General features: G+C 35.2%; 1 protein-coding gene across 1 annotated transcript; it reads left to right on the top strand.

Annotated features, from left to right (window-relative positions):
* Nucleotides 1–51432: 51432 nt before the first annotated feature.
* On the top strand, nucleotides 51433–180958 carry LOC149772546 (uncharacterized). Its single transcript, XM_089947659.1, has 21 exons — nucleotides 51433–51502; nucleotides 59194–59881; nucleotides 62225–62339; nucleotides 71670–71757; nucleotides 77613–77879; nucleotides 86900–87646; nucleotides 88202–88308; nucleotides 91394–91615; nucleotides 94890–95102; nucleotides 106406–106657; nucleotides 109939–110057; nucleotides 114234–114397; nucleotides 130200–130327; nucleotides 144640–145209; nucleotides 147327–147345; nucleotides 151520–151555; nucleotides 157814–157905; nucleotides 163444–163933; nucleotides 165687–165733; nucleotides 170134–170726; nucleotides 177735–180958. The coding sequence occupies exons 1-20, from the start codon at nucleotides 51433–51435 to the stop codon at nucleotides 170470–170472; spliced, it is 4773 nt and encodes a 1590-aa protein (XP_089803785.1). The 3' UTR covers nucleotides 170473–170726; nucleotides 177735–180958.
* Nucleotides 180959–288358: the final 107400 nt, after the last annotated feature.

Genomic DNA, 288358 nt, shown 5'->3' with positions numbered 1-288358 from the left:
ATATCAACACTCATGTCTAGATTTCAAACAAATTGATGTATTGACATCAGTACTCATGTCTAGATTTCAAACAAATTTGTGTATTAACATCAACACTCATGTCTAGATTTCAAACAAATTGATGTATTGACATCAGTACTCATGTCTAGATTTCAAACAAATTTGTGTATTAACATCAGTACTCATGTCTAGATTTCAAACAAATTGGTGTATTAACATCAGTACGCATGTCTAGATTTCAAAAAAATTGATGTATTATCATCAGCACTCATGTCTAGATTTCAAACAAACTGGTCTATTAACATCAGTACTCATGTCTAGATTTCAAACAAATTGGTCTATTAACATCAGTACTCATGTCTAGATTTCAAACAAAATGATGTATTAATATCAGTACTCATGTCTAGATTTCAAACAAATTGATGTATTAATATAAGCACTCATGTCTAGATTTTAAACAATTTGATCTATTAATATCAGCACTCATGTCTAGATTTCAAACAAATTGATGTATTAACATCAGCGCTCATGTCTAGATTTCAACTAAATTGATGTATTGACATCAGTACTCATGTCTAGATTTCAAACAAATTTGTGTATTAACATCAGTACTCATGTCTAGATTTCAAACAAATTGGTGTATTAACATCAGTACGCATGTCTAGATTTAAAAAAAATTGATGTATTAACATCAGCACTCATGTCTAGATTTCAAACAAATTGGTCTATTAACTTCAGTACTCATGTCTAGATATCAAATAAATTTGCCACAATGTTTCATCTTTGGTAAGTTCTGTACATTTTCTATCACATTATATATTTTTTCTATTGAAATCAGTATGGGGTGGTACAAATAAAACGGAAATGTATGCAATAACTAATAGACATTTACATTAGTGTGTAAACGGTAATTACATAAGTGGGAACAAGACACTCAGTGGAAAAATAAGAGTTGTATAAGTGGAAAAATTGTAGTTGTATTATTTGAAAATTTTTAGTTGGATTAGTGGAAAAAGTGTAGCTGCATTAGTGGGAAAAAAAGTAGTTGCATTAGTGGGTAAATGTCAATTATATTAGTGTGCAAAAAGGGAAATGAGAGAAATGGTTTAAATAATAGTGTGAAGAAAGGAGAGTCATGTCATTATATACTGTGAATATAATTCATCTAAGATATGATATACAAGTCTATATCTAAATGTCGTATTTAGCAAGCTGGTAGCAAATAGTTCCAATGAATTACCAAATGTTTTGGATATCGTGCAATTGGTGATAAGGACGAAGCTGCTCAGCAGGTGCACAAGCCAAAATTTCAAATTAATGGTTAATGATACAATTTAATTAATTACTTTTGATCATTTTGATCTTCACGAATGAGTATTCTGATTTGGAATGATGGCAACACTGGTATGTTCCCACCTTGTTAGCTTTAAATATTGTTTTTATAAGTTTCACATTTTGTAGGGAGTGCAATTGTATGTTCTGTGCTTAGGACTCTGGAAAGCCTTATTTCGGCATATCTACACAGTCCAATTATTCTGGATACCTATCAAAGAAATCAAAGCATATAGGATTAATGATAGAGAATTACAAATATACACCAAACAGAACGGAAAGTGCTACCCATGGATTCTACAGGAGAATGCTTGATATTAGTAGGCATAATTAATTCTTCCATAAATAACATAATCTTTTCACTAACACTGGTATAACTTACGCACACAGGAAGATGTTATGCAAAGTGAGCATTTCTCGTAAATTCAAGAGATTGTGGCAACTTGATCACATGTATGGTTTCATCATATGACTCTTCAGCGATCGGAGATCAGAAATGTGTCTTAGGGATGGAAACTGAGCTAACATCAAGGAAACCATAGTAAAAATCCTTTTAAATTTGGTAGTTGATCCAGGCTAATACGATTTGGGGAATCGAACACACTGGTCCCAGTAATTATATCATCGACTGGTCCAAGGATTGTGAGTAAAGACAGACCCGGCAACCCATGCTAATTGTATTGATTAACTCCCCTTCTCATGTCTCATTGTGTATATAATTGAAGGATATTGATACGAACTGTTTCTACGTTTCTTATCGAGTCCCAGTCTACAAAAAAACGGATGAAATCCAGGCGAAAAAGCAGGTTGTTTAAATGACTTGTGTTTGTTATGCCTATGAAAGAACATGATACCAAAATCATTGTAAAATGTAGCAATTATTTGCTTTAAGTTTTTCATTCCAGTCAATATGTTTGTGAACCGAATTCATAAACTGACATGTCAACTACTCATGTGATAAATATCAAACGCACTTTGATCTCTTGTCCGGTGAAATGGTACTAGAATTTGAATTAAAACCTACAGAAGTACTCATTTATCCAAGAAGTCTGCAAAGGCTTAACGCATGCACATTATATATATATATATATATATATATATATATATATATATATATATATATATATATATATATATATATATATATATATATATATATATATATATATAAATGCATATATATAAACATATATATACATATATATATATATATAAATATATATATAAATACATATATTTATACATATATATATATATATATATATATATATATATATATATATATATATATATATATATATATATATATATATATATATGTATGTATGTATGTATGTATGTATGTATGTATGTATAAATATATGTCTAAATATATGGTCCAAAGCGCTCTTCGTTACGGATCACTGCCATCTCACCTCTGACTGCGGCGGTTCGAGTCTAAGATTCAACCAATGTAGGCATGTGAGAAAGCTTGCCAGTAGCTTCTCGTGGGTCGGTGGTTCTTTCCGGGGTTTTCCGGGTTCTTCCTCCACCATTAATAATGGCCGCCATGTATAGCCTATCATGCTGAAAAATGGCGTTAAACCCCACAACAACAACAACATACATATATATCTATAGATAGATAGATAGATAGATAGATAGATAGATAGATAGATAGATAGATAGATAGATAGATAGATAGTTAAAAATAATATTAAGAACTACGTTACTTCTAAAACTTATATCACAGATTCGCAACTGACCACTGGCTACAAAAGAACTCCGTAAGATCAAATGTCGGTGAGCAACTGACATTGTTTACAACATTTTATACGTATAGGCTCATTTCAAGATCCGACTTTTAGTAGATGTCAGCCCAGTCAAATAAAATAGTGGGAAACAAAGTACAGGGCCATGGATTGACTATATTTGTGTGTACGATTCAATTCCAACAAAGTACATGGTCTCAGATTGATTATAGTTATGTGTGTGTGTGTTTGTGAGGTTCCTTATACATACCATTTAATTTAATTGGTCTGCCTACTCTATATATGATAATGTTTGCTGTCTCAAATTATAAACAGAAAATACAGTTTCAAGAAGTGAAATTAACGCTATAGTAGCTGTTTCAATTTGCATGTTATACATAATGATATAATGCATTATGCGTGCAAACTCTTCTAAACAACTCCCTTAGCATCGGTTCCTCTAAATCTCACTTTAGAAGATCAAATAATTGTTATGTATATGTTGTAAAATGTCATCTCTACACACAATCATGTCAAGAGATTGCAATATATAATTCATTTTGTTGATATCAAAGATGTCATTTGATCACATATGCAATAAAAAGATCCCGTCGTATAGATCTGATCTAAATGCTTCCAACTTTTGTCAACATGGAAGATTCCACTATTGTATTATATGCCAACAAAAATAAGGCTAACACTGGCTACTCTTTCTCGTTGGGAAATGCATAATGAACAAAAGATTCTGCACAGTCTCGTGTGTGTGTGCTTGTTACTGTGTGCCGTTGTGGACCTTGATCATTAAACTCGTTACCTGACAATAATTCAGATATCGTTTTCAAGTACAATTTGACATGTAGCTTATATATATAATGTTTTACATATGTTAATCTAGCTTAGTTGTCGATAAATTAAAACGAAATAATCAGAAATTGAATATTCACTTGCCATTGTGACCATCACGTATGGATATTTCTGAAACAGATCCGAACAACAAGAGAATGATAAAAGGAACTATTTTGCTTTATTACACAGAGGAAGCACAACAATGTTTAACATGAAACCACACGTTGATCACTCATCTTTACTTCACGTTTTGTAGGTGAAAGAATAATATTGCTTGAAGGAATGCAAGAGGTGAATAAGATAGCTTACTTGTGTTCGTGCGTTCTGTACTAACGTCAGGTGTGCACATGATTATGCTCTGGACGACATAGAAGTTCTCAACATCAGTGGGTCGGGGTCGGTCCGTACCCCCGGAACCTCCACTTTTCGAGTGTGCCTGCTCATGTCTCTCCGACAAGATGGCGATCTCTTCGAGAGTTTGGTGCTCTCTCTGAGCTAGGATTACTGTTAACCCGCGACGATAAGTACTTAGGACATGCTCCTTGAGTATAACCTCGCGTAGCCCGTCGTACGATCGTTCGACTTCTGCCATCTTTATCTACATCTCAAATAACATTCGAACACGGGTTTGGAATTGAGAGTGGGTTTCAGTTACCTTTTCTCTAGAGGCCCGAAACGGTTTACTGGCAAAGAAGCGCCTTCTTGGGGGCTGTGTAGTCGTCAGCTTCTGTGTTGCTACGTTATGGTAAACTTCGCGAGCTGCATCTTGCAAAAAGGCTGATACGTGAATCACCCAATGCTGCTCGGAAATTGTACAACGCACAGCAAGTTTCTCAAATAGCACGATAAAATCGTCAATATACCCTTCTTGTCACTGAACCGCGGAAATCTTATCCGTAACAATTAGTGGTCCATAATCGGTCGTACGCTCCCTCTAAAACTCGTACTGGAGTCGTCCTTATTGGTGGTCCTAGCTTCTACGCTTAATTTCTCCATTTCGAGAGCATGAGTGAGCTCTCTTTCTTTGCGGTTTCAGATATCCTGGCCAGCTCCATCTCCCTCTGTGTCTCTTTGTCTGCTGGCCAGCTCCATCTCTCTGTCCGCTGATATCGTGGCCCGCTCCAGCTCCTTCTGAGTCTCTTTGTCCGCTGATAACCTGGCCAGCTAAGTCTGTGTCTCTCTTTCGGCTGATTTTCGGTCCTCCATTCTCTGATTTTCTCCTCTATGAACGCTGCTCCCTCGTACCCTAGATCTTCTTTGCCCATGGCGTGATGCTCCTTAATCATCTGTCTTTCTGTAGCCATTTTATGATGATACTAACAGTTAGTGATACCTTGTCTCGACTTACTAAACAATTGACAGATGTTACACGTTCCTAACCAAATACTTACCTCTTGACATTAACTAACTTCGCTCAGGTAAGATATTTTCCCCTATATTTGTTTTACAATTACTGCAAGTAACTGAAATCAACTAAGCATGTAAATTTCAAAATATAACATATACAAGTTGAAAAAATCATAAAAGTGTAATATACACAGGATGGAAAATATCTCACAATTACTCACTAATACTTCGTAATAAATACAACTTTAGGTCGTAAAGGCATTATTTATGTTTAATTCAGATCCATGACGAAGCGCCCACTGTGGCGTGTCGAGGTTTGGTATTTCGACACTGTGGTAGGTGTGGGGTCGGGTGCTTCTAATATTTGTTTAAATTATTATAGAAGTTCCACACAGGCTCAATTTTGGGTGGAAGTTACATTAGTAAAAGATAGGGGTAAAGATCCGAGACCCCAGTCAGCAATACCGACGGTTAAATGATTGAATATACAAAAAGTGAAATTCAACTAATAACCATAAATGACAACTCAGTAATCAAATGATTGAAATTTTCCAGAGTACTGTCCTTCCGCTCGACCCTGTGATAATGTATTGCATCATTTGATTCGTAGTGCGATATAGCTTTCCACCTGCCATTATATTCTACTCATATATGTATTATTCTCTCCTATTCCTCGAATTCCTTCTCCTGTTTCTCCCGACTTTCTCCAACTTCCTTCTCTCCACTGACTCCTCGATATTACTCCTCCTTCTTCACGTTATCCTTCTCGACTCCTTTTCATCCTCCTCCCCCCTCTCGACTCTATACTGACTAGACTTGTCGACTCCGACTGCTCTGCTAGTCTTAATTCCGTCTCCCCTCTTAGATACTCCGTACTCATTCAACCGGAAGTTCTGTCCCCAAAAAAGCTTCCTTTACAAAGTTTGTCTTTCCTTAGAATCTCCTCTCAAGGTTTTCACGCCAAATTACGTGTGGCTTTCTCGGAGTAATCCTATTTACTGAACAATCTTCTCACGAGAACTAAATGTTCGCTAGCTAGTTAGAAACTATAATTCGAATCGAAATTGTTCTCACACCCTCCGTCTCAATTCCGATTGGATGTCTCTTTGATTCGATCCAATCAAACTAGCGGACAATGTCCTACTCACTGTCTGTCCACGTGGGACGGACTTAGAACACTCCCTGTTTCCCCCTCACGGTTCCTCTGATCTTGAAACATATAGGTGGGAAGTCGCTCGATCTCACGCTTGTGCCTATTCAAGATGCCGGGTCGTCTCGCTGGTCACGGTAACATTGCGTAAGAGATTAACTCTAGCATGCGGCCTGTTTAGACATCAAACATGACTTGCAATAAAAATACCTTAGTTTATCCAGGAATTACGAAGTGTGGTTGAGCAAACGTGACAATCGGGATATATGGAGAAAATAGACGAAATGGCTCAAATATGTCATTTGGTCTGGATAAAATAGTATTTATATATATACCGACATAAATTTTGAGTTGATACACAGTCATCAAATAAGTATAGAGATTTGAGATTATAAATACAAAATACTGTAATAATTAAACTTTCCAGGTCGTTCAACGTATGCTAGTATGTTGTCCACTATCGTAGCAAGGAATTAACCCTTTGCCCATACGGGACACATGTTATATCTGAGAAGTCTATTTTCATTAACTCGCGGTGCTTACCAATAAGACAGGTTATTTACTCAAACTCACCGGAAAGCCACAAGTTCCATATCTTATCTGCCCCCAAAACGTTTCTCTTGTTAGCAAGAAGTAAATTCAACTTTAAAAATTAACAAGAATGGCTTGTCCGTTTGATCCCTAATTATTATAGTTAATAGAGCCTTATTCACATGAGACATAAATTGTGATTAGCATGCATTGACCTTATTATTGGGGCCTGGTCTATCGGAATCCTTATTAGCAAGGCCTGTTTTACCAGAGTCCTTATTATTAGGACGTGGTCTACCTGTGTCATTATCAATAAGGCCTGGTCTACGTGAGTCATTATTAGGGCCTGGTTTACCTCACACACTTATGATGGTTAGCATGTATTGTTCTTTTACTATTATGACAGTGTCTACCTGAGATCTACATATGATGGTGTATATATATTGTCCTTATTATTAGAACCTGGTCTACATGAGTCCTTAATATCAAGAACTAGTCTACCCAAGTCTGCATTATTATGGAGTAGTCTACATGATTCATCGTTAACAAGAACTAGTCTACACGAGGTAAACATATGATGAGCATCAATTCTCCTTATTATTAGGGCATGGTCTACCTGAGTCAATGTTATTAAATCCTAGTCTACCTGAGTCGTTAGTAATAGGGCGTGGTCTAACTGAGTCCTTAATATTAGGGCCTTGTCTACCTGAATCTTTATTAGGGTCTGGTCCACTTGGATTCTTATTATTAGGGCCTTGTCTACCTGAGGCTGTGCATGCTGGCTTTGAACAAGACACTTCCTTACAATCTCACACAAACGAAGCATCTACCGTAGTCCTTATCTTTTGAGTGATCCGTACTCTAAGAAATAATCCACTAAAAGGTCACATGCAAAGGTATTTTTTTTATCGACTAATACATTTTTGCTGTCTATGAGTCGATACAGAAGTATATATGTTGGTTACATTCGTGAAAACAATCCTCTTTTTGCCTACTTTAGTCTCTTCTTTTCACACAGATTTCTAATTTTTGTAAATCGGTTTCTTCAATATAGAATTTAGAGTAGACTCTTGCTCTTAAAAACCTGAAGCTAGATCACGACGTGTGAGTTATGACGTTTTGTTTTTATTGTAACCTCTGCGTCATTACTATTGGTATTAGCAAAGCCAAATGTCACCTTGCATTGATTGAACCATTCTTGTTACGATTGCTATCATCCGACAACTTTGATTTATGTAAAGAAAGACTTTTACACCTATCTACTCATAGGAAAATGTATCAAGGTGTCATTTAAAGGTTACTTAATACATCATCAAAGATAAAGGCTTGATGGCATTGTTACAAAAGTATTCTCTGTAGGGGACTAATTAATTCGCACTTGAAACTCTTTCTTTTATGAGTTCAATCTACCAAGCGTTGAAGCAAAGATTCGCCGCTGACATTAACGCTACCAGTGTATTCCGTTTGCCAATTTGTATTTTGTTTGAATCTGCGTTAAACTATAAAGATGAGATTTTACCGCATTGAAAAGGCACGAATATGTAAGATAATAGTGTAGTGGCCTAATTAGAAAAGGAATCTTTAAATAGAGGAGGACAATCTTGTTATATAGAGTTGCTCCCCCTAGATGACATGTACTGTACCGGGTCAATGGAATACCATGGAGTATTGCTACCATTCCATTCACTTTGTTTGTACTGTATTTTCCTCTTTAGAAAGTTCATCCTTTTTCAGAACATCAGAAATCAGTTGCTTCTACAATTTGATTATTTACCTTCTTAAATCTAGTTCAAAGCCTTATGAAGTAATTACATATCCTTGTGGACGTTACTAGGATTTCAAACTTGATTTTGTGGAATTATTGTTCCTTGGTTTTCCCGCTATTTTTCATATCCTTCAATGCGCACGACCTTCATATAACATTTATCTAAGTGATATGTCCTTACTATTAAATGCCATCCTGTATATATTGACTGCAGTGGACAAAGTTACATTATAATGTATGAAGCTGCACTTTATGTGTAACCAAATGAGCCTTGATATTTTTATCTTGGAGTATGTCAGTGTTTTGATTGTCAAGTAAATTACTTCGCTCTAAAATGTTACATTTTCCCGATCGTGTGGTTTGTAAACCAAACGATACAAAATTAGTTCGTACCGGAGACCAGGTATCCTCATGTTTTCCGAGCTCTTATGCGTTTACATGTACTCTAAACTCACAAAACCTTATCAAGTTAAAATGTTGCACCACAATACGTTCTATTTTTATTTTTACTCCTGTATCGTCACAAATACCTGTAACTGACATCGTTTCTGGTGCGCATGTAATGAGTCGGTATTTCTGTTAAAGGTTTGATCGTTACAATATCAATTGTCGACACCACTGTTAAAGATAATTATTATTATTATTATTATTATTATTATTATCGTTATATTACCAATTTGTCGCTACCAGTGAAACACTCGACTTTGAGGAAGTATAAAACTATTTTTAATTTTGGACAATATGAGTATGTGTGCGTGGTCAAAATCATTTAATCTCTGTGCTTATTGTAGCTGAATTAAATACGTTTTGAGCAGCGTGCTTGTGTGTGCTTATGGTAGTTCAAATATTTTCCATGTGTATCTGCTAATGGTAGTTCAAATATAGATTTTATGCGTGTATGTATGTTTGCTTATGGTAGCTGTAATATTAGCCTTGTATATGTGCTATTGGTAGTTAGAAATAGATATTATGTGCGTGTCAGTGGGGGTGGGTTATGGTATCCAAAATATATTCTTTATGTGTGTGCTAATATATGTACATTATATGGACTTTAATAAACATTGTTTACATGACTTTCTTTACTCCAACATCGTTTTCACGTCAACATGGTCGCACCCAGAAAACATCGCGGATGAGTGAGATATATTTTAACAGAATAAATTCTTGTGTTGATTGAGAGTTTGATACATAGTTGTACAAAAATGCAGTTTTAGATTAATTTAAAGAGAAGTAGTAAACAACAGTTAGTTAACTGGATGCGGACTGACAAAAACAAAAGATTTTAAAGAACAAATATCCTATGATGACAGGAGGTTACATCCTGTCACGTGGTTCAATTGACACATGAACGTAAATAGTCAGGCTCAGTGAATAATTGACAAACTTTGTAATTAAAAGGATATGTGCGCAACATTTATACTTATCGCGTTCCTATCGTGATAAAAGGTGAAAGAAAAAACCCAAAGAAATATATATTTCCAACAGTTCATAAGAATATTGGGAATCAAGCCACATACATATGAAAGCATTAATGTATGGGCGGTTTGTATTGATGTCACAGGAAACTTTGAACAGGAAGTGAAAATATATACTAATTGTTGTAGCATCAGCCCCTCGATCACTAGTGGATTTCCTCCACTATTGCTCCCATAAATTGCATAAAGTCAACTGTTAACGAGATTGCTGAAGAAAGTAATTGTTGACTCACTCGAACAACATCAGTAGCTATTGAAGACATTGTGGCTTATATAAATTTAGTACTACATTTAGGACACTACTTGTTTATGGGAGGTCCGCATAGAGTACATTCTGGGACTTTACGAGAGCTGTGGATTAAAAAATGCATCAAGATGTGTGATGGCATGTGGATTATCCTTGAGAAAATTCATCGTAGCGTTAATTTATATAGACATCAGTGGAAATGCAAATTCAATTAATACATAGAATTGAATGATCAGATATGATTCGGACAAAACAATTTTAAATGGCTTATTATTGGTATCAGTGCTCGAGATGGTCACTGATGAATAAACGAATATTTTTAATGTTTGATACACACTGCTGCACATTTGTCGCGGTGGTGGTTCCGTTCCATAAAAACGTTGTTGTGCCAGCAAAGCAAAATAAATTACAAGTCTGTATAAACGTCGCAGTGTTGGCATAGAAAAATAAATATCATTATGTAAACGTTGTGGCGGTTCCAGTGTACCTTGAATGTTATAGTACAACGCCAATAAAAATCAGCTCTTGACGCACGAGAAAAATCTTGTAATCACCGAAATAAAACACATTACCTGCAATCGTGTGAGATGTTACATATCTTGCCTCAGTGTTGGCATCCCACTCAATCTTTCCTTGCCTGTTATATCAATAGTGTAGATACTAACTTATAAACTTCGGTGTAATTAGCAAGGTCTTTAATTTTAGCAGAATGTCCTTTACAGGGTGTCAGTTGTAATGTAAGCCGAATCATACCTTTTTAGTTCCAAGCTTTACATTTAAACTGATAATGTAATTAACATAAACATAGCAAACGCAATACTGAATATTCATTGGGCGGGGGCTGCTATTTCCATTTCAGATACTTTTTTTATATCTCAAATAATATAATATGTATAGTAAGTTGTTCTTTAAGGCAACATATTTCAGCTATCGAGAAACGGACATTTTCAAAAGAACAAAGGTTCCAAGCTTCTGCCCCAGATAGTTATTTTGTTGGCCCCTAATGTATTTGCCATATAGCGTGGTACGTGTCGCGGTATGTTGAGAAACACTCGGCTATATATATTTGGGCGTACTTATATGAATCTTCCTCCAGGTGTTTTAAAAAGAATAACTATTCAGGAGTCCATCTATATGAATTGTGGCCTAATAATATCTCAAGCAGATAAGATGCTTTTCATTTCCTATTTGTAATTTACCGTTTATATTCAATGCATATCATCCACATTCATTTGTATATGGACGAAATCGTGCGCATAGCAACAAGGATAGCTCTTTTGTGCATTACTTCGTGCAAAGGTATTAGATATCTTGAGTATACACTCTCTCTCTCTCTCTCTCTCTCTCTCTCTCGTGACTACAATGACGACCCCACATACAGGTAATTTAGATCAAACCGATAACCGTCAACGAAAGGAATAGTATATCCAGGTAAAAGCTGTCATATCAAACGTTGCGTAAACAATTCATAAGCAAATGCGAGTAAAGACAATCAAAAGCTAATATCTGGAAATTCGATTCGTCAAGGGCCTATTCAAAATTAACATTCATGAACAGTTAATGGCAACTGAATCGTCTTGACCGTTCAGGTTTGAAATTTAATTGTATTTTGTTACTAAATTTATTTCCTATACCTCGACGAAGTTTCAAATGAGGGCAAGAAGGTGACTGATTAAAAGTTGTTGTTCTTCAAACTTAAAATTGCAAATACGCAATGTTTAGTCAGATAATTGTCAACCTATTTATCTTAGAATATTTAAATTGGGTAATAATGGTCCATTTTAACTTTTAAATTCTTTATTTAAGGCCTAACACCAGAATTAATGGCCAAAGTAGAATAAATGGTTCAAATTTTGTATGTGTTCAATTAAAAATCATATTTAAATGTACTGAACTCCTTTTTCTGATAATCAGACAGTCAACAATAAAAATATAATTTTTAGATCATACATGAAACATATTGTTATAATTAAATTTCTCAGATTTTATAAATTATCGTATTTTGTTTCTCCACTTTGGTAACATCCACGGATACGGGAGGTCGTGGGTTCGAACCACGGGCGAGTCAGGCAAAAGACTTATAAAAATGGTAGAACTGCCTCGAAAGGTTCAGCATTTAGAGGTTAGTGTTCGGACTTGACGGCCTGATGTCAAGATAATGTGACTGGGCGGGACATCATGCCGCATCCTTCTGTGCTAAGCATCACTATAAACTGCCACACTGCATACATCGTAGCGATATGACTGAAACATTGTTAAAGTTGCGTTAAAACTCCAAAATCACACATACACACACATATACACGCACATTCACTCACAAACTATGGTAACGTAAGGAATTAACCAACATGGTAACGTAAGGAATCAATCAACACAGTAACATAATGAATTAACCAACACGGTAACGTAATGAATTAAAACCATCATGCTAACGTAAATAATGAAGTTGATAGGTACTAGAGGATCTCTGTTATCTCTAAGTAATCCATGTTTCCTAATTAATGCATCAAGTATGCAATTAAACGAGTGATGTATCCTGACCCACCGGAAAACCGCAAAGTCCTACATCTCGTCTCCACACACATCCCAATTATTTTGATGTTATCCATCTCTATGTTATGTGTTAATAACAATGACTTGTCAGTTTGATCCATAATTATTATCGCTTTTAAGACCAACTATTCATGATGCATACATATGATGGTGTGTATGCATTGACCTCTGTTATTATGACATGTTTACCGGAGTCTTCATTAATATGGTCTCGTGCTACTGTATCCTTATTATTATGGAATGGTCTGCACTAGTCTTTATCTTTAGGGTCAGGTCTACCTGATATGCATATTATGATAGTATTGTTCTTATTGTTAGGGAATGGTACACCTGAGTGATTATAATTAGGGCTTGGCCTACCTTAGTCATTAGTATTGAGGCCTGGTTTACCTAAATTCGTTTTTATTAAGGACTAGTCTACCGGATTCCTTATTATTAGGGTCTGTTCTATTAAAGACTTAACAAAAATGGTACTAACAGCTGCCTCGCTTGGCGCTCAGCATGAACATGTTAGTGTTAGGACTGGTCGGCCCAGTATCAGGATAATGTGACTGGGTGGGATATAATGCTACATGCCTGCGGCATGATGCCCCATTGCTAGACATCACTATATACTGCCACACTGCAGACATCGTAGCCATATGACTGAAAAATTGTTAAAGCTACGTGAAAAATCCAAATCACACACATACACACACAGACATAAGTCCTTATTATTAGGGCCTGGTCAACTTCAGTCATTATTAGTAGGGCCTTATTATTAGGGCCTGGTCTATTTTAAATCATACTTCTTAAAGCTTTAGTGCCATGTATTTCTTTAGTTCAATCTAGAAAGAATTCAAAAATATAATTGCATTATGTTTGCCCTATTGTCTGTTTACAATTGTGGTAAGTTATACGAGAGCAATGGACGGCATTGCAATGGCAACAAAATGTGAAATAAATAGTCTAGTAGCATAACTTCAAAAATAATCTCTAAATAGAGGACATTAGCGTTAAATACAAGTATTCCTTGTGCATAACCCTTGATATACCGGGTCACTGGAAAACCATGAAATTTGTTTTTAGCCTATTAACGTCATTTTGTAATGTGTGTGTGTGTGTGTGTGTGTGTGTGTGTGTGTGTGATTTGGATTTTTAACGTAGCTTTATTTTGTATTGTATTTTACGGTTTGAACAGTTCATAATATGTCAGAACAGTACAAGCCATCAAAACATTAAATTTAGTTCGCCAATTACTGACGTAATGACATCTCATTATAGACCTGAAAATTATTTCAAAAATAGTGTTGTAGAATTTAGCTTTTCGTTTGCATAGCTTTTCCACTTTGTTCGTGTCCATAAATCCACATTGCGTTCATATGTTACTTATCCAAGCTGTGTTTCTCTGCAATAAAATATCACTTTATATTGACTGCAGCTGACATAATGACATTATATATATATATATATATATATATATATATATATATATATATATATATATATATATATATATAGCTATACTGCAGAGTACAAATACAAAACGCGTCTCCAATTATGGAACCAACATTACGCCTCACTCTTCAGTGTATATGCTCCAAACCTCCAAGCAGTTCCTTCTGAAAATAATAAATTCTACGCTGACCTGCATAGAATTATCAAGAGCATCCCAGAGAGCGACAAAATAATAATTCTCGGAGTTTTCAATGCCAGAGTGGGCCGAGACTTAGAAGCCTGGAAAGCAGTCCATGGGAAACATGGCGTGGGTGGCTGCAATGACAATGGGCGCCTACTTCTTGAATGTTGCGCAGAACTACAGCTCATCATCACAAACACCGTATTTCAGCAGAAACACATGGATGTATCCTATATCAAAACACTGGCACCTAATAAATTACATCATAGTACGCCAGATGGACTTAAAAGATGTCCTTCATACCAGAGTGATGTCCAGTGCAGAGTGCCACACTGACCATCGTCTTGTCGATGCATGCTCAAATTCCACTTCAAGCCCAGGCCCAAACAACAGTGGGTACCGCAAAAAAGGAAAATTCAAATAAAAAACATGTTGTCTGAAGACGTCAAAGCAGATTTCAAGAGTGACCGCAGTCTAGGCTTGAATAACTTAATTGTCCGCCAGATTTAACTCCGGAAGAAATGTGGAACCACATCAAGGCTGCCATTCTGCAAACCGCAGGAGAAATCATTGGATTCACCACTAAGAAAAACAAAGACTGGTTTGACGAAAAGAACCAAGTAATCCAAGAACTGCTTGCCAAAAAGAGACCAAGCCGATCTCGCACAGCCATCCAGCCCAAAGAGGAAAGCAGTCCTCCGCCTTATATGCAGCTCCCTCCAGTGTAGTCTCCGAGACATACAAGATGCATGTGGACAAAGCTTGCAGAAGGAAACCAGCTGTAGGCTGACACCAGTGACTAGAAGTGGTTCTATGAAGCGCTGAAATCAGTGTATAGTTCTTCCTTCCAATATAGATCCCCCTACGGAGTGCAGATGGCCAAGAGCTACCCACCAGAGATAAGGAAGAGAGGAGGCCTAGCATTGCACACCAAACTTCACGTGTTCTTTGTTTGATGCTGGGAGCGAGGGAAACGTCCACAAGACCTCCGAGATGCAGTCATCATCACCTTGTACAAAAACAAGGGGGAACAGTCTGACTGATAACCATACCGTGTGATAACTCTGCTCTCCATTGCAGGCAACATCCTTGTTAAATGTTGCTAAATTGACCGGTGCTCACTATTGCAAAAGTACATGCTCCTGAGAGTCAATATGGCTTCATAGCCAATAAGGGTACAACTGACATGGCGTTCGTCCTTAGATCCAGTAAAAATATCGAGAACAAAACAAAAGAATGTACATTACATTTGTGGACGTGACGAAAGCATTTGATACCGTGAGCAGAAATGGACTGTGGAAAATCCTTTTAAAGCTCGACTGTCCTCCTAAATTCTTTACCATGGTTATCCAACTACATGAATACCACATTGGTCAGGTCAGAAACAATAATGACCTGTCACAGACGTTCCCCAATGCAAATGGCGTGAAACAGGGCTGAGTTTTAGTACAAACACTGTTCTCAATTTTCTTCAGCATGATGCACCAAAAAGCAACAGAAGACCTTGATGAAGAAGATGGCATCGCTATCCGAATTCGGACTGATGTCACCCTCTTCAACTTAATGCCATTTAATGACCACACCAAGACCTTGGAAATCTGTTTAGAGAACTTCTCTTCGCAGACGACGACGCCCTTGCTGCCCACACGGAAGCTGCCTTACGGTGCGTAACATCCAGAATCACAGAAGCTTGCCATCTCTTTAGTTTTGAGGTCAACCGAAAGAAAACTGAGTTACTTCCCATCCTACTCCCAAGGATGAGTATCAACCACCAAGCATCTTCATTAATCAGGCAGAGCTGAACGTAGTTCACCAGTTCACCTACCTGGGCTGTGTGATATCGTCTGATGCCAAGATTGACAAAGAAATAGGCAACAGACTGGCCAAGGCAAACAGCGCCTTCGGCAAACACTATAAACGAGTCTGGCACAACGCCAGTCTCAGGAGAGATACAACGATCAGCGTCTACAGAACTGTCGTACTGACCATCCTCCAATATGGCGCCGAATCCTGGGTCACCTACACCGCCACTTCCACTCCTTTAACGCTGCTATCGGCGCTACCTCAGCACCATCCTCAAAATCCACTGGAGTGACTTCGCCACCAACACCGAAGTCCTCAAACAACCAGGGATCAACATCCTTGAGGCCAAGCTCATGAAGAGACATCGTCGCTTGGCAGGGCACGTGTCCAGGATGGAGGATCATCGCCTGCCAAAGATCGCACTGTATGCTGAGCTGTCAACTGGCCACCGTGATAGAGGGTCACCTCGAAAGAGATATAAAACCACCTTGGAAAAGAGCCTCACCTCCTGTGGCATCTATCACCGCCAATGGGTATCACAAGCCGATGACAGTGAAAGCTGGTGACTTACAGTTCACCAGGCCGCTGACACTTTTGAACAAAACAGACGGGCTATCTTGGAGGAAAAACGATGGCGAAGAAAAATCCGGAAATCATCGGCAACACTCACCACAACCCAAAGATTCCCCTGCAGCCTCTGTGGACGGACGTGCCTGTCACGTATAGGGCTCGTCAGCCGCCAGCGCGCGTGCAATGGACAAGGACACACCCCTTCCTAATCTTCGCAAGCGAAGTTAAGCCAACTATATATAATCATATTGTTTGTGCACGCGCTAATGGTAACCAGAACATAAACCTTATTTGCGCGGGTGTGTTTATCTGTGTGTGTGTGTGTGTGTGTGTGTGTGTGTGTTTGTGTGTGTTAATGTTAGCTAATCCATATACCTTATGCGTTTGTGCAAAATTATAGTTACAGTATTTACCTTACGTGTGGTTGCCAAGTTTAGCTAAGCTATTTTCCTTATGTGTGTGAGCTAAAGGTAATCAAGGTATATACCTTATGTGAATATTGATAATGGTAGCTAAAATATAAATATTATGTGAGTGTGCCAATGGTAGCCAAGATGTATAATGTATGTGTGTGCTAATTGTAGCCAAGGTATATAAAGTATATGTGTGTTAATGCCAATTAATATATATATATATATATATATATATATATATATATATATATATATATATATATATATATATATATATATATATATATTATTTATTTATGTATATTGTGTGTGGGCTAATGGTAACTAATAGATACATCTATACCTTAATTATGTGTGTTAATGTTAGCTAATATATACTTTATGTATGTGTGATAAAGGTACCTAAAATATATGCCTAATGTGTATGTGATAAAGTTATTTAAAATGTATACATTATGTGTGACGAAGCAAGATAATCTATCACTAGTGCTTTACTAAGACAAGTGATATTGTAGGTGATATTGTAGGTGTACTTCGAATCCAAATGGGATTAATAGCTCTCCGAAACTCATCTTCGTGCGTACTTATTTCAGTTATATGATAGCGGCGCTGTGTCCACTTCCCCCACCAATACAAGAACTCAACCTCGGTGGAAAATGGCGTTGCTGCTGTAGTGATTCTTTTATTTTTATTTATAATTCTTTCAGAGGGCTACATTAACATTTTCTGCGCGCATTTCTGTTCAAAAGTAGTTCCGCGAGAGTACGATTAAATATTTCAGCGATGGGTTGATCATAATTAATACCGATACGCTCACGGCGAATTTGTACTTGATTTTGTTTTATCGACGTTGACACTCTCCATTGAACATGATGCCAGGACCTACCTGTACTCATTTTGACCAAGATGAACCAGCAAATATGTTTAAAGATGTCTCCGATACTTAAATCTTTGAAAGATAGAGTTTCGTCTCATCTACATCGGCTAACGATACAATGTCAATGTGATCTAATGTATTGACGATTGCGATATCTTTGTCAATAATCATCTGGATTATAATAAACTTCAGTTATCGCGTGTCTTTTCCAGTGACGTGTTGTACATATGGCATCCTAGTGATTTAAATAAGAAATTATGTTATAGCCTGCTAGCACGTAATACTAAAGTTTCTCTACGCTCTTTATGCACTAGCGCGTTGTGTCAGCTTGTACAAGTTTAGCTTTCTTAGTGCCGCTAATAATAAATCGAGCTACACGTTCGCCCATCGCCGTTCATGTAATTGCGCTCAAATCATGAATACGATTTACGTCTATTATGTGTGTCTTTGGATGTAATGCAGAGCCAGATCCTACTAATACTCTGTACAGTGCAAATGACCCATCGTTAGCAAATTTTGGTTCGCCACCGTGACCATTATTTCATGTATGGTTCGTGTTAGTTCACGACATTACATGCAATATGAACTCAAGCCGGTAATGTTTTATACTCCATGACATAATCTATTCGTCCAGCGAATCATGATAAACCAATTAGATAAAACAATACTCTCTCACACTTAACGATTTATCAACACAAATCACCTCATCGCCAAAACGCCGAGTTTCCAAATACCGTGCGAGCGATTAGTATTGGTCACTACAGGTCAAGTAAGACTTCGTTATTATTAAACATTATCATGGGTTGGTTCACTTGTGATACAGAATAGTTGGTCACGTAATCGGCGGACAAGCAATTGTGTTACGACGCACGTCGTAATTTTAACGCTCTGTTAGGCAAGTAACCGAAAACAATGACCCAAATCTCACCCTGAATGAGTATTCAACTAAAATAATGATATCGCCACATAGCCATCACGTCGCGTTTCCGAATACCGTGCGAGCGATTATTATGTGTCCATTCGGGGCAGAAAATGCTTCGCTGTTGAATCCTATCATGGATTTCCACACTTGGAATAAATAATATTTGGTCGCGTAATCCATGACAAGTCATTTTGTTACAAAGAAAATCATGATTTTAACGACGATGATCCCAATTTGCGAGCACAACAAGCGAATTACGAACCAGAAGATTTATCAAGGACATCAAAGATACACAGGTGTCAGCATTTTATATGCGTCGTTGAATAACCTTACACTGCGCGTCATTGAATAACCTTATACGGCGCGTCGTTAAATAGCTTTCTCGTATTCAACTATATGAAGCGTTGAGAACAAAAAGCCCATAAGGGATATTTAGAAATGTTAGAAAAATTACCATCATGTAAGAGTGTACGTGTGACACGTCAGTGAACCATTCTGAAATGTCAGGCTTATTAGTGAACCGTTAGCTAATTACCAGTTTGTTTACATGAAGGTGGCGATGATAATTATATGATATTACCATAGTCACGACAGAGTGATGATACCAGTTTGACTGATACTTCTCAGCGTGATCTATTCGAGAAAACCTGTCACTCAAGGATTAACACCAGACGATCACAGCAGTGCTGGCACAATTAACTTAGGCAAGCTATGGCGTGTGTCGTAGATGTAGGGAACTCATAGAGGCATATCACAATTACACAACCTCTACCACGCAACTAATACCATCGCTATCATTCCGACCTGACTGTTTTGCATTAGGATTTCTTAGACATCATATCCTCATACAAATTGTAACGAAATCAGCAATACCGCAACTATAATAATAACAAGGTTTAAGAAGGAAGCAAGCAAAATATTTACGTCAATTTGCAACAAGCAAACCCAGAAAGAGCCATATACTTGATTGTACAGCACAAGGACTAGAGAGAGAAAAGAGCATAAAGAAAGGAAACCAAACTGTGCTAAGCATCAATATATTAAGACCAATGAAATAATGGCCTTTGGGATCATGGATGAATGAAACCAAAGAGTACAGCGAAGACTGGAATCGGAAAATGGAAATGGAGCAACACAGTTACAGTTAATATTAGAACCTAGATAACTTATTATCTTTCCGTCGTTAAAACACACTTCTATCGAGTTCAGTAAAAATTAAAAGGAAATAAAAAAGACAACGAGTTGTGCGTTTGTGTATGAAATAAATCTCAACACATGTACATGATATGAAATAATGGGAAGAAACTTAAAACGAAATGAGAACAAGTTTCATAGTTATTTGAATTTTTGACATGCTAAGATAAACATCTGATTTCAAGAACGACATACTAGAAACTGCATTTGTTTTAATAACCGACAAACACCGGATGGAACAGAGCATTATCAGTGCCTTTTTTAATTCTTCAACGAATCGCTTATTCCACCATATTCATTGCATCCTCTTTCTCCTTCAGATTTTCTCTTTCCGTTTTCCTTTGGCTTTGATTAAACATTGGCTCTACTGTCGTCGAATGCGACACACAAAAAAACATGTACTCTTGTATTAAAGTCAGGTGTCTATACACACAGATGTATCTTTACTCTTGTATTAAGGGCTGGTGTCTTTACAGAAAGATTTATCCGTAATCTTGTCTTAAGGTCTGGTGCCTTTACAGAAAGATTCATATGTAATCTTGTCTTAAGGTCTGGTGTCTTTACAGAAAGATTTATATTTAATCTTGTCTTAAGGTCAGGTGTCTTTACAGAAAAATGTATCCTTAATCTTGCCTTAAGGTCTGGTGTCTTTACAGAAAGATTTATTTCCAATCTTGTCTTAAGGTCAAGTGTATATACAGAAAGATTTATATTTACTCTTGTCTTAAGGTCAGGTGTATTTACAGAAAGATTTATCTTCAATCTTGTCTTAAGGTCAGGAGTCTTGACAGACCGCGTTGATCTCTATAGCTGTCCCAAGACCAAGACGTCTATACACAAATCATTCATCTTTATTCGTTTCTCAAGGTCAGGTGTATAAAAGAAGAAACATTCATCTTTACATTTGTTTCAAGGAAAGGTGTGTATACAGATGTTAGATAGTTTTTAATTTGTCCCCTACAAAGATTCAAATCCAGGTAAGACAAGTACGCGTATTCACCATACATATTTTTTAAGTGTTATTCCTGAATCTCACCGGAGATTGTGTGATATAATTAAGTGAATTACATAAGGAAAAGGAATAACGAGAAGAGTTAATTACTAGATCACCATGTGAGTGATACCTGTAATTATGTAATCTGTATGACAATACTTTTCTAAATATGAATTCCCTTCATATTACCATGAATCCTTCTGAATTATCAAGGGGACTTTCCGGTCTGCCTGGTGTGTATATATATATATATATATATATATATATATATATATATATATATATATATATATATATATATATATATAAAGAGAGAGAGAGAGAGGAGATGCAAATAATAAATGCACTATATACTTGTACTTCTACCTTTCGAACTCGGGACAGACATTTGCTTGTGTTTCTTGGTTATGGTGGAACGTATACCTTAATTATTTTTAAAAACACACAAAAAAAAAAACAACGTTCCCTTCTAATCCGAAATTTGCATATTTCCCATCCACCCACTACTCCCCGTCAGTGAATGCAACATTTTATTAGTAACCATCTTGATTGCCTTTAGCTTGAAATTCTAGTGGAAGCGTTTCCTGTGGTGAACATTGTTATTAATTGAGCATATGTTATTAATTGAGCATATATTGAGAAACTCTAAAAATTAAAACCTTTCTAAATATACTGAGATAAAAAATTCAGATCATACAATTGATATTAATGGATACAATTGATATTAAATAAATCGCAAACCGCTGAAAGAACTGGTAAAAACTGAATTTGCTGTTAAAAGTCTGGTAGCACTGTACAACAATCTGCTATTGACAAATCGTGTTTCACCATGCCACACCATCTGAGGTCGCAATTAAAAAGTTATTTGTCGCTGTGCTCACTTTCCGCAATAGGTTATAGTTATATGTATTAGTTTCTTTGTACACAGTGAGACTGTACTCATTGAGACTGTACACAGTGAAACTGTACTCAGTGTGGGAGAGGAACATAAATACCTATAAGGTAAGGATATACCTCTTGGTCGCACAGTCCAAGAGGGAAATGTATGCATGTAAACTAATCTCTCACTCTTGACTAGACCGCCATGAGTCAACATAATATATGACACAGATGAAGAGAAATATGATAGCCAAGTTGAAGTTACAGTGACAAGCAAGGGGTGAAAAATAACGAACCATTTAAGGCAAGCCAATCCAATACTGTTCAGTAAGTTCATTCATTCATGTCAAGCGAATCTTTTGAAAATTACCAATCTTAAATATTTTAAGTAATTTTGATGTGTTCTCAGCTAGTTTTCGTAGCAAAAATTCACTCTTAAATGGATAACGATTGGCGTGAACAGAAATCGTTCCAAAGGGGATGGGTCCCGGGGCAAAGTCAAAATCAAAATAACAAAAGGCATGCTGGCTGTTACTAATTACCGGTATGTGTCTAAAGTGTACGTGGGTTTATTCCGGAAAGATTTGCACGCAGCAAACTTGCACATTCAAACGAGCAAATGATATGACACCCATATATCTTCCATCAGTAGCAACACTGACAGGTGGGGATTTATTTGACTAATGTAGAATGGGCCCGACACCCCATCCGGTCTCAACCATTTAAAATTACGTTCTTGAGGAACATAGATAGCTTCGATAATTTTCTAAACAAAGTTGTAGCATTCTTTTCAATGAAAATGAGATGCTTTGAATGTACAACAATGAAAAAGGAATTCCAGCTTTCTTATTGAGTGAAAGGGATATACTTAGATAATTGTATACAAGAATTTAAACTTGAATTTTAATTTTATTTATGAGTGAAATAGAGACACTTTATACATCAATTAATAACGAAATTGTAAGTATATATATATATATATATATATATATATATTCTGATCCAAAAACAATGCTTTCTCTCTCCATTGCTTACATGGACATCATGGCCGTGTAATTTAGATTAAATCAAGCATGAAGTCAAAGTGAAAAATATTATATCCAGGTTATAATCCCATTGTCAAACGTTGTGTAGAAAGTAATCAGCAGTTTGTGTACAGACAATGAAATACTAATACCTTGAAATTTGATTCCAAATTATCCTATTCAAAAGCAATTGACGTGAACATTTAATCAGTTTTTATCTTTCCGCTCATTCAGGTTTGATATTGAGTTGTTTTGTTTGTTTGGTTTTGGTTTCCTTCCTTTCATACAAACCTTGACAACGTTCTAAATGAAGGTTTAAGTCACTTTTTTTGTTGTTGTTCCATCGTTTAATAAATTTATAGAAGTAAACATTTCTAAATGTTTAAATTACAAATATGACTTGTATCAAATTCAATGAAATTTTTGTCCCATACCTAGTTAATAAGACGTGGACAGTGACGATGTACATGTTCCATGAAGACGTTGCTAGTTGTATATCTTGATCTCACGTGATAAGCATGAACCAATTATATAATATATATCGATACAAGTATGTACTAATTATGTAATATATATTGATACAAGGATGTACTAATGATGTAATATATCTCGATATCAGTATAGAATAGTTACGCTTGGGCCACGGGAGGCCGAGTTGTCTAATGCTCTTGTCTTAACAGACCAATCAGATCTCATCTCTGTCCACGTGGATTACAGTTTTAGCCTTGGCCAGCGTGGGTAGGTTGAAAAGTTTGCCATTAGCTTCAATTAGGTCGGTGGTTCTTCGCGTGATTTTTCCGGATTCTTCTTCCACCATATATATATACCACCATGTATAGCCTATCATGTGCTGAAAATGGTATTATGCCCATGACAACAACCGCAACAGCTCTTTTTCTATTTTTGTTGTCATTGTATATATGTGCATGCTTGTGTGGTACAATAAGCAGGTACTAACTTTGTTATATATATGAGTCTCGTGTGATAGAAATTTTCGAAGCATGTTTTCGATTATAATATGAACTAATCACAAGTGATGGTGTTCATAGAGTGAGGTTTTTCAATCATCGTTAAAAGAGGGTGGGTGTGATATAAAATGAGTAAATAACGAGAGATTTTGACATCGACATTTTTGTACAGAGTGAGTATATGTTCGCTTGAGATGGCACATAAATGAAATGTTCATTATACTGTGTATTGCTTTATAAATGCAGTTTGTCATAAGCATTATCACCCTGTTCCTCCAAGTATTAATATTTAACCCTGGGATAGCTTTCTTTTTTATATTGTATGAGAATACACACATAATGCTAATTCTCCGATTATGAACCCGTATTCTATTGAGTCGACGGCAGTCTTGGAAACATTCCACGGAGTGGACAAATCCTTAAGAAATATTCCACTGAGTGGACCGTACTCTAAAAAATATTTTACTGAGTTGACCGTATCCTAAGAAATATTCCACTAAGTGGACCGTACCCTAAGACATATTGCAACGAGTGGACCTTACAATACGAAATATTCCACCGAAACGTCAAAATTATTGGCCATTACTGTCGATTTAAACCTATTTGTTGTCTATTAGATGAAAGCGAAGTATCTATGTTGGTCATGTGATTGAACATCGATCAACGTTTAGTCTTTAAATATCTTGATCTTGTCACATAAACGTCCATATTTGTATGTTTAGTTCTTCAATATAATAATTAGATTAGAATTTGCTTTCAACGATCGAGGCTGGAACATGACGGATGTGTTATAATAAATTAGCATTATGCTCCATTATCATTTGTATTAGCAAAGCCGTTTGTCATCGTGCATGAATACGACTACTGATGGCTATCGGCATTGTTCCAAAATTACTCTCAGTAGGGGAGTATTTTAAATCATACTTAAAACTATGTCTTGTATGAGTTTAATCTATTAGAAAAGAAAGTCAAGGTTCACCGTGACATTATCATTGCCAAGTTTTCTTCTTTGGTTTGAAATTTTGTTAAGCTATCATTAGACTGTATTGAAAAAACAAGACAATGCAATATAATTATACTAGTGGCATTAATCAGAAAAGGAATTCCTAAATGGAATAGTCCGTTCGTGTTAAAAACAGTCACTAGCTATGTACAATCTGTAGCGTACGGAGTCACAGGAAACCCATTGTTCAATCTTTTCGCTTTGTATTGTACTAGATTAGCATACTTGAAACAATTCATACCATAGGTGAACAGCCGAGATCACCACAGCAAACTAGCGTTTTTATTTCAGGGGGTGGGGGTGGGTATAACGTGTTTCCACAATTTGATTGCTTTCCTTTTTAAATCCAGATTAACAACTCTTGATGGGATGACATCGTGTGTGGACCTGAAAAGCGTTTTAAATTAGTGCCGTGGCACTCATTCATAGATTGCTGCTTTGCTGTCCCTACTATGAAATATCGTGCTGTATTTACCGCAGCAGACGGTTATACATTATAATGTATGAATTACATCTCTATATTGACAGCAGCTGGCTGAGTTACATTATAATATACAAAGTACCACTCTATATTGACATCATCTGACTTAGGTACCTTATGTGTTTAGATTCACTGTGCCGTACGCAGGTACACAGTCATACATACACCTTGTAGTATATTAGTTTTCCGATTATCAAGTCTATTATATCGCTCTAAAAACACCAAGAAAGACTGACATAAATCCATCGAAAAATAAATCCATCCTGTCTAGAGATCAAATGTCGCGTTTTCCGATGCCTTTATTATTTACTCTGAAATCACAGAGCGCGGTCAAAGCAAACTGCTGCATGAAGAAAGAAAATCCTCCATATGATTTCAGCATTTAAACAATCGCAGTTATTTATACTTATAAAAGTGTGCTCGTCGCACTATAACCTGTTGCAACCACAGAAACGTTATAATTTAAGGATAAAGACACTAGTGTCCTTTCTCCTGACAACGATAACAGGGATCTTGACTTTTGTCTCTCTTTACTGGACGAAGCAAGGATGTTAGAGACTAACGCACATGTACCTTAGATATATAGCAACTTTCATCAGGATTTATACATTTGGTATGACCCTCATCAAATCGTAGACGAGAAGAGTAAGTTTTGTTTACACTTTCGTATGTGAATTATGCATTCCTATGTCTCGTAGCAAATTTAGACCAGCAGGTCGATCTGTGTCGACTCTTTCATCTTCTTGATGGTCTGAGAACTGAATGAATACGCTAAACACTCGAAGCCACTAAGCTTATATAGTGACCAGCTGCGTGAGAAACCTAGTAAAACGATTTTTTTAAATCAAGATGAAACGGGAAGAATGAAAGAGGCAACATCATACCGTCTCGCCTCACACACACACACTCACACACACACACGGTCACGGGAGGCCGGTGATGCAATCAGTTGTGGACATTGCACTATTTCACCTATCGTTATTATCATGTAATAAATCCAAATTAGACACTGCTTTAAAATTATGCTGGCATAATTTAGAATGAATTGGAATTGCGGTTATTAATTAGTTTTGATTAAATTTGTTATTTTTGCTTGTCTATGGGGCTCGTATTGCATTATTTATTCCCAGTATTCTTGCTCAATTCTGTGCTGAAATTATCTTGTCCACTCCAGCCAGCTATAATATCGAGGGAGATCATCCTCTAGACAACGACAGCCGAATCAAATTAATTACCCCTTTTCCTATCTAAATGTCACATCGGATTTCGGAGACTGACTTATCTAGGACACACACTCAGTGAAGATACATTAACCCAGACAGTACTAAAGTCGACCAACTTTGGAACGGCGCACGTCCATCTGCGAAGACAGACGTGCGATCTCTTTTAGGACTTGCAGGTTATTATCGTAAGTATGTCGCACACTTCAGCGCTATTGCTAGTTCGTTGACTGACTTGACAAAGAAGAAGGATCAGACGAAGATTATTTGGACAGACGCTTGTGAGAAAGCATTTTAGACGTTGAAAGATAGGTTGACGCCAGACGCCGTAGTGAGACTACCGGACGTGACAAAGGACTTCGTCTTACGTACCGACGCTTCTGACAGGGGTCTTGGTGCATCTGTACTGCAAGAACATGATGCGGTTGTTTATGGTAGAAGAAAGTTTTTGCCGGCAGAGCGTAAATTATTCTGTTACCGAAAGGAATGCCTAGTGATTATCTTTGGAATCTCTAAATTACAGCGCGATCTGTCTGGTCGAAAGTTTATTCTGGAAACTGATCACCATCCACTTGCTTATTTGTCCTAAACTAAATTCATAAATGGACGTTTACTGAGACAGTCATTATTTCTTCAGCAATTGATCGCGTTACATTAAGGGAAGCGCGAATTTTGGAGCAGATTGTCTGAGTAGACTAATTGATTCTGTTGTGAAGGGGTCACTTCAGGATACGTAAACAATAACTTGAAATGCAACTTCAAAATTTGGAGAACGAAATCCCAGATTTTATACGGGGTTCGGCGGGGTGGGCTACGTAAAGTGTCAAATTTGAATTATATTGAACATTAAAGTTAAATGCATTGAGCATTAAAATGTTTATGACATTTAAGCCAGAAAAGTCTTTGTACTATACAAAGTATTTCGACCTTTCTTCTTTTCTCCGCCTCCCACCCCGTGTCAATGTTAAAACTTGAAAAGCTAGAAAGTATGATACAGTGAGACTGATCAGGCATTGCTACGCTGTCCTGAGAATGTAAACCTTTGAGCTAGAAACCATAACCGCATGATATGAACTCATGTCAAATTATCATTTTCAAAGGGAAATTAATATGGAGTACTATGATGTAATGAACATAGAACAGGGACAATGTCACGTAAGCAATTGAAAGTGATCTGGGGTAATATAATGGAATGAACATAGAACAGCGGTAATGTCACTTAAGCAATTGAAATTGGTCTGGAATAGTATAATGGAATGAACACAGAACAGGGGCAATGTCACATAAGCAATTGAAAATGATCTGGGGTAGTATAATGGAATGAACATAGAACAGCGGTAATGTCACGTAAGCAATTGAAAATGGTCTGGGTAGTATAATGGAATGAACATAGAACAGGGGCAATGTCACTTAAGCAATTGAAAGTGGTCTGGAATAGTATAATGGAATGAACATAGGACAGGGGCAATGTCACGTAAGCAATTGATAGTGGTCTGGGGTAGTATAATGGAATGAACATAGAACAGGGGCAATGCAACGTAAGGAATTGAAAGTGGTCTGGGGTAGTATAATGGAATGAACCTCAAACAAATGTAGTGTCACAGAACCAAGTCACAGTGGTCTAAAGTAGTATAATGTAATAAACCTCACTACAAGGGTGGTGTCACAACAGGAAGTCAAAGTGATCTGGAGCAGCATAATGCATTCCGTCATATGACAAAAAATGGCCATTAATCCATAAACATGGATTCATTTGTCAATAGAGAAAATTTGTTGAAAATTCATTTGATGAAATTTAATGCAAAAAAAAAAACAAGCAGTAAAACACAACTGAAAAAAAAAACATTTATTCAAATAAAGCATCTCTGACACAATTAAAGCACGACCAAACAGTTCCACGCTCTCACTGTACCAATTTGCTCACACAAAATGGTTTAAAATGACAATACTGCATAGGGACACTTTAAACAATGAATGAGAATCTTTTTAATTGACATAGGTTTGACTAATGCAACGACAAATGTGGTGGTGACAGAGCTGACAATTTTAAAAAAAATCATATTTCTTTATTGCGAATGCATTGTTTGGATTTATTCTGCAAACTGTAATTTCTCCTAAGATATCGGCCATGCAAAAGTCAAGGCCTGGCCTTGAGCGCAGAGCAGCACAGGAGGCTAGGGTACCAGACAGATATCTGAAATTTTCTTTTAGCTAATGTGAGACAACAGAAAAATGTATCATACCAAATTTATCACAATAACCAGTCTCTGGATGGATCGCCTACAACCACACTGTCTCATATCAAACTTATCACAATAATCAGTATCTGGGTCAATCACATGCAGCCATACTTGCTCATATCAAACTTATCACGATAACCTGTCTAGGGATGGATCTCCTGCAACAATACTGTGTCATAAAAAACCTTAATATAATAGCCTATGGATGGATATCTTGCAGCCACATCGTTTCATACCATACCTATATCAATAACCAATCTCTGGATCGATCGCCTACAGCCACACTGTCTCTAATCAAACGTTTCACAATAACAAATCTCTGGATGCATCGCCTATAGACACATTGCCTCATACCAAACATATCACAATAACCATTCTATTGATGCGTCTCTTGCAGCCACATCATGCATAACTGTCAAATATATGATAAAGATTTTGGAAGACTGCAATCATATTATAATATATATATATATATATATATATATATATATATATATATATATATATATATATATATATATATATATATATATATATATATATATATAGCTAATTGGGCTTAAGTTCAAATAAACGTGTTAATTGTTATTTATCCTTTAGGATCAAAATAAAAAATGTTAACATACCTTATGTTGTATTTTCTGAACTTCCGGTCTCTCAAACTGACAAGCCACCCTCCATCTCACCACAGTAAATGGCTTCAAGGCTATGTGCTACCATTCTGAGAAAGAGTACTAGACAATATCTGACTCAAAAAAACTACTTTACCGTAGCTGACCGACAAAGACTAGTACACCATAGCTCACTGGGGGAGACTACTACACCACGTCTGTGTGGGAATGACTACTACACCATATGTGACTGGGAAAGACTACTACACCACAGCTGAATTGGAAAGACTACTACACAACAGCTGAATGGGAAAGACTACTATACTACAGCTTACTGGGAAAGGCTACTACACCATATATATGTCTGAGAAAGACTACTACACCACAGCTGATTGGGAAAGACTACTACACCATTACTGACTGGGAAAGACTAATACACCATAGCTGACTGAGAAAGACTACTGCACCATATCTGAATGGGAGAGGCAATTAGATCACAGCTGACTGACAAGCCTGAGAAAACAAAGTTTGTTTAGTGTATACAACTGAAGATCATATACCAAAAGACCCATGATACTAGGAACAGTTGATGATACTAGGTACAGTTGATGATGCTTGGTAGAATTGCTGATACTATGTACAGTTGCTGATACTAGGTAGAATTACTCAGGAAGAATTACTAGGTACAGTTGCTTAGGAAAACAAAATACAAATTGCTAGAGATTTAATTATTAATGACTGCAATTTGATGCATTAGAAGCTAGTTGGCTCAAATATATATGATTCTTCAAGAGTAGTGAACTGGCGTTTGGGACAAGCTGATTGGCTCAAATAGATCTGTGATACTTCAAGTGTAGTTAACTGGCATTTGGGACAAGCTCATTTGCTCAAATACTTCATGACACATGGCAGATTAACAGTAAGCAAGTAATGCTGACCTCAGTGATACCTGACATTTGGGACAAGCTGAATAGCCTAACAGTAACATAATAATATGACCCCAAAGTTATGACATTTCCAAATCGAGATTCCATGTCTAACAGAAACTTAGGTATTCCTGATATCGTAGTCATGACACTTCCAAACAGTGTGACTATGGCAATCGGTAAAACGGAACTAATTACCTCATAGTCACGACACTTCCAAATCGAGCATATATGGCTAACAGCAAAACAGTACTCCTAACCCTATAGCCATGACACTTCAAAATGGAGTGTCCTTGTGTTAGGGTAAAGCATTACTATAACCTTCTGGTCATGACACATCCAATGCCTGGGTTAACAGTAAAACAGTAATCCTGGAATAAGAATATCTGTACTTCTATATGAACCTTCCTTGCCAAACAGCAAGATAGTTTTCCTAACCTCCAATCGTGACACTCCCGAAATAAGTGCCTTTGCTAGCAGTACAATAAAGTTTATGACCTCCAGTCATGACACTCCCAAAATAAGTTTGCATGCCAACAGTACATTAGTATTCATGACAGGCAAACTAAGTGTCTATGACAATGGTACACTAGTATTCGCGTCACCCATGACAACAGTACAATAATATTCATGACTCCATAGTCATGATACCCAAAATGAGAATCTATATCAACAGTAAAATATTAGTCATAACGCTCCCAAAATGAGTGCCCATGCCAACAGTTTCCATGAGTTTTCAAGACACCCAAAATAAGTACAAAATAAGTATCTATGTCAAAAGTATATCCATGACACAAAAAGTACCGAGAGTACACTAGTATTCATGACACTCAAAATAAGTATCCATGTCAACAGTACAGTAGAATTCATGACACTCAAAATAAATGCCCATGCCAACAGTGCAATATTATTCATGACAGCCAAAACAAGTGTACATGCCAACATCAAAATAGTATGCATGACCCATAGTCATGATACATCCAAAATTAATTTCCATTACAAGCATTTACACAGTACTTCTGGTCGCATAATAATGACACTTTGAAAAGGAGTGTTGATGCCTAACAGTAAACCAATATTCTGCCTCCTCAGTCATGACATTTCAAATTGGAGTGTCTGTGACTAACAGCAGCACAGTATTTCTGACTCGTGACACTTATTTCATTGACAAGCATTAAAACAGTACTTAGCCCCAGTATTTGTGACACTAATGGATGTCCAAATGTATTGTGCTTACAAAACAGTAAAACCTGACTTGGACCACATAGATGTGACAATTCTAAATGGAGTATGCTTGCACAACAAGAAAGATGACTACAGAGCAAAATATCATTATGTTTATGAAGTTATGATGTCACTTGTGACGTCATGCAGTGTAGACATGTTAAATATAAACATAATTATGACACGGGTAGATTAATGCAAATGTCATGAAGTTTTATTATACATTGTCATAGAGTCATCTACTGGACCTCAGGTCACAATTAGCATTTAAAAACTAACCTAGTACCTAATGGAAATTTTCATTCTGAAAGGTTCCAAATGTTTATAAAATGAAATCTTACTTATACTTATTACTCAAATTATAATGTAAAATGTCGTAAACAACTGACAGACAGCATTTCATGGGGAATTTCCAATGTCATGGACTCAGATCGAGATAAACACACTGCTTACAATACAATGATTCAGGGCAGGTATAAAATGAACATGCTTTTGGATAAGGTCAAGTCCAAAATAGAATTATCCTTAGCATATAAGGAACCAAAAGAAGCCCAACAAATCCAATATACACAACACTATGAAAGATGTACATGTAAATGCTATGCATGTAAATGTTATACATGTAAATGGTCTGCATGTAAATGGTAAGCATGTAAATGGTATACATGTAAACACACAGACGTGGAAATCATACCATAATCACATAAAGACATTAAATCATGCAATAAGCACACACATATATTAAAATATGCCGTAAGTATTATCAGCCTTCAGCCTGGAAAATAGTTCCTATAATTAACACTGGAATAAGTCAAAATATTTTGACATATCATAACACACTGAGAAAAGACCTATGCTGACTCATTAAATCTGAATTATCCATCAATGCCGTATGAACAGTCTCCAGGTCACATTTGTCAGAGGTGATAATCAATGCTGTCCTTTCATCTTAAAATTTACTACAATTTTACTGAATACTCTCTTGCCTAAAATAAACTCCATATAAAATTATGAAATTTGATAGGAGTCTTTTCTTTGATTGCTAATTATATCATGATATTTCCATGAAAACCATAACAATTTATGCAAATACATCATCCCTGTTATTTTTTAATGAATGGGACTACATCATCAGTATTACTGGCTAATGAATGGGGACTATAGGTCATGTACCTTGTACCCAATACCTGAATAATTTATAACATCAGCCATGTAATCATGCAGTCCTATACCTAATTCTTAAAATCAGCAAAATAATCATAGTCCTTGGCCTACCTATTTTCTAATATCACCAAAATAATTATAAAGCTCTATACATAATTCCTAACATCAGCAAAATAATCATAATTCCGTATGCCTACGTAGTTTTGAACATAAGCAAAATAATTATACAGTCCTAGGCCTAACTAATTCCTAACATTAGCAAAATAATTATACAGATCTATCTAATTCTCAGCATCAGCAAAGTAATTATATGTTTACGTGTTCATGATTTTAACTGATATATTTAGATAATTATTACTTTGAGAAGAACATATTATGGGGGTTAAAGTTTATTTGCTTTAGCAATTAAGTATGTTCTTGAAGTAAGTTATTTATGAATTTGATGAAAAACTGACCATTATCCTGGTTCCGCTATTGTGTCTTAGCCCGTAACTTTGGTACAACGCAGAAAAGTCAACGATGGCTTGATGGACATAAACATATTTCAGAGTAAAACAAGCCATATAGTATGGTCGTGTGCCTCAAAACAACGGCAATAGTAGAAGGAAATCGAGGGTCATGGGTGGAATGAAGTATTTGGAAGTTCCGTACCTTCTCTCTTAATTATTATGATAGAGAGGGTCCTATGCCAGAACGAGTCATTGGGGTAATCTAAGGTATTTTGTCACTCTGTATGATTTTTTCCCTTAGATTAGTGTTGTTTTCTTGCTTCTCAACATCAAGCTCGTGTCGAGCACCTGTGATCAGGACCAAATCTCTTTGTCAATTACTGTAATCAACAACTTACAAGATCACCAGCTATCTGGAAATAGCATGACTCCATCGCCAACGGTCATCAAAAGTTGAGCCAACTGATACCGCAATCATGACTTAATTTGATTCAGAATGAATACGTTGATAATGATTATGGAATCAAATGAATCTGATTTCACTTTGGCATCATACGGGAGTGGGGATGGCTTAACTGTTGTTGCTTATTTTTAACGATATACACTTTTCTGATAGGAAAAACAACAGTTCAGATTACCCTAATAAAGGTTCCGGAAGCAAAGATCGGCTGATTATAGATGCTTATACATGTACAGGAAACCTCCTGATAATTTCGAAAGACACAAGTTTGACATCATAAGGAGACATTTTCTAAATGGAAGCCGTTTGTGGAGAAAAGTGTGATCACTAGAAATTACATTTAATATATTTCACATCTTGTTATACAACACATGTTGCTTCATCGGATCGATCACTGCATGTAACCGTCCTAATTCAGTTTCAGGACTCACGGTACTATTCAACTTCGATAGTAAACTTATGGAAACACGGTGAAATTCAAAGTTCAATAGCTTAAAATTTATGGGTGCTGATGATGAGACCAATAATTCTCTACACAACTAACCTTGGTGCAAGCTTTTGTGTGGAGAACACCACATTAGCCGCAGCATTTTGTGTATCTACATGTGCATGAAACACGTGTTATTGATTCTGTACCAAATGAATCAGGTGCTACTTTCATTACTGAGTACTACTAAGTCAAGACTGTAAAAATACATAAATTACATAAGTAGCATTGTATCTATATTTTCTTTAAATTACATACAGGATAAGTTCTCAAACGATATTTTTTATATTAACATTTTAATGTTCATATTAACCAATTATGGACCACCAAACCCGGAAATACTCTACTATTTGTTCACCCATTTCTAGACTGGTTCACAGTTCTTCCATATAATTTCTACCGTGTGTCCTTCATCGAGACTACTACGACCGTATGGAAGACGACATGATATACCAAATTCCGGTTAAGCAGCGACTTGTGGATAAATTATGAATAAAGTATTTTTCCCTGGTATCAGTTTCATATTCATTTTGGTGTAAATAATTAGCATGTTTACATACGTTTATCGTCTTATGATGATTTAGGATTTTCACATTTTTTCCAAGTTGTCCAATATTGTTCACTTATTACAAGAGACATAAAAACTCCAAAGCTCAGCTAAAGTCTGATTATAGAATACTTAATGTCTGGGAATTTTCGATTCTGAATCAAACAAGCCGATTCACAAGCGACGAGACCCCTAAATTCTCTTCTCAAGAAGATGTAATCCACCGTGCTTAACTATTCGCTAACACCCTAACTAACCTTCGATTACGAATCTGAATTAATGCTTGATATAAAGATAACCTAGCTAACCGTCGATTGCTATACCGAATGAATACTTTATATAACAATAACCCAGGTAACCTGCAATTACGAATCAGAAGGAATGCTTTATATAAAGATAACGCCATCAAATTAAGATGATATAACACTCCATCGGGATATACCATCATTTGCCCAGTAGAGGATGTCCATATACCCTTTTTATAATGATGTGAGGCTTTAGCGGTCGCCAAATAATTGGAACAATTGTTTTGTGGTAACGCTGGAACAGTAAGGCCCGAGAGAATAATAATAATAAAAGTATGTATGTATGTATGCATGTATGTATGTATGTATGTATGTATGTATGTATGTATGTATGTATGTATGTATGTATGTATGTATGTATGCATGCATGCATGCATGCATGCATGTATGTATGTATGTATGTATGTATGTATGTATGTATGTATGTATGTATGTATGTATGTATGTATGTATGTGTGTATGTATGTATGTATATATGTATGTATGTATGTGTGTGTATGTATGTATGTATGTATGTATATATGTATGTATGTATCTATTTATGTATGTATGCATGCATGTATGTATGTATGTATGTATGTATGTATGTAAGTAGAGACGTACGTACGTACGCACGCACGCACGCACCATATATGTATGTATGTACGCACGCACGCACGCACGCACGCACCATGTATGTATGTATGTATGTATGCATGCATGTATGTATGTATGTGTTGGCAATTCTATATGCAATTGTTCGTCGAGTCGTCATAATTATCCACCCTTTATCTTTTTTGGTATTAAAATAGAATAAGTATAGAACTAGTATACATGTACCAGTCAATAATTTCTATATGTAACTCGTACTGGTAACATTATGCATGTACCAGTCGGTAATTTCTATATGTAACTCTCAGTGGTAGCAGTATGTATGTACTAGTTGTTAATTTATATATGTAACTCGTAGTGGTGACAGCTGCAACAACATCTCATTATCAATAAATTAATTGTGGTAGTAGTTGTAGTAGTAATTAGAGTATATAAGTAGGAATAACACTACGGTAGTTATGGTAGTGGTGGTATTAGTAGTAGGAGTAGTAGTAGTATAGCAGTAGTAGCTGAAGTAGAAATACTAGTGGAGGTAGTACTAGTAGTAGCAGTAAAAGAATATTTGTAATAGTAGTAGTAGTGGTTGTAGTAGTAGAGAAAGTATATATGCAGGAATAGCAGTATGGTAGTATTAGCAGTAGTGGTGGTGGTGGTAGTAGTAGTAAACATAATGACTGTGAGCTAGCTAGACGGCTCCAATTGCTCGATGCCGGTGTTCGCGGGTTCGAACCTCGGCAGAATCATGCCATAGGTTTATAAAATGGTACTTAGCAGTTGCCTCTCACAAGCATTTGTTACATGTCTGCGGCATGATGCCCCCGTGCTAGACATCACTATAAAGTACCACGCTGCAGACATCCTAGCGATATGACTAAAATCGATAAAACTACATTAAAATTCCACAACCCAAAACGCACTCCCCTGAGGTACCAATCTCTTTAACTAACTTGACAGATACAATTATTGTTTTGATTTATTTATTTTTCAGAGTTATTCTTTCTACCAGCCATGTTGTTTGCTCAAGTAAACCCGAATAATGAGATACGCATGTCGTAACTAAAGCCATTTGAGTATTCATTGTAGTATTTGTCAGTACACGCCAAAAGCTTGCCAGATAAGGTAAACACTTAATAATATAGCTTGTTGTCATGCAATGATCGGTTGGTGTTTTGTATGATAACAAGAATTTGCCTCGAGACAAGTACAATCATTACAGAAAACACAGTCAGGTTAACTTGATAAAGTTACATTTTAAGGGATTTCTAGATATTCTGTAAGTATCAGTCTATTATTTACTTTATGACACATTATTTATATTCAGTCAATGCATGAAAATGGAATAATGTTGTACAAAACGTGCAGAGTCCTACATTTACTCAAATCAAGGTCACTGACTCTAGTCTTTCCAATAGTTATTCAGTTAATAATAAATCAATTGAATTCACGGAGTTTATAAGTTTTCAAACATATGTTATTGATGATAAAAAAAGTTGTACAGTCTCAGTGAGTCAGATGTTCACATGCTAAATCCAGTTAGCTCAAACCTAGGTCAAGTAATGTTCATTTTCAACGAGTGCGATTATAGGATACAAATATTACATACACGTCATTTCTTTTGACTCTTGAGATCAATAAAATTATACGAATAGTCAATAAGAGTAGATGCATATTCTTTAGCAGCAATCATGACTGGTATTTACACGGATTGCTAACCTCCACTATTATTATATTCACCACTAACACCCCATATACATAATCGACATCATTTACACACAACACTAACTCCCCCAAACTATTTGCACACTCCACTAACTCTCCATCTACATTATTTGCACACACCACTAACTCCCTATCTACACTATGTAAACACAACACTTACACCACATCTACATTATGTACACACACCAATGACACCACCTTTACACTATTTACACACACCACTAACACCATATCTACATTATTTACACACACCAATAACTCCTCATTTACTTTATTTGCACACACTACTAACATCACATCTACATTATTTGCATGCACCACTAACACCACATCTACAGTTTTTATACATACCACTAACACCACATCTACATTATTTACAAACACCACTAACTCCCCATCTAAATTATTCGCACACACCACTAACTCCCATCTACATTATTTGCACACAAAACTAACACCACATCTTCATTATTTACATACACCACTAATTCCCCATTTACACTATTTACACACAGCACTAACACCCCATCTACACTATTTACACACACCACTAACTCCCCATCTCCACTGTTTACACACACCACTAACTCCCTATCTACATTATTTACAAGCACCACTAAATCCCCATCTTCACTGTTTACACACACCATTAACTCCCCATCTACATTATTTACAAGCACCACTAACTCCCCATGAACATTATTTAAACACGCCACTAACTCCCATCTGTAGTTTTTAAATCCACCACTAACTCCCCATTTACAGTATTTACACCCACCGTTAACTCCATATGGTATAGTTTAAGGTGTATAAACATTGTATTTAGAAGTTAAAAACAACACTAGCTGCGATTTGCTACATTATAAGGGAGTAGTACTCTGTGATTGGCTTAAAATAATTTGAGCCTTATGGCAACATGTGAAATTATGTTAATTCATATCTAGATCATATTTTGTATTTTATATGATTTTTCTAAAATGTGGTACACATGGGTGAAAATGTCTGTTGTGACTAGACAACTCTTACCCCTGTCTAGTTTCAGCAGAGTTATCTATCTTAAATACAATGGAGTACCTGTTTTGTCCTTGTCAAATTGACAATCTAACTGTTTTCTACGCCAGTGTGTGATATGCATGCTGAGGTAGGATAGAACGTATATTTATTTCACAAAGTATTAGCATTGTGGTCTATGGAAAAACTGTTGGTACCGTGATACCATATTCTTTGTTTTTACACATGCCACCAACTCCTCATCTACATCATTTAAACCCACTAACTCCTAATCAATTGTATTTTTTCCACCTTTAAATCTCCATCTACACTATATATAGCCACCATTAAGTCCACACCGACGTTATTACCAATCACAAGAGCACAATACTTCGTCCAATCATTGTAACCATTGGCCACTCTAGTAACGATTAGCAAATTGAAATTGCTACGGCAATTATTATGTACACTATTACTAGTATTATTTGTTTTGCTAGATATAGGAAAATTATAAGACTTATTTGGATTTAACTCAATTGCACAGGTGGCTCACACGATATTGGTTTTGTTAGGGTCCATTAAATAACTGGACTAAAATTGGATTAAGTACGTGCTGGCGTTCAGTGACTCTCTTGCAGATAGCCTTCTTGCTGGACCTTTTTCCTCCTTTGCCATTTCCGGACATTCGTACACTCGAGCGGAGATGTGGAACGATTTGTACCCGCTAAACATTCGATGTCCCGATATGACGTCATAGTCGCCAACCAATCGCAACTGGAGTTACATACTGCATTGGTTGACACCTGGCCAGTAGCGTTTAAGTCAAGTCTTTTTTTACATGAGTGTGTGTTATTGGGTTCTATTCCCGCTCATGTCAGCCCTTCATTCAGGCCGTTAGGGACCTATATGGAAACACGGCCTGAGGCTAAATTAACAGCGCTCTAGGAGCACATAAATGCCTGGGGTATGAGGCTTTAATTCCTTCACCAAGGAACAAGTAACAGGTTGCTGTGCGATCACTAAACACACAGCGCACACCGTTATAATACAACTAATTTAATTGAATTGAGCTACTCTAATATGTAAAAGATCGTTAAGATCACACAATACCTCTAAGATCACATAAATCACTAAGATCGCACATCACCTCTAAGATCACACTGAACCACTAAGATCACACAACACCTCTAAGATGGCACAAGATCACTTAGATCACACAATACCTCTAAGATCACGCAAAATCGCTAATATCGCACAACACCATTAAGATCACACAACACCTATAGGATCACACAGAACCACTAAGATCACAAAAAACCACTAAGATAACACATCTAAGATCACACATAGCCACTAAGATCACGCAAGACCACTAAGATCACACAATATCTCTAAGATCACACAGAACCAATACGAAGCAGCAGGGATGGCAGACAGACCTAGGGGTCCCGACAAAGAATAAACCTTCCACAGAAAACTCTCTCGTAGAAGGGCTCTATTTACCGAATAAAGGCTTCTTGGGGAAGTTTACTTGTTACTGAACCCTGTTCCATCAATAAAACCTTAGTCTGAAGATTTAGCTGAAAAAAAAAGTATTCTAAGTGAATTTTAATTTTTTTTGTTTATTGCCATACGACCGACCATAGGTAGGGCCCTCCCTGCTGCTGTCATTTAATTGCACAAAGATTATATTAGAGTTTACATCAATAATGACATAATCATGGATGTTGGAGAATCATTGAGGACAAGAATATCAAGAGAGCGACAGGAAACTCTGAAGAAATATATACCAATAAAAGAAGCGGTTAAGCAGAAAATACGTGCCGTCGAAGATGCAAAACAAGAATTTACTGTGTCGACCGAATTATTATTTAAACCAATTACCGAGACCACCGAGCAGATTATTTTGGGTGATACAACAGATATTGAGGATAAGAAACAAGGTATTCTTCCTATATTGAAAAAAATTGAAGAACAAACACGACCTCGGCCTGTACCTGTCGAAGCAGGACCTAGTGGAATTAGACAAAAACCTGAACAAGAAATTCCAACCGCAGACGAAGAAGAGGATGTATATGAGGAGGATAAAACAGAACAACCTTCTGCTAGAGTTCCTTTTATTGAAAAGTTTACCGAAGAAAATATCAATAAAATAAGATCGATCAGAAATGACGATGATTTAAATCTAACAAACCATACCATAAAACAGTCCACGAGTACACGTCAAATAAATTAGATCAATCAGGTATAAATAATGGTTGATATTTTTGATAGATCTCTCTCATCGCGATCAATAAAAAAGACACCCGTCGATGTTGATTTATCTAAATATGCAACAAAAGATTACATAAATAATCTTTTGTCGATGGCAGGTGCAGATCCTGACGAGGTTGTTATTTTTCAGGATCAGCATGGAAAATTAAAAACCAGCAACGTTAAGATAGGCGATATAATCAAACGAGATGAATACAGTACTCACGTAGGTGATTTTAATACTGGTAGGGAAGATATTAAAAAAATTGATGACTCCATCAAAAAAGTTAATAAAAATGCTCGCGATATTAATGCAAAGTTCGATAATCATGTAAAAATCACAGGCGATGCAATGTTAGGAGAACTTAACATGGGCAAAAACAAATTATCTTCACTAGGAGATCCAACAGCAGGTGAGGATGATGTAACACAAAAGTACGTCGATGATGCAAATTTAAAATTAGGTATTTTACGTGAAGAGCATGATCAACATTTAAGTGCATTCGCAGCTTTCACAAGTTTTAGAAGAAATACTTTAGACCTAAACAAAATAACTCTCGAATTTTTTGGTAGATCACCTGCAATCAGTATAAAATACTCAAAAATTAAAAAATTATTCGATGAAGTGGTTCGTGTGGTATCATCATCTACATCTGTAACGTGGACAAGAACAGATAATAAAATAAAATATACTCCAGCTGTTACCGGCATATACAGATTAACAGTGATTAGTCCAATGAAATTTAGAGTAATTATAGCTGGACTATCAATTGAATTGCCTCACCCGGTAACAGTTGAATTACAAAAAGATACTGAAGCAGTATTTGAATTACAGTCAATTGATGGTGCTTTATCTAGAACAAATTATTCGTACGTGCTTGAGTTTGTATTTAAAACATCCTAATTAATATAAAATGAGTGCATCAAAATACCGATACGATCAGGCTCGTGCGTGGCAGGAGTCTCCGAAAAACATAATCGATATTTATCAAACAAAAATAAAAAAATATCAGCACAGATTAGTCGTAATCGATGTTACTGTTTATCCTCTATCTGCCGTTGTTGTTGGTACCGGAATAATATTATCCGCGTTAACAATGATAGCACTGGCAGCGATAACCATCGTTGTTTCTGTGACTACCACGCTATCCGGTGTGTTTGGTATAATAGCAAAAAAATATCTTCATGTACCAGCGCAAAATTAACCGAATACAAAGATAAATTAAACACATCGATGGCGGCGTATTCAAGATTATTCTCGATGTTATCAGAAAGTCTCAATGACGGTATTGTATCTGATACAGAGTTCTCGCTGATGAATAAAATTTACAATCAAACGATTAAAGATGTCAGTATAATTAATGACAGAATTACTGACGCAGATAGCGACAAACACAAATCCGCAAAAGACAACGATGATATCGGCGAGCTCGACTAAGCCCGAGTTCAGTATTATTTTTCCAACACCTATTTCTATTAGTGAAATAGCACTGGCGCACTTGAGAGTTTATTACAGCTGGCCTAATATCAGATCCAAATCATTTGGAAATTTGCAGTCGAATAATTCATTTGTTTTTGCTAATAAAAATAAACCCGATGGAACACCTGATTGGAACGTAGTTGGATTACCAACAGGCAGTTATCAGATTAAGCAAATCAGCGACGAATTAATATGGAGAATAAAAAATATAACCGGAGAGGATCCTGGAATAAAGATATCTGGGCACGAGCCAACACTGGCCTCGGTTATCGAAGTGAGCTCAAATTACAGCGTAGATATCTACGCGAGTTCAATAAGAACCATACTAGGTTGGCCTGAGGTTGCGCCGCCAACACCACCAGCACCATCAGAACCTAAGAGAGAGAATTTTATTAATGTCAAAAAAGATATGATCGTAGAATTAAGTAAATCCGATCTTCGCAGCCGTGTATCAAATTTTATCATTAGAAAAAAAGATGATATGTTATGGATGTTTGATAATGGTATTAATTTTGAATTGAGTGATGTTATCAAAATATTTAATGAATATGAGCGAATTCATAATGAAGAAGATTTACAACAATTACGAAATTATTTTCAGGAGTGTATTTTTGATATAACAAGTTCATGTGATAAAATGATTGAACGAATAGAAATCATGATAGGATTTGTATCATCTATGAAAAGATTTAATAAAAAATTAATTCGGGCAATAAAAGAATCAAATAATAAACAAAAATTTTTAGACGCGTACTCGACCACTGAGGATCAGTTAGAAAATTTTAAATTTCCAGGATACAACGCAGATAGATTAGAAAAATCCCTTGAGGATACCATTGATGAGCTGTTTCCCAAACTACACGCTGCGTGGAGAAAATCAATACCACCACCATCTATTCTTAAGCGCGATAATGCACCAGATGGTACAGGACGGCATATTTCGCCTGATGTGGTAAATATAACAAATGTTGTCGCGGTTAATCTTAATTGTGATATCATCGAAAACAGCTACAGCGCAGATGCATCTGTGTCTAATCAGGCAAAACAGGGGTTTGTTTTATATTCGTTTTCACCAGCATCTCCACCTGGATTTTTACTTGTGCAAGAACCGATCAATCCTGTTTACTTGAGGTGTCACAATAATCTGCTGTCGAGAGTGAATTTCTCACTAACTGACCAATCTGGGAATTTGTTAGATATAAGTGGCGAGACTCTGGGCATAATTCTGCTAATAAAATCTTAATTTTGTTATTATAGCAACAAAAATATAATTTTATTTTATATTTGTGTTCTTTTCTGAAGATTTTGAAAAATTCGGCCGTTTTTGATGAAAAATCAACCATTTTGGTGAAAACATCGACCATTTTACATGATTTTGTCAAAGAAAAAATCCACAATTTTGCTAATTTTGTCAGGTCAAACCTCAAGCGATTCTCTAATTGATTTATCGATAAATCATCAAAAATCAACAAAATTAGCTCAAAAATCAACAATTACTGATGGTTTTCTTGATAATGTCCTGGTGGTTTGGGGTTAATTTTGACGGCTTTTTCGCATTTTATCGATAAATCAATTAGAGAACCGCTTGAGGTTTGACCTGACGAAAATCTGTAATTTGACAAAATCGGATAAAATGGTCGATTTTTTTCACCAAAATGGTTGATTTTCTTAAAACTATTCAGAAAAAAAAAATTATTCAGAAATAAAATAAAATTATTCAGAAATAAATTATTCAGAAATCAGTTTTCGCAGCTGCCTCGCACGTATATCAATCATATTTTTAGATTCATACTCGTCAGATAGCGCTGATCTAATCTTCTCAATCGCACGAGCTAATGGAGTAAAATCTGATATCTGCGTGTCGTCGATGTTAATGAGTGATTTGTATATCTCAGATTGTATTTTCTTTATGAATCTGTATTAGGACGATAAGATATATCGGCCTTATTGTTTGTTCTGCATCAGCGTTTCAAAATCCATTGTGATTTTGTCGGCGTCTAAATCATCCGATAAAGAAATTTCTTCGATTCGAAGTACCTCAATAAATTTGATTATTTCGTTAATATTTTCTTGGTTCATATTTATATTAGCTTAATTCTAAATGTGCGAAAAAAAAAATAATAATCATTTTAAATACTATTCGTCTGAGTCATATACATAAGATCTTTATTCAGAATCTAATATTCATCTAAATCTAATATCAGAGGATAATAACCGAATTTGACCCAATAACCAAACTTGTATGAGAATGTTGATTTGTCTCTCCCTGTTGCGACGTGCTGTACTGATGCAGAATGAATACCAAAATACCTACCAGCAGAGGTCATTGATTTAAAATACAATTCCTCACCGGTCTCCACGTTGATTGATTTGACCGCTTTAGCAATTGTATTATATTTACCCGTATTGCCTTTTTTCAGATTTTCGCTCTGTGTTATCGCTTGAAGATTTTCTATGACATTGTTTAGTTTATTCCCATCAGTATGATCGATTACCAGATCACGTTTGATTGGTCCATGAAAACATTCAAATACAAATCTGTGATTGTAATAGGTATTTTTTTCCGGCTCCAAACATAAGATAACCGGTGTTACCAGTGTTACCAACCGTTTTTTTTTTTTGTTCTGCAATTTCTAACAACACCATCGCTCGATGCCTCGTATTTATTAAAAATTGGATGCTTTATGAATATAGGGTTCATTATACAATATCCATTTGTCTAAATCAAAGTTTGTCCGAAAATCTATCTTGATAATCTTCTTCGCACTTGATAGCGAGATCACTATCTTGTGATTTTGTATTGTAATATCGTTTTAGTTCTCTATATTTTTTCCCACCGCAGTCTGAACAAATACGCGTTTTCCCTCGTATTCCGACGTGACAGCTGATACATCTGGTTGGACCAACTCCACCTCGTTTCATATAAGCTAAATGTATTCCACAGTATTCTTTTCTACATGACCTGTTGCAACAATTTAACCAGCCGACCATCAACCATTTGCAATTGTTCATTTTATTTATTAAGCATTTGTCTAAAATATAAGAATGAAAATATTCGACCTCGATGATATCGAGTATGTTGTTCCTGAGGTAGATCTCGCCAAGAAAGAATTATACGATGATGGAGCGGCTCATGTGTGGTCCACATGGAGAACAAACGACATAGACAATACAATGAACGATACAAGAGCTAAAAATTAGTTGATTTACTCGGTGATGACAAATACATACTCAGAATCAAATTCATTGTATACAACGAAAATGACGTATGGATTACTCGAGACAAGCGCGATCCCGTAATTAGCGGAAAAAAAAAATCTGTAACGGTGAGTAAAAATTCTAAACCAGGATTATTGACCGGCATAGACAAACCGTATTATGTGCGAGCTTATCCTGTCACAGCGGTTGTTTATGGCGTATATAAACTAAATAAACCCACCGTTGAGAATCTTACTAAGATGAAGATGTCCACGAAGATAAATTGCGTAGCTGAGCGAATAATAGAGCATTTTACAAACGCGAAACGCGGGAATGGGTTAACCGATCTGCGGCGAGAAAAGATTAATGCTTGGTCAGAATATGTGGCTGATGGTGCATCAATTGACGATGTTGCTGTGTTATCGGCAAAATTAAAAGTTCCCACCACGGTAAAAACGATATCAGGCGAGATTTTATATTCATCTGCGTATAAATCCAGAGGAGAACCCATAGAAATAATTGATCATAATTCACATGCATGGAGCAGCGCGGTAACAAGTTTTCCTCGAGAGCGCGTTGTTAAATTTTACTGCGGATATATTTTTGATTTTATTCATGAAATAAGTAAATCTGACCCGGTATCTATTTGGTTGTTCTCTAGTGATCAGAAATACGATCAGTTCGTACGGCCTTACGGAGAATTATATCGAAGTGAATCTTTACATGATTCGATGACAGCAATGGTAAAAAAATACTCTGCGGATGAAAATTTGTTGGTTAATTGTTTCACGATTCCATCTGTTGTTGCTCACGCAGCGAAAGAGAAATATTCATGGAAGCCAACTCGACGTGAGTTTCTTAAAGATATTCAGCAGAGCTGTATCGAATACGGTCATAGTGGATTATGGAATACTGAATATAATCTTATGAAGATGATTTCATTTGACATGATATCGTGTTATCCTGGTAGTTTTCTCGGAATGGGTGAGTGCAGTAAATATTTTACTCAATTTGGCCATCCCCGCGATGAGATGACCAGAATATCTATTAATGAATCATTGCCAGATTTTCCCCTAACAGGATTCGCTCGTGTTGTATCGTTTAAATTTAATGATGGTTTGCCTAAGATATGTTACGTTTGGTTTGGTAAGCATTTTTTAGAACAAAAATGGGTTCCAATTGTTTTATTGCGATATATGCTAGATTCTGCGATGTAGACATCGTTGACGGTCACCGAGGCTATTGTATCATATAAAAAACAAAACGACGTTTGGCTGCCAACTGAACATGACGACGCGAAAGATTTGGGTAGAAAAATAATCGGAAAATTTACTCAGGGTGGTTCGTGTGATCATCAGCGACATAATTGTAGATTGATCATGGATGAAGCTGAATTAGATTTTATAATCGCTGATACCGCTGAGCGAGGTATATTTTGTGACCGAGAAAATGTTTATTTATCAAACGGAACAAAATTAGGTACTGTAGTTAGCTATCTTGAGGAAGATTCACCGCAGTATACTCATTTAAGATCGTCAATGCTGGCGTATGCGAGTATACATATGCTATCGATGATAAATAAATTCCCTAATGGCGCTGTTAGGGTAGCTACTGATTCATTTTATGCTAATGAAAAATTTCTACCAGAGTTGGAAAAATTAACCGGCGATGGTTCATGGGGTACATGGCGAGTAAAAGACAAACATATTTTACGGTCTTGTAAAAACGCCGATGTACCTGTTGAGGATAATTATTATTCTGATAGTATATCAGAAATTTCGACAGCACCATCTGTATATGATCCTGTATTGAGATACAAGACAGTCTACGTGAATGGACCGGGTGGATCAGGCAAAACGACCAGAATTATAGAATTATTTAAAAATTCTGACGTAATTGTACTGACGCCAACACACAGATTAGCACGAGAGACGAGGCAACGCGGCGTCAACTCATGTACGTACCACAGTTGTTTCAAATACAATGGTGGTACATGGACTCCTTTGCGAATGGGTGAGAAATACGTGAACAGAGTAATTATATGGGATGAAATTTGTACTGTATTCGTTAAAACATTAAGAATGTTTTTGGATTGGTTGCTAACAAAAAACACAGCGGTAATTATGTGCGGCGACCACGGCCAACCCAATCCTGTTGATGGGGAATCACCTCATGAATGGCTAAAGAATTTTGTTGATTATTATGAGGAAGTTAACACCGACTACAGATCTCTTGATGGTCGGTTGAGAGAATTCAAAAGATTAATTCGATTACAACCAAATAAAATTAAATGCAGTGTGATGCAAGAAATAATTCCAAAAACATCTATGGAAGATTTCTTATCAGCGTGGACTCCAAATGATTTGATTGTGGGTAGCAGAAAAATAATACGTGACGTACTTCAGCAAAGATTATTTAAATTACATCAAGAAAAATTTCCGCTGATGCCAGTACCGTTGTGTTACAGACCAGCCGATACCAGATTGCAGAATATTGACGTTGATATACTAAGACAAAGAAAGCAGAATCTTGTATTGAATGACATTGTCACTGTTGATATCGATTTCGTTAGTGACATGTTGAGTGCAGAAAAATCTCCGTGGACGTTAGGATATGCCATGACAATTCATTCTTCACAGGGATTAACCATAACCGATATTCGAGTTTGGATTGTTGACGATCACATAGAATGGTCTAATCTGGTGTATTTAGCCGTATCTAGAGTCAGAAAAATAAACCAGCTAGGACGGATTGTTTTAGATAGAATAATTATTAATGACGAAATTGACGAGCATGTGATTAAAAAAAATTGATCAGCTATAAACAAACCGATAAAAAAAATAATGGTGAATTCGATTTAGATGTCGAATTTATTTTATCGTTAAAAGAGAAACAAAAAAATCATTGTGCCGGTTTTGTAATTGTATAATGACATGGAGTTATCAAAAAAATGATTCCAGACAATTTACCGTAGACAGAATAAATAATGATTTAGGCCACAATCGCGATAATGTTACGCTGACGTGATTAGAGTGTAATCGGCTCGGAGTTGATTATCTAAGTGACTGAGGCGGTAATTGAGTATCAGCTGGTATTACTTGTAATTGTTCGCGAGTAAAACCTCGCTGAGGTGCTAACGAATCGAGCATGTAAATTGCTGGTCTACCTGATGATTTTGTCACTGATACTATCTTATGTGTCGTCGTGCTCCAGACTGGATCCGTCGCTCTTTTTCTGCCACTCTCAAACTCACCTGGTTTGTATAAATATCTGACGATGACACTACCAAGAACAGGTCGAGCTGAAAAGTCACGTCGTTTTATCGGTATAAAATCTTTCTGTATAGCAATTGCTGGTTTCATTGATATAGCACTCGTTGTTTCGTTATTTATCGCAGAAATAACACTGGGTAGCCAGACAACCCAATCATTAGATCGTTTATCCTGAATAAATTCCATAGCATACTGATAACCAAATAACCGCTCAGCTAATGTTTTTTTGAATCTCTCCACAATTGCCTGATTATTGTGAATATTAACTTTACCGCGTCTTATTTTTGTATTTTTTTCTTTCATTAATGAGGTCACCGCACCAAGAAATTCCCGTCCGGGATTAAACTGAAGTAAAATTGGCCAGGTTAGTGGTCCTCGCTGATATATTCGCTCAAATGCATCAGCTACCTCAGCGGCTGTTTTCTTGGTTAATGGCTCAGCTTCTTTGTATCTGCTAGCAATATCTACAACGGTTAGGACGTACTTGTAGATTTTACCGTCAACAGTATCATGTGGTAAAAACATTATATCAGCCTGATGAACCTCATTTGGCACACTAACATCAAAATGCGCGTGTTCGATTCGTTTTGGTGGTGGTATATAAATTTGCCATATTGCTTGTTTAGATAACCAAGCAGCAACCGTTGACGGTTTTACTCGAGCAGCTTTGCAAGCTTCTTGATAGCTGCTTTACCCCGCCAAAATCCTGCTGGAGAATAATAAACCGCTTCCATATTAATTACCGGTACCGAAGATTAATTTACCCTTCATCGCGTTTTTAATTAACCACGAATCTAACCTCTCTTTGATAGATTTATTTTTTATGGAATTTATTGCGTGAATTAAATTTATATCAGCAAGATGTCGTTGTTGAATATCTTTATTTCGATATGCTATGTCATGAATCAAACAGGCCCGATCAATCGCATTAATTGGCTCCTCACCTGAATTTGGCTGATCCTGATTATTTAATCTGATATCGAGTCTGGTACCTGGTCCGCAGTAGCTGTATCCTGGTAGGTGTTTTTCTCCTGAGTATTTAGCCCAGGGGAATCCTGGTAGCGAGGATAATTTTGAGGTGATGTCACCTCCGTGGAATTTGTATTTTTAGTTCATGAGATAAATCTAAACTTTTTTGTGCGAGTAACAACCGTAGTTAGCTCTACCGTTGGTGTGCGTGTTTTACATTTGACACAATATAGATCCATAATATTTATTATATCATGAATGTAATTGATTTTTCAGCTACAAAAAAAAATCCGTTCCTGTCAAGCATCATGCTGCATTGCCCAATTCAATTAGAATGATAATAATAGGTTCATCTGGGAGTGGAAAAACACAATTATTGTTGAATCTGATAATGAGATGGCTAAAATGGGATAAATTGTATTTGGTTGCACCATCTGTGGATGATCAGCTTTGTTATCAGGTACTGAAAGAGTTTAATGAAAATGCAGCGTTGCTAAATGACGGTGAAAATATAATTGATTTTATCACCGACATCATAGAAGCTCCCTCTGCTGATGATCTAGATGGGTCGATCAATAATTTAGTTGTCTACGACGACGTGATGATGGATAAACAAAATAATCCTGCGAGAATATTCTCCCGTGGTCGACACAAAAACACTGATGTCATTTATGTAACTCAGAGGTATACTCAGATACATAAAGTGATCAGAGATAATTGTAATATTTTGGTTATTTTTAACGGCGTTGATGCTCATACATTAAGAAATATTCATCAGACCTGGTGCGGTGGCGACATGGATATAAATAAATTCAAAAATTTCTTCTCACGAGCTCAAGCTACACCTCATGGATCTGTAACGGTAAATCTATGTGATTCCAGGTCAAGATATCGAATAGGTTTGGATAAAATCTTTTAACGCCGACTGGCATAATTCTATGCAATTAGATAATAGCAGCAGGGAATGCCCTACCTATGGTCGGTCGTATGGCAATAAACAAAAAAAAAAAAATTAAAATTCACGTAGAATACTTTTTTTTCCCAGCTAAATCTTCAGACTAAGGTTTTATTGATGGAACAGGGTTCAGTAACAAGTAAACTTCCCCAAGAAGCCTTTATTCGGTAAATAGAGCCCTTCCACAAGAAAGTTTTCTGTGGAAGGTTTATTCTTTGTCGGGACCCCTAGGTCTGTCTGCCTTCCCTGCTGCTAATACGATCACACAAAACCACTAAGATAACACAATACCCATTAAGATCACACAAGACCTCTAAGATCACACAAAACCACTAATATGATTAGGGAATTTATAGATGATTACATACTGCGTGCAGAAAACAGGCCATGTATTTGAAGCATCGATAAGCTCTTTACACACCAACATTTGTATGCGATATCATTTTTGTAGATATGTTATTTTAGAAGAAAGCTAATATTTGTACAATAATTCATAAACTAAATATTAGTTATGACTATTACATGGATACGGTTACAATATTCCTCTCTATATTTTGCAGCCCTGTCATCGAGTCAGCATTGTGATAGGTTGAAAATTCATTTCACTTGGAGTCAATAACCCTGAAGCACAATCATATAAAAATATAAAATGGCTACAGGAGGAGATGAACAAATTGGTTACAGTCTTGTCAAATTTGGGACTGTGACACCTAAAAACGGTAAGTGATTTATAAGTTGCAAATAAAATCCAGTGAAGTATGTCAGTGTATATTTTCATATTCTGCATATTCATACCTGTAATACATGCATTACACAGTGGAGCATGTCGGTGACTGTTTTCATAGTCTGTGTCACATGATGGTCTGACATAGCTAATGGAATATGACAGTTAATAATTTCATATTTTCAGAGTCTTTGTTACTTACGTCTGGCATACTTATTCGAATATTTCAGTGAATACTTTGAATTCCGATCATAGTTTCATACTCTATTGTTACCTAATGTCGGGCATACTTAATAGAATATGTCAGTAAATATTTTCATACCTTGCATACAAGTACTTATAATGCATATATTGGAAAGGAAATATATAACAGATAGTGTGTAATAGCAATACGACAGCCAGTAGGAAACACATCAGAGTTGGGTAAGCATAAATATGGAATTACTAAGTAACCTAACAACTGATATAAACCCATACACCTGGGGTCTGGTAATTCGATATTCCAGCTGGCCGCAAATGCAAGAGTCTTTTCATTGGTAATGTGTATACCCTTTCACCATGAAAACCGTTGTACTCGCTTTCTCTAAAATGACATGGTCTAATGGTTATACACCATGACACCCATTGTACTGGCTTTCCCTAAAATGACATGGTCTAATGGTTATACACCATAGCATACATTGTACTGGCTTTCTCTAAAATGACATGGTCTAATGGTTATACACCATGACACCCATTGTACTGGCTTTCTCTAAAATGACATGGTCTAATGGTTATACACCATGACACCCACTGTTTTGACTTTCTCTAAAATGACATGGTCTAATGGTTATACACCATGACACCCACTGTTTTGGCTGTTTTGGATGTATCTACAGTATTCATACTATCAGTGATACCAATTCTCAATAATCTGTAGAAATTATAAGGTAATTTTCTTGTTTATGAGACACACACACACTGTAATCTACTTAATGCTTAAGTTTTGTTGCTGTTTTTTTTTTCTTCTTTTCTTTCTTAAACCTATAATTGGGTTGTAAAACAAGATGCCCCATCTACATTGTCTCTGTTTTGGTTGGTCAGGCAGCAGACAAATCGACCAACATATAAATATAGGGATTGTCAACAGCAAAAATGACCTTTGGTAATTATTCCATAACCCTCCCCCCTCTCTCTTTCTCTCTCTCTCTCTGGGTATCATCGTATCAAGATATTTGTTTAGACTGTCATTGGACTGTGTCCCATCCTAATAATGACGGTAAAAATCCATTCAAAACGACCAACGGAAAGGGTAAAAAAGAGATACTGATGTAGGATATGCCCCGTTTCCTTTTAAGGAAAATTTAAACATCTGGTGGTATACAAATGATAAAGCTTACATACAATCTGTCTAGGTCTGTCTGTTTGTCTGTCTGTCTGTCTGTGTATGCATGCATGTATGTATGTATGTATGTATGTATGTATGTATGTATGTATGTAAAAATATATGTAAAAATGTATATATGTATGTATGTAGTTAAGTAAGCTGTTATCTTTGATGTACAAAGTGATGTATACATTGTTCAACAAATAGAAACAAGGCTTGTTTTACTTACTATTGCTAATCACATTCAGACTGCTTTTATCCTCTCTCCCCCCGTCTCTCTCTCTCTCTGTTGTTCTGTTTGTTGGTCAGAGAGAGAGAGAGAGAGACAAGAGTATAATGTGTGTCTGTGTGTCAGAGCGATAGACTCAATGAACAGTTGACTTAAGAGATCATATTGGCTTGAAATGAGTGAATACGGGATATATTTCGTCGAGTGGAAGAAAAACTCGGCATTTTCACCAATCAGATAAAATATTCCCGTTACTCACTCGCTTCAACAAATTTCCATTTATCATTTGCTCAAACGTACTAGTTAACAATATTTGTCACAGACTGAGAGCATATATTGTACTCTATCCGTGGCAACAACGTTAGCTGTTTACAATTTAACTTTTACGGTGTTTTCTGCATATTTATAAATGAAAATCAGTAGAAATATAATTCTCCTCCCAAATTCATGGCAATACAACACCTTAAAAAATGAAGAAAAAATGTATGCATATTAATTTTATTTTGAATTTGGTTTCTCTGCTGTTCGTGCATACATACTCCTACATTATTCAAGGACCTTTCATTTGGCTTAGTGGTTAGAGCGTCCGCCTCGGGTGCGGAAGGTCGCGGGTTCGAATCTCGGCCAAATCATCCAAACGCTTATAAAAATGGTACTAGCAGCTACCGCGCTAACTCTCAATATTAAAAGGTTATTGTTAGGACAAGTCAACATGGTGTCAGGATAATGTGACTGGGTGGGACATCGTGCTACACAGTGCCGGAATTAGGTGCAGCGAGGATCTAAGCTATGAGAAGCTGTAAAGGCCATATTTAGTATAAAAATGCATTTGAGAGGCCCCAACGGACTGTGAGGCACAAAGCTGTAGGATGTTTGGCTTATTCCTAAATCCGGCACTGGTACTACATGTCTGCGGCATGATGCCCCAGTTCTAGATAGACATCACTATAAACTGTCACACTGCAGACATAGTAGCAATATGACTGGAAAATTATTAAATCTACTTTAAATATCCAAATCACGCGCGCGCGCACACACACACACACACAAACACACACGCGCGCGCGCTATTCAAGCTTCTGAAAAGACCTCGTCTTTCTTGGTTTAAATAGTATCAACAAAGCCGTTTATATTTTAATTGCGGTGAATTATCACAAATATTTCAATTAGAAAAATTAGTAATTAATGGCTGGCAACAAAAAATAAGTACATGTATGTGTATGACACACGATGGTTTTCCAGATAGATTTTCTCATCTCGTGACGTTATTTTAACTTTGTAGCATTGTATATAAGTCTCATGGAAAGTGTACGCCTGCTATAATAATGACCAGGGTTCATGTAGGTTACGTGATGTAAGGTCATTTTGAACATGTTCATCCCTTCAAATTCCGTTTCCTGTCACTCTCCATAATCACCACGTTTTTTCCATAAATTATAGGGGAAATCAGAGGAAATTCCGATCAAATTCATTTCTGAATTGGTAAATATTAATTACCTTTCTTTCTGTTTTATTATTTAGTAAATGATCCATAAATGGACATTAGGAACTTCTCAGGAGCTTTTCTTTTTGTTGCATTATTAAATAATCAATCGTTGAAACAACAATTATATGCGTAGTCATACCATCAGTATTGGTATATCAAATTACTTCATACCAACACTTTAAAAGTCAAGTTAATTTTAGTATATGTGATATCTGTATATCTGTTTATCTATCACGGGTTATAGCCTTTGTTAACTTCAGATAATTAAATTCACGTGGATGTTGTTTTGAATGAATGATAATTTATCGGGCCATATTTGTGTTATAAAAGATTACTCAGTTAATATTCCTGCTTCAAAAAAGAAAAAAAATGAAACTTACTGACAAGTAACAGACAAAAGTAAAATATCAACTACAGTGCAATTAGCAATTATAAGCGTTGAATCTATCAGGCAATAGATTGACCTTTCACAAAAGGAGGAAACTCTATTGACGGATGTGCACAATTATTGAGCACCCATGCATTCTTTGAAAATAATAAGATCGTATTTATTAAAAGAAGCAATGGGTTCCAAATGATGAAATAACGAAGTAATATTTCAATTTACTGACGCGTTATTTGTGAAATAACGATATTTTATAGCTTCATACATATACATAACTCCATTAAACAAGATATGTCGTTATTTCGATGTAGTACTTCCTTTATAAAGTATATATCACTTAAAGGACACCGTAATTTTAGAAATACATCGGTAAGATTTGTCGAGGGGATACGGTACAGTGGCTATACCTGTTTGACAGCGTATTCCCGAATATACTGCAGTGTAAAGCCATATATGTTTCAACAACTGTAAACATATGACGTGTGCATGTGCTTATTTATCACGGGTTGCTCTGCCTGAAACCGTAGCTCCCACTTCTGTTGATCTATTTTACCACCTAATATATTGACAATATGTGATGCAATATGACAGCGGTTGTAGTATACGCTCAAACACCACAGTGATAGGCATGACGCTGTATTAGGACGTCGTAGGGTCAATATTATTGATTACCACCTGTAGTTTCTGAGTTATGGGACGCGGTGGTAGGCATGACGCAGTAATAGGACGTCAATCGTATCCATCATTACCTGTAGATTCTGAGTTATGGGACGTGATGGTAGGCATGACGCAGTAATAGGACTTCGTAGTATCAATCGTATTCTTAATTACCTGTAGTTTCTGAGTTATGGGACGCGGTGGTAGGCATGATGCAATAATAGGCATGACGCGGTAATAGTACGTCGTAGACTCAATCGAATCAGCTTTTATCATTATATATAGTTTCTGAGTTATGGGATTGGACATTACACATTCATTTCAGATGACAGCAACAATGACAAAACGTGTTTGCTTCGCTGTAAATTTCCTTTGCTATTTCAAGTGTCTAGAAGATCCTTTTGTCTAAATTTGGACATTTTTATTTTAATTTGCAATTTAATTTGTTTAAGTCAAAGTTTTGTAATATGTAATCTGCAATATATTGCCAAACTTTACATGTATAACAAAACAAATTATAATTTGCTGTAACAGTAGCGTGCTCCCTTATAAGGCTTACATAGATGGAACAATGCCAGTATAAAGTTCGTTAATGACAGTGTTTGTAGTTATATGGAATTATTGTATATGGAACAATGCCAGTATAAAGTTTGTTAATGACAATGTTTGTAGTTATATGGAATTATTGTATATGGAACAATGCCAGTATAAAGTTTGTTAATGACAATGTTTGTAGTTATACGGAATTATTGTATATTTAACAATGCCAGTATAAAGTTTGTTAATGACAGTGTTTTTAGTTATATGGAATTATTGTTAAAATTTGGACTTTAATGAGATGAGTATGTTATCTTCTCAATTGGATAATTATGTTCAAATAAAATATTGTGTAGTATACAAGCATAATTTTATAAACGGCATGTATAATACACACACACACACACACACATACACACACACACACACACACACACACACACACACACACACACACACATATATATATATATATATATATATATATATATATATATGCATGTATGTATATGTGTGTGTGTGTGTGTGTGTTAATTACATATGTGAATGAGTACGGTATTTCTCAAAGAGGTCGTGTAAAAATGAATATAATATGTATGTTTAAGGAGAACATTTTACTAGGAAATTATATTTTGCAATGCGAGGGAGCACCTAAAGCATGCTCTCTCTCTCTCTCTCTCAAATTTACAGTCTCTGCTTTTAGCCTCTCAGAAAGTTGCGGTGAAGTTACGTAAAAAAAGTGTATTTTTCACGGAAGACCAGTCATTTTTTCGTGAATATACTGAACACGTCATAGATAGCTAGATATATATATATATATATATATATATATATATATATATATATATATATATATATATATATATATATATATATATATATATATATATATATATAGAGAGAGAGAGAGAGAGAGAGAGAGAGAGAGATAGATAGATAGATAGATAGATAGCCACTTTTATCGCGAAAAGTCTTCTTCGTGAAAAATCACAGGAAAATTACAAGCACGACATTTGACATAATTGAGTCTTTAATATTCTTGAACATGATCAAATGGTGCAACATCCTTTAGGGAAATAAAATTCGACACATGTCGATAATTATATGTCTGGAGCTTGGATCTTCAGGCTTGATAAATGTTTCTCTTTAAAAAGATGATAAATTGACATCAGAACTACTATACAAAAAAGTGATAACCCCATACATATTGACAGTGCCTATGTTTAAATATCTTTACAAATTATTACTTTGATCGCTGCAAATGTTTACCAGACGTTTGCACATAACAACATCAACAACGATAACCATTTGGTTCAAAGTTGTCGATGTATTTTTTGTTTTATATTGTAAAGTAAAATAATATACCAACAAATGCAATCTTTGAAACATAAATTTGTGTATAATATGTTTTCCGTTATGTATGTCTGACATTGTCATTTTTCCCAGAGAGTGATTTAGTAGGCGGAGTTTGTGTGATACAGTTGAAGACGCGAGCTCCTTCAAACCTCGATACTCGATCTTTGTCATAATAAATCGCTACCGCTCTTTTGACCCCTGCGTCATGTCAATTTTAGTACATCGGGCTTCCCGCATTTGTAAATAAATACGTTTCCCCATGGTGTATATTTCCGCCATCGTTCTTGTCGGTGCAGTTGTCATAATGCAAGGCAGGCAGCCCAATGTGAGAAAATGCAGCAGACAAGTAAATGAATGAAGACGTTTATTAACACGGATTTTCATTGAAATACTCAGGGTAGTACATACATATAGGGTAACGACTAACGGTTGAGTATGACAGGAAAATATTAGATGAATCATTTATTATTATTATTATTATTATTTAGTGAATTTCGTTCACCCGTCTTCCTTCTGCGATTCCCCGTTTGCATGGCCAACGCGAATAATGTGGTTAAACAACTTTTCAAAGAATGAAACAAATGGCATTCATCAGGTTAAATTCTTCTTATTTTCTATATGTTTTCGGCTTTTAATGGAATGAAACAAGATTGAAATTTTTAAGTGATACTATTATAGTTGTAAATTAATGAAGTGTTTCTAATTTTCTTATGGTTTTATTAACAAATGGAAGTTAAGTTGACTGTGTTTAATTTAGTGTGCGATCATGCTCTATTTATAGTTGCACTCGTTAAATTTGACAGCCATTATTATATTTGCAAAACTAGTAGTCTATCCGTTTATTTCATTGTTCTGACTAAAATACCGTAACGGTTGCTATTTTTAAATTGTATTTCCCCCCTCATTTTGGTGTATGTCCCTGTTTTGCGCACAGTTATTACGTGGTAGTGGAATGAAGACCTTTACTCAATAGCTTTCAAGCAATGACACAGAGACTGATTTATTTAATGTAAGGATGGGCTCCGTGTCTTAATTTGTGTTGTCCGTTTTTGGAGGAGTATAAGATTAATACATACGTACGAATACAGGTACGTAACATGACAGAAAATGAGGGACAATAGCAATTTCCACTCAGAACCTGTTAACACACTATTGTTGGTATCTTCAGTTTACTAAAATGCTGTACAGAACTATAATAGTGTGATTACTGGGTCTGTGTGATGTCTGCTGTAAATCTCTCTTGTAATAATAATAAAACGATGACGCCATTACGACGATTGTAATGGTCAGTTATTTAGTATTTAAATTATACATATATAGTATCTTTTGTGTAAATGTGTGTAAACATTTATATTATGCATTATTCCAATGTTTATGTCAAGTACAAATGCTAGTTTTGTTATTATTTTAATATAAATATACAAATGCAAATTTAGTAAATATATCACAACGACCATTGAACTGTTTTACAGTTAAATTTAGAACAGTGGAATGTTTATCATAGATTTAACACGAATAAATATTTAATATATAAGTAGTGAAATTATTATTAATGTATTAATACTTACACACTATAAATGTACAAGTCATTTAATGTTTTAATAAAATTATATATTTTTAATATTTTTGTGTAGATGTGCATTAATGTTTATCTCACTTTATTTCCACAGCCGACGAGTCCCCCCACTACATCTCTATTGTCGTCTGCCAAGACAAGATAGTCTTGCTAGACATCGATGCGGATAAAGTCCAGATCCATCGTTTCCATGATGGAAACTTCCTGGCCACGTCAGACACGCTGGAGCCAATACCACGAGACATGTGTCTGATGGACGCCATGACAATTTGTGTTCTTCATGGCGACGGTCTGTTAGAAATGATGTCCATTGAATCTGCAGACGTGTCACGTGTTATTAAAAGGACCAGGAGTTTACGGATACAGGGAGTATTTAATAGATATCATGGTGTTGTCAGATACAAGGACAGTCTTGTTATCACTGGTGCTAAACAGGGCACGATGTACTGGTGCATTGTGTCACTTCTCGACGGACATGCTGACAAGATTCATCATATTTGTAAAGGGGACGAATGGAGTAGAGTGACAACAAAAGACAACATTATTTATATCTTGTGTCATGCTGGTCTTAAATTCCCTGATACTGGTGTCTATGGGTTCGACATTTTGAATCCTAGTCAATGTAAATATAAATACAAACATCAACGTCTACAGTGGCCGACATCAATCGTTATAAATGAAGACGGGGATATTTTCGTATGCAATGGATTCCTTGATGACTGTATTCATCGACTTACGGATTCATGTCAACTTCTCGCCATTTTCACACAGGGAATTCCACGGTATCCCCGTGCCATATTCTGGGACAATGGACGTTTGTATGTAACATCCTGGGGGAGTATTGACATTACTGTATTCCAACCCGTGCTTACAAGTAATTCATATTTCTTATATTTTACTGACATAACAAACTTTGATTATTTTTAAATTACAAACTTTATTTATTGACAATTCTCAAAGATGTAATTTTCAATTTAGAAAACAAAATGTCAACATGACAGTTTCGTCACGCATACATGTCATGTTGATATGAAGTTACGTATAAATAAAACAGTATTTTGTTGTTATAAAATGTATATTATGTTCACATTTATATTGTTAAGTAGTCAACATTATGTATACTATTTATTTGTGATATTTTCATCTATGCGTATATAAAACTAATATACTTTTTATATACATAAATTTATCAATGACTGAAAAGGACGACGACATTTTGTACCAAGTTTATCCAACAAGTGTCATGTTCATTCCTCGCGCGTGCCATTCAATCTGTTTAAATATAGATTACAAAGATGGCCGTTGGATGTCTTCATTTGTTCTGTATACCGTATTTCTTGACACGGTTATATAATCATTTACCAAAAATTATGTATATATCTTGTTTAACCATATCTACACGTTTAACCATGTATACAAATATTTGCTAGTTTTACAAATAAATTAATTTTTCTTCATTTATAATTTATATTTATAACATTTTATAATTGGAAATTTATATCACAAAATAACCGTCAGTAAAAAAAATATTTTAAAACCGACGGAAGATGTTGCCAACAATCAGAAAGATGCTCCTTTCCCGGTTTCCGTTTGCAAGAAAAACTGCCAATATTTTGAATGCTTAGTTTTAATATTTCGAACATCATGTGTAAGAAGAATTGAGCAAACTAAAAAGGTATACTTGTATACTCGTGTTCTAACAGAATAAAATTCTCAAAGTTACAAAAATAAAAACTATTTGTCTAAGACGGCGAACAATATCTCACTTGTGTGGTAAAACATGGACTCGCCCTCGTAAGTTTTAGGCTGTATTAGTAAGGAAAAGTCTGTGCTGTGCTATAGTGTTAGGCAGGTTATACATTGGAAATTAATGAATGAAATGTGTAAGTTCTGTACATTTGTTTCTAAGACTATGATGTTTTTTCTGCCCCCCCCCCCGGGCCTCCCCGTTTTTATTGACTTAAATCTTTAGGTGGATAAATAGGGAAATCATCCATAATTTTAAAACGTTTTCATCTTGTTACATTTTTCTATAAAATAATCTGTTTATATGTGCATCGGAAATTGTGAAATAATAGATGATACTGTACAATTGCCACATTACATAAGGAAATTTTAAGGTTCTAATTTACCAAAAAATAATAGAATATTTGTTTCTGAGGCAATTAAGCTTTATGATGCAAAAAACACGGATTGTTTATTTTTTTTTAAAAGAACAACACTTTTTGTCAAGCTAGATGACAATATTTTGTTTCCCCCACTTTTAGAATTATTGTAGTTATACAGTGGGGTGGCAACCAAAAAAATGTTTGAAAATATTGGAAATAAATTTATGTCAATAAAACAAACCGAAATGATATATTGTAAAATCAAATCTGATTTTCATTAAGCTGATTTCTGTGAATTAATTGGGATTGAGTCCAGATTAGAAAATTGAAACTGATGCACAACATTAGTAATTTATGTGCAGTTTTTATATAAGGTTTTTCTTTCTTTTTTAAAATTAAGTCTGAAACGGGGTATAAAGGGATAATATTTTTTAAAAAACTTTATCAACCTAGCTACAAGTGTAATTTTTGTACTCTCCCCCCCCCCAAAAAAAAATCAACAACAGAGAAGCATCATTAATTTTCCAGTGAGGTGGTAAAGAAAGTTGCAAGGGAATAGGAAGAAAGCAAAGAATATCCACCAGTCACTTTCTCTATTTATTTCTTACTGACTTAAGTTTGAAAACGTGAGGAATAATTTTATGAAAATAAAATAAACATAATTATATGAAATATTGTAGGTTAAGTCTGACTGCTGTCAATTTGGCTTTTATTACATGTAATCGGGGCTGAACCCAGTAACCTTACATCTTGTCGAGCAAGACATTCCAGCTATTGCAAGACACCCCACCCCACCCCAGTCCCCACCGTCATTCTCAGATGCTTTCAGTACTTAGCAAGTTGAACAAGAAAGTACAGTTGTATCTGGAGTATCTTTCAATACTTTTGGCCAGTAGAGCCCGTGCTGTCTTATGAAAACTGAATTGTTCCCAGACATATTTTACTGTAAACTATAGTTTGTACAGATGTTACTAAATACCTCTTTCAAATTTGATGTTTTTCTGTATTGCTAATTAGCTGGGACAAATTTCTTTTTGCTGCAGGAAGTCATCAAGCTTCAGATATTCTAGTGATCGATGAAAGAAGACATTCTGTCATTGAGGAGACAGCCATACAGATAGGACAGGGAAATGTAAGTGCTTCATATATGCATTTCATATAGTTTACCACATTGTACTGGTAGCCCACTTCCAGTATAACTCTATCACAATACAGAACTTCTGAAGTGCGATATGATTTGATGATACACCTTTACTACTATTCAAGGATTTTTACTTTTAAATCAGGGTCTATTCTACAGTAGAACTGAAAAGTTAGGGGGAGAGGTAATTTCCCTTAACATTTGAAAGTCAGGGAACATTTGCTAAAAATAACACAGGTTGTAAATGAAGACATGAAGTTCGAGCTGGAAAGTAATGACCTTGTTTGAATTTCATTTGGTCAATGTGTTGGCATGAATTTTTGTATAGCAGTCTACTGCTATATTTATAGACCAGAAGATTTTGTGGGATGGCCCATTTTCCATCATCTGAATCTATTCCTAAACTTCACAGAAAATTGCCATGAAAATGTACTGACACGTTCATGCCACGATATAGTTGATCTTAGTGATAGGAATTGGAAAGAACTTCAAAATCGATAATCGGTTCCACTTAACCAGCTTGTAATCGATTATAATTGGTTACTACGAGCAAATTTTAATTTTTGTTTGTTATACAGTGATACCTTTGATCAAGAGTTCAAGACGTTAATACATGTACAGGAACAATCTATTTCAATGACATTTATACTTGAACCTGATGATAATATTACATTTTTTTTAGTTTGTGTTATTTATGTTCTACACCTTTGTTAAATGAACGCATATTTTTACGGCTGATCGTCATATGTAACTGAAATACCGTAGCAATCCCCCAAATCTTTTCATCCAAATGTGATATGTCTAAAGTTAGAGTATAGAAGGACATGGTTTTCTTCTTTGTCATTGTTTACAAATACTACAAAGGATTCTACATTTAAACTGAAACAAATCATCAGAATGTGCTTACATTTATTAACTCAGTAATTTAACAGCCTGATCATGTAATCATGGCATTATGTTTCTAATTATGAAATTTTGCATCTATTGAATATCCGATGGTTTTATATCTGTAGTTATAAAGGGAAACAATAATTCAGATCAAATTTACTGGCTGGGAGTTTTACTAGCCTTTGAGCTTTGCATACAACTTAAAAGAAGTTGTCTCCCTTCACACACAATCGATTACGGAGTGTCTCAGTCGACTATCTTTTTGGTTTGCTCAACCAACTGATAATCGATTATAACCAATGATCGGAAAAAAACCACTAGTTGATTTTAAATGAAAACATTGCCACTTGAATATCCAATCTTGCCACCACTATTGCCATCTTGAAATTCGAATGAGCATATTAGCATGGGATTTTCACGAAAACACTTGCAATGTCAGTTTGGTCTACTATCAAAATGACATTCGATGAACGTGTAGCCAGTTTGGCGGCCGCCATCTAAATCTTTTTGGTACACCTTCTAAACAAAATGTTATATCAACTAGTCATAGTTTCCTCTGATCTTTCCCACTACACCAAAGATTATTTTTTAATATATTTTTGGGTATGGGTCAGAATGCATTGCCCATCGGAAACTTGGAATTCACATAAACCACATTGGGGTAGCTGCTTACTAATTAGCCTGACAAAATTAAATGGCCTTATATTCTTGCTAAGTGTTAAAAATCAATTGGAAGTTAATTCATCTTCTCCAAAATTACAAATAAAACTGGTGTTGACAAAATTTGACATAGTACGTTCTAGTTTTCTTTGTTTGTCAATTGAGTCTAGCAGCCTATAATCCATGACATCAGGGGTCCTATTTTCATGTGATAGCAACAGAAGCCCCCTTCCCAATGAAGTTGTACAAAATATAAATAATATTAAATAAAAGCCATGTACGTGAAAAACAATAAATGACACATTCTTTTTAATATTTATTCCAAGAACATCCACAAATCTGCTGATGTCGCAGCAAGCTAGAACAGCAAGATTCATCAGGCAGAGAGAACATTCCAACACGTCACGTGATACTAACTAGGAAGGATATCCAGCATTGGCTGTCTTGGTGGAATCTTTACAATCTTCTCGTTACTTCTTTTAAGTGAAATACATGTGGTTCTATACCATTATGAGCTATATGGTCCTTAATTACCAGCTCCTAAGGATAGTTTACCCTAGATCGCTCATCTCACGAACTAATTAGCAAACGATTCTTTGACAGATTTATATTTTATGTAATTTAACGCAGACATTAATTTTACGTCTGCGATAAGTCGCTGATGAAGATCTATACTTTTATAAGCTACATCATGAGCGTGACACGCTTTATCAATAGCATTTACTGTATACTCACCAGGCCTTGGCTGATCTTGATTATCAAGTCGGATATCAAGTCTGGTACCAGAACCACACTAATTATATCCTTAAAGATGCTTTTCTCCTGGATACTTAGCCCATGGTGTTCCTGGTAACTTTGTTAACTGCGCGGCAATATCACCTCTCCTTTTTTGTTTTGCCCGTTGGTTTGTCAGCGGAAATGAACTTTAATTTCTTTGTATCACATCATTCACACCTATCTGTAACTACTGATTTGTTATGTTTTGTTGTAATAGTTGTTAGTCCACTTGTAGGGGTACGCGCCTTGCATTTTACACGATATAAACCCATATTATTTATAGCATTTCTACAACATGGATGTAATTGATTTCTCAGCGACACGAAAGCAAGAGCCAGTCAAGCATCAGGCAGCGCTACCAATATCTGTCCGAATGATCATAATAGGTCCGTCTGGAACACAGTTGCTGCTTACATTAATAATGAGATGGTTGAAATGGGATAAGTTATATTTAGTTGCTCCGTCAGGTGATGATCAGAGATGCTACGAAGTACTTAAGGATTTTAATGAAAATGCAAATTTGTTAAACGAAGACGTTATTTAATGTATTACTGATATCAGTGAAGCACCATCAGTAGATGACCTCGATGGTTTTATTAATAATTTAGTTGTATATGACGATGTGATGCTGGACAAACAATCAAATCCAGCTCAGATATTCTCGCGTGGAAGATATAAAAACACAGATTTGATGTATGTTACTCAGCGGTATACTCAAATACCAAACGTGATCAGATATAACTGTGATATTCTTGCTGTGTTTAACTGAGTTGATACACATACGTTACGAAATATTCATTAGACTTGGATATATACATGATTAAGTTTAGAAATTAATTTAGTCAGGCTCAGTCAACACCGCATGGATTTATAACAATAAACTTACATGACCCCCGATCAAGATATGGTATAAGTCTTGATAAATGTTTTGGATAGCAGCAACGAGGGTGCGACATCTCCTCTATAGACGTTTTTGCCCTGGCCATTCCAATGGAGTTTTCCTTTTTGAAAGCTTTATTTTTCAAAACTGAACCTTCCCCCGTTAAGGTAAGCCATATAGAGTTCTTTGATCGGAATTATTGAGGTGGGTTCGCCCCCTCTGCTGCTCTTACTGATTGAAACCAAAGCACTTTTATCCAAAACGTTCTTTTCCACCAAATATTGAACCAAGATATATTATATTTCCTGCTACGTTAAAGAAACATTTGCCTCAGAAAGAAAACATTTTCTGTCAAGTTGAAGCAATACATCTTTTATGCAAACAGTGTAACTGCTAGGATTTGAAATAAAGATCTCCACTTTTGATGACATTGTAAAAAGCTTACTGATAAAGATTTCTAAAATGTGAAATAATATTTGGGATTTAAAAAAATCCCAAAACTTAATGGAATTTATATTTCAAAAACAAAGTTTTCTGAAACATTTTAACAAAATTATTATCCCAAGGACGACCACCCAATTTTTTGATACGAGTCTATGCTTCTAAAGTAAGTAACATCAAAGAGTGAAAACAACAAGCTTTGTAATATTTAACAAATAATTTATTTCCCTAGAATTCAACGTGAAAAATGAGAAGAAAGAAACTTACGATATTGCAAATTATATCCAAGAATAATCCAAGAATTAAAAACACAACTCCTAGCAATAAAAGTCCTGAATGAAACTGAGTTCAAGTCCCAGTGAGATCAAATTGGAAGGTGATGATGTCTCTTATAGTCATCAAAGTAATGTGTCAACAGTCTCTAGTTGAATCACATAAATATTATTCCAAGTTTGAATTCAACATAAATTCCAGTGAATGTCTTTATCCCAAAATTGTAACAGGTCACTTTTATATTTCCAGCGAAAATAATCACTTTAATTCAATAATTTGAAGAAAATAAATTCAGCCCTCACTGGTCACAACATAACATAATTTACAGTGCTAGATGTTACAGCATCATCACCATCACCAGTCCTACAGTCTTGTAGACTGTTGGGGCATCGCACAAGACCGAGGAACCAGCTTTCCCCATTCCTCTCAATTTTCCGTCTTTCTCAGTGATTAACTCAAAGTCAGGCCTGTCCACTCTCGAATGTTATCTTCCCACTTCTTTCTTTGCTTGCCTCTCTTCTTCCTTGTACAGTGCCTTGCATGATTGTCTTGGCAGGTCCTGATGATCGTGAAACATGGCCACACCACTGCAGTTTAAGTGTTTGCAATATGATCAGCTCTTCGTGAGGCCCAATGGCTTGTATGATCATTTCCCATATTTCTTCGTTGGAGACACAGTCTTTGTATGTGATGCAAAGGGTCTTTCGGAAACATCTCATCTCTATGGCCTGTGTTCTTTCCTCTAAGTCAGTTGTTATTGTCCATGATTCGCCATACTCCTATTTGCAAGATCTTGTTGCAGATGTATCTGAGGGTGCAAAGCATTGCTTCTGTCCCAGCTTGGATTTGTCAGTTCTGATGGGGTAGATGTTAAAGCACAACTAGTAAAATTCTTCGTCACAAGATAATAAGTTCTCTGCTTGACCTCAGGTCAGATTAGCTTTCTCTACAATCAAACATTACCTAATGGAAAGTAACTTTCTCGAATGATCTTTGTTTACTTACAACACAATAGCCTATTAAATTTGCATGGGGATCTGCAAATCCTTGCCATGATCAACATGCTTATGCCTTCTTGTTTATGTGAATAATAACTTGGTCAATGAGCTCACACACATAGAATATCATGAAGCTATTATTAGTTGTTTACCTAAATTAAATGAAACAATTTTAACAACAAAGCCAATAAGGTCAAACAGAACAGACCTCAATTTTGGACAAGGTTAAGTCCAGTAAACAATGTTAAATTACAATAACATGTAATTCAATTAAAAAAAATAAAACTAACAGACAAGCAATTAAACTAAACATACATACCATAATAATAATAATAATAATAATAATAATAATAATAAATAAGTAAATAATTAATGCTACTACTACTACTACTACTACTACTACTAATACTAATAATAATAATAATACTAACAATGTGTGTGAGATTTGGATTTTTAATGTAGCTTTAACAATTTTGCAGTCATATCACTTTGATGTCTGCAGTGTGACAGTTTATAATAATGTCTAGCACTGAGACATCATGCCGTAGACATGTAGCATAACGTACCTACCAGTCACATTATCCTGACACGAGACCGAACAATCCTAACACTAACCTCTTTTTGCTGAGCACCTATCAAGGCAGCTGTTAGTACCGTCTTTATATGAGTCTTTGCTATGACTTGGCCAGTGTTCAAACCCACGACCTCTTGCAACTGAGGTGGATGCTCTAACCACTAGGCTACTGGAGTGGTAGATAATAATGATAATAATAATAATAATAATAATAATAATAATAATATTGAGTACTGTTAGATGTTATATATAATAACTTATCAGGTATATCTCTACAGTTTTTAAAGTTTCATGAATTCCCATTTAATACAACAATTTGGCCTATTTGTAAACAGTTAATAATCTGAGATAATTTAATACTTAAGATAAACAGTAAATACCTAAATTTGAAATTCACATGAAGAGCTCATCTACTTTAGTAATGTGAAATTAGGAGTTTCCACAATTTAATTATTATGACATTTTGTAGATGACATTTCCTTTTCAGAGTTTAGCTCTGTAAGCTCCTTATCTCTGGACACCACACATCCCCATCCCAGCACATAAAGCTTTAGGGATGCCCCCTGATGTTTTCTAAAACTAATGCCTGTTTATCCCTGTCCATTATTTGATGATTGGGTATTTTATCTACAAAAATAAAAATAATTTGGAAAACATAATTTTGAATCAAGAGTTTTCTTTCTTTTATGTTAGTTTCCTTATTTTTTGTTATATGCCTAATCCGGCATAGATTTCTAGATTAATACTCATTTTCCTTCACGGATGATCCCGTTTGTCTGGAATCCTTGTCTTTTTCCCTTTTAAATCAATAAGTGACTTTTGCCCAAAGGTCTGTCAAGTTTTGTTAATTTTGACCCCATGATGTGTGTTTGTGGTATTGAATTTGTTCTACATTCTTTTCTCCTTTGTACTTGTAGGGGATGGAGTTGTCCAAATCAAATCTAATCTTATGCTTTCACATATATATACTTTTACTTAAAAAAATATGTATGCGTTGCACAGTGTTAATGCATGTGTTTTCATTATTTAAATTTTTACAATTTTATTTATTTTTCCTTTAGTGTTTATTTTTATATGCTAATTTAGCTTGATATTCTGAGATGAATTGGAATGATTCTTTGCATGCAAAAGTCTAAGTTATAAATAGATAAAATCTAGTACTAAAATATGTTATAATAAAGAATGTGGTAAACATCAGGTCCAACAGGGTCTTCATGGGGAAATACCAATGTACCAAACCCATACCCAAATAAACGTGTTTACCTTGATTGATGATGATCTTAATATTTAACCTACACTAATAGAAACATTTAAAGATAGTTTTCATGTATACGATGAACTTGACTTTGGAGAAGGTAAAGTGCAAAAACAATTACATATAACATCTACTGATGACGAACAAATAACAAACATTACAAATTGAATATCCCACAAAATAAATCCCTTATAAAATATGAAAGAAATGCACTATAAATACATAACAGTAGTGGAGAGTGGTGCAATGTGGGATCCATGCTATTAAACAATATATGGACAGTTTTCTTGTCTTTCAAGGCAGATCAGACCATCTTCAGTTTTGCTTAATTTTCATGTCCCCCTGGCTTTTCAAACTAGTTTTTGTTTAAGGTTCTGGCAGTCCTTTTTCGTTTGCTGAGACTATACCAAGCAGATGAGCCCTTCCTGAAGTAAATCTTAAAACAACAGAAGACTTGAAAACAAGTTGTCCACACACACACACACATATACACACACAGACACACACACACACATGCATATATATATATGGTGGCTATTTTTCTTTTTCTTGTAAGGTCTTCCCTCTCTATGGACCATTAGGGCTACCAACATGTACATATAATTTGTGGACATCGCTGGTTTTGGAATGTGTTCTTTCCCAGAATTTTAATCCAAATAGTGTGGGCTTCTCCAGCAGGTATGGTTTAAATGATATTCTTCCTTTATACGCAACCATACCTTCATTAATTGACTGATTTTGTTGAAGGGACATACCCTTTCAGTTATTCTCCAGGACTGTGTGATAGAAAGGCTTTATGTGCCAAATTTATTCATGTTCTGGCTGGTCTCCAGCTCTGTTGACTCTTCTGTCATTAGCACGAAATATATCTGCCTACTTTTGTCAAACCTTTCTCTGGTCATGATGTCTGGTATTCCTGATGTCCCATAATATATTGATGCAATCCAAGCAATGGGGTTGTTGGATATCTGCTGCATTCACGGGAAGGAAAAAACTTCAGAAAAATTATTCTCATTACTTAGTTGGCCAGAATCAACGTCAGATTCAAAATCGTCAATTTCTAACAAGGCGACGTCATCACTCCAATCAATTCACACAACATCATAATGAAAATCATTGATCTCGAATATAGCGATGTCATTACTTACATGCACTTAAATCTGGGGAAACTAATGTAGACACTCACCATATAACATATTAGTTTTCCCAGAATCAAGTGTCTGTGTCATTACTCCATTATGTAATTGGTCCTATGGCATCCTCTGCGTCTGATTTAAAATTGCTTGCAGCTGGTGTTGAAACTGTACTAACATCAATAACTGATCCACTTTCTAAGATTGATCCATTTAATTCTTTTATATCGCTACCATTAAACTCTACAAATTCGTTCACATCTCAACCTGAATCCATATTTCTTTATCTGGACTACATACTTAAAGTGTGGAAAAGCCTCTTCCAGTGTGTGTAAATTTAGCGTACGACGTTTCAGACTTTTATCAAAATATTGAGTAAACAGCCCTCTCATTCGTTATGATGATCAAAGATGTGTAACCTGTTAACCAATCAACGTTTAGTTAACATACCGATAATGGGGTACACTTCTACGAGGCACTAAATATTCAAGCAGTGTATTATAAACATGCCTACGTGACTTGGAAGTCAACAAGTGTTATCGACACAGCATACAAGCAGCATTGGGGTTGAAGAGTTATTTACAGGTCGAAAGACATACATTTTGGTAATTTTGTAATCAGAATGATTAGATAGATAGCACGCATCTGCAAATATTGTGGTAAACGAAGCAGTCCAATCAGTCAGCCAATCCAAAACGACCTTGCCATTGGTGACCTTGCTAGTTGATTACAAATCCTGTGATTTGAAATCAACGAAATTCATACAATAACTGAAGACAACGTCTGTAATGACAACCTTTGGTGACATGTGCCAGATCTTGTCCATGAAGTTGTTGTACTTTTCTATATGAATTATTTGAAAATCACATTTACTGTACACACAAATAAAGGGATATTTTCACAAGCGTATTGCTCACTGTGCACATGAATAAAGGTCTGTTATTATTCTATTCATCTAGAACTGACTAGATGTTTTTATTTACCTTCCACAAGTTTACCTTCCACAAGTTTATTTCCAAGAGACCACCAAACCAGAACAATTTACAACATTTGATACTCCATTTTAAAAATTTGTCTTCGATAAAGCAAAAACATAAAACTAACCTGACTACTCTTTTATGACATGACACTAAATCACAAACCAAACTTTAAAAAATCTTTAACAATGATTTGCAATTACAGGACTATGTATTTTTTGTGCAAATGAGCCGGTTTAATTTAATCCAGTCTTGAGATATGCAGAGGGAAATGCCATGGAATGATTTTCTCAATTATAGTACAATAATGATATTTGTGTTTCCTCATAAATTCCTGTGCCTGAAGCCAGTTATATGAGCAGAATTGAAATGTTGATGCCGACTCTAGTATCTTATCTCAGATCATTGTTATTTTATACATTAAGTTTTGCCTTCGTTTACCAAGTATTTCTTCCATCTGTTTAGGTAGATCAAGCGCAGTCAAGTGTAGCTACAGAAATGCCCTCATCTGTACTGGTCCCTGAGGAATCTGAAGATGACAAACAAGGCAATGGTAACTACACAACTTATTACAGGCACATATACATGACTCAGTGTATTTAGGCTGCAATGAATTGTACAGGTTTGTTTATATTAGGTACATTCCTATGACATACTGTGGGGCCCCGAGTTGCCTAGTGGACTAAAGCGCTTACTGTTACGGATCATTTACTTAATGTTATCAAGTATTCTTCTCTAGGATCCATGGATACCAGATTCCGCTTTTTGTTTTGGTATATAAAACTTTCTGTGCTGCATCATAATGATAATAATAATGATGACTTTGTATAGCGCCTAATCTTTAGAAGCTTTAAGTGCTTTACAATATTAGACAACACCTTTATGATAAAAAACATAATAATATTATTACAGAAACAAACACTATGAAATTAGAAAAACATTACAAAAGAATATTTCAGGTAGGAAACATTATTTGGTCTTTAACTTTGTTCTTACAGTCGAAATAAGTGAGTTCTGAGAACCCTCTTGAATGTGATCACTGTGTCTTTGTGTCTATGTTCAGTGGGCAATTCATTCCAAGTTGCTGGGTCCTGGTATGCAAAAGAACGCTGTCCATGTGACTTTGTTTTCATAGTGGGAATAGTTAGTATTCGATTGTCAGAAGCGGAGCGTAAGTATCTTGCTGGTGTGTACATGGGTGAGGTCAGATAGGTATGATGTACTAGAGTCCGACATTGAAACGTAGCACAGAGAACAAATTTTGTGTTTGATTCTGAATCGAATGGATAGCCAGTGTAGGGTACATAATAGCGGATAGGTGTGCTCTGATCGTGGTATTCTAAGTATGATCCGAGCAGCTGTGTTTTGAACTTTTTTAAGTTTCTGGAGTAGATATTGAGATGAACCAGACATAATTGAGTTACAATAGTCCAGTCTTGAAAGTCCTAATGAACACACAAATGTTTTAGTGGCATCAACTGAAAGATATTTGCGAACTGAGCTGATGCGTCTCAGCTCAAGATATGCAGCCTTGCATATGTTCATTACAGGTTTGTGCAACATGAGAGTACCGTCCAGAGTAACACCTAGATTTCGTACTAATTGTGTGAATTTAATGTTGGCGTTGCTAATATTTATTGATTGAAGTAAAGGATGTGATTGAGAAAGGCTTTGTGTTGTGATCAGAATGGCATCATTAGTCATCTGCAGCTTGTTACATGTCATCCATGATTTCACATCAGAAATGCAACTCTTTTTACCATGGATGGTAGCATCAGCTTCAGTTGGGTGGCTAGAGTTGTATAGTTGGGTGTCATCAGCGTACAGTTGGTGAGATACTGGATGATGATATATGACACTTGAGAGCGAATGAGTGTACAGAATGAAGAGAACAGGTCCAATAACAGACCCCCGTGGAACACCACAACATAGATCAACTGGGCTGGAATGTATTCCATTTGCAGACACAATGTGTGTCCTGTTGACTAAGTAGGACTTGAACCACAGTAAGGCTGTGTCATTATTGTCAAAAAAATACTGGAGACGGTGAAGTAATATATCATGGTCTAATGTGTCAAATGCTGCAGACAAATCAAGGAAGGCGAGTACTTTAATCTTTCCGCTGTCCAACGCAGAGAGAATGTCATTAACTACTTTTAGAAGAGTAGTTTCCGTACTGTGGCAAGGGCGATATGCAGGGTGTACATTGCTTAAAAGACTGTTTGAATTTAGATGACATACAAGCTGGGATAGAAAAAACCTTTCTAAGATTTTTTATATGAATGGGAGATTAGAAACTTGGCGGTACTTCTTTAAATCGTTATGGTCTAGTGTTGGTTCCTTCAGCAGAAGTTTTACAATGGCAGTTTTGAAAAATGATGGGAATTCCCCGGATGAGAGAGAGGTATTAATAACATCAGTTAGTGAAGGCAATACTGGATCTAAACACTCAAGCAGCAGTGATGTTGGAATTGGATTAAGTTCACATGACTTTGGTGCACTCTTTATCACGATTGTACGTACGAAATCTATAGAGACAGGTTCAAATGATGCTAATGGTTGCCTCTCAAATTCTGTATCCCAACAGTATGGTGACGTCGAGTCAGTTGAAATTGTGGTGTCAAGCTTATCTCAAATGGTTTGTACTTTGTCATGGAAGAAATTTGCAAACATGTCCGGAGGGTCGACTGGAGAGAAGGTAGTTGGAAGTGGTGTTCATTTGTTCCTTCACATTAGCTTGTTAGTAATTTCGAAGACCTCATTGCAGCTGGAACTTTCCATGATCTTAGTAGTGTAGTGGGCTTATTTCGCTGCATGGACTATATTTGTGACATTCTTGTTAGCGACTTCATGGATTTGTTTATGAATAGTGAGTCTGGTGCAAAGCCAGAGCCTCTTAGCTTTACGACGGTCTATGTTAGCAGTGCGAAGCTGGTCCCTAACACTGCTATACCATGGTGAATACTTTTAAATTGATACTCTGCACTTGGTAGCTGGGGCATGTTTGTCAAGTAATGAACGCAGACAGTTATTAAGTTGTTCTACGGTAGGAGGTAAGCAAGATGTTAGGTTAGGTTGGATGTCGTGCATTAGTTTGGTTTTGATGTATTTGAATTTCCGGGACAGTCAAAGTGAAAGTTGAAGTCTCCACGAATAATTAGGTTGTCACCTATCGAATTTCCATTGTCCAGGAGATTACAAAACTGCTCCAAAAATATATAGTCAGCGAGCTTGTTTTTTTCTACTAGGAGGAGGGCGGTATAGGCAGAAGAAATGGACTGACCTTTGCTCCAGTGATAACATGTCATTGTAAGATACAACCCACATCATACATCTCTACCATGTCCTTTTAAGATACAACCCACAATTTGATGTGATGTCAATGACTTGTACATCATACATCCCTACCATGCTATTTTAAGATACAGCCATCAATTTGGTGTGATGTTATTCTTTGTATATCATACATCTCTACCATGTTATTTTTTAGATACAACCCACAATTTGGTGTGATGTCATTCTCTTGTACATCATACATCTCTACCATGTTATTTTTTAGATACAACCCACAGGTAGGTCACGATATGCATATTGTACAAAGATTGTTGGAATTCAGATAAGATACAAATTGGGATAGAACACATTTTTCTAAGATTGTTTATATGAATGGGAGATCTTTATGGTCGGGTGTTGATCTCTTCAGCAGAGGCTTTGCAATGGCAGTTTGGAAAATGATCGGAATTCCCCGGATGAGAGAGAGGTATTAATGACATCAGTTAGTGTAGGCTATACTGGATCTAAGCACTCAAGCAGCAGTGATGCTGGCATTGGATCATGTTCACATGACTTTGGTGAACTCTTCGTCACGATTGTACATACTTATTCAATAGAAACATGTTCAAATGCTAACGGTTGCCGCTAAAATTCTGTATCGCAACTGTATGGTGATGATGAATCGACTGAAATTGTGTTGTCAAACTCATTTCTAATGGTTTGTACTTTGGCACGGAGGAAATTTGCAAACAGATCCGGGAGGTCGACTGGAGAGAAGGTAGTTGGAAGTGATGTGAAATTGTTTCTTGACATTATCCTGTTAGTATTCTCGAAGAGCTCGGTTTCCTTTAGCAGTGCGAAGCTGGTCCCTAACACTGCTATACCATGGAGATCACTTGTGAATTGATAATCTGCGCTTGGTTGTTGGGGCATGTTTGTCAAGCAATGAACGCAGGCAGTATACGGAAAGCAAGTTGTCATGCGGAGGTTTCTCTTAGTAGCAAATAAAGGTGGAGGGTTAGGGACTGATATGTCAAGATGGCATATAATGCAGAGGTGATCTGAAGCAATTTCGTTGGATACCAGGGAGGACCGTTTAATAATATCATCCGGTCTATGAATAATCCAGTTTAAAATGTGTCCATGTTTATGGGTGGGTTGGCTAACTGACTGTTAGAGGTTAAAAACATGAATGTAATCTAGGAGTTTTGATGTGTATGGGTTTCCAGGACAGTCAAAGTGAAAGTTCAATCTCCAAGAATAATCAGGTTGCCACCTATATAATTTCCATGCTCCAGGAGGTTCGGAAACAGCTCCAAAAAGAGATTCGGTCAGCTTGTTTTTTCTACTAGGAGGAGGGCGGTAGAGGCAGATAAATGTACTGACCTTTGTTCCAGTGTGAGTGTGGTTTGGATCAGTTCAAAATATGTGTTGTAGAATTGAATGTTGTGGTGCGATTAACTTATCATGTGTTGAATGTTGTCATGCATTTCAACCATTATCACAGTATGATATCACCCATCATGTGTAGAATGCTGTCATGCATTTAAACCATTACCACAGTATGATATAACCATTATCACATTATGATATAACCCATCATGTGTAGAATGCTGTCATGAATTTCAACCATTATCACAGTACGATACAACCCATCATATGTAGAATGCTGTCATGCATTTCAACCATTGTCACAGTATGATATCACACATCATGTGTAGAATGCTGTCATGCATTTCAACCATTATCACAGTACGATACAACCCATCATGTATAGAATGCTGTCATGCATTTCAACCATTATCACAGTATGATACAACACATCATGTGTGGAATGCTGTCCTGCATTTCAAACATTATCTCAGTATGACATAATTCATCATATGTAGAATGATGTCATTCATTTCAGCCATTATCATAGTATGATACAACCAATCATGTGTAGAATGCTGTTCTACATTTCAACGATTATCACAGTGTGATATTACCCCTAATTTGATGATGTGTCCTGCATTTCAACCACTATCAAAGTGTTATATAACCCATAATGTGTAGAATGATGTCGTGCATTTCAACTATTATCACAGTATGATGTGACCAATCATGTGCATAATGCTATCTTGCATTTCAAACAATATCACAGTATGATAAAACCCAGTAGTGTCTTGTGGATCGGTAGTTCTTTCTGCGTTTTTTCTGGGTTCTTCCTCCACCATTTATGCTGGCCGCCACCTGTAGCCCATCTTGTGCTGAAAAATGGCATTGAACCCTTCAACAACAACAACCATCATGTGCTGATGTAAAATTAGTGACTGAAAAAATCATTGAAGTAGTCATGTAAGTGCAGCAAGTACATTAAGTTCGTATACAGGATGTCATCAGGCCTATCAACTGTTTCACATTAAAGTATAACCCATCATGTGTTGACACGCTATTCAAGACATCACTCAAACTTACCCCTTCAAGTTGGTTGTGACCTTGCTGCAGTATATATTTTTGTTATTCGAGTCACAGTGTTTAGGACATATTTTGTGTCTTTGCCTTTTACTCTTCCCTTAACAAATATTAAAATAAGGCACCTTTATTTCTAGTAATGGGTTTGAGTTGATGGGACACTTTAGTTCCACTTATGGGCATGCGTTGCTTATTACCAATCCAGCTCTGAGGTCAGTCTATACTGAGGGTGGTAGAAAAATGAGGTGATATTGTGCATGGGCCTATGAACTTCCTTGTAAAGTAGGATGGTTCATGGGTCTTTGAATGTTCTTGAACAGGAGAATGGTGCATGGGGCTCTGAATTGTCTTGTACAGGAAAATGGTGCATGGGCCTATGAACTTTCTTATACAGGAGAATGGGGCATCTAGTCCGGACAAGGGTTTTTAATGTGGTGAAAAGGTAAACGAAATAATGCGGGAAATTAAAGACTACTTTATTTAAAAAAAAAATAAAATATCATTTATGCAGACAAAGAATGATATAATATATTTTGTATACAGTTTGAACCTTTGATTTTTAATTTTGAAATTGTTGCCATCAGATAAATCTGCATGTGTCTATTAAGAATAGGACTGATTTTAATTAATGCTGATTTTAAAAGTCGTCTTCCATATGTTGTTGATATTTTCTATTTTCAGACTCTACAATTCCTGTGGAGATTCTTCGTATGGATACTGAGTCACTAAAGTTGTACAAAAAAGCTCTTCAGGATGGAAAGGAAAAGGTATATAACATTAGAGTCATGGTGGTCGGTCCGTTTGGAGTTGGAAAGACAACATTAACAAAGCGCCTTATAGGGCAGCAAGTCGATATATCTGAGAGGAAAAGCACAGAAGGAATCGATGTGTATAAACATTGCTGCAAAATCTCTCTAGACACTGGGCAATGGACAGTACAGTATGCAGGTACGCTATCATAATCCCTAAGCTTTACTACAGCTACGGTGACATTAATAATAATATAAATAATAATGTGAACTTAGCACAGCACCAAATCTTTAGAACCTCTAGGCGCAATACAGTATTATATAACATGCACAGCAAGATTTAGAAAAAAACAATCAAAATACAATTGCAAAATAAAATAAAGGTGTTAGGTTTGCTTGGAGGTCATGGTTTATTTGTGTTCTTTACAAAGAAAAGAATGAGTTTAATGCTTGTGTCTACCCAAATATTCCTCACTAAAGATGTATTGGTACTCCTCTTGTGTATGTACAGCGACATTAAACAGGGCCAAACATACCTGAGTAATGAAGCTTGTTAGTTATCTTGTATTTATATAGAGACATTAAATCAGGTAAGCCATCATTTTCCATAAATATTGCAAAATAGTTGATGATTTTTTTCTTTCATGTAGATGTTATTCCAGGGCCTGATTTGGAAAATGCCTTGGATTCATAAGACTTATATTGCTATAGGAATATTATGTTATATCAGGTTAAGATCAAGAAAATGTTTGAGTTTTATATGTTTAAGGTCACTGGCTATCTATATTGTACAAACGTGTGATATTATTATAGTTATAAACAAAACGCATTTGTTATGTATGCACACCAAAAAATTGTTTAATTAGACTTAAAACTCAGCTTTTTGAAATGACGCATATGTATCCCTTCTGTTCAACCTAGCCATTCAAGGGTTTAATTTCCACACCCAAATGTCTGCGCCATATTGTACGATCATACTTTTGTACAGCAAATATGGTGCACTGTGTTGCATACGCATGCATAACCATGCAATCAAAAGAGTACTGATGGGATAAAGGGTTCTTTCCTTTTCCGAAAGACGATGTCTACCAGAAAAAAGTGGATTTAGTCTGTGGGATCGAATAGGGGAGGGGTGGGGAAATTTTATCATTTATGCCAGATTATAGTGAATTTGGCCCAAAGACAATTTGGCCCAACTTGAAAGACCATTTGGCCCAACTTGACAATTGCTTGTACGTTCCTTTTCTTCAAAAAAAACAAGTGTATACTATGCAATATAGCTTTTAGGGGCAAATAAAAACTAAATTTAAACAAACTATCTTGATATTGTTTCAAAGAAAATAATCATACTTCGTAACGTTCATATTTATGAGAGAAAACACAAACTACATATCGTGCTCGTTCTAATTAAAATATTTATATACATTTTTTATGCTAAAAATATATGCATCTGCACAACGACATTCTCAATTTAAGTCTTCCGGTCAAATTATCAAGCATGATATATAAAACAACACTACTTAACAGGTAATATTCTACATAATACGCACACATATTGCTAAGGGTAGTGTACATGAGATATTATAACAAATATACTTAATTTTAGGCTTCACGTTGTAACACAGCTGCATACAATGCATACTAGATTACACATGAGAGCGAGAGAATAATGCTGAGCATTTTGTCAGTATTTAGTTGCTGCAATATGAAGTTCTTACCAGTTAATTTTATTGTTTGTTTTTATTTTCAAGTTGTCTTAGTGTGAGCGCGTGTAAATTGAAAGCTTGTCATTACTAGTCAATATCGTCAATCATAGTTGCTCCAATATTCCGTACAAATTGGAAAGAAAATAATTTTGTGTTTAATTTGTTCCCACCCCTGCACGGTACAAAAGAAACTGATACAATTAATGGAAAATAAAAGGAAAGAAATTAACGTTGCATTGGTATCCTATATTCCTTCTTTTTTCATCATGCGAAAATTATTTTTAAACAATAGATATCCACGAACTCCTTATATGTAGCGGATGCCGGCTTATGCATGCATCCTTAGTGTAGTGTGTATCGTTTATGTCAAATAACAAAATCGGAAATGAGACGAAAAGATCACCCGATTGCTTGAAGGCACCTGCCTTTCATGCATGACAAATTGCAAGATGCACACTGACCCGAAATGTATTGTATCCAGATTAACTCTAAGACGGTATCTCGCTAATAAAAATCATTATTTTAGAATACATTAACTCTGGGTACAAATGATTATCTTTTCAAACGTGTTATTAAAGCAAGTTATTGTTGTGTATATTATTTGCACAGCAAACATCAATTATGACTAAATATGGCAAACAAATACAAGCCCTGGTGATAAACACAACTGGCAGGGAGCAATAAACTCACTGTTTAAACTTACCGACAGGATATCAACTGCATAGATTATCATATTACAAAGCAAACCAACACCAGAAACTGACTTTGCTATCTTTCAAGTATGCCGATTTTTTCTTATGAAGTCCGCCAACAAAAAGAAGTCAAGTTTAATTTTATTTGGATTCTTTAAATGTGCCGATTTGTTTTTCTTTATTTGATATAAAGTCTGCCGACATAGGGAAGCCAGCATTGATTTCGTTTTACTAGTATTAATGGGAATTTTCAAAATAAATTGAAGCAATGGAACAGTTTTGAAAGTGACACAATCTAGTGCGTCGTGCACGCATGCCTATATAAAGATGAACAATAAATTAGATTTCATTAGTTTCATCTAAAGATTTCCTATCCATAGTTTATAGTGCTTATTTATCGACAACAAGAAGCATATACTTCGTCTTGTAGGGAAAAATGTACGCCATTTCCAGTTGGTGTCATCTATAGATGGGAAATCATAAATAAGGGGAAGTAACAGCGTTGTATATTTCTTTTTTGAGTAATTAAAATATTACTTCTTCGTAACACTTGATAATTTGTCTCTTCTTTGTTGCAAGTATAAGCCTTTTAATCATGTAATGCAAATCAAATCTGATTTAAAATAAAAATGTTGGACTATGACCGGTGACTTTCAATTGTGTTGGGATGTTACAACAGGGTCAGATCTTGAACATGCATGAGATTTATATGATATATTGGTCTTGGAATATAACAGATTGAGATTCGTATGATATATATTCGTGTTGGGATGTTACAACATGGTCAGATCTTGAAAATGCTTGAGATCCATGTGAAATGTGTGATGGAATATTATTGGTGTTGATATATTAAGTCAAGGTCAAATCTTGAAAATACTTGATATCCATGTGAAATTTGTGATGGAATATTATTGGTGTTGGTATATTAAGTCAAGGTCAAATCTTGAAAACACTTGAGATCCATGTGAAATTTGTGATGGAATATTATTGGTTTTGGTATATTACGTCAGGTCAAATCTTGTAATGCATGAGATTCATATGAGATATAATGTGTTGGGATGATATGCCGGTGTCAGATCTTGAAAATATTTGAGATTTATATGAGTTATAGTGGGTTGAGATGTTACGCCAAGATCAAATCTTGAAAATATTGGAGAATCATACAATGTAAACTGGTGTGTGGATGTTATGTCAGGATTACATCTTGAACATGTTTCACAGGTTGTATATTGGATCTGGATTTTACATCAGTTATAAATCTTGATAATGCTTGAGATGCATATAACATATATTGGTGTTAGGATGTTACATAAGGGACACATTGTGAAATGCCTGAGATGCATATAACATGTATTGGTGTTAGGATGTTACAAAAGGCACACATCTTGAAATGCGTGAGGTGTATATAACAAATAATGGTGTTTGGATGTTACATATGGGACATATTTTGAAATGCTTGAGATGTATATACCATATAATGGTGTTAGGATGTTACATAAGGGACACATCTTGAAATGCTTGAGATGCACATAACATATAATGGTGTTAGGATGTTACAAACGGACACATATTGAAATGCCTGAGGTGTATATAACATATATTGGTGTTAGGATGTTACACAAGAGACACATCTTGAAATGCTTGAGATGCATATAACATGTATTGCTGTTAGGATGTTCCAAAAGTGATACATCTACCAATGCGTGAGGTGAATATAACATATATTGGTGTTAGGATGTTACGTAAGGGACACATTTTGAAATGCTTGAGGTGCATATAACATATAATGGTGTTAGGATGTTACATAAGGGACATTTTGAAATTCTTGAGGTGTATATAACATATATTGATGTTAGGATGTTACGTAAGGGACACATCTTGAAGTGCTTGAGATGCCTATAACATATATTGGCGTCTCTGTTACGGATCACTGCCATCTCACCTCTGTCTGCGCCGGTTCGAGTCTCGGATTCGGCCAATGTGGGTATGTGAGAGTGCTTGCCAGTAGCTTCTCGTGAGTCGGTGGTTTTCTCCGGGGTTTTTCCGGGTTCTTTCTCCACCATTAATACTGGCCGCCATGTATAGCCTATCGTGTTCTGAAATATTGCGTTAAAACCGCACAACAACAACAGCCTGTGTAAAGTTATGGAATGGAGTACATATATGTAACAATAAAGAAGAATCTCTATTTGTGTAAAGTCATATAATGGTGTTGATACAAGCGATAACACAGAATACACGTTTTCTGTGTAAAGTCATACAGTGGTATACTACATGAAGGATTATAATAACAATGACATTTTGAGGCCCCCATCCCTAATATCAGGAATTCTTTTCTTGCGAAATTAATAGTAAGGGAATTTCTATTTAATTGTCAAGCATGGTTTAATTTAAGGCTGCATTATATTTTTTTTTTGTTATTTTCTGGTGTTATTGGAATAATGCTTTATAATAATGCTTATCGATTTCTGTTGTTAGGAATAATGTGTTATGTGGTCACATATCATCATTAGTTTCACAGCAAATTGATGCTATGTTTTTTCATAAATATTTTAATTGTTGCAGCACATTACAAAATACATAAGAGTCAACTAACTGAAAAATATTTAAAGTATATTCCCCTACCAGTATTAAAAATGAAATTAAATGTGATAAAAATGTTATTTTTTCATTAGAAAGAAGGTAGTTGAAAAGCGGATTAGAATTCCCCACTATTCTAAGCATACCTTGGCAAAAATATGTCAGCCGTGTATTCAGTAACTAAACTGAAGCACTACATGTTTTGTATTACCAATATGCATTGTCTGCCATGTATTTAATAGTCAAATGGAAGCACTACATGTGTGTATTACCAATATGTAATGTCTGCCATGTATTTAGTAGTCAAATGGAAGCACTACATGTGTGTATTACCAATATGTATTGTCTGCCATGTATTTAGCAGTCAAATGGAAGCACTACATGTGTGTGTGTGTATTACCAATAATGTATTGTCTGCCATGTATTTAGTAGTCAAATGGAAGCACTACATGTGTGTATTACCAATATGTATTTTCTGCCATGTATTTAGTAGTCAAATTGAAGCAGCGCATGTGTATTAATGAATGTATTATATTCTATTCAAACATCTACTTGAAACAAATTTATAATTTTGACGAATGGATATATACCCATTACTATTAAAATCGAGAACTGTCTGCTCTCTGGTCAGTTTTGTTTTGAAAAATGCACTTATGTTGTAGAAACCCAGTACTTGCAGAATCCGTACTATGGGGTGCTTCAGGCATAAACCGAACATACACATGCTGGAGAAACGCAATACTTACAAGGTCCATGCTAGGTTAAGGCATAACCCAAACCCATATATGTTGTATAAACAAATACTTACAGTATCCATGCTAGGGGTTATTCAGGCAAAACAGTCATCTCTCCTGAACAGGTCCCGTGCAATGTCTTTTCTTAGAACATTCTTGTTGAGATCCCATGAAGGGAAATAAAACCCTTTGAGATAGTCATGCCTGCATGCAATCCACTTTGGTATAGTCATGAAGAAAGTTAATCTACCTTATTATAGCTATGAGGGGAAGTAACTCAGTGTATACTGCAGGAACAGACAATGAAGGATTGCAGCTCTACATCAACTGAAGCCTGTTTTTTATATTAGAAATAGTTCAGAATTATTGACTCGGAAAGTTCTCTTTAAGTATAATTTTGCTTGAGGTACTAAAAACATTATAAAAGTTAGTAAGGATTGTGTCTCCACTCCTACTCCTTGACTGGGACAAAATTTCATTTACAATGGTGTCAGTTCATCAAACTTATAGACATTACAGTATAGAATGTTTCAAGCAGACATACAACTCTTATGTTTCTAAATAAAATGAAAACCGTACTGAGAAAACCAGTAAGCCAATTTAATAGCAGCACATCAATAGAATGGGTGAATATTTTATTATCCTTGAATTAGAGCACTTTCAAAACCCTTAATTATCAAAAATAATTAATACTTAAAGTGTGCATTATTGATGATATCTTCAGTTTGGTCGATTTCAAATGATGATACTTAATTTGATTCTCCATTAACTGATGTTCTGTATAATCGGGTCAATATACAACCCTTTCATTGTTTATATCAGGATGCCATCATTATTTAGCATAGGCCTCTACAATAAATAACACTCTTTCACTGTGTAGACCAGTATGTCATTGGTATTTGGAATAGTTATCTATAATAAATAACACATATTCACTGTCTAGACCAGGATGTCCCCACATATTCACTGTCTAGACCAGTATGTCATTGGTATTTGGAATAGTTATCTATAATAAATAGCACATATTCACTGTCTAGACCAGGATGTCACTGTCATTTGGTATACGTATCTACAAAAAATATCACACTTTCATTCACCTAACCAAGATGTTATTTAGTGTACGTACCCACAATCGATAGCACACCTTCACTGTATAGGACAGGAATTCATTGTTATTTGGTATAGATATCTATAATAAATATCACCCTTTCCCTGTCTAGCATAGGAAGGCATTGTTATTTAGTATAGATATCTACAATAAATAACACCCTTTCCCTGTCTAGAACAGGAATTCATTGTTATTTAGTATACGTATGCAGTAAATAACACTTTTCGCTGTCTAGAACAGGAATGCATTGCTATTTAGTATAGATATGCTGTAAATAACACCCTTTTATTGTCTAAATCAGCAGGTGAGTCTTGTTTGGTACAGGTATATAATGTATCAGAAGCTAATTCTTGCATTGTAATCATTAGACATTAGTCATCTGTCCATCAACCTATACTCATGAACACACCAGTCATTAGTCATCTGTCCATCAACACATATTCATGAACACTCAAAACATTAGTCATCTGTCCATGAACACTTACCCGTGAACGTAATAGTCATAAATCATATGTCCATCAACACATAATCATGAACACATCAGTCATAAGTCATCTGTCATCAGCACATACTCACGAACATACCATAGTCATTAGTCATCAGTCCATCAACACATACTCATGAACATACCAGACATTAGTCATCTGTCAATCAACACTTACTCCTGAACACACCAGGGTATTTAGTTGTCTGTTCATCAACACTTACTCGTGAATACACCAGAGTCATTAGTCATCTGTCCATCAACACATACTCGTGAACACACCAGAGGCGTTCTGATCAGATTTGGTATCCAAGCTTGTATCATCAAGATCTTTCACGAGTTTGGTTATAAACAACATTCATGCATATTTAATGAGACGATCTTGGATCCGATTGGCAGAATTAGTGAACGCTCTAGAGGTCAGAGCTTTGATCACACTACCATCATATTTAAGTATACCTTGTCAAGACTTCGGAGTAGTTTGCTTTAGAGTCGCATCCAAGCAAACTAATGAGTTGATCTTGCATCTAACTGACTAAGCTTGGAACACTCGATAGGCCACATTTCTGATCAAATTTTAAAAAAAAATTGGATTGTTTGGTTATATCATCAAGATCTCAAGACTAATTTGATTACGAGTGAGACAAATGAATATTAATGAGGTTATCTTGCATATGATTTGCTGAGCTTGTGAACTATCGTGAGGTCACATATCTGATCAATTTTTGATCATATTCCGAATTTAAGAATGAAAGGGATCCACATACACTGATGACGTGTTCTTGAACCCAGTGTTGAGCTCTGAACCTTACTGAGGACATATTTGGATCAGATTTTAATCAGATGTAATATTTAATATCTCCATATTTTGGATTAGTTAAGCTATGAGCGAGATCTGCACAAAAGTTGATCTTACATCTGATTACATTCGCTTGTGAAGACTACATGTTTCATGTCTAATGAGACTTTGATTAGATTTGGCATGTGAGCTTGCATCAAAAAAGTATGAAGATATTCAATTATTAGCAAAATTACCACATATAGTATTATATGTGTTGGGCTTAACAATATTCAGGAGACCAACCATCTGAACTGACCTTGATCAGACTTGCCATGTTATCATATATTCTCAAGTTCATATCATGTAGCCTCAGAATTGCCATGTTATCATATATCCTCAGGTTCATATCATATAGCCTCAGACTTGCCATGTTATCATATAGCCCCAAGTTCATATCATATAGCCCCGGACTTGCCATGTTATCATATATCCTAAAGTTCATGTCATATAGCCTCAAACCTGCCATGTTATCATATAGCCTCAAGTTCATGTCACATAGGCTCAGACTTGCCATGTTATTATATAGCCTCAAGTTCATGTCATATAGCCTCAGACTTGCCATGTTATTATATAGCCTCATGTTCATGTCATATAGCCTCAGACTTGCCATGTTATCATATAGTCACAAGTTCTCAGATCAGTTTCATGATAAATGAGATCCGTCTTTATAAATGAGAATCCAAGCTGATCGTGTTGTTGGAATTGATTCTCCGTCCAGCCTTTTGGACACGAGTCCACCATCAAACCACTGTGTCAACATAGCTCTTTTGGATGTGAATCACTGAATGTGGTCCAATTCCTTGAGAATAGCTGTTCCATCCAAATTTCGGTGGTCTCCAGTTTATGACTTAAGGGGTTGGGTTGCATGGGGTTAAGGACAGACCCTTAAATTAATGGGAACCTGTCCGAAAAATAGTTAGGAAACATGATTGAAACATTAGATTATACAGGGAAATTGTGAATTATTACATGTGTATATGTACCTAGTGTTTTAGGGACTTACCATTTCAAACTTGATTGCCTTGGTCATTCAAAGCAGAATGTGTCTTATTCACTATCTCTCCTGTTTTTCAGATACAGAACAGGAATATCGACTCCAGCGCCTTGCCAAGGTCTTACTTGAGAAACAGTCAGTGAGTGACGGGTTTGCTCATGAAGAGGTTGTAATCCCATCTCAAGGGGAGATAACTTCTGATGGCAATGCAGATGTTACATATGAAGAAGAACAAGTTATGAGCCCTCCTCAAGACGAAAGATCTCCTGACAACAAATTAAGTGTCACATACAAGGAACAAGTTAAGGTGGATCCAGGAAATGAAATGTTAATTCCTGGCAGCAATGCAAATCTTACTGCTGATTTACAGGTCGATATCCTTCCTCAAGAGGAGATAAATCCAGACAGTAATACAAATGTTGCAGACAAGGAACAAGGCAGCATGGATCCAATGAGGGAAATGTTGATTTCTGACACCAATGCAAATGTTGCAGACACTATACAAATCATCATCCCTCCTCAGGGGAAGATAACTCCAGACAGTAATGCATATGTTGCAGACAAGGAACAAATTAAGGATCCAATGACGGAAATGTTAAAACTATTGCAAGAAAGTACTGATCAGTTAAAACATGATAAAGGCAAAGTCTCGCCATTGTCTGTATGGGATTTCGCAGGGCAGTATGCATTTTATACAACACACCAGACATTCCTAACAAGACGAGCCATATATCTCTTGGTTTCAGATGTCAGTAGAGAGGTTACTGATCTTGTGGCTGATGAGTGTTTTTTTGATAGTGAAGGGATTACAAAATGCAGAGTTCATGGTGAGTATGACTTCATCTACCTAATGCAAGTATACATGTATTATTCACAGTAATGTTAAACGGTAAAACACAGTCAGTCTAAGCGCAGCATTATCTCACAAAGGATCAAAGAGATCAAGAAAAGCGTTGAAAGCATTCATTGTTGTTCATCTGTTTTTTGTTGCCATGTTTACCTTTGCATTTGCATTACATAACAGTCAGTCTCTTCCGATTTATAAGCTATCTTATCTATCCTCTTGCATGATCGAAACTCAAGTGGTAGGATTAATGCTTGTCTTTATCTAGCTGAATAAATACCAGTATTATTGAAACTCAGGAGTTGTATCCGTATGTTGTTGTATTTAACTAGATATATAAATGCCATTATTAACGAACCTTAGAGCGGGATCTCATTGCAGGTCTATGCTCACATTTGTTCGTTGCAAGATATAAATGTATCATGAAGATGAACAGCACAATTATTGTCACATGATACAATACTTGTCACCTGTTTGATTTTTGTATGGAAATCATTAAACGTAAAATATATGTTGGTAATGTTTTATTTATTTTCAGAACTGACTGATGTTTGGCTAAACTCTATACATTCCTGTGCTCCATCTTCTGAAGCCGGCATCCCGCCTGTGATTTTGGTGGGAACACATGTGGATAAAGTTAATCAGGTACAGCATAAAGCCAAATGACCAATATGTTCCAACGTTTGTCTTTTCCTCCTTTTATATGCCTACCATAAGACATGATTCAGTGTGATTTTTGTTCGTCTGTCCAACTGTTTTTTTTCCGAACAGTACCTCCACCAGACTTCACTTGCCAAACTGTATTTCTTATACCTGGCATTATAAATGTGCTTATGAATTTCAGAGTTCAGTGGTTGGAGTCAAGGTCACATTCATTAGAAAGCAGAAAATGGTTTCTGTATAATAACATTACTTGTAGATAACATACTTTATGGATGGCTTGCATCCAGCCTAGTGTAAAACAGTCTGTCAATTTCAGTGTCCATATATGAAAAATGAAAATCTGTATGACTCGAGGAGTACAACTGGTTTCTGAACAGAAACAATAGTTTGCATCACAGACCAGGGCCAAACTGTGTGGATGGTTGGCACCTAGTGTATGAAAGAGGACTATTGATTTTGTCAAAGTTCAATAGACCTGCAAATCTTTACAGTTTTGCTGTAAGTCTGACGAAAATGATGTTTAAAATATGGACTTACAGAATAAAAGAACATATATAAAGATGATTGATTGAGGGATGATCCGGCTAATGGCATGTCTGCGTTTAATTTGGATCCAGTTTTCAAATTAAATTCAGTGGAATTATTCAGGGAACCAGACTATCTTTTACCACAGTACCCCAGGCTTTTTAAACTGCACATGCAGTGTGATGAAAAAGGTCTGCACGATCAACATTTTGCTCATTTGGTTTTATTTTTTACGAATTATGTCCAATAAGTAACATGTCATGAAGAAAAGAACACTAGATCTCTTGAAAAGGTTTCATTAGTGCAAAATGAATATAGTGGAATATTTAGATTCTTGGTTAAAAAGCAGGAAGGGCACAAACAATCGTTTAGTGGACATCATGTGTTGATTTGAGTATGTCACATGTTAGCGGGAATGATGAAGAATTGTGTTTTAACGATCACGTCAAGTTGGCAGATATTAAAAAGCCAATGAGCTGCATGGGGTTTGGAACCGTAGTTTGTGAAGCTGTACTGGACGCAATTAAGACTAAAGTCAACTTTACATCCTTTTGAGTTGAACGCAGTGTTTACATTCCCTGCAACAGTCCAAAATCACACACCTGGACCTTCAATGCATGTTTTCAGCTTGTCATTAGTGGCATATGATACTTAATTACACATTACTGAAAACGGGTCCAACTTAAGAAAACTCGAATGCCGTTCTGAAAAGGTCTTGTTAGGTTTGGCAGTTCTGGGTCAATGCTACTATGTCCAGAAGAATACAAATGCTTTTTGTGCAATGACGTTTGTTTTAGACCATGTACAATGAACACAGATTGTTGAGTGCTTGCACTACTTTTGGGATATGAAAGGGGCACAACGAATTGGGTGGTTGGAGGTCTGAAATGTATTGCTTTAAGATAACTGGGTTGTGCAGAATAAAGTTTGTTCCAGGGTACATTTCTTGACCAAATGCTTGCACTTATGATAATAGAGAAACCTAACTAGTCTTGCACAGTAAATCTATTTCAAGACCACATACTTTGAGGAAAGAAGAGTGTCATAGGGTTTATTTTCTATTCCACAGTTGCTGCCATCCGGTTTGTTTGTGATGGCAAATTTTAGGGAGTTATGTAAGAAGGTTCGTGAAGGAAATACACTTTTCACATTTTTCGTTCACACTGTAGAATCATGCAATCATGCAACAATACACCATATTCAGGAATATACAAAAATAAAGGTGGACCTTTGATAACTTTGCCTCCAACTTAAAATGGAAACATTTCTTCAGAAGATCAAGTGAACATGAAATACATATTCATGTTGAATCTTCGTGCCTCTCTAAATTCTTTCAGATTACTGTGTAATTCCTGAGAAGTACAAACATTCTTAGATAAGGCCAACCAGTATGTGATCACTTGTGCAATTTATCAATGGCAAACTTGCTTGCTAGAGTTAGTTTGTTAAAGTAAAGCTAAATGATGTGGATTGAGATAATCGCAATGTAATAATGAGGAAAGGGCGAAAATCCGTGAAAAGACAAGAATAGAGGACTTTCACTTGTGTCTCTGGACCAGTGAAGTATGATGGCAAATGTTCAATCAAACTGAACAAGACAAGAGAGAGAGAGATAATTATACGGTCAGTAGTAATGTTCATTAAAGCAGAATAATGACTTAGATGAACTTTTAAATATATTAAACTATTTGAATTACCTATTGTCTCGTCATTTTGCTTAGATTATATTCCACACTAATTCCCATGGTGGACATGTTGACATCTTTAGCTGTTTAGCAGCTATTTTTTATAGTTTAACTGTATGCACATGTAAGGGCAGATTCCACTGCTGCATGGCAAAGTCGACATCATATTATTGCGTGAAAAGGTTAGCATACAGATGTGTAAACGTGATGAACATTCCACATTACTGGGCTATACGTCCACAAACCTACGATAATTTATTCCATTTTGATAGGCTGCGTTTTGAACCATTCTTGTATCCATGTAACTATTAAATTGAATCTATAATGCTTCATCTTGCATTAAACATTGTTAATATCTGTTTTTGATTCATGCAAATAACAAATCAAACAGTTTTAATATATTGACTGTTATGTATAGCGCACCTAGCTTTCACTATACTTTTATTCCACCCAAATTTGCAAACCAACATAGATTATCTCTTGATATTGATATTGTTTTGCATATGTTAAATTAATGAATTAATTATGATATGTTTCTCTGAACTCTCACATTCATCACAATATAGCTTTGTGCTGTGAGATATGTTCCATATTATGTATGTGTTGTCATCAGACTTGGTCTGGATGAGTGGTTCAGCCAGTCTCATTTTTACTCTGTAGGATGGAAAGCGTTTGACCATTGAGTTGTTTTGTGTTCAAGTGCTTGCTCAGAAAGTGCCCTCACCCCATTGAATACATTAATATTCTTGCAGTGGGCTTGAAAACATTCACTCGTTTCTCATCATGGACAAGATATGAAGACCCTTATCTACTATGCCGTATTTGATTTGTTTATAACATGTTTGTATTTATTTCAGATATGCGATGACAAACATCATACACCAGTAGGATTGGCAGATCATAACTTTCCTGAGATATTAATAGCACTGTACGATTACACACGTGATCAACTAGAAGAATTAAGTTTCTTAATGGGAGATCAATTTCTTTTGATTGATAAATCATTGGAGAGTGTAGGATGGTTGCACGTTAAAAATACTCTGGGTGAAGTGGGATTAGTACCTCTTTCTTTTGTGCAGGTGAGTTAAAACAAATGCTGCTATTAGTTTCATCCATCCACATCCTCAGACTGCAAGCTGTTTGTCTAATATGTAGTATTTCAGTATTAACATTGAACGCTTTGAATATGAAAAAATCTAGTTCAAGGTAGTAAACTTGGTATTTTTACATTAATTTAAAATAGTGACCTTGTTAAAGAGAGCTGTTTTAATACCTTCAAATGAGTTAAACTTTCTAGTTGACATTAAGGTGATATAGGTGTTACCTGTTGAAAACAGTAATCCATATATGTACGATAAAATGTTAGGTATTACTAATATATCTTAAACAAAATGGTATTAAACTTTCTAGTTGACTTTAAGGTGATATATATGTTACCTGTTGAAAACAGTAATCCATATATGTATGATACTATTTTCGGTATTACTGATATATCTTAAACAAAGTGGTATTAAACTTTCTTTTGTGCAAATCTATTGACCATATATTTCACAATTTTTACACATTCCCATATTCAGCGTAGATTATTGACTTCATTCTGTTCATTTCCTGTATTGTTATACCAGCCTTCATCGATGCAATCTTTACCATTACCAGTATGTTCTTCTCCTTTATTCTATTTCCTGAATACATTTTTTTTCTCAGTTGCATTTGTAATATTTTATTATATATTATACAATTTACTTGAATAATTGAATTTCATTTACTATCCAAAATTAATGCTTTGCATTTTCATCATGTTAGTTTTAAATCTTTTCCCTGAAATGATGGAATCAACTTCATTCTATTAATGAGTCCTCTTTCAATATTTTCTACGATGTCACTTTTTACCCAGGTTTGCCATTATTTATATTATATATACCGTATTATTTTTTTATTTTTTCACGTGTCCCATTCTGTTCTTCGACTGTGTTGTATTTTTGTGTACTTTCCTTTGTCCTTCTGGTCTTGTGATACAGCCATACTGCACTTATTTTCTTTTTGTTTTGCAGTTCTACATATTATAGAAGATATTTACTTTAGAAAGAATTAAATGTTTTTAGGCTCATGTATACTCCTATCAAATTACGGCTCTTCAAATATGTGTTTTAATGTTTACTATGTGTAACTGGATGTGCACTTGTCGTCTGTTTTTTTTTCTTCTTCAGTGATTTAGCAGTATATCGGTGGTTGTGTCAAACAGGGTTATATTCTTTTTTAGTTATATTTGGCAAAGATAGGATGATGGAAACTGTATTTCTGACTGCTTTATTCACACATCTAAATTAACGTATAAATCAGACAAAATTTATCCTCTGTGTATTATCTACAAATGTAGATACAAATACACAAATATACATGGTATCTCAAAATATTTAAAGGATAGAAGGATATAACAGTGTCGTCTCATGAAGATCACAGCTCGTGAGATAAGAGCAGTCTCTGCATTCTTTGCCTTGAACGTCATATCTCTATCATTGACACAATAATGACCATCGGTTGGCATGCACAGTCAACCTTTCAGAGTTTTATCTAGGAGACTCGGTTCTGCAACAACACACTCTGGATCTTCTTGTTTTTCAGTTTCTTCTGTGATATTTATCAGGTAAAAGTTTATTCGCTATAGATGATTGTTTATTGACTTAACCAAAATATATTCATCAGTTTGAAATCTTGAAATCTAACTCATTATCCATTTTGATGGTGGAAAATTTGACATCTTTAGCAGATATTGTATATATGTACCGGTATCCTATGTGTAAAAGTAAAGGCTGATTTCAGGGCAGATTTCCCTGGTATGTGGTAAGTCAACATGATATTATGTTGTGCAAACTCGATAAACATCTACATTAGGCTATTGATACACAAACACCTGCCATCTTATTCTGATTATTATACATTCATTATTATAAAAGATTGTTTAAATTCTATCCTGATGTCCTACTATGGCTCTTGTTTGATGGAGACGAGGATCCTGTTACTCGAATTTAATCTAATGAACAAGGTACCCATAACAGCTTAGGTACATATGAAATACTGTGTTTTTAGATTTGTTTAATTTAGTTAAGTTTATATGCATTGTTTCCGAAATTTTGGGCTCTTTACCTTTCTAGAGAATAGATGTTTGAATTTCTTGTGATTATTATCCTTGTTGTATTTCAAGTTCAACTCTATGAAGATATTATAATATTTGTGCAGTTACTACATTGTGTTCTTTTCTAGCCATGTTTTCATCTTGCCTACTGTCATTTTGCCGTGCAATTATCTTAAATTTCTTAAATCAACATTACTATGCATTGGAACAAAAGTTAATTGATGACTTATGATGCTACTGAAGAATAATTTGAAATGCAATTTGGCAAATAAATAGATGGGTACAAGAATATATTTAGGTGTCAGTAAGATAAAGACATGGCTGAGTTGAACAGAACTTTCACATACGAAACACGGACAGAAGACAACAAGTTTAATGAAGATATGATTAAGAAGGACAGCAATCATGAAAACTACAGGATATGGCAATATACTAAAAATATAATTTTAGCAGCAATAAAGAAACTTTGTGTACCATCAGCTGAATTGTACTGAATATGATTAAAATACCAAGTCCGAAGGGGAAATAGGTACGTTCTTTACATTAGTTTTGTCACACTATTTTTCTTTCCTGATTTTGAACATAAGGGGAATCCATTTGCTGAAGGTTTACTTTATTTAACGACATATATTTAACCCAATTTTAAAAAGAAAAATCAATCTGAATCAATGTGAAAAAAATAAATTCCAAATGACAACATTAAATTTACATAGAAATATCAACAGTGTTCTTAGTCTTTAAACAATAATTGCCGTCAACAAAACATTATGCACCAGATGTGTAATATATACCTTGAGTCTGCTAGACTCTAGTATATTGGGGATCACTGCATATGTAGGTTTGTGCGCAATAATATGGATTCTGACTTCATTCCACAGAATGTCAGTCTCAGATCTGGCTTTAGAGAGGTGACACTTACATTGCACTAAGAAATTTAAATTATAGTGTAGTATTTAACACTGACAGTGGTAACTCAACAATTAATTAACATCAGAAGTTTGATAACCGGACTATTAATAATTGATAATGTCACATCCTGTCATGAGACAGGTTTTATTCACATTATACATAATTATTTGATTTTGGAAAAACCTCTTTTGAATACATTTAGTTGTCTTGCAGATGGTTGAAAATAATTACTCATCATTCGTCGTAGACAAGATGTTTGACGAATCCTGATCTGCCATTTATTTTGATTATGACATTTTCCATTATTTCAGAGATGTGCAGACAAATATTCTACATCAGGATTGGGAGATCACAATAATCCTGAGACTTTAATAGCAATGTGTGATTGCAGTGAACCAGGAGAATTGAGTATCTTAGAGGGGGATGAACTGATCTTGATTGATAAATCATTGGAAGGTTTTGGATGGTGGAAGGTTAGAAATACCCTGGGTGAAGTGGGACTGGTACCTGCTTGTTACGTGCAGGTGAGTTTATAAGAATGTCACTAACAGTCTCATCGATGGCACATTATCAAGCAATTTACGATTACTCCCACTATTTAATTTTCAAGTATCTGACTAATTGTGTTTCAGGGTATTGGGTTTGATTTCATAAAATTATTTTAAAGGTGTTGACTGTTGTGCTAACTGTCTCAATGCATTCGAATGGTTCAACATAAAGACGACTCAAACGTTATGTAGATGTTAGCTGTTTAAAACAGTATTCCATCTATATATGATAACTTATTAGCTATTGCTAATCTTAAAAAAATGGTATGACATTTTCTTTTCTTGTGCAAATCTATTGACAATCTTTTTCACTATTTTACACATTTCGATTAAATTATCTTTTTTGACGCTAAGCTGTTCATTTCCCGTATTTTAATGCCAGCTGTAATGCCATTTTTGATGTAATTTGTTTTCCTTCGCTGGTATTTTATACTCCTTTTATCCATTTCCTGATTGTTGTTTCTTCACAGTTCCATTGGTAACATTTCATGAAATATCTATTTGAATATTTGATTTTCGGTTACTATCCAACATTGATTGTTGGGCTTTTTCATTATGTTATTTTTTTCATGTACCTCATTATGTTGTTTGTCAGCTTTATATTTTGTTTGTGCTTTAGTTTGTCTGGTCTTGTGCTACAGTCCTAATGCACTGTTTTGCTGCAATTTTACATATTCTAGGAAATAGCTACCTTTAAAAGAATGAAATATTTTCATGCTGCTTTATACTGCTATCCAATAACTGCACTTGAAAATTTAAAAAATCTATAAATATAGATAAAAAATATACAATCACACGATATCTCAGATGATGAAAGGATAGACGGGGGTCCATTTAGGTGTCACCACTAGCATTAGAGATACATAAGACTCATGGGGTCCCTCTCAAAGGAGGAAATGAACAGGCAGAGAATGAATCACAGTACTTGTGACAGGGAAGCATCACCCTTTTCACTCCTATATGTTAGAGAATGAGTTGGATCCTATGTGAGGAGGAGCAAATCCTTTCCATTCCCATAGGACTGAGAATGAGTCACACCAACCCTTCAAGGAGGAGTATCATGCTCTGAGAACCCAGCTGGGTACTGTTAGTTGGTTTTCAGGCATCAGATTAGGAAAGGGAATCAACTTTGCATGCCCGCCACTTTTCTAATTTTAATGATATAATAATCACCTGTTGCTATTGCCAGGTCACCTCCTCCCATGATACATATGTCCCACTAATGGATTATGACCTTGAAATAGGATTATAATCATTGGTCAATGCTCTGGGTCATAGGGTCAACTTCAACAATCTCCTGGAATGTCACTCAGTGGGAGGCAAGTTCTCATCAACCAAGCAAGGATAATGTATCTCATGAAAGGGGCAAGCTATGCAATAGAACCATGTGAGTGTTAAAATATTTAAATTAGTTTAACTCTCCTCATGGCTTCTGTTAATTGTTTGCATTTAGCTCATGATTTATCATTACATTAATAATTCTTTATTCATACAACATTGCTGCCACAAAAGGTCATTGCCACATATATTTTACTTTTACAGGATTAAGCTAAGATTTCATATCTTCTGCAGATTTATGTTGTAAGCTGGATGTTTCATAATATTTGAGTTGAAGGCCTAGTCTTGTTTACAGTTAGGCTGTTTTTCATGTTAGAATGTATAACATTACATTAGGCCATAGGTCAGGTGAGGTGTGTAAATAATTGTTGGTAACGAATTTATTCCATTTTTGTTGACACAGCTTTGGGAATCTGTTGAGTTTTTTGTGTTGCCGAAAGAGGAAATAATAAGACAGAACTTATTTGTTTTAATCATTCATGGAATTACTAAAGTACTCATTGCTTTGGGTTAATTCATTACTTGGACCTTGTGCATACATTAAAATACATCTTGGATTACATCAGTGATATATCAGCGAATTCAAGAGAGAAGTCATTCAGAACATACCATATTACTCGACATTGTGATAGGACACTTATGATTATTTGGAATGATCAATACATGAAATATATAGTGTTTTGACTTTGTGTTATCGGGACATGCGTTGTTTGTTGAATTATTCTTAAATTATTGGTTTTACTTCCTTTATGCTATTTCAGGACCCAAAGTCCTAACACATTTACTTCATGGCCGCTATTTCAAGGCCCAGAGTCCTAACACATTTAATATATGCAACATATTTCAGGACCCAGAGTCATAACACATTTACTTCGTGGCCGCTATTTCAGGACCCAGTGTTCTAACGCATTTACTTTATACTACATATTTCAGGACCCATAGTCCTAACGCATTTACTTCATGACCGCATATCAAGCTATGAGCATACTATTGTACACAGAGTAATGCAAATTGGGGATGCATTATGAGGAGTAGATGTTTCAGAGTATGTCTGCAAAATACTAGTCCTATGATTCAAATTAAAAGTTAAGATTAAGATTTTAAATATTAGATTACTATGTCTAAAGTCAGATTCTTTGATAACAAATTATATTCCAAAAATGATGCCGTTGTAGTCTCAAGTTATTTTTCTTCTACTTAATATGTTTTACATTGGCTGCTGGAGGCTATGTAACAATTGATTAATGTTTGGGATCGGGGTATGAACTATGCCTGAATTGCCCTCCTGCATATCATTTTGTTCTGTTCTGGGCATTGGATTCAATGATGATGTTACAAGGTCTTGGACACTTGTAAAATATCAACTTATGTTGCGAATTTTAAAATGCCTTGGAATTGAATATTCGTTTTAAAAAATCTTTGAATTTCAATAAAGCTGGATTTTCATTACGCATTTTCCAAAATGAATGATCATATCTATGACATGATTCAATTCGGTGGATGATAATGATACCTATAATAGTGACATGTTAATCACTGATAGATGAATTAATTAATAAGTATTGCAAGATGAATGAGTAGTGTTTACGATTTAAAATGGCAGAGTGGAACACTTTTAAATTAGATAAGATTTTGTAAGGGTGACAAACAGAAACTGTGAATGGTTGACATTACTTTTTTGTGGTATTTTTATTGTGTTATTCGGGTACCGTGAGCCCTTGACGTGAATATTTTGCATTCGGTTTCGTTCGGCCTCTTTATCCACGCCTATTTAACGTTCTGCTTGTTTCCATACCAGTATGTGTGTGTGTGTGATTTTGATTTTCCACATATTATTACGATATTTACAGTGTGGCAGTTTATAGTAATGTTTAGCACTGGGGCATAATGCCACAGACATGTAGCAGGATGTCCACCAAGTCACATTACCCTGACACAAGGCAGACCAATCCCAACACTAACCTCCTAATGCTAAGCAAGTAGCTGTTAGTACCATTCTTATATGTCTTTGTTATGACTTGGCCGGGGTTTGAACCCGCAAACTCCCCCATCCAAAACAGATGTTCTAACAACTAGGACAGCAGAGTGGTCTCCATCGAGCAAACGTATCCTAAATTAAGGAAATGAGTTGTATTCATTCCGCTTTTCTTCTGTGTATTTAATGTCCCATACATTTTGATGTTTCGGTATGTTTTCAAAAAATGACATTGTAAGTTCCATCATTGGCATTACATTCTGCTTTGTTATAAATATTCCTTTATTTTTAAACTGTCACTTTCTTTGACACAATTGCCACTATAAACTACTTTCTTGTCTTCACTTGTGTAATACATGCATACCACGATCACTGTAAAATATTCATTTCTACCAAGTTAACACTAAACAAACAAGAAATCTTACGAACATTGCAAGAAAAACAAAAAATAGTCAATAGCCTTAAATAGGGAGAAATTAAATTGGGATTGAGGTGCATTTAACCAGGTCTTTAAAAATTCGAGCATTAAACGTATTCAGTTGATTACATAATTTACTATATCGTGAACCATGTTGAGCATCCTACTACAAATACTATTAATACAAATAATAATTGGATTTAGTACAGCGTATAATTTTTAAAAGCTTTAAGTACTTTACCCTATTAGGTAACACACTTTGTCACTATCTCCTTCACCTTTGTATACATTCCACGAACACATTAACGCTAGGAATATAACCCCTATTACCTTCTGAATCCAGCCCTCCCAAAGACGCAAGTTCGTCTTTTCTGTCTATATTATGTAGACAAAGGGCAATGACTCTTGCCCTTTACCTACCCTTGTCTTTAACAGTTGGCACTAGTTTTAAGCTTTTGCTGTGAACTGGCAACATTTTTAATTAAGCCTCCCAACATCCATTTAAAATTTGTGCTACTTTTCATCCTATCCACTGCGGATTTTGTTACTTTTGGATGTATTAAAGATTATTCTAAAGGTGGTATACATTAGTTTTATATTTCGATCACAAGTATACAAATTTGCATAGCTGTGTAGACGTAGCTTCTGCAGTATCTCGTTGCATGGCTCAACATGGCTACATTGTAAAAGAACATGTTTAAGTTCGTGTTTGCTAACACTATTTATTACCCATGATGTAGAGGTTGTCTCTGGCATTCTCAATGCATTTAACTATGCATTTTGTTTGTATTTACTTTGTCATTCCATATTTGCTGTGATGATTAAGTATACCCAATGTAAGAATTCAAAGCCATCGACAATATCATGCCTCATGTCTCACGTATTCCAAGTGCACATTTCCAGATTCAGTTAAGGATCTTTTCAGCAACCGTTCCCAATTTATATTGAGAATCGGGCAGTGGAATTTGTTCAGAAGCCACAATATCTGGTGCTTTACTCCAAGTTTTTGTTCTACACAGGACGAGCATTTAAGATGACATGATAAGATCAGTTCACCACTCCATCTGTCTAAATGAGTTTGCCTCATCCCTCTATCTGACTGACACATAATCTTATATTCCCTTTCATCCGTCTTTACTTACATTCTTACAGTTCATACACCTAGCATTTCGCGACCTCTACTGACTTAAATATAAGTCATTGGATCTTTATGCAACTACTCTACTTTGTCATATCCATGTTCCGTATGATTCTATCTAAACCCGCAATGGCGTACGACATTCTCCACAAAATATATGATCAGTTCCATTCATGTCAAAGTATAAAATATTATCATTCCCTTTTGTGTCATCAGTGTTTTCTGATCATTTAGGAAATCCGATCTTTGTCCATACCTTCCAAACAGAATCAATTTCCACCACGAAATGGATCACTTTTATCATATTTCTGCAACTCCGAGAATTGTTTGAACCAGAAGCGAATATTATCACCTCTACATGCGCCCTTTTAAATGACCTTCCTGTTTCAAAGATGTCCCTCGAGTAAAGGATTATGGTAACGAGTGAGATAGTATCATTCCTAGACCAGTGGCACAAGAAAAGTTGGATCACTACAGGATTACCCATCAGTGACCTGACTTTGACTCTAACAGTGACAGTGGGGTCTGGATGACACAGGTCTGCTCATCAATCTCTTGGAGATGAAATCTGTCCTTAGCTTTTCATTGTTGAAGTTACGGTCTTCAGAATAAGTTCATCCTGTCCATGTCAGGCAAATCAGTGGTGGTGACACACTATCTCAAATAATGCTGTACCAAATAACCCCAGTTCTACATTATGCCCTGGACCTTCAGCTGTTTGTGAACGCAGCTCAACATCGACATCCACATCGGACATATTCCCAGCAGACTCAAACTGTTTGCTGCTTTGCTGTCAAGGATAGGAGAGGTTCTCCACACAGAATATCCTTCCATCGGCCAGTCTTTCATAGGATTTGCCAATTTTGGGTTTTCCATAAAGGACGTCCGCAAAGATGGGCGAGGGAGGTTTGTTTAATTGGGGACAACTGCTTACAAGGGGACAGGTGTAAAGGACCTTGCGACCTTCGGAAGCTAGTATTTTATGTTATGACATTCTCTGTTGATCAGCTGCTATAGGGCTACTACATGTATTCCAGTATGTTTTGCGGACATCATTAATGGGTGATCACTAAGTATAAATTATTTGTTAATTTTTTCGTACGATTTGTGCCACAGAATACAATGCTGTCAAGCATTTCTGCGCACTTAAGTTTCCGTCTCCAATATTGAAGCAAAATTCATACCGAATTCGACCAATTGACGAAAATAAAATATTGTGATGCCTACCATTTGAAAAGTGGCAATTGTCACCTGAATAATCTATTGATACTAATATTAATTTGGACACACCGGATACCAACCCCATGTTTTCATCACTCACGAAAGGTCGACCTATTACGCGCACAGCTTTGAAAACATGTAATGTTTATATATCCGGCTATAGAAATGAAATAAATTACTTTGGACTGTTTCTTTCAGCACTTCAGTTGAGTAAATAGGTCAGTGTTATAGGTAGTTTTACAAAATTCAACATATCAATGCCAATAATGGCAAGAACTATTAAACAACTAAACCGATCCTGTAAAAAATTCAATATTTGATATAAAAAATAAGCTAATATATGGAATAGAGACAACATTGAATAGGATGTAATGTGTTTACAACGTCTTGTTTATGGGGAAAAATTACTAAAGAATTTATAAACAAACTACGCCCTGGAATTTCGATCTAGCGGCAAGTTTATGCGATGGGTAGCAGACAATTTTGTACGTGTGGGACAACTTCTTGCAAAATGAGAAACTTGGATTAAGATTCAGAATTTTTATAAGATTTACATTTCCATATTCTAAATAATGTAATTATTTTTATGATTCTAAAGGCTGCATAGCAAATCGGATGTTCTGGGTTACAGGTTCAAGAAGGCAATGGAGTGGGTCTACATGTTGACATTTAGAATATCACTGTCCTTGATTAAAGCACGATCGTTGTTTCTTGAAACAAAATGGATTTTTGAACCAAAATAACACGTGATCCAATGTTTACAGTAATGACATATCGTTGCGCAGAATTACCCGACGCGCAGAATTGGCCGACATGTTGGGTATATATGAATGTGTTGGCCTAAAAGCAGGTGGCTGGCTGCAATAGCCAATGCTGCATCACACAGTATATCTGAAAGCATCGACTCCAGCTGCCTTGTTTGTTAATCAGTGACATAGACAACACACAGTTTAATAAACATTTTAATATTTATATTTTTCCGGCTAATACTACATATTATTTAAGAATATTGTTACGTATATCAGATTTAATTCATATTTATTTTAATTGAATTGTTTGTCAGTTTTAAATATTTTATTATATTATATGCTATTATAATGTAAATTTATTCTCTGGACATGATATTTTTCTAGAAAATCGGTTGACATTAATCATTCTTTCATAAACACCAGGTGTTGACCTGGATTCTGACCTTGATTCAAGATTAGTAGCAGCCACGTGAATAAGTACTGTTTTTATTTTAAAATGATTGGTTGTTGTCAAGGTCATTATGGGATTACATGGGTTAAGAAGTAAACAATTTTTTGAAATTTTATCCTCAAAGTACAATCATTGGTCTAATGAAGGATATATTATGTGTACGTGATCTTTGTTATATGCAAACACGATCACGTGACCCCTCTTTTGATTTGGCAATTTGGGGAATTTCGAAACTGCGTCTTAGAATACTATATAACCTTTGTTTTAGAGAGAGAGATCTGTTTTCTGGCTTTTACACTTAGCATCAAGTTGTGTTCTTGTGTTGTAGTCAGATTTTTGTGTTGTAATTTTCTACAGATCGTTTGGATTTCAAAAGAAATAATTCTTTTTCCTGGAAAGATTTGTGTAATTCAGCGACGGCTGAAGGTAAGCGTCACATGACCATCAGTGCCTGTTATGCTGCTTAAGGCAGCAAACAGTGAAAGGTGCAATCATGTGAATGTTCATTTTGCCTCAGCTACAATCTGCTACTTGAAAGATCTCGCTGTCGCTGTGGGAGAACACTGCTTTGTTCTTGAGCCAAGATGACAAGGAACGTATCCCAATATGCTACTGGATGCAAATAAGCAGGCGCCAATTCTGATGCACATGGAGTATCGTATGCAGCTGCCAAATCACGATTGGGTCATAGCTGAACGCCACAATCAGTCTATGCTGCATGTGTTATAAAACCAGGGGCTGTATCGTATTCAGGGCCAACTGCTATCTTCATAGTGGGAACCATGGCAGTAGCACAGCAATGACACACGCTGATGATTTTGAAGAACTCAAACAACTTCCTGCTTTTCAGCCTTTTATGTATAGTAATGGATCAGTGAAGCCGATTGTGGTCATAACAGCAGATGGCAGTCCGGATGAGAATCCTCGATTTCTGAAAACACTAGGGGCAGCCTATTAAGCCTTCCACTGAAACAACCTGCATGCAATTTTCGTTGCTTGCCATGCGCCAGGGCACTCTGCCTACAACACCGTCGAACGACGCATAGCTACTCTGTCATGCGACCTATCAGGATTGATTCTGCCGTACAGTCATCATGGATCTCATTTGGACAGCAATGGCAAGACATGTGAGAGTTGGAAAGGGCCAATTTCCAGAAGGCGGTAAAGTGTTGGCAGAAATCTGGAGCTCAACGGTTATTGATGGATTTGGTGTGGTAGCATCTTTTGTATCATGTGATGCAGGAAAACTGGATATCAATCCAACTTCAGATGAGTGGTCAAGTCGTCACATTAAACAGTCGCGTTATTGCTTGCAGATTGTGAAGTGCAACATTGAATCCTGCTGTTGTCAGCGTCGCAATAACTACAGTGATATGTTTCCTGGATGATTTTTACCTCCACCTGTTCCAAACTACATCACATATAAAGGGATTACCTATGTACCAGTTGTCAACAACAGTGGAACGCTTCGATCCTTTATCAACGACTGGCTCTTTTACATCTGCATCCTTCACACGACTTCCTGAGGATGACATTTGATTTATACTGTCCGTCGGCGACTGCTGATCTTGAGAAGCTCGTTTGTAATCAGTGTGGCCTGTACTTTCCCTCTCAGTCAATCATGACCGTATTCACAGGCAGGCAACAGTGAGCACACAAGCTGAGGTGGCAGACATAGCGCTGTGGAGCCTGAATCTGTTAGCGCTATTCTGTCAACTGCATCATCAACTTCCGCAACTGAAAGTAGTGATGATGGTCTGCCAATTGTTCACAACTTATTTGACTAGCTACAGTCTGTATTAGTTGAAGTGGAGTAAGAGAGTGACAGTCCGTCAAATTTAGGTTTCTTTGAGATGACAACTTTAGTTGTAAATTCTAAATAAAGACTTTTTAAGAAAGAACTTTCTGTTTATCTTTTGTTGTTTTGTTTTGAGCTACATGTTGTGATGACATCAGTGAGGGTTGTATTTTGAGAGCACCAGCTATTACACTACCGGACCATAGAGCAGTGTATAATGCTAGGTCCGGACGTACGGGGAGTGGGTAAGCCACATGCATACAAAGGTGTACAAGGGAGAGTTGGGTAGTAAAACATGTATTATCTGCGGATTTCCTTTATGGACAACCCCTATGGGGGCATCCCATGATCGATCCTTTTGCATCCAGGTATAATCACAAATAGTCCACCTTCATATATCCAGTGCAAGATATCGAGGTTTGGTCCATTTACGCTCTTTCTCTTTGTTGGGAGGATATGTTTGCCTTTGTCTTGCACCCCCATCCCCAACAATCTTATTTCCAAAATGTCTTAATTTGAAGTGGTATGTTGACTTTTGCCAATCTCCCCACAATGATCTTGAGGTGCAGACGTTCATATTGATTATGATTACTTCTCTCCACTGGGACAAATCCTGGATCAACAATCTTCTCACTCTAATGACATATCTACCAGGAAACAGTCATGAGGCAACGTGTTTTATCCTTGTCCAGGCAGTCTGCGTCTTCATGCCTAGCTCTTGTCTGGAAAACCGTGTATTAGAAACAATTCAACCCTTCAGTCATAGAAAAGATTGCACAGCCTAAAAGACCTTCCACTTTAAAGGCTCATGATGGTAAACTGAATGTTGTCAGGGATTAGTGCATGGTAAAAATAAAACATCGTTATTTCCAGTGTGACTGTCCCAAAAGTAGCTGACTTGTTTTATTTGACTGCTCTAAGAGTTAATATTAGTTCCGAGTAAAATTAATGGCGGGTTTTACATCCCATTGGACATGTTATATTATCATGTCAGAAGGATCTTGGTTGTAACCATGACCTATCTCACTTGTTGTCCAACTTTGACTTACATAAGTCTAAATCATTCACTGGTTAATTCAGGACCATGCTGAAGCTCCTTTCATGCACATACCATTTCTTGATGGTATTAGCTTTGACATGCAGAGTCAGTAAACTACATGCCCTATATGTTGCCTTAGCCTACCTTCATTTTCATTGAGATTGCTCGGCAACTCATCATACGACCTCTCTCTTCTACTGACACAACCCAAGAGACTTCCAAACAGGCCTGTTACAAGTGCTCAAATTTTATTTGAGGTGGATTGAGCCCGATTTTGGAGCTCAACGATGCTTCTTTCGTTCAATTGGACCTAGAAAAACCCTCAGTCCATCATGATTGAGGTAATGTCACATCACTGGAACTGAGCTGTCTCATGAAGAGCTCTGCTCATCAGAGAAAAGCAGTCTCTTCAAGCAGTTGCCTTGAATGTCGTATGTCCATCAAAGATAGTATAGAGGCCATCAATTGGCATGCAGATTCAAACTTCTAGAGATGTATCTATAAGACTTGTCTCCACAACACATTCTGGAACAGGTAGACCTAGCCTCAGTCGCACAAGTAGCAGCGTGACTCAACTGTCATCACCACAACCATTGACTGGGCACCCTGTGCAGCTTTTATAAGATACACCTGGAAATCGTATGTGGAAAGAATATCTTAGTATTTCGTCTTTCCAGATTTAACCATGTTGCATTCATTTGGGCAGCTTGCTATTTAAGAGAGTGGGCAATCCAATCTTCTTCTCTTAGAGATTGATTGATGTGTTTGTATGATGCTCAACATTCTCTCCACCTAATACATCTTCTCCAAATGTTAGTTCTTATTTGAAGGAGAAAGCACATGTATTTGTTTCTCCTAGAACACCTGCCCGATCACATATGTTTAATACCTTCCCCTCGTCTCCTTCAATATGAGCATCACATTCATGATGTTTTGCTCAGCTGAAAACTACCACCACGGGTTGGTAACAAGGGAAGGTAATGTGCAAGAGTTATTTCCTTTTTTCTATGTAATAAACGCACAACAGAAGAATCTTTGCCTTTGGGAGGACTGGATTCAGGAGGTAGGAGGGCTTATTTCCATAATGTTAACCTGATCGGTAAGTATTCAAGGAGAAACGTAATGGACTGAAAATTATCTTTCTTATTTCAGAGCTATCGTTATGAACTGTGTGCAAAGTACTTCAGAGAGATCCGTTCTTATCTAAGAGACAAACCTACAAGGCTTCACTTAGTTGATGAGGACTTTGCCATTGACAACACTATTTTAGACCGCAAATTGGAGGATTTGAAGAGGAAAATTGTTGAGGTGGCATTTCATCAGCCATACTGGGGGGAGGAGATACCCGCACGGTGGCTTCCTCTGGAACAAGAGCTGATGAAGCTGAAAGATGTTGGAATCAAAGTAGGCATTCACAGGCATGATAATGTACAAATAATTTCTTTTCTTACTGTGATAGTCATATTGACATATAGTATTTATGCTGTTCTTCCATTGGCCATCAATCCTGAATACAGTTTTGCATGATGTTATGCAATCTAGTAAATATAAAACCATGTTTAATGTTACTCTGTGCTATGGTAACTCATTCGTTAGAGCACTGGAGTCCTAATTCAAGTGACAGGTGATTAATACCCATCCATGTCAGTTAATGTCAGCAGCCTCGTGCGTCCTTGAGGAAGGCAATTGACTCTTATTTCCTCAGTATTTAAAGTGGCATTAAGGAACAGTCAACTTCAACATCTAATGCGCTTTATCATAGTTATAAGCACATAACCCTTGTTAATAGTTTCAGGCTATTGGGGTAGTGTTTCAGCTTTAAAACACTTTTTAACTTTTTGGATTTTTTGACATTAAAAACCACAGCACATTTGACCAACAGCCACTTGATATAAACAGTGTAAATACAAATACACATAATGTATATAGTGCTGCGTTGCAGTCAATTTTGACATATTTTTGCACCAGAAAGAACAGTGTATGTATTTCTTAATTATTTTCTTTACAAACGTTCCATGTGGACATGTGTTACATTATTAACAGCCAAATGTTGCTATGGTGTATGGACAAGAATTAAAAAGCTATTGTTACTGCAATAATGATTTTCCTTGCGATCTTTTCTATGGTGACGTTATTGTGACATGGGTTTCACGATTAACTGACCTACACCATTTCAGCTCAACATTAAGCATTTATCAACATTGTCCATTGGTATTATGCCTAATTAGAGAGAGAGGAGACAGGTTCAGTGTGATGGTAATTTAAAAGTTATCTACAAAATCATATCATAAAATTGTATAATCTCTTGTTGCTTGTAATTTCAAGGAGCAAAATATACAATCTGTGGACATTTTAAAAGCTTTTCTGCCTGCTATTGTGTAGTTCTCATTTATCTCAACATTTTCATCATCCCATTTGTCTTTTGCCATTTGTTATGTCATGTGCATCTTTGACATTTATGTTGTCAACTGTAACCTTTTTCACCATATTTGACATTTTCCCTAGTCATCACACTGATTGGATTTACCTGTGTTCCATTCCATAATGGTTGTTTTGATTAATTATAGCTTTCTTTCAGTATTTTGGAATAATTTTCAAGATTTATGCAGATACTATCATAAAATGGTTGCTTGGGACAAAACCACCAACCAATTCAGCATGCATATGTATGCATGAACAGTTGAACGTCACCATTGCTATTGAGCCAGAAAGAAGGAACCTGATTCTTCCTCTTTATCCTGGAAGTCACCTTCCATTCCCAGGTTGGATCTAGAGAAGTTCTAACTTTAGGGAGGTCACCATCTTGCATGATGAAGGTGATGTGGCTCTTGCATAGTTTTAAATCTGGTAAAAAGCTAGTCAACCTAATAAAATCAGTGCCTCATCAAATATGGACTCATTGCTATTACGCAACAATAATCACAGCTGGAACAGTAAAAGAGAGCGCCATCACGCATACCACTGTTCCTGTGGTTCCAGTTGAGATAGTGTGCAAAGGCCAATACTACCTTACGTTCTGTGGGGCATCAAAGTGTTGTCTGCTGCAGGCCTTGTCGACATATAATATCATTCACCAAAACTGGTAAAATGTCGGATAAAATAAAATTTCTTGAAATACAGATTGAGGAACTGCCTTCTTCTATTAGACGGCAGCTGAACCGCTTTCATAATAAAACCTGCCATTCGCTCCTGTTGTAGCTCTCTTTTCGAAGCCCAAAAAGAAAAGATACCTTTGACACCATATGCCAAAAACATTGGAAATCTCCATGTGTTCAGCAGTATTGAAATGGGCTATACATGTATCATGAAATGGCCGCTGAAAATGCAATCTGTCATCTCAGTTTTGAGGATGCAGCTAACTTAAAGGCAGTTAGAACCACTACTTTTTCCCATTGGACACAGTATTTGCTAATGAAACTGCATTTTTCTGGCGAGCATAAAAGCACAAGATGGTTACTGCCTTTGCCTTTGTTGGGAATAACTTCCTTTATTAGCAATAACGTTCTTATCGCTGCTGAAGGAAGCTACCAAAGAGAATGAATGGCATGATAGGGTACTTGCAGCCATTTAGTTAACTCTAACTGACTACCAGTATAAATATCTAAGTGGCTTCATATGTACGGACACACACACACAAATAATACAGAACGTTAGTGGAGTTGGAAAGGATAACGACAGGTGATATCTGTCCACAGACACTCTCAAAATTAACCTTGTTAAACTACTTCCCTGTTGTTTTGTTTTTTTAGCCTCTTGCCATCGTCCTGCTTCCGTAACACTTCCAAGTACCATTTACTCCACATTTTCAACAAGGTATGTCAGAAATCTATGAGCATGGCAACATATACCCATACAGCTTTCCACACATACCTTTCGGCATCCCATGTTCAACCGTGTGCAGCTATGTTTGGTAATAAACATGATCATCAAGCGTCATAGTGTGACACTGATTTTTCTTTAAATAATTTGGTTTGACCCCACCTTGATAAATGGCGTGCAGTGCAAATAGTGTTCAGATCAAGACATCTGGGGAAAGCTCAGTGCTAGCGAAACTCTTAATTTATAGCTAGGTGTGTGGGATTGTTTCCGGTTCTATTTTACATTATGCATTGGTGATCTGTGGTCCCCACCCTCTCAAGTGAAAGAAGGTATAAACAATTATTTCAATGTATCCATGTACATCAGTTATACCATTCGTATAAGCCACATGTTTGGCAGTTTCCGTTCACCTTCTCATCATTTCACTCTATGTTGCATCAGAGTGAAGGCACTCATCTGTAAATTTTGTCAGGCTATCTTCAAGCGTACAGCAAAGAACCCTACTGACAACAATGCGCAGATTCACTTTGGCAACTTTTCTCTCACCAGACTGTCAAATGCAACATTTGCCCAAATAATTATAGTTTGATATCGCATATCTGATCTTACTTCCCAATTCCCTCCTCACTCCCTGTTATGATGTTCTTTCAGGCTCAGTCTAAGTCAAAGAAAGACAATATTCCATGTGACGGAAGTTAACTGAGGAATTGGACATGGGTAATGTTTTGTTTCGGTTTTTGTTATTCTAGACCTACAATTGGTAAGATGTCCAGTTACTAATTGAAGGAGATAATCGCATTGGATGAAATGAATAAGAAACATTTAACTCGAGGAAACTAAATCGTATGTATATTTTGTGTCTACAGGTGATTCCATTGACTTTGTTGGAAGACTTGAACAAGGCCGGAGCTGTTCAGATAGCAGCAGATGAACTAGATTTATTTCTTCGATTCCTCCATGACATTGGCACAATCCTTTACTTCAGGTACGAATGGGATTGTTTTGTCTCTGTAAACCTATGTATTTTTATTTTCTTACCCCATATCCAGGGCAAAGGTTTGAACTGAGAATGGACATAATAACTATAGGAAATTCATTTCTGTAAAACATAAATATAGATAATTCTTGTCTGAAGGATAGGCATAATAAATGTAATTTTCAGAGGAATTATGTGTTTGAGGGTTTAAAAGGGGTTCAACACTATCAACATAAGCAAAGTTGGGGTAGGTTCTGAATCAACTGTTTCAAAAGATAATCTCACCATTTTATCTCAGTGCCATACAAACTATATGGTAATCTTGGCCAGTTGCTTTAAGTTTCATCCAATAGCAAATATTTATTAATGTGTTGGATGGGATCATGTCTGCGTAGACACGGATACAAGCTGTCTTTACTGCAACAGCTTATGGTAAGATTTCGCCTCTAGGTTTTTTGTAAAAATGACTCCGGGAATCAAAGATACCAAAATATATGTTAGCTGTTTCAATTGCCGATGGAGTGTTGATTTTGAAATCAGTACTTCATTACATGCCGCTGTGGCATTGCTTCATTGTTTCCCCACCTCAGATGGAAAGTTTTAGAATGTATCAAACTAGAAATAATACAGACCCTGTCTGTTCCCCATGTCACAGAACTAGAAAGAAGACAGACACAGTATGTTTCCCATGTCACAGAACGAGAAAGAATATAGACCAAGTATATTCCCCATGTCACAAGCTTATGCTCAATAGCCATCATTTTTCTTATCAACATATATTTTGTTTTGTTGAATTGAAAACATATTTCCTTCTTATCTCATATATCAGAGTAACGTTCTGGCATTTAAATAGGCTATATGTGTCCATATAGTGCTTACTGTCGGTTCATTATAGATTTCGTTGTAGTTTACACAATGTTGGGACTATTTAGACCTATGTTGTTAATTTTGTCTGCAGTGACGTTTTTGGTACCGTTTCTGCTTAGGAAATATTTTACATAAAACTTGATCATAAATCAAGTAATTTTGGTTATTTCTAGACTTAGTAGGGTAGACATAGTTTATGTCTGGGGCTTTGTAATCAGTTATTGTCAGCATTTTGTGTTGTTAAAAAAAACTTTGTTTCAAGATTCTTTAACAAACTGAAATATATTAAAGTTGTGATGTCTTGTAGGGGTCTCACACCAACACCGTTCATGACTATAGTGTACTGGTCTGGTTTTACACCAGTCATTGCCATCAAAATGTGCTGAATATCGAATATATTATTAGTGTTGGATTGGGCTCAGCGTATGTAATAATATCACAGTATGTGGACAATTGTAGGTATAAAAAAACTCCTATGTGATGGGCATTCCAGCCACCTTGCTTTTTTTCTTTACATTTTTGTCATTGGAATAATCAACATTTTTCGACAGTTATCAAAAATACGTACTATCAAAGTCAGTGTTTGTCATGCTTGATAAATTTACATGTATATATTTTTCCTCAAACAGTTCAGTTTGCATGGTACCTAACCGGTGTGTTTATAAGACCCAGTGTTCATTCTTGATGTATCAATGTGTTATATGACACAGTATTCATTCTTGATATATCAGTGTTTACATGACCCAGATTTCAGTCTTGATGTCAGTGTTTATATGACCCAGTGCTCATTCTAGATGTATCTGTGTGGTTATGTGACCCAGTGTTCATTCTTGATGTGTCAATGTGTTATATGACCCAGTGCTTATTCTAGATTTATCAATGTTTATATGACCCATTGTTCATTCTTGATATGTCAGTGTTTATATGACCCAGTGTTCATTCTTGATATATCAGTGTTTATATGAACCAGTGAATATTTTTGATATGTCAGTGTTTATTTGACCCAGGGTTCATTCTAGATGTCTCAGTGTGGTTATGTGACCCAGTGTTCATTCTTGATATATCGGTGTGTTTAAATGACTGAGTGTTCATTCTTGATATGTCATTATTTATATGACCCAGGGTTCATTCTAGATGTCTCAGTGTGGTTTTGTGACCCAGTGTTCATTATAGATGCATCAATGTTTATATGACCCTGTGTTCATTCTTGATGTATCAGTGTGTTAGAAGACCCATTGTTCAATATTGGTGCATCTATGTGTTTATATGACCCAGTGTTGATTATTTATGTATCAGTGTGTTAGAAGGCCCATTGGTCAATATTGATGTAACATTATGTTTATATGACCCAGTGTTCAATCTTGATGTATCTGTTTGTTTACGTGAACCAGTATTCAATCTTGATGTATCAATGTGTTCCATGGCCTGGTGTTCATTTTACATGTATCAATGTGTTTATATGACCCATTGTTCATTATTGATGTGTCCATGAGTTTATGTGATACAGTGTTGACTCTTGATGTAGTAGTGTGTTCATATGGCCCAATGTTCAGTCTTGATGTATCAGTGTGTTTGCATAACTCAGTGCTTGTACTTGATGTCTTTATATGACCCAGTGTTCATTTTGGATGTATCCTTGTTTAAACGAGCCACTGTTCATTTTGGACGTATCTTTGCATTTGACCTATTTTATTGTTTTCAGTTTGCTTCTAGCTCATGTTTACCCCCTTGACATGATGTCTACTTAAGTAACATTCATATAATGTATGACTTAATATATATTCCAAACTCTCAAAATATTTATTTTCGTATACACTTAATTTGGTGATATATATGAAATAATTTATCTTATACATTTAAGATAATGTGTAACATGTTGACTTAGTGATAGACTCATTGTGGATATTTGCTTTGCTTACTTCGAAATTAGTATATTTTGGATGTTGGAAGATGCATACCATCTTTCTGGCTTGTGGGAATGGCAGCTTTCATGGTAAGTATGAATTGACTGCTGATGTTGGTTCAGTTCAGCTAACAAACTATTCATGTTGGAATAGGATTGTTAGTTTTGTTAGCAAATCAGCCTAAATGTAATGAACCTTAAATGTAATCAGCCTTAAATGTAATCAGCCTTATATATACATGGTGCAAAGGACTTTAGACTATCATTAGCCTTCATCAGTGTCAGCACTCGTGTCATTTACTGCTTTAACCATGCATGCCGTTGGGATAGTTTCTTTGTTTTTGTTTCATTGAGCAGATAAATGATGGTACTGTTAATTGAAATCAATCTGTTCCAGCTTGAATCAGGAATTTAGTAGCTAAATATATGTCCAAATGTCATCTGAGCTGTAGTGTTATGGGGTATTTTTAAGAGTAAAGTTGACATTTGGGATCGAAATTTGTTTGGTGTTCAAGCTAATGGGATTGGTTACTGGCAAAACATATGACAATATTAAACAAGGAAAAATTCAGGACTGAAAATGAAGTGATGTTGAGGTGATTCTGGTATACTGAAGTTAGTTTTGAGGGGACTGATTATATATATGGATAGATATATATATAGGTGTTTATGTGTGTGTCTTTGTGTGTGTGTGTGTGTGTGTGTGTGTGTGTGTGTGTGTGTGTGTGCATTGTGAGTTATATACACGTCTTTTTAAAGTTGTTAAAGTAACACCAATAGAGGATGTCAGACCATACCTTTTAAATCACCACAATTGTCTCACTGTATGGGCAAATATCCCATGGTTAAACACATTGTACTATGATGTCTCTGTCCATCTGCTGATCTGCTGATATGTCTGTTACCATATTTGTAAGCACAGTAACTCAAATTTCCTACCATCTACACTTTGCAATAGATGTCACTTGGTGGAAGAAAGTGACCTATATATTTTGGCATCAAAGGTTAAAAGGTCAAGGTCAGTGACTGAAAGAAGAAAAATGTCTTCTGCACAAGCACTCAAGCTCTTTACCATATACAATTACTAAATTTTATGGCTTACACTTTGTGTAAGGAAGAAAGCTATCGATTTTTTGGTGAAACGTCAAGTTAATCATGACTGAGGGCAATTATTCCTGCAAAAGACATTGCGTTAAGGACCATTTAAAGTTACCAAACTTGGAGGCTGGCGTTCGCTTGGGAAATTGAAGAATAATATCACTGATGCATTTAGTTATTTTTTTGTTGTTGTTGCTAGCAGTGTACAAAGTACTTAATGTTTTAATAATTATGATTCACTTTTTTCTAGACTCTGAAGCAAGAGTAATAAATGTATAGCTCTGATTTTCATTGATACTTTTATTCATCGTCCACAGCCTGGAAGTATTGAAAGAGCACATTGTGTTGGACCCACAGTGGTTGATTAATGCCCTCAAGTCCCTCATCACAGCTGAGGTGTTTGTTCTGAAAAGTGCCCTAGCTATCGCTGACAAATGGCACGAGTTCAAGCAGAAAGGAAAACTTTATCCAGAGCTGATCGGTTTGTAAACTCCATACTTTGTAATATATATTTTTGAAATGTGACTGCCTCATTAAATTTCACGGTAATTAAACTAAATAACAAATCAGGTACATCTTTAATTCAAACATATTTGGGTTTTATTTTGATTAAACCAATGACCGAATCCGTTTAACAAAAAGCTCAGATATTTTGATTCTGGCCCTCTCTATGCATATATATATATACGTTTACTTGTGTTTGCACAGGCATCATGTGATATGTACATCTGCCATAAATTCAACTGATGTAGATGGTGTTACATTATTGTATGTCACATAATTTGTTTTGCATACATCAATCCATTGTATATTGACTATACATAGTCAATTGAATATTCAGTGTCTATTGACTGAACATTGTCTATTGGCTATCAATTTTCCATTGACTATCCATTGTCTGTTGACTCTCCATTGTCTGTTGATTATCCGTTGTCCATTGACTATTCATTGTCTATTGACTATACATATATGTTGACTATTCATTGTATATTGATTGTCCATTGTATATTGAATGCACATTGTCCATAGACTATTCATTGTCTATTGACTATCCATTGTCTATTGACTGTCCATTGTCTAATGACTTTCCATTGTATATAGACTATCCATTGTTTATTGAATGTCCATGGTATGTTGACTATTTGTTGTCTTTCGACTGTCCATTGTATATAGACTATCCAGCAACATTTCATATTTTTCAATTTCCCCAAAAACGTCGGATCCGGCTGGATCAAAAGTGATAGGAAAGTTACATTCTACTGTGCTGAATTTTATGTGATACTAACCTGATGTAGTAATGTTACATGTGAATGATACATACATGTACTAATAAATGGATGAAGGAATGTTACTACTAACCTAATGTCGGACATACTACTAAGGCAGAAGCGTCTTGACTTTGGGGTAAAAAAATCAAATGCCAGGGCCACAAAAATGGATTCCACACATTACAGATAGTTATACATCGCCTATCTGAACTAACTTGCGTGGATAGCGTTTACATCGGGTAAAACACAAACCTTTGGAATTTGGGCTGAAATGGTCAATGTTTAATATGACTGAAATAAGAAAATAGTTTATGCCCCAAAACATTGGTTCAACATCTGGACCAAACCTTGTACATATCTTGCACATATGGTAATGTTGAATAATTTTTCAGCGGTTAAAAATGTAATCTAATCGTTTTGAGACTGAAAAGAGTAAAATAGTTTCTACACAATATCAAAAGTTCTCTGATATTCCTGGAACAAACAAACGTTATGTACGGTTTGCACTTTGGGTAAGGAATACGGTTATTAATCATGGAGATTCCCTGCCAAACTTAAGTGTCCCAATAGGTCACATATTGAAAGGAAATGTATTTTGCCTTTATTCATCATGACAGTCTTGGACAAGAGGTTTTTGATAGCTTGCAGTTGGCATAAGGAAAAACCCAATCAATTTTTGGGACAAAAGGTCAATAATCAAAGTCTGTATAAGTGCGAGAAGATAGTATGTGCACAAAAGTTCCAGTTTCCAACAATGTACCTTCACCAAAGCTTGGTTATGGCTTTCATGCTGGGTAATACAGAAGCATAATCATTCAGGAAGAACAGAACTGTCAAGGTCAATGTAATTGAACGTAGAAATAATGTTTCTGCATATTAACTTAAGGTCTATATCACAGACCTATACTGAACTGTTAATGGCTTGCACTTGATTCAAGGCAAAGATTATTGCTATTTTGGGAAAGGACAACAGACAAGGTTAATGAGACTCAAACAAGACAAAATGGTGTTTGTATGTAAAGATTACATTTATTATCGATTGTATACATTTACCAACACTTGTGTAGGACATGAGCTTAACATATGGAAGGGGTCACTCTTGCTGTGGCCAGAAGCTCAAAGTGTTTGATCATTGTGACCCAAAGTATTTTATAAAAAATATATAGATATTGGGGTCCAGAGGTTAGAAGTCATAGCCATGGTTAGTCGAATATGAACAAAAGATTTATACACAATAACCTTAGATCAGTAATACATAGCCTGATGAAAGGTTCATCATTAAGACCCACTGCCCATTGGTCTCCAAGTCAAGCATGACCTATTTTATAGAGGACACTTAAATATGGGTTAGGGTTTAAAATGCATTTTAAAGTATTGTCCATTCTGACTTTAAGTTAATACATCTCCTGACTGGTGTCTCATTAATTTTGACTTGTCTTAAAGCATCTGATGAAATGTTGTAAAATATGTTATTATATGCTCATTTTTCCCCGCTAACCTTACATTGTCAGAATCATGCAGTATTACCCGATACTGAACCCGCGCGCCAATACACAACATAACATTCACATGCATAAACGAACAACTTTATGTTGTAAACAAACAATGGATCCAGACGCCAGTACTTTAGATTTGTAAACAAATCATGTACACTGGCGTAAGACGCGTTTTATGTTGTGGTTGTTTAAAATTGTTTCTGAATGAACTGAAACAGATGTTTCGGGACTGCCACATACCAGCTGCTTTGGAACATTCCGCGTTGATACAATGTTTCGGATTTAGGCTAGCTACAGTATACAACAAACGCAAGAACAGGTCATTACAAATAACATACAAGTGACAAGCCATATACTGTCTTCTTTAGCTGGTGATACGAATGGCTAAACAAATATACTTACACTTTTACATCGGGAATTTCCTCAAAATGTACTTTCTTAGTTCTGCAAATCCAACTTACATGAGCCATGTAATAGATTCTCCTTCGTGATTACACATTTCGAAACTGTACTGTAATTTTGATGATAAGCGCAATTACATCCTCCTTCCTGCACTCGAAATGAAATAAGCACTACATTCCATAGCATCTTTTTGATAATTTCAATTGAAAGACTTCATATTTTTCCCACATTATGATTTCAAACATTCAATAACAGAAACAGAAACACATTTGCAGATGTCAACATGCTTCTTCAATCCCATGTATTTCATGTGGAATTTTGTCACATACAAAATCCAGTTTATAATCACGAAATTTCGTAGAATCGAAGAAAATACCAAAATATATGTATTCCAGATCAAATGGAAAAGTTGTTGCAATGCACATTCATTCACAATATGACTTCCAATATCAATTATATCTAGACACGCCATTTTCTTTCGAAAGTTATGTCGAGCGCACGACTAAGTTCAAATTAATCTGGGCGTAGTTATTTGCGCAGCAATAATGCGCTTGTGTATTTAGTTTGGAATACGGCATACAGTCATTTATCTTGTTTCTTGAAGTGTATTTTGTTTATATAATAAAGCCTTACGTATTATAAAAAATGACCATATAGTAAAAAGGTTATTGCATTTGTATGGGAAAATATGAACTCCCAAGTTCGTGCAGTATTCAACCCAAAACACTCTCTCATATTGTTCCATGTAAATGCAGTAACCTATATATTTTGCAGGTGTGGCACGTTCTTCACTTTGTAATGTATTACTTTTCACTGCATACAGTGTACGACAGAGTATTGTAGTGTACGACAGAGTATTTTAGTGTACGACAGAGTATTGTAGTGTATACGACAGAGTATTTTAGTGTACGACAGAGTATTTTAGTGTACGACAGAGTATTTTAGTGTACGACAGAGTATTGTAGTGTATACGACAGAGTATTTTAGTGTACGGCAGAGTACTGTAGTGTACAACAGAGTATTGTAGTGTACTACAGAGTATTGTAGATACTGCTTGTTCTGCTCTTTGTAATGGATTAATTGTGTGTATCATGGTAGCAAGTTAAAAAGTGCATATTCACCAATAACTCTGCACATTGACTTTTGCATGAATTAATTCATTTTGGTATTTAAAGCTGGATCTCATGTATGATGCACTCTTGCGAACAGGACTAGACCCATTTCTTCTGATGCATTGCCTCAAACTTGGTATACATTGTGGTCCATATCAGACGATGTGTATATTGATCGATACGTTTACATCAGCAGGTTTTCAAAGAATTTTATTACTTTTACTTTTCAGAACCCAACTAGTCTTTCAGTAACTAATGGTGAACTTCTTAGCACTCGCAGGTTTATTTGTTTTATTTTTTTTAAAATTAATTTTCAGTTGTCTTTAATTCAGGGTTCCCTCACTACTGGAAAATTGGAAATAAGTCAGGAAAAATGATTTAAAATAATTTCTGACCATGAAAAGTCCTTGAATATTGATGAAAGTGCAAAAGAAACCCATAATTTTCTGCCAACACTTGACGCCAGAAACAATTACATAACTGAGTCATAACGGAACTGATCGTGAGCTAAATGTATAGAGTTCTGACCAGACAATGCAGAGGTTGCAATATGGATCATTTAGGAACTTGCCGTATTTGTTGAGCCAACACTCGGTGATTAGGTTAGGATAGTAGACTGGTTGTTTCACAGACAGCTAAGTTTGAAAACCAGTTTATCATCACTAGAAGCTGACATGCTGGTGGCAAAGCGTATCAATTTACCAAATGTCCTAGAAAACCTAAATGTTGTAGCATTGACTCATACCTGCATGAAATCGATATGAAAATTATTTATTTTCTCACATAATGCGATTTTTAAGTTACGTCTTGAATCTGCTCGAAGACGAGATGAAGCTATGGTTTTAATGAATTTTGATCTGATATTCACAATTTGCATTGCTAAGCTCATGATTGCACAAGTCTCATAATCCAAATATTCAAGACATCATAGAACGGTAGTCACATGATATCAGTAATAACCCATTACAAATGCTTCAGATACAAAATAACATATTAAATTAAATTCGTATACTCTTTGCAATAATGAAGAATACGAGACGAACATCCATTTATGTATATACTTATTGCGGGAACAATTGCACATGTTCTGTTATATCACGTGACTAACGTGTCGACTATTCTGTTCACTTCTACAATTTTCTAGTTGTTGTTCTTGAAATAAATATTTTGAGAATCATGGGTTCTTTCTGGTTTCTACTTTCATTTAATTTGATTGAATTTCTTACAACAACATTAAGATAGTAATATTAATATTACATAAATGTTGGACCTAAGATGTAGTTTTAGATGTGTGTAGTTATTTGACTAGTAATGTAAATAGTGAGCACCGGGTCAGATTTCATCTATGCTGTAGTTCTGCCCAGTCTGTCTGTATATTAATGATCATTATAGTTGCCAGTTCTGATAAATAAATCCTTTTTACTACAGATTACATACAGGCATGACATGATGTAACATCATTTAAGTGTTGCTAGGCCTTCTGGTAAGCGACTATCATATGCCACTACGGCACCATTAGTCTTGTTCCTTGCTTCGTATGCTCCCTGCGTTGCATTCTGCTATTAGACGTCAGGTGAACGCCCACGCTATATTGTCACGTGATCAAAACAAAGGGTCTCATATGGAGAGATCTAGTTAATCTAACGATGGTACTTTACATATACAACGAGGAATCAATATCAGTGCAACACTGATCAAGAAATGTATTGCAGCTAGAATATATTAGATGACATGGTGAGAAGCATGCAATATTTGTAAAACAATCGTTACCCGCACCCCTCATGAAAGAGGTGTGAAATTTTCTTATTAATCTTTGGCTATATTTAGGCTGGTGTACATCACCTCATATCAATTTCGGCTTAAAATGTATCCTGGAATTGATTGGAGAAGGAATTTATTATATCTAGCTATTATAATGTGCAATATTAACAAAAATTCCATTGGGTGTACCCATCTCTTTCAACTTCGCCGACTAATAACAATATTTGTAAAAATAATTATATGACCGAATTGGTGGTTAAGCGTGAACGCAAGATAATGTCTGCCATAAGTTAAAATAGAAAGTATTTGTTAAAATCGCATTGTGTCACTAACAAAGAGAATGTTAAAGGAATAAATGTGCCGTGGTTAAATTAACTAGGTCTATCCATATGGGGCCATTTGTTCGATCACGTGACAATATGGAGTCGGCGTTCACCTGACTTCATAAAACGGAGTGCAACACAGAGATCATAGAAAGCAGGGAACCAGACTACAACACCATGACAGCAGATGTCTAATTTTTTCAAAGACAATCATATCACATCACAATCAAATTGTCAAAATGTGAAAATGTGGGAATCTTCTGAGGAATCCCGAATTAGAAAACGGACTGCCATTCGTTTTAAGTCAAATATTTGTGGTCCAAAATGTTGAGTGTCTGAGCTGAGCATTTGTGTTAAACTTTTATTCTGCTTTGGCTTCAGAGTTCATTTAGGTCGCATAAAAAAGGGAGATTGTCGTCCCTTGCATGGAATATCACAAAACCGTACAAACTCTTTAATACAGGTTTTAGGACTGGATTATCGCAATAGAAGCAGACATATGTTCATTTGCAAACAAACACCAGTCCTTGTTAGTAGTTACCTTAGTATTTAATTGTGAAGGTCTTTTTGTCAACATTTATCAAGTCTTTTGTAAATGATTTTTTTAAATCATGGATTTTAATTAGATCGTCTTACTGAGTTTAGATTGTTTGAAAAATCTTGTTTTGGGTTTTATTGGCACATACATTCAGTGATTAAACTTATCTATCTACAAGTTAAGATTCTAACACTTTTCATATATTGTTTTATTTTCATACTTTGGTATCAAATGATTATTTTTTGTAACAAGCACACATATTGTTATCTTGATTTACAAACTGATTAATCTGATTGGTTTATAATGAAATTTATGTTCATTATGTTGTTTCCTCGTACAAACATAATACATGTCATGCAAGTAAAGTTGGACATTTTATAACCTACACTGAAATGACTCTACATGAAAATTTAAAGGATTATAACGTAGTCAAACTTGTTTCATGTGATACATTTTATGGTTTTGTGCATGATCATATTTACTGACTTAGATTCTTGAAATAGAAATATCTTTGATTTATAAAAACATGCTTGTTTGATAAGCTAAACTGTTCATGAATTCATTCAGTATTGTCATATGTGAACCTTGAAAAAATTAATTTTATCCTGGAAAAAAAACCCTGGAAATGATCTGGTAATATATCCTTTAAAAGGGTGGGAACCGTTTGAATTTCATTTTGCTCAGACAATAATCTAAAAGAATATTATATCAATTTTTTTATATAAAAAAAATAACCGTTATGCTCTCCTTAGAGATAATCTTGTAACTGCTTTGTGTCATCAACCTCAAAGAAAATTGTAAAAGCTGGAATAAACCTAAAAATAATTCACTTATAACCCTGTGTGAGGTAAGTGTATTTTTCCAAAGACACAACATGACATCTTTCCTGAGGAAGCATGACTATCGAATATGTTTCCTTTGGATTATAAGTCTGACACTTTGCCATTTGAGCTGTCAAATCTACTGCCATTTGTGTGATTTCTATTGTTTTACATTTAATACATTTTACTATCTGAGTTTGGGTTCTGTTTTTGAATTCGTCTGATGATCTCATAGGAACGTTGCTTGCCGTGTGCATACTATTGAATCTAGAATGACGAGTGGTTGATCTATATACAAATTCCTACCTGGTGTCAATTGTTATGCTTCACAAAGTTAGATTTGTGTTTGATGTTATCTGGTAGGCAATGGTCACTATATTAATGATGCAGGTTAGTATCCCATTCTTAGAGCAACATAAGCTTATTGTTTTACTGCCTTGGTTTGGGATTTATCTTATGATACTATGAATTGCTGGCATAATGATCGACCTAGAATCATGAAACAATTCTGCATGGGTTTGTGTCTTGGCTGGTCTATCATGGGTACATGAGAAAGCTTACCAGTAGCTTCCCTTGGGTTGCTCTTTCTTCGTGGGGTTTTCATACGTTCTTCCTCTACTATGTATACTGGCCACAATATAGTATTGCATATAGTGTGCTGAAAATGGCACTAAACCTGCAAATCTAACCATTGGTTTGTCTTCCAGTGGTGGACATGCATAATGGCTACTGAACCAACTTTATTTAATAATAACTCAATTTTTATAGTTTAAAAAACCTGTTTTGTCCCCCAACTAAGTATAACACCTATAATTATCTTCTATAGAAACAATATTCCTTTTATTGTTTTTTTATGTCACAGAATATGTCTATGTAAAGTATGCATATCTATGGCTGAATGGTATATCAGCACAATATTAGCTGTATAATGTCTATTACAAGTTACTTTCCTGAAATGTATAAACGAAAAAAGAGAAAATAAATCGGTTAGAAAAAGGAGCGAACTGTTCTTTATCGGTATCACTTTAATATGAATCTGAATTCCGCTTGATAATCGATGTTTACAGTATCTACTGGATCCTACTTTATTTCATATAGGTGAGCTATGTAATTCTTGATTACACTCTGGTTGTAAGAGTTTGTATCTTTTTATGCTTGAAGAGGAACGTCTGTGCAAACCAAAGTGCTGCAGCAGCTCTCTTATTACAATGACAATGTTTAATTGATCATTAATTATACTGGCCATAGACTAGAAGAGGTTATTGGATGGTTTGTTGTTCATCATCTGGTGTCCTTCTGTCTGGTAGCATAAGTTTGTTTTTGATATGAATCCTATACTACTTGGAGGATTGCCTTGAACATGCTGAAACTTTGCACACACATTAATCCCATGATCTAGTTATACCTCAATAGCTATCATAGTCAATGCAGCGTCCATTGTTAACATCTTGCTATCACTTACTTATCCCTAATGGAAAGTCATATTAACATTTGTGTTTCAAGTTGGTCCTAAATGGAAATTGTGATAATTAGACATCTAATAAGGTTGTCAAGGCGGACATCATGAAAATCTTGTTATTGGATTAGGATTGTAATATTAACTTGGGAATGTCACTGGAAGTCTTCATATCATATGTGGATGGTCTCAAAATAAAATGATATCCTTCTGATGTCCAAAATTGCCTCCATATCCATCCTGTTGAAATCCTGATGTTACTCCTGATGTCCAATATTACCGCCATATCCATCCTGTTGAAATCCTGATGTTACTCCTGATGTCCAATATTACCGTCATATCCGTCATGTTGAAATCCTGATGTTACTCCTGATGTCCAATATTACCGCCATATCTGTCATGTTGAAGTCCTGATGTTACTCCTGATGTCCAATATTGCCTCCATATCCATCCTATTGAAATCCTGATGTTACTCCTGATGTCCAATATTACCGCCATATCCATCCTGTTGAAATCCTGATGTTACTCCTGATGTCCAATATTGACTCCATATCCGTCATGTTGAAGTCCTGATGTTACTCCTGATGTCCAATATTGCCTCCATATCCATCCTATTGAAATCCTGATGTTACTCCTGATGTCCAATATTACTGCCATATCCATCCTGTTGAAATCCTGATGTTACTCCTGATGTCCAATATTACTGCCATATCCATCCTGTTGAAATCCTGATGTTACTCCTGATGTCCAATATTACCGCCATATCCATCCTGTTGAAGTCCTGATGTTACTCCTGATGTCCAATAATGCCTCCATATCCGTCATGTTGAAGTCCTGATGTTACTCCTGATGTCCAATATTACCGCCATATCCGTCATGTTGAAATCCTGATGTTACTCCTGATAAACAAAATGTCGTATAAACACCAGTCAACTTCTCATGATGAATAATTGGACCTATCTAAATCTGGTGCTGATCTGACAGACAGCCATCTTTAAAATCTTGCCACTGCTTCCCAATGGAATGTCATATTGACATGGAATGTCAACCAGAAGACTCGTTGCTATGTCTAATTGGTTATATATTACAGTATTGCAAATCTGGCTTCTAGTATCGTTGATTTGATGGACATTTGTAAATTGTGTGACTGCTAATCCTTCAAGATGGTTGTAAATGTTATATAGATATATGTTGTTATTTGGTCCTTAATAAAACTATAGCTGATCAACATGGTATCAATCTTGAATCTAAATATCACATATCATGAATTAATGTTCATAGTGACATGAAGTTTCACCAAAAAACGTTTAATGGTGTTTTATTGGTCAAAAATAAAAATGGAGTAGATCATTCAATTTGATGACACAGAGGCTAATTTGAAAATAGTGATGTTTCTCAAAAAATATTAAACATGTCTTTTTTACTCATTTCGAGGGAAAATGGTCTCATCATTAGTTCCTCTAAATTCGTTTTGGCCATATTTGTGTATTTGTACAGTGTATTTAATATTCAGCTGGACAAGGACAACTGCTATGTGTCGACTTCCACTTGCAATAACCTGCGTAAACCAATGTTCGCAGTGATAGATACATAGGCATGAAAGGCAAGAGAAGTCAGCAGAAGTCAAAGACAAAAGTGATTAATACTTTATCGCAGTCCTCTTGGCCCCATCCCCATATCCCTACATGAACAGGGAATAAGGAAAATAATCGTGGAAAGAGTAGGTTTGATCCCAACCTGGAAAGTCATTAAGCTTTGTAAATATTCATCACAGTATAGAACAAACTCAGATACGAGGTATTATGTCTAAGTGACGACTAAGCCTAAGTTCCTTTATTGATTATAGTTCACAAAAATGCATTGCGATATATCTTGGCTCATTATATTGTAGTTTGCAATGCGAATATGGCATTGAGAATTATTGTTGGTAGTAATTCTCACTAGTTTAAATTATCCACTGTGGCATGGATTATAAATGTAAAAACTGTTTGGAACCTGGATTGTGCTGATGTGCCATTACAATGTATGCATATATGCTTAGATACATAGATAAAATGTTAGTGCCTACATTGAGATAATCAAAGAATGTGCTATCCGTTGTTCTCTTTCGTACATCTGCTTGGCCTTAAGAAAAATCTATAACTCGAACATAGATACACCTGCTATTGGACCGAATGCACATTTATGCATGAAACTGTCACTGAACCTGTCAGACCCAGAAACAATATTGCCACACAATTGTTCCCATTAGATAAAGAGAAAGGGTTCTCACAGCATAATCATTTCTTTACATATTTACACAATACGTAACTCAACAAAATGGTAATTAAATATTTAGTTATCAGACATATACATCTTATTTATAACTTTGTTACCAGTGTATGTGAACACATATACAAATTAAATTTGAGGGAAAGGAAATATCCCATTCAAGGTTGTTCTTAAAACTCACTTATTTCAACTGCAAAAACAACCTTAAAGACCTAATAATGGATCTACCTTAACTATCTTCAGCATGTTTGTTATGTTTTCTGTATCTTTGTGTCTAAGTTCAGTGGGCAATTCATTCCACGTTGCTTGGCCATGGTATGCAAAACAACTTTGCCCATATGACTTCGTTTTCATAGTGGGAATAATGAGTGTACAATTGCCAGAAGAGGGGCGTAAGTATCTTGCTGGTGTATACACATGGGTGAGGTCGGATATGTATATTGGACTCGAGTCCGTCAGTGAAACGTAGCACAGAGAACAAATTTTGTGTTTGATTCTGGATCGAATGGATAGTCAGTGTAGGGTACAGAGCAGCATGGAGGTATGCTCTGATCGTGATACTCTAAGTATAATCCGAGCAGCTGTGTTTTTAATTTTTTGAAGTTTCTGGAGAAGATATTGAGACGAACCAGACAGAATTGCGTTACAATAGTCTAGTCTTGCAAGTACTAATGAACACAAGACTTTTAGAGTTATGAACTAAAAGATATTACATTTTGAGAATGGAGCTGATGCGATGCAAGCTACGCCGCCTTGCATATGTTCATGACATGTTGGTGCAATGTGAGAGTACTGTCCAGAGTAACACATACGGTTTGTACTGACTGTTTGAATTTAATGTTGGGTGTTGCTGATATTTATTGTTTGAAGTAAATGATGTGAATCAGAAAGTCTTTATGTTGTGATCAGAATGGCCTCAGTTGTATTATCATTCATCTATAGCTTGTTACATGTCATCAATGATTTCCCATCAGAATGCACCTCTTTACACCTTGGATGCTAGTACCAACTTCATTTGGGTGGCTACATTTGTATATTTGGGTGTCATCAGCGTACAATTGGTGAGACACTGGATGATGATATATGACACTTGAGAGCGGCTGGGTGTATAGAATGAAGAGAACAGGTCCAAGAGCAGACCTCTGTGGAACGCGACTACATAGTTTAACTGGGCTGGAGTGTATTCCAATCGCAGAAACAATTTGTGTCCTGTTGACCAAGTAGGACTTGAGCCACATTAAGCTTTATCAGAAATGCTAAATACATGCTGGAGACAGTGAATTAATATATCTTGGTCTATTGTGTCAAATGTTGTAGACAAATCAAAGAGGGTGAGGATTGTAATATTTCCGCTATCCAAAGCAGAGAAAATGTTATTACATACTTTTAAAAGAGTAGTTTCAGTACTGTGGCAAGGGTGATATGCAGATTGTACACTGTTAAAAAGACTGTTTGAAATTCAGATGAGATACAAGCTGGGATAGAACAACCTTTTTAAGATTTTTTATATGAATGGGAGATTAGAAAATTGGAGGTAGTTCTTTACATCGTTATGGTCGAGTGTTGGTTTCTCCAGCCGAGGCTTTACAATGGCAGTTTTGAAAAATGATAGGAATTCCCCGGATGAAGAGAGGGGTATTAATACAATCATTTAATGAAGGCAATACTGGATCTAAGCACTCTATCAGAAGCGATGTTGGAATTGGATCAAGTTTACATGACTTTTTCTGCACACTTTTTTGTATTAAATCCATAGAGACCGGTTCAAATGCTGCTAATTGTTGCCGCCGAAATTATGTATCCCAACTGTATGGTGACAACGAGTCAATTGAAATTGTGTTGTCAAGCTTATCTCTAATAGTTTGTACTATGTCGTGAAAGAAATTTGCAAACAGGTCCAGAAGGTCGAAAGGAGAGAAGGTAGTTGGAAGTGATGTACATTTGTTCCTTGACATTAGCTTGTTAGTAATCTCGAAGAGCTCTTTGCAGCTGGAACTTTCCAGGATCTTAGTAATGAAGTAGGCTGATTTTGCTGTATGGACTATATTTCTGACATTCTTCTTAGCGGCTTCATTGACTTGCTTATGAATAGTGAATCTGGTGAAACCCAAACCCTCTCAGATTTACGGCGGTCTCTTTTAGCAGTCTGAAGCTGTTCCATAGCAATGATGTGCCATGGAGAACAGTCTTGAATCGATACTCTGCACTTGGTGGCTGGGGCATGTTTGTCGAGCAATGAACGCAGGCAGTTATCGAGTTGTTCTGCTGTAGAAAGTAAGCAAGTTGTTGGGTTTGCTTCTATGTCATGCATTAGTTTGGTTATATTTATCATACGGATGTTTCTCTTAGAAGCAAATCAAGGTGGAGGGTTAGGGACTGATAGGTCCAGATGGCATTTAATGCAGAGGTGATCTGATGCAAGTTTGTGGGATACCAGGGAGGACAGTAGAATGTTATCATCAGGTCTATGAAGAATCCAGTCTAAAATGTGACCATGTTTATGGGTGGGTTGGTTCACTGACTGTTTAAGGTTGAAAACATTAGTGGAATCTAGGAGATTTAATGTGCATGGGTTTCCAGGACTGTGAAAGTAAAAGTTGAAATCTCCAAGAATAATCAGGTTGCCACCTATCGATACTACATACTCCAGGAGATTCGGAAACTGCTCCAAAAAGAGAGATTCAGTCAACTCGTTATTTTTTTTCTACTAGGAGGAGGGTGGTATAGGCATAAAAAATGGACTGACCTTTGCACAGTGGTTTAGGCTAGTTCAAACGATGTGTGGTATAAATTGAAAGTTGTTGTGTGGTTAATACGTTTGATCATGGAGTTCGTTGTGATGACAGCAATTTCACCTCCGCGAGAATTACGGGGGAACGACTTGATGGAGTACCAGTGGGTGTTAGATACGCACACTTGGGCTCATCGCCTGATGTTTTTAGCCACGTTTCTATCAGGAGAAATACGTTAATATTCTGGTCGTTGATAAAAATAACTATTTCAGTAATCTTTTCAGGTGGTCCTACTGACTGGGCATTTAATAATGCAGTACACAGCGGTATGTCTTGGATAGCTGACACAAAGGTTGATGATTTAATAGGCATAATAATTTACAGGGACATGTAATCAGCATTGCTCTAGTTTGGTGCAGTATCGTACAGGGATATTCACTATGAACATTCCTCTTGTCTGGATACACTAGTGTACAGTGGCATACCATCCACATCATTTCTTGAGTCTGGATACAGTAGTGTACAGTGGCATGCCATCAATAGCCTTCGTTGAGTCTGAATACAGTATTGTACAGTGTCTTGCCATCATTAGCCTTCCTTGAGTCTGGATACAGTAGTGTACAGTTGCATACCATCAGTAGACTTCCTTGAGTCTGGATACGGTAGTGTACAGTGGCATGCCATCAATAGGTTTCCTTGATTCTGCACACAGTTACTGTGCAGTGGCATGCCATCAATAGCCTTTCTTGAGTCTGGATACAGTAGTGTACAGTGGCTTGCCATCAGTAGACTTCCTTGAGTCTGGATACGGTAGTGTACAGTGGCTTTCCAGTATTCAAATGTTGGTAATCTATGATGTTTTACGATGTTAGTCATTTGTCAACCAAACCACTGGATGGCTGACGGCACACAGAAGGGCATGTATGGCAATCCAAGGTTATGATTTATATATTAAATACATTATATCCACATAAGCGCTACACAAATTAGGATGCTTTCAGTATGTTTGAAGGAATATTTTTTATAATTATCATGAATATGGCATCTACATGATGCTATGTTACATACAGATGGAACATTTACTCAAAACTCTTGCAAAATAGCAAGCAGAAACATTTACTATTGCAAATTTACTAAAGTTGTGACCAGAAGGACCAACACATTGGGATATAAGTTTCCTTTTTGTAGATGAATGATACACTCTTTAAGGTTGCAGTAACATTTCACAAGATATTACCTAACCGCAGATATCGCCAACATGTTATATGAGACATAGCTCTGCCTAATGAATCCAATCACTCATCTGATTAAATTTAAACCCATACATCTATTCCATAAATTGCCAAAAATTGAACATTATACTATGTTTATCCCTTTTTCATTTGAAATGTCCTCTTCATACTGTTCTGAAACTATCAAGAGTTTCACCATTTAACCATATATTTACTAACAGAAACATACCCATCCCATGTCATATTGATTGGGTCCAAAGTACATCCCTTACAGTCATATGAGGCAACCAGTGAATATATGAGTTGGGCTGGTTCAATAATTAGCATAATGATAATTAAATGCTGGAATTTGTTAAAGAAAGAAAGTATATTAGTTTACATTGGCACACAATCATTAATATTCCTCAAGATTGGGTGTAGTAGATTACCATGACATGCCAGCAATAGCATTCCACTTGTTTGGGTAAAATAATTTACAGGGACATGCTATCAGCATTGCTCTCGTTTGGTGCCGTATCATACAGGGATATTCATTATGAACATTCCTCTTGTCTGGATACACTAGTGTACAGTGGCATACCATCAACAGCCTTCCTTGATTTTGGATACAGTAGCATAACGCGACATGCCATAAATAGCCTTCCTTAAGTCTGGACACAGTAGTGTACAATGGCTTTCCATCATTAATACCAACTACATTATATTTATTCATGATGTTTCACAAAGTGAGTCATTTGTCTACATATGCGCTACACAATTTAGGATGCTTTCAGTTTGTTTGAAAGAATATTTTTGTATAATTGTCTTAAAAAAGGCAAATACATGAGTACCTCAGTTGTTAATGTAATATGTATTCTCTTACAATTTCCAGATGCTGTCTGGTCAAAGAAGAATAATCCAGATTTCCATGACAACAAAAAACACATCTTACTACTCATGGAACAATTAAACATTATTGCCAAACCAAGATATTACAGTGAGGATGGGTCTGAAATCAAGGTGAGTTGACTTGAAAGTCTGAATGATAAAGTATATTGTATGAGAGTTTTGTTGGAATTTTGTCTTATTTCTAAATTATTACAATGGAAACAACCTCAACTATCATCTAGTAAGCTACCAATAAAACTGTTCCATTTAGGCACAAAACTGTCTTCCATGGCAATCCCTTGAACTTCTAACAAAATTGACAGAAGTTCCTACACCATAAACATACACTGTTATGGGTGAATATTTTCCTTCTGCCAACATAACTCCTGAATTATTACCACTTTCTCTTCAAACTATGTTCCTGGGTTACTGTACCCATTCCAACAAACTGACTGGAGTCATTATATGCCTTCTGCCCTCAAACACTCCTGAGTAACTACACCCTTCAGCCAAGAAAAACAATATTTAGTGATTTATAGTGCTAGGTGACTACACTTGTGTCTATCAAATGTGCCTAGATGACTGCATCTTCTACCTACATAGCGGTCCCAGGTGACAGTGCCCTTTCTTTCAAAAAAACGGTCTCAGTGACTATGCTCTTCCTGTCAACAGAATAGTCCCAAGTGGCTATGCCCTTTCTGTCAACAGACCAGTCCCAAATAGCTATGCCCTTTCTGTCAACAGAACAGTCCCAAGTGGATATGCCCTTTCTGCCAACAAACCTTATCTGAGTAACAGAATGGTAGTAAGTAGCTATGTCCCATTCTGCCAACAAAACAGTCCTGTAAAACTATGCCACTTAGATGCCACTACAATTGTTCTGAATTAATTGCCCATGGATTGCCAACAAAACAGTCCTGAGTGACTGTATCATTTCTGTCTACAAAACTATGCTCAGTGACGATACTCAGTCAGTCTAGAAAACTGACCAGAGTGACGATACCCATTCGATATAGAAAACTAACTGGAATGACTCTACCCATTTTGTTTAGAAAAAATGACTGGATTGTTATATCCATTCTATCTAGAAAACTGCGTGTATTGACAATACCCCTTTTGTCCATAAAACATAAGACTGAACACAGTCAATATTAAAATAAAACATAATATTTCTTAGATGAATGAAATATTATGTTTTGTTTTCAAAACGTTTTGAAAAATATTCAGATCATCTGAACTATTACACCAAAATTTCCATTATTATTAAAAAGTTCTTTCTGTAAATTGGGATAAGTCCGACATTTGTGCAACCAGGTTAATGTTGTCGCTACAGCCATGTACATAATTTAATTTGACTTCCAGCTAAGAACTCAAGATCTCCTATCCGCATAAATTGAATGAAAGTTTCCTCGTGACATAGTAACATTGAACCAGTCAACGTGTTTATAAGTGTTAGAAGAAAGATTTTATTCTCAATTGAATGAAAATGATAGCATATTCTGATTTCGTGTTTAAGAGTCTCAGTTGTTGGTAAAGTAGTCTTTGTGACGTGGGGTCTATTCCATTTAAACATACCTCTACCCCACAGACGGTAAAATAAAAAGAAACTTCCACGCATGGTCATCAATAAAAAATAATCACTTCTGTGCCATGTCATATCAAAAGAAAAGATATTTCTATCGGTGGTGCCTATTTGTTTTAATAATATGTTTCTATAATGTCACCGTTGTGTTTCTGCCCCCTCCCTCCCATTAACAAAAATAACGTCATTTCGGATTACTCATCACAAGTCGCGCGATTTCAGGGAAAAGAAAAACTAAATCTGCAATTTCCGATGAATTGTAATTGTAACGGAAATACGGAAACAATGGGAACGTGTTTATTCGGAAGTCTTCGGATGTAGCCATATATGGTATGGATGCTGAAGACGAATATTTAGAACATGAAAAAAATGGATGCAACATGTGGTCCGTCGAAGATGTGGGGATATAGCTGACTTCATTCAGCCTGGAGTAAGCTGTGGCTACTTTTAGAGGTGAGAACTTGACGATAAACAGATACAAGGGTGAGACCATGCTTCAGTCTCAGAATTAAGTTTGAAAATCGTACATTTGAAACTCCGCAAACTTATAAAACGTTCTCTTCTCTTAGCTTCCATTTGATTGGTTAGAACTATTTGAATGACAAGTACGTGCTTCGGAAAAAAATCACGACCTTGAATTAAACCGGATTACGCAGTTCCTCACGCAACTTCACGTGATCTTTTAAGCTAAACTGCACGTAACATAATAATTTTGGTACCTATGTTTTGATCTGACAGGCATTCGACTTTGTATGCATACTAAAACTTTGTCGTACTGGCATACATTTATGGAACGATAGGCCATTTTTCCCACTCTATAGCTCAACATGGCCATGATTGCACCTACTTAATATGCAAGTCACCGCAAAGAATGGAATGCTGTCTTCTCATTGGTTGACTGAAAATGAGGTACTGAACCTTAGAATAAACTGATTTTTGTTCTGAGATATATTTTCGAGGTTAGAGACTTGACGGGAGTATCACTCACTGATTCAGTGACACTAGACGTATTGATAACATGTATGTGATTGTGATCACTGAGATATTAGCAATGTCGGGTCATCTGTTCTAGGTACGATTTTTATCTAGAGACACTGGTGTTAAAATTAAAATGTTAATGTTTAGTAAGGACGGAAAAACGTTACAAGTTCAACTATTTTTCAGAATTCTGAAGAATGAAAACAAATTCATTTAAAATTTTCATGGCATTATTTTGTGAATATCAATATGAATATTGTCATCATAAGCCAAGCAATAGATAATCGGTCTGTGGTATTTCTCCATTTAAACAAATACATAATCATAAATATTTCTTGTAAACCAACTTAGTGCCAGTTTCGTCTCTATCTCTGATACCACATATGTCTTTATTTCATGAACTATGTAATATTACTCAAAACAAGGGTCAGAATTATTATGAAAATATCGCAAATTTAGGACATCCTAAATTCAATGTTGCACCATCCAAGAACACTGTAATGAATATGCACTATTGGTTTTAAGAGTAACATACAATTTCAACTTGGTATGGCTCATGATTATGCTACTTCATGCAAAAATGTTAGGGGCGTGTGATAAAAAGGCACAGAAAGTCTTCAGAATTACCTGGAACAAAGAAAAAGTGAATTTATCATTAAAGCGGAATGTCCACATATAAACACTATGCAATTTTCAGCACGAAGTAAATTAGTGGACGGTACATGTGTCTGAATGCTTCCTGTGAATTCATTTGAAAAAACTCACTTTTCTATGTAAGTCAGAAATGGACTGGTTCCCAGCATGTTGTTCTTATCTTAATACTCACTGTGGGTTTGCCATTGACTGGCCAAATATAGTTTGGTACTCTCCATAAATAATGCACTGTTTCTTGAATCTGCTGTGAGTTGTAAGATAAAAGACCAAATCCGGCCACTTAATATAAACATTCATAGAAACGTCGCGAGTTTTGAAATAATTTATCTAAAACAATGATATCACTGCATTCTCACTGATTTGAAGACAGCAAAGTTTAGATATCAAATAATAAGTTATTGAAAATTGGACAAATTATTCACAAATCACTGTGAAAATAATGGTTTTTACGGTTCGAGCTTGTGAAAAAATACCATATTTCAAAATATTACTCAAGAGAAAACTATTTTGATGAATTCTTTTTGGTGTCTGACCTACATGCACCTGCTGATCCAATGAGTTTTGTGTGGTTGAAAATTGCAGAAATTTTACAGGTGTAATATTTGACTAATTAAGACAAGATACAACAAAATTGCCTATGAAAGACAACAACCGTATATAATATTTTTGTTTTGTAATGTTTGTTTGAACATATAAACATGTAAAAACTTCAAATGGGCTGGCAAGTATCCAATGATACTATGTGTAAAAGGTGTGATTTGAGACATGTGTCATCTTTATATAGACAAGTAAAGCTGCATGTGCCCAGTCTGTTGGGGAACATTTTCAATGTTTACAAAAATAAAGGTAATTCAGGCATCTTATGGTTTTAATATTTCTTTAATCCCTTCATATAAAATACATATTACCTTGTCTAACTTGAAAATAATGTCTAATACTTACATGTATGGCCTTGCTATCAAATTTCATATATAATTTCTAGGTATTTAGGAGCTGTTAATCATATTGATCTTAAGCTATGTAAATATTGTGTTTTTAATCCAAAATAAACTGTCAAGGCAATGTTTCATCCTTAAACTTTAAAAACATGGAAATATCCCTGAGACAAATTTCAAGGTACTGATTGAACTATAACCGGAGAATGTTCTTCCGATTCTTCATTTCTATTTGATTGATATTCTAACATGCGCTTGCCAATTTCTCCTGAAAATGCAGCATACAGATCATATGAAGGCAATGCGATCATTTCTCCATTAGCAGTGTGGCAATGGCCTTTGATCATTTCTCCATCTGCAGTGCGACAATGGACTTTGAACATTTATCCATTGGCAGTGTTGCAATGCCTTTTTATCATTTCTTCATTGGCAGTGTGGTAGTGGCCTTTGATCATTTTTCAATGGGCAATGTGGCAATGACCTTAGATTATTTATCCAATGTCAGTGTGGCAATGGCCTTTGAACATTTCTCCATCGGCAGTGTAGCAATAGCCTTTGTTCATTTTGCCATTGGCAGTGTGGCAACGGTCTTTGATCATTTCTTCATTGACAGTGTGGCAACATCCTTCGACCATTTCTCCATTTTGCAGTGTAGCAATGACGTTTGATCGTTTTTCTATTGACAGTGTGGCAATGGCCTTTGGCAGTGTGGCAACATAATTTTATCATTTCTCCATTGCAGTGTAGCAATGGCCTTTGATCATTGCTCCATTTGTTGTGTGGCAAAGACCTTTGATCATTTCTCCATTGGCACTGTGGCAATGGCCTTTGATCATTTCAGCACTGGCAGTGTAGCAACATCCTTTGATCATTTCTCCACTGGCAGTGTGACAACGGTCTTTGATCATTTCCCCACTGGCAGTGTGGCAATGACCTTTGATCATTTCTCCACTGGCAGAGTTGCTGTTACCTTTGATCATTCCTCCATTGGCAATGTGACATTGACCTTCGGAGGGACAATTACTACATTGTCATATTTCCTTCCCCTCTAATATTTTTGCAAATGGTAAAGACAGCCTTCATAAACCAGTAGTGTTTTTCTCCATTTTCGTTCAAGACATTCAAAGAACATGATGTTGAATGTTGTGTCTTTTAAGATAGAGATTTAAAATCAGAAATCTTATATACTGTCTCTGTGAGAAACCAGCATGACAATAATAAGTAACCATTAAAGAGCTTATATACATTTCAACTACTCAAAACTCGAAGACAGGTGCCTTGTTAAGTGTTAGTAATACCCTGTGACATATGATGAATTTATTGGAAAAGTCTTTAACAAGTGGTATTAAATATTTCGAGTACATACAACAAATAAATATTGCGAATACATACAACAATGGTTTTATTTTGTAATTGTTACTGTAACTGTCTGTTTTTTATTAATGCGATGCTTCATTTCGCATCGTTTTTTATGTGTCTGCTGAAAGAGTGACTGAACATCGAAATGATTTGTCTCACTGTTAAGACATGGCCATACATTATGTGGTTTATATTATTGTCATGTAACAGTTACTATTATTCCGTGATATAATATGGATTAGGAAAACAGTTTTAAAAATGTATTCTTACAGGTAACAGTTAACACACACAGTTATATGTTGCCATGTAACTGAATCCATCGACATTTCTTCAAAAAAGTCAAATTTATGTGTGAATTGTCCCTTCTCTAAACGTTATGCTCCTAATTTTCCTCTCCGAATGGTATGGAAATTTGCTGTACACTCTCTGCCACCAAAACTATCTGGAAAGACAATAACCTTTCTGACAACAAAACTGGCGGTAATGAATATAACTCTCTTCCATCAAAACGGTTTTGAATGACTATACCTCCTTTGTCAATACCTCAATGACTATACCCTTAGAGAGCCAGTGTAACTGAATGGACTGTCTATATGGCCTCTGCCAACAAAACCGACCAGAGTGATTACACTGATAATGTTTACAAAACTATCCCAACTAAGTATCCCCCTTCTGTCTGCAAATAAGTGATGAGTGTCTATACACCTCCTCTCTGCAAAACAGTCGCAAGTGACTACTCACCTTATGTTTGCACATGTCACGAATGATTTATTCACTTCCTGTCTACAAAATAGTCACTTTTGACTGTATCCGTCATGTCTGCACAAACAGTTATGAGTGACTCTGTACCTCATGTATACACAACAGTCATGAGTGACTATACACCTTCTGTATCCAAAATTGTCTTGCATGACTATCCAGTTTCTACCTACACTGTCACTATAAGTCAATGTGTTATTGCCATTTACATCATTGTAATGAAGGAATAATGTATCATCTGCATTTATTATAAGGCATTTCAATATCAGGAAGTATACTATAACATATTCAATGTAATGGTAAATATAAGTAGATATAACAGCATCCCCAGGACTGTGTTCCCATGCCCTTTTCGTGCTCATGAGTTTCACTTTGTTGTTAATTATCCCACGTTTACTTTAAGTTATTTACTGTCATACAAATTGCATTACTTGATATACCTCTATGTAGATAACTGGAATTATTACAAATATCCTACAAAATTTTGCTTGTTGATTGCAAACATTTTAAGACAAACTTGTTGCAAGAATAAATATTATTATTATGTTATACCATTTGGGTTTCATGCATCAGGGAATACTCTATGATATACATAAGGCAGTATACAGTATATTTGCGTTGAATCGGGAAATACTTTATAATGTATACAAGACAATATACTGTTTGGATCCCATATGTCAGGGAATACTATATGATATATCTGACACACTGTATATCTGTCATGGGTAAGGGGATACTGTTTAATGTATATAAGACAGTATACTGTATGGATCCCATTCATCCAGGAATACTGTATGATGTGCATAAGGCAGTATACTACATCTGCCATGGGTCAGGGAATAATGTATGATGTATATATGGTAGTATACTGTATGGATCCCATACATCAGGGAATACTGTATGTAGTGTGTAAGGCAGTATACTATATATGCCATGGATCAGGGAATTCTGTATGATGTATATAAAACAGTATACAATATGAATTTCATTGATCATTGAATACTGTTTGATATGTATAAGGCAGTATACGCGATATCTGCTATGGAGCAGGGAATACTGCATGATGTGTATACGGCAGTATACTATATATCAGTCATGGATCACGGAATAATGTATGATGTATATAAGACATTATTCTGTATGGGTCCCATAGATCAAGGAATAATGTATGATGTATGTATGGCAGTGTACAGTATGGATCCCATAGATCAGAGAATACTGATGCATATACAAGGCAGTATAGTGTATATATTCCATGTATTACATGTCTTGGCTCTTACAAAATGTAATGTAACAATAATTTATTTCCCTAGAATATCAAGTTAAAAATGAGAAGAAAAAAACTTAGGTTTTACGAATCGAAACCAAACATAATCTAATAATTAAAACAATATAAGTTCTAGTAATAAAATGTCCGGAATGAAACTGAGTTTGAATCCTGATTAAATCCATAATGGAAGATGATGACATCTGTTGGAACATGCAAAGTGCTGCAGTGTCGATAGTCTTTTGTTGAATCATAGAAAATATTATTTCAGTTTTTTTAATTCTGTTTGTTTCAATAAATGTCACTTGAATTCAAAATAATTTGAAGAAAATAAAATAATTAGCCCAAACTGGACACAACGTACAACAACTTGACTTTTCAAGTGTTATGGTACGACTGACAATGCTATCTCAATACATTAGGAATCAGTCTAGCTGAAACGCAAAACAGATGGAAGTTTGTTACATGATAATTATCACCTAGTCCAGGTATGGCATTGACTTAATTCATATTCTGAAAAAGAATTAAAACAAAATGGTAATAAGTTGCTTACTACAGTTGTCACTGATTTGGAAACAAGGTAGCGAACTAGGTCAGCATTTGCGTCAAAAATAAAAAATCAGTCAAAACTGAACTTTATTCTAAATAATATCAAATACAAAGTTTCATTACAATATCATGCAATAGAAGTTTTAAAAATATTAAAAAATAACAAATAATTAAATTAAATAGATACAGTACTTACCCCATAAAAGAAAAAGAACAAATTATATAATAAAGCCTTTTTTACCATATGTCAATTATAAATGTGCTTTATAAAAAAAAAGAAGAGAAGAAGAAATCTTTTGAATGATAAAAGGTATACATGAAATAATATTTATATAAATGGGAAAGTGCACTTAAATTGTCTTTTCCTTTGATGTGCTGACGTCAATATTATATTCCTGTAATAACAATTTGCACCTTAATAATCTCTGAGTTTTGTTTTTCAGCTTGCTGATGCAAGTAAAGGGGTTATGATCACAAAACACAATAATTGGAGGAGCTGAACTAATGTAAACTTTAAAGTGTTGTAATGCCAATATCAAAGCCAAACATTCCTTCTCGATTGTTGAATACATTCTGTGATGCTTATTTATTAGAACAAAAAGGTATACCGGATGATCAACACCATTATTATCTTCTTAAATCAATACTGCCCCAACCCCAACATCACTTGCACCAACCGTTTCAATTAATGGCTGAAATTTGGATCTGTAAGAACTGGTGCACTCTTAATTATGGCTTTTAACTTATCGAAAGCCTCCTGCCATTTTTATGTCCAATGAAACATGTTTTTTTTTTTTTGGCTTAAAAAATTTGTCAGGGTTTCAGCCCTTATGGAAATATTGGAACAAAATTTCCAATAGTATCCAGCCATACCACAAAATGGCATCAGTTACGTTTCACTGATAGGCACAGGGATCAAGAGATAGCGTTGACCTTAGCATCTATACCTTGAACTTGTCCATTTCCCACGATATGTCCTAGAAATGTTACACAAGCACTGCAAAACTCACTTTTGAATAAATTAATTGTCAAATTTGCAGCAGTGAGTCTGTCAAAGAATTTACGAATTGTTGCTAAATGTTCTTTCCATGTGTCGTTGCAGATGATGACATCATCTTGTAAGCATCAAAATTATCTAGACCAGAAGAAATCATATTCATTAGATGTTGACAAGTACTTGGCGAACCTTTCATCTCAAAAGACATCACTTTTCATTGATAAAACGCATGAATGCCAGAATTTCTTTTGCTCTTTCCATCAATGGAATTTGCCAAACTCCTTTCAGAAAGTCAAATTAGGTAACATGCTTTGCATTTCCTGTCTTATAAAATCTAGTCATCCATTCTTGAGCTGTTTTATCTGTGTTCGGAGCAAGTATACATGGTGAACATCACTCACCTTTACTTGGCTTTATGAAATCATTCTCCAGCAAATACTGAATTTCTTTTTTCAAGTATTCCTGTTTGAGAGGTTTCATCCTGTATTGATGTTGTTTCATGGGTGTGGAATTTACAATTTCACCGTCATGAAAAATTGTGTTTGTTCTTGTAAGTCCGTCTGGAAATAAATGCTTGTATTCAAGTAATAACTGTTTAAGTTCATTCCTTTCTTCTTGTTGCAAATGTGAACGTTTTTTTTCCAGATCATTCATAATTTTTTAGTTCTGAAGAATTGTCACCTCAAAATCAGTAGAGTCTGATTGCATCCCTTCACTTAAATCCTGAGAGAATGACAGGTACAACTGAACTAATTGCATGATTAATCTCTCTCTCTCTCTCAACGTACACCTTTAACATATTTTTGTGGCAAAGTTGCTTTTGTTTACGCCTTCCATGAGTGTGTATGATATAATTTAAATCAATTAATTTCTTTTCAACTGTGCGAGGACCATGCTACTTGACCTGAAGAGGATTTTGTGAGAAGAGCAAGAGAGCCAGAACTCTATCACCAGGCTGAAAACTCTTATCCTTTATATTCTTATCATACTTTGATTTCATTTTGGACTGAATAGAGTGCAAGTTAGTTCTTACGACCTCACAAATCTTTCACAACTTGTGCTTAAAATTGGAAACATAATCAAGAAGATTAATTCCAGTGTCTTCATCAGAAAGAAGTTTCTCATTTAACAACTTCAGTGGTCCACACAAAGTATTACCAAAATCTAGTTCAAAGTGACTGAATTCTGAAGATTCTTGAACCGATTCTGTAACAGCAAAGAAACGTAAATGAATGCCTTTACACCAATCTTTGCCTTTATAGAAACAATATGACCGAATTATATTTTTCAAAGTTTGGTGAAATCCTTCTAAAGCCTCTTGGCTCTCAGGGTGATAGGCAGAAGATTTAAATTGTTGTACGCCTAATTTGTACAGAAATTGCGGGAAATTTCCAGACATAAAATTTGACCAATGATCATTTTGGACAGATTTGGGAAGGCCAAATTGAGTAAAAACAAACTTTATCAAAGCTTTTACTATTGTTTTAGTTTTAATATTCGTCAAAGGAATTGCCTCTGGAAATCTTGTTGACGCACACATTGTGGTCAACATGTATCAGCACCTGACTTGGTCTTAGGTAAGGGACTGACATTGTCTACCATAATTCTGCTAAATGGTTCGTCAAATGTAGGAATAGGTTGCAGATCAACCATAGGTATCTTCTGATTGAGTTTGCTTACCATTTGACAAGTATGACAAAGTCTACAGTATTTACAAACATAGCTTTTGATTTTTGGCTAGTAGAAGTGATTCAACATATTGTGATACGTCTTATTAATCCCTAAATGACCAGCCAAAGGAATTTTATGGGCCAGACTTGGTATTTCCTGTCTGTATGATTTTGGAACTACAATTTGACAGTTCACTGGCCATTCTTCATCAGCAGGTACCTCAGGATGTTTCCATTTTCTTTAAAGAATCCATTTTTAACGAAATAACAGACAGGTGCTTCTGTGACTTAAGTTTCACTAATGGCTTTTTGAAACACATGAGATCCCAGGATTTTGTCCTGTTTGACAACAAGTGATTGTTTTTTGTCACCCTGATTAGAATAAAGAGAATGAGCAGTTCAAGATCACTGTGATCCTTTGATTGATCCAAAGAAGGAGTGAAAGTGACCTCATCAGAAGCTTGACCAAAACATGTGTCAGCTAAAGGAACACTTTCCTGATCAACATCATTTTCAAGAGCTTTCTTTGCCATAGCTCTGATAACTGCACAAGCTGCGAATAAATCAGGAAATTCTTGTTCAATAAGATCGAATTTCTGATTCAAACAAGGCTTTTACTCAAGGAATTATTTCCAATAGGATCCACCTTCTGATCTAAACAAGGCTTGTCAGTTACAAGTGGATTGACCGCAACCTTATATCCAACTAGGCCATTGCCTAGTAATAACTTAATACCCTGAACAGGTAAAGCGTACACTGTTCCTACTGTCACGAGTCCTAAGGCTAAGTCTGATGACGAATTTACACAATGGCGAGGAACATTAGCAAAGCCGCACTCTACTCCCTGAATAAGAACATTCTCGTTGGAAGAATACTTCTCAGAAAAAAAGAAAGTACCTGATAATAAACGACTCTGAGAAGCCCGTGTGTCCCTTAAACGTTTAATAGGGATGGGATTGGCTGAATCACCCAAGAGTGATATAGAATCCTCTGACATGAATGGTTTATAATTCTTAATAAGAAAAGCAGACTGGGGTTTATTAGACCCAGCAAGTGTATTGCTTTCCATATATGACCGTGACTATGACCTCTTAGAAACAAAGGCATTTGGAATAGGTTCGTCTTGATTCTGACGCTTATTTGTCAGTTTGTAGCAATCAGGAATAACGTGTCCTTTCTTCTTGCAATAGGTTCACGTAGGAAGATATAAGGATTTCTGATCATTCTTATCAGAAACTTGATTTTTAACAGTTTTGCCAGGTTTAAACTTAGAATGGCTTGTATAAAAATGAAATACGTTTTTGTACCAGAAGACTGCTGAGTGGAAGACTTACTTAAAAAAAGAACTTTACGAAATAAATAATACTCGTCAGAAACACGAGCAGCATTTTCCAAGGTTTCGATCTTATGCTCATCCAAATGAGTCTTAATGTCACTATGGACCCAGTTCTTGAACACTTCAAGTAATACAAGTTGTCTGTGAATTTTGTAATCTTGATCAACATTCCTGACTAAGCACCACCTATTAAATAGCTACTATTTTTCACTTGCAATTTAGATATGAGTTTGTTCAGTTTCTTTTTTATAGTTCCTGCATTTTTGTTGCTAAACCTCAGAGACAAAATCATAACCCTTTAAGATGCATTCCTTAACCTGATCATAGTCGGCACTGTCTGAACTGAATAAATATATAGGGTTTTGCCAACAAAGTTCACACTGTAATAATTGAGCCCAATATGGAAAATAATAAATATTTGTCTAGTTTTTCACTAAAATGGGACACTAACCTAAAATTCTTAGTAACATTAAAACTTGAATTTGCAAGTGAAGTCGGAACGCGCATTTCACTTGCCAGCTCTATTTCTTTTATTCTATATTGATATTCCCCTCTCTTCCTTCTGTCTTTGCATTTTAATGTTTCTTTCTCTCCTCATTCTCCAATTGTTGATGCATTTGCTCTTTCTGTAACTGCGCTTGTTCTTTCTTTAATTCCATTTGTTCTTTCTTTAACTGCATTTGTCTCTCTTCTCTTTCTTCACTTGTAGCTGCATTTGTTTCTCTTTCCTTTTTCTCCAATAACGTTTGTTTTTCTTCTTTCCGTCATTTATAGCTGCCTATGTTTTTATTCTTTCTGTAACTTCAACTACATTTGTTTTTCTTCTTTATCTTTCTGATGTTCCAGCTTTCTTCACTCAAATTCAATCTTGTATTTTAATTTTAATTTCTTTACTTTTATGTCAGAGTCTGATACAGACTTAATGATCGAAACCAAAACACTTTTATCCAAAATATTCCACCAAATACTGGACCAAAATATTTCTTGCTTGGTTAAAGAAGCTTTTGCCTCAAAGGGAATACTGCATGATGTGTATAAGGCAGTATACAGTATATCTGCCATGGGTCAGGGAATACTGTATGAAGTGTATAAGGCAGTATACTGTATGAATCCTATTGATCATTGAATACTGTATGATGTATATAAGGTAGTATACAGTACCATGGAGCAGTGAATACAGCATAATCTATAGAAGGCAGCATACAGTATAAATATCATTGATCATTGAATACGGTATGACGTGCATAAGGCAGTATTCAGTACATCTGCCATGGAGCAGGGAATATTGCATGAAGTATAAGGCAGTATACGGGATATCTGCCACATACAGAATTATAATGAGTGAGTATCATGTACTACACTAGTAGGTAATATTACTATTATAACGAGTAAGTATTCCTTCATTTTAAGTGTCCATAGTATTTTATTATAACACAGTCTCACTATAAGCTGATATAATTTGGCTGTTATGGATGGTGTTATAATAAAGTGACACTATCTGATCTACTTTATTTTATGGTAGTCTTACTATGAGGTGATATTCTCTAGGGCTTCTGTAGACATTGTTACAATAAGGCTATAATGTATCGTGTACATCAGTATACTCACATTATCTATAAGGTGGTATTCTATGGCTTCTGTAGAGAGTGTCACAGTGAGGGTGTACTGTATAATGTACATCAGTATACTCACATTCTCTATAAGGTGGTATTCTATGGCTTCTGTAGAGAGTGCCACAGTGAGGTGTTTAGATGAGTCAGTCTATTATCACTTTGTCAGACGTTATTATTTGTAGAGTCAATGGAGTTAGCATTAAGATTGGTCAATCCATTAATAAAATTCATACTATATGTATGGTTTATGCTCTTTCAATGGAGTTGGCATTTAGATTGGTCAGTCCATTAATAAAATTCATACTATATGTATGGTATGTAACCTGGCTATACTGCAATGGGTAGTTTTCTTGTTTCCTCCTCAGCTTAAATTCATTTAGAAATTATGTCTACTAGACTGAAATTGATACGTGTATTTATAACGTTTTTTAAATGTTCATATTTTCTAACATAATTGAACGTATAAACGCTTTCTACATTTCATAGGGAACCGAGTAGCCGAGTGATCTAAAGCGCTCACGTTATGGATCACGTAATCTCAACTCTGTCTACCTGGGTTCGGCCAATGGGGTTATGTGAGAAAGCTTGCCAGTAGCTTCGCTTGGGTATGTGGTTCTTTCCATGGTTTTCCTGGGTTCTTCCTCCACCATTAATACTGGCCACCGTGTATAGCCTATCTTGTGCTGAAAATGGCGTTAAAACCCCACAACACATTCAACTACATTTCGTCTCTTTTATTTTTCAGGTGGAAAGTTATTACCTCGCACCATGCATGCTTAAGGAAAGAACACCCACAGAGTTGATCAGCCTTGCACAACATCCAGAGAGGAACAGTTCCTCAGTCCTTTGTTATGTCTTCCGAGGGAAATTCCTTCCTGCTCCCATTTTCCATCGCCTTCTTGCCACATGTGTTGGTCACTGGCCCATTGCCAAGAAAATGTCTGAAAATTTGATCTTTTGTGGCTGTTGTGTGTTTAATATTGATCTTCATCATAGACTGACCATATTATTCAGGGACTATGTCATATTTGCACAAGTCACAAGAATGGGGGCCACTGAGAAGAATCCTTCTTCTAAACTGTGTACCGGTGTTCAAAAGTTCATCACAATGACTTTGTCCAGTATTATTTCATATCTGGGACAGAGTCTACGATTTGACCTTTTCATACAATGCCCCAGAATGGACGGGTACCGTGTAGACTGTTTGATCCCTGTTGAAGACCTCAAAGGGAATGAAGATGTTCCTTGCCATTTCCATGAGATCAGTCATGTAATTATGTCCCAGGATGTGATAAACTTCTGGTTTCAGGAAACGGTGAGAAAGGATTAATTTGCTATTTGCAGTTGATGCATGTTAAATGCATGCAGAGAGTCATTTCTTTTAATCTGCAGCTAATTCTCCACTCTGATATGTGAGGTACTTATGTTTTCAAAAATTCTTTATGTTATGGTACTGTTGGAAGTAATCCAGCTGTCACAATTATTTTAATATTTGTGAACAAGCCATATCTTCTATTAAAGTTTCTGTATTCCGGATGAATACTGAGGAAGGACACTTAGAATTAAAAGAACATGCATGATTTATATAAGATTAAGAGATCGCATATCTTTTAGTTATATTGTGCAGTAAATGGTCATAGTTCTAATAAAAACGTTGAACTCATATCAATACCAAAATTGTATGCAAATTTCAATTGTTTTTAATGCAATACAATACATTTCTTCTTGTAACTCTAATGTTGATATTCACTTGATGCGCACTGATTTATAATGTACACATTTAAAACAACACGTGGAAATATATGTGTGAGTGTTACATCAATAATGAGTTGAAATATTTCAGGTAGGATATGGCAACCATCTTTAAACTCTCGTTATTTCCTCTCCTCCTGATTTGATGTTCATACTAAAAAATGGACATTTCACTAATAGACTTCGTGTGATATGTAGTTGGTTCTGAACAAAAATTATGCCGGTTTGATGTTGAATATTTACGACATGGCATCCATCTTAAAATCTTGTTATGGATAGTCATATAAATAAGGGGTTTTAACTAACATACGTATTTGTCTAGTTAAAGTGGTACCGATCTGAGGTTCAGTATGGCTACCATAGTGGCGATTGTTAAGATTGTGTTACTGTTATTCATTATACATATATGGTCATATCAGTATGAAGTTTTTACTAAACACGTCTTACACTGTTTAGCTAGTCCTAAGTACAAAAGGTACCAGTCTGGTATCCCATACGGATGGCATCTCAAAAATGGTATGACACTTTCTTGAGCAGAAAATCCTATTCATATGATGTCCAGTTGGATGTTAATGAAAATGGTGCAAATCTGATCATGACGACATGGATATTTCACGAGAAGTGTTCTAATGATGTCTCCTTTGTTCTAATGAACGGAGTGCAAAGCTGACAGGCAGTTAAAATTAAGAGACAGTCTTACTAGTCTTACTTCAATTCCTGGAATGTATGATCGCCCAGAAGAGCATCAGATCTTTCAAGCTACTCTTCTTACTTCTTAATGCATATGATAGGTTAGAATACATGCCATATAAACTCATCAATGGATCCATGTATGTGATAGGTTAGAATACATGCCATATAAACTCATCAATGGGTCCAGGTATATGATAGGTTGGAATACATGCCATACAAACTCATCAATCGATCCATGTATGTCATGGGGCCCCGAGTGGCCGAGTGATCTAAAGCGCTCTCCGTTACGGATCACTGCCATCTCACCTCTCCGTGGGTTCGAGTCTCGGATTTGGCTAATGTGGGTATGCGAGAAAGCTTGCCAGTAGCTTCTCGTGGGTCGGTGGTTCTTTTCAGGGGTTTCCCGGGTTCTTCCTCCACCATTAATACTGGCCGCCATGTATAGCCTATCGCGTTCTGAAAAATGGCGTTAAACCATACAACAACAACAACAACGACAACAACAATGTATGTCATAGGTTGAAATTCATACCATATAAACTCATCAATGGATCCATGTATATGATAGGTTAGAATACATGCCATATAAACTCAACAATGGATCCAATCACTTCACTTCATGGCGGTGTTTGATATAATTCAGGAATGATCACCAATGCCTGTTTTGCCATGCCACTGGACTCCTCACTTACTGTAACATCTTTTGTTAAATATGTTACGTTTATCCCATATCAGCAATCTTTGTGAAAAGTATGTCAGATCCATTCCACCATAATCTCCACATTTAGCCTGGATTATCAGTATTAGACGAAATGGCAGATTCCTTACACCACGTCACCACATTTATCCTGTATCATTAGGGCTTGATAATTCTTGCTCCTACATAAGTGAGGGTCACAATTGTACTCATGGTGCAATTTTGCACACATTGGCACATAAGCAGCAATGAATAATAACTTTTAAAATGTTATTTTCTTTACTTTTCAGGAACAGTCTGCGGATGGATGTAAATATATCATTTTCTCATTATTCACATTAACCATTCAATAATTTACGAGATTCCCTTATTGGGGCATTACATGTCATCTAAAGTTGTTCTTGTACTTTCTTCTAGGTTATCTTTCTCATAAGGTCAAGTGATGTAACTAACTTCAGTTCATGAGTTTACTGTCATCAGTCAACAGTTTTATTGCTAGTGTAACAAGATGAACCAGGTTGGGGTCAGATTACAACGAATATACTAACAATGGTAACAACAATATGGTATATATTTACGGATGATTCGAAGGTAGATAAAATCCTATATCTAACTCATGTAATATGATCTCTATTTATGGATGGTTCGAAGGTAGTTAGAATCCTAAATCTAACTCATGTACAGAAGATCAGAATATTGAATATTTAACACACTGATGTGCAGTTAGTTATATTACTGATATGACTAAAACAGTTATTAACTGGAACAAGGTATAAGTAAACAGAATAATGAACTGACAAAAATTAAACAAAAACAAGAAACTTAGATTAACGATTCCATCAGCATGATTCGTCAGAATATGTAAACATTCACAATGGAGAGAATGTTGGCATACCTCTATGCTACATTAATGTAATGTGGATGATATTTATTTGGATATTGTACTTTTGGAAATTGTACACAATCTAAGCACACTGCTAACAAACATGACTGTTCCCTTGTGCTAAAAAATCAGCCTGAATTAGTCTAAAGTACACTATACATAGCGGGTATTACAATAGGGAAAATGAATTTTGCCAGACTAGACAATATCAGCCTCTAAAAGTGCAATGAATGAATTACCAAATATATAAAATGTAAAATGAACTTATCGGCTCCTTTTTATACAACTTACCTTTGAAGTTCAGTAAGTGAAAATGACCAAGAGGAGCTAGTACTTTTTCAAAGGTGCACATCTGGAGTAAGACCAAGCTGCGTACTCTATAACCCATATTATACCCATCAATCATACACCAAAATAAAGGGAACTAAAGGTTCTTTGAATTATACCTAAGATATGCAAGGTCTTTTTTTAAACAGCCAGTATAACCAGCGAGGAAAGCCAGGGAAATTATTTTTCTTTAAAATTCTAACCCTATGCAAAATACGAAACTAGAGCGCCACCTCAACGGTCAAATCACTATTATAATTATAAGACTTATGATGTACCAAATTCATCCCATGCTCTAGTTCATCCTAGGTAAAAATGATTATGTTTGCACATCCAACATGATTACCACAGTAGCCATATTGAACATCGTGGTATCACTACATCCCCAGAATGGATGGTCAGTTTAGGAAAAACCTTTTCAGGCTGGTTATTTGCCAAACTTTATTTTTGTAGTGAAAATATCTTTTTTTCTTTCTGTTAAGGTATGCATTATTATAGCAACTATTTCTTGTACAAGAGTGTGGTTGTACCACATGCATTGATATCATTTCTTTTAAAAGATGATGGTTGTACTGCCTGCATTGCTATCATTTCATTTAAAAGTGGATGGTTCTACTATATGCATTTGTAAGCTTTGCAGTAAAAGAAGAAAAACATGATATGTGGATCTCTTCTACTCTTGTTAAGGCGCCATATTGCTCCATGTCTTAAGGATATTCTTCATCTTTTGAGTCTAAAGACTAGCATTACATAACTAACTAGATTGGTTTCCTTGACCACGTGATTGGCTGCTCGGATCAATTTTTATATGTACTGTGCGTATTACAGTGAACAGGTGATTCACTTGAGGCTGCTTGTTTAACACAAAACATGCTGCAATCTAATCTGATAAATAAGATGCGCGCCCTTCTGTTCCACTGATCCAGCAGTTCGACTGAGTTCGCATTCTGTTGATCCAATATGGATGAGACTGAATCAGATGAAACTATCCAATGTCTGACTTTATAATTGAAGTATTTAAAGAACAACTTAAGAATGTATTTAAGTCATTCGACAGATTCCTTTCTCTCTTTCAACTTAGCTTGTATCCTTTGCAATCACTCATTTGCCAACTGGTGATATGCTCTTCCATGCTTTTGTGTATAGTCTGCAAAGGCTATGCTTGCTTGGGGATGTTTGGTATCAATCTGGACTCTTAAGATCAGCGACACTGTCACCTTCCTGGAATGTGTGGCCATTCTTTGTGAAGGTAAACCCTGCGTAAGGCTTTCCTGGCATAGTCTGGTGCATCACCTGTGTTGGATTGATTGTTATTATGAGACAGACATTGTCGCATGCTGAAGGGAAATGGTGCGATGCTTGTTGCATATACTTCGAGTTGGCATTACATGAACTGTTGACAGCAAATAGATGATTATGAACAGTCACTTTTGTAGCTTTGTCTTCACTTCTGGTCTACTCAGATTCCAGAACTTACGGTCAATATGAAATCTGAAAACGTGATGGAAAACATTATACTAAAAAGACCCTTATACAGACTTGCATGACTTCACTGGCAGCAGGTTCAGATGCACAGTTGTCCATGATGAAAGCAGGGATTCCATTATAGCATTGCCAAACAATTAGAACAAAGTAATTTGACAACCAAATTGTACTATGATCGTCCAGAGGCCATCATAAATGTGTGTCTCTGACTAACTGAGTCAACAGATTTTATCAGGTCAAGAAATGTCATGTACAGGTGGGAATTCTCTATGTGCCATTTATCCTGCAGTTAACAAGCTACGAGCACCATGTATGCAGTTCTTTGCCCTTTGAAACCAGAAAGAAGCACTTGACTGATATGACACATACGACAATTCAGTGGAATCCTGGTGAGGATTTTGCTGGCTTTTGACAGCAAGGGCATGTCCTGATTGTTGTCACAATTGTGTTTTATGTCCGCTTGCATAAGTATACAGCGGATGCATTCCTGTATCCCTGGGTTACAGTTCCTTGTGTCCGGATTAACCAGAAAAGTTCAGTCTGTTGCTCAATCATGTTCAAGCCTCTGGCATGGTAGATATTTGCCAACATAAAATCTGATACCGGTATTTTGGCAGCAAGTTGGTTGCTTTCTCAGGTTCAGTCAGTGTTGCAAAATATCTGCAGTCAAACAGTTAAATATAGTGTATTAACTGACAATGTTGTGAAAGAGTTGTCTCCACCTTTGTAAGATTTTGTCTTTGTCAATGGGTTGTTTGGTTCCATAAGCACTTAATATGGATGTTTTTAAATCCTCGTAAAAGCGGATTATGTAATTCGAGTCCGCATATAAGTGCATCTTGTTTGCCTTATCGCTCAGGCATGAGTCTTTCAGTTTGCTGAGTTTGCATTGGACAGTTCTTGTGATGATAGTGAAGGCAGTATTCTAAACAGGACTTTTGGAGCATTGTTTTATATTCAGTAGTGTCTGTATGGCAGCATCTTTTTTATGAATCTAGTCATGATTATGTATGATGGAATTGAAAATATGGATACACCTGATTATAAATTAGATTTCTTCATCAGATATTAATAGAACACGATTTCAGACACAATATGTGTCACTCTTTTATAAAAGGCATGTCTAATTTCTGCCGCAAATAAATAACTACTTTTCCCGCCTTCAAGCTCATGAATGGCATCAACACACTCTCATGATAGCAACCATCTATCATTTGGAATATGACATACTGATAGAATTAAATTTAAATGAAGTACAGTGAGTGCAAAAATATATGAAATTGTTATATGGCCAGTCAAGCATCTGTCTCATCAATAACTCTTGCTTCAGATAACATTGTAAATCTCTCTTTAAGCTAACATAAAGTGTTTCAAATTCCATATAAATGATACTTGATGTGATGACATCATTTTGCATGCTGATTGCTATGCCATCACCTGTGTTTGGCATAATAGGAAGAATGGTATTAAAGGTATGTATTAGGATCTTTTCTTTCTGAAAGTTTTTTCATTATTCTTGCTGTATTTTGTAGGAGCAAATATTGTGAACTGCATAGTAATTATAATATACATTATTATTTACAGATTGCTGCTGATTAAGGTTCCGATATTAAATGTGGGCTTTTTTTATACTTTATTCAAAATGTTACATTGTTAAATTGCACATTGCGTTGACAATAATACCATCAAATGATATAATAAGACAAGAAACGAAGAGCACCTCCTTAAATTGCTAGTTGTATTGATAATAATACAATAAAACGTAGAAGGATGTATGCATGCTTTCAGGTAAGAAACAAGGAGCAGTACAGCCTACAGAGGAAGGTAATGACTATTTTTCTTGCTCAAAAACATTTTAAACAGCTGTTGACGGCCCCACAATATAATGACTTTGTTTGAGATGAAACACAAGTTAAATTAAATTGGAATATGTGGTGGTGGGGGTTGGTAAAATAGTACAAGTCATTAGATACAATTGTGTTACCTTGTTTGTTTAGGCAGGGAAATTAAATACTTTATAATTGTTGCCTCTGCCAGTTTATTTTGCTATCCATCCATTCAGTCTTTATTATATTTCATACGCAGTATCCTGGTACATATTTAGTAGAATTGCATGATACTAAATTAAATACTTTTCCTGCTTTGGATCTGTTATTTCTGTTGGCAGGGGAAGCAACCATTTCGAAAAAATTGATATGGCAAACCTCGTTTGTTGAATATATTAAAAATATATAAATGCAATAATTTCAGTTTGTATAAATTATCATGGGGACATTATTGTTTATTTTTGATTCATGTTTGAAAACTTTTCTTGCACATGAGCCATTACATGTAATATTTGTTTAAATACCATGTAAAATAAATTTATATAAGCCATAGTGAGCGTGGTCAAACCATGTTGATGAATATTTTGAATTAAAATATTTCAATACCCTCGACATATACAATGTAAACTTAAAGTTACTGAAGTTCCATCTCGTTACAGACGAGTCACAGAACATGAAAAAGACACGGCCATTACATAATTTTGCTGTTACTGACTTTGCCATGCATAAAATATTTGTCAAATCATAGTTTTCTTTTCTTTCGATATGTTGCACTATTTGGTAAAAGTGTTAGGTATTAAACCAAAATTCTCTAATACTTATGGTATGACACTGATACTTGTATATTACTTAGTAATGTGTGTCTTTCCAGTGTCTGTCTTTCCAGTGTCTGTCTTTCCAGTGTCTGTCCTTCCAGTGTCTGTCTTTCCAGTGTCCTTCAAAGGATTGATTATTATATCAGTCATTTTAATTCCTTTCTTGATTTTAAATTAACAACAGTATTTTCAAGTTTATTTACACTTGTTGTTAAGTAATGACTTTTAAAACTTCTGATCTGGCAAACTACTCACATTAAATAGTTTGATCCAAAGTACTAGTGCCGTCTTTAAGACAAAACAAATCAATATACACTTATTTAAAATTGTTCAAAGATTAAAAAACCTGATGTTGAGATTCTTTCAAATATATACGTAGTCTATAAACAATATGTATAAGATAATAAATCATTTCCAGTATGAACTTAGTTCAAACTCCATCACCTGTGCAGGTTATAAATCATTTTGAAGATTTAAGATTTACTTTGTCCATTGATTATGTCCATAACCTGATTAGGTTATGTATTGTATATATCATATGCCTGTCTAGATTATAAATCAACTCAAAGATGTACCTAGTTATAAATCACTTTAAAAATACAAGTTAGTGCATAAACCATGCCCATCACTTGTGTAGGATAAACATCATTTCAGAGGTACACTTAGTGCATAACCCATGTAATCATCAAAGTAAGTAGTAAACGATTTCATATATGTTCCTAGGCCATACACAATATCAATCACCTGAGCATGTTATAAATCAATGTAAATGAGTATTTAGTCCAGTGTATGTGTAGTTCAGAAATCATTTCAAAACTGTACGATGTCCATCACCTGCATAGGTCAGAAACCATTTCAAAGATATAAAGTTAATCCATAAAACATGTTTATTACCTGTGTAGGTTAGACATCATTTCGAAGATGAACTTAGATTGTACACTTTTGCCACCACATGTTTAGGTTGAAAATTATTTCAGAGATGTGCTTAATCTATAAACCATGTCCATTTCCTAAAGAGATTACAAATCATTTCAACGATGGACCTAGTTGCATATCATTTCAAAAGGTGTGCCAAGTCCATAGACCATGCTTATCACCTGTGTAGGTTACAAATTATTTGAAGAATGTACTTGGTTCATAAACCATGTATATCACCTGTGTAGGTTCAATGCCATTGCAAATATGTACTTCGTTATAAATTATAAAATAAAATTATGTAATTAGTCTCTTAACACTTTATGTCACCTTTGTAGATTATAAATCGTTTCATAAAAGATGAACATCACTAGTGTAAGTTATACTTAGTCCATAAACAATTTTCCTCACTTTTTAGTTAGAAATCATTTTAAAGCTGTAATTAGTCCGTGAACCACGTATATTAACTGTGTAGGTTGCAAATAATTTCAAAGATGGAATTAGTTACAAATCATTTTGTAGTTGTAATTAGTCCAATAGCCTTTTATATCACCTGTGTAAGTTATAAAACATTGTGAAGGCGTATTAAGTCACTGAACCATGTCCATCTTCCGTATGATTTATACATCAGTTTTAAGCTGTGATGAGTCCATAAACGGTGTTGATCACCTGAGTAGTTTATAAAATACATTTTAAAGAATTGGAACTTAGCCTTAAAACTTACAGCGTATGAATATACTTATGGTCTGGATCTGTGAAATAAGTAAGAACTTCTGCATATTAACAGGAATAGTACAATCCTGAAATTGTCAGGATGTCATTCTATATACTCCTTAATATGTACGGATTATCTAACGTTTTGGACAGATATATTTAACTGCATTGTTTGAGTTTCATCACCAGCACACACAGTTTAATTAATTTAATCAGATTTAATTGCCAAGAAAATTACAAGTATGAATACAGGTCAAAACATAAATGATTTAGTAATGAGCATGCCAGTGAGAATACTGGGATAGTCTGGCACGATCCGGTATATACAGTTTTAACCCTTGTCATAATGGAACAAAAAGTAAGTAAATGTTTGTGAATCTTATTGCGCACTCTGGCCAGATCTTGACTTTTTGGATACAAAGATTCAATTAATTACATCACATCAATATCTGGGAGCTATGTTATCAGGCTGTGGCTATTTTTAGCAACCGTATTGAATATTTTTGTGATTTGCAAAACTCTGAAAGTTTAGACATGTATTTTCCAAGCATTACCTGAGTACAATGTATTTATGGGGCACTCTAGAAATATTCCATGCTTCGGAAAGAGTGACAGGTGTAAGGTGAAGTTCTTTGCATTTGCAACATGGAACATGAAGAGAATTTGGCATACCACTATGTAATTTCTTTACATAATGCTCGTGGTTGTAATGTGGATGATCTAAGCATGCAGCCAATCAAAACATCTGCTCCTATACATTCAAAATTCACCCGGTGTTAGTCTCATGTATATGATCTTTAATCAAGTATTACAAAAGGGAAATTGAACTGTGCCAGAGTAGGCAATACCAACTTTTTAATGTGCAGTCATGAATTGCAAAATATATAATATATAAAATAAGTTCTATTAAAATATGTTATCAATAACTTTCTTTACAATTGAACTTTGATGTCCAGAAATTTACGATGATCAGATGTAGCCTGCAGTTCTTTCGAGGGTCCACATCTGAAATAAAGCCAGGCTGCATAAATTATAACCCAAATTAACACATTCGTCATGTACCAGAAAAGATGAAACATACAAACACTTCCCACCAGTTTTTTCTTTCTTCATATTGCCAATACACTGACTTGAGATTATATAACCGACTGATTCTCCTATTTTTCATGAGACAACGTGTGTTGTAATCTGAAAAAACTCGAAGAATACCAGTTTAGATCCACTTTGCTTTTCAACACTTGCTGACGAATTTTTTTTGTGTTATTTTCCAAAATAATAACTCTGAAAATAACAAAATCTTGGTTGTTTTCTGTCAGAAATGTATCGTTAACCCAAGTCAGTTAACGTCATTTATATTGAATACACTTTTCCTAAACGATGATGTATTTATGATTTCCCAATTGTATGTGTTTAACAGAGAACGTGACAATGTTATTAAAAATTCATCATAGTCTAATACATTTGAAAAATATTAGTAATATTTGTGCAGTATAATAAATGTGTGGCAAAATAAAATGTTTCCCATGGAAACTGAAATGGGTTACTAATGTTCACAATAATAAAACATAATTATGTCAGTCTTTTGGACGCAATATAAGCTAATGTGCAAGTAACAGCATGCATTTGTATAGGTCTGCATAGGCAAGTAAAGTTTGTATCATGTTTAGTAATTTACATACATTACACATTATTTTTATTTTCGCTGTTTAAAGTAGCCATACGCTATTCCTGCTTTTTCACATAGTACTGTGGGAAGATGCGTTTTTATCATCGCATTCTCAGGTAGTTAGGTAAACAGCAAGATAGACGCATTTTCATGAGTTGATATTCTGGAAGCCATCCAGTCCTGTAAAAACTTGGACTTCATGCTTATTTCAATAAGATTTCAAATTAATTGGATGACGGGTGAGATAGGTGAATGTTATTAGGTGACACAGACGTACAATTAATGATCATCAGGTGAAACACATATATTATTTCCCTGTGCTAGCAGTCCACTTATTCACTGTGTATGCATTGCGTGACCATTTCAATCCAAGACTGTTGAAACTTTTGATAAAAAGTACTTAATGTGGTTAATACATTTAAACAGATTTTGTACAAATAAGATTTTGACACGTGATATTCCAGTTGTTTCAGGCGTTCTAGTCAATAGGAAAATGCATGATACATTGGATTAAGAATGTAAATGTTGTCAACCTAGTAATCAATTTGAAGAAGCAGTTGTAATTTCCAAAAGCTTTACAAGTCGCTGATGGATTAATTTAATTCAGTCTTAAAACAAAATCTCTGTCAGGATTCCACAACATTATTTCTTAAATGGAAGATCAGGCGAAACTTGGACTAGTCATGCACTAGAGTACCCAGACTGTTATGGGATGAGGTTTTTATGTCCAGCCGAATTTGAAACTACAGCATAGTAAGTATATGGACGAAACATACACATCCATGGACCGAATCCAGACAAAGTCACAAATTATTACACGATTGCATGGGTCACAAATTACATAATTGCCAAGGGAACAAATTATTACATACTTACATTGGCCAGTACTGGACAATCCAGATCATTCCCTGAATAAAACATACTGTCACAGAAACGACTTTAAAATAAAAATTAAAAATGTTTTTCGATAAATTCAACATAGAGAGAGAGAGAGAGAGAGAGGCGGCCTTTGGATAATTTCATATTTAATAATAATAATCGATTTTTAGAACAATACAATAGGTTAAAGAAACAAAAACAACATCAACAAAGCCAAACATATCATACATATGTGTGCCCCTGTCGACCGGCAATTGCAACTTTGTATCATTAATTATATAAACACTTTACATAAGTCCCAAAGGAAGCGTTAAGAACGATATTATAAGTTACTTGGTGCAATTTCAGGTTCAAATATCTTTATCCGGCCCAATTCCTTTTTCTCTCACTCGAAATTTCTCCATATTTTGTCCCTTGTGCATGAGAAGGGAGGGGAAACGGTAAAAGAAAGGATTGAGATTAAATTGTGTACCATGTTAAATTTATTTAGGAAACAGGGATTATTGTTCCTTTTTATACTTATTTGAATAACTCACTAATGATTAATGAGTGAAATTCATCATTGATCTATAGGAATAGACCCATTAGCACACAGTTCCAATATTGTTTATATATGGGTATTATGGGCAGATCAAAACTTGATATACCCGTTGTATTGGTATATCAAATTGGTTTATGCCAACACTTTAAAAGCCATGTTTTAATGTATGTGGTACACACACATACACACACACACACACACACACACATTAATTAACCATACTGATACTTAAAACTCATGCATTTGGCTGGTTTTGTAATATGACTGTGAAGACATTTGGTTCAGATATATCAATATAAGTTAGCCATACAATATACACATGCATAGTCTCCTTTTGAGCACAGATTTTATTCATTTGAATGTATTCAACTGTTTTGATAAAAGCAGCAGATGCCAAAAAGTATCATTCATTGTGGCATGTCATATAAAACAATTTATGTCAGATATTTCTTGATAACCACAAACACAGGCTAATATGTATCATTTATGGAGGCCTGATAAAAAGAACTCTCCGCACATACTTGATAACCATTGCATCGAACCAAATATTTTTGATTAGAGTTAGGCTGTGAATAAAATCTCTTTAGCTATTTACATAAGACCTTTATGCACAACACGGATGTAGTATAAGCCATTCAAAGCACTCTCATTGCAGACTTTAATATCCTTTATCAAATTATATTGCATGATGGTATGGTTAAACCTGATATCATTTTGTCTTCTCAGTAGGAGGTCACCCAGCCCCAGAAGATTTGGGAGATAACGACAGAAAACAGCATTTCACTACAGAAACATCTACAAAGACTGAACAGGAATCTGTGAGTGCAATTGTGTGATTTATGCAACTCAGTTTACCTCAAATATGAATAAGGAATCAGACTGATCATATTATTTTCAATTCTTTGAATATTATCGTATAATGGGGACTTGGTATTTTGGGAAAGGAAAGCAGTGTACTACATAATTAAAATCAAATTACTTGTTGCCAGTGTTATCATTTTCTTTACAGTTCATATAATTTGTATAGATGCCGCAATTATTAACTGAGAAAGGAAATTAACTCTCACCAAAAACCATTAGCAGTAAACTGAAATCTGAAATAGAAGGTGGGTACTCTTAGTTTATGGAACTAAGTTTAAGATTTCAGCTTACAAGTTTGCTGTTAATCTAGGAATATATAATAAAGATGTCCGTTTTCTCCTCTTGCATGTATTAGATGACGTTTATACTCATTATTGTCATTATGTTTAAGATGTAATAAGTATAACTAAAATTATTTGCAGAGGGTCTTATAATTAATTTCTTTTATATTTGAGATATGGTCTGAAAAGGATAAGAACTGGCTTTGACTTTTTCATGATAATTTTAAGCAGGCATTTTGATAATATCATTCTGCAGCTTCAGAGTTGACTCTTCAACCTGATCTATCCTAATGTTGGGGCCGTATGTAGCCGAATGGCCTAAGACTCTCCCCTTTACATATCGCTCGCATCTCACTTGTGTGTGGACCTGGGTCTCGACTCGAGCAGCTTCAGTATGTGAGAACGCTTTCCAATAGTTTTATTTGGTTTGGCGGTTCTACCCAGGATCATCCGAGGTTATTCATTCACCAAATTTACTTGATGCCATGTGTAGCCTATCATGTGCTGATAAAAGACATTAAACCCAACATAATACGCTTTGCAATATTTACTCTAACCCAGCTGGTTGCAACCACCAGGACATCATTTCTTATACCTTCACATTTATTTGACTGAGCAATATAACTTAAGAGCATGAATATTTCCAGAACAGGTTCACTTTCTAATGTCTGAAAGCTGCATTTGCTTTGGCTAATTCAAAGGTCACCAGAACACGACACCGAAGCTGTCGCTGTCACATCTTCACGTATGACAAGAGATAGATGATTTTAATTATATTGGGAATGGTGTTGTCTTAGAAACATATTTTCATCTTCGTGGGTTAGAGCAGTTTTATTATATTCGTAACAAATGTTTCTATTATTTTCCATTAATAATGTATTCAATGTTTCTACCCCACAACAGCGGGGTCATCTCAGTAACTATATTAATATGTTAACACTTCACAAGAAAAGCCAAGTTAGTTTCAATCAAGGAATACTTTTTAGGACAGGTTCAATGAAAAGCTGTGTTTGTTGTCACATGTACATATAATGAAGCTTTCTTTGAGACCAAATATAAAATCTAGCAATTAGTTTTTCTCTGGAACACCTGAGTGAATTTCATTCAAAACCTTGCAGGAATGTTTGGTTGGGAATTCGCCATCGAAATTGTTTTCAACATGGTTTCCATTAGAAATGTTTTGATTTCCATTGTAAATATATGGAAACATATTTTGTATTATCTTCTCTAGAATGTATGTGTCACTATTGCTCAAACTTAGAAAGATTGTTTAAATGAATATGCTCACTCAAAATGTTGTCTAGTGATGTTCAACGAGTATGACTATATCAATAAGACTGAAAACCTATTTCAGCCTTCTGCCCCAAAATGTATATTGAGCTAATTTCCCCACGTTTGGTCAGAGTGCCTGATGCAAGTCTTCTAGCATTGATGTTGCTTTCATAACAAAATATATAAAAATCTACATGTATGTACTCATTCATCCCAAACATGTATGAACTAATTGTCACTAGCTTGGTCGAAGTGACAGATGTGACTCCTCAAACACTGATAGGAAAATGACTAATTGCTATTGATCTTCTTCCACAAATTTGAGTAAATGTTCAGATGCTTTTACGGAGTGACTGCTTTGACTCCATTAACACTTGAGACGTTCAAATGATTCAGTAGGGTGTCACTGTTTGCGTATTGTTACGGGTCTATGCTCCTAAAGTAAGTTTGGATTTGGATTTATTTTAACGTAGCTTTAACAATTTTTCAGTCATATCGCGACGATGTCTGTAATGTGGCAGTTTATAATGATATCTAGCACTGGGGCATCATGCCGCAGACATGTAGTATGATGTCCCACCCAGCCATATTATCCTGACACCGGGCCGACCAGTCCTAACACTAACCTCTTAATGCTGAGGGCCAAGCGAGGCAGCTGTTAGTACCATTTTTTGTAAGTCTTTGGTATGACTCGGCCGGGGATCGAACCCACGACCTCCCGCATCCGAGGCGGACGCTCTAACCACTAGGCCACCGGAGCGGTGTCCTAAAGTAAGTGACAGAAAGAGGGAAGACAACAAGCTTTGTAAAATTTAACAAATAATGTATTTCCCTAGAAAACAAAGTGAAAAATATGAACAAGTAACTTGCGTAATAAATTGATCAAGAATTAAAGGCACAATATATAGTAATAAAATTTCCTGAGTGAAACCCATTTCCCGAAGGCCCAAAGAGATCTCAAATTGAAGGCGATGGCGCGTCTGTTATAGTCTACGAAGTACTGATGTGTCAACAGTCTCTTATTGAATCACAGAAATATTATCAAAGGTTTGAGTTCAGTATAAATTCCAGTGAATGTCTTTATTCAAGAATTTTATTAGAGCACTTTTGTATTTCCAGAGGAAATAACCACTTGAATTGAATAATATGGAGAAAGTAAAATTACAGTCACAGTATAACACAACTTAAAATGCCAGATATTACAGAACAACTTGTAAAGTCCTGAGTCACAAGCTAATATAGTCTTCTGCTTGACAGCATGTCACATTAGCATTTTCGTAATACCTAATGGAAAATAACCTTCTTGAATGAACTAATGAGCTTCGTTTACTTACAACACAATATCATATAAAGTTCACACGGGAATCTCCAAAACACCTGACCATGATCAACATATATGCCACTTCTTGTTTACCTGAAACATAACTTGGTTTAAAAGCTCATACAAACAGAGCATAATGAAAAATTATTAATTGTTTACATAAAAGAAATTAAAAAAGTAAAGTCAATAAGAAATTAACTCAATTTTGGACAATGTCAAATCCAGTAAACAATGTTACATTACAAATGCATATAATGAAATACAAAATATGTAAAACTAAGTCAAACAATTAAATTAAATATACATAACATTATGAACTGTTGTAAGTTTGTGGCATCGGAGTGTAAAGTTTGTTTAAAATGGACACGCTTGTTGGTCTTCATTGTTTTATAGTACAGGAGGGTTCCTCTGTGCTCTGTCGATGAGCCTAGTCTTGTTAAGAATCGCCTCAGTATAATAGTAACAATGACTATACCTGATGAATATGAGTACTTTTTTCAATCACTTGTTTTAGAAACCTCACTAAGACTGCATTTACAAATTTGTCTTAATACTCTATTACACTAAATTTTATCAGGGTAGTACTGAATGTCCTAAAGAATCTTAAATTGACATTTCATCTATTTTGCGATGAAACCCATATCAGAGCATATTTCCGGAAGATTACATGGCTGCATACCGTAGACATAAAATCTCAGTCTAGTACTTGCTACGGTAACTTCAAACATGATTATAGATACAGGCACATACCGTTGCAAAGAAAAATGTTGCTTAGTTTGCAAACATCTGCCTGATTCAAAATCTTTCTGAAGTTCAACAACAAGAGCTATCTACATGATAAATCAGAAGTGCTGATGTCAAGCCATTAATACAAATATTGCATGTGCCATTCAATATTTTGGAGGAAATCATTGATTTCAGAAAGTGAATGACAATCACAAAACTGCATTCGCAAGAAAATCAACGTGATCGTCGCCAATCCATACAAATAGAACTCACATTTAGTCACGTTCCTTGAGATGTTACCAACTGAGTCAAACCTGAGGTAAACAGACAGAAAACAATGTTACAGAATACAAGTTAAAAACTCATGAGTTTGGATTAAATGAACAAATCTAACCTTCTGGTTGCAATATTATCAACATTCTAGCCAGTCAATAGTGTTTCATCTATCGCAAATTGTGCGCTAATTTTATCCAAATAATTACGTATTTTGATATTGTATTGCCTTTATTATTATTATTAGTAGTAGTAGTAGTAGTAGAAGTAGGTATGGTTATTATTATTAGTAGTAGTATTAGTGATAGTAGTATTTGTTGTTGTGGGAGTATTAGCAGCAGTAGTTCTTGTCTAATGTCCTGATACGCTATTATCTTAATATCTTTCCTTCAAAACCTCCTTGGATAATTATACTGGATATAATTTCGTTACCAAATCCTATAGATTACTCGTTACACTATTTTCTTTCCTGTGTTCTTAATCTAGAATTAGGTCAACACATACTGGTTCACTGTGATAAACACAAGAACCGACTGCATTTTTACTCTTGTACAACTTAGTATTGTTATATCTCTTGCTGTAAATTAAATCAAGTGATTATAATACGCAGTAGTCCAGAAATTTTATTTTATGCATTGTGTTAAATGCGTATTTTGCATGTGTTAGTTATGTTTTCCCTAGAAGAAGAGCTCATTTAGCCCGTAAACTATATATATATATATATATATATATATATATATATATATATATATATATATATATATATATATATATATATATATATATATATATATATATATATACAGAGATAGATAGATAGATAGATAGATAGATAGATAGATAGATAAATAGATAGATAGATAGATAAGTAGATAGATAGATAGATAGATAAATAGATATCTCTCTCACTCTCTCTCTCTCTCTCTCTCTCTCTCTCTCTCTCTCTCTATATATATATATATATATATATATATATATATATATATATATATATATATATATATATATATATATAACTGCCATAAGAAATAAGAGTAAATGAAAAAGTGTCAGCAAATACACCGTGTTCGTTCACACCAGCTAATCCTAACCATTTTGTCCTCACACAAACAAACAAACAAGCACCTTTTCCTTCCATGCATAGGACGGAATTTCATCATCTAGTCCTAATATGAACACCTTTTACATTCATAATGACAATTGACCATCTAGTCCTAACGTGAACACCATTAACCGTCTTAGATAGTATATACATTTACCACCTAGTTCACTGAATTTATTCAGAGTAGAAACATAGTTAGCAGCTCGCCAGATAGCACACGTTTCTAGAAAATTGTTCAACTGTGGCTCCTGGCTTAGTACGGCATATACGTTTGAAAATACTATCAAGGCAAAGCAAGCCATTCTTCGATATCCATGCATTATTAATGGCATACGATTCACACCTGTCTTTGATATTCATGTGTTATTCATGGCAAAACATGCAAACCTATATTTTATCACACTTTTTGCCATCATAAATGGTGTAGCAACTTGCATTTCCTTGTTTGGAAGCAGTGCAGCAATGTGATATCTTTTATATAATACGTAGTTGCTAAGAATGGTTTTATATTTCGTTGTAGGAGACGAAGAATAACGTGGACCAAATATATTCTCAGGCATCAGATCTGACTGCAACTGAGGATCATGAGTTGACTTTGCCACCAGGAAAGAAATACCATGCATTTTTCAGTTACGCAAGCCCAGACATACAGTGGGTAAAGGATACTGTTAAAAGACTAGAAAACAATCATGGATTTGTTTGTTGCGAGTATGATCGAGACAATACTCCAGGAACATCATTATTGAAATTTGTTGATGATAGCATACGAAATGCCTACAAAACTGTTGTAGTTATGACCAAGGAAGCCTTCAAGAGCGGTTTTGTTCAACATGAAATTCAAATGGCCTTGCTTCAAGGTTTTGATGAAGGTAGAAACTGTGTTGTCCCAATATTACTGCAGGACTGTAATGTACCTGATCACCTTCGTGTCCTGAACTATGTTGATGCCCGGAATCCCAGTCAGAGAGGCATTTGGTGGCCCAAGTTACTATCGGAGCTGCAGACTCAAGGTGAGATAGAAGTTTACTTGTTATGCTCGTTTAAATGTTTGTAACATCAACAAGTTAGCAGCTTTATCCGCAGCTTCATCCATGTGTCTAAAACTGTTTTACTAGAGTCAAATTTAAATTGTTTTAAAGTATTTCATTTGAATTCATTCAGTGACTAACACTTGAATGTCCTCTTGGCAGTAAAAGATAATTTTGATCATTCATATTCAGGAAAGAAAGTTGATATAATTGTCAGTTAATCAGCTGGCGTTATATAATGATAGGTGTATATGGCAAATGAATAGTATCACTCATGAACTCACTTGGTGACCACGTGATGTATTGCTCAAATAACTCTGGAAGTTGTTTTGCACAATTTGTAATTCTTCAATACAAATCATTTTTACATTGATTTAGCGCATTTTATTTGAGAAAATGTTCTTGTATAAGATATAATTATTTCAAAATGATCCAAGTTTGCCATTTCATTTAAGCGTTATGTAATATTATAAACTTGCATTAATTCATTATTAGTGTCAAAGCTGACACGAAGAGCATCAATTTTTAATTATTAGTGTCAAAGCTTCCATGAAGAACATCAATCGTTAATTATTAGTGTCAAACCTGACATGATGAGCATCATTTATTAATTATTAGTGTCAAAGCTGACATGATGAGTATCAACTATTAATTATTAGTGTCAAAGCTGACATGATGAGCATCAATTATTAATTATTAGTTTCAAAGCTGACATGAAGAGCCTTGTACAACTTCTTCATACCTTAATATTACGGTCACATTTTAAAATTTTGCCCACCAACATTTTGACATTTTAGTTTTGTTCAGATAATGTTAATCTTTCTCAGTCTTAGCTGCTTTACAATTACGAACTGTTACGAACTCGATATACGCATTCTCGACCAGTTTTATATAAATCTATATGGATGATATATTTTTCAATTCTTGTAGAAATTTGTGTGGATGATCCTTTTTCAGCTTTTATAGAAATCTGTGCGAATGAAAAAATTTCAACTTTTATAGAAATCTGTGTAGATGATAAAATGTTCAGCTTTTATAGCAATCTGTGTGGATGTTACATTTTTTAACTTTTACAGAAATCTGTGTGGATGATATCTTTCTCAACTTCTGTAGAAATCTGTGTAGATGACACATTTTAAAACTTTTGTAGAAATCTGTGTGGATGATACATTCTTAAACTTTTATATAAATCTGTGGATGATAAAATTTTCAAGTTTTATAGAAATCTGTGTGGATGATGCATTTTTCAACTTGTATAGAAATCTGTGTGGGTGATATATTTTTGAATTTTTACACAAATCTGTGGATGATAAAATTTTCAACTTATACATAAATGTTGGTGGATAATAAAATTTTCAATTTTTTATAGAAATCTGTGTCGATTATATATTTTTCAACTCTTATAGAAATCTGTGTGGATTATAAAATTTTTAGCTTTTATAGCAATCTGTGTGGATGTTACATTTTTCAACTTTATAGAAATCTGTGCGGATGATACATTTTTCAACTTTTATAGAAATCTGTTTGGATGATAAAATTTTCAACTTTTATAGAAATATGTGTGAATGATACAATTTTCAACGGGTACAGAAATCTGTGTGCATGATATATATATATATATATATATATATATATATATATATATATATATATATAATTAATCTCGTAATTAAATATTTTCATTTGTTGTCTACACATAATTGCTGCCTCACTGTATCCTTTCATCATCTTTTAGGGACACTTAGTGGTACAGGCGCTGATGGTGTCATCGAAGATAAATATGTAAGTACACATTCAATTTGTTTGAAAGAAGACTTATACAAATAATACCTTCTTATTACGAGCTGTGTGAGATCTCAGTCACATACCTTGTTAGGACAAGTGAGTTTAGATCCCGTTTACATCCCTTAATATGAGAGGCGAGCTAGATTCCAGTCACATGACCAGTTAGCTTATATCCAATTATTGACCCTTGGGATGGGAAATTAAGTTAGAATCCAGTCATATCTCATGTATGACAAGTAAACTTAGTTCACATTTTTATTTTTATTTGTTTTTTATATAACAAAAATCAGTTTGAGAAAATGATGCAATCCTTACGTACATAGCAGTCTGTTTGAGAAAATGATGCAGTCCTTGTGTACATAGCAGTCTGTTTTCGATATTGATGCTGTGCTGATGCACATAGCAGTCATTTTTTAACCCAAGACAGACAATATTCATTCAGATGGTCCCGTTGAGATCTGACATTTTGAACTTCATTTCGGGAAGCGATCTGAACAAATGTTATGATTGCTGTGTGATACAGATAATATAAAACGGTTTGTTATTTCCTTTATTTAAAAGTTCACACTCAAAGATATGAAACTTTGGTTGTCGTTGTTGTACAATATTCATTCAGATGGTCCCGTTGAGATCTGACATTTTGAACTTCATTTCAGGAAGCGATCAGAACAAATGTTATGATTGCTGTGTGATACAGATAATATACAACGGTTTGTTATTTCCTTTATTTAAAAGTTCACACTCAACGATATGAAATTTTGGTTGTAGTTGTTGTACACTGTACATTTTAAAAGTGAGGAAATTTATCAAGATAACAGCACAACAATAAAATAACTTGCAGCTGAAGTTAATGGTAATTATGTGATGGCCTTAAAACCGTAATGCAAAGGAGTAATGCTAAATGTGATTAGTTTATAATATGTTATGATTTCTTAAAACCATTCTTAGCCAAATCTGTGTTTCCTCTCAATGAAGCACGATGGGTGGATATTCTAATGTCCAGAGGTAATTTTTGAGATAATAGTAAATACACACTTATGTTTCTATATATATATATGGTAGTATTGTATTAGTAAATTAGTATTTTGTACTTAAACATATATGTGTGTGTAAACATGTGTATCATTTATGAAAGTTGTATTGTTTACATCTATATAACTATAAGACGACTATTGACTGAACTTGTGAACGATAAATTTAAGAAATGATTGGTCAGTCTATACAAAATATCAGTATAGTCATGTTAAATGTAATTTGATAACTAGCAAACAAAAGTTGATCCCTCTACTACTACTACAACTACTGCTACTAATAATGCTAATAATATTGTGATAGATAATATATAAATAAAATTGATAATACTGTTAATCAGGTAGCTGAAGACATGTTTATTATACAGAGAAACGGATATATTGTAATTAGCTATTTCTTATATACTGCAATGTTTGTCTAATAAGCCAATACCATCTTGGTCCAATAGTACACGTTTCATAATACCTCTTGACGTCGGAATCTAATAAACCAATACCATTTTGGTCCAATATTACACGTCCCATAATATTTCTTGACATCGGGAAAGACATCATTATGCCACTGAAGGCTTAGAATATTCATAGTTCATGGTTTCTAAATATATCTCAGAGTCCAAAGCATCCAAGTATGATTTAGGCTTATTTGGAGTTATTACATCTATGTAACTCTTACAGTCAGTTAAACTCCATGTCAACAACTATACTTAAAGTTTGAACGTGAAACATTTAGAGATCAAGTGCATGTGAATACATTTAATAGTCGATTAGACTCCAAGATTCACTTCAAAGCCGCTTACAGTGTAAAGCATTCTATACTCACTCAGAGTCCAGGGCATGTGAATACACGTAATAGTCGATTATACTCCAAGATTCACTTCAAAGCCGTTTACAGTGTAAGGCATTCTATACTCATTCAGAGTCCAGGGCATGTGCATACACTTAAGAGTCAGTCAGACTCCAAGATTCACTTCAAAACCGTTTAGAGTGTAAGATATACTATACTCATTTATTGTCCTGGACATCTAACTATTCATTTAGAGTCAAACCATCCAAATACAATTCAACGTCATGGGAGTATGGCTGGTATTGTCATGACTGTACTATCATGGGATTATGAATAGTATTTTTATGATACTCTACTGACAGGTTATTGTGAATGATATTGTCATTACACTGTGAGGGTAGTGTGAATAGTATTTTCATAATACTGTACTGACAGGGTAGAATGTATGCAATGTCATGATACTGTACTGACAGGGTAGTAAGAATAGTAATATCATGACAGGATAGTATGGATGACATTGTCATCACATTATACTGACGGAGTAGTATGAATGGTATTTTCATTATACTGTACTGACAGGGTAAAATGATTGTCATTATCACGAGACTGTACTGACAGGGTAGTATGAGTATTATTATAATGATACTGTACTGACAGGATAGTATGAATGACATGTAATCACATTATACTGACATGGTAGTATGTCTGGTATTTTCATAATACTGTACTGACGAGGTAGAATGAATGACATGTAATCACATTATACTGACATGGTAGTATGTCTGGTATTTTCATAATACTGTACTGACGAGGTAGAATGAATGCAATATAATGATACTTCACGGACAGGGTAGAATGAATGGCAATGTCATAATACTGTACTGATAGGGTAGTATGAATGGCATTGTCATAACATTGTACTGGCAGGGTAGAATCAATGGTAGTGATGATACTGTGTTTACAGGTTAGTGTGAATGACCTTGTCATCATATTGTAGTATTGACATGTTAGTATGAATTACATTGTAGAAACACTGCATTGGCATGGGTGTATATATGACACTGTCATGATACTATATAGACAAGGGAGAATGAATGGTAATATCATGATACTGTACTGACATGGTGGTATTAATTCCATTGTCATGAACTTTACTGACAAGGTAGAATGAATCGTAATGTGATGATACTGCACTGGCAGGGTAGTGTAAATGACATTGTCTTCACACTTTACTGATGGGGTAGTATGACTGGTATTATCATAATGATATACTGACAGGGTAGAATGAATGAAATGTCATGATGCTGAACTGACATGGTATAATGAATGGTAATGTCATAATAATGTACTGAATTTACAGTATGAATGGCATTATCATAACACTGTACTGACATGGTAGATTGAATGGTAGTCATGATACTAAGCTGATAGGTTAGCGTGAATGACCTTGTCATGATACTGTACTATTGACAGGGTAGTATGAATGATATTATCATGCTACAGTACTGACAGAGTAGTATGAACGGCATTGTCATAACACTGCACTTACAGGTTAGTATGAATGACATTGGCATTACACTGTACTGACAGGGGAGTATGAATGACACTGTCGTGATACCGTACTGACAGGGTAGTTTGAATATCATTGTCATAACACTGTACTGACAGGGTGTTATGAATGACATTGTCATGATACTCTAATAACAGGGGAGCATGAATGGCCCTGTCCTGATACTGTACTGACAGGGTAGAACGAATCTTAATGTCATGATACTGTACTGACATGGTAGTATGAATGACATTGTTACAACATTGGACTGACAGGGTATTATGAATGACATTATCATGTACTGTACTGATAGGGTATTATTAATGACATGTCATGGCACTTTACTAACCAAAGATTACACTTTGTATTGTCAAGATAGTATATAACGACATGGGATTATGAGTTAATCACAACAGGTGCATTAGGTATTACCATGATAATTTACTGATAGTTGATTATGAATGACAGTATTTTGGGTACACTGAGGATAAGATGGAAACTTGTTGATAAGTGGAAATTAAAGAAATTAAACAAATTTATTTTCTTAAATGTTATTAAGGATGAAGTATTAATTCTCATACAATAATATTTTTTGAATGTTATATATGGTCTTTATAGTTATCTTTAAAACGTTGACATATCTCAAGGCAGTAATAAAAGGCTTATTTGCTTGAAATGGACTGAAACGCTTGGTAATTTTGAATAAAGATTGTAATTATGCTTTATGAGTATGGACTAAAGCTAGTTTAATATAGATTGGTCTTTAACGATTGCCAAATAAATATTTTAATTGTATGTTCTGATTTGCAAATTAACCTTGAAATTATGTCTAAGATTAGTTTCCATTTTATTTGTCCTATGCAAACAGATCTGTCGAAGACTAATACAGAATAATCAATGGATTAAAAAATCAAGAGGGATTTATAGTATAGTATATTTATATAATCATGATTAGTTAAAGTATTCCCCATTTTGTCTGCTTCACTAAGTTATGCACAGTTTTAACAAGTATATGGATGTATTTTTCTTACAGATTGAGGTGAAAACAAAACACAATCAGCTGTGTGTTAAATTAGATGAACTTGCAACAAAAGACTCATTGAGGAGAATGAAACGAATGGCAAGGACATATCTTGACCGAATAACTCTGGAAAAAGTGGAAAGTATGGATGACTTGTTGTCTGCTCTTGAAGATACAGGGAAAATCGGTGTGGGAAACTATGATATCTTAATAAAAATAATGACGGGCGCTAGTGTTGGAATAGGGATTGATGAAATTCACAAGACGGCCAAGGAAATCAAAGACATCATGGAAAGCAGCATTCATAGTCAAGAGTTGAGTGAACTACCCACTATGAATGTTCATACTTGAATCCAGGACAGAATCCATCCTATTCAGGAATATGGTGAAATGCCCAATCTGAAAATGCACGCTTGAAACCAGGACAGCATCAATTATAGTCAAGAGTGGAGTGAAATGCCCGGTCGGTATACTCGTACTTGAAACCAGGACAGCGTCCATCCTGCTCAAGAGTGGAGTGAAATGCCCAGTCTGTATACTTGTACTTGAAACCAGTACAGCATCCATCCTACTCAAGAGTGGAGTGAGAATCCCAATTTGTACTTGTAAGTAGGACAGCATACATTCTAGTCAAGAGTGGAATGAGTATCCCAAGTCAAGGGTAAAGTGAAATGTCCAATTGTTCACAATTGAAACCAGTACAGCATCCTTCATAGTCGATAGTGGAGTGAAATTCCCAACCTGAGTGCTTATATTTGAAACCAGAAGAGTATCCATTCTAGTCCATTCTAGTATTGTATTTTCTGGTATGAGTGCACCCAAATGCAATGGCCACACTTTTCACTAAAATATCAAGGTTTGTGTTCCTTAATTTCAACAGTATAGTTCTTGATCTGGTGTCAACATGCTGTAGTGGCAGAACAAGGTATATGTTGTTCCCTTACTGCAATGTTTGCTGTCACGTACAGCTATAGAAAATCAAAGCCTATGAGCACAGACTTAGTTCAGCTGTCACATGTTGCACTGGAAGATTTATGTTGTTCAATTAGCACAGCATAGACCTAGGTCTAGTGTTACATGTTTCGCATGCACATTGAGTCCTATTCTCTTCACTTTGCAAAGTATAATCCTAAACCAGTATACAGTCGTGTGTTAAACTGGTTGATTGAGGTGCATTCCTTTCAGTTAGCACGCTATATAGGTAGATCTTCTGTTTTATGTTGCTAAGGCTGATTGTGGTCTAATTTGTTCACTTTGCACAATGTTCAACCTGCTCTACTTTCATATGTTGCACTTGCTGATTGATGTTTTTGATGTTTGCGTAGTGTAGCACAGAGATATATCTGGTTTCACATTTTGCACTGGGACATCAACATGTATTTAGTTCACTTATGCAGTACAGACCTAGGTCTGACATCACAGTTTACAACGGGAAATCAATATTTGTTATGCTGCATTATTGCAGTATAGACCCATCTCTGACCTCACACTTTACACTGGGGTATCAAGGTATATGCTTTAAATTACTCCAGTATTTGACCTGGATCTAACGTCATGTTTTGTGAGTTCCAATTGTATGACGTTTTCTTAAAATCATTCATATGACAATGTAGTCTCTAGTGCCACAATTTAGCACATGTTATGACATCTGATCTGAGTACATTATATTCGTAGTTAGTTGAACATTGAAAGTAAGTAAATATGATATGTTCATGCTTGGTTCTGATAGAGCTTGCACCTATCTTGGGCTGTTGTCATTTTGCATCTATGCAACTTATCCTAGAACACTACATAATTATCACATTCATACACGTTATTCAGCAGTAAAGACTGACTCAATGCATACATGTTATACAACTGTATAGAAGGATCCCATGCATACATGTCATACAACAGTAAATAATGACCTAATGCATGCATGTTATACAACATTAACAGATTCCCCAGGCATACATGTTACACTGCAGTAAAGACTGACTCAATATCATACATGTTATACTACAGTAAAGACTGACTCAATACCATGCATGTTATACTGCAGCAAAGACTGACTCAATATCATACATGTTATACTGCAGTAAAGACTGACTCAATATCATACATGATATACACATTTTTTCATGATAAGACCAGATGATTAGCCTAAATATCATTGTCAAATTAAAATAATTCAGCTTAATATTCAATATATCTGGGAATTTTTGGCTTATATATGGTGGATCTTCCACAGAGTTCACTTGAGTTCAGTAATACTAACAATTTACCGTTACGTTTACAAAGCTTATATATATCAGGGCTTTCAAATAGTTGACTCGTATCGGTACCATTGACAAATGAAAATAGATTACTGTAGTTATTTTAGCCCCCACAATATGTAATGCTCTAAATAGATATAAAATGTATGTTTAATATCAGTAATAATATAGATGTTGTTATTGCACAGCTAGCATGTGGAAAATGCCCCAACTATACGACACAAATTCATCCTCCAATTAGGCTGAAGCAGAACATACCAGTAATTTGGAACACCACTGGAATACATCACACATGTTGCCCATTTCGCCCTTCACCCATGAAGGTCATACGTATGTATTATCTTTTTTGTTTGTGTTCTTGAAAATCTGCTGCTGGTAATTAAACAATGAATGTATGTATCTCTTTTGTGCATATTGTTCATAAACTTTTATTGTATGCCCCTTTTTATGTTAATTTAAACTCCCTTGAGTGATGATATCATATGTCTCGTAAATGTTGTTTACACCATACCATTGTTATCTTATTGTTTTTAATCCCTGTGTCCAAATCATAGTGATTTGGTTCTTCATTTATCTCTCTAGGGTATTTTGTTAAATTAACAGATCTTTCATCACTCTATGGAGGCACGTTCGTTCATATTATTGTTCAATATGAATGAGTGTAACTCGAATCATCTGTATTATGAATAGTGCTATATTTATACTTGATAAAACAGGTAGCACAACGCCCTAATATTGCATGTCGTCTGACTGCCCAAAGTCAGTTCAATACCGCCATTTCATAATTTCCCATCAGAAGTCAAGCCATTTTAGATCACTATGTACCTTAATTAACACAAAATTCAATGCTCCGTTAGGGTTCATCAGACTACATCTGTATCCTATTTTGGCTATGATGACCATACTAGGTCTTCTGGCAAACTTGTAAAAGTCAGATTTCACTCCATCTCATGATTGTATCGCTGAAGGAATGAATTTACCAATGTCAGCTTGTTTTTTATCTCTCTCTCTCTCTCACACACTCTCTCATTCTCTCTCTCTCTCTCTCTCTCTCTCTCTCTCTCTCTACTGGGACCTTCAGCTCCACAGCAAAATTGGTTCCCCAAGGAAGTCTGCACTAGCAACCTACCAGTTTCTCGTGTTGACTGTATAAATCACACAGCGGCCCATCCAACACTCCGGATACTTGGTCGGTATTTCCATCAACATCTGATTTGGTAGATACATTGGAACTCCCCTTTCCTTAACGCCAACCCCTCCCGTTCACATGTGCATCACATTCAGACACACGCCTGTGTCTTCGTGGGTTTGATTCTGTCTCAGCTAATTCGGCTTTGTGAGAAAGGTTGCTTTTAATTTCATTGGTTCACTGGTTCTTACATGAGCTTTCCTAGTTTGTCTTCAACCGTTTATACATGCAGACATGTATAGCGTATCATACGCTACAAATGCATTAAACCCTAAACAAAAACAATTATATTCAGGATCGGACACTCAACTAGAACTGGAAGAACCGATTACACAGGGTTCATGACCTCCCCACATCAACAATTTAAAAATGAGGTCAGCGTTCTTAGCCCTTCAGTGGTGCATGCATGGTCTCCTCTGACAGCAATGAGACGATGGGGAACATGTACAACTTTTCTATGTAGAGAGGTTTGCACCTACTTTGTTGGGCAACTGCAGAAGGAATTGCCCTCCAAGTTCACTACATTTCCAGATAAAATATTAATATTTCCTCATATAGTCTTCCAATGAAAGAGCTGATAGTCATCACACAATGGTAGATCCACAATTTATATCAATTACCCTGTTCTGATTTTGGAAGAAAACCAAATGCCCTTTTATGTTTCCCTAGTCGTGGACAAAATGGCCTGGACAATGCGTGATTTCAGCATGAATTGGAAGCCCATTGCCTTAAACCTTCCCATCGTTCAGGATGATCCCACAAGCTCTACAGAAAGTCAGATACTCCACAGTTCAGCTCAATGGTATCACTTCTCTGCGGCCATAGCGATCATGGCGTAGTGATTTTCTTAACATGCTCGTGGAATATCTTAGGACCTTACCTCAAAGGAAAGACCACCTGTTGCAAGACAGGGGTTCTCTCGGACACAACAGCTCACATATTCTGAACCTTCATGTTAGGCCCATCTAAAACGAACTCTCTACAAAGACATATTTTTCACGAGTTGTGTCATTTGTATCATTCTAACCAGACAGGATCGATGTCTAAGGTATTGTATGGCAACTGGAGAATCCGGTGTGATTAGCGAAGAGAAATCTTATCAATCCTAGCTCTCCATCTATGAGCTTTATGGCTGATTTTCTTCTGTCTCTTCTTTTTGAAAGAAATAACCCTTAGTTTCTACTGTTAAGAACGTTTGAGCTGCTTTATCCAGCAATCCCATTTTCAAATGAGCCAGCCATTGGGACATTTAGCAGATCAGATCAGGGATTAAGTATCTGAGCAGCAAATACCAGTATCTCACTCTCTAATGATAAAATGGAATCTTTCTTTTAGATTGTGGTCTCTTAATAAACTTTCTTTGAAGTTTGGGTGAAGCTTCCTTTGAGAATTTTAACCCTCAAGAAGTTTGTAATTTTTTGTCGCATTAATGTTGGCACGACAAAAGAAGATGGCTTAATGCCTTATCAATATAGGCTGTATCAGGTCCTTTGGGAATTATAAGTCGGTTTATCATTTGCCTACAGGATTTTATAGAAAAAAGAACAATTGCTACCAGTTGCTCCAACCCTGAATGTCCCTGCAATAAAGATATACTTTTGTTTCTTGTTAGTGCTTTTTAGTTTTATTTAGCTGTCACTAAAGTGAGAACAACTGGTAGGAATTACTTTATCCTACCTATTTAAGGTTTTGCTGTTATTTCAGCTTAATTATTTCTCCTTTCTAGATGCATTGCATTTTCTGTCAAGGGTTTGCAAGTCCCTTGATGATGAGGACCATTCTTTCATGACAATTAAAGGCCATGACCTTTCAACTACTGCTGTCTCAATGACCTCTCCCATTCATTTGTCTTTTTAAAATCTGATGAAAGCCACATGTTTGTCACTTTTGCCCAACAATTTACCTTTGTTTGTTCGCTAACCAGAGATAATCTCTTTACTTTGGGACGAATCTTTTGTTGCTCAGAAAATGATCGCTGTGGATTCCATAATGCTGTAGTCTGTTACTCAACAATAAGAACCACAACGGTGGCCTAGTGGTTACAGCATCCACCTTGGATGTGGGAGGTTGCGGCTTTGAACCTATGCCAAGTCATTCCAAAGACTTATAAAAATGATACTAGCAGCTAACTCACTCGGCACTAAGAATTAAGAGGTTAGTACTAGGACTGGTTGCCAGGTGTCAGGATATTTTGAATGGATGAGACAGTATGCTACATGTGTGCAATAGGATGACCCAGAGCTAGACATCAATATAAACAGTCATAAAGCAGACATCATACCTATATGACTGAAAAGCTTTTAAAAGCTACATTATCAATCAAAATGACACACTGCCACAAGGTGAGTATTTGTTGTGTTTGTTTGTGCTCACCATTTGCATGATCATCAGCCTCCCAACAGACTGACTACCTATGCTCTGCAGTAGCAACATGTATAGTATTGCTGATACTTGGCTAGAGTTTGGATAGTGAGACTAGCATTGATGGTAAATCTTTACGAATTTGCCGACTTCCATCATCTCATCCTGTACTGATATCCCACTGAGATAGGCTTCTACCTAGGAAAAAGAATGAAGGGCACAGTCCGCATGAGCAGCTTGTGCAAGGTGTCTAATTGGTGATCTAGTGTACTGGAATCCTGTTTCACCCTAGTGGCAGGACACATTATCATCACAGTTGTATATTTGGCATAGTACCAGCTATGCAATAGCAACAGGTAAGTAATATATTATTGAAGCTAGTTTTAACCACATAATAAGAAAATAAACTGCATGCTGATACACATCAGGTAATAGCCAAAATATATTTTCTATGCATATATATATATATATATATATATATATATATATATATATATATATATATATATATATATATATATATATATGTGTGTGTGTGTGTGTGTGTGTGTGTGTGTGTGTGTGTATATATATATATATATATATATATATATATATATATATATATATATATATATATATATATATATATATATATATATATATATATAAGCCCCCAAAGCCGAGTGAACATCTACATAGCATTAAATTAAAAGATTTGGCCACCAAACAGGAGTATCGACCCAATCACCTAAATAGATATACAGGTCATAATTTATTTTAGACCCAAAAGCCTTCGTAAAGGTCTTAGTAGATTTTTATTTAGAAACCCAACAACCTAGGATAACATATTGTATCACCTGGAGACCATTAAATGACGCAAGTGGCTGTAAAAGCTAGGACTAGTCCCTATACGCCGCGTGTGACATAAATGGCTGTAAAATATATGACTAGTGCCCAGACGCCACGTGTGACTCAAATGGCTGTAAAAGTTAGGAGTAGTCCACAGACGCTACGTGTGACGTAAATGGCTGTAAAAGCTAGGACTAGTCCCCATACGCCGCGTTTGACATAAATGGCTGTAATATCAATAGTACCCAGACGTCACATGTGACGTAAACGACTGTAAAAGTTAGGACTAGTCCCCAGACACTACGTGTGACGTAAATGGCTGTAAACGCTAGGACTAGTTCCCAGAGGTCACGTGTGACATATATGGCTGTAAAAGCTAAGACTAGTCTCCAGATGCTACGTGTGATATAAATGGAAATAAAACCTAGGACTAGTCACAGACGTCACGTGTGGCGTAAATGGCTTTGAAAACTGTGATAATCACCAGATGTGAGTTTTGAGCAGAAGATTACAGTTGACTGATGTGAAAATGTATTAGACAAGAACTGAATTATACGGCAGCCAGGAGAGTGTGTTATATCATATTTTGGTAGACAAGACAAATCATTGTTATAGCCATGACAATATTTTCCAGAATCTGTGTTATAGCATCTTTCTCAGACTTTGTACATATATATGTAATATGCATATGCATACGATATGTACATGTATGATGTATTCATATATGTGTAATATGTACATGTATGTCCAGTGTACTTGCATTTAATATGTACTTGTTTCCAGCATATATATGTATTGAATATGTAATGTTTGTCTTGTCTATATATTATATAATTGTACCCATTGTGTATATAACATGTACATATATACATTTGAGTGTAATTTTTTATGTATTTTATAATGGCCATTTTAAGGTAATTATTATATCATTTTCTAATAGCCAAACTCATTATAAGTTTGCCCATTTTTCTCATCAGATTGAGGCTAGCATGCAGAGACAAGGGATGACAGATAAGCATCATATTTATATGGAGAAGGCAGAAAAACAGTTATGTGATTATATCTTTATCGTCAGATTGAAACAGTACTATGCAGAGGCAAGGGATGATTGATGAACATCACCTTAAAGAGGAGAAGATGGAGACAAGACGGTAATTCAATTTTTCTAAACACAATGAAGGAAATATGCAGAGTACGAGGATGACAGATGATCATCATCTTTATGAGAATAATAGGATAATAAAAGTCCATACTTCTGCTAGAATCTTGTACACAGATGCCCATCATTATTCTTCTCCAGATCATTACACTGATAAGTGACGGTAATGATGTTCCTCTTCTACAGGTAGCATCAATATCACAGGAACATCAGGCCTAAATTGGGAAAATTCATTCTGTATATCGCGATGACCAGTTGCAAATTAGACTGGCCAAACCTTACATTACAATGGTTCAGCCTTTATACATAGCTGATTTTGCGATGGGATTCAAATCTCAAAGCACATTTAAGGCGGCAGTACATAGTGTCTTTGACGGCATAGCTGTTTTAGGTAGAAAGTAAACTCACTCTGGATAAATCCATATGTTACTGTAGACAAAGTGTTGTTTTCACTTTAGGTGAAAAGTTAACTCATCTGGATGAATCCTAATATTACTGTAGACAGAGTGTTGTTTACACCTTAGGTGAAAAGTTAACTCATCTGGATAAATCCTAATGTTACTGTAGACAGAGTGTTGTTTACAATTTATGTGGTAAGTTAACACATCCTGGGGAAATCCTGTAATACTGGATGACAGGCAATTGGAAGTAAACACATCTTTAGAAATCCTGATAGTGCTGTGGATGACAGAGATAATCTTGGCACTGGTCATGTTTTAAGGACTTTAGATGGACTTGTATCTGCTATCTATCTGTTTTGGATCATGAACTTGTACAAATCAATCGCAAACCGAATATACTTCATGCACTAAATATGCATACACCTGCATCATACGCATAGTGTCATAGAGCAAAGAAGTCGTGAAATATGAACATCGTTTTAGAAATATGTATAAACTGAATTTATCTTCTGTGTTGAAAGGCTCAAAAATCCATCTTGTAGTGGCTAGTAAAGGAAACAAATCTGGTGGGGAAGGCTTTTAAAGTGATCCAAAACTGGTATTTTATTCACAAATATAGTACATCATGAAGAAGACTGAAAATGGATCCAAAACCCATCTTATGTTAGATAGCAATGGAAGTTAAACCACGGGCCCCTTGCAATGATCTAAAATTCATATTATATTTACTAGTAAAGTAAATAAGAATGGGGCTAATGAAACGATGGAAAACTCACTTTGTGTTCACTAGACTTTAGAGCTGTTGATGAGTTTTGCTACAAAATGTAAATGTACACATCATAATATTGTTTTTATGTGATTATATGGTTGTACTAATACTGTTATATGATTTACCGTAGACGATACTGTAAAGGATGAACTGATGACAATGTGACAATGACAGCCGGTATAACGTCTCAGTGGATGATGATGATAATGATGACATAATGCCATGTTAACAATGTTAACATGTATAAAGGTCCAGTAGATTGTTCTACTTGGGGAAATATACTATTTAACCGCAGATGACACCTTCACTTACACAGCACATATATCTGCTATACTTCTACCAAACAAAATGTACATGTATCTTGCATTTGCGATAAGGATGACGTCATCTAAGTTCATGGGAACAAGGTTAACATGCAATGTCACCATGACTGAAAGAAATAAGTTTCTTCTGTCTCTACACTATACCATATATTCTAAATCACAGACCAGGACAAACATTTGTGAATATTTTGCACATGATGTAAAGGAAGAAGCATATCGGGTCTTCAAAGTTAAAATACTACGGTGACTGTGACTTGAAGTTGGTTTCTGCACAGTAACGTTATCTGAACATCACATTACTCAAACAATCTGTGTAAGTATATTGCATTGTGTGGAATAAGAAACTTATTGATTTTCAGGTAAACGGTCAGGCTCACTGCAAATATAGTTTTGAGAAAAGACATGAACTGACCCAGATCAAACTGTATAAATAGCATGCATTTCGGTTGAGCTGGCAAATTGTATAGTCAATGGGTCCGTTCTGCATCCAAAATCTGTGGATGACGTTCGTGTCATGTAAGTAGGAACTTATTGATTTTGGTGTCAAATGGTCAGTGGTTAGTGTTAATATGTCGCCTTCATAACTTCAACTATAGGGTACATTCATTGACCAATGTTCCTGGATGATATGCACTTAATATATGGAAGAGTCATATTTACTTGAGGTCAAACAATCAAAGAGAAAGGTCATATGTAGCATAGAAAAGGGGACTTTACAGCATAATTTTGTGAATGTGTGAACGACTTCCACTTGGATATCAGAAGAACCCAATGGTCCTGAACTTGGGGATCAGGAGTCATTGCCATAACAAGTCTAATAAGAACATAATGGTTTCCCCACACTTTAGTTGATATTGCATACCTTGACATGAATTGTGGTCATTTAGGCCCACTGATCAATAATCACCCCAGTCAGCAAGTTCCTATAAAGTTCCAAGATAGGGACTGATACAAACGGGTTATATATTTAATATGCTGTTCATAACATGTTTCCCTATATCAATCATTTATGTTAAAAAGTTAAATAATGTACGTTCTCAAAACGTCACACATTTTATGTTGTGTTGCACCTATTTATTTGACTCCTGTAGATTTTTTGTTTCATAAAATGATAATATTAGATGATTACTCTAAGCTTTGTGCACATATTGTCAAATTTGTAATTTTTATTCCTGAAGTCGAGACTATATTTGACAAAAATATGACGTAGGATGGTGTACCTATGTGAATAAGGGGAATGAGATCATATATTATATTGCGTGAAACACTTTAATAACAACTTTGTTTTTGTGTATTTGAATTGAATAAGAATAAAATATATGGTTATATCCATATGAAATATCAATATGAAATAACAATTTTGAAAATGCCATGATTAATACATTGCCTGCTAAAATTTTATTTCATACTGTATATACATGAATTCTGATATAAACATACTTTATTTTGCATTTAATATAATAATGAATACTTGCCATATGTTAAAGCAAATATTATATATTACACATATATGAATCTGAATAAACAATAAATTGAAATGAGTCACCGATTTTACATATTTGTGTTGCTCATTTTGTTTATTTTATTGCCTATGCATTATTACTTAATTTTGAATTGCATTGAGTATGTGCGTTTCATTAGAATGTAAAGGGTCACTTTGATTTTTAGTTAATCCGTTTACCCGTTTGACAGACAGTCGTGGATCGAATTGAAATTATTCAATTGATTGTCTTCCAGTGATGGATATAATCTCCAGTGATTATTTTTAATTGTTAAGTTCCACAATTAAAGTTTAGCCTATTTGCAGGCAATTGTCCACTATAGTTTGCACTAAAACACACCCAGGTAATAACTCCCGATGATTGTACTAAACACTGTAATATTATTACCCCTAATGGTATGTAATAAAACAAGATCAGGTTAATATCCACTAACACACTATCAGGTTATTATACCTGATGGCTTGTACTATCACACTATCAGATTATTATACCCGATGGTTTGTGCTAACACACTATCAGATTATTATACCCGATGGTTTGTACTAACACACTAACAGGTTATTATACCCGATGGTTTGTACTAACACACTATCAGGATATTATACCTGATGGTTTGTACTAACATACTATCAGGTTATTATACCCGATGGTTTGTACTAACACACTATCAGGTTATTATACCAGATGGTTTGTACTAACACACTATCAGATTATTATACCCGATGGTATGTACTAACACACTATCAGGTTATTATACCCGATGGTTTGTACTAACACACTATCAGGTTATTATACCCGATGGTTTCTACTAACACACTATCAGATTATTATACCCGATGGCATGTACTAACACACTATCAGGTTATTATACCTGATGGTTTGTACTAACACACTATCAGGATATTATACCTGATGGTTTGTACTAACACACCATCAGGTTATTATACCAGATGGTTTGTACTAACACACTATCAGATTATTATACCCGATGGTATGTACTAACACACTATCAGGTTATTATATCCGAATGTTTGTACTAACACACTATCAGATTATTATACCCGATGGTTTGTACTAACACACTATCAGGATATTATACCTGATAGTTTGTACTAACACACTATCAGATTATTATACCCGATGGTATGTACTAACACAATATCAGGTTATTATACCCGATGGTTTGTACTAACACACTATCAGGATATTATACCTGATGATTTGTACTAACACACTATCAGGATATTATACCTGATGGTTTGTACTAACACACTATCAGGTTATTATACCCGATGATTTGTACTAACACACTATCAGATTATTATACCCGATGGTATGTACTAACACACTATCAGGTTATTATACCCGATGGTTTGTACTAAACGCTGTAATATTATTACCCCTAATGGTATGTAATAAAACAAGATCAGGTTAATATCCACTAACACACTATCAGGTTATTATACCCGATGATTTGTACTAACACACTATCAGGATATTATACCAGATGGTTTGTACTAACACATTATCAGATTATTATACCCGATGGTTTGTACTAACACACTATCAGGTTATTATACCCGATGGTTTGTACTAAACACTGTAATATTATTACCCCTAATGGTATGTAATAAAACAAGATCAGGTTAATATCCACTAACACACTATCAGGTTATTATACCCGATGGTTTGTACTAACACACTATCAGGATATTATACCTGATGGTTTGTACTAACACACTATCAGGTTATTATACCCGATGATTTGTACTAACACACTATCAGATTATTATACCCGATGGTATGTACTAACACACTATCAGGTTATTATACCCGATGGTTTGTACTAAACGCTGTAATATTATTACCCCTAATGGTATGTAATAAAACAAGATCAGGTTAATATCCACTAACACACTATCAGGTTATTATACCCGATGATTTGTACTAACACACTATCAGGATATTATACCAGATGGTTTGTACTAACACATTATCAGATTATTATACCCGATGGTTTGTACTAACACACTATCAGGTTATTATACCCGATGGTTTGTACTAAACACTGTAATATTATTACCCCTAATGGTATGTAATAAAACAAGATCAGGTTAATATCCACTAACACACTATCAGGTTATTATACCCGATGGTTTGTACTAACACACTATCAGGATATTATACCTGATGGTTTGTACTAACACACTATCAGGTTATTATACCTGATGGTTTGTACTAACACACTATCAGATTATTATACCCGATGGTTTGTACTAACACACTATCAGGTTATTATACCTGATGGGTTTTACTATCACACTATCAGATTATTATACCCGATGGTTTGTACTAACACACTATCAGGTTATTATACCTGATGGTTTGTACCAACACACTATCAGATTATTATACCCGATGGTTTGTACTAACACACTATCAGGTTATTATACCCGATGGTTTGTACTAACACACTATCAGGATATTATACCCGATGGTTTGTACTAACACACTATCAGGATATTATACCTGATGGTTTGTACTAACACACTATCAGGTTATTATACCTGATGGTTTGTACTAACACACTATCAGATTATTATACCCGATGGTTTGTACTAACACACTATCAGGTTATTATACCTGATGGGTTTTACTATCACACTATCAGATTATTATACCCGATGGTTTGTACTAACACACTATCAGGTTATTATACCTGATGGTTTGTACCAACACACTATCAGATTATTATACCCGATGGTTTGTACTAACACACTATCAGGTTATTATACCCGATAGTTTGTACTAACACACTATCAGGTTATTATACCTGATGGTTTTTACTAACACACTATCAGGATATTATACCTGATGGTTTGTACTAACACAATATCAGGATATTATACCTGATGGTTTGTACTAACACACTATCAGGTTATTATACCTGATGATTTGTACTAAAACACTATCAGGATATTATACCTGATGGTTTGTACTAACACAATATCAGGATATTATACCTGATGGTTTGTACTAACACAATATCAGGATATTATACCTGATGGTTTGTACTAACACACTATCGGGTTATTATACCTGATGGCTTGTACTATCACACTATCGGGTTATTATACCTGATGGCTTGTACTAACACACTATCAGGATATTATACCTGATGGATTTTACTAACACACTATCAGGTTATTATACCTGATGGTTTGTACTAACACAGTCTCAGGATATTATACCCGATTGTTTGTACTAACACACTATCAGGTTAACATCCAGTATGGTTTGTACTAAAAAGAATTTCTATAATTTTTGTCATTAAAATTTTCAACTAAAACACTCTCATGTTATTGCCCTGAGAGTGTGTAGTAAAATACCTTGATGTTATTGCCCCTGACAGTGCATACTAAAACACTCTCATGTTATTGCCCCTGACAGTGCGTACTAAAATAATCATGTTATTGCCCCTGACAGTGCGTACTAAAACACCTTGATGTTATTGCCCCTGACAGTGCGTACTAAAACACTCATGTTATTGCCCCTGACAGTGCGTACAAAAACACTCTTATTTTATTGCCCCTGACAGTGTGTACTAAAACAGCTTGATGTTACTGCCCTGACAGTGCGTACTAAATACTCTCATGTTATTATTACTAATGGTGTGTACAAAAATAATGTATTTTATTATCCGTATTGGTTTGGACTAAAACACTGTAAGGTCAGTATCCATGCTGGTTTGTAGTAAAATTCTAAGTTTAATAATCCTAGATGGTTTGTAGTAAAACACTCAGCTTGTTAACCTGATAATTTGTACTAAAACGACCTTGACTTACAATCCCTGATTTATTTGTACTAAAACACTCTCTGGTTATTATCCTGACGGTAAAACGTCTCATGTTATTATCGCTAATGCTTTTTATTTAAACAGAGTTATTATCTATGATGGTACATGCTGAAACAGTCCTGTGGTTATTATCCTGATAGTACATACTGAAACAGTCATGTGTTTTTGTTATCTCTGATGGTACAGACTGAAACAATCCTGGGGTTTTTATCCTAATGGTTTGTACCAAAACAGTATAGAGTCATTGTCCATTACGATCTGTTCTTAAACAACACAGATTATTGTCCTTAGCCTGTCGTTTTTGATAAAACTCTACCAGGTTATTACATTAAAATTATGTCGGGTTAGTGTCCTTGTGTACATACTACAACACAATTGGGATAAAACCCTTGATGTTTTATTATACTGGTGGTTTCTCCTAAAATGGCAATTGGCACTGAAATATAGGGTTATTATCATGTTTGTACTAAAATACTCTCAGGTTATAATCGTAAATCGGTCTATGTCACTGCTCCCTTTATCTATACATTTGAAATACTTGCTACACTGGATTAAACTCCGTTTCTGATAAGCGAAAACATGGGTTACCAGTCCTCAGTCACATCTTTCATCTTGTCTTAAAATAGCCATCACTGCTTAGTATTTTCTCATATGTCTGGTACCACAGACAAAGCTGGTCAATATCATTCAGATTTACTGAAATTGATTTGCTAAATTATTTATATGCACCCCAAAACTACATTAACCTGGATAATTTTATATAATGGTCCTGCAAACGTTTACAGTGAGTATTCCATTATTCCAAATACATTACATATCTTACAGTTTATGATATAACTTCATTTGCTTACATTAACAAATATCATATAAACCATAACTAAATTTGTCAGTTTTTAAATTTCCGAGGTAGAAAATAAATCAATAGAAACATTACTTAAGGTAGAAAAGATTTTTTACTTTTTTATAGTAAAATAAGGCGTAATACAATATATTAATAATGTTATTTTTATATTCTCAAACATTTAAATTATTTATTCAGATTTTAGATATCTGTACGGCAATGATTCCAAAGATTGATTTTCAAATTTCATTTCTTCATTCTTGATTTATAAACAAACGCACTTTTACGGTCCTGCCCAGATATTACAGGAAATTTTTCCGATCAGCTTTAAATATTAATGTAGTGTCATGATGATTGTATTGTGAATAGGCAAAAGCTATAATGAAGTCCCTGTTAATACAGGTATCTAGTTTTCAAGCTCTATTATCATTGTATAATTGTAATAAAAGTTGGAAAATTTCATGAAAATTAACTCGAGATAACCACAACATTAAACATGAAATGCATGTCCATCTATGCCGGTTAGTTTTCATTGCTTTGTTGTCCTTCGTGCAACTTCTACTATAATTGCTGTTTCTGGTTTATTATTATCATAATTATAAGCAGTAGCAGTAGTAGTGCTATGATACGATGCACAAATGCGTGTTTTAAATGTTTATGGTCAATTTATATGGAATGCAATGTAAGAGTCCAGAATAATGCCATTATTAAATGGAAAGATTTTAGTTGCCTAAGCTCTGTAGAATGTTTATAGCTCCAATCTTTATGTAATTAGTTTCGATTTCATGCTCTTCACAAAGACGGGTCCTTTGATGTTGTCAGATACGCGACAGGTATTTAAACAGTATATTAAGATCATTGTTAATATCATCAAGTAACCGATTCCACAAGTTCCGAACAAAAACAATATATTAATGTTATTTATATATAAACATGATAGATGGACTGTTAAACGATAATACGTTATTGTTTGAATTTCGTTGTGTCATAACGTAAATTAGAAAGTAAAAATACACAAACATAAATGTATTCTTGCTAAAGGTAAATCCAGCTCAGAAGAATAACTTTAGAAAATATTTTCATCGTACGATGAGCATTTTAGATTAAAGTAGTTTGCTTTAATGTCACTGACAACAAGATATTCATTGTATTTTACAGAACCAATCCATTATCCCAAAAGAAAAGGAATTCAGCAACAGTGCATCTAAATACAAGTCGTACGTTTTGATGCATAACTAATGCAATTGCTTTAAATAACTCCATGTTAGTAAATGGACAATGTACATTCCTTGGAGAGTAGCGATATTGAAAACGTTTGTCGAAAACAGCCCAAGTTTTCCCAAAAAAGAACATGTGTATAATTTGAAATAATGACCCGGGTACAATGAATTTATTCATAACATGATTTTGAAATTGTTCTTATTTGAACAGTAACTTTTGAAAGGGTTGCTTAAAGACACAGGAGAAATAACAAATGGGAAAATAACAAACAAAACTACGTATATACATAACAACAGCCAAACAGATGGCACGCTAAACCCTTTCCTTCTCTCTCTATTTGATTTGATTCCATGAGATTTGTTTCTAAACAAATGAAGAGAAGAAGAGAAAGAGAGAGAGATGTAACATCTAGGACCTCCGCTGCTCACAACGTTTATGAAGCTACAAAGAATGGAATTATTCCACCAGTCTAACTGGAATGGGTTTTGTTGCAACTACTTTAAGAATATACGATAGGTACGAAGTATGACATAGGAATGCTATGCAATAAAAACAAATATACGTAATGCTATGACATTAATGATGAATGATGAATTACTCATCTGCTGATTTTGCTTAGCACACATCATCAAAGAAAACCACGTTAATATGATTTTGGCTTATTTTTCTTGTTCTCTGGTAATTGTTACTTTTAATGGATTATTGCTCTATGATAGGGCATGGTGTTTCGAAGGCCTTGACCTATATCAATAACTTAACTCCAAATTCCTCCTCGTTTGGAACCCGGGGTCAATTTGAGGACTTAAATCCATTTCGAGCAGAAATAATCTCACGCACTTTGATTTCATACGCACGAAAATATGCCTTGGCGATGCGCTGGGTTTACCTCACAGACCGATTGTCTTGTATTTTTTATTGTATGCTCAGATTGTAATATACATTGTATGCATTGATCGCTTTTTAATTGTTCTTAGCGTTTCTGGGGTCACGGAAAATTTAGAAACTGTACACGTCCATTTTTACAACAAAAACTAAATTAATGAGATATGATCAAGCTTCCATCTTGAAAATAAATTCAGCGCATTTGGAAAGTATGCATCTTTGCCTTATAAAATGCAGAGTCTTATTTAGCGTTTGCGAGAGATGTGAGGAAAATAAGGAATGACGAACACCAAGGCTGAACTATTATGAATAAGCTATTTATTCCGACAACGAGCTAATAATAATAATAATAATAATAATAATAATAAAAATAATAATAATAATAATAATAGTAATGTATATTTAAAATATCGCCTAACTTTAGATGCTTTAAGGAGTGTACGATATTGGAGAATACAAACAAACATATACAATGACAAGTTCACATAAACAAACATCATGACATTACAACAGCAAAAAATATGTGTACAGAGTAATTAAGGATATAGTCATTATCTTGTTTTCTCTGTATGGTCAGATGGACCATGTGCAGTTGTTTTGTCTACAACATCGATACTTGTTTAAAGGAAATTTTATTTTCTTAACTTGTTAAGCAAGCATCCCCATGTTAACCCATAACAATCTTTCACGCAATATTAGAGCCTCGTAACCAGTTCCCAATGAGCTGTTGAGGGGTTGGTTTTGTTCCGATGTGTTCTATCTAAAAAGTACTACGTGAGACAAGATGTATGTGTGCCCATTTCTTCCGAAGGCAACATGTTTTCATTAACAGGTATCAGCTAGTAATCGTCATGATGACACCATCTTCCCCAAACGTCCATGAACCCCATATATCCTTAATAATGTGTCAGTCCCCTGGGATAGTGCTATACATATCATTGGCTCTAATTTTAAGACTTGCATTGCTCAAATCAAAATAAATATAATGGAACGATGTAAATATCCACTAGAATGAAAACAATACTAATCACAAGATATGTGTACATGAAAATATTAATTTTCCTTACCACAAATATTAATAGAATGTGTGCCGGTTTGCAAAATGACTTGTATCTAGATCTTTATATAATACTAAGTTTGTATGACTTGTACATGTGAATAATATTCCAATGGCTTGATGTCAAAGCAGGGATCATAGTGTACACTCAATATATAAAAGTATTTCTAATTTCCTGTAGAGAAACAAACTTGCACTATCTCCCCTTCTTTGTTACACCTCTGCCACTATGGATATTGTGATCCAAAGCAGTCAGCTCATTCCTACTCCTTACACAGGAGGGATGTATGAAAATCTCTTGGCACAGTACAACAGGATGTGTTGATGAAAAGCGTAAAGCTTAGCAGTTTTTCTGCAATTATCAAAATTTGTATCTTATATCATGTGTCATTTGTAATCTACTAACACATTAATACAATTGTTAAATAATAATTACTGTTCATAAATTTTGCATACATAACATCTTTACTGAAGTGTTTATTGAAAGAGTGTCATGGATTTTTTAAAATACCTGATGTGCATTTATTATACCTGAACTTACCAAAGACTTGAGGAGAGTCACTGTGCATGCATCATCAGCACACTTCTTACAAATGCTAACATATTCAGATCTTCAAATGGTAAATATATACAGTAATTTATTCTCAAGTTGAGAATGACAGCATTTAAAACAGTCTTCACATTTTTTCATTTACATACAATGCAATTGCTGCAATCCTGAAATGGCATATCTGAAATGTAAATAATACTCCACTAACTTTAGGAACCTTTGGTCCAAAAGCACGTGTGGCAAAATGTTCAGCACTTTGGCATCCTTCTTGGAATCAAGCCAAAGTTTTGTCCACTCATCATTCTCCAACAAAAGTTAATGTAGACATTTATTAATGCCTTGGCCATGTGAGCATATCTACTCATGTGTATTGGTGATGTGATGTAGGACACTCCTGTAGATACTTGGAAAAATGACACAATCTATACATATAGCACCTAAAGATGGATGATTTTGTCATGGTGACCCCATATTGATAATACAGCTTGATTTATATCATCAAGCGAAAGCTGCATTGGAGATTCGGCTAATAGTTAACGTACGAGGATTGCAATTTTGCTTGGGTCAGTGTTCCTGACGAGTAATAATCAAAACAGAAACAGCTTTCTAACTCCAAACTTTTAAACCAGCAAAGACTGAAAACCAACAAGGTTTGGAAAAATCAACAAATCATTTAATTCCCAAGAAAAAATGAACACTTAAAAATAACATACAGTATTGTGAATTAAATGCCAAATAAGTTTAATCAACAGTCCTAACGAATAAAATTCTGATTAAATGCTAGTGGTGTCCTAAACATCCTCAACTCTGTCATCTCATAATTTTGTTTTAAATTATATATCTCCTATGTGCATTCATCATAATCTAAGTGGATATATGGGCACAGGGTGTTAGCAAGAACTGCATGTGGGACATAGCTATAAATGGGAAACTGAATAAAAAAGCTTATGAGATATGTAGACACAATATCAATATACAATCACTTGTCATCTAAGATGTATTGAGTTAGCCCGGACATTACGCTGGAACCGTTTTGCCTACCCAAAACAATGGCATTTCAAATTATGCATTTTTACCATGCATCAAGTGGCGTAGTTGAAGTATCCCGTCCCACTTCTGAAAAAGCGAAATTCAATGATCTTTTGTTCTAAGTCAAACTAAGAAAAGTATAATGTGGGAACTCATCCTGCTGGCACAGTTAAAGTACTGTCCTTTATCATCATTGCATTTGTTACATCATTGTTTACAGTAGAATGACAATTGTATGACCCCCAGAAACAAAAACGGAAAAAGGTGTAATGTTTACCTCCCTGAATTTTCAAAAGCAAATACTTCAGATACTGAAGGTGTCTTCATTCTCTCTGTATATTGCAAAAGCACTTGGCCAGGTGTTGATGTGAACCATGAAGATGTAGTGGCCATTCGTTCTGTATGCATGGGTTCATCTTTTGCCCTATTCTTTGTATCTTTGTAACTAAACATATGAATTAAATATTTATTTGTATTATAACTTATGTTTTAAATATGTTTCCTTGCGCACTGTGTTAAATACTTAGAACTAAAATACTTCATTTTAGCAAGAATACATAATAATAGATCTAAACAATTCACAACAATAAAATGAAGCTCAAAACTTTAATGGATAACATAACAACCTACCTGCATATGATCTGGTAGCACTATACCACCCCTTCATATCATGAATAGATATCATTTTGTAAATGTAGTCAATACAGTGATTTATAACAATTTTACTGCAGTTGAAAGATGCACAATAATATCTTAGCATCCAGCCTACTGTAAGCATTAGATCAAAATTGTACTTAATCAGTTCTACATTCAGATACAGAAAGCCCTATGAACAGATGAACATTAAACATGTAGCATTTGTTCTACACATTTACATGATATCGTTATTAAGATTTTATGCAAGTATTGTGCTTCTCACATTAACCCAAGGTGTGTGTGTGTGTGTGTGTGTGTGTGTGTGTGTGTGTGAGGGAGAGAGAGGGTATACATATTGATACCGTTTGTATATGTATCTAAATTCCCTAACGGAATGTAAAAAACCTCTGTCACGAAGGTAGCCTAATCGAAATGTATGCAAATAACCTTTGTGAACACGCTGCTATACAACTGTTTTAAAAAATTCACCCTAACATAAATCATACAAATAATGTAATCACCTAGTGAAACATCGATCAGCCGATCACATTCATTTTCGGAATCTTACAAAAAAAATTAAGTCCTTGTGCAAAGGTAGTAATAATAAAACAGTGTGCTTTCAAACATAGGAACAAGATGCTGCCAATTGACGAAAACTTTTTACTTTGACACGGGCCTATCTGTCAAGCAACACCTTCGCCTTATCTATAACTGATATTGTAATAATTAAACCATCTCTATAATTCATGTTGCAATGATCAATATCATCTATCCAATTCATATTGTAATATTCAAAACTATCTTTATGCTTCATAAATAATATTCACAACCATCTCCATAAATCATATTGTAATATTCAAAACCATCTCTATAATTCAAATTGTAAAATTCAAAACCATTCTTATAATTTATGTTGTAATATTCAAAACCATCCTTATAATTCATGTTGTAACATTCAAATCCATTCCTATAATTCATGTTTTAATATTGAAAACCATCTCCATAATTCGTATTTTAAATTGTACAAACTTTGAATACTGATATGATAGCATGTTCCATTATTTTGAAGTTGCATGACCCGTGCAGTCTATTTGTATTTAGCAGTCACTGTAAAATGTTAAGCTATTTTAAATATCGTCAGTGCATTCATTGCAAATGAATTAAATAAATCTATAAATCACGTAGTTTCTTTTTGTTATTGTAAACCGTGTTGTGTTAATTCCTTAGTACAAAAATGTGTTTTTATTAAGGCAAGGATATTTAACACATTACAACTAACTTTACACATGAACGTTTAAATGTCTTAAACATAGTCACGTAGCCCTTATAAGAAATGAAATTATAAATCACGTAGTATTTGTAAGGTCGTGGGTTTTTACATTCTTAGCCATTAAATGTGGAGGTGTTTCTATTAAGAAATACAAAATGTACAGTTATTGCATTGAACATATAAACGATCATGAAATTAGTACACGATACGTGTGATGATATCAATTAATTACACGATAGCATATACATTTATCAGACAATGCATGATATAGCATGTCAATTTATTACACAATATATGTACTAGCATATACATTTATCATGCAATGCTTATTATGTGATACACGTCATATTATATACAATTATTATACGTTACACGTGATGGTATATCGACCGTATGATACGTTGCGCGTAATGGTATATCAACGTATTATACGTTACACGCGATGGTATATAAACTTAGTATACGTTACACGTGATGGTATATAAACTTAGTATACGTTACACGTGATGGTATATAAACTTATTATACGTTACACGCGATGGTATATAAACTTAGTATACGTTATGTGGAGGTGTTTCTATTAAGAAATACAAAATGTACAGTTATTGCATTGAACATATAAACGATCATGAAATTAGTACACGATACGTGTGATGATATCAATTAATTACACGATAGCATATACATTTATCAGACAATGCATGATATAGCATGTCAATTTATTACACAATATATGTACTAGCATATACATTTATCATGCAATGCTTATTATGTGATACACGTCATATTATATACAATTATTATACGTTACACGTGATGGTATATCGACCGTATGATACGTTGCGCGTAATGGTATATCAACGTATTATACGTTACACGCGATGGTATATAAACTTAGTATACGTTACACGTGATGGTATATAAACTTATTATACGTTACACGCGATGGTATATAAACTTAGTATACGTTACACGCGATGGTATATAAACTTATTATACGATACACTTGATAGCATATACATTTAAAACATTGTGTACAGTTTAATATGGTAATATTAGCGACGTATACATTTCAATGTTATTTATCTTTTTGTCATTGTTGTGATTATTTTTATGACATTGTTGTGATTGTGTTTGATGTACTAAATCTATATGTTCTCAGGAACTCCTTCACAAATATATCTATATTCCATGGTGTTTCGAATCAGAGGTAAGAAATATAAACATTCCTTACCTATAAAGATATATAGTTCCCTATTCTCTGTGTGAAACATTTTTGCACTTACAAATGTTAGATGCATTTAAGAGGGGCGTTCCCTTGTGGGGTCTTTTAGCGACAGTTAAATATATATCCGTACATAAAGATCCCTTGTTGAACAAATCCATATGATGATGTTTGTTCCAAGCATGCAGTATATTTTTACAATTTAGGATTGAGGGTCATTTTCAGACATTATAAATAGTTTGAAATGAAAAAATAAAATAATTTGACAAAGCGAAGACCAAAACGAAGATAGTTTTGCCAGTATGTAATTACTTTCACAAGTTCATATCCTACATTCAAAATAAATATATATAATGCCTATTGTAATATTCAGAACCATCTATATTGTACATTCAAAGCCACCGCTATATGTCACATTGTAATATTCAAAACCATCTTTTTATCCTTATTGTAATATTCAAAACCACCGCTATATTTCACATTGTAATATTCAAAACCATCTATTCATCCATATTGTAATATCCAAACCACAGCTAAAATTCACATTGTAATATTCAAAACCATCTGTATTATCCATATTGTAATATACAAAACCACAGCTATAATTAACATTGTAATATTCAGTATCATCTCCGTATTTCGTATTGTGTATTAAAAGTGTTAATTCTCCCTACGGATAACATTTCCTTTTCCATGGCGTGTTCTAATCCGATAAATCGGCCGCCAAACCCGCAGCTGATGGCTATATGCTAGGTTTCACTGGGTTTACATTATTCGGACTATTTTGGACTTGTCCCTAATGATTTGAGCGGCCTAAGTGCAAATAGCATTTTCTATTATACGAATCGACTCTTCCAGTAATTGTATCAAAAGTACCTACTCGCTGTATAAATTCAGTTCCCATAGTAAACCAAATAAATTTTACATTTCTGAGCGCCTATGATCAAGCCTATATTTATCAGTATAGAAACATTATTGATGACAGGTTCTGTGAAGAGAAAACCATTCGAATCGTGGCATTTTCTGGATCTACATGTTCTTAAAACACGTATTGTCGATTCCGCATGAAACAGATGCTAAATTCAGCAATGAGTTTTCCAAACTCGTCTGTAAGAGAATCGAAATTATATTAACTGAACAATGTCTCTATTTTGTTTCAGCTACAACTTGGGTAAGCTCTCGTAAGACACTTTTTATTAAACCTTATTTTCATTACCAAACATTCCTGTCCAGCCACACCCATAAATACTCAGGTTTCAGTTTACCCATTTCTCGACTAATTCAAATTATTCCATATCATCAGTACCGTGAAACCGACAATGTACCGCGAGTACTACAATGTCCCCCTCCAACTCTTGGGCTCGCTCACAATTATACTTCCTATATACTCTCTAGATTTGTTTCTCATTAGTGAACTTTACACTGTGTCCAAAACATAATAAATCATTGCCTATTAAACAATAACTTCAAATATAAATTCATGATGAAGTTATGTTTTCGAGGCTGGAGTGTAAACAACGTACCGTACAATAGGTCACGGATTTCACTCTCATATCAAGCTAAATGTTTCATTATTCTATGTGCATTGTCGCCTAAATATATACAGACAACCACACCAAAATGCTCAAATTCTAAACAAAAAAGTACCTAACTCGTCTATCAACACCGAACTGAGGGTGGAACATTTTTTAAAATAAAAATAGACTGGAATTACATATGTGGTTACTAAAATGGAAGTAATAATTGTGATCCGATTCCTTCTACCTTCCAAATCCATCTATGCCAATACATTCGGAGCAAAATGGGATATCTGCCGATCAGAATTTCTTGCGTTTTTAAGACTTGTAACTACTATACTAAATCTTAGTTTGGATCTTTAATGAATTTGGAGAACATTCTTAATGGGATTGGTGGGGTGGGGATTGGAGGATTTTAGAAATTGGTTGGGTGCGGGTTGGAGGATTTTAGAAACGAAAATTAGTGGGCGGCGGTCGGAAAATTAGTGGGTGGCGGTTAGAAATAGGGATTGGACTGGTTGGGGAGAGGGTTTTAGAAATGGGCATTGGTGGGTTGGGGATCAGATAATTTTAGAAATGGGGATTGGTGGGATGGGGGTTGGAGGCTGATTAGAAATGGGAATTGGTGGGTGGGGTTTGGAGTATTTTAGAAATGAGGATTGATAAGGTGGGAGTTTGCTGAAACTGGAAAGGATCAATACGCCTAAAATCAATAGATGATTTTATCAAGTATCCGGATCAGATGAAAGTTCAACTACTCAGAGAACTTACCCGCTCTTCCATTCCAGTTACTTCACTTGTTTGAGAGTGTATAGTTAGATGTTATGCTGCATTTCAATTAAATTTAAATTCATTGAATCTGTGCACATATACATACCTTTAGCCAATGCTTTATTGTATGTTTTTCATCTGCAGCCCCTCACTCAAATGAATTTTAAAGATAAGTAAACATCTTATTTTTGCATCCATTCTATGTAAAGATATTGAAATAATGGTAGAGTCTAAACAGAGTCCGCTTCAGAGTTTTTAATTTGATGTGAAGATAATGTCCATTAGAGACAGTCAAGGTCAGAATTTTGATTATGGGAAAACCCATGTTGTCAAGAGAATAAAGTACACATAGAGCGTATAGTCAGTAGGGGTGACATGTATGGATACGATCCGCGATACACAGCCTTCGATACAATACATATCAATACATACATGAACTTAATGGTCTTTTCATCTTTGGAAGGGAGGCGGTGCCCTTTTAAGTATGTTGACATACTGGCTTTATCTATAGGATGCAGATCACAAATAGAGATATAGTTACGATATATTAATAAAACATTCTCATGAATGACAAGAAAACAAACAATTTTCAGAAAGACTTCTTGTTGGTTCTCTGTTAGCTTTATTCAGCGATGTATGCTAAATAATGGTGGCTCCATCTAACTCACATTATCCACCAGGCCTTTTGTTTTGCAAGGCATAAATGCTGTGAAAACGTCTGATTACCAACTTCATGTCTCTCTTAAACGTGGAAGACATTTCGATGTTATCTTCAAAACAGGAGAAATTAATCAATTTCCTCGTACAAAGGAAATCTCATCTAGATCAAATCCGGGCAAGGAAATGAGTATGAATACCATCACAATATATCACATTGTACTTCTTGCAGATGCAAAACACTGCTGTGGCCACAAGCACTTGTATTTGGTAGTGAAGAAGGGAAATTATTGACAACACCCAGTTTTATTCTATATTTCTGCAAACCATTTACACAAGGTATTAAACTTAAGCAGTTTGAAATCTGCCACCTTGCTGATTATATGTTAATTGTATTTAATCCATCAGCACCTTCATTCACTGGTTAAATATCTCTGCATACATTGAAATGTTTTCCCCATATCCATTTTAAGGAGAGATTCTGGGAGGACTTTACTTTTAAAGGGACCTTAGCCCATTTTTCCCGAAATAAGGGGAGAATATAAATAAGGAGAGGGAGGAGGAAATGGTCATATTTCGCTATTTACTTAACACTTCAAAATATGTCTCTCTTACTGCTCCTCTTTTTCAAAGATTTTAAAATATTTTATACCTAATTGTATAAGCATTAGTCTCTTAATTATTCCTGAGCATATTCTGTTCCTTATATATGTGCATGAATATTAGTATGTGCTTCCTTCTGAAGGGGCATATACATAATTATAATTTTCAGCTTGAAGACGTTTGGAAACTGATCCAGAACTCACAAATATTATTGTTTGGATACATCTTCTCCAAAATTTGACTTTCCCCGAACATACTTTCTCGACTCATTAGTTTGCTGACTACCATGCCAGACGTATTATGTTCCACAATGTCGTTAAGGACTTTAGTCCATCAATATCAATGCCATAGTGCCTGTGCTGACATATTTATTCAAATACATATCTTTACATTGTAATTTCTTTTTTTATCCTTTGTTTATCTTAACCCTGATATAGATATATGGTTTTGTAACGTATGATCCGCAGGACTAAAGTGATTGGTACAAAAATGAAATTGCATTATATTTTACTTAGGCTCAGTATCCTACCCTTTATACATTTAATTTCAATACACCGCTGAAAGGGATATTGACCGTCATGCCGTCTACTTATTATCCATCCATCATGTACATCTGATTCGTATTTAACGCTATTTGCTGGCTCAAAATCAGTCACTTGTATCTCCATGTTCACGCCCCAATACTCCCATATACATCATAACCTTAAAAACTGTGGCCTTCATCACTATCAACATCTAGTATCTGCCGAACGAAAACTTAATGACAAAAAACGGGAATCAGACATTTTGTATGTTCAAGGTAGCCGGTATTTTACACACGCATAAAGAAAACATCCTTCATGGAAGATGCAACATACAACACAATACTTACGTTAGGGCAAAATGTGCCAATCGAATTTAGTTTAACAACCATTCATGTAATGATTGTATAACTCAAAAAACATGTGCCTAACCGAAAAACAGGACGGTTTTAAAAAAGTGTATTCGACGAGGACATTTTCATATGTGGGACTTTCAACTAATTTTCTGGCGTACTCGCGCATTCATGTTCAAGTGTGAGAATTCGTACAAATATTGCACGATTCACGCATTGGCCCACTCCAACATCATCTATGTTTAAGTACGTTACATGTAAGTTCATGACATTTGCACAATGTTTCCGATGCTTTGCCAGTACACGCAGAGATAAACCAACACCAGTTCCTGATTGGTAGTTTTTATTTAACCTGGACCGTAGCAGGTAATAACCAGCAATGATATTCAAATGTAACATATTTCACAGTTTGACACATGGGTAGTGTAGCTGATAAAATGACCAAAGCAAGCAAGATAAATTTCAACGTAGAAACTTCGCTTAAAAGTAGATATTATGATGAATAAAGTACTTCATCATACACGTGGAATACATGCTGCTAGATTAATATAATTAGCATGGAATGGGGGAGGACACAGAGTACCAATCATGTCACTTTATGTTAATTTGCAGACCACGAGCAAGTATTCTCAAGAGTGTTTAGTATATTTTCTGCTAATAAGAATGAGTGCTAGAATTTCAAATGTTGTAGGTGAATTATACAGCATCACTAAATCTCTCCGTTTGTTTGTACACCCTACTGACTTCAATAATCGCAATTTTAAGGTGATAAAAAGTGCACATAATTTAGACAATTCCTGTATTGATTTATAATTTATAACCTGAGTTATGCAAGTCGTCTTTTACACTGAAATCTTTCGTTTGGAATGAAACGCGTAGGCGATAACGGTGTTAATGTTTCACCTGGGCATGAACTTATAAATCAGTTTCAGGTTTGAAATTATAAATCAATAAATTAACTGTCTAAATGCTATGCATTTTTTATCTCATTTGCCCTTTTCGTCTTTCAAATCATGTTTAAATACGTTGGGGGCTCAAACAAATGAGGAGGTATATTCAGACTATAACCCTAATTATTCATGTCTGCTGAAGACTAAAATAACTTATATACTATAAGTATTGTTTTGTATCGATTATCCGTCTCTTCTATCGATATATGCATCGTTACAGCAAACGTATCGATGCATCGATATATCGATGAATCTTTTCACTCCAAATAGTCAGATTATTTGGTGTGGGAAAATCCAGGTAAGTCCACAGTGAAATCCTGCGCCAGAACATTTAGTTTTGGAAAGCACATGCATTGTCATGATGATAAAGTCCACAAGGAGAGTCTAGGTCATAATAATTGTTTTCAAAAACACCAGTGTTTTCATGCCGACAAAGTCAACAAAGAGAAACCAGGTAACAGTATTTTTTAAAAACTGTTTCTAGACTGGAGTTTCATTTTGTACACTCATGCTTTTTCCCATCCGGCGAACATTTATTTTCTAATCTTTTGATTTTCCGTATTTGGTCTAATGGAACTACAAAGTAGAACAAACTTTAATGGCTATTGTAATACTAGTTCGCGTTTTCGGTGGGTAGGTGTGGTATTATCAAATGTCACGTATAGTGCATAACAAGTTTGAAGTTATGAATTATTATCCTACAAAACTGCCATTTAAATGTTTGAGAACAATCTGTTTTACTGAAAACCTATTTCTACGAGCTACATTGTATAAAATGTAAGTGGCAAATATCACTCTACAAATTAATGGTGGCTGCCATTCGGTTTCTTCCAGTCAACCTTGTCCATTGACGGGTAATAATAGTATACGCATTCGTGTAGCCCGATGGCTAACACTTTCCATATTGAAAGTAAATTTCTTGTCGGTACTAATAATAACAAAGAGAATTACTAACCATTTCGAAAATAACAATGAATTATTCGCCTGTTTATATTTTGCTCTTTTTCATCTCATCTATCACCGCACGTACTTTTCTAAGTAGTAATCCCATTCTTTCAAATCTTAACTCCGAACTAAAGATGATAAAAATACTTGTCATTAGCTACTGATCCTAATTAAAAATCATATGTATGAAATAAATGGGATTTATATAGAATGTGATCGTATGTATGAGAACTATGCAAGTTGTGGTATGCGTTTACGCTAGTGTGTGAAAAGGCAGTCAATACAGGACATTTTGACAAAATTAAAAACTGATCAGATAAGATATAAGAGTATATGCATACTTTACAAGATGGTACTTCGTTCAGTTGTGGTGGATGTTACGATTGTCAAAAATTGTGAATATTAAAGGAGGTATAGGGCTATGTTAAAGGAGGTATAGGGCTATGTTCAATGAGATATAGGGCGATGTTAAAGGAGGTATATGGCTATGTTCAAGGAGGTAAAGGACGATGTTAAAGGAGGCACAGGGCGATGTTAAAGGAGGTATAGGACGATATGAATGTTGACGGTACATGCCATTTATTCGTGTACATATCATGTGCTTTTCTGTTGAAAATAACAGTGCATATCAGTGATGATTTGGTGACACTTTTCAGTATTGTGATAACTAGTTATTTATATTATTTTGTGTATGACATTTGAATCCTGGATAAATTAGGTTTTGTCGCTGTACAGTGTAGTCATTAGCAAGTACTTTGGTGATAAAGAAACCAGGATACAAGGAGTCAGTTTAGTGTGGCTGGTGGTCTGCATAAAGGGAAAATATCAGACTAATATCTTGGATTTTTCATACATTTTGCCTTTAACCCAATATTAGGATACCAAGAAATTGGTCAGATATTTTATCTCAAAGATTCAATAATTGCTAAAGTTTAGAAAACTTAATTATAAATTGTTGTACGATAGATTGTTCAGTATGTACATAAAGGCGTGTGAGCAGAATAGTCCAGACTCTTGATTTCGGGGAACATACAAATGTTTCGACTAAAATTATGTCATTTTGTATGACCTCGAAAAGATATTGAAATTGTGTTATTGTCTTCTTCATAATGCGGTTCTTATGGCCAATCGTTCACTTTTTAGGAACTACTGTAAAGGTTAACAACTGACTAGATCCCATTTTATTTGCAAGCAATATGTGCAGAAATCAGCTCATGTCCAATGTATCCAAAACCACTTCTGCTTGTCACAAAATGAATTATTCATAGGTGTCAATAGCACGTCTGCTTGTCACTAAATAAATTATTCACAGGTGTAAATGGCACGTCTGCTTGTCACTAAATGAATGATTCACAGGTGTCAATGGCATTTCATTTTCATTATATACAGACTCCATATTGCTGTGCATTATATCAAAGTATGTGGAACAAACTTACGGAACTATTTGTATAAGTTGTTAGTATATACTTCTAAATGGTGCCTTTTATATGAGTGGAAAGAATGGGATATCACGATTGCAATTTCCTGATACCATTTCTCAAAAACAAAATTCAAGCCTCCACCACCCCGTGCTGAACTGTGTATTACCAACAGCTATTAATTCGATCACAATTCGTACTGACAGCGACACTGGTTCATTGACAACATGATATAAAATAAATGAAAAGAGTATGCGGTCATCTTTACATTCTCTGTGACATAATAGAACTAAAAACTGTATGCTGTCATCTTCAGGTTCTCATTCACATAATATAAATGGAAACATTATGCTATCATATTCAATTTCTCATTGACACATTATAAATGGAAATAGACTGCTGTCATCTATTCTTTCTCATTGACATAATATAAATGAAAATAGTATCATGCCATATTCGCGTTCTCATTGCCATAATATCACTGGGATCAGAATCATGATGGATATAATATAGCATATCGAGATTCAGGACTGAGATGACAAAAACTAGTTAGGACCCACACAATGTGTCTAAATTGGATAGATGAGATGGCAATAATTTTTTAGGACCTATATAATGTGTCTGCATCAGATTGACAGAATAAGAAATACATTAAAGGTACAAATTTTCACCTTTCTGTCATAATGTAAGTTGTGTTAATAAAGTCTTTTAATTACAACTTTATTTTTGTATCATCTTTTTTATATCCCCACGTGGCATGCAAATCGCGAGTGGACTATTTTTAAAAATGTACAATTTTAAAATGTATATTTAGGAAAGAGTGCATTGTCAGCAAATACTAGTTCTGTATTGAGTACAATAAGCAGGTGAAAACATGCTTCATCAGATTAAAGAGATTAAATATATTGGCTGTTTGAATTTGCTAAATAATTAATTATGCCATTAACAATTATATTTTATAATATGCCAAAGATTAACCTTTCAATATGCACTCTAAGTAAGAAACGATAATCTGATTAACAATTTGTCGTGCAAGGATACCGCCCCTTACTGAAGTGACATCATTCTTCTCTTAAGAGATATAATTATAAAAAAAATTACGAATCACGGAAAAAGTGGGGTGGAGTGGACGCGTTGAAGGTAGGATAGTGAACAAGACACATAATTTAAAATAGGTGTTGCGGATGTCAGCTACCCTTATCTATCAGAGAAGGCATTTATTGGATAGGGTTGATGGTTGGATAACGATCAAAAAATAGAGTTATAAATATGTGTTGTGGATGGCAGCTACCGTTTTCAGGACCATTGGAGGATAAATAAGCCATGCCGTCTAACGGGGATTTAATATTATGCCGCTATCTGGGAATGAATAAGGGACGTATTACTAATAATTAAATGCTGGTTTATAGTTGCTTTTCATTTCTTTATTATCCACTAGAGAACGTTAATTGATTTACTGTTAGACATTCTCTTTTGTCATAAGGCTAGAACATTTTTCATTTATCAGTTTCAGAAGACCAGTTTAATGCTGACACATTTACGAATTATGATTCGGTATGCTCACAAAAAATACATCTGTGCTATTTTTCTCACTTGCGATAACTGTAACCTTACTGATTGAGTGTGGACAGTCAGCAATTACATTGTTACAGTTCATGATACTGACTGTAAATCTGGATTACGCATGGAACAAAATGAAAACTTCCCACAACACTCTCTCTCTCTCTCTCTCTCTCTCTCTCTCTCTCTCTCTCTCTCTCTTACACACACACACACAGAGCCAACAAGTTTTGTAACCTTAACAAACAGTTTAATTATTAAAGTGATAAATGAAAAATGTGAGAGGAACTTACAGTATAATGAAGTGAATCCAAAAGTTATCCATATAAAGGTCTTTCAAAGACAAACGAATGAAAAGTCTGTTATTATATCAATACCGGAAATGTACTGGTCCTCCAAGAAACGTGACGTTATCAATATGGCGTTGTCCAAAGTTCGATCGAATAAGGTATAACAGTTCCAGAATAGTATTATTGTCCAAACAATGAGAACTTTCTCTCACCATTGAACAGTTCAACCAAATGCTTTTCCTCTCGAAAAACAGCTAAGTACAACATGAAACACGTCTTCAGCCAAAAAGTGCGAACGACTCCCAAAATTTGAATGAAACTGTTTGATTGACTTTCTACTTATATACACCGTGTAACGCTAATATACTTCGCAACAGACTAAACGTGACTTTGTACAGTATAGATTGTGAATCAATAATGAATATGCATGTGACCTCACGCAACCAATGGAAAACCATTTAATTATTCTTGAACCGTCCATATCTCATCATTCACATGAGAAATTGAGTCCTATGCGCCATTTTAAGTTTAATTATTGCGATTATTATCGCTAATTTTCAACACGTGCGTAAACATCTATTTTATAAATCCTACGCAATTTTGCGTTCCTAACAAATGAAATTTACGTAAACAATTTATAAAAAATATTATTATATACACATTACAGCCACAAATAAGAATTATACTAAGTAAATAAAATTATGTAATAGGAGTTGCAAAATATATATATTTACATAACTCTCTCTCTCTCTCTCTCTCGGCTCTAGTATTATGAATGACTGTATTATCCATGTTTACGCCACTTGATACAAAAAGTATTTTGCTCTGCATTAACACAAACAAAGAAAAATATTATCTATAACTTGTTTTTGAGAGAAGAAATATTTTTTTCACAAAATTATTCTAAAATTCGGAATGAATATACAAAGATTTGTGACATTCACACATAACCGGCAAGATTTCATGACATATTAAATATAACTATTTTCTTCAAGTTAAAGGTTGATTGTGACGTCTTATTTGACGTTTCCTTTTACAATAAACAATACATTTAATATGATAGTTTGAAATGTACCCTATTACGAAACATCTATACGTTTGTTATATCTGGTACATTTGTTTTTTTTACATTTGAAGATACAGACTTGTATCTAGATTTATGTTTTGATTTTTATATGTCCCTCTAGTCTATATGAACCAAACATACCAATTAGATTTAAGTCTTGATTTTTATATGTCCCTCCAGTCTATATGAACCAAACATACCAACTAGATTTAAGTCTTGATTTTTCTATGTCCCTCCAGTCTATATGAACCAAACATACCAACTAAATTTAAGTATTAATTTTTCTATGTCCCTCCAGTCTATGTGAACTAAACATACCAACTAGATTTAAGTCTTGATTTTTTCTATGTCCCTCCAGTCTTTATGAACCGAACATAGCAACTAGACATGCTTTAATTTATCTGGAACATATATTCAATATTAAACAACCATACCATATTTTTGTCTTGATTTATATGGACCTAACTGTCAATACGCACCAAATATACCAACTAGATTTATGTCTTGATTTATATGGACCTAACTGTCAATACGTACCAAATATACCAACTAAATTTATGTCTTGATTTATATGGACCTAACAGTCAATACGTACCAAATATACCACCTAGACTTATGTCTTGATTTCTATGGATCCAACAGTCAATACGTACCAAATATACCACCTAGACTTATGTCTTGATTTCTATGGATCCTCAATATGTAGCATGATTCCAAAAAATATACTATGGATGGAGCACCTCTAATCCCTCTCTCTCTTTCCCATATCAATCAGATACGACTTGAAGTTAGTGGGTGGGTGTGTTGATGGTTGTGTCTATAACTATACTTATGTCTTGATTTATATGGACCCAACAGTCAATACGTACCAAATGTACCAACTAAATTTATGTCTTGATTTCTATGGACCCAACAGTCAATACGTACCAAATATACCAACTAAATTTATGTTTTGATTGCTATGGACCCAACAATCAATACGTACCAAATATACAAACTAAATGTATGTCTTGATTTATATGGACCCAACAGTCAATACGCACCAAATATACAAACTAAATGTATGTCTTGATTTCTATGGACCCAACAGTCAATACGTACCAAATATACAAACTAAATTTATGTTTGATTTCTATGGACCCAACAGTCAATACGCACCAAATATACCAACTAAATCTATGTCTTGATTTATATGGACCCAACAGTCAATACGCACCAAATATACCACCTAGACTTATGTCTTCATTTCTATGGATCCTCAATATGTAACATAATTCCAAAAAATATACTATGGATGGAGTACCTCTAATCCCTCTCTCTCTTTCCCATATCAATCAGATATGACTTGAAGTCAGTGGGTGGGTGTGTTGATGGTTATGTCTATAACTATACTTATGTCTTGATTTCTATGGACGCAAAAGTCAACACGTACCAAATATACAAACTAAATTTATGTCTTGAAGTCAATGGGTGGGTGTGTTGATGATAGGATAGCGATCATAAAACAGAGTTATAGGTGTCAAGGGCAACATCTATTAGACAAGGTATGAGATGGGTGTGTTTGTGTTTGTTGATGATTAGATTAGGTGATACAGGTACAAAATGGTGTCACGGAAGGCAACAACCATTATCCACCAGCGGATAAATATGGTGGTGGATGGGTGGATCTGTAGAGATCAGGATATTGTTAAAAATACCTGTCGCAGATAGCAAATATAGTTACCAACCCAACAAGATATAGGTGGTGGGTGGGTGCATGTGCTGATGGTTGGATCGAAATCAAGACAATATTGTAAATAGGCTGAGCGGATGGCAACTATCCTTATCAATCAGGGAAGACAGGTTGCGAGAGTGTGTGTTTGGATTGAACTATAGTTATCAATCAGATAAAACAGTGGCTAAACAATCCTCATCAATCAGAGATGACAGGGTGGGTGGGCGAGCGGTAGGATAAATATTAAGAAATATATTTATAAATAGGTGGTACTAACATACTTGTCAATCCATGGGGTGAGTGTGTTTGTGGTTAGTGGGAAGGAAACTACCATTATCAGTTCAACAAGACATGTGGTCGGTGAATTCAATTGTTCTTGATTGGATTGAAAGTACCCTTACCAATCTAACAATACATGTGTTATAGGGTAGAAATGGTTTTGGTAGGCTAGAAACGACCCTTCTCAATTCAATGAAACATAGTGGGTGGTGGTGTACGTGAAGTTTGTAGGATTAAAAAGACAGAATTATAATTAGAAGGAGTCGATGGTAACTGACCTTTTCAATTTGGTCACATATGGAAAGAAAATCGTTTGTGTATGAAAACTACAAACTAATATTCATGCTCCCTCCAATACATTTTCACCCCACCTATCAGCACTTTCCCACCCCATATTTTGAAGTTTCCCTGACTAGACGATCCCATGAATAAATATAACCTGTATTATTATTAGTATTATTAGTAGTAGTAGTAGTAGTAATAGTAGTATTAGGAGCAATAGTAGTAATACTAGCAGTAGTAGTAGTAGTAATATTACTAGTAATATTAGTAAGGGGGGTTCTTAAATGCTTATATTTATTAAAACTTTAAACATGTTCCTAATTCTCCATTACATAGATATTGCATTGAATGAACTTAAAACGTGCATAGCAAAAGGGGAAGTAATCATAATCGGGCTAAAAGCATGTTGGTAATTAGAATTGTGTCCCCTACAAGGGGCATATTGTCTTCGTTGGTCGGGTGTTGCTTTAATCGTATTTAGATCTCACTGGAGAGTTTGAGCGGCGTTGAAAAATTTTCTTCTCAAATTTTAGATTGCAGAAATATAATTCTAATCAATGACATTTTAGAAACAAAATCAGCTATATCTTTATGTGGACAACATGCTTGCAACATCTTATCAGGGTTCCGTATAGAACTTAGACGTTTTGCACGGAAACAACACTATAACTCCTCTTTAATATGGTTTATTTTCGACAAGATTTATACTGAATATTTTCCTGTGACAAGGCAGCTTGAATAAAAATTATGGACCTAATAAATGATTAAAGTCCATTGTTATTATATCAAGTAATATGGGCCTTATAGATGACCAACATCGATTGTTATTATAACAATTTATATGGACCATATAAATAATTAATGTTCATTGTTATTATAACAAGCAATATGGGCCTTATATATGAGTATAGGTCATTGTTATTATAACAATTAATATGGACCTTATAAATTAGTATAGGTAATTGTTATTATGGCAAGTAATATGGACCTTATACATGAGTATAGGTCATTGTTATTATAGCAAGTAATATGGACCTTATACATGAGTATAGGTAATTGTTACTATGGCAAGTAATATGGACCTTATACATGAGTATAGGTAATTGTTATTATAGCAAGTAATATGGGCCTTATACATGAGTATAGGTCATTGTTATTATAGCAAGTAATATGGACCTTATAAATGAGTATAGGTCATTGCTATTATAGCAAGTAATATGGACCTTATACATGAGTATAGGTCATTATTATTATAGCAAGTAATATGGACCTTAGACATGAGTATTTGTCATTCTTATTATAACCAGTAATATGGACCTTATACATGAGTATAGGTCATTCTTATTATAGCAAGAAATATGTGCCTTATAAATGAGCATAGGTCATTGTTATTACAGCAAGTAATATGGGCCTTATACATGAGTATAGGTCATTGTTGTTATAGCAAGTACTATGGACCTTATAAATGAGTATAGGTCATTGTTATTATAGCAAGTAATATGGACCTTATAAATGAGTATAAGTCATTGTTATCATAACAAGTAATATGTACCTTATAAATGAGTATAGGTCATTGTTATTATATCAAGTAATATGGACCTTATACATGAGTATAGGTAATTGTTATTATATCAAGTAATATGGACCTTATACATGAGTATAGGTCATTGTTATTATAGCAAGTAATATGGACCTTATAAATGAGTATGGGTCATTGATATTACAACAAGAAATATGTGCCTTATACATGAGTATAAGTCATTGTTATTATAGCAAGTAATATGGACCTTATACATGAGCATAGGTCATTGTTATTATAGCAAGTAATATGGACCTTATAAATGAGTATAGGTCATTGTTATCATGGCAAGTAATATGGACCTTTTACATGAGTATAGGTCATTGTTATTATAGCAAGTAATATGGACCTTATAAATGAGTATAGGTAATTGTTATTATGGCAAGTAATATGGACCTTATACATGAGTATAGGTAATTGTTATTATAGCAAGTAATATGGGCCTTATACATGAGTATAGGTCATTGTTATTATAGCAAGTAATATGGACCTTATACATTAGTATAGGTCATTGTTATTATAACAAGTAATATGGACCTTATAAATGAGTATAGGTAATTGTTATTATAGCAAGTAATATGGGCCTTATACATGAGTATAGGTCATTGTTATTATAGCAAGTAATATGGACCTTAGACATGAGTATTTGTCATTTTTATTATAACCAGTAATATGTACCTTATACATGAGTATAGGTCATTCTTATTATAGCAAGAAATATGTGCCTTATAAATGAGCATAGGTCATTATTATTATAACAAGTAATATGGACCTTATAAATGAGTATAGGTCATTGCTATTATAGCAAGTAATATGGACCTTATACATGAGTATAGGTCATTGTTATTATAGCAAGTAATATGGACCTTAGACATGAGTATTTGTCATTGTTATTATAACCAGTAATATGGACCTTATAAATGAGTATGGGTCATTGTTATTATAACAAGAAATATGTGCCTTATACATGAGTATAAGTCATTGTTATTATATCAAGTAATATGGACCTTATACATGAGTATAGGTCATTGTTATTATAGCAAGTAATATGGACCTTATAAATGAGTATAGGTCATTGTTATTATAGCAAGTAATATGGACCTTATACATGAGTATAGGTCATTGTTGTTATAGCAAGTAATATGGACCTTATAAATGAGTATAGGTCATTGTTATTATATCAAGTAATATGGACCTTATACATGAGTATAGGTCATTGTTATTATATCAAGTAATATGGACCTTATACATGAGTATAGGTCATTGTTATCATAACAAGTAATATGTGCGATATAAATGAGTATAGGTCATTGTTATTATATCAAGTAATATGGACCTTATACATGAGTATAGGTCATTGTTATTATATCAAGTAATATGGACCTTATATATGAGTATAGGTCATTGTTATTATAGCAAGTAATATGGACCTTATAAATGAGTATAGGTCATTGTTATTATAGCAAGTAATATGGACCTTATAGATGAGTATAGGTCATTGTTATTATAATAAGTAATATGGACCTTATACATGAGTATAGGTCATTGTTATTATATCAAGTAATATGGACCTTATAAATGAGTATAGGTCATTGTTATTATAGCAAGTAATATGGACCTTATAAATGAGTATAAGTCATTGTTATCATGACAAGTAATATGTGCCTTATAAATGAGTATAGGTGATTGTTATTATATCAAGTAATATGGACCTTATACATGAGTATAGGTCATTGTTATTATATCAAGTAATATGGACCTTATACATGAGTATAGGTCATTGTTATTATAGCAAGTAATATGGACCTTATAAATGAGTATGGGTCATTGTTATTATAACAAGAAATATGTGCATTATACATGAGTATAGGTCATTGTTATTATAGCAAGTAATATGGACCTTATAAATGAGTATAAGTCATTGTTATCATAACAAGTAATATGTGCCTTATAAATGAGTATAGGTCATTGTTATTATATCAAGTAATATGGACCTTATACATGAGTATAGGTCATTGTTATTATATCAAGTAATATGGACCTTATACATGAGTATAGGTCATTGTTATCATAACAAGTAATATGTGCGATATAAATGAGTATAGGTCATTGTTATTATATCAAGTAATATGGACCTTATACATGAGTATAGGTCATTGTTATTATATCAAGTAATATGGACCTTATATATCAGTATAGGTCATTGTTATTATGGCAAGTAATATGGACCTTATAAATGAGTATAGGTCATTGTTATTATAGCAAGTAATATGGACCTTATAGATGAGTATAGGTCATTGTTATTATAATAAGTAGTATGGACCTTATACATGAGTATAGGTCATTGTTATTATATCAAGTAATATGGACCTTATACATGAGTATAGGTCATTGTTATTATAGCAAGTAATATGGACCTTATACATGAGTATAGGTCATTGTTATTATAGCAAGTAATATGGACCTTATAAATGAGTATGGGTCATTGTTATTATAACAAGAAATATGTGCCTTATACATGAGTATAGGTCATTGTTATTATAGCAAGTAATATGGACCTTATACATGAGTATAGGTCATTGTTATTATAATAAGTAATATGGACCTTATACATGAGTATAGGTCATTGTTATTATAACAAGTAATATGGGCCTTATACATGTGTAAATGCCTTTGTTATTATATCAGACAATATGGACCTTATAATTGATTAAGGGCCATTATTATCATAACACGTAATATGTGCCTTATAAATGGATAATATCCATTCTCATTATAACAACTAATACGGACCTTCTACGTTATTAAAGTCTACTGGGATTATAGAAATTAATATGGGCCATATAAATTGTTAGAGGCCATTGTTGTTATCGCAAATAATACGGGCCTTATAAATCCCTTGTTAGTAAAATAAACAGTATGTGTTATATAAAATATTAAAACCCATTGTGATCATAACAATAATAACACATGAAGACCCCCGAGATAAGTACGGAACTACAGGAGGCTACTGGAAAAAATGTCTCACATGTCAATGTTTACCGTACTCTGTAGAAGCAAGCGCCTAAGGTCTCACTAGACAGTTTCGTATTTTGACTCCCCCCAATTTGTAAGGTAGCATGCCTGAGCCTAATTATCACAATCCTAGCATTTATAAATTCACACGAAAGCCAAATTTGTAAGATTGTTTACATTTACTTTGAGTTAGGGTTAGGAATGGGTTGGCTTGTTTATGACTGTGTGTCACAGTTAGACGAGCATTGGAGATCAAATGAGTATCTTGGGCTGCAAGTGAGCAGCCCACTTGGCTTATGTATTTACGTGTGTCTGCTACAGAGGTAAATATCTAAATATCTAGATGGTTGAGGGGTGATAAAAATTATGCTAATTTGTTATAGTACTAGGGAACTGTATTAATGCATAAGGCAAATATTGATTCTTGTAGCTGCCTTGTCACAGAACAATATTCAAAAGAGCTCGTTCCAGTCAAAAATGCTGTAAGAAAGAGGGGTTGGTGGTAGTATTGAATCATTATAAAAGCCACCAGTTGCATAAGGAATTAACCTGAATACCACAGTCAGAATCTTACAAGCGTCCTTTTAACAAAAATTATTAGTTAATTTGTATTTGTCTTTTTAATGTAATATTAATCATTTGTTTGCAATAGGTCATCGTTGGATGAAAATATGCCCCCCCCCCCCCCAAAAAAAAACAAAAAAACCTTTCCCGTGCGACCTCAAGAACCCATGTCAATTTTTTAGTCTTGTCAAATGTGATTAGCTGTGCCGTAACTCATTTCCGTATTAGCTCAATGTCTTGAATCAGACATAGTAAGGTATTCCAATCACGTCCAATAGATTAGATAGTAGAAAATTATACTAGAAGAAGGGAGCTATTTCAGCATTGTCAGGGCTTCATTAAGTACACCAGCAGAAGGCATGCGTGACTTTTTAACAGTTTCATACAGTTCCACATCCATAGATGTGAAATTGCAGTTTGTACAAGTGACTGCAGCCGTAATACACAATCCCGTTTGTTTCTCAATGATAACCTTGGTTTTGGAACATCACATATGGTTTATAAAAGCTTCAACCAAATGTGGTATTGTCTTGAAATTAATAAGTCAGCCACATCAGTTGTTGTGGGGCTTTTGCAGGATCAGGTGAATCGGCATCAACTGCATTGGAGTTTTGTGAGTTCCAATAAAAGAATGTCCCTTTTTAAACTGGGGGTTTTTCCTCCCCTGATTTCTTTTGCATGATTTTATGTTTACTTTAGATTCGAGTGTAGGCATGTTACACTCAATAGGTAATTAAACCTTCTGAAAAACAGCAGCTTCAGCAACAATATGTGCTGGCCAATGTGAACGTGACCCAAAGATAACCTTCTTAGGGCTGTTAAAATACATTTTCCATACATATCAACATATGTGCTGAGTCTGGGTATAGAATTACAGTGCTGAAGTTTCCCAAATGAATCGGTTATATTTACAAAAATTGGTTAGTAAATTTGGGATTACATGATGAGTTGCCTCCCTTACACTCTACCTCAGATTTCTCTGTTGTAACATAGATTTGACCTTCGTTATTAAACCAGTGAGATAGTACTGGCCAGTTTATATATGATATGCGTCTTCATTATTCTTTCAAGTACTTAGCATATACATTCTGAATTATTTTTACAAGAGATTCAGCTTGGTTTCTTTAACATCTTTTGTTTCACTACAATTTCCGATTTCATTACGAGTTTTATTATTTGTGCTGTCAGGTATCTCTCATATCACCAGGCATTAATAATGCAGTTTGTATTAGCTATGAAGTATGATGAAACTGGCATATTATAAGGAAAGTATGTGTTTCAGTGGCGAAAGTAATACATGAAATATAAAGCTGTCTCATAGCGGTTGCTCTGTTTTTGGTCATCGATAAATTCAATAAATCATAGGAAACAAACGGTTTTTAATTGTACACTTCATAAGATTGCATTTTATTTAGAATTGGCCAAAGTTTTGAAAATAAGAAGACTTTCCCTTAATCAGACTCCTATTTGAATTCTTAAGGTCTCACTGGAAAGTTTGATATTTTGAAACCCCCTGATCTTTAAGGTAGAAGGTATAAGCCTAATTATCACAATCCTAGCATATATAAATTCATACAGAAGCTAAAGATGTCATGTGGTTTTAAACAGCGTATCCGCCAGGGGTGTAAAGCTGAGGGTAAAAAAAACCTTTGGTGTCAGAACTGGGGGTCAAATAAAAAATGTGGGGACCAAAATATACTGACAAATTTTCATTCAACTCGTACGTTTTCAGCTTAAAATAGGATATTGCAACTTGCACACCATACGCTCTCTCTCTCTCTCTCTCTCTCTCTCTAAACATACCAATAAACCAACATGCACAATTAAATTTAACAAACAAATGCATTGTCCATTCAAAAAATAATTTTATTACTTCATTTTTCTTTTAAGTCTCCTTATAATCTTTTCGAAGCAATATTATAGACCAACATATTACATACAAGCCAATACAAAAAGACTAATAAATCTTTATAACCGAATGACAGTCAATTTACTGCCTGTCATAAAATGTGTACTGTCATCGGTTTCATTGTACTTAGTCCTGGAACAAATTTATCCAAAAATCAAGGAGACTAATGATTCATCTTGTTTCAAATAAGTTACAGTTGAACTTTAAGGTCTTTCCTTTATTGCAGCAAAGTTAAAAACCAACAAAATCTGCAATGCCTCCCTGACTGTGTAATCCAAATAAACGCATTTGTCTCGGCAAGTTTACTGATTTCTTTGTTGTGAAAGAATGTCTTGGGTTATAATGTGTTCTCCATATATCTTTTGGCGATCGAGGGCAGATTTGTTAAAATTCTTAACCCCTGTCACGAAAGGATTATTCACTTATGTAGTCTTCGCTATCATAAGTCACACCTGTAATCCTAATGGATGTGCCGTATTCCAGCCAATGGAACTATTTTCTCCAGTTTTCATTAAAGTTAGATCCACAGTTACTCTTTTGTGTTCTGCTTTTTTCACTTTCTTCGCTAATGATTTGTAATGCACAACGTTTTAATCTGGAGATCGCTTTCTAGTGCAACAAATATTGAGGTTAAACATGAAGATGACTACTTGCTGAGCTCAATGGATGTCGCGTGGGAGCTCGCGAGATTAGAGGAAGCTACTCCGTCATAACATTGCCTATGCTGGTTCCTTATTTCGTATGTTCCCTGCGTTCCACTCCGCTATACGAATAGCGAAGCGCAACACTGGGAGTAAACAAAGCGAGGAACCAGTCAATGCCTATGCTCGATGTATACACGATGCCACACTTCGTCCAAGGAATTGGATATTAAATAAATCCTGATTGCATTATGCGAATCCCTTGCGTCAAAAAAACGCACGGCAACAAAATGTGTGCGTCAATTTTCTCTAGCGTGCGTCCCTGACGCACAAATGTGCGTAAAGGGAAACACTGCGGTTTGCATTTACTTTGGGTTAGGCTTAGAAAGGTTGGCTTGTTGGTGACTGCCTGTCACAGTTAGGCGACCACTGGAGATCAAATGCGTAACCTGGGCTGTAAATGAGCAGCCGACTTGGCATACGTATTTACGTGCATCTGCAACAGAGGTAAATATCTAAAAATCTAGACGGGTGAAGGTTGATGAAAAGTATGCTAATTTGTTATAAAACTAGTGAACTTTATTCATGCATAAGGCACATACTGATTGTTTTAGCTGCATTATCACAGGAAAATATTCAAAATAGCTCTTTACTTTCAAAAATGAATGTTAAAAGACGGGTTGGTACTGGAGTAGGTTCAGTATAAAAGCCACAAATTGCATTAGGATTTAACCTTAATACCTCAGTCAAAATCTTACAAGCATCCTTTTAACAAAAATCATTAGTTTGCTTTTATTGGTGTCTTTAATGTAATATTATTATCAATTTGTCTGCAATAGGTCAACGTCGGATCAAGATCTGCCAAAATAAAATGTCCAGTGAGACCTAAGACTACTTGGCTTCTACTTGCTCCCCTATCTTTGATATGAGTTATGGAGTACTTACACGTAATGTCGAACTGTCAAAACGTCATCTCTCTCTCTCTCTCTATTTAATGATATGCTTAGATATTTAATGATGAATGGTCCAGGTCAAAGGTTAAATCTGTGTTCTCTCAAAGTAGAATGCACCTAGACATGTGCTAACGGATGGCTAAATCATCAAGTCTCTCACCTTCTCTCACAATGTGCTTATATACAGACTGGTGAACGGTCAAAGCGTTAAGTTTCGCTGTCTCTGTTCATTCTAACAAAATGTTTTAGGCATATAATAATGAACGGTCAAAACGTCAACACATTCTATCTCCTTTTATATATCTCCCTCTCTCTCTCTCTCTCTCTCTTGCCGTGCGTTTAGACATACTGATGAAAGGTCAAAACATGTAAAAGTATGTTATTTATCTACAAATGTGCTCGGACATGCCGATGAACGGTCAAAGGATCAAGTCTCTTCCTGTCGCACACACAAACACACTCATCCATCCATCCATCCAAACCAATATACATACATACATACATACATACATACATACATACATACACATAAACAAACACATACAATTAAAATTAAGTATTATAAGCGTGAAATAAAAATAAGGGCAATATCAAATCAAACTAAAACTTGATCATAAAACGTAATCATCCAAACCAAGGCAGCATCTATGTAATTACGGAAACAGGACGAAGATCTGTATAAGACGATCGGCCAGATTAGAGAATGTAGTTCTCAGTGCATATTCGACATTTTGCTACAGCTGATACTAGTCAAGAATTTAATAACCAAAATATCTAAGATGTGCTTGCCATTGGGATAAAAAAAAGCAGTCGCCACCATGATCACGTAAGTGAAATGTCAATTCATTTTTCTTGTCAACATTCCGATCTAAGATATTGTGTCTAGTACATTCTAAGATTGTATGAGATGTTGAAAAACGTAACGTGATATATTCCGGTAGATTTGACCTGCCAAACATGATGTGTCTTCCTGTCAGACACTGTTTGACGTATGTATTTGTGTATGTTTCCTGAACGTCACTAGGGATATCGTGAAGTTCTAAAAGTATACATAATTTTGCTTCACTATTCGATAATATTGTAATTTACGATCTATTGTGTTACATAAAATCAAATAAGTTTCATTTTCTTCTCTTGATCAAAATTGACTATGGAAAACATATGGACTCTAATCGGCCCCAGATCTGCTAACGTTTATTTTTAAAACACGGTATCCTGACTAAACAAACAGTTCACATTCCAACAGGGCTCCTTAACCCGTCGAAAACCCTTTAATTGGCTAGACACAATAATTGCTCACATTCTCAAATAATCTTAGATCTGTTGTCAAAATGTACCCAAAATAAGTTGAATAGTGGAGATCATACGTAGAGAATGTACAGATTGAGCTTCCTGCAAAACAACGCAACCGATTGCCGAGTTGATGTTCTTTATTCTAATCAAGTCAACCAAGCTATCACATACCTTCCATCGACCGACATTTGCTGAAGTTTTTAGAGAGTTACATTTCAGCGCGCCATATTGACACATATCCCTCTTAAAAACAGAATGCTTGTGCATAATTGATGGATGAGGTATATCGATGTTACCGTTATCATGAATTAGTATTGATCTGATGGAAGAGGTATATCAATGTTACCGTTATCATGTATCAGTATTCATTTGATTGATGAGGCATATCAATGTTACCGTTATCATGTATCAGTATTGATCTGATGGATAGGGTATATCAATGTTACCGTTATCATGTATCAGTATTGATCTGATGGAAGAGGTATATCAATGTTACCGTTATCATGTATTAGCATTCATCTGATGGACGAGGTATATCACTGGCACCGTTATCATGTATCAGTATTGATCTGATGAATGAGATATATTAATGTTACCGTTATCATTTATCAGTATTGATCTGATTGATGAGGTATGTCAATGTTACCGTTATCGTGTATCAGTATTCATCTGATGGATGGGGTATATCAATGTTATTGTTATCATGTATCAGTATTGATCTGATTGATGATGTATATTAATGTTACCGTTATCATGTATCAGTATTGATCTGATGGACGAGGTATATCAATGTGGCCGTTATCATGTATCGGTATTGATCTGATGGATGAGGTATATTAATGTTACCGTTATCATGTATCAATATTGATCTGATGGATGAGGTATATTAATGTTACCGTTATCATGTATCAATATTGATCTGATGGATGAGGTATATTAATGTTACCGTTATCATGTATCAATATTGATCTGATGGATGAGGTATATCAATGTTACCGTTATCATGTATCAATATTGATCTGATGGATGAGGTATATTAATGTTACCGTTATCATGTATCAATATTGATCTGATGGATGAGGTATATCAATGTTGCCGTTATCATGTATCAGTATTGATCTGATGGATGAGGTATATCAATGTGGCCGTAAGCATGTATCAATATGGACTTGACGCGGCATTCATGCCCTTGTGTGTTGATATAATTTTTTGAAAAGGCCGCACTCCACTGCACTATAACAAAATGGCTATGCACCTCCTCATAGTTTGTATATAACTTGAAAACATTAAATCCAGTCCAACTAGAACAAATATGACCTAATAAATAATAATCATTCAGAGTAATAGAAATAACGATAAACTCAAAGGAATCTCGAATGTATTCTTCTTCATATTAAGACACACGGTACTAATTCAACTCCAATAGTAAACATATGGAAACACCATCATATTCAAAATTCAATAACTTAAAATGTCTGGGTACTGATGATGAGACCAATAATTATTCATGCACATCTAACCTTGGTGCAAGCTTATGTGTGGAGAACACCATATGACCCGAGGCATTTTGTTTACATACATGTGCATGAAACACATGTTATTGATTCTGCACCAAATGAATCAGGTCCTACTTTCATTATTGAGTACTCCTAAGTCAAGCCTGTAAGAAGGCTAACATTTCATCAGTAAAATATGTCTATATACTTTTTGAAAATGTCATATGGGATAAGCTCTAAAAGGATATTTTTACTAAAATTTTAATTTTCATTATTAACCAATTATTGACCACCAAACCCGTAAATGCTCTATTATTTCTTCACCCATTTCTAGACTGGTTCACAGTTCTTCCGTATAGTTAGTACCGTGTGTCCAAACCTAATAAGTAATATTCATTCAGAGTGATAGAAATAACGATAAACTCAAAGGGATATCGATGTAGTCTGCTTCATATCAGCCATCAATTTCCGTATAATGAAAATATGGCTCACAATCTAAGTACTTTCACATAATTACTGCAAATTTTCTGATTAATTTCACATTATTATCTACCAAAGATCTTTGATTTGTATCTTCTTTATTCCTCGTTATTATAATGAGAGGCTCCGAGTGGCCGAGTGGTCTTAAGCGCACTCCGTTACGGATCATTGCCATCTCACCTCTGTCTGCGTCGGTTCGAATCTTCCAATTCAGCCAATTTGGGTATGTGAGAAAGCTTGCCAGTAGATTATCGAGGGCCGGTGGTTCTTTCCGGGGTTTTCCCGGGTTCTTCCTCCACCAGTAATAATGGCCGCCATGCATAGCCCATCGTGTGCTGAAAAATGGCGTTAAACACAACAACAAAAACAACATTATTCTAATGAACAATTCCCTCAATTTACGTCAGTTGATCTGCTACGCTCTCCGGCACAGGAAAGGATTAAGCAAATATATATCAGCGCATTTATAACCTTCAGTGATTTGGTTTAATGAAAAAATAACGATCATAACATGATTTTAGTGGGATTATATGTAATAATAACGATCATACATGATTTTAGTGGGATTATATGTAATAATAACGATCATACATGATTTTAGTGGGATTATATGTAATAATAACGATCATACATGATTTTAGTGGGATTATATGTATGAATAACGATCATACATGATTTTAGTGGGATTCTGTTTAAGAATAGTGATTATAAATATTTTAGTGGGATTATTTGTAAGAATAGCGATCGTACATGTATTAAAGGGGTTTTACGTAATAACAACAATCACTAATCCTTTAGTTTTGTAAAAATAATATTGATCGTGCACAATTTTCGTGGTGTTTTATATAAGAATAGTAGTCATATATGGTTTAGTGGTGTCATATGTAAGAATAGCGATCGTACATGTTTTAGTGGGGTTTATAAAAGAACTGCAGTCACACATGTGTTAGTGGGTTTATTAATAGCGATCATACCTTTTGTGAGTTTATATAATAACATCGATCAATGATGAGTTATTGAGGTTTTATGTTGGAATAGCAGTCATAATTATTTCAGTGGGGTCTTTGTTAAGAACAGCGATCACACGTGTTTTGGTGAGGTTGTATTTAAGAATATCGAACATACTTGTTATGGTATCAATATTTGCCTTATATACCAAGAGCGTTGAAACCCATGATCTTCGTGTTAAAGCTTCAAAGACAACCTTATGATTAGGCGAACGTTGATACCAGAAAAATCAAGCATTGCGCGTATATTAAATGCTCAGGTCCTAATTGAGCGTTATTAATGAAATTGGGACATTTCATTTTAGATTTTGAAAATTAGCACTTGCCCTGGAATAACTGCTGCCTGCTGTCCGAAATAAAAATGGAATAGTCTATGGTGTCAGGCTATCTGATTTGTATCGCAATACCAATTGTAAGGTTCATTGATTCACTTTTACATTGGTTTTGTTTATAAATTGTGGCTTCTGTGTTTTATAACAAACTCATTGTTTGTATGCAGGCCCATTCTTTACAGAAATCGCTAACATGTACATGAATGGCTCCACAAAATCAACTGAATGCGCAAACATTGGTCAATATATGTTCAATCCCAAAGTTAGTGATCCTCTGTATACAGTAAATTCCTCATTTTTCAAATAGATATATGTGTGGAGATGTCAAACAGATGTATGTGGGAGATTTCATATAGATATATTGAGGACATTTCAAATAGATGTATTTGGGGAGATTTCAAATAGATGTATTTGGGGAGATTTCAAATAGATGTATTGGGGAAATTTCAAATAGATGTATTTGGGGAGATTTCAAATAGATGTATTTGGGGAGATTTCAAATAGATGTATTGGGGAAATTTCAAATAGATGTATTTGGGGAGATTTCAAATAGATGTATTGGGGAGATTTCAAATATATGTGGGAGATTTCAAATAGATATGTCTTAGGATATTTCAAGTATATGTGTGGGAGATTTCCTCTCTAAATTGTTATTTTAACATAGAAAATGGTGTTTTGTTTATTATTATTCAATTTTATGAAGTTATTGCAAATATATTTTGCATTCAATTTCTTCATTTATGATGTAGACATTGACTATTATGGTTGTTCCTGTCTTATTGCTACATAATACAAGCTACATAGTACAACAAGGGAATATGGAGACCCAAAATGGAAATATAATTCCTTCTGATTAATAAAGTAGCACTATTACTAGTAGTATTCAGAACGCATTTGTTTATAATATTCTCTACCGGAAAATGAACAAATCAAAAATATTTCGTGAAGTGTAAAATAGCGTACAGCGTGGTCGATTTCATTAAATGCAAAACAAGATGTACGTATATTCATTATGGGATGATAATTGTTTGTTTAGAACAAAAAGTTACCCGGTGTTAGCGGTTCACATGTTACACAACATCGTGAGAAAGAAAGTAGTCGAATGTATGAAAGAGAATCAAAATATTTTGCGTCAACTTTATTCGCAACCAATGAATCGCTATTTACAAAGTTAATGTGTTCAGGAAGAGGGTACTTCGGGTACTGATATGGAAACACTTGCGTTCGCAAAACTGACACATCCGTCTACATGTATTGTTTCTACAGGCAGGATGCAATGCCTACACGTGCCTTGCCTATAAATCGCTGTCGAGAATTACACCCGGCTATAACGCGGTTTTCATCGAGAACATAAATTACCACTTCGACCCTGTCATAGATGAGGCTAAGAATACTCTGGGCTACCCTACAATCTTATTTTTGTACCTCGAGAATACCCCAATTACTTGTCTACAAAGGATATTGGAAGAAACTTAATTAGTAGCATATCTAAGTATGCAACATTGTGTATGCATATGTTTCATCAAAGTTTTGTATGAAATATTTTCTTGTCGTTTAGTTCGCATTTGTGAAAATATACGTTGTCAAAGTACTTGTCGGACTTGCATGTCTAATCAATCTTTCTAGTGATATTTTCAATAAATCAAAATAGACGTTTAGTTAGATATACATACATAGTTTAGTTAGAATAATTCATTTAAATATATTGTACACGGAAAGCAGTGATAATAGTGGAAAGGTCGTTTGATTCATTAAAGAAAAGAAAATTATGTATACTTATATTTCCTTAATTTCGTTATACGGTCACTTTTTAAAATTCATTTTCATCAATTGAAAATAATTTGGATGTGATAATTAGTCAGTCAAAATTGTTGACCCTGTCGTAAATTTAAATTCTTTCTATTTTAAACAATATGCCTATCGAACTGTCTAATTAAGTACGATATATTAACATATTCTAGTTCCACTAAGACGTCGTTTAATATATGGACATTATGTTATAATTTACGACTTCAGTTTGTAAGATGACGCCAAACAACGAGGAACACTTTACTGGTGGTGAAATACACATAGTCGTAAATATTTAATATCACTACTTTTAAAATCTCCCCTGTGGATGCGGAAAGTAACAAACATGGAAGATCGATTCTATAGTGTAACAGTTATATTGTGTCGTATTAAAAGTATTTGTTCTTCTTACAAATGATGCATTAAGGAATGTTGTTTAGTTGATAGGTTTTGTTTTTGCATTTTGTCTTAAAAATTAACATGTATAGTCATTACAATAATAACAGGAGAGTACAGATTCATTCACCGAAGTTTGATGCTACTATTGTCTATGGGGAAATTTGAATAATTAAGCTGGACACCTTGTTTACAAGGATTATCGTGCTTCCCTATGGCGTTGTGCGTCCGCCCGTTCGTTCGTTCGTTACTCCTCGTTCATTGTTAGTTCTACTGACCTTATTAGTAGGGCTTATTACATAGTCTGTTGTCCGTCGTCCGTCCGTCCGTTAACCTTTTGATGTCAACACTATTACTTTCCAGACTTTACCACAACTTGGCCATTCTTTATATTCTAGCTTGGAAGAGATGAATAGTATCGGATATTAAACTTGAGAGTTATGGCCCTTGATAAATAAAAAATTATTTAATGTGCTTTCCGAACACTCTAGCACCTTCGTATTGCATTTGATCATTACCAACCTTGGTCAGAGTCTTAATATTGATGAAAGCTCAGAGGAATTAGACAACTATTAATATTAGATCATAAACATCAGGGTCCCGTTTTACCGAACAACCTGCGACAGCTTTTATCATAATACTTTAATGTGCATTGCTTAGGTGCATTGGATGATTATACAAAATACCAAAATCATCCTTAGATTTTTTTTTTTTAATGGGGTTGGGTGGATTACTTAGTCAAGGGCAGGTTTCACAGAGCATTCATCGATTATACTGATTCTATTGTTGTTTTAATTTATTCCGGTGACCTAGTTTTGACGAAATTGATCATTATCAACAAAAATCAAGCTGAGATCAAAATACAACATCAAATAAAATTAGATAAACTAAGCAAATGTGCTACTGTCTTGAACATAAACAATCATTTCCATTCGATTCACCTGCCAACCCACTTTTAACGTGAATGTCGTTTACTCGTTTACGCCATATGAAGAACCAATGCCATCACAACAACATTATTCCTGGCCAGACTTGACTAGAATCTGATCAAGATATGGTCCACACAATGTTCCAAATAAGAATTGACAACAAATTAAAGGAGGCATAACCCTGGTATAAACGTATGACTTAGGTCCAAGAAATGAACCAGCATACATTGAGTCAATTCTTGAAATAATTGGTCATACACAATATTTTGTGTTCATTATATATTGTAAATTGGTGCTAACATTGGTGAAGGCTGAATGAGAATGAAATGTATATGGTTCATGCAACATCAAGAACGGCAATCGTAGACAAATGAAACACTTGTATATATAATGAGTTGCAACAGCCAATATAAATATACATTTAAATTAAATTCAAGTCTGATTATGATTGGCTGAAACATCAAAACTCTATGGTACATAAAATACTAAATATTACAAAAATACGTATTACTCTTGTAAGCATTAGCAATATTGCTAAATCAGTAAAGAAACAGAAATCTTCTGGAAATAACTTAGTTTCTTCCAAGTTTGGTTTAAAGTGGTAGAAATTGTAACATTAGGTAAGCTATTACAATTTGAAGTAAATTTTAATAAATCTGGTTGATATAAACGGATATTGTTTGATAAAGATAGGAGCCGATGTATTGTTGAAATATTAGTTGTTATCATGTTTATTTAATTAAGATTGCATGTATACTCAAATATCTCGGTACACACAAATTCATCGGACTGATGGACGGTCAGTAAAACCATCCAATGTAATTCAGCTGAGCATGTAAGCAGTTGCTCAGGTGAGTTAATACGATAACTATAGTGCCGCATGCAAGACAAGCCCGTCTGCGGCACGGTGTGAGTAACTATGTGTACCAAATTTGTGTTCCATCATCATCATTTGAATTATAGACGTTGTTGCCCATTTGATTCCAATATACCAACCGGTTAAATATTTACGGCCCGGACACGATTTAACCTTTGACCTACACTGTGACAGTAAAGTTGCAACCGATAAATCGTCTTGATATAAGTAACGTTTCTAGGAATTATAATTTGAATATAGCACCTAGTTCAAGAATTAGAGTACTGGCACGACGTTTTGAAAGACGTGGAGACAGACAGACGCCACTGACCGTCATATAATACGACCCGTCCTCCAACGGGTGTATAATGAACAGTTATGCTTTAAAAGCTTCGTAAGTAATTTACCAAGGTAAAATGAATATAAAGATGATAAGTAATTTACCCAGGTAAAATGAATATAAACATGATAAGCAGTTTACCCAGGTAAAATGAATATAATCTTCATAAGTAATTTACCCAGGTAAAATGAATATAAAATTGACAAGTAATTTATCCAGGTAAAATAAACATAAACTTGATAAGTAATTTACACAGGTAAAATGAATATAAACATGATAAGCAGTTTACCCAGGTAAAATGAATATAATCTTCATAAGTAATTTACCCAGGTAAAATGAATATAAAATTGATAAGTAATTTACCCAGGTAAAATAAACATAAACTTGATAAGTAATTTACACAGGTAAAATGAATATAAACATAATAAGCAGTTTACCCAGGTAAAATTAATATAAACATTATAATCAATTTACCTAAGTAAAATGAATGACACCATTACTAATTATTCAAATACTGTTAAAAAGAAAAACAAAATAAGCCTGATACGGTGTCCAAAGTAGTTAGAGCGTCTGTCTCGGATAACTCGGATGCAGGGGTGGGACTGGTTCGAACCCCGGCCGAGTCATGCTAAAGATGCCAAAGATAATAATAAAAGATGCCTCGCTAAATTGAAATAATAGCGATATGACTGAATCATATTTGGTGCTACGTTAAAAACCCAAATATTAACAGACAAAATTGAAATTAAAAGGCTGCTTATACGATAAACATGTATGCCTATCTACTCAATGCCTTTTAAAACTTTGATCTGTATGACGAGTCATCGACTTTAAGCCTGTTAAAAACTATAAACGTTAAGGCTTGAAATAAAGTTGCTTATTATTTTCATTTAGTTGTCATTTTTGCCAAAGCACATCGTCTGAAAAGCTTAAACTTATCTATTTTCCATCGATTGCAAAATAAGTTCTTACAACTTACATTAATCACTCTCGCTGACTTCCTGGGTTGAACCAGTACTACACAATGTGGATTAATGTGGAGCCAGTACTAATCAATGTGAATTAATGTAGATCCCGTTCTAAGCAATGTGGATTAATGTAAAGCCAATACAAAGCAATGTGGATTAAGGTAAAGCCAGTTATATGCAATGTGGATTAATATAGAATCAGTATTAAGCAATGTGTATTAATGTAGAGCCAGTACTAAGCAATGTGGATTAACTTAAAGCAAGTACTAAGCAATGAGGATTAATGTAGAGCCAGTACTAAGCACTGAGGATTAATGCAAAGCAAGTACTAAACAATCATGATTAATGTAAAGCCAGTACCAAGCAATGTAGATTAATGTAAAGCCAATACAAAGCAATGTGGATTAAGGTAAAGCCAGTTATATGCAATGTGGATTAATATAGAATCAGTATTAAGCAATGTGTATTAATGTAGAGCCAGTACTAAGCAATGCGGATTAACTTAAAGCAAGTACTAAGCAATGAGGTTTAATGTAGAGCCAGTACTAAGTAATGTGGATTAACTTAAAGCAAGTACTAAACAATCAGGATTAAAGTAAAGCCAGTACCAAGCAATGTGGATCAATGTAGAGCCAGTACTAAGCAATGTGGATTCATGTAGAGCCAGTACTAAGCAATGTGAATTAGTGTAGAGCCAGTAATAAGCAATGTGGATTAATTTAGAGCTAGTACCAAACAATGTGTATTAATGTAGAGCCAGTACTAAGCAATGTGGATTAATGTAGAGCTAGTACTAAGCAATGTGGATTAATATATAGCCAGTACTAAGCAATGTGGATTAATGTAGAGCCAATATTACTCAATGTGTATTAATATAAGCCAGAACTAAGCAATGTGGATTAGTGTAGAGCCAGTACTAAGCAATGTGGATTCGTGTAGAGCCAGTATTTAGCAATATACATTAGTGTAGAGCCAGTAATAAGCAATGTGGATTAATGTAGAGCCAATATTATGCAATGTGTATTAATATAAGCCAGTACTAAACAATGTGGATTAATGTAAAGCCAGTACCAATCAATGTGGATTAATGTAGAGCCAGTTCAACGCAATGTGCATTAGTGTACAGCTAGTAATAAGCAATGTGGATTAATTTAGAGCTAGTATCAAACATTGTGTATTAATGTAGAGCCAGTACTAAGCAATGTGTATTGATATATAGAGCCAGTACTAAGCAATGCGGATTAATTTAGAGCTAGTTCTAAGCAATGTTGATTAATGTAGAGCCAATAATAAGCAATGTGCATTAATGTAGAGCCAGTACCAAACAATGCGTATCAATGTAGAGACAGTACTAAGCAATGTGGATTCATTTAGAGTTAATACTAAGTAATGTGGATTAATGTGGAGCCAGTAATAAGCAATGTGCATTAATGGAGTGTCAGTACTAAACAGTGTGGATTAATGTAGAGCCAGTATTAAGGAATGTGCATTAATATAGAGCAAGTACTAAGCTATGTGGATTAGTAAAGAGCCAGTACTAAGCAATGTGGATTAATGTAAAGCCAGTACCAAGCAATGTGGATTAATGTAGAGCCAATAGTAAACAATGTGGACTAATGCAGAGCCAGTACTAAGCAATGTGGATTCGTGTAGAGCCAGTATTTAGCAATATACATTAGTGTAGAGCCAGTAATAAGCAATGTGGATTAATGTAGAGCCAATATTACGCAATGTGTATTAATATAAGCCAGTACTAAACAATGTGTATTAATGTAGGGCCCGTATTAAGCAATGTGGATTAATGTAAAGCCAGTAGCAATCAATGTGGATTAATGTAGAGCCAGTACTAAGCAATGTGCATTAGTGTACAGCTAGTAGTAAGCAATGTGGATTAATTTAGAGCTAGTACCAAACAATGTGCATTAATGTAGAGCCAGTACTAATTAATGTGAATTAACATATAGAGCCAGTACTAAGCAATGTGGATTAATTTAGAGGTAGTTCTAAGCAATGTGGATTAATGTAGAGCCAATAATAAGCAATGTGCTTTAATGTAGAGCCAGTACCAAACAATGTGCATTAATGTAGAGCCAGTACTAATTAATGTGAATTAACATATAGAGCCAGTACTAAGCAATGTGGATTAATTTAGAGTTAATGCTAAGTAATGTGGATTAATGTAGAGCCAGTAATAAGCAATGTGCATTAATGGAGTGTCAGTACTAAACAATGTGGATTAATTTAGAGCCAGTAATAAGCAACGTGTGTTAATATAAAGCCAGTACTAAGCTATGTGGATTAATGTAGAGCCAGTACTGAGCAAAGTGGATTAATGTAGAGTCAGTAATAAGCAATGTGGATTAATTTAGAGGTAGTACCAAACAATGTGTATTAATGTAGAGCGAGTACTAGGCAATGAGGTTTAATGTAAAGACAATACGAAGCAACGAGGAGCAATGTAAAACAGTACTAAGTAATGTGGATTTATGTAAAGCCAGTACCAAGCAATGTGGATTCATGTAGAGCCAGTACTAAGCAATGCGGGTTGATTCAGAGCTAGTACTAATCAATGTGGATTAATGTAGAGCCAGTAGTAAACAATGTGCATTAATATAGAGCCAGTATTAAGCAATGTGGATTAGTAAAGGGCTAGTACCAAGCAATGTGGATTAATGTAAAGCCAGTGATAAGCAACGTGCATTAATATTAAAACAGTACCAATCAATGTGGATTCATGTAGAGCCAGTACTAAGCAATGTGCATTACTGTAGAGCCAGTAATAAGCAATGTGGATTAATTTAGAGCTAATACCAAACAATGTGTATTAATGTAGAGCCAGTACTAAGCCATGTGGATTAATGTAGAGCTATTACTAAGCAATGTGGATTAATGTAGGGCCAATAATAAGCAATGTGCATTAATGTAGAGCCAGCACCAAACAATGTGTATTAATGTAAAGCCAGCACTAAGCAATGTGGATTAATTTAGAGCTAATACTAAGCAATGTGGATTAATGTAGAGCCAGCATTAAGCAATGTGTATTAATATAAAGCCAGTAATAAGAAATTTGTATTAATATAGAGCCAGTACTAAGCAATGTGGATTAATGTAGAGTCAGTACTAAGCAATGTGGATTAATGTAGAGTCAGTACTGAGCAATGTGAATTAAAGTATAGTCAGTACTAAGCAGTGTGGATTAATGTAGAGGCAGTACTAAGCAATGTGCATTAATGTGGAGCCAGTAATAAGCAATGTGGATTCATTTAGAGCTCGTACCAAGCAATGTGGATTAATGTGGAGCCAGTACTAAGCAATGTCGTTTAATGCAGGTCCAGTACTAAGCAATGTGGATTAATGTAGGGCCAGTATTAAGCAATGTGGAGTAATGTAGCGCCAGTGCTAAGCAATACCGATTAATGTAGGGCCAGTATTAAGCAATGTGGATTAATGTAGAGCCAGTATTAAGCAACGTGGATTAATGTAGAGCTATTACTAAGCAATGTGGATTAATATAGGGCCAGTATTAAGCAATGTGGATTAATGTAGCGCCAGTACTAAGCAATGCAAATTAATGTAGAGCTAGTACTAAGCAATGTGGGTTAATGTAAAGCCAGTAGTAGACAATGTGGATTAATGTAGGGCCAGTATTAAGCAACGTGGATTAATGTAGCGCCAGTACTAAGCAATACGGATTAATGTAGGGCCATGTGTTAAGCAATGTGGATTAATGTAGAGCCAGTATTAAGCAACGTGGAATAATATAGAACTAGTACTAAGCAATGTGGATTAATGTAGGGCCAGTATTAAGCAATGTAGATTAATGTAGGGCCAGTACTAAGCAATGTGGATTAATGCAGAGCCAGTATTAAGCAATGTGGATTCATGTTGAGCCAGTACTAAGCAGTGTGGTTTAATGAAAGTCCAGTACTAAGCAATGTGGATTAATGTAGGGCCAGTACTAAGCAATGTGGATTAATGTAGAGCCAGTACTAAGCAATGTGGATAATTATCTTCCTCAAGGATAATTAACATTGCCACGGCGAGAATCAAATACACTAGTTCTCGATCAGGAATCCAAGTTATACCACAATGCCACGCTTTCCATTGCATAATGTTGTTTGATTTGATCTCAAATATATTCATTGGTTGTGGAGATATTGATGCCAACCGATGTAATACATTTAGAAACAAACTATGGGAACATGCTATCGCGTGATTTCTCAGAATGACGTTGACTTCCTTATGACATGTCCTTCCAGGCTTTACAAGTACAAGCTGAGACAGAAACACAAACAACGACGCCGCAAACGCCACCTCCGCATAAACGCTGATATCTAACATGCACATTTTAGGCATCACAACATGAACAGCTTGAGGTCAAAATTTAGAGGGATCCAATTTTATCTGTGACGAGTCATAGTAGTATAGGATTTTATGGAAAAGTTAATTTTCTATAGGAAGAATTATGAGCGGGGGTCGCTATTCTATGGGGTCGATTTACTACAGAGTATATATATATATATATATATATATATATATATATATATATATATATATATATATATATATATATATATATATATATATATATCTGTATGTGTGATTATGTATATATATATATATATATATATATATATATATATATATATATATATATATATATATAAACTGAATAAGCATGAACGCTAGAAAAAAGCGCATGATCCACGTATAAGCCGACCGATATGTCCGTGACGATTTCATATAATGCACGCGGTAAGTTCCAAATGCATTTATTTATAATTTATATTAACTTATATTAGCAGAAATTACCCGTATGGGGTTTGCGTGTATGATTATCAAATAGAAATGGTAAAAAATTTGTTTGAAAAGTCATGACATGTATTTAATTTTCCGTTTTCTTATTGTTTCTACCTAATTAAGTTTCTGTATAACTTGATCGTACGATGACAAGAATTGAGCATTTGTGGGTTGCTATAACACTACCTCTCCCTTTTCACTCAGTTATTGTTTGTTTATGCGTTGTTTGCATTACATTTCTTACCAGTCCATCAGTAATTACATTGTTTTATTTTGCCTTGAAATTGTAAGTACCTAACTCATTAAAATGTCATCCCAGCATGTCAACAGCAAACAACAGAGTTTGATTCAACGTTCGCAAATAGGCTTGCAAGCCTATTTACATAATGGCTCCTTCGCATGTTCATTGTAGTTTGGAACAAACGCGGAATGACGTACATTAAGCTGCATGATGTACATCCTTTGGATTCGAATCATGGGCACCACTGCAATACACTTTAATGATATAACAAATGAAGTTTGAGAAATAATGCTTTGAAAACTATGCTAATACCGAAACAATTGAGTTGTAGTTAGCTTTGATTTAAGCGATTTTACACCCTCTTTTACCAAACTATGGTAATCGTGTTAATATTACGGAATGAAAGGCAATTACATATCCAAATACATGTACAGTATAGTTGCCGATTAAAATTCCCTCTTAATTCATGACAGTTTCAGGTTTTAATGACTAACTGTTTTGCTCTTGGAAAACAAAAAACAATTCCGCTAATTATAAACAAGGGAGACGCAGAAAGATCCAGCTTTCGGATATGTGGAAACTTAAGATTTGGTTCAGCGAAAGCACAAGGTAAAATAGATAGAAGATGATCTTAGTTGATCTATATTCATGGTTTTAGCCTTTCTTGTTAACATTCTTTCATGAACATGTAACAATTATGCTGGTTATTTGCCTTGCAGAGGTAAACGTGTGTACCTTTTCATAAAGATAACCTCAATTTGCAGCGTCGCTTATATCACTGAAAAAGAGGTGCTCGTGAGCGCCTAGGTCAACGAAGCTGAAACAGTTGTTACCGGCTAGATGAAATGTTATCTTGAAGGATGCGATTTGGTCAAAACAATGAAGAAAGCAAAATCTACATCTGATATGCTTGGGAACAAACAAGGATTAAAATAAGGCTAAGCACGATGTGTACTCTGTAAGAACTGTACATTATAGCACAGCCTGGTCTCCCGGGTAAACTCGAAATGCCCCGTGTGTCATGGAATTGTACAAATCCCTTCATTTATCAAATACATGTACTCGGGTTTCATTTTTTTTAGTACAACTATACCCGAGGGTGATATTATGTATATTGTACAATATTTTCAAACAGTGAGTTCGGTTCATCCTATGCCGCACGTGCAAAGTGCTTTCGATGGGAAGATCCGAATAGTTCCAGCGTACAGACGATGTTTGGGGACATCGTCTGTGTATAAATGCCTCACCGTAAGACTACTTCTACACATTACGGAACGTCTTGCCAGTGAGCAGTCTACTTTAAGGACTATGCCACCTTGCAAACAACCATACAGATTTTAAAAAAGTCATATTATTTTATGATGTATACAAGCTTCTAAATAAAATTATAGAATCGCGAATAAGATTAGAGATAAGCGTGGGGAGTAGAATCTAAATAACTGCTATATACAAATGACATCATAGATAAGAAAATATACTCTGAACTAACACACTTTATCAACGAAATTATGAAAACCTTTAAAAATGATACGCAGACCTTATTTTTTTTAATATGACACATAAACAGAAACATACAGGACGCGATAAGTATAAACTCTCCTATAGAATTTATCCTAAAGGAGCTTCTCTGTATAGTTTTGTAACTGTAATTTTGTAACTATATTCTTATATCCAGATTGTATAAATAACTATAACTATTCATATACATTTAAAACATATTCCGAATAAAAGAAAACAATGCATTCATGTTATATGATATACAAACAGAAACAGACACCATGCGAGAGGTTTATAATAATAATATTCGCTGCATCGTTTTTGCAACTGTAATTTTGATATTCTCTATCAACATAATGATTAATTTGATACTAATAAAATAATACACTAAAAAACACTGAATACCTCGTAGAAACTAATACAAGCAATAACATCGATAGGCACGAAAATAACAAACACAGTTGCACAGGGATTGGCCTTACTGTTTAAGGAGCATATGATGGTACGATGCCTAAGCTAAGTGGCTCACGCGAGGTAGCACCGATCGTATTGGTTCTCCCCAAAGGTAGGGTTAAATTATAAAAAGTACGAAAACACAAAACGGGGTTACATATACAATTCACGAGGTATAAAATGCACAATATACACCCACTCAGCAATTAAAGTATTGTTTCTTTCTCCTCTTCAGTATTTTATTCTCAAACTCATACTTTCCTCTTATTTTCTATACACATGACTTTCACAGTAGATAAGGACTCAAAGCATGGGAATGAAATTATTGGCCTTTATGAACAAAAGACTTGAGTTACATGCCACCGCCATAATACCGGACCTCCCTAGCTGGAATTAAGTTTTTCTTTCCATAGGAATCCTTATAAATAAAGACAACTCTAAACATAAATGTGATTATAGAGCCCGTCCATACAAAAAACAAAAACAAACGTTTACATATAGCATACACAGGACATCATAGATCCCTGACAAGGATCACTACGGTAAGGGTAAGGAGCTATATAAACACTAGAGCAGGATTTTTTTTTACAAAACCCTAATCCAAATTAATAATTCTGTCAAAATTATATTTAAATATACACGTACTACATATACTGTGGGGCAACAAAAACACATACAATCATTCAAATGGCAGCACTGGAGCTCCTATGTATGATGGAGTGTGAGAGGGACCACACCAATAACATTTAGGGACTAGCAAATCTTCAGCTATAGAGGTATGTGAGTTATTCATTAATTTATTATGCATAAGTTACAACAATTGTACTACCACGTATATTTTTGTATACTTTATATGTAGCTTCGGGGTCAGTAGTATAAAGCAAATATTTTCTTTTCTTGTTTGTGACTTAGCTAGAGATTTATATTAGCAATATAAAGTAGCATTTTTAAGAAACGTTTAATACCGTTAGATTCTTATCGGGCACGGGTAGATTCACTTCTGAACCTGTTGATTGTTTTGTAATTATTGTGCCGAATAATGTAATTGGTATAGCCTACCGTATATAACGTCATTAAGTTTTATCGTATCTGCCCGTGTCATGCATAGTACACTGTGCTGGATGTATTTTCAGCTGATCGGAGTCGACGCGGTACCAGCTGTAGAGCTAACCACATAAGTTGACCATACTAGCTGTAAAGCTGAACCGTAGCAGCCGTAGAGCTCAGTGAACAGTGTTGCTGGTCTAGTAGAAGGTGATCTGGCGTTGCTGACCGGATTGGTGGGCGCTGATTGCTTGATTGACCAAGGATTTAAATGGTGGTCGGTGACTACCTGGAATACTGACTGTTTGATTGGCCAGTGTGACTATTAACCAAGTGTGCTGGTGACCGAGTGAGTAACTCCATACATTTAATCTTTTAGGCGTGGGTTAATTTTGGGGTTTGTAATAACCAGGGTTTTTGGATTGTAAAGATATTTCGTACGATACCTGTCCCTTTCTTTTCTTCATTTTACTATCTGAGCAAAATACCTCATTTGTCACTTTTTTGAGTGAATTTATATTTACTATTTGAGTAAAACACATAATTCTTTTCGTCGTGTGAAATTGCTGTGAATCATTCACCTTTTTCCTTGTACTGTGTAAGGTCGTTTCTTTTTATTTTCATTGGTTGCATTATTATTAGGTTCGTGCGGATTATGTTAATTTGTTCAATATTTGGATCTTGTACACGCACGTATTATTCATAATTCTTTTCTTATTCAAGTAATTTATCATTAAGCATTGTAACATTCTCACCATCATAAGTGTTATGTTATATATCCGAAATCCAACACGGTTATCTTCTTACACCGTGAATTATGAATTCTGTATTGGCCTTTATTTAGTTTCGTGTTGGAGAAATCAGAACATATGCACATGCTACATAATAACAAATGCAATTTAGAAGGTTATAACAGTTTTGTAAGTGTTGGGACACCATTGATATATTTTTTTGGCATGCATATACGTCTTAGAACACGGAACAAATATTTTCTTTTGTGTCAGATTTGCAGCTATTATGGTAGTCAACAAATAAATCTTCAAAACTGTGAAGCTCTGACCATGGTCATCATATTAGCCGACCCTTCTTCCAGGCTTTTATTCTTTCCTAAATTTTTCGGCTCATACCAGAATATATATATATATATATATATATATATATATATATATATATATATATATATATATATATATATATATATATATATATATATCGATGTTTCTCACTGCCTATTACCTGTTAATTAAAGCTCCTAGAAAGAAATTAATTGCAAATGTGCAAGACATGCACATCATAGTGAATTTGTTTTGTTACGGATTTGATGCATGTTCTCAAAACATAATACAACATACCAACAGTGACGGTTTTACAGCAGCAACGACTTGCAGGATATGCAAGATGGATATTATAATTAGTATATCATAAAACGAGTACAGTATGATAGTAAATGCAGTTTTATTTTGTCAGACAAACATATTCTTTAGGAATTATGGAAACTCTTCGCATTTGAAATAGTTCCAAGATGTATGCTTTGCAGACGATTAGGTGTGTGACGAAACAGGCAATCAGTTTGGTTGTATCGTATAATTGTGTCGGACTTGCATTATCTGGACACATATCACTATAAGCACATTATTTATTGCGGCATGCAGTATTGTGGAAGTGTTGTTAATTTGCTTAGAATTTTGCTGGTAAAAAAATCGAGACAGAATGAGATTTACATAGCTCTATTATATAATCGGTCAGAATCATTTTGCCGTAGAGAATCAAGTATACAGCCCGCAGGCCCATCACTTATTCAGGTCTCTATGCAGTACAGTTTAAAATGGCTGAACAAATATTCAATATTAAATACAAAATACACTTTGTATCTGCAACAAACAAAACGACGACATAAAAAAGTTCAATAATTTAAGGAAACTCCATTACTGCACTTTATATTCAAAGACACTGTGTTCGCTATCCGACTGCAAGTCATGAATGGGATAATGATGTTGCATTTCTATTCTGATATTAGCTGAGTATGTACCTATAATTTATTTCACTTGTAAACATTGACATGCATGCACTCTGTAAGATACGTTGTAAACATTGACATGCATGCACTCTGTAAGATACGTTTACTTCATGATATTGGTTGTTGTAAGTTGCTTTTTGCAAGAAGAATTTAAAATCTAACAAATATAATATGCAACTGTACAAGAATGATTTCCAACCTAACATATATTATATATTAAGCATACCTAGCTGTTTATTTAATGATATCTTATTTTTATGTACAGGTACTATCATCTGTACAAGAATGATTTCCAACCTAACATATATTATATATTAAGCATACCTAGCTGTTTATTTAATAATATCTTATTTTTATGTACAGGTACTATCAACATCTAGTTGTATATCTAATAATATCCTATTTTTATGTACAGGCACTATCATCATCTAGTTGTATATTTAATACTATCTTATTTTTATGTACAGTTACTATCATCATCTAGCGGTATATTTAATAATATCTTATTTTTATATATAGGTACTATCATCATCTAGCCAGGTTACTGTGATTAAAGCCGTTGATATTTTGTAAAAATTAAAATCATCCTCTCTCGGAAATATAATTGAAACAAAATATAGCATATTTTAAATAAAATAACATTTCACTGCGCTGCGGAGAACACAGGGGGCGGTGGCAAATGTGCAATTGATCATGTGTGTTCAGCCTTTTGTCTGGCCTTGACTATCATATCATGCACTCTCAGCAGTACAAGCAACCATCTGGTATTTTCCTCCAGAATATATGACCTAGACATAACTATTTATTGTCTGCTCAAAACGAACTACGACAAAAGAACATCAGATATGACTTGAAAGTACACTTCACAATATATCTTACATCTCTATGTAAACAGAACGCTTTACTGGTATTTCAGTGACGTGAGAAAATGGCATGGGTCATTTTTCTCTTTAGTATAAGATGGTTTGTTTTGTATATTCTTGAATTATATCAGATGTAACAGAATGTGATATATTACGCAAATTTGAATCAGCACGAAACAAAAAACAAAAAAAAAAAAGAACCCCACAAAACAAATACATTTTATTTCCTGCTGAATGTAAGAATGTTTATTTTCTTTCTGGTACCGATGGCGTTTGTGTATGTCTGTTGGAGGGTTGACTCGCTCTAAATATAAGAAATTTAGGTGATGTTATGACGATTAGCAAAATAACTATTATTCGCACAAATATGCCACAAAAACAGCACAGTGAACAGGTTAGGTCATTTTCAAAACTATATATATATATATATATATATATATATATATATATATATATATATATATATATATATATATATATATATAAAAAACACGCGACAGCACATCACATTACCAGACATTACAACATTATGGACCATTTTGGAGTGGGGAGATGGAGGGGCAGGCGGAAGCCCAGGTACTCTTTTAAGCAGATAAATCACTATTGCGTAGATCTTTTTATTAACAATGTATAGATGTAAGTTTCCTCAACAATAAATATAAAATTAAATAAATTAATACAAAGATACGAAAATCGTGAAAATAATGTATCAAATATGGCGCCTATTTCTTCCAAACCAAACTCTTGCATCATTTGAGGATTATATTAACCAATGGATATAGAGAAAGCTTATGGACGAATACCAGTATTCTTTGTACAATTATAAATAATGACTTTTAATTGGTTAGATACAGCAATAATGCCGATAAAATAGCGAAGGAATAAGAAGAAGAGCTCACTGGAACAAATACATTTGTATTCATATGCCACTTATTTTAGTTATATATTGCTTACCTTTATTCCAAGGATGACTCATTCATCAAATAGTCCAACATCGGGCGATTATAAACCCCTTCGTGGGTTTAAGTCCTTTTCAGTACGTGATATGCAATACTTGGCAACTAATAAATTTAGCGGATGGAATATCGACCCACGGGTGGTACAGCTTAGGTTTCCCACATACCCACCGCCACATGCCAGGACTCAAACCCATGTAGGTAGAGGTGAGATGTGTGGGATATGTGAAGGTCATTGCCTTAGACCACTATAGGGGAGTGGACAGGAATGTAATTTAGGCTTAACAGGGTCAATGTCTCATTTCGTTTTAGAACATATGATGCAGCTTATAACAATATCATGCTGCACGCCGACAGGATAATATATTGACATTTCAATGAAGTGCACATAATGGTAGGGGACATATCTCCATGTCATATTTCGATGAAGATATTTTGCTTAGTGCAACCATTAATTGTACCAGATCAAACACAATGTGACATATTCGTGTAGATTTGTACCTGTACGCAAAAATTAGTAATTATTTTCCCGTATTCTTGTTGGTGACTTGGAATACCCCTCTATCATCGTGTGTGTGTGTGTGTGTGTGTGTGTGTGTGTGTGTGTGTGTGTGTGTAGGAGAGTGACATGAAATAAATATAAACAACTCTCTTGTACCTTTCATTATGTAAACAAGAAATCTGTCATTAGGACAAATAAGCCAATAAATCATGATAAAGACCATGTTAGGAAATGAAAACACATTGTAGTATGATGGACCAACTGGTATCTTTAAATATCGCAATCACTATGGTAACTATCTTATTGTTCATAAAGGGTCAGCTTTTATGTCCTTGTCATTAAGTATACAATTAAATATAATGATTATTAAGTCAAAAATTCGTGGATTTTCTCCAAACAAAATATATATGTATGTGCGTATATATATATATATATATATATATATATATATATATATATATATATATATATATATATAGATAGATAGATAGATAGATAGATAGACAGATAGATGGATAGATAGATAGATAGATAGATAGATAGATAGATAGATAGATAGATATATATGGTTTTTAATTCCACGATATTGCGATATTGTCGGGACCTATTGAAGAATTTTAAAGAAATAATATGTTTAACTCGTTTGTAATAAATATGACATCTAACGCAGCACATCTTGCATAAAATGTGACATGATATAATCTCTCTCTCTCTCTCTCTCTCTCTCTCTCTCTCTCATACACACGATAAACACAGAAACAAACTCACAAACCATAGCCGAAAGATATTTCAGGTCAACTCACACGGAAAATGAATATTGATAAAAGTAGTCCACAGTAAGAATACGTGGCAGCTTCAAATCTACCAGAATACGCACACACACACACACACACACACACACATATATATATATATATATATATATATATATATATATATATATATATATATATATATATATATATATATATATATATTTGTCACAATTGACACAATTCAAGTATTCGCTAAATAATCGTTAGATCCGGCATAACAAAGGGAACAATGGCATCCACCACTAAAATAAAAATTATCTTCACTGAAATACAAATACCTTTTTTTCTCTAGACATGCTGATCTAAGATTTGTATTTCTATTACATTGTCAAATGGTATCAGACGTTTATAAAAGAAATGTGGTATATTCTGGCAGCTTTGACCCTGACGGACTTAGATTTTCTTCCTGCCAAACACTTCATGCCATATTGGATGCTTTCAAAGGTGACTAGGAATGCCCTAAAGTTCTAAACGAACACAAGTTTGCCTTGGTATTCACAACATTGTGCAATTTATTGTCACGACAAGTACATCAAATCAAATTAATTTTAATTTCCTTCTCAAAATCTAATTTATTTTCCATCTCGTAGTCTAAATGGACAACGGAACACCCAAGTCCTCATGATCTCTTTAAATTGACTACAGATGGCTTACGTTCTCTGACCATCATAAAATGTTCATACTTCTATATAAAACACGGTATCTTGACTGATCGACATTTTATATTCCATTAGGGCTTTATAACTCTTTAGAAAACATTTCAGTCGATCTGATAAAATAATTATCTAACAACTTTTGAGAACTTGTAACAAATGAAATGAGGTAGAGGTTACTATATGTAGAGCTGTTTCAAGGACCGGCTTTCTTTGCAAAACAGCTGAATAAAAACTGATCTTTCTTACTGTGTCACAATTTCTATCATTTACTTGCCATAGACTGTCTTTAGTTTTTTTGTTTTGGAAAGATAGATTGGCACTTATTCCTACTAAATCGAATGCTTGCGCAACATTGTTTGGGGACAGTGTATCAATGTGGCCGCAAGCAATTACAAGCCTAAATTGAATCTGACGCGTTATTGATGTCCTTTATATGAGTTGTCACTATAGTCATACTTTTGTCGGGCCGTATAGTTTCTGTTTTGACTTGGAAACATAAAGTCGAGTTCCACAGATTTGGAAATTTTGCAAGTAGAGAAATAAGAAGTGTGTGTGTGTGTGTGTGATTTGGATTTTTAACGTTGCTTAAAACAGTTTGTCAGTCATATCGCTACGATGTCTGCAGTGTAACAGTTTATAGTGATGTCTAGCACTGGGACGTCGTGCCGCAGACATGTAGCATGATGTCCCACCCAGTCATAGTATGCTGATAACAGGCCGACCAGTCCTAGCACTAACCTCTTAATGCTAAGTGCCAAGTGAGGAAGCTGTTAGTACCATTTTGATAAGTTCTTTGGTATGACTCGACCGTAGGTCGAACCCACGACCTCCCGCATCCGACGCGGACGCTCGAACCACTAGGCGACACGATGAGATTAAATTATGACGTGTAGAAACACACAGACTTGATCACAGAGATAAAATATCTAGTATTATCTTATCTAAGAAAGTTGTATCTTTTCGGGTAAGAATTAAAAACGACTATTGAGTTTACAAAATAACAAGAAGAGAATCATGAAGCTAATGGACTGTGAAGTAAGCGCACCCTTGATTGTGAGCTCTCTGGGGCGCGTACTTGTGAGTTTGGGTGGGGGTAGGGGATTCAACATTCCATTACAGAGTTGCACGGTGCAATTAAAATCAAAGCTGTACAACTAATTAATTTGACGTCAAAGCCCGGCGTGGCAACCATATAATGGTTAACGGTTTTAATTAGTTTATTAGCCTATATGTACGATCAATAATTCAGCTGTATGTAAGTATGTATGTATGTATGTATGTATGTATGTATGTATGTGTGTGTGTGTATGTATGTATGTATGCATGCATGCATGCATGCATGCATGCATGTATGTATGTATGTATGCATGCATGTATGTATGTATGTATGTATGTATGTATGTATGTATGTATGTATGTATGTATGTATGTATGTATGTATGTATGTATGTATGTATGTGAGTGTGTTGTGTGTGTATTTGTATGTATGCATGTATGTATGTATGTATGTATGTATGTATGTCTGTGTGTGTATGTATGTATGTATGTATGTATGCATGCATGCATTTATGTATGTAGTGTTTCTGCATGCGTGCATGCGTGCGTATGTATTATGTATGTACGTTAATCTATCTAGCCATTCAACTTCCTCTCTTTTATACTCTACTTTTTCTTTTCTTTAAAACAATTCAAATTACGTAATTAATCACTGATGTGAATTTCTTAATTGAATGACAAAAAACTACAGATCATATAGCCCTTTATACTGGATAGATTGATTGGGGATTTGATACTTATACTGAATAGGTTTGATTGGGAATAATGATAATTATACTCAGGAAATGTCTTCGGATCATTTTGGCGGGGCCACCTTTATTTACCCGCCTGGCCCCTATGAGAACGGCATTTGGAAATAAACCTTTAAACAAGTTTAATATGAAAATGAACTTAAAACGTTATTCCATTGCTTTCTTTCTATACATATATTTTTAAAAATACTAACACGCGTGGACCTTGTGACCGCAGGGTCCGATTGGGGATAATGAATAGATTGATTAGGGGTATGGCTGATTATACTGGATGGGTTGATTGGGGATATTGGATTGGATGAGTGGGGATATGGATTATTGTACTGGGTAGGTTGACTAGGTGATCAGTATAAAAGACTAGGAGTCGACTCCACTTAAAGTCATATAAAGTTATAGAAGGTCACGTACATCATTTAGCGCTTATTTTTTTAAATGATACAGATCTGTGATATGAAAAATTGTATCACCTGCGTGAACGATTAATGCAAAAATAAACAAAAGGGTTGATTTCGAGGTTCGTATCTGTCAGATATGCTAATCTGAGTATGTTTGTTAAATAGATCTCACTATGTACACAAATCGGTGAACATTTTCTTTTCCCACAGTTACCATAAAACTTAACTACATGGTTCAGAATTTGATTTCAAGAATAATTCATTTACTTTATTTACTATAAACTGTAAGGGTGGGTACCAGGTAAAATTTGTGCCGTTGTATATCTTGCTATTTCAGGGTATACCACAATTATATTAGAGACCAACAATTTCACAGTATACCGCAATTATATTAGAGACCAACAATTTCACGGTATACCGCAATTATATTAGAGACCAACAATTTAATGCTTGGAGGCATGGGTCTGATACTACTTTGTTAAATTAAAAGCTGGAAAAATATATTTCTCCGATTTATAGCAACATAATAGTATATCCAATAAATTATTTCTTTTTAAATAAACTTATCTTAAGATAATGAAAATAAAATAAACGCGCACTAAAGAATATCCCACACTAGAAAGATTCATTAGCATAATGTAGACGAATTTGCTATCAGCATCCTAATTTTTGTATAAGACGTTATCTAAAAGCAGTAAGGAATGTAGTTCGATTAAGCTTACACTATAACTTACACCCTGTGAAAGACGTGTAATTAAAGAATCATAAATATATTTATACTCGTAGCTATAAAAATTAATTTGTGACAAATACAACTGTTGTGTAAAAAATATAAATACAAATTTTTGAATTATTTTGTCAGGATAAATGAAAACCTGCTGTTATTACCATTAAATTAGTAACACGATTACTTGGGAGTTTCCATATATTCCTTATTGGAGGAAACTACCGAAGTATATGTACAGTAACAAAATAATGTGATACGTACCACCGAAAAAGAAAACCGCATTAAACCTGGACAATGTTAATACCGCACACCTGTAATAAATTGTATGTGTCTGTAGGATACTGATTTCCACAGTGTCAACATTATGATACAGGTACATAATACAATTTAGGACAGATTTTGGTCAATCTGATTAAAATCATATCACTGCTTTCCTGGGTAAAGTTCCGACAACCAGGGCTGACAAGGGGGGAGACAACCAGGAATATATCCTCCGTGGCCCGGGCCATTAAGGGGCACGGGACGAGAAACACTTTTACGTTTTATAACAGAAAAATTTCGTTTGAACAGGAACTAGGAGAGGCCCAAATGTTTCTTACCCAAGGGCCAATGATCGTTCTCTTCAGCCCTGCTGTCAACGACCCCTTAGGGGTCAGGTTCTGGTGACCTTTGAATTAGCAAATGGAAATGAAACTTTCAGAAATTTGAATGTGAATCAAGTCGATAGACAAACAATGATGATCTTCAGTTATACTGCTCAGTCTCCCAAAATGCAAAGATATAAAACTTCATCTGACTGGCTGATAAAATAGGTATTATGGTAATAGCATAGCTCACCAGAGCACGAATCCTAAGCGACTGCTGTTAGATCGCAACGTAGGGCAGTGGATATCTGATTTTATTCAGATTGAATTTCGTTAGAAAGATTAAAGGGTATACAGTTTTCAAATCTCTTTTGTGTTTCTCTTTCTTTATATTACTTTGTCTCATGTCACTCTTAATACTTATTAAATGGCTGACTGTGCGATTTAAATGATATATGATGTTTTATATTCTAGAAGGCTAATTAATGTGGCAATGACTTTCTCCTTGTCCAACGAAAGAAAATATAGTAGATACCACGTCTTTATCATCCTGGTGTACAAGAGTGCCAAATGCATCGCTACATTGCTTTCTTCACGCACTTATACCAAATATGAAACGAAAAATGATGCTAAAGTTACGTATTGTTATAAACTTTGCATGAACATTTCCTGAATTATATTGAAAGTCTTGAAGAAGATACGTATTGTATTGTCTGATTAAAAAATTTCAATAAAATGCCCTTTAAATAAGATAAAAAAGAAGTTTCCCAATTTTTTTATTATTAGTCTCTGTATTTTAGTCCTGAATGAACACACTGAAGACGTGTAATATTATATGTTGATCATTATTGCATCAAAGTTGTATACGAATGTCAAATAACAGTCGTATTGGAGATTACCAAATTCAGGACCCATATGTAAAAATAGCCGAGGTCTTCTTAATCCAATAAACGTAAGCACACACACACACACACACTGCTGTTTTGAATATATGTCATTTTTAGGCGTGTTAGAACGTGCAATCCCTTAATTTGTTCGCGTTTGAAAATTATCTGCTTATTATTAATGAAGTCCATTCAAGCCACGGGAAGAAAGGGCGCCAACACTACCGACACCGTCCATCCTCCAGCAGAGAAGAGACCCCTACGGATTCAGACCTTCCGCTGTTTGGATCAAAGTCCTTGTCCTTCCTCCGTCCACCCATCATCTCTTTCGCCTTTCAGCTGCTACACTAGTTGTCTTATGTCGAATCTATGCCCAGTTGTCTATTTATGCTATGAGTGCTGTACTCTGTGTGTGCTATATAACTCCATGTCTTTGATCTGGATCTGATGTTATGTATGCCGTACTCTGTGTTTGCTATAGATGTGCATATCCTCTTTCTGGGTCTTATACTATATGTGCGATGTTTTGTGTTTCCTATAGTTGCGCATGTCCTCTTTCTGGGTCTTATGCTATATGTGCGATACTGTGTGTTTGCTATATATGACCATGTCCTCTTTCTGGGTCTTATGCTATATGTGCGATACTGTGTGTGCTATAGTTGCGAATGTCCTCTTTCTGAGTCTTATGCTATATGTGGGATACTGTGTGTTTGCTATAGATATGCATGTCCTTGTTCTGGGTCATATGATATGCATGTTATATCATGTGTGTGTGTGTGTATGTGATATAGATGTAAGTGTCGATTTATTATTCGGGGGAGTGTCTTATGTTTTGTGTGCTATATTGGATATGTGTGTCACAGATTAGTATGTTTCTCTTATTTTCCGGTAGCGTGGGAGGAGTCTTTTAATTGTGTCCATGACTGGTAATTGACTTTATTTATTTGGGGTGGCATTTTCTTTTCTGTTTAAATCCATAGGTGGATTATTGAGCTTTCCTCTTTCTTGACGTTTTCTTTCTTAGAGGTATGTGTTGTTTGCTTTTTCCTGGTGGTTTTCTCCTTTCTCCTCCTTCCTAGCGTCTTCGTTATCATCTGTCCTGGTGGTCTCTTTTCGTTTGCTTCTTATTTCTTCATCTTCTTTGTTTCTGCTTTGTCCGCGTGTTTGTCCCTTTTTCCTGCATTGGTGTTCCTATCTTGCCTTTATTTAATTGTGCATTTGCCTCTTTAATGTAAACTGCCTATTTTGATTCGTTAATTGTTTTTTTCTTTTTTGTTATCCTTTGTGTTACCTAAAGTTGGGGTCATTATGTTTGATCATGGTTTATTTTTTTTTTATTTTTTAAAAAACAACATGTTTATAGTATTATCTCTCTTTCATTTTTCTTTCATTATTATTATTATTATTATTATTAGTATTGAGACTTTACCCTTTCCCATGCCTGATAAACCTCCGGTCTATCTCTTCGATATAGCGTGCCGTGTGTTGAAATGGAGGGGGGGGGGCTGATACATTATTTAAGTACTTGTTCTCACCGTGGCAGGACTGGTATTAACAATCTCGTCGATATAACAAGATTTTGGTGGGGTGGGGATGGTATGCTGTTTAAGAACTAGTCACCTGCGCCTTCTCTTTTCCAAATGTTAGCTATAAATTCCAGTATTTATTATATATCCGCCCCGGAAATTTATTTTTAGCCTTTAGTAAGTCCGGGTATGTCTTTCGTTCTCCTATAATTGTATGTTGTGTATGTAATTATTCCCTTTCCTGGCAAACGTTTACCATATGGTCGAGTGTTGGAGTCAAGCGGTGGAGACAATTTGCGCTTGTACCTCTATTATGTGTTTTCCTGCGCAATATCCCAATCGTTTCTTTTTATTATTTTATCTCTAGGGTGTCCATTACTGTAACAGTACTAAAGTTAGTTCATATATGTGTTTCATGCTTATTATGTATATTACCGTTAACGCACTACAACAAGTGCACATATGTTTTATATGTTAGACGTACATTACCGTAAACATAAGAAAACAATAAGAAAAAAGATAATTGTCCACTGTGTAGTTGAATATCACAACAAAATATATTTTGACTAATGTTTAATAGATTTTCACTAATGTGTTGTCGACTGTCAAAACAAGATGGACTTGTACTAATCTGTGTAGTTGACTGTGAAAACAAGATGGACTTGTACTAATCTGTGTAGTTGACTGTGAAAGCAAGATGGACTTGTACTAATCTGTGTAGTTGACTGTGAAAACAAGATGGACTTTTACTAATCTGTGTAGTTGACTGTGAAAACAAGATGGACTTGTACTAATCTGTGTAGTTGACTGTGAAAACAAGATGGACATTTACTTATCTTTGCGGATCACATAACACTTGTGGAGAGATGAAAGGATGGCAAATCAACACATGTTTTAGATCATGGTGACCCTACACGGAACTTTTTTGACGAAATAAACACAATATCGATCCTACATCAATGTCCGACAGGTGTTCCTGAATATGAAGGCCATTTATGTATATAGTTGCATTAGGAATTCTAAACAATGTCCGTTATGAACGGATATCCGGTATATGGATGCGTCACTTTACATTCTAGATTGTGATTAGTTGAAAACAATCTATTACTTGGAGTAAAACATCCAAAATTCACAGCATGTAAAGACAAACATGTTTTCATAGAAACAACCACTGACAAATCCATGCATGTAAAACAAAATATGTTGTAATATAAACAACCACTGACAAATCCCTGTACGTAAAGACAAATATGTTGTCATATAAACAAAGAATCTGTAAAGACAAATATGTTGTCCTATAAACATCCACTGTCTAATCCCTGCATGTAAAGACAAATGTGTTGACATATAAACAAACACGGACAAGTCCTTGCATGTAAAGACAAATACGTTGTCATATTAACATCCATTTACAAATACCTCTGTGGAAAGACAAATATGTTGTCATATAAACAACAACTAATAAATCCCTGGATGCAAAGACAAATATGTTGTCATAGAAACAACCACTGACAAATACCTGTATGTGATGACTACTATGTTGTCATATAAACAACCACTGTCTAATCACTGCAAGAAAAGATAAATATGTTGTCATATAACAACCAGTGACAAATTCTTGCATGTAAAGCCAAATATGGTGACATATAAACAACAACCGCTGACAAGTCTCTACATGTATAGATAAATATGTTGATATATACACAACCATTGACAAATTCCTGCATTTGAAACAAATATGTTGTCATATAAATAACAACTGACCATGCCTGCATGTAATAACATTATGTTTTCACATAAACAACCACTGACAAATACCTGTACGTGATGACAATTATGTTGTCATATAAACAACTACTGTCTAATCCCTGCAAGTAAAGACTAAAATGTTGTCATATTAGCAACCACTGACAAATCCCTGCATGTAATGACAATTATGTTTTCATTCAAACAACCACTGACAAATACCTGCATGTAAAGACAAATATGTTGTCATATAAACAACTACTGACAAATATATGCATGTCAATACAAATACATTGTCATAGAAATAACCACTGACAAATCCCTATATATTAAGACATATATGTTCTCATATAAACAACCACTGAGAGCAGCAGGGAGGGCAGACAGACCAAGGGTTCCCGTCGAAAAGTAAACCTTCCACAGAAAACTCTCGTAGAAAGGTTATATTGACCAAATAAAGGCTGCTTGGGGAAGTTTACTTGTTACTGAACCCTGTTCCATCAATAAAACCTTAGTCTGAAGATTTAGCTGAAAAAAAGTATTCTACGTAATTTTTTTTTTTTTTTTTGTTTATTGCCATACGACCGACCATAGGTAGGGCCCTCCCTGCTGCTATTATCTAATTGCACAAAGATTATATTAAAGTTTACATCAATAATGACATAATCATGGATGTTGGAGAATCACTGACGACAAGAATATCAAGAGAGCGACAGGAAACTCTGAAGAAATATATACCAATAAAAGAAGCGGTTAAGCAGAAAATACGTTCCGTCGAAGATGCAAAACAAGGATTTACTGAGTCAACCGAATTATTATTTAAACCAATTACCGAGACCACCGAGCGGATTATTTTAGGTGATACAAAAGATATTGAGGATAAGAAACATGGTATTCTTCCTATATTGAAAAAAATTGAAGAACAAACACGACCTCGGCCTGCACCTGTCGAAGCAGGACCTAGTGGAATTAGAAAAAAACCTGAACAGGAAATTCCAACCGCAGACGAAGAAGAGGATGTATATGAGGAGGATGAAACAGAATAAACTTCTGCTAGAGTTCCTTTTATTGAAAAGTTTACTGAAGAAAATATCAATAAAATAAGATCGATCAGAAATGATGATGATCTTGCTAGGTTTGCTGTGGAAAATCTTAAAAAACAAAGAACGATATTGAAACCCGATTATAAACCAGCAGCTCGTAAACTTTGGTTTAGATGGGTATTTAATGTGCACCATAATGCCAATAAGGTTGTGACAACCGATCCAAAGTTTGTTAATTACATGGATGCAGTAAACAAGTATACTGCAAGATTAAAACAATCTCAGCCTGTGCAGCAGGTTCGACCTATGCAACAACCAGAGCCCGCTGATGTATTCAAAGCGGATGTTTCTAAATTTCTCAAAAATCGTGATAGAATAATTGAGCTTGCTGCACATGATTATGATAAAAGAGATAAATATCTACTGCCAGAGTATATCAATATGGATCCAGAAGATTGAACTGCCGCATTATATTTCAAATATTATAATAAGGATTTTAAGGATGACGATCCGGATTATCGACTTTTCATCGAGGAGGTCAATAAGGAAACATTAACGCCGGAGGGAGAAATATATGAAGAAGCTGAAGAATTTGTCGCCCCACCGGAAAAATCTAACTTAGCGGGGGGGGGGGAATATTAGTAGGATATTTAATAAAGATACCCTCAAAGAGCTTGAAGATGAAGAAAGAGTTACCGAAATAGCCGCATTTGATTATAAAAATCGAGGAAAATATGTGATACCAAAATATTTTGAGATTACTGAGGATAATTGGATTCCTGCTGTGTATTTTGCTCACAAAAAATCTAATGTTGATCTAAATGATCCGGAGTATAAATCTTTCAGAGAATATGTGTATAAAATACGAACGCGAAAGCCTGTAACAGGTAGTGGATACAATACTATTTGTCCCGATAGCGTTGTTAACGATACATCTCGGTTGGAGGTTTTAATTGGAGGAATGAGAGCCGGAAATAATTCTCATGAAATAATCAATGAAGCAACCGATATCTGCAGAAGGTTATTTCACGGTGGTATCATTGATGCATCTTTTTACCGCGATTTTATCGATGAGATCGTTGATTATTACAGCGATTAAACAAATCAAATAATAAATTAAAATGATTATCCATAAATATAATCAGCGACCAGTACAGATTCACGTGGTCAACTCGCGGTTACCCGTATACAAATACAACTACGGGTCAGGATTGGGTCATCTCTTCACCAGGATAGCTCCTAAGGTTGGATCTGTTGCTAAACAATTATCAGCGAAAGCAATAGATGTCATTCGTGATAAGGTCTTCAGTGCTGTTGGTGATGCCGCTAGCAAAGGTTTTGATGCCATCAAGGAAAAATTATCAAATTTGGTGCGAGAAAAACCACCGGCAAAATTACCTATTACCGCTGAGATGCCCGCCGAGGTTAGTAAGGTAGTAAATGATGCAGCTAATCAAAAATTAGCAGAGTTAGCGCAACAAGAGGCTCTGATACAATCATTAGAACAACCTCAAAATGTAATTAGCACCAGCGCATACGGAGGTAATATTCGTTTTAGACGATGAATATTTTTATTAATAAAATGTTTTCACCGACATCCAATTATGCTTTCAACATGGATGAGCCAGTGAAAAAAGATTTCTCTGTTCAGGATTATCAATTTTACTCATATGACGCGGTGACACCAAATATCAGCAGCAGAATTGAATTGCAAGTACAAGATACAACGCATTATTTTCTTCCTTGCGAAGCTTATATTGAGGTTGTTGGTGAGATCGTCAAATTAGCTGATGGTACCGCTTATGCCGCGGGTGACATTATTGGATTTGTTAACAACGGTATCATGGCTTTATTCAAGAGCGCCGCATATATGATCGATGGAAGAGAAATTGAGTCAATCAATGATAATGTTGATGTGGCAACAACAATTATTGGTTTAGCAAGATACTCAGACGATTTTACCAGATCAGCTGGACCTAGCATGATGTTTACCAAGGATAATTCAAATAGTGCTGAACCAAATATGTTTACTAAGATACAAATGGTTCAAAATGCTGCGGCTGATGCTGTGGATGGAACAGTACCACGATCAGGTGCTGCTTTTACAAATCTTCATAATACCGTTAACACTTACAACCTCGGATATGCTGCGCGTAAGTCTATGCTAGATGGTGATCGTCGAAGGTTTTCATGCGCGATTCCATTTTCTGACATTTTTGGTTTTTGCAGATACTTCAGAAAATTTATTTTTGGAGCTAAACACACAATTGTCTTTTATCGAAAAGGTGACAGCAATGATGCTATCTGGAGGGGGGCTGGTGTTGACGCCGGTAAGGTTGTACTAACCAAACTAACCCTGTGGATGCCATCGATGACACCATCAGCGAGCGAAGAAGGAAAATTACTATCATTTATGAATCAGGGTGGTAAATTAGTGATGTGTTGGTTGACAACATTCACGGATAGCATTCAAAGTAACATCAACGGTAATTTTACTTGGCATATAGCATCACAACAGGGTGTTTCTGCACCAAGACATATCTTTGTGGCTCTTCAAGCGGCTAGTCGATTGGGTAGTCAAGAACGAACTCATATGATTTTTGATAATTTTAATGCCAACGAGATCTCACTGCGAATAAATGGACATCAAGAGCCAATCAAGGAAATTTCATTAGATTACGCAGGTAATTCTGTGGCGCGTGTTTATCATCGATTATAGAGCTTTATGGGGCGAGATCAAAATATAGATACCGGTCTGCAGATATTTCAATTGGATTTTAAATCATTTTACCCCATCTATTATTTTTCATTAGAGCATATGAATTTGATAAAACAGTCTGTTGTTGACATACATTTTAAAGCAAGAATAACCAACGCAGGTGCTGCTCAATGTAGAGCAATTGCTGTTATACTCAGCGATAGAACCATGATTCTTAAGGGTATTGGTGGTCGCATGAGGATCATGGACGCTCCTGTGGAGAAAATGTAATTTAAATCAACTGGTTTATTTATAAAATGTATGAGCACGTTAGCGTAACTCTGACTCCGGGTCAGATAAACAAATTACAATCGAGTATCACAAAAACCTGCGGGACAAAATTAACGTTGAAACATGATCAAATTCAAGGTGGACCAAATAAGCTATCTCTAACCAAAAAGCAGCTAGCACGTTTCAGTAAAGCTAAATCAGGTAACAAAGGAATTCAGGTTAATTTATCCGCTGGTGCCATTAAAGATATGGTAAAAACAGGTGGATTTTTCCCGTTGTTAGCTGCGATACCAGCGCTAATCGCAGCAAAGGTCGCTGCGTTACCCGCGATAGCCGCCGCGGCTGCACCAGCTATAGCAAAAGCCGTTGCATTGGGAGCTGCTGGATCATTAGGAGGATTAGCCGTAAATAAGATAGTCGGTGGAAGATACAGCAAAAAAAAAAGGTCGAGGTTATCGTCTACCAGGAACACCCCTTCATGGTACGGAAAAGGTCTTCGAGTTAGTAAAATAACACCGATGTCAAATTTAGATCTAATTAACGCTGCTAAAAAAACAAAAAATTAAATTTTTCAGAGGTGTATTTATGCGAGATCAATTACCAGTTCGTCCCAATAAATATGAAACGGGAATCATAAATCTCGATAAAACACCGGACCAGGTACTCACTGGGTTGCTTACGCGATCAATCCACACGAGGTTATCTACGCTGATTCATATGGATTAGCTCCTCCTCGTGAATTTCTTAATTATATATCTCAATTAAATATACCAGCATGGTATTCTACACTACCAACACAAACACTAACCGATCCTCCGATTTGCGGCGATGAGGCAATTAATATGCTCGATGCGATATCTAAATCAAACAAACCAGACCATAAAACAATCCACGAGTACACGTCAAAATAAATTAGATCAATCAGGTATAAATACTGGTTGATATTTCCGGTAGATCTCTTTCATCGCGCATGAGAAAAAAATCTGTTGAGGTTGATTTATCTAAATATGCAACAAAAGATTAAATAAATAATCTCTTATCGATAGCGGGAGTAGGACCTGACGAGGTTGCCATTTTTCAAGATCAGCACGGGAAATTAAAGACCAGCAACGTTAAGATAGGCAACAGAATCAAACGAGACGAATACAATACCCACGTAGGTGACTTTAATACTGATAAGGAAGATATAAAAAAACTTGATGATGGTCTTGGAATTATGAATAATTTAGTGCATCAAAGAATCGGCAATCATGTAAAAATTGCCGGCGATACAACGTCAGGAGAACTCAATATGTGCAAAAACAAAATATCTTCACTGGGAAATCCAACAGCATATGAAGATGCTGTAACAAAAAAGTACGTCGATGATGTAAATTTAAAATTACGTACTCTGAGTGAGGAATATGATTCCCATATAATAACCTTCACAAGTTTTAGAAGAAATACTTTAGACATAAACAAAATAACTCTCAAATTTTTGGGTAGTAAATCACCTGCAATCAGTATAAAATACTCAGAAATTAAAAAAAAATATATGATGAAGTGGTTCGTGTGGTATCATCATCTACATCTGTAACGTGAACAAGAACAGATAATAAAATAAAATATACTCCAGCTGTTACCGGCATATACAGATTATCAGTAATTAGTCCAATGAAATTTAGAGTAATTATAGCTGAACTATCAATTGAATCGCCTCACCCGGTAACAGCTGAATTACAAAATGATACTGAAGCAGTATTTGAATTACAGCCAATTGATAATGTTTTATTTGGAGCAACTTACTCATACGTGCTTGAGTTTGTGTTTAAAACATCGATTAATAAATAATGAGTGCATCAAAATACCGATACGATCAGGTTCGTGCGTGGCAGGAGTCTCTGAAGGGTACAATCGATATTTATCAAATACAAATTAAACAATACCAGCACAGATTAGTCGTAATTGATGTTACTGTTTATTATGTATATGCCATTGTTGGTGGTAACGGAATAATATTATCCGCGTTAACAATGATAGCGCCGGCAGCGATAACCATCGTTGTTTCTGTGACTACCACGCTATCCGGTGTATTCGGTATAATAACAAAAAAAAGTATCTTCATTTACCAGCTCAAAGTTAACCGAATACAAAGATAAATTACACACAACGATGGCGGCGTATTCAAAATTATCCTCGATGTTATCAGAAAGTCTCAATGACGGTATTGTATCTGATAAAGAGTTCGCACTGATGACTAAGATTTACAATCAAACGATTAAAGACGTCAATATAAATAATGACAGAATTACTGACGCAGATAGCAACAAACACAAATCCGCAAAAAACAACAATGATATCAGCGAGCTCGACTAAGCCCGAGTTCAGTATTAATTTTCCAACACCTATTTCTATTAGTGAAATAGCACTTGCGCATTTGAGAGTTTATTACAGCTGGCCTAATATCAGATCCAAATCATTTGGAAAATTACAGTCGAATAATTCTATTGTTTTTGCTAATAAAAATAAACCCGATGGAACACCTGATTGGACTGTAGTTGGATTACCAACAGGTAGTTATCAGATTGAGCAAATCAGCGACGAATTAACATGGAGAATAAAAAATATAACCGGAGAGGATCCTGGAATAAAGATATCTGGGCACGAGCCAACACTAACATCGGTTATCGAAGTGAGCTCAAATTATATGGTCGATATTTATTCAAGTTCAATAAGAACCGTACTGGGTTGGCCTGAGGTTGCGCCGCCAGCACCACCAGCATCACCAGAACCTAAGAGAGAGAATTGTATTAATGTCAAAAAAGATATGATCATAGAATTAATTTAATACGATCTTCGCATATATCGAGTATCAAATTGTATTATTAGATAAAAGATGATATGTTATGGATGTTTGATACTGGTATTAATTTTGAATTGAGTGATGTTATCAAAGTATTTAATGAATATGAGCGAGTTCATAATGAAAGATCTGTACAAAAATTACGAAATTATTTTCAGGAGTGTATTTTTGATATAACAAGTTCATGCGATAAAATTATTCAACGAATAGAAATTATGATAGGACTTGTATCATCTATGAAAAGATTTAATAAAAAATTAATTCGGGCAATACAAGAATCAAATAGTAAACAAAAATTTTTAGACGCGTACTCGATTACTGAGGATCAGTTAGAAAATTTTAAATTTCCAGGATACAACACAGATATATTAGAAAAATCCCTCGAGGATACCATTGATGAGCTGTTTCCCAAACTACACCTGCGTGGAGAAAACAATTGCCACCACCATCTATTCTTAAGTGCGATAATGCACCAGATGGTACCGGACGGCATATTTCGCCTGATGTGGTAAATATGACAAATGTTCTCGTGGTTAATCTTAATTGTGATATCATCGAGAACAGCTACAGCGCAGACGCAATTGTGTCTGATCAGGCAAAACAGGGGTTTGTTTTATATTCGTTTTCACCAGCATCCCCACCTGGATTTTTACTTGTGCAAGAACCGATCAATCCTGTGTACTTGAGGTGTCACAATAATCTACTGTCGAGAGTGAATTTCTCACTAACTGACCAATCTGGGAATTTGTTAGATATACGTGGCGAGACTCTGAGCATAAATCTGCTAATAAAATCTTAATTTTGTTATTATAGCAACAACAACAACAACATTTATTTTATATTTGTGTTTATTTTTCTGAAGATTTTGAAACATTCGGCCGATTTTGATGAAAAATTATCCATTTTGGTGAAAAAATCGACCATTTTTCTTGATTTTGTCAAAGAAAAATCCACAATTTTGCTAATTTTGTCAGGTCAAACCTCAAGCGATTGTCTAATTGATTTATCGATAAATCATCAAAAAATCAACAAAATTAGCTCAAAAATCAACAATTACTGATGGTTTTTTTGATAAATTTCTGGTGGTTTTGGGTTAATTTTGACGTTTTTTCGCATTTTATCGATAAATCAATTATAGAATCGCTTGAGGGTTGACCCGACAAAAATCTGTAATTTGTTAATTTTTCTTTTACAAAATCGGATAAAATGGTTGATTTTTTCACCAAAATGGTTGATTTTCTTAAAATTATTCAGAAAAATTTATTCAGAAATAAAATAACATTATTCAGAATAAATTATTCAGACATCAGTTTTCGCAGCTGCCTCGCACGTGTATCAATCATATTTTTAGATTCGTACGTGTCAGACAATGCTGATCGAATTTTCTCAACGGCACGCGCCAACGGAGTAAAATCTGATATTTGTGCATCATCGATATTAATCAGCGATTTGTGCAGCGCAGATTGAATTTTTTTGATTAATCTGTATTCGGACGACAGCGTGTATCGGCCTTCTTGTTTGTTATGAATCAATGTTTCAAAATCCATTGTGATTTTGTCGGCGTCTAAATCATCCGATAAGGGGATTTCTTTGATTCGAAGTACGTCAATAGATTTGATTATTTCATTAATATTGTCTTGGTTCATATTTATATTAGCTTAATTATAAATGTGCGAAAAAAGATAATAATTATTTCCAATAATATACAGAATCTAATATCAGAGAGTTTTTATTCATCTGAGTCTAATATCAGAGGATAATAACCGAATTTGACCCAATATCCAAATTTTTATGAGAATGTTGATTTGTCTCTCCCTGTTGCGACGTGCTGTACTGATGCAGGGCAAATACCAAAATACCTACCAGCGGGGGCCATTGATTTAAAATGCAACTCTGCACCGGTCTCCATGTTGATTGATTTGACCGCCTTAGAAACTTTGCGTCCACCCGTATTACCTTTTTTCAGATTTTCGCTCTGTGTTATCGCCTGAAGGTTTTTTATGGCATTGTTGAGTTTATTTCCATCAATATGATCGATTACCAGATCACGTTTGATTGGTCCATGAAAACATTCAAATACAAATCTATGACTGTAATAGGTATTTTTTTCCGGCTCCAAACATAAGATAACCAGCCTTACTAACGTTACCAACCGGTTTTTTCAATCTGTAGTTTCTGAGAACACCATCGCGTGATGCTTCATAATTATCAATGGTTGGATGTCTTCTGAATATAGGGTTCATTATACAATATCCATTTGTCTAAATCAAAGTTTGTCCGAAAATCTATCTAGATAATCTTCTTCGCACTTGATAGCGAGATCACTATCTTGTGATTTTTTTATTGTAATATCGTTTTAGCTCTCTATATTTTTTCACTGCAGCCTGAACAAATACGCGTTTTCCCTCTTATTCCGACGTTGCATCTGATACATCTGGTTGGACCAACTCCACCTCGTTAAATATAAGCTAAATGTATTCCACAGTATTCCTTTCTACATGACCTGTTGCAGTAATTTAACGAACCAACCATTAGCCATTTGCATTGATACATTTTATTTATTAAACATTTGTCTAAAATATAATAATGAAAATATTCGACCTCGATGATATTGAATATGTTGTTCCTGAGGTAGATCTCGCCAAGAAAGAATTATACGATGATGGAGCAGCTCATGTGTGGTCCACATGGAGAACAAACGACATAGACAATACCATGAACGATACAAGAGCTGAAAAATTAATTGATTTACTCGGTGATGACAAATACATACTCAGAATCAAATTCATTGTATATAACGATGATGACGTATGGATTACTCGAGACAAGCGCGATCCTGTAATTAGCGGAAAAAAATCTGTAACGGTGAGTAAAAAATCTAAACCAGGATTATTGACCGGCATAGACAAACCGTATTCTGTGCGAGCTTATCCTGTCACAGCGGTTGTTTATGGTGTATATAAATTAAATAAACCCACCGTTGAGAATCTTACAACGATGAAGATGTCAACGAAGATAAATTGCGTAGCTGAGCGAATAATAGAGCATTTTACAAACGCGAAACGCGGGAATGGGTTAACCGATCTACGGCGAGAAAAGATTAATGCTTGGTCAGAATCTGTTGCTGATGGTGCATCAATTGACGATGTTGCTGTGTTATCGGCAAAATTAAAATTTCCCATCACGGTAAAAACAATATCAGGCGAGATTTTATATTCATCTGCGTATAAATCCAGAGGAGAACCCATAGAAATAATTGATCATAATTCACATGCATGGAGCAGCGCGGTAACAATTTTTCCTCGAGAGCGCGTTGTTAAATTTTACAGCGGATATACTTTTGATTTTATTCATGAAATAAGTAAATCTGACCCGGTATCTATTTGGTTGTTTTCCAGTGATCAGAAATACGATCAATTCGTACGGCCTAACGGAGAATTATATCGAAGTGAATCTTTACATGATTCGATGACAGCAATGGTAAAAAAATACTCTGCGGATGAAAATTTATTGGTTAATTGTTTCACGATTCCATCTATTGTTGCTCACGCAGCGAAAGAGAAAAATTCATGGAAGCCAACTCGACGTGAGTTTCTTAAAGATATTCAGCAGAGCTGTATCGAATACCATCATGGTGAATTATGGAATACTGAGCATAATCTTATGAAGATGATTTCATTTGACATGATAGCGTGCTATCCTGGTAGTTTTTTGGGAATGGGTGAGTGCGGTAAATATTTTACTCAATTTGGCCATCCCCGCGATGAGATGACCAGAATATCTATTAATGGATCATTGCCAGATTTTCCCCTGACAGGATTCGCTCGTGTTGTATCGTTTAAATTTACTGATGGTTTGCATAGAATCTGTTACGTTTGGTTTGGTAAACATTTCTCAGAATAAAAATGGGTTCCAATTGTTTTGTTGAGATATATGCTATATCTGCGATGTTGACATCGTTGACGGTTAGCGAGGCTATTGTATTATATAAAAAACAAAATGGCATTTGGCTGCCAACTGAACATGACGACGCGAAAGATTTAGGCAGAAAAATAATCGGAAAATTTACTCAGGGTGGTTCGTGTGATCATCAGCGACATCAATGCAGATTGATCATGGACGAAGCTGAATTAGATTTTATAATCGCTGATACTGCTCAGAGAGATATATTTTGTAACAGAGAAAATGTTTATTTATCAAACGGAACAAAATTAGGTACTGTAGTTAGCTATTTCGAGGGAGAGTCACCGCAGTATACTCATTTAAGATCGTCAATGTTGGCGTACGCGAGGATAAATCTGCTATCGATGATAAATAAATTCCCTAATGACGCTGTTAGGGTAGCTACTGATTCATTCTATGTTGATGAAAAATTTCTACCAGAGTTGGAAAAATTAACCGGCAATGGATCATGGGGTACATGGCGAGTAAAGGATGAACGTATTTTATGGCATTGTAAAAACGCTGATGTACCTGTTGAGGATAGTTATTATTCTGATAGTATATCAGAAATTTCGACAGCACCATCTGTATATGATCCTGTATCGAGAAACAAGACAGTCTACGTGAATGGACCGGGTGGATCAGGTAAAACGACCAGAATTATAGAATTATTTAAGAACTCTGATGTAATTGTATTGACGCTGACACATAGATTAGCGCGAGAAATGAGACAGGGCGGCGTCAACTCATGTACGTACCACAGTTTTTTCAAATACAATGGTGGTACATGGACTACTTCGCGAATGGGAGAGAAATACGTGAACAGAGTAATTATATGGGATAAAATTTGTACTGTATTCGTTAAAACGTTGAAAATGTTTTTGGATTGGTTGCTAACAAAAGACACAGCGGTAATTATGTGCGGCGACCACGGCCAACCCAATCCTATTGATGGAGAATCACCTCATGAGTGGCTAAAAAATTTTGTTGATTATTATGAGGAGGTCAACACCGATTACAGATCTGTCGATGGTAGATTAAGCGAATTCAAAAGATTGATTCGATTACAACCAAATAAAATTCAATGCAGTGTGATAATTCCAAAAACAACCATGGAAGATTTCTTATCAACGTGGACTCCAAATGATTTGATTGTGGCTAGCAGAAACATAATACGTGACGTGCTTCAGCAGAGATTATTTAAGTTACATCAAGAAAAGTTTCCGCTGATGCCAGTACCTTTGTATTACAGACCAGCCGATACCAGATTGCAGAATATTGACGTTGATATACCAGGACAAGGCAAGCAGAATCTTGTATTGAATGATATTGTCACTGTTGATATTGATTTTGTCAATGATATGTTGAATGCAGAAAAATCTCTGTGGACGTTAGGATATGCCATGACAATTCATTCTTCACAGGGATTAACCATAACCGATATTCGTTTGGATTGTTGACGATCACATAGAATGGTCTAATTTGGTGTATTTAGCCGTATCTAGAGTCAGAAAAATAAATCAACTAGGACGGATTGTTTTAGATAGAATAAATATTAATGATGAAATTAACGAATATGTGATTTAAAAAAAAATGATCAGCTATAAACAAACCGATAAAAAAAATAATCGTGAATTCGATTTAGATGTCGAATTTATTTTATCGCTGAAAGAGAAACAAAAAAATCATTGTGCCGGTTGTAATTACATAATGACGTGGAGTTATCAAAAAAAATGATTCCAGACAATTTACCGTAGAGAGAATAAATAATAATTTAGGCCACACTCGTGATAATGTTACGCTGACGTGTTTAGAGTGTAATCGGCGTGGGGTTGATTATCTAAGTGACTGAGGCGGTAATTGAGTATCAGCTGGTATTACTTGTAATTGCTCGTGAGTAAAACCTCGTTGAGGCGCTAACGAATCGAGCATGTAAATTGCTGGTCTACCTGATGATTTTGTCACTGATGCTATCTTGTGTGTCGTCGTGCTCCAGATTGGATCTGTTGCTCTTTTTCTGCCACCGTCAGATTCACCTGGTTTGTATAAATATCTGACGATGACACTACCAAGAACAGGTCGAGCTGAAAAATCACGTCGTTTTATCGGTATAAAATCTTTCTGTATGACATTGCTGGTTTCATTGATATAGTTCTCGTTCTTTCGTTATTTATCGCAGAAATAACACTGGGTAACCTGATAACCCAGTCGTTAGATCGTTTATCCTGAATAAATTCCATCGCGTATTGATAATCAAATAATCGCTCAGCTAATGTTTTGTTGAATCTCTCCACAATTGCCAGATAATTATGAATATTAACATTGCCTCGTCTTATTTTTGTATTTTTTTGTTTCATTAATGAGGTCACCGTACCAAAAATTTGCCGTCCGGGATCAACCTGAAGTAAAATTGGCCAGGTTAGTGGTCCTCGCTGATATATTCGCTCAAATGCATCAGCTACCTCAGCGGCTGTTTTCTTGGTTAATGGCTCAGCTTCTTTGTATCTGCTAGCGATATCTACTACGGTTAGGACGTATTTGCAGATTTTACCATCAACAGTATCGTGTGGCAGAAACATTATATCAGCCTGATGAACCTCATTTGGCACACTAACATCAAAATGCGCGTGTTCGATTCGTTTTGGTGGTGGTAGGTAAATTTGCCATATAGCCTGTTTGGATAACCAAGCAGCAGCCGTTGACGGTTTTACTCGAGCAGCCTTTGTAAGTTACTTGATAGCTGGTTTACCCCGCCAAAATCCAACAGGGGAATAATAAATTGATTCCATATTAATTACCAGCACCGAAGATTAATTTACCCTTCATCGCGTTTTTAATTAACCACGAATCTAACCTATCTTTGATAGATTTATTTTTTATGGAATTTATTGCGTGAATTAAATTTATATCAGCAAGATGTCGTTGTTGAATATCTTTATTTCGATATGCTATGTCATGAATCAAACAGGCCCGATCAATCGCATTAATTGGCTCCTCACCTGAATTTGGTTGATCCTGATTATTTAATCTGATATCGAGTCTGGTACCTGGTCCGCAGTAGCTGTATTTTGGTAGGTGTTTTTCCCCGGAGTATTTAGCCCAGGGGAGTCCTGGTAACGAAGATAACTTTGAGGTGATGTCACCTCCGTGGAATCTTTTTTTTAAGTTGATGAGGTAAATCTAAACTTGTTTGTGCCGCATTTTTCACATTTACCGGTAACAGCTGGTCTGTTATTGCGAGTAACAACCGTAGTTAGCTCTACCGTTGGTGTGCGTGTTTTACATTTGACACAATATAGATCCATAATATTTATTATATTATGAATGTAATTGATTTTTCCGCTACAAAAAAATCCGTTCCAGTCAAGCATCATGCTGCATTGCCAAATTCAATTAGAATGATAATAATAGGTCCATCTGGTAGTGGAAAAACACAATTATTGTAGAATCTGATAATGAGATGGCTAAAATGGGATAAATTGTATTTGGTTGCACCATCTGAGGATGATCAACGTTGTTATCAGGTATTAAAAGAGTTTAATGAAAATGCAGCGTTGCTAAATGACGGTGAAAATATAATTGGATTTATCACCGACATCGAGGAGGCTCCCTCTGTTGATGATCTAGATGGGTCGATCAATAATTTAGTTGTCTACGACGACGTGATTCTGGATAAACAAAATAATCCAGCCATAATATTTTCCCGTGGTAGACATAAAAATACAGATGTCATTTATGTAACTCAGAGGTATACTCAAATACCTAAGGTGATCAGAGATAATTGTAATATTTTGGTTGGTCGATGCCCATACACTAAGAAATATTCATCAGACCTGGTGCGGTGGCGACATGGATATAAATAAATTCAAAAATTTCTTCTCACGAGCTCAAGCTACACCTCATGTATTTGTAACGGTAAATCTATGTGATCCCAGATCAAGATATCGAATAGGTTTGGATAAAATCTTTTAGCGCCGACTGGCATAATTCTATGCAATTAGATAATAGCAGCAGGGAGGGCCCTACCTATGGTCGGTCGTATGGCAATAAACAAAAAAAAAAATAAATAAAATTCATGTGGAATACTTTTTTTCAGCTAAATCTTCAGACTAAGGGTTTATTGATGGAACAGGGTTCAGTAACAAGTAAACTTCCCCACGAAGCCTTTATTCGGTAAATATAACCTTTCTACGAGAGTTTTCTGTGGAAGGTTTATTTTTCGACGGGAACCTTTGGTCTGTCTGCCCTCCCTGCTGCTACTGACAAATCCCTGCATGTAAATATAAATATGTTGTCACATAAACAACCACTGACAAATACATCTCTGTAATCACAAATATGTTGTCATATAAAGAATTGAATACTCCCTGCATGTAACGACAAATATGTTGCCATATGAACAACCACTGCCAAATCCCTGCATATAAGGACATATATGTTATCATATAAATAACCACTGACAAATCCCTGCATATAGGGACATATATGTCCTCATATAAACAACTACTGACAAATCCCTGCATGTACAGACAAATATGTTGTCATGTAAACAACCATTGACATGTCCCTGCATGCGAAGACAAATATTATGTCATTGAAACAACCACTGACAAATCCCTGCATCTAAAGACAAATGCGTTGTTATATAAACAAACAATAACAGCGCTCTGTAAAGACAAAATATGTTGTCATATAAACAACCACTGTCGAATCCCTGCATGGAAATACACGTATATTGTCATATAAACAACAAATGACAAATCCCTGCATGTAAAGACAAATATGTTGACATAGGCACAACCACTGACAAATCCCTACACGTAAAAACAAATATTTTGTCATAGAAACAACAAGTGACAGATACCTACATGTAAAGACAAGTACGTTGCCATATAAACAACCCATATATTCTGGGGCAGACAGTAAAGAAAAAAACACTATTGTGTGTTTATGTTCTTTATGAAACATTAATGAGGTCTAAGTTACTTGCCAATCGGACTGGTACACAACTTTGAATGGTATGGAAATATTTCTACTAGTTACTAGTTAATCAGACTGGTACAATACTTTTAATAGACGTGAACTGTTTCCGCTGTTAGCAAATGTTCTGATACAAAGTGTTTTGTGCACATAATCTGCCCATGCCCCCATGAAATCAATACAAAAAACGCGAAAAAATTGTTTGGTCAAACTATAAAAACAATCAGTCATGTTAAGTACATATGTATCGACCACAGTACCTCTCCTTAAATGTAAGCTGCTGGTACAGTCAACATGGACCGATATATGTTTCCTGGAATCTACCCCCCCCCCCCGTATACATGTTGTTTGGTGATAGGGAAACATGTGCTAAACTTTGTCTAGACCGTCAGGAATGTATTGGAACCTACACAAACGCATGTCCATTAAGTTAGTAAACGGAGGCAGCTGTTACAGCACATCTCGAACATCAACATTTCTTTGAATCTACCACATCTTCGCTAGCCAAGGTTCCGATGTGTTAACTATACCCACAACTTGGTGTATCGAACGGATATGTATGTGATTCAGGTCCGTTAAATTTATTGGATGTGGCGGCAAGCCACCACTTCTAATCAAAATTAAGTGGTTTAGATTTGAACACTGTTCCTACATGATCGATACAAGCAGAGCACGCAACTTGAATGGCTTCTTTCTGGTGTGTAGTCATGGTCTCGATGTTAAACTTACTTTCGAAATCAATTGCATCTATCATTTCCAGCCGATGAGCAATGCAACGCTGTTACACTCTGTTGGTTTGTTGGCATTACATACTAAGCGAGGCAAGTCATTAAATTCAATAGATGTCTATATCCGCCAAGGTGTATATAGGGTTAACATATCGGAGCCATGGCTAGCGAAGATGAACTTATCACTTCGCATGCATGTCGTCATGTGAGAGAGAACCTGCTTCTAAAACTATCATGCTATTGCGCTTTTTACCTTGCCCAGCTGATGAGTCTTGTTTCTTTACTACTCGTCTTTCCAGGTTAAATAAGTGTCAAACAAGATTTTACATAATTGATAGTTCTAAATAAAACGGTACCATGAGTTACTTTGATCAGATGTAAAAGAAATTTTATTTTTAACACGTACCATGTACGTTAACAAGATACGTATGTCTGTAGCCATTATCCCTACGTACCTCATATGTAACCAAGCTATGTATATCTGTATCGATTCCCCCTAAATACCTTTGACGTAAACAAGCTATGTGTATCTGTAACAATTCCCCCTGAATACCTTGTACGTAAACAATCTATGTGTATCTGTAGCGATTCACACTAAATGCTTTGTACGTAAACAAGCTATGTGTATCTGTACCGATTCCCCTAAATACCTTGTTCGTAAACAAGCTATGTGTATCTGATGCGATTCACCCTGAATACCTTGTCCGTAAACAAGATATGTGTATCTGTAGCGATTCACACTAAATACCTTGTACGTAAACAAGCTATGTGTATCTGTAGCGATTCACACTAAATGCTTTGTACATAAACAAGCTATGTGTATCTGTATCGATTCCCCTAAATACCTTGTTCGTAAACAAGCTATGCGTATCTGATGCGATTCACTCTGAATACCTTGTCCGTAAACAATATATGTGTATCTGTAGTAATTCCCCCTGAATACGTTGTACGTAAACAAGCTATGTGTATCTGTAACGATTCCCCCTAAATACCTTGTACGTAAACAAGCCATGTGTATATGTAGCGATTCACACTAAATACCTTGTACGTAAACAAGCCACGTGTATCTGTAGCGATTCCCACTAAAAACCTTGTACGTAAACAAGCCATGTGTATATTTAGTAATTCCCACTAAATACCTTGTACGTAAACAATATATATGTATCTGTAGATAATTACTTATAATCAGAAATTATTTTTGTAACCGAAATATGGAATTGACAAATGCATTATGGGAAGACAATTTCTTCAAATCTAGTTTGTTCTTTGATTACTATTTTGGCTACTAACACTTACAGAGCTAATTTCAAAGCACATATTGTTATCTACTTTGAGAACATATCTGTCAAAAACCAACAATACAAATCTTACGCATTGAACTAATTTACTATTATTGTTATTATTATTATTAATGTTATAAACTTTTTACATCTGGCTATTTGCGTGTATGCACTTTATAGGGAGTGTACATAGGACTGTTCAGGTTATGACACCACTATGCTACTGAGTTCCTTGACGTTTTAGTATTGGTCAAATATATCCATTATTCTCAGCTCATAACATACCATACTAAATCCAGAGGTCATTTATGTACAGCACTGGAACATTTGCTAATTGATTCATCTAGGTCAAATGAAAAGACAGAACTGAGACTGATTTAAACAATTCTTTTATGACGACTCTGATAGGTAAATGGAAAATATATTTTATTGGACAATACCTCAAGTTCTCTGACTTAAACAAAAATGTAGACTAACGTTTTATTATGTATCTTTGATTGTTTTAGTAAGGTAAAGATACATACGGTCAATAATATAATAATATTTGAAATCCAATAATGAAATAACATTTCTACAACTGGCATTTGCCAAACAGCGCTGATACTGTTTTAGACATAATTCATATTAATGTCGAGAAACAACGCTAAAACATCTGGGTAGTTTCCGTTATTTTGTATCTTCCCTGAAATCATATTAGAACAATTTCCTTGAAATTTCCTCTTAATTTTTTTTGTGGCCTAGTGCAAAATGCGTCCGCTTCGGATGCGGAAGGTTGTGTATTCGAACCCCGGCCGAGTCATACAAAATACTTATTAAAATGGTACTAACAGCTGCCTCGCTAGTCACTCAGCATTAACAGACTAGTGTTAGGACTGGTTGGCCCGGTGTCAGAATAATGACTGGGTGGGACATGATGCTACATATCTGCGGCATGGTGCCCCTATTGCTAGACACTAGTATAGACTGCCACACTGCAGACATCGTAACGATATGCCTGCACAATTGTTAACGCTAAGTTAAAAATCCAAATTACACACACACACACACACACTCACACACACACACACACAAACGCGCACACGCCAGTTTTCATTCACAAAAAGCTCCATTTTCAGGTAGTGAAAAACATCGGACTTTAGTTCATTATATGTTAAAGTCGACCAAAAGCCATTCTAATCTTTTCCATTTCAAAAACTGAATCAGTTTAATGAAACTCAATATTTCATATAAACGGCTATAGTCATAGGAATGGGGCATTTTACACATGGGACTATAATTAAATGTACAATGGAACTGTGGCAATTTAAATGGAATGAAGCAATCTGGTGATACATAATCAACATTGACAGAGCTCACGATACAAACATTACTGTAAAATGTGTGACCTTGACCCAGAATCCAAATCTTGAGTCATGATCCTAATTATTTTTCCCAATTAAGGAGGAAATGAATCAAGGAGTCAACACAACATAAGTAAATGAAATTCCTTTAACCAAAACGCTACTTGACGGTGTTTGTGACTGTGACCTTAATCCAAAATTCAAAGAGGAGAGCGACAATGTTGCAAAACAATTGTTAGCAGATTTTCAATGACTATAACCTTGAACCCACCGTACAGAGATGGAGCTAACATGATTTAAAATGGCTTGTCGTATCATCATACTGATTCAAGTAATGATGCAACTATATTAAGTTATTTAGGAAATGCATGTAAATGAAAAACTTTATCTAAAACTTTAACACAAATTTTCTTCCGATGTATCCTTGACCCCAAGGTCCTAGGGACGAGAGCGTGTGTGTGTCAGATAATGTACTGTCATATTTCCATAATGATTTGCCCAATTATGAAGAAAATTCGTCGATGGATGTATGAAACATGAGCGCGACCCAGTGTAAAATGGATACGCGTTTATTGTAACATGAACTAACTTTGCTTCAAACTGATTCAACCCAGAGATCTTGTGGCATAATACTGACTTAGCTTCAAATCGATTAATCGCATTGATGATGATGAAGATATCAAAAGGAATTTGAATGCACATGCAAATATAAAGCTTTAACTAACGTCTTAACAAAATGCTGTTCCGTTTCCTACTAGACTTGAGATCAACAACAAAATGAGAAAGAAAACTCAAGACCAGGACGTGCCATTCTAAACCAGTATAGGTGTGCTGGTCAGAATAAACAGCACGGCAAAACAGCCATGTCATGGCAATTATCTTCAATTAAAAAGTGATATGGTTGTATGCTAGCAATAAACTTATTCTCTGACGAACTCGGCCATTCGAAACTAAAGGACCCGAAACATAAGGATGTAATTTTATCCAACTATATGCATTCCAATAATGCAATCTGAGTCGTGTTGTTGAAAACAAAATACAAAAGATAAACAAAGTTTTTCTTTGCAATTGTCAAACCTTGTGAAAATATATTCAATATTGAAATTAGGAGGGGTAATAGCATGTAGACAGGAATGTGAAACAGTTTAAAACAATCCGTATAGTGTTTGTATCTGATTATAAATAGTACATCCCTCTAGAGGTAAATAACAGAGAGGAATCATCGCTTTTTCAAGATAGCATTCATATTTGTATAGTTTAAGCCAGCTAAGTAAATATTCCCTTTATGTACAAGTTTAACCAATTATCTACATTTTCCCTAAAATATTTAAAAATATCTCCTCTCTGCCATTGTGCTATCTTATCTTGCGTATCTTTGTTCTGTATTTGAATATAACGCTTACATCCACAATTGTTTTTAACTCTGTGTACTATCATGTCTGTTTATGATTCAAGTTTAGCACATTGGTGTCATGTGTAAATTGACAACATATTCTGACACTAGAAACACATTGCGTCATCCCGACCCGACACACGAAATAATACAAGCGAGCACATGCAATCCTCTACTCCATTCCGTCAATATCATTAGACTGCTGCAGTCCGTCGCTAGTATTATACTGCTCCAATCTGCCACTAGCATCATACTGCTCCAATCTGTCACTAGCTTTATACGGCTCCAATCTGATACTAACAAAAGCTATTCCAATGTAACATTTCTTCGATATGATACTTGCACCAATATGCTCCAATGTGATACTTTCAGTACCTTACTCGAATATGATTTTCGCAATATATTGCTCCAATCTGGCACTATCAACACTCAGTTACAATCTGACACTAGCAAAATGTTGCTGAAATCTTAAAGTAGAAACACATTGCCACATTCTGACACTATCAATACATTACTCTAATCTGACACAACCAACTCACTGTTTGAGATAAACGTTTTCATGATTTAAATATATAAACAATCCCAATGGTATTCGCTGACAAAGGGATAATTGTTGACGGGATGACCGATGTCACAGAGTATGAGGTAAATGTTGGATATCATGGAGGACACACCTAGGTTATTGTTGACCGGATGACCGATATCACAGAGTATGGGGTAAATGTTGGATATCATGGAGGACACACCTAGCTTTATACAAGCATCTTGATATCCTCATTTAAGTAGGAATCGAAATCGACATATTGACTTCGAAAAATTAATTTTCCAGTATCGGCCAGGTGCCTTCGAGTAGCACATGTCAACATAAACTTGATGGCTTGGAATATATATATATATATATATATATATATATATATATATATATATATATATATATATATATATATATATATATATATATATTCGTTATTCAAATTGTGATATCTGGTTATATGTTATGCTCAAGTGTATTGACTGGCAATATAATATGTATGAATGAAAGGCTGATAGGAGATTTTATATCGTATCCCTGGCAATATGTATGACATGCTGATAGGAGATTGTATACCGTATCCCTGGCAATAGGTACGACAGGCTGATAGGAGATTTTATACCGTATCCCTGGCAATACGTATGACAGGCTGATAGGAGATTGTGCAATAATGCCGACTGTTTATCATTAATGTTATGCTATGTTTTGTGTATATTCGCACAGCAAATGTCAGTAGTAACATAAATATATTCAAGGCGAAACAGCACTCTAAAACTTGGAAGAACGGATGCACAATATTGGACTTCAACTTGGTTTGTTTTCATGTGTATGGCCACTCATACCATTACACCTTGCAAGCGTCTAAAATAGCTCAACTTTCTTGGTCATCATCTTATCGACGAGAGAAAATATTTATCTAGTCTACTATAATAAGTACTATAATAAGTATTTCACTTGAAACATCCAATAATTCACAGCCTACAGTAATCCACGTCCTACGGTAATCCACGTCCTACGGTAATACACGTCCTACGATAATTCACGTCATACGGTAATGCACGTCCTACGTTATCCACGTCTTACGGTAATACACGTCCTACGGTAACCCACGTCCTACGGTAATGCACGTCCAACGGTAGTACACGTCCTACTGTAAATCACGCTTTCGGTAATTCTTGGCCAAGGATGAAATTACAAATATTTATTTACTAGAAACATTTGGTGGCATCATAACAATCTAAGAGTAATTTCGCCCGATGATTCCCCAATCGCTCCGTAGTCTATCAAACAGAGATATGCATTTTACCCTACCATTCCCCCAATCATCCCGTGCTCTATTAAACATACAGCCTTCGTCACAACATACTTACAGATTTTTCTCTTTACCATTTCCCAATCAACAGTACTCTATTAAAATGATAGCTTCTATCATAAGACGCCAATAGTCATTTCTTCCTACAATTCCTCAATTACTCCGTGTACTAGTAATCGTATAACTGGTATCATAATACGCTAATATGAAATTCGCCCTACCACTTCATAATCATCCAGTGCAATCCATTCTTATTACCGCTTTATTCAAATATTAAGTGGTTCTTTGTTGCTTAGATTAACGCACTTTGCTTTAAAAGGGTAAATATAAGTGACATTCATTGCCAGTATGTTAGCGCCATACCTGAGCGTGTAATGCTCCAGTTAGATTTACCACCGCTGAAAATATACATTTGCCATCTGCAGAGTCGTCTCTCTGTCTGTAGCAATTATTTTGGCTAATATCAAAATATGTGTCCATAATTGAAGACTGGGACATATAAAACAAACGTATTTTGCATGATTTATTGGTGACACGTTTAAAATCATTCTCACACTGACTTCCTGAATTTAATGACATTTTTATGCAATCAATTAGTGACCCAGACCCAAAAGATATAAGGCAATGAATCAAGCAAGGGAAGTTAGATCGAATTTACTGCTTCATCATGGATGATATATCCCTTTATTAAAAAGAGTATCTTTGTTTTGTTGGTTTAATGGAAATATTAACAAAACACACACAGACTTGTATAATATTACATATATGGATCCAGATTCCGATAAGGATACAAAGGTCGCCGAACACGTGTGTTGTTCGAGAAATATGATGTAAGATTTGCATTCCTGATATAACACTTTGACACAAAGGTTTCAAGATTTACCTAGTCATGGTGATATAAGAAAGATTCAATTACCTTTATAACTCCTGAACTGTAGCATATATGTATGAGTAATGTAAAGTAGAAAATACTTCTAAGCTGAAACTCTAAGTGAGTGTCATGTGAGCATGGTATTAGTGTTATATGATCCGTTGATCATTTTATAAAGGAACTCACACTACACTTAGTTTATATACACTATTGTCCTCGCCAATAAGGGACCAACAAATGATTTTCGGGTCGGTATGACTGGGACATTTAGAATGAAAGTTCCGACCCTGGGATAGCTCGAAACACTATTCTTGCTTTGATTTCAGTAAGAAATCATTTTAGCAATAAAGCTGATTCACACAAATAGTGTAATGTTCAGAAGCCACATACCAGCTTCTTATTGTATCTGGACGTGTTTTGTAATCTGCTATGTAAGAGCAAGCGTTAACATATCACACATTTTGTAATTATATGCACAAGTGTACAGAACTATAACAAGCAACAATTATGTGAGTCAAGTTTGATATCAATGTTTCTGTTATTTCCATGGAGTTTAAGAACTCATAAACGCGCAATTGCAACAAATACTTTTCTCCAATCTACTAACACACAAACACTAACGACATCCACATTTGATACTGGCACAGACTCTTTTGTTTTACAATTGTATAACCCATCAGCAAGCTTTTTCAAGCCGAAGATTATTAAGCACCTGTACCTGAAAATATCTCGGGACGTCCTTACGCTAAGAAATTAACAGGAATTCATTGTATGAAATCAGTCTATGGTACCATCAAAACTCTTGACGAATATACATTATCACGCCTGCTCCTAGAAAATGGCAGGTTACTATTTCTGATAAATATTTTCACGCCACTGACTACCTATAATCAAAGAAATAATCGCTAAAATCTAAGAAGGATGAAACACTTGCAAATATGATACCTTAAACCAGCAATGGATCGCACATAATATGTACTGCATGTAGAAGGAAACTGAAAAAAATCAGTTAAATTCCGTACCAAGGAATGTATCAACGTTCTCTAGAATATCATAATAAAGTTTAATAAACCAATTAATATGAGTCAAATCAATCTACTGACTTGATGTTTACTTTCAAGTAAGACAATCATTATATGAACATGTACTAGACATAACAAACAAGAGTTTAATGCAACCAACAAAACACATTTAAAACGATCTTCAAAGACCACAAGACAACTGTCGTTCTTTTTTTGCGCCCTGCTAAAATCAAGATACAACTTGGACAGGGACCTAATACAGACTAGTGAATACAATTCTCACAATTGCCATGAGCCACATGTAAAGTATTACTGTGAAGTCCAGTCTCTTGTGAATACGGTAAAGCACCCCCCAAAGGATATCATCCACCGTCTTTTTCTTAGTATTCTAAATATAATGGTTCCTTAACACTTCTCGAGTTGATTGTCATGTCTTTGAATGGAATGATTGAAACCGACAACTTGGACACAAAGATACATATTCTAGACAGAGGTGTGGCTTTGAAATATTTCCTGAAACAATGTGATGCACATTATCATTAATTAGCAAGCACTTTTCAGAGTTTTGAATGGAGATGTTGCTTATAGCAGTGCTTGTAATGGAGATGTTGCTTATAGCAGTGTTTGGAATGGAGATGATGCAGATAGCAGTGATTGCATAGGAGATGATGCAGATAGCAGTGTTTGGAATGGAGATGTTGCTTATAGTAGTGTTTGGAATGGAGATGTTGCTTATATCAGTGTTTGGAATGGATATAATGTTTATAGCAGTGTTTGGAATGGATATGATGCTTACAGCAGTGTTTGAAACATAGAAATTGCATAGAGCAGTGCTTAGAATGGGTATAATGTTTATAGCAGTCTTTGGAATGGATATGATGTTTATAGCAGTCTTTGGAATGGAAATATTGCATACAGCAGTGTTTAGAATGGATATAATGTTTATAGCAGTGTTTGGAATGGATATGTTGCTTATAACAGTGTTTGGAATGGAGATATTGCATATAGCAGTGTTTAGAATGGATATAACATTTATAGCAGTGTTTGGAATGGATATGTTCATTATAGCAGAGTTTGGAATGGAGATATTGCATATAGACGCGTTTATAATGGATATAATGTTTATATCAATGTTTGAAATGGATATAATGCTTATATCAGTGTTTGGAATGGAGATGATGCAGATGGCAGTGATTGGAATGGAGATGATGAAGATAGCAGTGTTTGGAATGCAGATGTTGTTTATAGCAGTGATTGGAATGGAGATGTTGCTTATAGCAGTGTCTGGAATGGAGATGTTGCATAACACAGTGTTTAGAATGGACATGATGCTTATATCAGTGTTTGGAAAGGAGATGTTGCTTATAGCAGTGTTTAGAATGGATATGATGCTTATAGCAGTGTATGAAATGGAGATGCTGCTTACAGCAGTGTTTCTAATGGATATGATCTTTATAGCAGTGTTTGGAATGGATATGATGCTTATAGCAGTGTTTGGAATATAGATATTGCTTATAGCAGTGTTTGTGATGGAGATGTTGATTATAGCAGTGTTTGGAATGGAGATGGAGATGCTGCTAATAGCAGTGTTTAGAATCGGTATATTGCTTATATCAGTGTCTGGAATGGAGATGTTGCTTACAGCAGTGAACAGCGTTTAGAATGTAAATGATGCTTATACCAGTGTTTGCAATGGATATGTTGCTTATAGCAGTGTTTCGAATGGATATGTTGCTTATAGCAGTGTTTTCAATGGAGATGTTGCTTACAGCAGTGTTTGGAATGGATATGACGCTTATATCAGTGTTTGGAATGGAGATGTTGCTTATAGCAGTGCTTGGAATGGAGATGATGCAGATAACAGTGTTTGGAATGGTAATGATGCAGATAGCAGTGTTTGTAATGGAGATGTTGCTATAGCAGTGTTGGAATGAAAATGATGCAGATAGCAATGTTTGGAATATAGATGTTGCTTATAGCAGTGTTTGGAATGGAGATGATGCTTATAATAGTGTTTAGAATGGATATTATGCTTATAGCAGTGTTTGGAATAGAGATGTTGCTTACAGCAGTGTTTAGAATGGATACGATGCTTCTATCAGTGATTGAAATGAGATACTGCTTATATCAGTGTTTTTTTAAATATAAATTTTGCTTATAGCAGTGTTTGCAATGGATATGATGATTATGGCAGTGTTTGGAATAGAGATGTTGCTTATAGCAGTTTTGGAACGGAGATGATGCAGATAGCAGTGCTTGGAATAGAGATGTTGCTTATGACAGTGTTTTGAAAGGAGATGACGCAGATAGCATTCTTTGGAATGGTAATGATGCAGATAGCAGTGTTTGGAATGGAGATCTTGCTTATAGCAGTGTTTGCATTGGAGATAATGCAGATAGCAGTGTTTTGAATAGAGATGTAGCCTATAGCATTGTTTGGAATGGAGATGTTGCTTATCGCAGTGTTTGGAATATAGATGTTGCTTATAGCAGTGTTTGAATAGAGATGTTGCTTAAATAAGTGTTTGGAATGGATACGATGCTTATAGCAGTGTTTGGAATGGATATGATGCTTATAACAGTGTTTTGGATAGAGATGATGCAAATAGCACTGATTGGAATAGAGATATTGCTTCTAGCAGTGTTTGGAATGGAGATGATGCAGATAGCAATGTCTGGAATATAGATGTTGCTTATAGCAATGTTTGGAATGGAGATGTTGCTTATAGCAGTGTTTTAAAAGGATATAATGTTTATGTCAGTGTTTAGAATGGATACGATGCTCTATGCAGTGTTTGGAATAGAGATGTTGCTTATAGCAGTGCTTGGAATTTCAATGTTGCTAATAGAAGTGTTTAGAATGGATATGATGATTTTAGCAGTGTTTCGAATGGAGATATTGCTTAGAGCAGTGTTTGTAATGGAGATGATGCTTATAACAGTGTTTAGAATGGATATTAGGCTTATAGCAGTGTTTGGAATAGAGATGTTGTTTACAGCAGTGTTTAGAATGGATACGATGCTTATAGCAGTGTTTGAAATGAGATACTGCTTATAGCAGTGTTTGTTTAAATAGAGATGTTGCTTATAGCAGTTTTGGAACGGAGATGATGCAGATAGCAGTGCTTGGAATAGAGATGTTGCTTATGGCAGTGTTTTGAAAGTAGATGACGCAGATAGCAGTCTTTGGAACGGTCATGATGCAGATAGCAGTGTTTGGAATGGAGATCTTGCTTATAGCAGTGTTTGGATTGGAGATAATGCAGATAGCAGTGTTTGGAATAGAGATGTAGCTTATAGCATTGTTTGGAATGGAGATGTTGCTTATCGCAGTGTTTGGAATATAGATGTTGCTTATATCAGTGTTTGAATAGAGATGTTGCTTAAATAAGTGTTTGGAATGGATACGATGCTTATAGCAGTGTTTGGAATGGATATGATGCTTATAGCAGTGTTTTGAATAGAGATGATGCAAATAGCAGTGTTTGGAATAGAGATGTCGCTTCTAGCAGTGTTTGGAATGGAGATGATGCAGATAGCATTGTTTGGAATATAGATGTTGCTTATAGCAGTGTTTGGAAAGGAGATGTTGCTTATAATAGTGTTTAGTATGGACATAATGCTTATAGCTGTGTCTGGAATGGATATTATGCTTATAGTAGTGTATCGAATGTGGATATTGCTTATAGTAGTGTTTAGAATGGATATAATGCTTACAGCAGTGTTTGGAATGGATATGATGCGTATAGCAGTGTTTGGAATGGAGATGTTGCTTATAATAGTGTTTAGTATGGATATAATGCTTATAACAGTGTTTGGAATAGAGATTTTGCTTATTGCAGTGTTTGGGATGGAGATATTGCTTATAGTAGTATTTAGAATGGATATAATGTCTATAGCAGTGTTTGGAATTGATATGATGCTTATAGCAGTGTTTGGAATAGAAATGTTGCTTATAGCAGTGTTTGGATTGGAGATGATGCAGATAGCAGTGTTTGGAATAGAGATGTAGCTTATAGCAGTGTTTGGAATTGAGATGTCGCTTGTAGCATTGTTTGCAATGGAGATGATTCAGATAGGAATGTTTGGAATGGTCATGATACAGTTAACAGTGTTTGGAATAGAGATGTTGCTTTAGCAGTGTTTGGATTGGAGATGATGCAGATAGCAGTGTTTGAATAGAGATGTTGTTTAAATAAGTGTTTGGAATGGATACGATGCTTATAGCAGTGTTTGGAATGGAGATGTTGCTTCTAGTACTGTTTTGAATAGAGATGATGCTGATAGCAGTGTTTGGAATAGAGATGTTGCTTATAGCTGTGTTTGGAATGGAGATGATGCAGATAGCAGTGTTTGGAATATAGTTGTTGCTTATAGCAGTGTTTGGAATGGAGATGTTACTTATAGTAGTGTTTATTATGGATATAATGATTATAGCAGTGTTTGAAATGGATATGATGCTTATAGCAGTGTTTGGAATATAGATGTTGCTCATAGTAGTGTTTGGAATGGAGATATTGCTCATAGTAGTGTTTATAAAGGATATAATGCTTATAGCAGTGTATTGATATGATTTGATCCTTATAGAAGTGTTTGTAATAGAGATGTTGCTTATAGCAGTGTTTGGAATGGAGATGTTGCTTATAACAGTGTTTCGATTGGAGATGTTGCTTATAGCAGTGTTTGGAATGGAGATGATGCAGATAACAGTGTTTATAATGGATATGATGCATATAGCAGTGTTTGGGATGGAGATGTTTCTTATAGAAGGGTTTGAAACGGATATGATGCTAGTAGCAGTGTTTGGAAGGGAGATGTTGCTTATTGCAGATTTTTGGAATGCAGATGATGCAGATAGCAATGTTTGGAATAGAGATGTTGCTTATAGCGGTGTCTGGAATAGAGATATTGCTTAAGAAAGTGTTTAGAATGGAAATAATGTTTATAGCAGTGTTTGGAATGGATACGATGCTTATTGCAGTGTTTGGAATGGAGATGTTGCTTCTAGCAGTGTTTTGAATGGACATGTTGCTTATAGCAATGTTTATAAAGGATGTGATGCTGATAGCAGTGTTTGGAATGGAGATGTTGCTTATACCAATGTCTGGAATGGATATGTTGCTTATAGCAGTGTTTGGAATAGAGATGTTGCTTATAGCAGCGTTTGGAATAGAGATGTTGCTTATAGCAGTGTTTGGAATGGAGATGTTGCTTAAAGCAGTGTTTAGAATGGATGCAATGCTTATAGCAGTGTTTGGAATGGAGCTGGTGCTTATAGCCGCGTTTGGAATGGAGATGATGCCGATAGCAGTATTTGGAACTGAGATGTTTCTTATAGCAGTGTTTAGAATGGATATGATTCAGCTTGGAGTGTTTGCAAATGATATGAAGCTTATAGCGGTGTTTGGAATGGAGATGTTGCTTATAGCAGTGTTCCGGATGGATATGATACTTATAGCAGTGTTTGGAATATAGATGTTGCTTATAGCAGTGTTGGAACCGAACTGATGCAGATAACAGTGTTTGGAATAGAGATGTTGCTTATAACAGTGTTTAGAATAGAGATATTGCTTAAAGTAGTGTTTTGAATGGATATAATGCTTATGTAAGTGTTTGAAATGGATATGATGCTTATAGCAGTGATTGAAAAGAGATGTTGCTTAAAGAATTGTTTAGAATGGATACGATGCTTATATCAGTGTTTGGAATGGAGATGTTGCTTCTAGCAGTGTTTTGAATGGAGATATTACTTATAGCAGTGCTTATAATGAATATGATGCTTATAGCAGTGTTTGGAACGGAGATGTTGCTTAGAGCAGTGTTTGGAATGGAGATGATGCAGATAGCAGTGTTTGGAATATAGATGTTGCTTATAGCAGTGTTTGGAATGGACATGTTGCTTATAGTAATGTTTAGTATGGATATAATGCTTATAACAGTGTTTGCAATGGATACGATGCTTATATGAGTGTTTAGAAAGGAGATGTTACTTATAGCAGTGTTTCCAGTTTAGATGTTACTTATAGCGTGTTTGGAATGGAGATGTTGCTTATAGTAGGAGTTTAGTATGGATATACGGCTTATAGCAGTGTTTGGAATGGTGATGATGCAGATAGCAGTGTTTGGAACGGAGATGTTGCTTATATCAGAGTTTGGAATGTAGATGTTGATTATAGCAGTGTTTATAATGGATACGATGCGTATAGCGATGTTTGTAATGGAGATGTCGCTTACATAAGTGTTTAGAATGGATACGATGCTTATAGCAATGTTTGGAACAGAGATGTTACGTATAGCAGTGTTTGGAATGGATATGATGATTATGGCACTGTTTGGAATAGAGATGTTGCTCATAGCAGTGCTTCAAATGGAGATGTAGCTTTTATCAGTGTTTGGAACGGAGATTTTGCCTCTAGCAGCGTTTGGAATGGATATGATGCAGATAGCAGTGTTTGGAATAGAGATGTTGTTTATAGCAGTGTTTGGAATGGAGATGATGCAGATAGCAGTGTTTGGAATATAGATGTTCCTTTCAGCAGTGTTTGGAATGGAGATGTTGCTTATAGCAGTGTTTATAATGGATATGATGCTTATAGCTGTGTTTGGGACGGAGATAATGTTTATATCAGTGTTTGAAATGGATATAATGCTTATAGCAGTGTTTGGAATATAGATGTTGCTTATAGCAGTTTTTGGAATGGAGATGATGCAGATAGCAGTGTTTGGAGTATGGATGTTGCTTTCAGCAGTGTTTGGAATGGAGATGTTGCTTATATTAGTGTTTAGTATATATATATATATATATATATATATATATATATATATATATATATATATATATATATATATATATATATATATATATATATATATATATAATGCTTCTAGCAGTGTTTAGAATGGATATGATGCTTTTAGCAGTGTTTGGAATAGAGATGTTGCTTACTGTAGTGTTTGGAATGGAGTTATTGCTTATATTAGTGTTTAGAATGGATATAATGCTTATAGCAGTGTTTGGAATAGAGATGTTGCTTATAGCAGTGTTTGGAATGGAGATGTTGGTTATAGCAGTGTTTCCAGTGGATATGTTACTTATAGCAGTGTTTCGAATGGAGATGTTGCTTATAGCAGTGTTTGGAATGGATATGTTGCTTACGGCAGTGTGTAGAATGGATACGATGCTTATAGCAGTGTTTGGAATATAGATGATGCAGATAGCAGTGTTTGGAATGGAGATGTTGCTTATGGCAGTGTTTCGAATAAAGATGTTGCTTATAGCAATGTTTGGAATAGACATGTTGCGTATAGCAGTGTTTGGGATGGATATGATGATTATGGCAGTGTTTGGAATAGAGATGTTGTTTATAGCAGTGCTTGGAATGGATATATTGCTTATAGCAGTGTTTGGAATGGATACGATGCTTATAGCAGTGTTTGAATGGAGATGTTGCTTATAGCAGTGTTTAGAATGGATGTGATTCAGTTTGCATTGTTTGAAACGGATATGATGCTTATAGCAGTGTTTGGAATGGAGATGTTGCTTATAGCAGTGTTTGGAATGGAGATGTTGCTTATAGCAGTGTTTGGAATGGAGATGTTGCTTATAGCAGTGTTTAGGATGGATATGATTCAGCTTGCAGTTTTTGAAACGGATATGATGCTTGTGCTTGGAATGGATATATTGCTGATAGCAGTGTTTGGAATGGAGATGTTGCTTATAGCAGTGTTTGGATTAGAAATGTTGCTTATCGCAGGCTTGCCTGATCAATGCTTGCTTTAAGTTTATTAATTCACTATCTATTGTCCTGTCTGGAAGCTCAGTACCCATGACATTACTCCAATAAATCTTTTGATGCTAGTAATAACATCATACACAAATTTGATGATGATAAACGTTAATGTAGTTTCTATACAGGAAATCTTGTATTCGAAGAGAGTGCATGAACGACTGGAGTGTATACTCTCAATGTATAGCGAGGTTTCAGCACGTACTGAAACTATTGCCACATGGGAGCTACACACACCGACTATATTGCTGCAAAGGTATTTCTTCTTTTCACCATGGTTTTGGGTTCCTCCCATAGTCTTTTTAATTGTACAGTAGCTTTTATAGCTGACCAAGTTCGAGTGATCACGACAACACAGCACATGTGGTTGTTAATTTTAACGATACTTCCTTTGATATTCCGAAGTTGTTACACCGATAAAGCATTGTGCCGTCCGCTACTTTAGGTGTTGAGCGTGTCACAGGTGAAGAGTGACTTTTCCCATCGAACATATCAATCTCGTCTTTAGATCTTTATCGCGTTCAACTGGTTCTCAGATTTTGGAAGAATTCGATTATGCAGGTGCCGACAAAAAAACTGTTGTGAGTACTGGATAGTCTCAAACACTAGTGATCTTGAGCATGGTGTTGTAGTTTCACTTCTCGCATCGTTTTGGACATTTGTTTTCTCTGCTGCAACGTAAGACGTGAACTCTTTTAATCTAACTGTGTACGTGTAAGCCATCACTCGAAACTTTCCAGAAGTCACTTTTAAGGTAGCTCTAATGTAAAAACAAATCTTCATGGTCTACCGAAATATTATTGGTTTGGGGTTATTTGTCCTTCTCGGTTTTGAATAATTCGCAATGGTCTCCAAAATATTTTAGTCCAGTGAGTACTTTGTAATTCAATGATTAACCAAAACAAATGTTTCTTCTTAATAACATTTAGGGGTAGAATTTGTCACCAGAACTGATGTTACAACAAGAAATTAAGAAATAAGAACGAATTAGTTGTCTTGCTACAAATATTTGTATACAAGCGTACGCGGTGCAAATTAATTTTGCTCCTTCTAAGCACGTGACATTTGAAAATCTACCACAACGTAAAAGAAACTGCCTGACCCAACCTATCAAACGAGAAATATCATAATTCTTCTAAGAACCTACCTGAATGACCAATCCAACGGGAAATCAACGCAAACGTTTTGTAAATATGGTCAATATTATTATTATTATTATTATTATTATTATTATGAACTTCACCGTAGCCATTTATTGATCCCACACAATTTACAGCCGCTCTTAATATCTAAACATAAAACATATTCCCGTATACAAAACTTAACTACAGATAATCACTACACTGGAATCTACTGGCAGTCGCTTTGCCTCGCAGACTGTTTGGGGTAATATGGGAATCATCGGGATTATAGATGCTAGCCTCAACAAGCTAGTCACTACGGTTGGCAAATAGGCCGAGGAAGCCCCTCAATCGATTTAGCGGAAGAAAGAGGAGCAATTGAAAAGCTGATGTGGCCCTAGAAGAATCTCATCAACTAAGTCGCCGCAACGCTGGAGAGTATTGTGTGTCAGCCCGAAACGCACTATGAAAAGGCAAATATACCATGCGATGAAACCGACGTCATTGCAAAACTGTATTCATATACATGGATGCCAATTAGACACGCATCACATGCACACCTGGTTGGAAAGAAAACAAACATATATGTGAATTGGAATATTTGTCTATGGACCAGCTATAAGGCGAAGTTTGTGACATTGAACTGTGAAGCAGTATTACATGTGTCAAACATCTTTGATTCAATGATCCAAAGACGGGTTCTTTGCCACTCAAACCTCCTCGAAAAAGATATGCTGCTCAAAGTTGTTATCACTGTGTGTTTTGTGTTTGTATATGTCTATGTCTGTTCAAAAAGAAAAACAAAAATATATAAAGTATTTTATTTCTTGACATGTAGACCCATATCATAGAGCATGGGCTACATGATGACATGTAACTGCAACCCGCTTCATTCACATCCTACCAATTTCTTGTGGTAGTAGCTGATGGGGTTTTATCCACTTCACATAGCGTGACAGACATATTGTGTTTCCCAGATATACGTACACATTAGTGCAGTGTGTACATCATAAATCACATAGAGATAAAACAATAAATCACATATGAAACACATATACACATAAATCAAGCATCCCATGAAACAGGCATATTGTGTTGTGCAGGTCTATTCATACATTAATGCATTGTATACATCAAAGGTCAAACATCCCATGAAACAGGCACATTGTGTCTCCCAGGCTCATGCACACATCCATGCATTGCATACATCATAAATTACACATACCATGACCATATCGGCAGTAGGTTGTTTAATAAATCAAGTAGTCTTATATTCTAAGATTGTTTATTATATAATGGGCAAGTCAACTATAATAATTCGTCTTTATCTAACATATGATTACTGTAAGTCACAATGTTAACATTTGGTATTCGCAGATCTCTTGAGGAAACGTATTGTGCAGGTTAAGCCTCAATTTGTAATTTAGTATAACTGCAATAATTTTGAGTTGATTGGGTGTCCTGCCTTATTACTTGATTTAAATTTAAGGAATTACACTAAAAGGCCACATTTCAGGCTTTGTCCAAATGCTGTCGGAGAGACAAAAAGCTCTTGACAAAATTAACATTTCCATTAGAGTTTTTTTATAGTGTACATTGCATTCCCGTTTTAAATTGTTGCAGAGAAGACACTAGCAATAGCTACACTCTGTTCCAATCTGACACTAACAATGTATTGCTCTGATCATAACACTAGCAGTGTGTTGCTTCACTCTAACAAACATTTTATTTCTGATTTAGAAACTCATTGCTGTAATTTGACACTTGCAAACATCTGCTCCGACGTAATGTTTGTAATGCATTGCTCCAATATGACACTATCAATAGTATGCGATGATCAGAGACACCAGAAGAACGCTGTTATAATCTGATATTGATTCGATTTGACACCAGAAACAAAATTCCCCAATCTAACACTAGCGATACGTTGCTCAAATCTGACACTAACAATACTTTGCTTTAATATGACACTAGAAGTAGACTTTTCCATTCTGGCACTAGCATAGAGTTGCTCGAATCTGGTACTGCCATACATTACTCCATTCTTGCGCTAGCAACGCAATACTCCATTCTGAAACTAGCAATACATTACTCCAATCTGACACTAGCAATAAACTGCTTCAAAATGAAACTAGCTATTAAGGTATAAAGTCTGACACTAGCAATAAACTGCTTCAAAATGAAACCAGCTATTAAGGTCTAAAGTCTGACACTAGCAATAAACTGCTTCAAAATGAAACCAGCTATTAAGGTCTAAAGTCTGACACTAGCAATAAACTGCTTCAAAATGAAACCAGCTATTAAGGTCTAAAGTCTGACACTAGCAATAAACTGCTTCAAAATGAAACTAGCTATTAAGGTCTAAAGTCTGACACTAGCAATAAACTGCTTCAAAATGAAACTAGCTATTAAGGTCTAAAGTCTGACACTAGCAATAAACTGCTTCAAAATGAAACTAGCTATTAAGGTCTAAAGTCTGACACTAGCAATAAACTGCTTCAAAATGAAACTAGCTATTAAGGTCTAAAGTCTGACACTAGCAATAAACTGCTTCAAAATGAAACCAGCTATTAAGGTCTAAAGTCTGACACTAGCAATAAACTGCTTCAAAATGAATCTAGCTATTAAGGTCTAAAGTCTGACACTAGCAATAAACTGCTTCAAAATGAAACTAGCTATTAAGGTCTAAAGTCTGACACTAGCAATAAACTGCTTCAAAATGAAACTAGCTATTAAGGTCTAAAGTCTGACACTAGCAATAAACTGCTTCAAAATGAAACTAGCTATTAAGGTCTAAAGTCTGACACTAGCAATAAACTGCTTCAAAATGAAACTAGCTATTAAGGTCTAAAGTCTGACACTAGCAATAAACTGCTTCAAAATGAAACTAGCTATTAAGGTCTAAAGTCTGACACTAGCAATACGTTGCTCCGATCTGACACTAGCATCTCATTACTTCAGTTAAACGTTTGCAGGATTTGAACGAGTGCCCTTCTCGTCACCAATCCAAACGATATTCGCTGAGTATGGAATAAATGTTGGCAGTTGGACTGATATCATTGAACATGGGTTAACTATTGTCATTAGACCGATATCAATGAACATGGATTAAATGTTGACGTATAGACCGATATCACTGAGCATGGGTTAAATGTTGACACGTAGACCCATATCACGGAGCATGAGTTAGATGCTGAAATGTAGATGCATATCACATGGCATGGGCTAGATGTTAACATGTAGATCTAAATCACAGATAATGAGCTAGATGTTGACACGTAGACCTATATCACAGAGCATGGGCTAGATGTTGACATGTAGACCTTATCACAGAGCATGGGCTACATGTTGACATGTAGACCCGTATCAAAGAGCATGTGCAAGACTTTGACATGTAGACCAATATCACAGAGAATGAGCTAGATGTTGACACGTAAACCTTATTACATAGCATGGGCTAGATGTTGACTTGTCGACCCATATCATAGAGCATGGGCTAGATGTTGACAAGTAGACCTATATCACAGAGAATGAGCTAGATGTTGAAATGTACAACCATATCACAGAGCATGAACTAGGTGTTGACATGTACCCCTATATCACAGAGAATGAGCTAAATGTTCACATGTATACCTATATCACAGAGCATGAGCAAGATGTTGACATGTAGACCAGTATCATAGAGTATGAGCTAGATGTTGACATGTTGACCCGTATCGTAGAGCATAAGCTAGATGTTGACATGTAGACCCGTATTACATAGCATGGGCTAGATGTTGACATGCAGACCCATATCACTAAACATGGGCTAAATGTTGACACGTAGACCAATATCACAGAGCATGGGCTACATGTTGACACGTATACCCATATCACTAAGCATGAGATAAATGTTGACATGTAGACCCGTATCACTAAGCATGGGCTAAATGTTGACACGTAGACCCATATCATAGAGCTTGGGCTATATGTTGACATGTATAACTTTATCACAGAGCATGTGCTAAATGTTCGTAGGTAGACGAATATCATGGACTACACAATTAACGTCGTGCAAGCAGCAGCTTGATGTCAAGTTTTGGCTCTGAATCAGATTCGGCCTCGTGAATTTTAAACTCGGAATCGGAATCGGTCTGATGATTTTTTGCAATTCAGAACCATAATTGGTCTATTGAATTTGATACATGCATATATCAGAATCGGCCTGGTGACTTCAAAATGGTAACGTCACATTAGAGGGCAAACCATTAGAGATTATCACACTAGAGCGCAAAATTAGTTTTGTCCTACTAGAGCTAATCTTGTTAGGGCGCATCACATTAGAGCGCGAAGAACTAGTATCACTAGAGCGCGAAAAATGAAAACACATTTGTTAACTGTAACTTTATATTTTTGTAATGGGTTGATTCAGAATTAGAAACATTTGTTAACTGATTCAGAATATGGCTAATACCAATTATCAGTTTAATAGCATCAATGCTCCCATCTTTATACATTACCGTCAGTCTCTGAATGCGTTTTACAAAGTCCAAATAATTCTTGTTTGGACGTACCACTTCTTGTCCTGTGGTGATTTGCAGTCGTGTAACGGCGGAACTTGCTTGCTCGTCACGAATTGCTGTAAGTAGACGCCAGATGTTCAGATGAGGTTTGTTGACCAGAAGATTAAAGCGGCTATGCCATCCCTCACAATGATTGTTCGTTCGTAGGTTGACCTAGTAGACTTTCAACATTTGTATAGGAATGTTCACCATCCACTGTTGTTTTAAATATCAGAACAGAGGCGCCAAAACACGTGAAGCGGAGGAACGAAGCTGTTGAAAGATTGACCGGATAAGCAGTTTTGGTGCAAAAATCTCAAAGCCATCAACTGCCTGACTTGTTACCGAACAGTATCATCCAGTGCATAAGTGTTCTCTAATCCAAGACTTTGCACCTGACGCCATATAGCCTGTGTGAGATGGAAATAACAACCTCGGTGTGTAGCATTGGGGAATTCATCTCGGACAGCTGTTATCACTCCGGTCTCGAAGTCTGACAAAAACTTGGTTGGATTAAAGGTTAATCCAGCATGATGTGCCTTTGTCTTAAACGTATTAAAAACGGATGCATAAGCATCGCGTGTTTTACTAGACATCAGGCAATAAGCAACAGGAAGTTGCTTACCGGCGACAAAAATGTGGAGTGTAAACAATTGTATGTATAAAGCTGGAAGAGCGTCGAAAGTTCCATCCATTGCAATGACGTCAGCCACGCACAGTTCCCGAAGATTAGTTGAACTACAGAATATAAGAATGTTGTTGTCAGCAATCACTTCAAGTAGAAACGGTTGTCCATTAAGGGTTGTTCGCAGGGTTTCAGGGATGTCAATCTCAGCTTTAGTTTGAAGTAATCTCGGAATAGCGCGTCCTCGATGACGACATAATCCACTTCGAACTGACCGATAAGCCGCAATATAAAATGCGACAACAGGATTTGCTGCAAGAGGTGATGTTACCCGTCCCTAAATTATAGTGATCTTGGCCAAGGAACAGTCTATTACAGCCTTGTGTTTGTGTTGTATATGTATATATATTGTTTTATTCATGCAATATCGTGTTTGTGCTAGGAATGACCACTTTTCACTTTATATATTTTAAATTGCATTATATTTTTTATCTACTTGTTTATTTGCGTAAAAAAGAATAAACCGGTGTAAGGTATAATAGTTGTATAAAATTATGTGCATTGATGGTTCTCTGGTTTCTGTCTAGTAATTATTTTCTATTAGTGACGAGACCGCCGTTTTTGTACATATCATATATATATATATATATATATATATATATATATATATATATATATATATATATATATATATATAACATCAAACGTGATGGCAGTTCAATCTTGTGAGAAAAAAAAATTCAGCGCCTCACTGAGCGGCGCTCAAATGGGATGCGCTCTAGTGAGACCAAACCTTCAAAATCTACATCTATTTGAATGGGACCGTTGTATTTAAACATGTATATAATGGAATCCGTCTGATGACTTCGAAAAATATATCTATCACAATCGGCAATTTGACTTCGAAAATTACATCACGATCGTCCTGGTGACTTATATATTTTACATCTTCTTTATGATTTATTGACGTTTACATTTTTCTAAAGAATGCCTATTGTGAAACATGATACACACGAATTACAACTACAGTTTTCAGTCAAAGGAGATACCTAATTCACACAAGAAGAAGAACTACAGTTTTTAGTCAAAGGAGATACGTAATGCACACAAGAATTAGAACCACAGTTTTCACTCAGAGGAGATAACTAATTCATATAAGAGCTGCAGCTACAGTTTTCAGCGAATGGAGATGTCCAATGTACACAATAATTAGAACTACAGTTTCCAGTCAAAGAAAATACCTAATTCACACAAGTTATTTGAACTCAATTTCCAGTCAAAGAAAATATCTAATTCGCACAAGAAAAAGAACTATTGTTTCCAGTCAAAGGATATACATAATTCACACTAAAATTAGCACTACAGTCTAGATATCTAATTCACACAAGAAGAATGAATACAGTTTTCACTTAATGAGATATCTAATTCACGCAAGAAGAATGAATACAGTTTTCACTTAATGAGATATCTAACTCACGCAAGAAGAATGAATACAGTTTTCACTTAATGAGATATCTAACTCACGCAAGAAGAATGAATACAGCTTTCACTTAATGAGATATCTAATTCACGCAAGAAGAATGAATACAGCTTTCACTTAAGGAGATATCTAATTCACGCAAGAAGAATGAATACAGTTTTCAGTTAATGAGATATCTAATTCACGCAAGAAGAATGGATACGGTTTTCAGTTAATGAGATATCGAATTCACGCAAGAAGAATGAATACAGTTTTCAGTTAATGAGATATCGAATTCACGCAAGAAGAATGAATACAGTTTTCAGTTAATGAGATATCGAATTCACGCAAGAAGAATGGATACAGTTTTCAGTTAATGAGATATCGAATTCACGCAAGAAGAATGAATACAGTTTTCAGTTAATGAGATATCGAATTCACGCAAGAAGAATGAATACAGTTTTCAGTTAATGAGATATCGAATTCACGCAAGAAGAATGAATACAGTTTTCACTTAAGGAGATATCGAATTCACGCAAGAAGAATGAATACAGCTTTCACTTAAGGAGATATCTAATTCACGCAAGAAGAATGAATACAGTTTTCAGTTAATGAGATATCGAATTCACGCAAGAAGAATGAATACTGTTTTCAGTTAATGAGATATCTAATTCACGCAAGAAGAATGCATACAGTTTTCAGTTAATGAGATATCTAATTCACGCAGGAAGAATGAATACAGCTTTCAGTTAATGATATATCTAATTCACGCAAGAAGAATGAATAGTGTTTTCAGTTAATGAGATATCTAATTCACGCAAGAAGAATGGATACAGTTTTCAGTTAATGAAATATCGAATTCACGCAAGAAGAATGGATACAGTTTTCAGTTAATGAGATATCTAATTCACGCAAGAAGAATGGATACAGCTTTCAGTTAATGTGATATCTAATTCACGCAAGAAGAATGGATACAGTTTTCAGTTAATGAGATATCTAATTCAAGCAAGAAGAATGAATACAGTTTTCAGTTAATGAGATATCTAATTCACGCAAGAAGAATGAATACAGTTTTCAGTTAATGAGATATCTAATTCACGCAAGAAGAATGGATACAGCTTTCAGTTAATGAGAAATCGAATTCACGCAAGAAGAATGAATAGTGTTTTCAGTTAATGAGATATCTAATTCACGCAAGAAGAATGGATACGGTTTTCAGTTAATGAGATATCGAATTCACGCAAGAAGAATGGATACAGTTTTCAGTTAATGAGATATCGAATTCACGCAAGAAGAATGAATACAGTTTTCAGTTAATGAGATATCTAATTCAAGCAAGAAGAATGAATACAGTTTTCATTTAATGAGATATCTAATTCACGCAAGAAGAATGAATACAGTTTTCAGTTAATGAGATATCTAATTCACGCAAGAAGAATGAATACAGCTTTCAGTTAATGAGATATCTAATTCACGCAAGAAGAATGAATAGTGTTTTCAGTTAATGAGATATCTAATTCACGCAAGAAGAATGGATACAGTTTTCAGTTAATGAAATATCGAATTCACGCAAGAAGAATGGATACAGTTTTCAGTTAATGAGATATCTAATTCACGCAAGAAGAATGGATACAGCTTTCAGTCAATGTGATATCTAATTCACGCAAGAAGAATGGATACAGTTTTCAGTTAATGAGATATCTAATTCAAGCAAGAAGAATGAATACAGTTTTCAGTTAATGAGATATCTAATTCACGCAAGAAGAATGAATAGTGTTTTCAGTTAATGAGATATCTAATTCACGCAAGAAGAATGAATACAGCTTTCAGTTAATGAGATATCGAATTCACCCAAGAAGAATGAATAGTGTTTTCAGTTAATGAGATATCGAATTCACGCAAGAAGAATGGATACAGTTTTCAGTTAATGAGATATCGAATTCACGCAAGAAGAATGGATACAGTTTTCAGTTAATGAGATGTCGAATTCACGCAAGAAGAATGGATACAGTTTTCAGTTAATGAGATATCTAATTCACGCAAGAAGAATGAATACAGTTTTCATTTAATGAGATATCTAATTCACG

This window comes from Sinohyriopsis cumingii, unplaced genomic scaffold (genome assembly GCF_028554795.1).
Source record: "Sinohyriopsis cumingii isolate HCF-2022 unplaced genomic scaffold, ASM2855479v2 utg001397l, whole genome shotgun sequence".
Taxonomy (NCBI): Eukaryota; Metazoa; Mollusca; class Bivalvia; order Unionida; family Unionidae; genus Sinohyriopsis; species Sinohyriopsis cumingii.
The sequence above is the reverse complement of the archived record's forward strand: the minus strand, read 5'-3'. Positions and strand labels throughout refer to the sequence as shown.

What these genes read in the sequence shown, in the direction of transcription:
- LOC149772546 (XM_089947659.1), top strand. Translation starts at nt 51,433, where the DNA reads ATGGCTACAGGAGGAGATGAACAAATTGGTTACAGTCTTGTCAAATTT. An exon ending in ATGGACAGTACAGTATGCAG is followed by an intron (nt 77,880 to 86,899) that starts GTACGCTATCAT and finishes CCTGTTTTTCAG; the next exon opens with ATACAGAACAGGAATATCGA. An exon ending in GGCACAATCCTTTACTTCAG is followed by an intron (nt 110,058 to 114,233) that starts GTACGAATGGGA and finishes CATCGTCCACAG; the next exon opens with CCTGGAAGTATTGAAAGAGC.